Consider the following 288,358-nt stretch of genomic DNA (forward strand, 5'->3'; position numbering starts at 1 on the left):
GCACTGATGTGACAGATCAGTAGCTCCTGGGATTTGGGCAGAATTTTGTGCAGTCCAGCTTTTTGGAGAAGCTTATGTCATTTATGCTTGCTGAGTCCTGTGTAAGCCCCAAAGCCAAGCTTTCACAAGCTAGGACTTAGGCAGCTTTGAAAAGGAGAAGTTTATCTTCTACCCTCTCAAAGAGGGTGTAGGAGGTTCCCCTTGAGAGTAACCACTGGTCCCTCCAGATGGCTTGGCTGCTTCTGCCAGGCTCTACTTTCAGAAATGCCCTTCATTGTGCAATTATCAGAATTAAAGCCTTTCAGTGTCTCCTCATTGTCCAGGGATGAAGTCTGTTCTCCTTGGCTTGGCATTGAAGCTCTCTGTCTTCCATTCCCCCTTCCATTGCAACTGGCCTCCCCAAGAAGCCCCTGAATCTGCCTTGTTCCAATGCTAATTTCTTCTCTGCCTCTCCAAATTTTGCCCATCTCTCAATACCTGGTACCATCAAGAGTCATCACAGCTTTGGGCATTAACATATATGAATATTGATAGTTCTCAGGGCAAGAAAACACACAGAACATGCATCTCTATGGAGGCCACTCTATTCACCTGGATGCTTATAATGTAATCTGTAGTTTGAGTTTCCAGGGCTCTTTCCAGATTATAATTCAATCTTCACTTTTCTGTGTCTAAATTTTTACATTGCTTTCTGAATCATCTTTTTTCCCATTTTATTCTTAACAGGCTAAAGGAAGGCTTAATAGAGTAGCCCTAATGAATAGGATCTGGGTTTATAATCGGGCTTTTGTGATTTGAATCAAAGAAATGCAAAAACTTAGTGTTTATCAGAGTGTGCTGCACTTATTCCTGGAGTTATGCAAGATCATTTTAGATGGCACACAAACTAAAAACCACTTATAGAATGGCTGTTTATTTATTTTGCTGTGTATTAGGGAAAAAACCCTTACTATCAAGTCCATGGTTTAATGGATATTACCTGTGACAAGGATTGCTGGCAGTCTGTTAAAATCTGTCCCACCTTCCTTGGTACACAGCCAGATTACATTTTCCAGCCTTCATTGCAATTAGATTGAACACGTGAATAAGTTCTCACCAATGTCCTCTGAGTGGGAGTGGAGAGTGCCACAGCCAGGCCTGGCCCATACAAATGCTCCATGGTCACACTTCTGCTCCTGCCTCTTCCAGGTGACAGGCAATTGACACCTATGGCAACTTTAGAAACCATGAGTGAAGGAAGGCAAAGCCACCATAGCCTAGATCAGGACTGAGTAAACTACAGCCTGAGGGCCAAATCTGGCCTACTGTCTTTTTAAAAATAAAGTTTTATTGAAGCACAGTCATGCCCATTGGCGTAGGTATTGTTTATGGGCCGCCTTACTACCACAGCAGTCGCCACAGACAGCCCATGGCCTGCAAAGTCCAAAGTCCTTACTCTCTGGCCCTTTATAGAGAAAGTTTGCTGATATCCTAATTTTGATCTCTGAATGACCATATGGACAACAGCCACCTTGTTGACCTGAACAACGTTCTAGTCCTTTACCTATGCAAAAAATAAGCCGTTGAAATTCTGGGCCTATTTGCTACCATAGTTTACCCTACTCTCACTAATAATTCTTGCTCAGCAGTCACAGGGTGATTGACTGATGAATGTACATGGCCCGATTTCCGGTTGTTTGCGCCATTGAGGGTGACTAGTTATGCCCATGGGAGTACAGCTCTCTCCTCTAAGACCCACCACCAGGCCAAAATTTCTTCCAGATGCTCTGACCAGTTAGTCCTAGGACCTGATTGACCCCAGGTAGTCTGACCCCCTAAATATAACATAGCATCATGGGCCTGGGAAGGTGTAAACATAATACAATTTCTGCCCATTGAACTGAATGTTAACAGGAAGACATTCCCTGAAGCAGAAGAAAATGACCTTGGTGATGATGACCCTTGCCAAAGGTAGGTGACCCTTGCCAAAGGTAGTTAACCCTTGCCTTGTCACCTACCTGGTGGTCCTGATGGTGATCAGTTCTTTCATGTAACTAACTGGCCTTCAATGGTTCACTTTTCCCATTGAGTGACTTTTTTCAATTATACGCTTTTGTAAATTAGAAGTGTTTTTACTGGCATTTCTTTATGCACGTTTTTATTTTTACCATCATTTTAATTTAAAAAATGCAGTTACACATTTTCCATGCATACCTCTAATTTATGGCAGGTTATACAGGTCTTGCAGTTATGGAAATGGTATAAAGTCTCCTTTTTGAGTGAGCATGTTAAAGTAAAAAGAGTGCTTCATTTAAAGAAAACTGTTCATAGAAGTACAGACGATATGCTGATGAGGCAAAAAACCATGATATTAGTGTGAGAATAAGTGAGGTTCCAGAAACACTGCATATGTCCAGGCTGCAGTGGAGAATGTCGTAGAATCCTGGATTCATAGAGTGTGGAGCCACGGTGAAGGGTGCGTGAGAGAGCCCCTCCCCCATAGCCACCCCCTGCCTTTCCACAAGGAATTCCCAAATGTCACCCAGTGGATTCTCAGACTTCTGTCTCCCATTTCCGTGTTCTCCACCACAAAATCTACACCTGATCGATCCCACAGTTCAGAGACAAAGCTGAGTGAGGGGCTCAGCAGGACATGGGCTTGCTGTGCCCAATGCCTGCTCTAATATTAGCTTTCCATATATCTGCTGAGTAAACTGATGGAGGTGGAGAGGTTTGGGGGAGTTCATTTGAAGCCCCCAGATATGCCCCCTCTCCCAAGTCCTACCCCCTGCTTAGAAGTTAAGGCCAGTTCCTCAGATTTTACTTTCCACGTCATATAGTTCCACATGGGAAACCAGAGGGATTCCCCAGGGAAAAGCAATGACCTAAATCAACTGCCGCTTAAACAAGAGACGTACTGCTTACAGCTGAAGTGATGCAGGGGAGTTATATGTATTAAGCAAAAATGAGATCTACTGGAAGGCTTGGTAGGCTCCAGCTTCACCCATCACAATCTGCAGAATCATCATGAACCAGAAATGGGCAGTCCCAGGAGTGGCCAAAAAATTCTCTGTTTGCACAATTGGCTGGTGTCACAAGCAGGAGTGTGATTGCGCAGTGGTTCAGGAGAAGAACTAATCCTTACATCTTATATTTTGTGAATACAGCACCACAAAATCTTCATAGGCAAAGAGCCAGGACTGTTTCTCAGGTTGCAAAGGTCAGCTGACTAAGGCAACAGGGCAGGATGGTTAACAGGCACGTGCATGTGTGCACATGTGTGTGCGTGTGTGTGTTGTGCTGAGTGAGTGGGACTAGCTTTGCTTTCTACTTAGGAGGACCACCCAGATTGTCCCTTGTGGATAGAGATAGGGATGCTTTTTATTAGCATGCAGTTTATCAACCAGGTTTCTGTCCTGGATAAAAGTAAGGGAGGAACCCTAAGCTCAGGTCAACTTTTGTAGAGTCGGTTAGTTCTGGGGACTGATTCTCATGCTGTCAGAGCATCCTCATTCCCATCACAGAATGCCCCTCACCAGCCTGCACGTGGCTAGAATGAGTGCTAATGAGCATCCCTTTTTGAATTTGGGTCTCCAGAAGCTTCATTTCAGATACAACTCACGGCCTTGGGCAAGAATCCATTAGCAGGTCTGGGACTGTCATGTGCTTTATGGCTGCTCGTTGCCCAATCTTTCCTGATGTCAATCGTGGTCTGGACTGGACAAGGGCAGGCTTGCCAAGTGACATTGGGAAAGTAGAACATGGCTCCCCAAGTACCTGGTACCTGGCTCTCATCTTCCTCTCTTTTTCTTTCTTTTCTTTTCTTTTCTTTCTTTCTTTTTCTTTCTTTCCCTTTCTCCTCTTCCTCCTCTTCCTCCTCCTCCTTCTTAGTCTTCTTCTTCCTTCTTTCTTCTTCTTTCTTCCGTCTTTCTTTCTTTCCTCTTCTTCTTCTTTCTTCCTCCTTCTCCTCCTCTTCTTCCTCTTTTTCTTCTTCCTCTTTTTCTTCTTCTCCTTCCTCTTTTTCTTCTTCTTCCTTTCTCCTTATTCTTGTAGAGATAGGGTCTTACTATGTTTCCCAGGTTGGTCTTGAACTCCTCTCTCAAGCAATCCCCCCACCTTGGCCTCCCAAAGTGCTAGGATTACCAAGCAGGAAGGGTTGCCACAGTGCCCAGCCTCCCCTGGCTATTTCTATCCCTTCAGCCCTACCATGCTCAGCCTGGGTCAATGAGCTGACAAGGCAATTTGCCTTAGATAAGGCTACTGATTAGAATATCTTCCTGATGTATAAAAGCAAGAGAAATGGCTGCCAGCCACACTGTGCTGGAAGGCAGAAACCTCAAGTACTGGTTCTGACTTTGCCACTGAGTTGCTGTGTGGCCTTAGGCAAACCCTCCCCATCTCTGGGCCTTAGTTTCTTTTGGGAATAAATAACGGAATTGAGTTGAGCCTATGTATTAGTCTACTTAGGCTGCCAGAAGAAAATATCACAGACTGGGTGGCTTAAACAACAGAAATCAATTTAAGATTGTGAGACAGCATTAATCTCATGGGGTTATTTTGAGAACTGAGACTGAGTTCCTGCATACAAAACTCTCGGCATAGTGTTTGCCACACAGTAAGCTCTCAGTAAATATTTGTCAATGAATGTATGAAGAAATAAAAGTGGAAAATGCAAATAAGTAAAAACACTGACAAGATTACAGCCAGGAAATGGCTGTTGTAATTCTAATTAGCTATATAGCCTTCCAATATTTTCCCATGCAAATAAAGACATATGTTACTACCAAAACGGGACCATATTATACCTATCTAGATTTTCAAAAATATTTCATTATTTTATTGAAATATAAGTCACATGTCATAAAGTTTACCTTTTTAAAGTGTACAATCTAGTGGTGTTTAGTATATTCCCAAAGTTGCACTAACATCATCACTATTTAATCCCAGGACATTTTTACCACCCCCAAGATAAAACTCATGCCCATTAGCAGTTATTCCTCATCCCCGTCTCTTTCCCCTTCCCCAGACCCTGTCAAACACTTTCTGTCTCCGTAGATTTGACTATTCTGGAAATTACACATAAAAAGCATCATATGACATGTGGCCTTTTGTGGCTGGCTTCTTTCCTTTACCATAATGATTTCCAGCTTCATCTACATTGTAGCATGTTCTTCTTATGGCTGGATGATATGCCTCTGCACGAATACACCACACTTTATTTACACATTCATCAGGTCATGGACATGTGGGTTGTGCCCACTTTTTGACTAGGATGAATGACACTGCTCTTTGTGTACAAGTTTTTTATGGACATGCTTTCAGTTCTGTTCGGTAGACACCTAGGAGGGGAATTGCTGGGTCATATGGAAACTCTATGTTGAATTTTTGGAGGAACTGCCTACACCGCACAACAGTTTATAACCTGTTATTTTTTCCTTTCACAACGCATCCTGTCTTCATTGTTAATAAGTAGCTGTGCACATCACTATTTTGAGTGAATACATCATATTTCCTTAGCCAGCGGTATCACAGTGTGTTTAGTGAATTCCCTATTGTTGGACATTTAATAATCCCATGAAAGAGGTTTGAGTGACTTCCTTGTGTCCCCAGCAGCTTGTAAATGACAGTTTTCCAGGTGTGCCCAGAGCACTCTGTATCCCCTTAATTTGGTGATTTCACATTGCCTTGACATCACACCTACTGCTCCTCCACCCTATATGTGTTGTCTACAATGGTGAACCCCTTGAGAAGCTGAACCATGTCTTGAATTGACCTTTGTATCCATTATACATGGCCAGGTGCCTGGCATTTTGGTAAATGTTCACAGAATGGATGGGTACATGAATGGATGGATGATTAAAGCCAGGAGCTATTGAGAGATGGAATCATTTTTACATTCTGTCCAAAAATTCCTGCTTTGGAAGGTAGTGATTTACCTGAGATTGGAAGTGTGTGAGAAGGCTTGGCTAGTTGGCAGGATACTGTGAAGCTAATTCAGGCATCAGAAAGTGGACTGGATAAAATTTAGGATCGCTTCCAAGCTTGAAATCCTGGAACGCTATGAAACACAAGCCCTGGGAGCTGAGATATGTCCTAACTTACCCAGCTGAGCTGTGAGGTGTGAGTGGCTCTAACATTTTCCAGTTGTTTCTGAGGACCTCAGATCAAAGCTTCCCTTTGCCTAAAAGCATCTGCCTGCTGGTGCGGGCCTTTGGGGGCCCTCAGAGAGCACTAAGGTTAGAGTCCTGCAAGGGTGACACCGTTATGCCACAAGCAGTTGGGCGAGTTTACAGCTCTCTGTAATCTGAGAGTAGAGTCCAGATTGGTTTGATGAAAGAGGGTAAACTGTGAGTGGGCGTGGCTTGAGGCCCCACTGGAAGCCCAGGGAGATCTGGGGAAAGGGAGGGCTTTTCTGATCTCTCCCAATTAGAGGATTAGGCAATTGGCAGTGCAGGGCGGTAACTGGGGGCCAGGGTGGCGCCAGGGCTGGACAGCACAGTCCCTCTGAGCTGCACGGAGACCTCGCAGGCCCCCGGAACTGTCGCCCTTCCAGGATGTGGCTCCCTGCTCTTGTCCTGGCCACTCTCGCTGCTTCCGCGGCTTGGGGTGAGTCCTTCTGAAGTCAAATATGCGGGGCACTTTTTGAAATCCTTGTTCTGGGCCGAACTGGGCGCAGATGCGTAGAAAGGCAAAGACACAAAAGGTCCGGCTCCGTGGCGGGGCGCGACCTCCGTACTTGGAATTGGACTTGGAGCAGCTGAGCCCAGCCAGCCTGGCCCGCGCGGAGACACAGGGAGGGTGAACATGCTGAGACCGCCCTGCACTGCTTGCCCCAAGAAGGCCGGCAGCCGGCCCACCTCACTCCGCACACAAGAGAAATTTAGGCAGCTCAGTTTATTGTCCCATAATTCGTCCCGTTATGGCTCGATAACGGATAGCGGCTCAGGAGAATATTAAGAGCATCGACTCTGGAGCCAGAGTGCCTGGGTTCGAGTCCCCGCTGGGCGCTTCCTCGCTGTGTGTACTTAGGCAAGAGACTGAGCTATTCTGTGCTTGGGTTACCCCCTCTCTGAAACAGAGGTGGCAGTGCTACCTACCTCACTGGGCTTTGGTGAGGAGGAAATGGGTGGTTGTTTCTAAAGCACTCTTGGAAGCGCCTGGTATGTAGAAAGCATGAAAAAGGGGTGGATAAATTTAAAGGCGCTGTTTAAAAATGTAGTGTATGAATAGAAAATTCGAGCTGTGGTCAGGCCACTATATCAGGACCTCTTGCCATTAAAAAGACAGTTTCTTACTCATGTTCTCAACAGGAGGGGGACACCAGTGCGCGGGGCACAAGGGGAAGCAGCAGAGCCTGGGGAGGGGACAGGGCGGATCTGAGGCCAAGGGGCTTTTACTGTGGCTTCCAAGGATAGAAGAGGAAAGGCAGGGCAGGCAGGCTGAGGACTGGCAAGTTGGGATACTTCAGGGGCTCTGGGGCACAGGGGCTGTTCCTAATTGTTTTGTACCTAGCCCTGGCATGATTAGGGCAGGTGGGTAGTGGCCAGGGCATGGCAACCCGATCAAAGAGGCGGTTGGAGTGTGGGCTCCAGGTTGGCTGGACCCTGAGAGGGAGTTTCTCCAAGGTCAACAAGGCCTCAGATGCCAGAGCATCAGAATACAGAAAACAAAACACATGGTACATAGAGGGGTGCAGCGAGGGGCCTCGAAATACCCCCATGCCATTTTATAGACATAGAAACTGAAACTCACACAGGGAAATGTACTTGCCCAGGGTCAACCCGAAAATCACGCCTAGGTCTGTCTCTGGGTCCTGAATCCTGACAGCCCAGCCCCGTCTGCATCCTGTCTTCCTTCTGGCAGCCTGACACTGCGAGAGCTCTGGAACTGTGGGGAAGGGCAGAGGAAGAGAGGAAGCCTATTTGGAACTGAATGTTCCTTTACCTCTGGTTACTCCTGGCAATGCCATCCATTTCCTTCCTTAGGAAGACCATACAGGCTGCCTCCACTTCCTCAGTTTCCTCCTCTGTAAAATGGGCATGTTGATGCCTACCCAGCAAGGCTTATTTGAAGATTAATTTAAAAAACTGGAATGCATGCCTGGCACATAGTAGGTGCCCACCATGTTCGTGCTTCATATAACATCAGCAGCAACTGGTCTTGTTCTCACACTTGTTTCTGCCTCCCCCCATTCACCCACTTTTTCACCCTTGGCAATCTGGCTGCCATCCACCTCATCCTGTTGAAGGGAATCCCTGAGCTGAGCATGACCAGCCCAGTGGTTTCTTCTCTGACTTGACTCTCCTCCACCTCCCTGAAGTCCTCAGCAATCTTAGTTGGTTCCTTGCCCTCTTCCTCCCTGGGCTTCCAGGACGTGGGAACGTTCTCTCCCTGCTACTCTGATGGATCTTTCGTCTTGGCTGTAGTGGTCCCTGTGTTTGATCTTTGTTTTTTTCTCTTCCCTCTCACACTGGCATCTTCAATGAAGCCATACAAATCCATGGTGTGTATGCTCACTGTCTAGGAGAACATTCTGCCCTGCTCCCCCACCAGGCTTCCTTCCAGCCTTGAAGTGCACTCGTCCTGTGGCGTCATCTTGCCATGATATCCCACTGACATCTCCACCGAGCCTATGTAAACAGGGATCCAACATCACAAGCCAGGTCTTTGATCTTCTTTCCCTTCCATTTCCCCCCACGTCTAGTCAGGGACAGAGTCTTTTTCTTTTCTTTTCTTTTCTTTCCCTTCCTCCCTCGCTCCTGCTTGCATGCCTGCCTGCCTGCCTTCCTTCCATCCTTCCTTCCTTCCTTCCTTCCTTCCTTCCTTCCTTCCTTCCTTCCTTCCTTCCTTCCTTCTTTCCTTTCCTTCTTTCCTTCTTCTCTGTCTCCAGAGGAGCCAGGATTACAGGCTCATGCTACCACGCCCAGCTAATTTTTGTATTTTCAGTAGAGAGGGGTTTTTACCATGTTGGCCAGGCTGGTCTTGAACTCCTAACCTCAAATGATCTGCCTGCCTTGGCCTTCCAAAGTGCTGGGATTACAGGTGAGCCACTGTGCCTGGTCTCCAAGTCTTTCAAAATACCTTTTAGACATCATCATATTTCTACATATTTTTTTCTTTTTTTATTTAAAATTTTAAAATAGTTAAGATCGGTTGGGAAGATTTCAGGTGAAGACCAGAAATCCCATACAGTGCTGAAAAGGTGGAAATCACCAAGAAAACAGGCCACATGTAATGCCACCACCCATTGCTATGTCGATAAACATGCTTCCAAGGAAGTTCATCTCAGTATTGTTTGTAATTAGCAACAACAAAAGAAAAGAAGCTAAATATTGACATTGCAGTGTTGGCTATTAATAAGATGAGACATGGATGCTGTTGTGTAACTGGGCTTTGCATAAGGAGTTTCCATTGTGATTGGATATTCCCCTCTAAGACCAAATCTGAATTGTTCTGTTCTGTTCTAGCCCCACACTTTGAGGGAGGTGTTAACATCTTGTCTTTATCCAAAGCAGAGCAGCTGGGAGGACAAGAGGCTGGAAATCATTTCCTAGGAGGGAAGCTCAGACAAACTGAGGTGACTGGAGCCAGATAGGACCTGAGGGGTGGGCAGCAAGATCAAGTGTCTGAAAGGCCACAGGCTGCAGATCAGATCAGGCCAGTATAGTCCCATGACAGGTAGAACCAGAACTGATGCGGAGGCTGTGGGAAATGAATTTCAGCTCAGTGAGGAAACATTGTCTGTGCTGAAAGAATGGAGCAGACCTGCCCAGGGCCACCAGAAGAATCTTCCTTGACCTGATCACATCCTTTATCTGGAACGGTTCCTGCTGCTTATTTGTCTGTAAAGAAAACTCAAGCGCTTAGCCTGGCATTCTAAGCCCTCCCTGACATGCGCGGTCTCATTCCAGGAATATTTTCCACTCCCCCCAGACTCCACCTGGTGCATGTGGGCCATGCCCCCTTCCCCAGGCAGGCTCTGCATTCTGCTGCTCTGAGCCTCAGCAAATTCCCTTCTCTCTGCTGTGTACCACTCTCTGCTTCTCATCTCCCCTCATTCAATCCTCCTCTACTGCAAGTCCCAGCTCCTCCATGATGCCCGCAATCAGAAGGCCTTGCCCCCTCTTCTAATTCCTAGACTGCGTTATGGGTACCTCTCCCAGGACACGGCCACTTCCTTCCCAGCTGTAGCCCCAGGTGTATATGTGACCCTTCCCTATGATGGTCAGTGCTTGTGAGAATATGGGTCACCCCTTGTTCATCCTCTCATCCAGCATGCGGCTCAGTGCCAGGATTCTAATGGATAAATGTTTCCAGAGACTTCTAAGGGGGAAGCTAAATGTCTTGTTCTTTCCTAGTAGCTATCCTTCTTGCATTTATTTTTGGCTGGATGTTTTTTTGCCTCCAATTCTAATTTGCTCCTTAAACCAGCTTGATGAGTTAGGAAGGACATTGATCCCTCATCCCTATTGTACATCAAGAGAAACTGAGGCCTAGAGGGTTTAGGTGACTTATTTAAGGTCACTCACTTAGAGAGTGGGAAACCCCACCTGGAATCTGGGTCCAGCCTTTTGCCTCTGATGCATCCTGATTTCTTCTCCATATCCAGCAGGGCATCTGTCCTCGCCACCTTTGGTGGACACCCTGCATGGCAAAGTGTTGGGGAAGTTCGTCAGCTTAGAAGGATTTGCACAGCCTGTGGCCGTTTTCCTGGGAATCCCTTTTGCCAAGCCGCCTCTTGGACCCCTGAGGTTTACTCTACCACAGCCTGCAGAGCCATGGAACTTTGTGAAGAATGCCACCTCGTACCCTCCTATGTAAGCCAGGGGTGGCTGTGGCATGTGTCCTTGGGGATGTTCGCCTCACAGTGATGCAGGAAGGAGTCAAGGCAGTCCCCTGATGGGCTGATCCTTTGCTCTGGAATCCTTAAGATCATTGTAGATCCTTAAGAACATTCCAGAACTCTCACAGCATTCTGGAGTCCATTATTTAACACGTTTATTGAGCACCTACTGTGTGCCAGGCATGTTCTGGGTTCTTGGGATCCATTAGTGAACAAAGCGAAGATCCCTAGGTTCATGGAGCGTGCATTCTAGCAGCTGGACAGATAAAAACAGCATGCAAATTACTCCATGCGTCATGTGATATGTTAGAACGGAATAAGTGCCTTGGAAACAAAGAAGCAGTTGAGCAGGTGAGGGAGTTCAAAAGGAAGGATCTCATGCATTCCTCTGTCTTGAACTTTCACATAGTTGGGGAGAGGGCTGGGCCAGGAAGTACTGAGGGGTCCACTTGGCAAGTGCTCAACTCTCAGGTGTGCCAATTCCTGAGGAGAAAAATGGCAGGTGTGCCCATTCACCCTGGCCAATCTGGGAAGAAAAGCCCAAAGGTTCTAATTGGCCTCATCACCACTCCCTAGGGTACCAAGGTCCCTACAGGCATCAGAGCAGACCCTGCTCATCTTGGCAGCCAGGTGTTCGGAGGCTTTCCAGCAGCCCGCATCTGGCTGCCTTCTTTTCTTTGCTATTTTTTAAAAAATAATGTTTACTGTTTTTATTTTCTGATTGCAAATGTAATATATACTTATTACAGAAAATTCAGGAAATACAGAGAAGGAAAAGTAAGAAAATTAAAATCACATACAATATCCCACCACCCAAAGAGAACAACTATCAATATTTTAGATAGCAAAGTTTTATGATATAATATTTTGTTTGTATTCCAGTTTTTTTGCCTGTTGCTATACTCTCTTCCTTTAAAAGGGAATGCTATATTGAGATAATTTGGATGCCTGCTTTGTTCATTATAAGTAATCATGAGCATCATTCCATGCCATTAAATAGCACAGATTGGCATTAACAGCTGCTTTACATTGTATTGAACCATAATTAATCTCCACAAGCTTTTACTTGGGGTCATTAAGTGACATATGATGTTTTCAATAATATAACATCATGAATGTGAAGCCTTATGCACATATATGAATATTTTAGGATAGCTGCTCAGAAACGACATTTCTGAGTCAAAGAGTATATACCTCTTGTTTGATTTCCCTCCCAAAATATTCCAACTACACTCCTCCCATTGATGTATGAACATCTCCATTTGGCAGACTCTTGGCAATGCTTGGGATTATTAAAAAATGTTTTTGGCTATTGGATAGGCAAAATAATAATAACAATAACAGCAATATTATTTTCCTCTTTAATTTGCATTTATCTGAAGACTAGTGAAGTTGAGTTCTTTTCCCTTTCTTCACATTGGAATGTCTTTTTTTTTATTATTATTGTTGTTATGCCTCTTGCACTTGGTGATCTGTAGGAAAATTTCCCAGGTTGGAAATCAAGAAGTCATCTTTGCTGGCTCTGATTCTGTCACTTGACAGCTGTGTCATCCCAGAGTCTGAGTGCCTCAGTTTCCTCATGTACCTAGTGGGGGCGGTGATGACTGCCTTTTGGTACATTGAGGTCTGGGACTGTTGCTTATAATATACTTGTGTATAAGCACCACATGGCATGGATCTTCTTGGCTATGTGATGTTGGTCAGGTTCTCTAACCTCTCTAGGCTTCAGTTTTCTCATCTGTAAAATGGAAATAATAGAACCTACCTAATGGGACTGTTCTGAGGCTTAAATGAGTTAATATACAAAAGGTACTTAAAACAGTGCCTGGAACACTGGGAGAACTCAATAACTGTTACCAATGTTCATCTATGTTGTATCCTCAAGATCTTTCATCAGGGCAACCACAGCAGCACTTGCCTGGGATAGGCGGATGGTAGAATCTTGGCATGTCAGGGCTGCAAGACCCATGTAGAAATCACTGCTCTCACTTAGACCTGGCAGATTTGGGACCCAGAATGTGAAAGGAATTCACCCAAGGTCATCCCGTAAATGTGTGGGAGAGACAAAACTAGAGCACAGTTCTCCTGATGTTGTCCCAAAAAGATTTTACCCCTAAGACATTGCAAGAAATGTCACCTCCCAGGGAAGATCGTTGTATTGGTTTTCTTCCCTCCTTGATGCTGGGAGTCCCGAAGGCTCCAGGAAGGGAAGAGGTGTGAAGCCCTTCTCACTCTGCTTGGTCTTAGGAGACCTTAGTGAGTCCCAGCACCCCCACCTGAAGCCACTGATAGCCTCCTACCCACTACAATGTCGTGAGTCTGTAAATATCAAGTCCATTTCCAGGCTTGAACCTCCCAGCCCAAGGCACTGCCCTAGAACACACCTCGCTTAGATCTGGCTGAACTTCAGGGGTTCTTCTTTCCCCCTCCCCAGGTTCACCCAAGATCCCAAGGCGGGGCAGTTAATCTCAGAGCTATTTACAAACTGAAAAGAGAACATTCCTCTCAAGCTTTCTGAAGACTGTCTTTACCTCAATATTTACACTCCTGCTGACTTGACCAAGAAAAACAGGCTGCCGGTAAGCCATGGGATCCCCTGGTCAAGGCGTGTCAGCGCCAGTACCCTGCATCTTCTGGGGCAGAATGGAAGGGAGTGAAGGCAGCTTGGGGAGGGAGCTGCACAGGCCAGGATTGTTTCAGAGACCCCAGGGCCTCCACAGGAAACACTGGTTTTCCACACCTCAGTTTCCCCTCATGACACAGGGACTCTGGGGGAGTTTGCTGTGCATCTTTAATGAACATCTTAATTGTTCCAAGTTCCCTCATGCTAATAGAAGGATGATAATGATTACTTTTAGTTACTAGATTAAAAATCTGATATCCACAGTGGGTAAGACATGATTTTCAATAATGTTAGTGGTGGAAGGAACTTAGAGAAAAGCCAACACCCCAACTCTTCTTTTTCAAATAGAGAAACTGAGGCCCAGACAGGGAAGGAGAGGTCACACAATAGGGTAGTTTTGGCTCAAGTCTTCTGATCTTCAAATCAGTGCTTTCGACAGGGATTAGGGCATTGAGCTTTTATGTGGCCTTCTCCAGTACATCAACATTCATCTGGGGTAACTTTCACTGTCCAGGTACAGGTGTTGAGGGAAGAACATGGGACAATCCCAGAAGCATTTCCTTTTGCCTTTGGCCAAATATCTGGGATTTTTTTTACCTAATTTCCCTCCTTAATTGTCTTGGCAACGGCTGATGACCCAGTGAGTTAGCATTTCCCAAATAAATGAAGGGCGGGAGATGGGGCAGGCTGCCAGCTGCAGGTTGGAGGGTGGGGAGGGTCTGCTGTCAAAGGAGGCCACTCCAGGGTGTAAAAAGAAGGGGTGTTGTGTCCAGCCAGTCTCCCAGGGGCACCGTGGCATGGTGCCTAGGAGTGGGGGAGCAGGTCTGCAAACATGGGACTAGAAGTTGGCCCTACGTGTACTTTGTAAGACAAAGGAAGTGGGAGAAACGTTTACTCATTCATTCATTCATTCATTCATTCATTCTTCTATTGTGTACTCAGTGCCCCATATACACAGTTAGACCCAGGGCTTCAGGGAAAGGAGGAACATGAATCCACTCCACGCAGCCCCTGCCTTCAAAGATCTTGCCATCTGGGCTGTAGAGACATATTCTCTCTTCAGCAGGTTATTGCAGGCCAGCCCTTGGGCTCAGCCTTCACACAAAGATGAATGCACACTCAGTCCTTCCCCAGGAGGCAGCCATGGATTAGATGTGTGGGAGAAACAGGGGCTCTGGGAACCTGGAGGCAGGAGAACCTCTAGGAATGGCCACAGGTTCTAGAACTACACAGTCTAGGTTTAAATCCTGGTTCTGCCTTTGAGTAGCTGGGCATTTCTTAACTTTTCTAAGCCTCTGTTTCCTCAAAATGAGAGTCACCACATATGGTCAGTCAAGGGTGACCACTAAGCTTGATCTCGGACCCTGGTTAAGTAGGCAGAGGCAGGCTCATACCCCTGCCCTAACAGTGGACTCACTGCACTGTGGCCGGCGCCTGCAGTATGCTGGGCAGCTCAACATGTGAACTCTGGAGCCAGACCGCCTGGGTTAAAGTCCTGCTGCTACCACTTTTGAGTTGTAGGACCTTGGGCAGGTTAAGTGCCTCCATTTTCCCACCTGGAGAATGCCACAGTATTAGTATCTACCCAATGGATAGTTTATTTTACTGTGCTTAGAACAGCACTTGGGACATAGTTTATGTTACGAGTTCTTTTATATTTCATGAATAATATTATTACAATATCATTATTTTAGCCACTCTCACTTCTTCCCCACTATGTGGACTTTTAAAATGCAAGAATCATGCATGAGGAATTGTATCCACTCTCATCCTCCAGTATTAGCAGAGTCCCTGGCACTTGCTAAGTTCTCGACAGTGTTAGTCCATTGACTGAAGGCATCCTGAAGTGGGTGGGTTTTAGGCTGGGTTCTGCAGGGTGGATAGGATTTGGGGATGCAGAGGCATAAGGAGGCATTTGAGGAAGAGACACCATCACAGGCACGTGTGCTTCTCGAGACAATCATTCATGCACAGAGAAGTTTACTTCACCAAGAGATAGTTAACTGAGATGAAGCTGAGATACAAGGGCTGCCCCATGGGTACGCTGAGTGCATGAATAGTCCAGGCTTGAGGGTGATGGGAGTGAGGGGGAGAAGAGGACATCCTTAGCCTTTGCTATGCCCATGATGATGTTCTCAGCATCAAGAGCCTTTCGGGGAGGAGGCACTGGAGGCTGGGTAGAAAGGAAGGGACAGCCAGGGTATGTGCAGTAGGGTGGTGGCTTGGGTCCCAGTTGGGAGAATTATGCAGGAGAGAGATTGCCTTTTGCAAAGTTGCTGGGAGCTGGTGAACTTTGGGTAGCATCCTCCTTCAGTTGTAACCAACAGGTAGGTCACCAAACAAGACATCTTCTGAGTGCTCCCTGGCTCTGTGTCCTGTAACTGGTATGTTGCTTCCTCTCTGCCCAGGTGATGGTGTGGATCCACGGAGGGGGGCTGATGGTGGGTGCGGCATCAACCTACGATGGGCTGGCCCTTGCTGCCCATGAAAACGTGGTGGTGGTGACCATTCAATATCGCCTGGGCATCTGGGGATTCTTCAGGTAAGAAATTGGACTCTCCTCACTGCACTTTGGCCCCCAGAACGAGGATGCTAGGACCCAGCTCTTGTCATGCCAGCCCTCAGGGGAGCTTAGCTAGGTTCCACAGTAAGGCATCCAAGCCCCTTCATAATTGGACACTACCTACCCTCTCACTACCCAGCCACTCATCCACTTGCCTCTGAGCTTTTGCATGTGCTGTTCCCTCTGCCTGGAATGCTTGTTCTATCCGAAGAACACCTCTTCATCCTGCAAGACCCAGCCCCCAGTTACCTCCACTGAAAGACTCATCTCCTCTTCACCTATGTTTCTCCAGCACATTGCTTTTCTCTGTCATGACACTTAGCAGGCAGCCCAGCAGGTGAAGGTTGACACATCTGACTTCTCATGGAAAGGAGGGAAGGGGCAGAGTCACAGAGGGAGCTCAGGGCATGTTGTGGGTGAAGGAATGGGGCCTGCAGATGGTGGGGTGTGGGAGCATCTGACCCCTTCCTGTAGGAGTGTTGGGACCCACTCACCCCATTTTCTGCTCGAAATTTGGCAAGCGCGGGAAGCAAGGATGGAGTCTTCCCCATCAGGTCTCCATGGGGACAGGAGTCAGATCTCCTTCAAGGTGCAATTACTATGAACCTTTTCTAAGTGTTAACATCCCAGCACCTCAATCCCGAGTGAGTGATGCGAGGGTTGTGGGAGGGATTCCACTCACTGATGAGAAAGCCTAGGGAGATGGAGGTTGAGTTCTGGTCTACCCATCAGCAAGGCATCCCAGGCCAGTCTTGGTGGTATCACCTTCATCCCTGTCAGCCACAGCCTGTGTCTCTGCTCCCCATTACAATAAAGCTGCTTCATGATCTCTCTCCACTTCCTCTCCTCCGTGTGTCTCCTCCACCCATGCCAGTCAGGTTTCTTCCTGAACACACCACTAGGCTGCTCTCATTGTGGTCACCAATGACCTCCCCCTGTGCTCCACCCAACCTCACAGGACTTCCCAGCAGCAGCAGATGGCCGCTCAGCCTCTGTGACATGCTTCCTTCCCAGCCCCTTTCCTGGTCCCCCCTCCTCCCTGTCCACAGGCCTCTCTTGTCTCCCTCTCCCTCCCTACTAATTCCCAGTGATCCCACGGAGCAGCCCAGAGCCCCTGTTTCCAGTCCACCTCACCTTTGAAGCCCACAGGTGTCACTCACTGCCTCTTCCCTGCCCCTGGCTGTTTAAAGGGTGCCCCACTCTTCCCATGGACAAGCTGAATCCTTGACTCCCACTGCCCCTCCCCAACAGAGACCCCCTCCTCCTCTCACCACACCTCCACTCAGCTGCTGCTGCCACACCCTCCCTTGGGCTCAGGAGAAGGCCTTGTGGGCAGCCTGGACTCTCTCTTTTCTCACAACCCTCTTGGCTCCACCTTCAGAATCCACTTAGAATCCACTACTTTGCACCTCTTCCCTGGCTCCTACCCTAGCCAAAGCCTTCTGTCTGTCACCTTGATTATGATCTTAAGACTTACTTTCAGATCTCTGCCACTTTCTTACTGAGGCTGAGTCGCACAGTACCGAGAGTGATCACGTAACATGTGCGTTGAATCATGTGATGCCTCTGCACAAAACCCTGCAGGGACTTCCCATGTTCCTTACCATGGCAGCCGAAGTTCTTGCCAGGGCCCCAGGGCTCTCTCTAGCTGCACCTCCTGACCTACACTTTCTTTCACTGGGCCCCAGGCCCATTGCACTTGCTTTTTCTTCTGCCTGGAATTCCTTTCTTTGGATATTTACAAGGTTCATGTGCTCGTTGTGCTTGTTTTATGAAGGTCTTTGCCTCCAAAACCTCAAATGCCACTGCCTCCAAAAGGCCTTCCCTGATTGGGATCTGAAATGGCACCCCCTGTCCCACCCCTGTTTTTACCCTTGTTCCATTTTATTTACCTCAATGCACTTTGACTACCTGACATCATTATATTCTCTCTATATATCTGTTTATCTGCTTGTGATCTGTAGTGGGAGCTCAGTGTCATCACAGGTTTTGCCTGTTTTGCTCTCAGGTGTGCTCTAGCTCATAGGACAGTGTCTGGCATATAGTAGATGCTCAGTAAATAGTTGCCAGTTGAGTGAATGTAGAACCATACATCACCACAATGCTGTACTAATGAAAGCAGGGTCTCAGAGATGCTGAAGCCCAGCCTTATTCTTAAAGGCTTATTGATAGCCCCCAGCCGCATCTGTAGTCCTGAAAGTCCTGCCATGATATCTCTGCTCCCCACCCTCAACCTGTTCTCTTCCTTACAGCACAGGGGATGAACACAGCCCGGGGAACTGGGGTCACCTGGACCAGCTGGCTGCCCTGCACTGGGTCCAGGACAACATTGCCAGCTTTGGAGGGAACCCAGGCTCTGTGACCATCTTTGGAGGGTCAGTGGGAGGAGAAAGTGTCTCTGTTCTTGTGAGTATTCCTGGCACCGGGCCCAACCCCAGGCTTGATGTGATGCTGATGAGATCTCTTGGACACCTGTCAATCCAGCTATGCACACTTCTGATTACAGTCTCAGGACTGGCCCTACTCACTGCCCAATCAGGGGGTGGAAAGCTAAAGACCAAGCTCTCCTTGGCCCACAGGAAGCTCAGAGCTCAGCTTAGTGTCCGGGGGCCATATGAATCTCTAGTTGCAGCCTGCAACGGTGGCATTCTCCTCTTCTAGCTTGATTGAGCTCTCTCTCTCTCTCTCTTTCTCTCTCTCCTTCCCACTCATTTTAACATAAGGACTCACTTCCCTTCTCTTGGGAAGTAGGGATAGGCATAAATTATGAGTAAGGGCAGGCGAAGACAAGAGGTGGACAGAGGTCATTGTTTAGCTTAAACCAGAACTATGAGTGGAGGGGACATGGACACTGAGCAGGCTGGGAATTCCTCTGGGGTGGTCTCATGGCTGGTCCATGCCCAAGAAGGAGGCAACAGTTTCTGTGACTGTGGGACCCGGTCGGCTAGGGGAGGCGGGTGAGAGGAAGGAGGGATGGAGCTGGGGATGGGGAGGGATGGGGCAGGGGTTGTGGGTCATAGACACAACCCGGGGTGTGAGGGGTCCTCCTGGGGTTGGGGATTGGGTGCGGGAGACACTGGGGGATCTGGGATGAAAACCCAGATGAGAGGTGCCGGGAGCTGTAGGAAGACTTCTGCCTGCCTCGAGGTGGGCAGAGGGTCAGCCCACTACTGGATTCCTCAATCCTGTGTTGGTTTTATAGTGGGGTAGATCTAGCCTGGAAGAGCAAGTGAGTCACTGACCCCACTCCTGAGCATGAACTCTCCTCCCCTCCACTCTGCTGTCAGGTTTTGTCTCCATTGGCCAAGAACCTCTTCCACCGGGCCATTTCTGAGAGTGGCGTGGCCCTCACTTCTGTTCTGGTGAAGAAAGGTGATGTCAAGCCCTTGGCTGAGGTAGGTCTCCGGCTGGTACGTCTCCGGCTGGACACCCCCACCTCCTTGGCTCTATGCTCCTGAATCCTCAGGGATCTCTCTTGTGGTCGGTTGTAGCTAATGTTCTCCTAGAATCACTGAGGCACCAATGGCTGAGCAGGAAGGGCGAGGAGACACCTTGATCAGCGTCCCAGTTTCACAGCCAGGCAAACCGACACAGGGCTTGGAAGGGATTTGCCAAGGGCAGCAGGTGATCAGGGCAGAGCTGGGACTCCAGCTCATGGCCCTAGCAGCCAGTACAGTGCCCTGTCTGTGACCACACTCCACCTATGTGCCAGGGCCTGGTGCCATATTGGGCAGTGATGGTGTCTTGTGTCTCTCAGGGTCTGAGTTCTGTGGACCCACTTGTGGGCTGTGGGCCTGAAGCAGTTCCACAATGAGCGCCTGATAACCAGGGTTGGTTCCTGGAGAATTCACTCATTGATTCATTTGTTCACACAACAAAACTAGGTGACTAAGTGAAGGCAAAAACAAGAAATGGGCAGACGTCATCCTTTGGCTCAAAGCCAGATGTCCGTGTGGAGGGGACATAGACACTGCATGGCCCTATGTGGCTCTGCATTCTAGTCAGACACCTAACACCTCCCCAAGCTTCTGCTATAATGTAGGGAATAGATGAATAGCTACAGAATCACACAACTAGAAAGTGTCACCTATGACAAGAGCAGTGAAGGTGAGGTACTTGCTGCCACAGCAGAATCTAAAGAAAGCATTGAGTCCTGGGGCTGGAAGAGGTTACCAGGGAAGGCTTGCTGGAAAAGTGACTAATGAGTCAGGAGCAAGGAACGTCCAGGGAGTGGGAGCAGCACATGCGCGTGCTGTGGCAGGAGGACGCATCCCAATCGGGAGGGAGAGACAGAGACAGAGCCGATGGGGCCAGAGCAGGCAGAACAGGCGGAGCGCGGCGAGTACTGACAGAGGGGACGTTGGGAGGGGCCACCCTGCACAGGACCCTGGCAAGGATTTTGTCATCATCTGGAGAGTGGTTGAAAGCCAAAGGAAGAGGTGATCGATAGGAATCCAGACCTAGGCTGAGGATCGCCCACTGGAGCCAGTGGCATGGAGGATTTCGGTAGCTTTGAAAGCTTGTTTGGGGAAAGCATCCAAATTTAAAGGGCTGGTACATAGGAGGAGAGAAAATGGGGATGCCAAGAATTTTTAGAATTTTTGAGAATTTTTTAAGAATTCATTGGTTATAAGCAACAGTTGCCCATTGACCAGACTTAAGTCAAGAAGGAGCATTAGCCTGGTGTGGTGGCTCATGCCTGTAATCCCTGCAATTTGGGAGACCGAATGAGAAGGATTGCTTGAGCCCAGGAGTTTGAGACCAGCCAGGGCAACAGAGTGATACCCTGTCTCTACAAAAAAAAAAAAAATTACGCTGGTCATGGTGGTGCAAGCCTGTGGGCCCATCTACATGGAGTCTGAAGAGGGAGGATCACCCAAGCCCAGGAGGTCTAGGCTGCAGTGAGCTGTGTTTGCATGACGGCACTCCAGCCTGGGCAACAAAGCAAGACCTTGTCTCAAAATCTTGTTTATAAACGGAGAATTAATTTTTCAAGGAAATAGAGGTCTGGGATGAGGCTGGGCTTTGTGAAAAAAACACGAAACAGAAATTACAAAATGATGGGAATCCTAGACTCTCTTATTCTTTTTCCTCTTTCTCTCCTCTGTCTCTCTCTCTGTCTTTCTCTCTCTCGCCCTCTACTTCTCCCTGTTTATTTATTCAAGAAACACCCTGGGTATTGATTCTGTCCCAGATCCTACACGAGGCTCTTGGGGCATGTGCACTCGCCCTGGCTCCCCCACCATGGAGCCTGCCTGCTCTCCCTCTGTGCCCTTATTTCTGGCTGCACTTTGCTTCCAGTCTGCATGAGCACCCTATCAGCCCCTGAGCTTAAGGACTCTCCTTTGGTTCCAGAAAGTAGTCAGGCTGTCTTTTCTGTTGTGAAAAATGAGCGTTTTTACATTAGCAGCTCTCCACCCTGATTCCAGGTCACTTAGGAGAGAGGCTCACTGTCTCGTCTGTGCTTCAGTGTCCCTGGATTCTTAGAAAAGAAGGAAACCAGAGTGTGCTTGGCAGACTGACCCCAATCCCCAGGACAGGCAGAAGGCAGCCTCTCCCTCAGGAGGGCTTTTTTTATTTTAATATTTTTTACATTTTTTAAAGTTGGAAAGAGGTTCTTGGTGCATTAATTGGTGTTGCTCTGTGGCTTCACTTAGGACAAAGGTGAACAGACCATCACTCATGGCCAAATCTGGATCTGTGCCTGCATGGCCCTTGAGCTAAGGATGGTTTTTTAAATTTTTTGATGATTGAAAGGAATCAAAAGGAGAATAATATTTCATGAACCATAAAATTATATGAAATTCAAATTTCAGTGTCCATAAAGGAAGTTTTCTTTGAACACAGTGACACTCATTCATTTACCTCATGTCTATGGCTGTGTTTCATGTCAACAGCAGTGTTGAAGTTACAGCAGAGACCACGTGGCCCACACAGCCTCCAATATTTACTATTTGGCCTTTGATGGGCACATTGCCGACCTGTGCCCTAAAGAGTCGTGCTTGATTGCTGCTTGGGACTCTAGTACACAAATGTGCAGGTGGAAACTCCTGGCCATGAAACCCCATCTATGTCTTGCAAAGGATGACACCCTGGTTTTTTTCAGAACTCACCTTTAAATCACATTCGCTACCTTCTGAAGCACCTCTGTGTGAATCATCTTGTCTAGGCCTCCTACAATTCTGCACATGTTTATTGTGTGGGAGACATGGCACTCTCCCACATGTGTTAACTCATGAGGTAGGTGCAGTCATTATTCCCATCCATGAGTGGAGAAACCAAGGCCCAAAGAAATCAGGTGGACTGCCTGCAGCCTAATGGCTGGTAAGTGGAACAACCAGGATTTGAAAGCAGACAAGGAAATTCAGGATTCCATGCTCTCTATCCCAGCTCCACCTTGCCTTTCATGACACATTCAGCTGGAGATGATTATGTCCGTTTCAATGGAGATAAGGTAGCAGAGATGAGAGATTACATAATTGACCCATGTTACAATTGAGATTAGTAACAGAGGCAACGATCTGTGGGACCTGGAACCCACACCCATGGGTCTACAGTATCTTCTGCTGCCCCCTGCCACTGGTACAAGTTGGGCTTGGGATAGAATGCCACTTTCCATGTTGATGGAGGGAAGGGACTTCACTCTTGAACTCTGTTGCCTGTGATCTTTGCAGCAAATTGCTATCACTGCTGGGTGTAAAACCACCACCTCAGCTGTGATGGTTCACTGCCTGCGACAGAAGACGGAAGAGGAGCTCTTGGAGACGACATTGAAAATGGTAGGTTGCCTGTTCCCGTAGCCCAAACACTGTAAACTTGGTCCCAGACTTCTTCATTTCAGCGGTCCTCTTGCCCTGGGACAGTTACCTGGGACAATTTCTCAAGTCTCGGGAGTCTCAGTATCTGAATGGGGAATCTAATTTGTCCTTTTTAATCGTAAAATGGCACAAATGTATAAAAAGAAAGTCAAAAAATAACATGATAAAGAATTGACCAAATTTACTATTTGATGAAAATTTAATATTTTGCCATTCTTGTTTTCAGATGTATTTTTGAGAAACTAAACATTACATATTCCCAGGGGACACCATCATGCTGAATTTGGGGGATGGAGATATTAAGCTCAAAGATTTTCAGAAAGATGTCACAATTTATCTTGGTTGACTTAGAAACTGTCTGTATTAGACCTGGTGGTGGTCCAGTTACATATATTTTCTGAGACTCTGACTCATTTATTGTTCTAGGATAGTCATTTGTCCACTCAATCATTAATCCATCTACTATGATCTTCTTATCCATCTGTATGTTCACTAATTCATCGCTTTCACTTATCTATTTTTATCAATCTAATATCAACCTGTTCGTAACTTTTTATGTATCTATTTTCAATCCATCCACCATTCATGGATCATCCAGCCACCTTATATCTCAACTCCATCACCCATTCCTCCAAAATCAACAATCCAGTTATCGCCTGTCTGCTAGTTTTCACCCATCTATTCATGTATCCATTCAATTCAACTGTACTCCATGTATTGACCAACTCCATCCATCCCTCCATTGATCCATCCATCCATCCATGCTAAATATGTAGGGGTGGGTGTTAGAGGTAGCAAAACAGACATGAAGTGGACATAGTCCCTGCTCTCAAGGAACTATCCAAAGAGAAATACATTCATATACTTCGCAGGTTGAGTATGGTGGCAGCACAGAGGGGAAGCATTCATTGTAGTAATCAGGGATGCTTCACAGAGAAGGCGGAGGAGCCAGATTTGAGACCAGACAGTGGAATTCAGGAGTTCATGCCCTTAACCCTGACTCCACCTTATCTTTCCTGAGAAATTCAGCTTTCAGATCATTGTGCCCATTTTAACAGAGGTAACAAAGACAGATAAATTTTGTAATTGCCCCATGTCACAGTTCTAATTAGTCAGAGGCAACACTGTGGGACACAGAGCCCACACCTGCGGGTCTAGAGTATCTTCTGCCTTCCCTGCTCCCTGCCATCCTCACATATTAGGACCTGGGGACCTTTAGGATTGATGGATGGCTGTGGCAGTCTCTCATCACAGGGAAGCCCAGCAGGACAAACACCCAGATGACACAGCACCCAGGGCCGTTGGGAACTATTCCCTTTGAGGGAGAAGAGTGTGAATTCCAAGCTCAGGAGTAGCCTGGACTCTCTCTTTGGACCTGAGGCTACTCCTGGGTCCCAGGGCCGGCCTCTACCACTGGACTCTGCTTGTGTTTCCATGGGTTGAGTCCAATGTGGTCTTGGGGCTTAGGTCTTGGTTCAGTCTCTAAGTGACCAAAGTGTTCAAGGAATTAAAACACACCTGTTTTCTAATGCCAGGAAGGAGGCAAATATTCCAGCAATTCTGCATGTGGCATCAGAGGACCCAGCTTAAAAGGGGAGAGTTGAGTCTTTGGGAAAACCTATCCCTAAGATCCTGGAACATCCTTTTGAGTTTTTCTGAGATCTTGTGGAAGTGCTTCCATGATTACGCATTGCCTCCAGTATGCACACATGCAGACACACAGACAAACACACATAGACACACACAGAGAAACACATACAGGCACACACACACACACACACAGACACACACAGACACCCACACACACAAAGAGACACACACACACACTCTTGGCTAGTGGGACTTCAATCCTTAATGGAGGGACATGCACTGGTTACGTCCGGAGCACAGGTCAGATCTTGGAACTACAATGCAACACTACAGTCACTGCAATCTTGGTGAACACACACCAAAGAGAAGCATGGGGTAGGGTGAGTCTCAGTGAGCTTGCATGAGTCAGGGCTTTCTGATAGGAGATGAGGAAACTCCCTTAAGTACCTTGAACAGAAAAAGAAATGTGTTGCAATAGCATCCTCATGTAAACTGAAAATCTCAGGAGTTGATGGCTTCAGGCATGGCTGGATCCAGATGATCATAGGATATTATTGAGAATCTACCATTCTCTATCCTTCAGCTTTGCACATTTCTGTGTTGGTTTCACTCTTAGGTAGATGTGTCTCCTCTGAAGGTTAAAGACAACAGCACTCTGGACTTATGTTCTATCTGCTTAAAAACCCTGTTTCTAAATAATTCCTGCAAAAGTTTTGGGGTAAACTATTGGATTGACATGGGTGTATGCCCATCCCTGAACTAATATTCATGTTCAGGGAGATGGAGCACCCCAGGTCACATATAGATATATGAATTCATGGAGTGATGGGAGAAGAAGGAGGTCTCTGAAGGAGAATTGGTGAGTTCTTCCCAGGTGAAGAGGAAGGGGAGAGGGATGGGGGGCCAGGCAGCCTCAACCAGCGGGGGTCCTCTCCAGAGCTCCATCGACCCTGGCTCAGAGTCCCCGGCCTGTCTTCCCCATGCTGATGCCCACCCCTCCCTGCTATGCCTTCACCCTGTGCTTAGGCCTAGCAGAGCCAGAGTCCTGCCCACTTCCTTTCAGCCCAGCCAGCTTGGCACCAGGAGGGAGAACCTGACACCCCTGTTGCCCCACTCACCCAGCTCAGTGTTCTCCTGGGAAGCCTCTCACCCACATCCTCTGCTTTTGTCTTCACAGAAATTCTTATCTCTGGACTTACAGGGAGACCTCAAAGAGGTAAGGACCTTTTGTTTCTGGATTACGGGTTTTGAGTCTTAGCACCTTTAAGTTCCAATGAACTGTGAGTGAAAGAATCCCCTCTCGGGTGGTTATAGTAACTCCTGTGTGTTTGTTGCCGAGGCCCAGAGAGGGGTAGTGACTCACCTGGGTAACACAACCAGGAAGACTAGTGGCTGGCCTGGAACCTATTTTCCTGACTCCCAGTCCAGTGCTCCCAGGCATCACCTCTGTGTGCCCTGGGCTCTGCCCACTCCCCTGCTTTTTTACATTTTCTACTCCCCAAAATGGCACTATGGAAGAAGGCTGAACCAGAATCTTCCACTCTCAGGAGGCAGAGATAATAGCGATGATTAGCCATGGAGGGAGGAAGCCTAAATCTCAGTCCAAGGACACTCGCCTCCTCCCAGCACACAGGAAACTCCAACAGTATCCTCCTGATCTCCTCACCCCCACCCCCACCTCCCAATGGGTTGACAGTTTCTGGTGACATCACCTCTGACGAATCTTACAATCCTGTCCTCTCTGCTGCCTCCCTGGAGGCCGCAGCACTCTCCTAAATGGTCATGGGCGGAGTACATGAGATTCATTCAGCAAAGATAATAAACACTTCCTATGTGCCAGGACTTGTTTAGGAGCTGGGGATATAACAGTGAAAAAAGAAAGACTCCCTGCCCTCTTGGGACCTTCCTTTACAGTGCAAGGACAGTGCAATAAAAAAGCAAATCAAGTATGTATTCCATTTGATGGTGTGCAGCATTAGGGGATAGAGTTTGTGGGTGGTTTCAATTTCAGTAGCAGGATCAGGGAATGGTTCAATGAGAAGGTGGCATTTGAGCCAAGCTCTGGAGGAGGCAGGAAGCCAGCTGTCAGGAAACCTGGAGAAGCCTATTCCAGGCAGAGGGAATAGTCACTGCAAAGACCCTGACAGAAGGGGCCAGTCTGGCTGGAGAGGACCGAGTGTGGGGACAGACTGGCTTGAGGCTAAAGAGGTAATTGGCAGTGGGAGAGAGATCAATTAAAGTACTTGGATTTGGATTCAGAGCAAGATGGGAAACCTTTGGAGGTTTTGAACAGAGGAGTCACATGTTCTTAGATCTCACAAAGGTCTCTGCCTCCGGTGTTCAAATAGACTGTAGGAAAGGGGCAGAGTGGATGCAGTTGACCAGCTGGGCAGCCACTGCATTGCCGTAATCCAGGCAAGGGCAAGGGCTCCTGGCTGCTTAGACAGGGCTGTGGCAGTGGGGATGGGAGGAGTAGTTGGAGTCTGGATATCTTTGAAGGAATAGCTGACAGGATTTGCTGATGGACAGGATGCAGCGGGTGAGAAAGAGAGAGGAGTGGAGGACGCCCTGAGTTTTCTGACACAAGCAAGGTTATGCCCACACAGGGCAGCCACTTGCAAACTCTGAGTGGACAACAGCAATCACTTGTCATTGTTGCTGATGGCAGTCTTCCTGCATTGCTGCTGCCCAACTGGGGCTCTCCTGTCTCTTGCCTCAACTTTTATCCTCTTCTACTTCACCTCCCCTCCCCATTTCCACGTCTCATGGTGCAGCCAGACTGTCCTTCCTTAACAGAGTTAGAGCACGTCACTCCCACTTCTTAAAAGCCTGACCTTCCTTATGAGACAAATCCCCTTCCCTCCATGGAGTTAGTCCTTCAAAACACACCTGCGTGCACACTGTGTGCCAGACTGTGCAGAAGGTAGGCTCTGCACCTGTCCCTCCCTCTAGACCCTGCCCCACAGCATTTCTCCAAGCCCAGAACTCTTGGTTGTTTCTGGAATTTACCCTGCACAGTGACACCTATGTCCTTTTGCTCATGCGGTTCCCACTGTTTAGAAATTCTCACTCCTTTCCTCACCTGTCAATACCATTCACTGCCCAGAGCCCACCGCAGGCGGGCGGCACCTCCTCCACGTAGTCTGCCCTGCATCTTCCTTCCAGAGGGGCTGCTCCTCTTTCCGGCCCCTCACGGCAGCCCTGCCTGAACTGCACAGCCTCTCAAGGCACCCAGACTTGCACCCCAATCCTGTTCTGTGCGTCAGCCATGTTGGATTAGGATCTGATCTTGTCCAGCTAGGTCTGGTCCACTTTTCAGAACATCTCCCCCAAGGCAGTCCGAACTAGCTTGTCATTCATTGGCTTTTGTAGGCAGACCAAAGGTCCCGGAAGCCATAGGGTCTCAAAGGCTAGGAATTTTCCAGTTCCATCTGATATCCAGGAGGGAAACACAGCCCATGGGGCGTGAAACTGGGAAGATGGCACAGAGGACTGGTGTCTATGAGAGGGACCCACAGCAACCTTGCTAACAAGTAATACCTAACAGTTATTCAGCCTTTCCAGACACCAGGTGCTGTGCTAAGTATTTTACATGTGTTCAGCTATTTAATCCTCACAATAACTCACCTCTTAGATGAGAAAACTGAGGCCCAAACAGGTGAAACTCCTAGCCAGTAAGTAGCAGAGCCAGGCTTCAGATGCAGTTAATCTGGTTTCAAAGTCCATGCTCTATCTTAGCAACTACACCATTGTGACTAAATATGAAATATAACTGTACCCAGAACCAGCTGCCCTGATGGCAACGCGTGAGTCAGACTCTCTCTAATCTGTGACCACATAAAAATTATTCATTAAAGGTAAAACCTAAAATTAAGACATGGATCAATATACTGTGAGTTAATCACTGATTCTTTTACTCATAATTTTCTCTCTAATAGGGAATCTCGTCCTAGTCTAGGCTCCTTGAGTGATGAGGGTTCAGTACTTCCTCAAAGCCACCCATGGATCAATAACAGCTCTTGTTTAAATACAGATAGATAGCATAATCTCTTCCTCATTAATCATGGATTTTGCGTTTATAAATTCACCTGCTTGCTAAAATGTCCTTATAAACCCCAAATCGATACTGGTGGCACTTTCATGGTCACACAGGCAGGCACAGAGCAGGGGAAGCTGGATTTGCATGATGGGCATGTTCCATCTGAGATCTGGTGAGGCAACCCCTGTCTTCTTGTTTCATCTCTGATGTTTACAAGTGTCCTCTTCGCAGTCTATTTAGTGCCGTGTGTTCTGCATTTTTGTGCTTTTTGTAGTGATGTCACTGTTTAGAGCGAACCCAAGAGTAGCGCTGCTGTCTGGCGTTCCTGAGCTAAACAGGCTGTGCTGTGCCTTACGGGGAAGGTGCCTGTGTGAGACAAGCTTGGATGAGGCAGGAGCTGCAGTGCTGCTGGCCGTGCATTTGGTGTTGAAAAATCCACATAATAGCACATTCAGAAAAAGGAGAAGGAAATTGGCTGATTCATACATGAGGCTGTGATAGAAAGGGCTAAAGTAACACCTATTGTGTGGGATGGAGCCGTGGAAGTCTCTTTCAACAGAAACCCACACATAAAAGAAGGTTGATGAAAATGTTGTGGCCAGAGGTTTGCAAAAACCTAACCCAGTATTTCCCCCTTGAGTGATGACCCTGTATTCTCTAATTCAGTACTCATGGGGGCTTTATCAGAAGCAACTGCCAGGACTACCGAAAATCAACTGTGGACACACAGAGGAAAATGCATGCACTTCAAATTGAAATATACAGACATGTAATTTTACATAGATAATACATGTATTTCAATATGAGTGAAGATTTCTTCCTCTCCTCATCATCTGACCAGTGTCAGCCTCTGCCTGAAGTTCTACCCCTGAGTCACAGAGGCCTACCCCCTTAAGTTAGGACCCTGAGTATGTGCAGCCGTGGCCCATGGCCATGCCGGTCTGTGGTACTGGTCTCACCCTCAGACAGGCAGAGTTGGGGACATGGGTGTGACTAGGGAGGGAATCACAGGCACTGCACTTCTCTCTCCCCCAGAGTCACCACTATTTGGCCACCGTGATTGATGGGGTGGTGCTGCTGAAAACACCTGAAGAGCTTCAAGCTGAAAGGAAGTTCCACACTGTCCCCTACATGGTCGGAATTAACAAGCAGGAGTTTGGCTGGATGCTTCCAATGGTGAGAAGGTGCAAGCCTCTTGGAGGGACTCACCCACCACCATCAGCCCTCCTGTCTCTAGTCCCAGAAGTGCTTCCCTCTCCGAGCCACACTCTGAGTCCTGGGCAGCTGTTCCCTTCAGCAGGAGTTACCATTTCCATGGAAATCTGCTCCAGGAGGGCACAGTTGTCACCGGGATATCAGTGCCCTGGGATCCCCTCTCCCCAGACTCTCTGATTATCTTCCTGTTGAAGAATCCTGAAGTGTCTGTGCTGGGAGGACCAGTAGAGAAAATAACTGTGCAGATGGGAAAACTGAGGGGGCCTGCATGGGGGAAGGAGTTGAGGAGTCTGGAGAGGCAGTCGGGGGCTTCCCGGCTTCCTGCCTCGGGCTGGGTGTGCGTAGTTCCCCTGAAAATCACTCATGCTCTTCATCACCTCATTGAAAATATCCAAAGAAAGTGGCTTCTTCTTGAGTTACCATTGACTTCTAGGGAACAGTAGACATCAGGGTCTACTAAGAGAGTGGAGGGTCAGAGGAAGATGAGGATGGAAAAGCTACCTAATCGGGTGCTATGCTCAATACCTGGTAACAAAATAATCTATACAGCAAACTCCAGAGACCCAAATTACCCATGATCAAACCTGCACAGTTACCCCCAAACCTAAAATAAAAGTTGGAAACAGATAAATGGAAAAAGTAATTGAGTTCTAGAAGTAAAGAAGCGTTCTCCTTCCAGTTGAAGATAAACAAAACTGACCCTTGTTAAAGCAGTAGGACAGGTTTATTCAGTAATATGATTGCAATAGGGGAAATATTCCGGCGTGGACTGGACTCACATCCCCAAAACAAAAGCCTGGTGATGTTTCATAAGCCAGGGGCGCCAAGGGAAACACACTGTGGTCTGTGGGGAGAGGCTTGGTCCATGTGACTAGACCACCTGGATCTCTTCATCCTGGCTCACCTGGGGCAGAAACAAACTCCTCTTATCTTTAGGACAGGAAGCCATGCGTTAGACTGCAGGAAGAATCCACTGAAGTCAGGCTCTATTCTTTCCACAGGGACTGGGAAGATCAAGAGTGAGCTCCTTGAATGTTTGCACTGCAAAGAGAAGGGTCTCACGTCCCCCAGGAAACAGGGTTGGGTGATAGATTCACATCCCAAACGACAGAGAAAGGGTTTATTATTGCAGGCTTTCTAAAGTAACTGCTCTATTTGGGTCCAGGGGACATCTGCTTTTCTCTAGGTTTTCGCTGGAGCAAGAGTAAATTATCCTGGCAGAGTTGAGCCTCCACAGGCAGGCATGTTAAGGATGCTGCGGTCATTCTAGGGACACAGCCTTAAGCTGCTAGAAGTGAGGCTAGAGTTTGATTGAGTCTGTAAGTGCAGAGGTTCTGGAAGAGTTGTTATGTGCGTAGAGATGTGCAGTTCACCCCTCAGAAGGATTTCAGAGGTTATACCAAAGACCAAAGCCATGAAGGCAGGATCTAAGGCTTTCTGTGTCATCTGTGCCAGGTGGGGGTACTTGGGAGGTCTGTGTCCTCTTCCCCAGAGCCCTCTATTCTACACTGGCCTGGCAGAAACTTTCCCTCTGTGTGTCACTGACCACTGTAGGGATCTCAACCACACACACATACACACACACACACACACACTGCAAAACACTGTCACAGCGTCTCCAATTTTTTTTTTATAATCTTTGTAATGCTTGAATTTCTGGATGTAAGCCCGTTTGATTCATTAATTTTGCCAATTTCAGTAAAAACCCATGCCCCTGAAAGCCCAACAAAATTTGAGGACCTTCAGACTGTATTGATTTGGTTGGGTGGTAAGTTTGTTTCTTCTCATTAATTCCCAATGACTCATAAACGCTTAACTTTTTTTTTTAAAACAGTTGATCAGCTATCCACTCTCCAAAGGGAAACTGGACCAGAAGACAGCCATGTCACTCTTATTGAAGTCCTATCCCCTTCTTGTAAGAATCTAGGAATCACGGGAATTGGCTGAGACCTAGAGAGGGACAAGGACTTGCCCAAATCATAGAGAAATTAAATGGCAGAATGAAGACTGGGGCCTGAGGGTTTCCCCCATCTTTCCACCTTTCCCACTTCACTTTCCACCCTAGCGGGGAGTTGCACAGGGCTTGTGAGTTTCACCACTGAGGTAGGCCTTCCTGGTGGGCTGGAGAAGCTACATCACTCACCAGGGGGTGGTGGTCACTTTATTGATCTATTTTAGCACATTCCTAAGGAACTGATTCCAGAAGCCATTGAGAAGTACTTAGGAGGAACAGATGACCCTGTCAAAAAGAAAGACCTGTTCCTGGACTTAATGGGGGATGTGATCTTGGGTGTCCCATCTGTGATTCTGGCCCAGAACCACAGAGGTAAGTCCCAGAGGTCGAACAGGGGAGGGACATGAACCCCACCTGCTTCTGTATCTGACCCACTTACCTCCCAACATAGACAGACATGGAAACAGCTGAGGGTCAGGCCTCAAAAGCTGATTCCATATGGCATGGGATGAGGTGCTGTCTTATTTTGGTTTATGCCAGCAGAAGACTGTGAGAAAAAGAATCCAGAGGCAAGTGGTTTTTTTTAAGGTGATGATCCCAGATAACAGCAGTAGGGAGATGGGGAAGTGAGAGAGGAAAGAGATGGAATCCAATCCATGATGTGTTGCCAAGGGAGTATCCTCTGTGGACAACTGGAGCTGGGAAACTCATGGAAACACGGAGAATACAGCACTCATGGGCATCCCATCTGAGTGGTAAGGGAGCCGGGTATTTATCCACCAGCTTCCACTGGTCATTGTTTGAAGGTTCTTGCAAGGAGTTGTTTATTCCCTATGACTTTGTCCTGCTGCACACAAGGGCAGAGTAGTCTCTTGTGAACAGACAAAGGCCTCAGGCTGGGAGCTGCAGATGCTGGAGGTGGAAGTCAGGCTGGCATGCCCAGGAAGAGGGGATATAGGTGAGACACAGAAAGCATCTGCTGCAAGGGCTCCATGCCTGGAGTTATCATGGGACATAGGGCTGCTGTAGGACAAATATTGAAAGATGAGTCTTGGAAAGTTTTTAAGGTCCAAGCTGGCTGCAAACAAGTTTGTTAAGTATTGGAGCTGGAGGAACAGTGGGAGCCCTGCATGGGATCCAGAGGGTTGTCTAGGACCAAGAAGACCAAAAGGACAAGCCAGGGCAGGTGTGCGGGAGGTGGTCTGGAAAATGGCAATGTCTGAGCCTGGCTTTTGTCTATCTCAGTGTGTGCAGGAACGTGCAAGCACAGGGCCAGGACAGGGTCTATGCAGGACCTTCTACCACTGACCCAAGGCTGTGTGGGTGGGGCGTGAGGTTAGGGATGCTTGGGCTCACCTCTAGAGAGAAGTATCCTTTCCTGGGTGCCAACTAGAGGAGGCTCACAGGACTCTTTCTTCCAGCTCTCATTCGCCTAGTCTGCAAGCCAGGAAATGTCCTCTCTCTAACCATGCTGGAAGGGTTTTTAAATTTAGAACTTCATAAGCATGATAAAAACTAGCTAACACTGATCTAGCAGGTTCCCAGACACTCCTTTGCACAGGAAGGGGCAGGTGCTCATAACCCTGATTTCTTCACAGGGTCTTGATAAAACCATTTAACCAAGACCACTGGAGTTTAATCTGTTCTTTCTTAAACTTGGCCTTGCCCAATGCTCTACGTCTGATCTACATATAGTGTTCCCGTCTCCATCTTCTGCTGGTTTGAGCAATACTGAACCTCTGTTCTTCATCTGATTTCCCATGACTTTAAGTTCAGGGTTTTTTTTGTTGTTGGTTTGTTTGTTTGTTTGTTTGTTTGTTTTTACCAGGACTACACAGATTTTATCAACTTTCACTTATTGTTGTCTCACTCTTTTTGATGAAAATAACATTTCTGAATATAAAATTAATATGTTAAATTATAGAAAGTTTCAAAAATATGGAAACACAAAAAGAAGAAACTAGGTATGACTCATAATTCCACTACCTGGAGGCAAGTGCTATAAATTTTTTGTGTTTTCATCTAAAGATTTTCCATGTCCTATATAGTTTAAAAATCAATTTTATATTTTGCTTTTGTTCGTAGAACACTATGTTGTGAGGATTTTCTCAATGTTGATACAAACTCATCAAAGCATGCCTTATTCCATGAAATGGCTGTGTTAAATAGACTTTAATATTCCTATCCTATTAGACATTTAGCCTGGCTGCTCACATTCTGATGCTACAATAACATTGAGCTCAGCCTAATGTTCATAAGTCTCTAACCACATGTCTAATAATTTTCTTAGGATTATTTTTAGAAGTGAATAACTAGGCAGGACCACAGAAACGTTTTAGAACTCTGAGCAAATATTGCAAAATTGCATTCCATTGCATAAGAAAGTGGATTTCTTCTTTTTTTTTTTTTTTGGGGGGGGGCGGATGGAGTCTCGCTCTGTCACCCAGGCTGAGAGCAGTGGCATGGTCTCGGCTCACTACCAGCTCTGCCTCCTGGGTTCACACCATTCTCCTGCCTCAGCCTCCTGAGTAGCTGCCTGCCACCACGCTCGGTTAATTTTTTGTATTTTTAGTACAGACGGGGTTTCTCCGTGTTACCCAGGATGGTCTCGATCTCTGGACCTCGTGATCCGCCCATCTCAGCCTCCCAAAGTGCTGGGATTACAGGCGTGAACCACCGCACCCAGCCAATAATGTGGATTCTTTTTCTCATTTGGGATGCTAAGGTTAAAAATTAACATAACGCTGCCAGTTTCATAAACCTTCCCCACCAATAAGAAGCACATCAGCTAGCATAACACTGCCAGCTTCATAAGCCTTCCCCACCAACAAGAAACACATCAGCCTGTTTTAATCTGCATGTCCTCCATGACTAGCCCTCTCATTGTCTCTGCTTCTCTTATTATGTCTAATTGTCATTACCCAAATCTGTGCGCTACTTTCCTCTGAAGACTTGTGTTGTGATTGTAAGAATTGTATAAATATCAATGGCTTTAGCCAAAGAGTTTTACAAAGTACGTTTTGGGCAGCATGCTGCCTATAATAAGTTCTATCATTCACAAAAGCTCTTTCTTCTATGGTTGGCTCTGAGTTTCTTTGGAAAATGTTCGAGGGGCAAAGGCAAGGTCAAACCCTCCTTTTAGCAAGTTTTGTTTGACCTTGAAGCAGCCATTTAACAGGTGGATTACAGAGCCACAGAAGGATGGCATCTTCCCAGGTGCGCTTCCTGCTGAGCCGAGGGTGCAGTGCAGGAGGCTGACAAAGATGAGTGAATAGATTATTCTTCATTCTCACATTGAAATGACATGTGCGGGTGGGGCATGAGGTTAGGGATGCGTGAGCTCCCATTGTTAAATCCTTTTGTGAACGAATTTTTAATGATGTTAAGAAATGATGGCTGGAGGCGGTGGCTCTTGCCAACACTCTCAGCATTTTGGGAGGCTGAGGTGGGAGGATTATGAGAGCCTAGGATTTCAAGATCAGCCTGGGCAACATAGTGAGACCCTGTCTCTACAAAACAATTTAAAAGGGAAGTGATTACAGTGTACTACAAAATACCATATATAATATCATCCCCAGTTAAATACATAAAAGAGAGATATGCTAAAATAAAAAAGAAGCATTCTCTGAGTGGTAGAGTTATGAGTGATACTTTAAATTTGATTGTTAAAATTGATTTTTAAATTATATAGGATATGGAAAAATTTTAGAAGGAAATACAAAAAATGCATGGCCCTTGCCTCAGGTAGTGGAATTATGAGTGATATCTAGTTTTGCTTTATGCGTTTCCATATTTTTGTTTCTTCTAATTATTCCTAATTGTTTTTATTTTCCAAATTTCTTACTGTACCCAAAGGGGAGGACATTGTAAATTTTCTCCACCAGCCTGGCATTGCCCTGACTCTTTCCGTCTTAGTGTCACTTCTCAGTGGGTATCATGACCAGTGCAAAGTGCTGAGGCACAGGGCCAGGCGGCCCACGAGGTAGCCCTGAAGGGGCAGCGATCTGTGGCTCCAATGAGCCAATCATTGGGAAACTGGCATCTTCCTGGGGCTGGGACAGGAGAGCTTTGTTGGTGGGAGAGGAGGGCAGAGCCGAAGGAGAGAGGGCAGGGGAGAGGCAAGGTCACCCTTGCTCAGCGCCTTCTTTTCTCTGCCAGGGCTTTACTGCCTTAACACCCTAACACTCCCAGGCCAGGCAGGCAGCAAGACACATGGGGACAGTGAGCTATAAAGCAGTGAGTGCCGCAGGTTCCTGAGACACAAGAGGCAGATTGTTCCCTCTCTGCATATGTTTGTATTTAAATAGCCTCATGTTCAGACAAGCAACTTGGATTTGCTTCAGTCTTCTCAGGATGGGTGAGAAAAACACTGGAAATGCTCAAAACGAGGCAGAACAGAAGACACCTGTCATGGTGGAGATGGCATCCAAGTGAATGAACGCGAGTCTGTTATCAATGAATTATATCCGGTGTAACCAGATGTAGAGAGATTGTCTTGTGTGAGAATGCACCAGCAGGCAAAGGGGTTTACGAGGCAGAGTCAGGGTCCCTGCACCGGCAGCTGTTTTAAATGAATTGACCCAGGGTTTCCACATTCATTCATTAAACATTTGTTCATTGAACAAATATTTGGCTCTAATTCCGCTTCCACCTCAGACAGCTATGCAGCCCGGAGCACATCACTGAGCTTTCCTGAGACTCTGTTTCTCTACTGTGCTGACAGCCAGAGGTTTGCTGCAGAGCTGGAGACCTTGGTAGCCTCCAGGTGTGTGTCTGGCAACATGAACTGTGCATGAATCCTTGTCTTCTCAGATGCTGGAGCACCCACCTACATGTATGAGTTTCAGTACCGTCCAAGCTTCTCATCAGACATGAAACCCAAGACGGTGATAGGAGACCACGGGGATGAGCTCTTCTCCGTCTTTGGGGCCCCATTTTTAAAAGGTAATGCTCCTTCCTGTCTGTGAGCTAGGAGTTAGAGACTTGGGTTCCAGTCTTGGTGTGGTGGCCTTCAGCAATTTTGTCCTCTCCTGGTCTTAGTTTCCTGATTCTGTATAACAGGGTTGAATGTCACTGGGTTGTCCGCCGGCTTCCTCCCACTCTAACACATGTGAGGAGGGATGTGTATTCATGTGCCCTCTGCACAGACGCTCAGAATCCTGCTGTGTGACATCAAGACAGGTGGTGGTGGGGGTCTCCTGCAGGATTCACTATGACAGGGTTGAATGTCACTGGGTTGTTCCCCGGCTTCCTCCCGCTCTAACACACCTGAGGGAGGATGTGTATCATGTACCCTCTGCCACAGACACTCAGAATCCTGGGCTGTGTCATCAACAAGATAGGCGGTGGGACACATGCGGGGCCCTGCTCTAGGTTGAGAAGCCACCAATCAATTTCCCTCTCCCAGGAGCGCTGAGACAGTGAGTGAGGGTGAGATTAGAATTGGTGTTAACCCTAAGTCAGGTCTAATGTGTGCCTGTTTGTCTTTCTGTCTGTCTCTAACAAAAACTCATAAACCTTTACATTTAGTACATTTAATAATTGTTGATTTAGAATTCACAGGATGTATGAATTTGGAACAGGAGAAGAGAATATTTTTTATATGGTTTATAGTCAGCAAGGTGGCCATCCCACAGGCTGGGAAGGTGCCTCTGGCCAAGCCCAGAAACGGGCTCATTGGAGGAGGGGTTGGGTAGGAGCTTTATGTGAACGGATTGGCTAAACATACATGTTCAACAGGTTACAGGGGGAGCAATGGATATTCATGAAGACAGTCCTGACACATGTGTATTAAACAAACACGTATGTAACATGGCCCATGTTCACCTGGTGGTGGAGACCTAATATTTAAATGTATTACAATTAGGGCCTGTAAGTCCAAAGGTCTTCTCAGGACACGAAGCTCAGCAAGTGAGGAGCTTCTGTACACCGGCCAGGTCCAGTCCATGGCTGGTGATGTTCTTATCTGGAGAAAGTTACTGAAATCAGTCTCTTATGCAATCAAAGCAGTAGTTAAGTCTGGCAAGTCAGGGTTCTGTTTGTCTGCGTATCCCAGCTGCAGCCGTTGTTATTGTTTTCCTTTTGCTTAGCTCCAGGCCAGTGCTGGTTTAGCTGCTAGAGAAAGAGAAGCACCTCGTGGCAGTGAGAACAAAGTGGATTCTTTTTTTTTTTTATTATTATACTTTAAGTTTTAGGGTACATGTGCACATTGTGCAGGTTAGTTACATATGTATACATGTGCCGTGCTGGTGCGCTGCACCCACTAACTCGTCATCTAGCATTAGGTATATCTCCCAGTGCTATCCCTCCCCCCTCCCCCCACCCCACCACAGTCCCCAGAGTGTGATATTCCCCTTCCTGTGTCCATGTGATCTCATTGTTCAATTCCCACCTATGAGTGAGAATATGCGGTGTTTGGTTTTTTGTTCTTGCGATAGTTTACTGAGAATGATGGTTTCCAATTTCATCCATGTCCCTACAAAGGACATGAACTCATCATTTTTTATGGCTGCATAGTATTCCACGGTGTATATGTGCCACATTTTCTTAATCCAGTCTATCATTGTTGGACATTTGGGTTGGTTCCAAGTCTTTGCTATTGTGAATAATGCCGCAATAAACATACGTGTGCATGTGTCTTTATAGCAGCATGATTTATAGTCATTTGGGTATATACCCAGTAATGGGATGGCTGGGTCAAATGGTATTTCTAGTTCTAGATCCCTGAGGAATCGCCACACTGACTTCCACAATGGTTGAACTAGTTTACAGTCCCACCAACAGTGTAAAAGTGTTCCTATTTCTCCACATCCTCTCCAGCACCTGTTGTTTCCTGACTTTTTAGAGATGCAGGCCTGAACCCTTGCCCGACGTGGCCTTAGGTCTCGTTTTTAATTTGGTGTCTTATTGCCACAAAGAGTGTGTTCTGTCAGAATGATGACCTTCATTTTATTGCTGATGCTGGTCCGGTGGTGTCTAAATCACAAAAGGGAGGGAGTATTATGAGGCGTGTCTGACCTCCTGTCCGTTCCCAGGCAGGAACAGAGTTGAAGGTTTTTCGAGGCTCCCCTTAGCCCAGAGAGGGTCTGTTCAGTCAGTTGGGGGTGTCAGGATTTTATTTTTAGTTTACATTATACAATAGTTTAAAAAATCCTTTCACGGTGTCTTCTAAGTCTTAACTCTCAGCAGTTACAGATCAGATGGGACTCACCCCATGGCTGCTCAGAACGCACCAGCGCCTCTGGGCATCTCACTGTGCATGCTTAGGCGCCTTGCGGCTCTGTTGTTTTTCAGAATGTGAATTGTGGGTGTGTGCTGGGGAGGGAGAAAAGACCCAAGAGAGAGCAACCCTGGAAAGTGGGGTTGCTGTAGAGGAAACCCTGGGGTGGGGCATTTCCTGTGACCCTGAGCGGGGAGGAGGCAGGCGAGGGTCACAGGAGACAAAGGCAGCCAGCCAATGGAATGACGCATGCCCATTGCTGAGCCCTAGGTCAGATATGCTGAAAGGTAAAGTACACACAAATCCACCACGATCTTCTAAAAGTGCAGACCTCAGCTCAGTGGGTGTGGGGCATGTGCCAAGACTATGTTTCCAGCAGACTCGCATGTGATGTTGACGCTGCAGTCCACGGACCACACTTTGAGTAACAAAGGCTTTTTTTCTTCTTCCCCACAGAGGGTGCCTCAGAAGAGGAGATCAGACTTAGCAAGATGGTGATGAAATTCTGGGCCAACTTTGCTCGCAATGGGTGAGGCTGGTGGCAAAGACAGAGCACGGCTGGTGAGGGTGGGGGGCGGGGCATGCCTATTGGGAAGGGGCAGCTTCTAAGGTTCTAGTGATCAAACTTCTGACCCTGTGACCATAGCACTCTGATAATGAGAGCTCTCTGCAAACGGAGAGGCCGCCCCTGGAGATAGTGAGCTCTCCATCTCTGGAGGTATACAAGCCTCTTGACAGAGATAACTTGGGCATCCTCACACATCTCTGAAGATTGTTGGGAACACACAGCAGCTTTGGGGCAATTCTAATTGATTCTGTTTCCAGAAACCCCAATGGGGAAGGGCTGCCCCACTGGCCAGAGTACAACCAGAAGGAAGGGTATCTGCAGATTGGTGCCAACACCCAGGCGGCCCAGAAGCTGAAGGACAAAGAAGTAGCTTTCTGGACCAACCTCTTTGCCAAGAAGGCAGTGGAGAAGCCACCCCAGACAGAACACATAGAGCTGTGAATGAAGATCCAGCCGGCCTTGGGAGCCTGGAGGAGCAAAGACTGGGGTCTTTTGCGAAAGGGATTGCAGGTTCAGAAGGCATCTTACCATGGCTGGGGAATTGTCTGGTGGTGGGGGGCAGGGGACAGAGGCCATGAAGGAGCAAGTTTTGTATTTGTGACCTCAGCTTTGGGAATAAAGGATCTTTTGAAGGCCAAATTGGTGCTTGTGTCTTGTACTGGAGATTAATACTTTGTCCTCAGAGACAGAACGGTGATGAAAGAGGCGATGTGAGAAGGAAGGTGGCTTTGCTGGGGATGGCCTGGTCTCAGGATGAGCAGAGTCCAGAGGGCTGGGTCATGGACGGTGCTCAGGGGAGCTCTGGGCCTGATGCACCTTTCTGGGCCCCCAACAATTTCCAACAATACGAGTTGGGGTGGCCAGAGTGCAGGATCCCTACCCTCTATTTGGAGTTGCCCATGGAAATGGAAGTGGCCCAGGCTGAGAATGAGTCTGGATCAGGGAAGAGGGAGACGTGCTGAGGTGATCCCGTGGCACTGTTGCATGGCACTTACTGACCGTTGCACAGGCCTGCAACACCTTTCTGAGTATGTACACTAGCCTCCCATACCCCTCCATGAGGTTGTCTCTTCCACCAACTGGTCGAAACTCCTTCTGTAGCCTGGACCACTTCTGGTGTGGGCAGTGACCACCTTGGAGGTGGTCCATTCTTCTCCAGAGGGTCATCCTAAACTGTGTCTTTCAGAATCCCATGGGTGATTTCTGGATTCTGTTAGTACGTAGAAAGCTCTAAAGCATGTCATTCCCGCCTTATCAGCAAGAGGAAGCCGGATTGTCCTCAAAATCATAACTTTTCCTGCACCAAAGAGCTGAAGTTGCAAGGCACATGGTTCCCTCGAAATCGAAGGGAAGACAAGCACCTGGGGGAGTGGTGGGATGTGAACACTGGCTTACTTCTCACCTGCAGGCAGGAGACGGCGTGACCATAATGAGCAGAAATACTCTATGAATTTTATTCAGTGCTGAAGGCCAAGGGTGGGCCACTGTGAGAGTATAAAACCTCTGGGAACCATGGACCCATGGGGAGTTGACTCCCATCACAGACTCTACTCCATGGGTATTTATCAGGGCCCATGAGAAAGATTGGGGTAGACAGTGAGACTGGAGAAAGTCTGCCTTCAGGAATGCAGGCATGAGCCCTGCTGACACCCTTCACCCCTAAAGAACAAAATCCTTCAATCATTGCGGAATGGCCAGGAAATCTTGTCCTCCTCAAGGTACTGGTAGAGACATATTGAGGTTGAAGATAAGGAACCTTTTAAAACTCTATACCCCTTGGAGAGGGACAGGGAGTCATCTTGGGCCCAGATTATCGGTCTTTTACTGCTGGGGATGGTCAGTATCTCTGACAAACCTCCATCTCCAACAGCAAGAAATGAAGGTCCTGCCTAAGGTTGAGGCTGGACCACGACAAGAGCAGGCACTCCTGGCTGCTACCATGGAGTTAGCCAGTCCCAGGTAACAGAAATCTGCTGCTGGGAGAGACAGCAAAGCATGCAGATCAACCCTCTTGTAAAAGCAGGTGCACAGGACAGGCCTAAAGCTGAGAGTGGAACAAGACATTAGGAAAATCGTTCAGAAAACCGGCCTTTACACAAGCACACCAGAACCAGCACAAGGTAGCACTGGAAGCATTTGAAGCAGATGGTGCATTGATGATAGCCATAGCAACAACAAAACTATTCCCCGATCACCACACTCGAAATACACACGCACACACACACACACACGCATGCATGTACACACAAAATCAGTCTAGCAGCAGAAGAAAAGATATGTCCACTTCCTGTCACGGATACTACTTACTTCAGTTTCAACTCACTTACCCATGATGTCAAGTATTGAATTCAAAATTGCAAACCTTATAAAGGAAGCAACACCTATGAACAAGAGACAAAGCAGTTGGGCACAGTGGTGCATGCCTGTAGTCCCAGCTACTTAGGAGGCTGATGCAGGAGGATTGCTTGAACCTGTGAGTTCAAGGCTGTAGTGCACTGTAATTGCACCTATGAATAACCACCTGCACTCTAGTCATGGTATTATGGTGAAATAGCATCGCTTAGAGTGAGAGAGAGAGAGAGAGAGACAGACAGACAAATCAATCAACAGAACCAGATTCAGAGATAACCTAGGTGTTAGACTAACAGACTGGGAATTTAAAATAACTATATGGAATACTTCCATGAACAGATGGCTAGTTTCAGCAGAGAGGTAGAAACTATGAGAAAGAAGCAAATAGAAATGTTAGAAATGAAAAAAAATAGTAACAGAAATTAGAAATGCCTCTAATGGATTCATCAGTAGATCTGACACAGCTGACGAATGAATGAGTGTAGCAGAAGACAGGCCAATATAAATTACCCAACTTAAAATGAAGAAAATCAGTGAAAAAAAAACAAAACAGGGAATCAAAGAACTGTCAGATAATATCCAATGGTCCAACATATGCATAACTGGAATCCCAGAAAGAGAAGACAAAGCAGGCAGAAGAAAATATTTGAAGAGATAATGGCTGAGAATTTTCCAAAAGTAATGAAAAACATCAAGGCATACGTCCAAGAGCCTGGAAAACCCCAAGCAGGATTCAACAACAACAGCAACAACAGCAACAAAAACATACACATTTAGACACACACTGAGAAAATATTGAAGGCAGCCAGAGGAAAAAGACATTGCATACAAAGAAAGGGATTAGAGCAGATTTTTCACTGGAAACTATGCAAGCCAAAAAATAATGGAGTGACACCTTTAAAGTATTCAAACGAAAAAAATCTTTGCAGAATTCTATATCCAGAAAAAACACTGTTCAAAAAATACAGGGAAAAATGTTTTCAGATGAACAATAGAGAGAATTTATACTTACATACTTGTGCTACCAAAAATGTAAAAGGAAATTCTCTACGCAAAAGGTATATGATACAGGATAAAAACTTTGATATTTATCAAAGAAGTGAAGCTCTACATATAGCTTTAAAATAAAGGTAATGTAGGCTATTTTTCCTATATTTAATTACTGTTTAAAACAAAAATAGCACCAATGAACTGTGGATTTAGAGCATACGTAAGAATAAAATATACAACAAAAATAATATGAAAGATGAGAGACAGGTATTTGAAGCACACTTTTGTAAGATTCTTACACTCTGTGTAATTGGTATTGTCTGAAGGTATAAGGTGATTAATGTATATTGTATGTATATTGTATACCCAGGAAAACCAATAAATAATTTTAAAAGGAGACATGAATAATAACACAATAGAGGAGATAACATGAAATCATAAATACTCGCTACACGAGCAAGCAGACAGAAGAAGAACAAAGACACAGGAACAAATGAAAAAGTACTGCAGAAGTGACAGATTTTAATCCAACCGTATCAATAACTATACTACACAAAAATGATGTAAACACACCAATTAAAAATGATTTTCAGATTGGATTAAAGAAAACACAAAACGCAACCTAACGCTGCGTCGTAGTTAGTCCAAATTCACGTTTCAGTGTTTGACTCCTGGTGGCTTTTAAGCCTCAGCCTTCCCTTGTCCCCTCTTGCTGACACCTGGAAAGCTGATAAGAAAGCCTGGGTGCTTCCTCCTTTGTTGCTGGAGGAAAATTCAAAGCTTACCGTGAGAAAGCTGACCACGGCCCCAGTGCGGAATCCTCATACCACACCTGGTCGTCCTGTCCAAGACAGCGTCCCAGAGCTCCTTGAGCCTCAGCGGGGGGAAGAAACAGCATATTTTTTCCTCCTGGTCCAGAGAGAGGGGAGACGCTACAGAGCAGGGGTCGGTAAGCTGCAGCCCACAGGCCAAACCTGTCAGACCGTGGGATCCTTGGGTCAGGACCAAGGTCAAACTCGTTTTGGGGCTCCCCAAGAAGTGCTGGGCAATGCAACCTGGTGGATGGACTGAGAGCTGCCCAGCAGATGGATCTGTACCCAGGGAAGTGCACATTGGCCTTTGGTGAACAGTCCATGGTACCCTTGAACTCTATAATAATAGCAGTAATAGGCCGGGCGCGGTGACTCGCACCTGTAATCCCAGCACTTTGGGAGGCCGAGGTGGGCGGATCACCTGAGGTTAGGAGTTCGAGACCAGCCTGGCCAACACGGTGAAATCTCATGTCTACAAAAAATACAAAAATTAGCTGGACGTGGTGGCGGGTGCCTGTAATCCCAGCTAGTCGGGGGGCTGAGGCAGGAGAATCGCTTGAACCCGGGAGGCGGAGGTGGCAGTGAGCCAAGATCATGCTACTGCACTCCAGCCTGGGCAACAAGAGTGAAACACCGTCATAAAAGAAAGAAGAAAGAAAGAAGGAAAGAAGGAAAGAAAGAAAGAAAGAGAAAGAAAGAAAGAAGGAAAGAAGGAGAGATAAAGAAAGAAGGAAGGAAGGAAGGAAGGAAGGAAAGAAAGAAAGAAAGAAAGAAAGAAAGAAAGAAAGAAAGAAAGAAAGAAAGAAAGAAAGAATAATAGCAGTAATAGAAATAACTAAAACTCACTGCATAGTTATTATGTGTTTAATTATAAAATACTCTTCATATTAACTCAGAGAGTCTTCACAGAAACTCTATGAGCAGTTCATTTGGTATCAACCACGTGAACATTACCATGAGGCCCAAGAAAACTGGGCTTTCTCTCTCTTTCTTTCTTTCCTTCTTTCTTTCTTCTTTCTTTTATGACGGCGTTTCACTCTTGTTGCCCAGGCTGGAGTGCAGTAGCATGATCTTGGCTCACTGCCACCTCCGCCTCCCGGGTTCAAGCGATTCTCCTGCCTCAGCCCCCCGACTAGCTGGGATTACAGGCACCCGCCACCACGTCCAGCTAATTTTTGTATTTTTTGTAGACATGAGATTTCACCGTGTTGGCCAGGCTGGTCTCGAACTCCTAACCTCAGGTGATCCGCCCACCTCGGCCTCCCAAAGTGCTGGGATTACAGGTGCGAGTCACCGCGCCCGGCCTATTACTGCTATTATTATAGAGTTCAAGGGTACCATGGACTGTTCACCAAAGGCCAATGTGCACTTCCCTGGGTACAGATCCATCTGCTGGGCAGCTCTCAGTCCATCCACCAGGTTGCATTGCCCAGCACTTCTTGGGGAGCCCCAAAACGAGTTTGACCTTGGTCCTGACCCAAGGATCCCACGGTCTGACAGGTTTGGCCTGTGGGCTGCAGCTTACCGACCCCTGCTCTGTAGCGTCTCCCCTCTCTCTGGACCAGGAGGAAAAAATATGCTGTTTCTTCCCCCCGCTGAGGCTCAAGGAGCTCTGGGACGCTGTCTTGGACAGGACGACCAGGTGTGGTATGAGGATTCCGCACTGGGGCCGTGGTCAGCTTTCTCACGGTAAGCTTTGAATTTTCCTCCAGCAACAAAGGAGGAAGCACCCAGGCTTTCTTATCAGCTTTCCAGGTGTCAGCAAGAGGGGACAAGGGAAGGCTGAGGCTTAAAAGCCACCAGGAGTCAAACACTGAAACGTGAATTTGGACTAACTACGACGCAGCGTTAGGTTGCGTTTTGTGTTTTCTTTAATCCAATCTGAAAATCATTTTTAATTGGTGTGTTTACATCATTTTTGTGTAGTATAGTTATTGATACGGTTGGATTAAAATCTGTCACTTCTGCAGTACTTTTTCATTTGTTCCTGTGTCTTTGTTCTTCTTCTGTCTGCTTGCTCGTGTAGCGAGTATTTATGATTTCATGTTATCTCCTCTATTGTGTTATTATTCATGTCTCCTTTTAAAATTATTTATTGGTTTTCCTGGGTATACAATATACATACAATATACATTAATCACCTTATACCTTCAGACAATACCAATTACACAGAGTGTAAGAATCTTACAAAAGTGTGCTTCAAATACCTGTCTCTCATCTTTCATATTATTTTTGTTGTATATTTTATTCTTACGTATGCTCTAAATCCACAGTTCATTGGTGCTATTTTTGTTTTAAACAGTAATTAAATATAGGAAAAATAGCCTACATTACCTTTATTTTAAAGCTATATGTAGAGCTTCACTTCTTTGATAAATATCAAAGTTTTTATCCTGTATCATATACCTTTTGCGTAGAGAATTTCCTTTTACATTTTTGGTAGCACAAGTATGTAAGTATAAATTCTCTCTATTGTTCATCTGAAAACATTTTTCCCTGTATTTTTTGAACAGTGTTTTTTCTGGATATAGAATTCTGCAAAGATTTTTTTCGTTTGAATACTTTAAAGGTGTCACTCCATTATTTTTTGGCTTGCATAGTTTCCAGTGAAAAATCTGCTCTAATCCCTTTCTTTGTATGCAATGTCTTTTTCCTCTGGCTGCCTTCAATATTTTCTCAGTGTGTGTCTAAATGTGTATGTTTTTGTTGCTGTTGTTGCTGTTGTTGTTGAATCCTGCTTGGGGTTTTCCAGGCTCTTGGACGTATGCCTTGATGTTTTTCATTACTTTTGGAAAATTCTCAGCCATTATCTCTTCAAATATTTTCTTCTGCCTGCTTTGTCTTCTCTTTCTGGGATTCCAGTTATGCATATGTTGGACCATTGGATATTATCTGACAGTTCTTTGATTCCCTGTTTTGTTTTTTTTTCACTGATTTTCTTCATTTTAAGTTGGGTAATTTATATTGGCCTGTCTTCTGCTACACTCATTCATTCGTCAGCTGTGTCAGATCTACTGATGAATCCATTAGAGGCATTTCTAATTTCTGTTACTATTTTTTTTCATTTCTAACATTTCTATTTGCTTCTTTCTCATAGTTTCTACCTCTCTGCTGAAACTAGCCATCTGTTCATGGAAGTATTCCATATAGTTATTTTAAATTCCCAGTCTGTTAGTCTAACACCTAGGTTATCTCTGAATCTGGTTCTGTTGATTGATTTGTCTGTCTGTCTCTCTCTCTCTCTCTCTCACTCTAAGCGATGCTATTTCACCATAATACCATGACTAGAGTGCAGGTGGTTATTCATAGGTGCAATTACAGTGCACTACAGCCTTGAACTCACAGGTTCAAGCAATCCTCCTGCATCAGCCTCCTAAGTAGCTGGGACTACAGGCATGCACCACTGTGCCCAACTGCTTTGTCTCTTGTTCATAGGTGTTGCTTCCTTTATAAGGTTTGCAATTTTGAATTCAATACTTGACATCATGGGTAAGTGAGTTGAAACTGAAGTAAGTAGTATCCGTGACAGGAAGTGGACATATCTTTTCTTCTGCTGCTAGACTGATTTTGTGTGTACATGCATGCGTGTGTGTGTGTGTGTGCGTGTGTATTTCGAGTGTGGTGATCGGGGAATAGTTTTGTTGTTGCTATGGCTATCATCAATGCACCATCTGCTTCAAATGCTTCCAGTGCTACCTTGTGCTGGTTCTGGTGTGCTTGTGTAAAGGCCGGTTTTCTGAACGATTTTCCTAATGTCTTGTTCCACTCTCAGCTTTAGGCCTGTCCTGTGCACCTGCTTTTACAAGAGGGTTGATCTGCATGCTTTGCTGTCTCTCCCAGCAGCAGATTTCTGTTACCTGGGACTGGCTAACTCCATGGTAGCAGCCAGGAGTGCCTGCTCTTGTCGTGGTCCAGCCTCAACCTTAGGCAGGACCTTCATTTCTTGCTGTTGGAGATGGAGGTTTGTCAGAGATACTGACCATCCCCAGCAGTAAAAGACCGATAATCTGGGCCCAAGATGACTCCCTGTCCCTCTCCAAGGGGTATAGAGTTTTAAAAGGTTCCTTATCTTCAACCTCAATATGTCTCTACCAGTACCTTGAGGAGGACAAGATTTCCTGGCCATTCCGCAATGATTGAAGGATTTTGTTCTTTAGGGGTGAAGGGTGTCAGCAGGGCTCATGCCTGCATTCCTGAAGGCAGACTTTCTCCAGTCTCACTGTCTACCCCAATCTTTCTCATGGGCCCTGATAAATACCCATGGAGTAGAGTCTGTGATGGGAGTCAACTCCCCATGGGTCCATGGTTCCCAGAGGTTTTATACTCTCACAGTGGCCCACCCTTGGCCTTCAGCACTGAATAAAATTCATAGAGTATTTCTGCTCATTATGGTCACGCCGTCTCCTGCCTGCAGGTGAGAAGTAAGCCAGTGTTCACATCCCACCACTCCCCCAGGTGCTTGTCTTCCCTTCGATTTCGAGGGAACCATGTGCCTTGCAACTTCAGCTCTTTGGTGCAGGAAAAGTTATGATTTTGAGGACAATCCGGCTTCCTCTTGCTGATAAGGCGGGAATGACATGCTTTAGAGCTTTCTACGTACTAACAGAATCCAGAAATCACCCATGGGATTCTGAAAGACACAGTTTAGGATGACCCTCTGGAGAAGAATGGACCACCTCCAAGGTGGTCACTGCCCACACCAGAAGTGGTCCAGGCTACAGAAGGAGTTTCGACCAGTTGGTGGAAGAGACAACCTCATGGAGGGGTATGGGAGGCTAGTGTACATACTCAGAAAGGTGTTGCAGGCCTGTGCAACGGTCAGTAAGTGCCATGCAACAGTGCCACGGGATCACCTCAGCACGTCTCCCTCTTCCCTGATCCAGACTCATTCTCAGCCTGGGCCACTTCCATTTCCATGGGCAACTCCAAATAGAGGGTAGGGATCCTGCACTCTGGCCACCCCAACTCGTATTGTTGGAAATTGTTGGGGGCCCAGAAAGGTGCATCAGGCCCAGAGCTCCCCTGAGCACCGTCCATGACCCAGCCCTCTGGACTCTGCTCATCCTGAGACCAGGCCATCCCCAGCAAAGCCACCTTCCTTCTCACATCGCCTCTTTCATCACCGTTCTGTCTCTGAGGACAAAGTATTAATCTCCAGTACAAGACACAAGCACCAATTTGGCCTTCAAAAGATCCTTTATTCCCAAAGCTGAGGTCACAAATACAAAACTTGCTCCTTCATGGCCTCTGTCCCCTGCCCCCCACCACCAGACAATTCCCCAGCCATGGTAAGATGCCTTCTGAACCTGCAATCCCTTTCGCAAAAGACCCCAGTCTTTGCTCCTCCAGGCTCCCAAGGCCGGCTGGATCTTCATTCACAGCTCTATGTGTTCTGTCTGGGGTGGCTTCTCCACTGCCTTCTTGGCAAAGAGGTTGGTCCAGAAAGCTACTTCTTTGTCCTTCAGCTTCTGGGCCGCCTGGGTGTTGGCACCAATCTGCAGATACCCTTCCTTCTGGTTGTACTCTGGCCAGTGGGGCAGCCCTTCCCCATTGGGGTTTCTGGAAACAGAATCAATTAGAATTGCCCCAAAGCTGCTGTGTGTTCCCAACAATCTTCAGAGATGTGTGAGGATGCCCAAGTTATCTCTGTCAAGAGGCTTGTATACCTCCAGAGATGGAGAGCTCACTATCTCCAGGGGCGGCCTCTCCGTTTGCAGAGAGCTCTCATTATCAGAGTGCTATGGTCACAGGGTCAGAAGTTTGATCACTAGAACCTTAGAAGCTGCCCCTTCCCAATAGGCATGCCCCGCCCCCCACCCTCACCAGCCGTGCTCTGTCTTTGCCACCAGCCTCACCCATTGCGAGCAAAGTTGGCCCAGAATTTCATCACCATCTTGCTAAGTCTGATCTCCTCTTCTGAGGCACCCTCTGTGGGGAAGAAGAAAAAAAGCCTTTGTTACTCAAAGTGTGGTCCGTGGACTGCAGCGTCAACATCACATGCGAGTCTGCTGGAAACATAGTCTTGGCACATGCCCCACACCCACTGAGCTGAGGTCTGCACTTTTAGAAGATCGTGGTGGATTTGTGTGTACTTTACCTTTCAGCATATCTGACCTAGGGCTCAGCAATGGGCATGCGTCATTCCATTGGCTGGCTGCCTTTGTCTCCTGTGACCCTCGCCTGCCTCCTCCCCGCTCAGGGTCACAGGAAATGCCCCACCCCAGGGTTTCCTCTACAGCAACCCCACTTTCCAGGGTTGCTCTCTCTTGGGTCTTTTCTCCCTCCCCAGCACACACCCACAATTCACATTCTGAAAAACAACAGAGCCGCAAGGCGCCTAAGCATGCACAGTGAGATGCCCAGAGGCGCTGGTGCGTTCTGAGCAGCCATGGGGTGAGTCCCATCTGATCTGTAACTGCTGAGAGTTAAGACTTAGAAGACACCGTGAAAGGATTTTTTAAACTATTGTATAATGTAAACTAAAAATAAAATCCTGACACCCCCAACTGACTGAACAGACCCTCTCTGGGCTAAGGGGAGCCTCGAAAAACCTTCAACTCTGTTCCTGCCTGGGAACGGACAGGAGGTCAGACACGCCTCATAATACTCCCTCCCTTTTGTGATTTAGACACCACCGGACCAGCATCAGCAATAAAATGAAGGTCATCATTCTGACAGAACACACTCTTTGTGGCAATAAGACACCAAATTAAAAACGAGACCTAAGGCCACGTCGGGCAAGGGTTCAGGCCTGCATCTCTAAAAAGTCAGGAAACAACAGGTGCTGGAGAGGATGTGGAGAAATAGGAACACTTTTACACTGTTGGTGGGACTGTAAACTAGTTCAACCATTGTGGAAGTCAGTGTGGCGATTCCTCAGGGATCTAGAACTAGAAATACCATTTGACCCAGCCATCCCATTACTGGGTATATACCCAAATGACTATAAATCATGCTGCTATAAAGACACATGCACACGTATGTTTATTGCGGCATTATTCACAATAGCAAAGACTTGGAACCAACCCAAATGTCCAACAATGATAGACTGGATTAAGAAAATGTGGCACATATACACCGTGGAATACTATGCAGCCATAAAAAATGATGAGTTCATGTCCTTTGTAGGGACATGGATGAAATTGGAAACCATCATTCTCAGTAAACTATCGCAAGAACAAAAAACCAAACACCGCATATTCTCACTCATAGGTGGGAATTGAACAATGAGATCACATGGACACAGGAAGGGGAATATCACACTCTGGGGACTGTGGTGGGGTGGGGGGAGGGGGGAGGGATAGCACTGGGAGATATACCTAATGCTAGATGACGAGTTAGTGGGTGCAGCGCACCAGCACGGCACATGTATACATATGTAACTAACCTGCACAATGTGCACATGTACCCTAAAACTTAAAGTATAATAATAAAAAAAAAAAAGAATCCACTTTGTTCTCACTGCCACGAGGTGCTTCTCTTTCTCTAGCAGCTAAACCAGCACTGGCCTGGAGCTAAGCAAAAGGAAAACAATAACAACGGCTGCAGCTGGGATACGCAGACAAACAGAACCCTGACTTGCCAGACTTAACTACTGCTTTGATTGCATAAGAGACTGATTTCAGTAACTTTCTCCAGATAAGAACATCACCAGCCATGGACTGGACCTGGCCGGTGTACAGAAGCTCCTCACTTGCTGAGCTTCGTGTCCTGAGAAGACCTTTGGACTTACAGGCCCTAATTGTAATACATTTAAATATTAGGTCTCCACCACCAGGTGAACATGGGCCATGTTACATACGTGTTTGTTTAATACACATGTGTCAGGACTGTCTTCATGAATATCCATTGCTCCCCCTGTAACCTGTTGAACATGTATGTTTAGCCAATCCGTTCACATAAAGCTCCTACCCAACCCCTCCTCCAATGAGCCCGTTTCTGGGCTTGGCCAGAGGCACCTTCCCAGCCTGTGGGATGGCCACCTTGCTGACTATAAACCATATAAAAAATATTCTCTTCTCCTGTTCCAAATTCATACATCCTGTGAATTCTAAATCAACAATTATTAAATGTACTAAATGTAAAGGTTTATGAGTTTTTGTTAGAGACAGACAGAAAGACAAACAGGCACACATTAGACCTGACTTAGGGTTAACACCAATTCTAATCTCACCCTCACTCACTGTCTCAGCGCTCCTGGGAGAGGGAAATTGATTGGTGGCTTCTCAACCTAGAGCAGGGCCCCGCATGTGTCCCACCGCCTATCTTGTTGATGACACAGCCCAGGATTCTGAGTGTCTGTGGCAGAGGGTACATGATACACATCCTCCCTCAGGTGTGTTAGAGCGGGAGGAAGCCGGGGAACAACCCAGTGACATTCAACCCTGTCATAGTGAATCCTGCAGGAGACCCCCACCACCACCTGTCTTGATGTCACACAGCAGGATTCTGAGCGTCTGTGCAGAGGGCACATGAATACACATCCCTCCTCACATGTGTTAGAGTGGGAGGAAGCCGGCGGACAACCCAGTGACATTCAACCCTGTTATACAGAATCAGGAAACTAAGACCAGGAGAGGACAAAATTGCTGAAGGCCACCACACCAAGACTGGAACCCAAGTCTCTAACTCCTAGCTCACAGACAGGAAGGAGCATTACCTTTTAAAAATGGGGCCCCAAAGACGGAGAAGAGCTCATCCCCGTGGTCTCCTATCACCGTCTTGGGTTTCATGTCTGATGAGAAGCTTGGACGGTACTGAAACTCATACATGTAGGTGGGTGCTCCAGCATCTGAGAAGACAAGGATTCATGCACAGTTCATGTTGCCAGACACACACCTGGAGGCTACCAAGGTCTTCAGCTCTGCAGCAAACCTCTGGCTGTCAGCACAGTAGAGAAACAGAGTCTCAGGAAAGCTCAGTGATGCGCTCCGGGCTGCATAGCTGTCTGAGGTGGAAGCGGAATTAGAGCCAAATATTTGTTCAATGAACAAATGTTTAATGAATGAATGTGGAAACCCTGGGTCAATTCATTTAAAACAGCTGCCGGTGCAGGGACCCTGACTCTGCCTCGTAAACCCCTTTGCCTGCTGGTGCATTCTCACACAAGACAATCTCTCTACATCTGGTTACACCGGATATAATTCATTGATAACAGACTCGCGTTCATTCACTTGGATGCCATCTCCACCATGACAGGTGTCTTCTGTTCTGCCTCGTTTTGAGCATTTCCAGTGTTTTTCTCACCCATCCTGAGAAGACTGAAGCAAATCCAAGTTGCTTGTCTGAACATGAGGCTATTTAAATACAAACATATGCAGAGAGGGAACAATCTGCCTCTTGTGTCTCAGGAACCTGCGGCACTCACTGCTTTATAGCTCACTGTCCCCATGTGTCTTGCTGCCTGCCTGGCCTGGGAGTGTTAGGGTGTTAAGGCAGTAAAGCCCTGGCAGAGAAAAGAAGGCGCTGAGCAAGGGTGACCTTGCCTCTCCCCTGCCCTCTCTCCTTCGGCTCTGCCCTCCTCTCCCACCAACAAAGCTCTCCTGTCCCAGCCCCAGGAAGATGCCAGTTTCCCAATGATTGGCTCATTGGAGCCACAGATCGCTGCCCCTTCAGGGCTACCTCGTGGGCCGCCTGGCCCTGTGCCTCAGCACTTTGCACTGGTCATGATACCCACTGAGAAGTGACACTAAGACGGAAAGAGTCAGGGCAATGCCAGGCTGGTGGAGAAAATTTACAATGTCCTCCCCTTTGGGTACAGTAAGAAATTTGGAAAATAAAAACAATTAGGAATAATTAGAAGAAACAAAAATATGGAAACGCATAAAGCAAAACTAGATATCACTCATAATTCCACTACCTGAGGCAAGGGCCATGCATTTTTTGTATTTCCTTCTAAAATTTTTCCATATCCTATATAATTTAAAAATCAATTTTAACAATCAAATTTAAAGTATCACTCATAACTCTACCACTCAGAGAATGCTTCTTTTTTATTTTAGCATATCTCTCTTTTATGTATTTAACTGGGGATGATATTATATATGGTATTTTGTAGTACACTGTAATCACTTCCCTTTTAAATTGTTTTGTAGAGACAGGGTCTCACTATGTTGCCCAGGCTGATCTTGAAATCCTAGGCTCTCATAATCCTCCCACCTCAGCCTCCCAAAATGCTGAGAGTGTTGGCAAGAGCCACCGCCTCCAGCCATCATTTCTTAACATCATTAAAAATTCGTTCACAAAAGGATTTAACAATGGGAGCTCACGCATCCCTAACCTCATGCCCCACCCGCACATGTCATTTCAATGTGAGAATGAAGAATAATCTATTCACTCATCTTTGTCAGCCTCCTGCACTGCACCCTCGGCTCAGCAGGAAGCGCACCTGGGAAGATGCCATCCTTCTGTGGCTCTGTAATCCACCTGTTAAATGGCTGCTTCAAGGTCAAACAAAACTTGCTAAAAGGAGGGTTTGACCTTGCCTTTGCCCCTCGAACATTTTCCAAAGAAACTCAGAGCCAACCATAGAAGAAAGAGCTTTTGTGAATGATAGAACTTATTATAGGCAGCATGCTGCCCAAAACGTACTTTGTAAAACTCTTTGGCTAAAGCCATTGATATTTATACAATTCTTACAATCACAACACAAGTCTTCAGAGGAAAGTAGCGCACAGATTTGGGTAATGACAATTAGACATAATAAGAGAAGCAGAGACAATGAGAGGGCTAGTCATGGAGGACATGCAGATTAAAACAGGCTGATGTGCTTCTTGTTGGTGGGGAAGGCTTATGAAACTGGAAGTGTTATGCTAATTTTTAATCTTAGCATCCCAAATGAGAAAGAGAATTAAGAAATCCACATTCTTATGCAGTGGAATGCAATTTTACAATATTTGCCCAAAGTTCTAAAACATTTGCATTGTCCAACCTAGTTATTTACTTCTAAAAATAATCCTAAGAAAATTATTAGACATGTGTTTAGAGACTTATGAACATTAGGCTGAGCTCAATGTTATTGTAGCATCAGAATGTGAGTAGCCAGGCTAAACATCTAATAGGATATGAATATTAAAGTCTATTTAACACAGCCATTTCATGGAATAAGGAATGCTTTGATGAGTTTGTATCAACATTGAGAAAATCCTCACAACATAGTGTTCTATGAACAAAAGTAAAATATAAAATTGATTTTTAAAGTATATAGGACATGGAAAATCTTTAGACGAAAACACAAAAAATTTATAGCACTTGCCTCCAGGTAGTGGAAATGAGTGATACATAGTTTCTTCTTTTTGTGTTTCCATATTTTTGAAAGTTTCTATAATTTAACATATTAATTTTATATTCAGAAATGTTATTTTATCAAAAAGAGTGAGACAACAATAAGTGAAAGTAGATAAAATCTGTGTAGTCCTGGCAAAAAAAAAAAAAAAAAAGCCCTGAACTTAAAGTCATGGGAAACCAGATGAAAAACATAAGTTCAGTATTGCTCAAACCATCAGAAAATGGAGATGGGAACTCTATATATAGTTCAGACGCAGAGCATAGGGCAAGGGCAAGTTTAAGAAAGAACAGATTCAACTCCAGTGGTCTTGGTTAAAGGTTTTTATCAGGACCCTGTGAAGAAATGAGGGTTATGAGCACCTGCCCCTTCCTGTGCAAAGGTGTGTCAGGGCACCTGCTAGTTAAGCGTTAGCTAGTTTTTATCATGCTTATGAAGTTCTAAATTTAAAAACCCTTCCAGCATGGTTAGAGAGAGGACATTTCCTAGCTTGCAGACTAGGCGAATGAGAGCTGGAAGAAAAGGAATCCTGTGAATCTCCTCTAGCTGGCACGCAGGAACAGACACTCCTCTCTAGGTGAGCACACACATCCCTAACGTCATGCCCCACCCACACAGCCTTGGGTCAGTGGTAGCAGGTCCTGCATAGACCCTGCCCTTGCCCTGTGCTTGCATGCTACTGCACGCACTGAGATGCATAAAAACCACCCTCAGACACTGCCATTCTACAGACCACCTCTCCCACACCCGCCCTGGCTCCTCTCTCTGGCCTTCTTGGTCCTGGACAATCCTCTGGATCCCATGCAGGGCTCCCACTTTTTATCCAGCTCCAATACTTAACAAACTTGTTTGCAGCTGGCTCAGACCTTAAAACCCTTCCACGACTCATCTTTCAATATTTGTCCTACAGCAGCCCTATGTCCCACAATAACTCCAGGCATGGAGCCCTTGCAGCAGATGCTGCCAGGGTCTCACCTATATCCCCTCTTCCTGGGCATGCCAGCCTGACTTCCACCTCCAGCATCTGCAGCTCCAGGCCTGAGGCCTTTGTCTGGTCACAAGAGACTACTCTGCCCTTGTGTGCAGCAGGTCGAAGTCACAGGGAATAAACAATTCCTTGCAAGAGCCTTCAACCAATGACAAGTAGAAGCTGGTGAATAAATACCCGGCTCCCTTGCCACTCAGATGGGATGCCCCTGAGCCCTGTATTCTTGGTGTTTCCTTGAGTTTCCCCGCTCCAGTTGTCCACAGTGGATACTCCCTTGACAACGCATCTTGGATTGGATTCCATCTCTTTCCTCTCTCACTTCCCCACCTCCCTACTGCTGTTATCTGGGATCATCACCTTAAAAAAACCACTTGCCTCTGGATTTTTTTTTCTCACAGTCTTCTGCTGGCATAAACCAAAATAAGACAGCACCTCATCCCATGCCATATGGAATCAGCCTTTGAGGCCTGACCCTCAGCTGTTTCCATGTCTGTCTATGCTGGGAGGTAGGTGGGTCAGATACAGAAGCTCGTGGGGTTTGTGTCCCTCCCGTTCGACCTCTGGGACTCACCTCTGTGGTTCCGGGCCACAATCACAGATGGGACACCAAACATCACATCTGCTATCAAGTCCAGGAACAGGTCTTTCTTTTTGACAGTGTCGTCTGTTCCTCCTAAGTATTTCTCAGTGGCTTCTGGAATCAGTTCCTTAGCAATGCACTGAAATAGATCAAAAAGTGACCACCAGCCCCGGGTGAGCGATGCAGCTTCTCCAGCCCACCAGAAAGTCCTGCCTCAATGGTGAACCCCATAAGCCCTGTGCAACTCCCCGCTAGGGTGGAAAATGAAGTGGGAAAGGTGGAAAGATGGGGGAAACCCTGAGGCCCCAGTCTTCATTCTGCCATTTAATTGCTCTATGATTTGGGCAAGTCCTTGTCCCTCTCTGGGTCTCAGCCAATTCCCATGATTCCTAGACTCTTACAACAAGGGGATAGGACTTCCACAGGAGTGACATGGCTGTCTTCTGGTCCAGTTGCCCTTCGGAGAGTGGATAGCTCATCAACTGCTAAAAAAAAAAAAAAGTTCAGCATTTATGAATCATTGGGAATTAATGATAAGAAACAAACTGACCAACCAACCAAACCAATGCAGTCTGAAAGTCCTCTAATTATGGGGGCTTTTAAGGGCATGAGTCTTTACTGAAATGGGTGAAATCAATGAATCAAATGGGCTTATATCCAGAAACTCAAGCATTGCAAAGTTTACAAAAAAAAAAAACAAAAAACAAAATTTCAGAGAAGCTGTGGCAGTGTTTTGCAGTGTGTGTGTGTGCGCGCGTGTGTGTGTGTGTGTCTGTGGCTGGGATCCCTACAGTGGTCAGTGACATGGAGATGCAAGGTGTCTGCCAGGCCAGTGTGGAATAGAGGGCTCTGGGGAAGAGGATGTAGACCTCCCTAGTACCCCCACCTGTCACAGATGACACTGAAATCCTTAAATCCTGTCTTCGTGGCTTTGGTCTTTGGTATAACCTCTGAAATCCTTCTGAGGGGCGAACTGCACATCTCTACGCACATAACAACTCTTCCCAAACCTCTGCACTCAGGGACTCGACCAATCTCTAGCATTGCTTCTAGCAGCTTAAGGCTGTGTCCCTAGAATGACCCCAGTATCCTTAACATAACTGCCTGGGAAGGCTCAACCCTGCCAGGACAATTTACTCTGCTCCAGCCAAAACCTGGAGACAAGCAGCCAGGTCCCCGAACCCAACTAGAGCAGTTACTTTAGAAGCCTGCAATGATAAACACTTTCTCTGCCCTTTGGGATGTGAATCTACCACCCAACCCCATTTCCTTGAGGACCTGAGAGCCTTCTCTTTGCAATGCAAACATTCAGGGAGCTCACTCCTGATCTTCCCAGTCCCTGTCGAAAGAGTAGAGCCTGACTTCAGTGGGTTCTTCCTGCGGTCTAATGCATGGCTTCCTGTCCTAAAGATAAGAGGAGTTTGTTTCTGCCCCAGGTGAGCCAGGATGAAGACATCCAGGTGGTCTAGTCACATGAACCAAGCCTCTCCCCATAGACCACAGTGTTTCCCTTGGCACACCTGGCCTATGAAACGTCATCAGGCTTTTGTTTCAGGGATGTGAGTCCACTCCACGCTGGACTATTTCCCCTATTGCAATCATATTACTGAATAAATCTGTCCTACTGCTTTAACCAGGGTCAGTTTTGTTTATCTTCAACTGGAAGGAGAACACTTCTTTACTTTTAGAACTCAATTACTTTTTCCATTTATTTGTTTCCAACTTTTATTTTAGGTTTGGGGGTAACTGTGCAGGTTTGATCATGGGTAATTTGGGTCTCTGGAGTTTGCTGTATAGATTATTTTGTTACCAGGTATTGAGCATAGCACCCGATTAGGTAGCTTTTCCATCCTCATCTTCCTCTGACCATCCACTCTCTTAGTAGACGCTGATGTCTGCTGTTCCCTAGAAGTCAATGGTAACTCAAGAAGAAGCCACTTTCTTTGGATATTTTCAATGAGGTGATGAAGAGCATGAGTGATTTTCAGGGGAATTACGCACACCCAGCCCGAGGTGGGAAGCCAGGAAGCCCCCGACTGCTTCTCCGGACTCCTCCACTCCTTCCCCCTTCTAGGCCCCCTCCGTTTTCCCATCTGCAGAGTTATTTTCTCTACTGGCCCTCCCAGCACAGACACTTCAGGATTCTTCAATAGGAAGACAATAAGAGAGTCTGGGGAGAGGGAATCCCAGGGCCCTGATACCCCGGTGAAAACTGTGCCCTCCTGGAGAAGATTTCCGTGGAAATGTTAACTCCTGCTGAAGGGAACAGCTGCCCAGGACTCAGAGTGCAGCTCGGAGAGGGAAGCATTCCTGGGACCAGAGACAGGAGGGCTGATGGGGGTGGTTGAGTCCCTCCAACAGACATGTGCCTTCTCACCATTGGAATCAACCAGCCAAACTCCTGCTTGTTAATTCCGACCATGTAGGGGACAGTGTGGAAATTCCTTTCAGCTTGAAGCTCTTCAGGTGTTTTCAGCAGCAGCATCCCATCAATCACAGTGCCCAGAAGGGGTTGACTCTGGGGAGAGAGCAGTGCAGCACCTGTGATTCCCTCCCTAGTCACACCCATGTCCCCAACTCTGCCTGTCTGAGGGTGAGACCAGTACCATAGACCGGCATGGCCATGCGCCATGGCTGCACATGCTCAGGATCCTAACTTAGGGGGGTAGGTCTCCATGACTCAGGGGCAGAACTTCAGGCAGAGGCTGACACTGCTCAGGTGATGAGGAGAGGAAGAAATCTTCACTCATATTGAAATACATGTATTATCTATGTAAAATTACATGTCTATATATTTCAATTTGAAGTGCATGCATTTTCCTCTGTGTGTCCACAATTGATTTTCGGTAGTCCTGGCAGTTGCTTCTGATAAAGCCCCCGTGAGTACTGAATTAGAGAATACAGGGTCATCACTCAAGGGGGAAATACTGGGTTAGGTTTTTGCAAACCTCTGGCCACAACATTTTCATCAACCTTCTTTTATGTGTGGGTTTCTGTTGAAAGAGACTTCCACGGCTCCATCCCACACAATAGGTGTTACTTTAGCCCTTTCTATCACAGCCTCATGTATGAATCGGCCAATTTCCTTCTCCTTTTTCTGAATGTGCTATTATGTGGATTTTTCAACACCAAATGCACGGCCAGCAGCACTGCAGCTCCTGCCTCATCCAAGCTTGTCTCACACAGGCACCTTCCCCGTAAGGCACAGCACAGCCTGTTTAGCTCAGGAACGCCAGACAGCAGCGCTACTCTTGGGTTCGCTCTAAACAGTGACATCACTACAAAAAGCACAAAAATGCAGAACACACGGCACTAAATAGACCGCGAAGAGGACACTTGTAAACATCAGAGATGAAACAAGAAGAGAGAGGTTGCCTCGCCGGATCTCAGATGGAACATGCCCATCATGCAAATCCAGCTTCCCCTGCTCTGTACCTGCCTGTGTGTGACCATGAAAGTGCCACCAGTATTGATTTGGGGGTTATAAGGACATTTTAGCAAGCAGGTGAATTTATAAACACAGAATCCATGATTAATGAGGAAGAGATTATGCTATCTATCTGTATTTAAACAAGAGCTGTTATTGATCCACGGGTGGCTTTGAGGAGGTACCGAACCCTGGTCACTCAAGGAGCCTAGACTAGGACATGATTCCCTACTAGAGAGAAAATCATGAGTAAAAGAATCAGTGATTAACTCACAGTATATTGATCCATGTCTTAATTTTAGGTTTCACCTTTGATGAATAATTTTTATATGGTCACAGATTAGAGAGAGCCCAACTCATGTGTTGCCATCAGGGCAGCTGGTTCTGGGTACAGTTATATTTCATATTTAGTCACAATGGTGTAGTTGCTACGATAGAGCGTGGATGTTGCTAAGATAGAGCATGGACTTTGAAACCAGATTAACTGCATCTGAAGCCTGGCTCTGCTACTTACTGGCTGGGAGTTTCACCTGTTTGGGCCTCAGTTTTCTCATCTAAGAGGTGAGTTATTGTGAGGATTAAATGGCTGAACACATGTAAAATACTTAGCACAGCACCTGGTGTCTGGAAAGGCTGAATAACTGTTAGGTATTACTTGTTAGCAAGGTTGCTGTGGGTCCCTCTCATAGACACCAGTCCTCTGTGGAATCTTCCCAGTTCCACGCCCCATGGGCTGTATTTCCCTTCTGGATATCAGATGGAACTGGACAATTCCTAGCCTTTGAGACCCTATGGCTTCTGGGACCTTTGGTCTGCTCTACAAAAGCCAATGAATGACGAGCTAGTTCGGACTGCCTGGGGGAGATGTTCTGAAAAGTGGACCAGACCTAGCTGGACAAGATCAGATCCTAATCCAATATGGCTGACAATGAAGAACAGGATTGGGGTGCAAGTCCAGCCTCCTTAAGAGGCTGTGCAGTTCAGGCAGGGCTGCTGTGGGAGGCCAGCAAGAGGAGCAGCCCCTCTGGAAGGAAGATGCAGGGCAGACTACGTGGAAGAGACGCCGCCTGCCTGCGGTGGGCTCTGGGCAGTGAATGGTATTGCCAGGTGAGGAAAGGAGTGAGAATTTCTAAACAGTGGGAACCGCATGAGCAAAAGGACATAGGTGTCACTGTGCAGGGTAAATTCCAGAAACAACCAAGAGTTCTTGGCTTGGAGAAATGCTGTGGGGCAGGGTCTAGAGGGAGGGACAGGTGCAGAGCCTACCTTCTGCACAGTCTGGCACACAGTGTGCACGCAGGTGTGTTTTGAAGGACTAACTCCATGGAGGGAAGGGGATTTGTCTCATAAGGAAGGTCAGGCTTTTAAGAAGTGGGGGTGACGTGCTCTAATTCTGTTAAGGAAGGCCAGTCTGGCTGCACCATGAGACATGGAAATGGGGAGAGAAGGTGAAGTAGAAGAGGCTAAAAGTTGAGGCAAGAGACGGGAGCACCTCAGTTGGGTGACAGCCATGCTGGAAGACTGCCATCAGCAACAATGACAAGTGATTGTTCTCCACTTAGAGTTTGCAAGTGGCTGCCCTGTGTGGGCACAACCTTGTTGTGTCAGAAAACTCAGGGCGTCCTCCACTCCTCCCCGTTTCTTACCCCTTGCATCCTGTCCATCAGCAAATCCTGTCAGCTATTCCTTCAAAGATATCCAGACTCCAACTACTCCTCCCATCCCCACTGCCACAGCCCTGTCTAAGCAGCCAGGAGCCCTTGCCTGGATTATGGCAATGCAGTGGCTGCCCAGCTGGTCAACTGCATCCACTTTGCCCCTTTCCTACAGTCTATTTGAACACCAGAGACAGAGACCTTTGTGAGATCTAAGATCATGTGACTCCTCTGTTCAAAACCTCCAAAGGCTTCCCATCTTGCTCTGAATCCAAATCCAAGTACTTTAATTGATCTCTCTCCCACTGCCCATTACCTCTTTAGCCTCAAGCCAGTCTGTCCCCACACTCGGTCCTCTCCAGCCAGACTGGCCCCTTCTGTCAGGGTCTTTGCAGTGACTGTTCCCTCTGCCTGGAATAGGCTTCTCCAGGTTTCCTGACAGCTGGCTTCCTGCCTCCTCCAGAGCTTGGCTCAAATGCCACCTTCTCATTGAACCATTCCCTGATCCTGCTACTTAAATTGAAGCCACCCACAAACTCTATCCCCTAATGCTGCACACCATCAAACGGAATACATACTTGATTTGCTTTTTTATTGCACTGTCCTGGCACTGTAATGGAAGGTCCCAAGAGGGTAGGGAGTCTTTCTTTTTTCACTGTTATATCCCCAGCTCCTAAACAAGTCCTGGCACATAGGAAGTGTTTATTAAGTCTTTGCTGAATGAATCTCATGTACTCCGCCCATGACCATTTAGGAGAGTGCTGTGATCTCCAGGGAGGCAGCAGAGAGGACAGGATTGTAAGATTCGTCAGAGGTGATGTCACCAGAAACTGTCAACCCACTGGGAGGTGGGGGTGGGAGTGGGGATGAGGAGATTGGGAGAATACTGTTGGAGTTTCCTGTGTGCTGGGAGGAGACGAGTGTCCTTGGACTGAGATTTAGGCTTCCCCTCTCCTTGGCTAATCATCGCTGTTATCTCTGCCTCCTGATTGTGGAAGGTTCTGTTTCAGCCTCCTCCTACAGTGCCATTTTGGGGAGCAGAAAATGTAAAAAAGAAGGGGAGTGGGCAGAGCCCAGGGCACACAGAGGTGATGCCTGGGAGCACTGGACTGGGAGTCAGGAAAATGGGTTCCAGGCCAGCCACTAGTCTTCCTGGCTGTGTTACCCAGGTGAGTCACTACCCCTCTCTGGGCCTCAGAAACAAACACGCAGGAGTTACTATAATTACCCAAGAGATGATTCTTTCACTCACAGTTAATTGGAGCTTAAAGGTGCTAAGACTCAAAACCCGTAATCCAGAAACAAAAGGTCCTTACCTCTCTGGGGTCTCCCTGTAAGTCCAGAGATAAGAATTTCTGTGAAGACAAAGGCAGAGGATGTGGGTGAGAGGCTTACCAGGAGAACACTGAGCTGGGTGAGTGGGGCAACAGAGGTGTCAGGTTCTTCCCGCATCACTCCGTGAATTCGTATATCTATATGTGACCTGCGGTGCTCCATCTCCCTGAACATGAATATTAGTTCAGGGATGGGCATACACTCATGTCAATCCAATAGAGTTTACCCCAAAACTTTTGCAGGAATTGTTTAGAAAGAGGGTTTTTAAGCAGATAGGACATAAGTCTAGAGTGCTGTTGTCTTTAACCTTCCCAGGAGATATATCTGCCTAAGAGTGAAGCCAACACAGAGATGTGCAAAGCTGAAGGACAGAGAATGGTAGATTCTCAATAATATCCTATGATCATCTGGACCCAGCCATGCCTGAAGCCATCAACTCCTGAGATTTTCAGTTTACACGACGATGCTATTGCAACACATTTCTTTTTCTGTTCAAGGTACTTGGGAGAGTTTCCTCATCTCCCATTAGAAAGCCCTGACTCACGCAAGCTCACTGAGTCTCATCCTACCCCATGCTTCTCTTTGGTGTGTGTTCACCAAGATTGCAGTGACTGTAGTGTTGCACTGTAGTTCCCAGATCTGACCTGTGCTCAGGATGTAACCAGTGCAGGTCCCTCCATTAAGGATTGAAGTCCCACTAGCCAGGAGTGTGTGTGTGTGTGTGTATGAGTGTGTCTGTGTGTGGCTCTTTGTGTGTGGGTGTCTGTGTGTGTCTCTGTGTGTGTGTGTCTGTATGTGTTTCTCTGTGTGTGTGTCTGTGTGTGTGTGTGTTTGTCTGTGTGTCTGCATGTGTGTGTACTGGAGGCAGCGCGTAATCATGGAGGTGCTTCCACAAGATCTCAGAAAAACTCAAAAGAATGTTCTAGGATCTTAGGGATGGGTTTTCCCAAAGACTCAACTCTTCCCTTTTAAGCTGGGTCCTCTGATGCCACATGCAGAATTGCTGGAATATTTGCCTCCTTCCGGGCGTTAGAAAACAGTTGTGTTTTCATTCCTTGAACACTTTGGTCACTTAGAGCCTGAGCCAAGACCTAAGCACCAATACCACATTGGACTCAACTCATGGAAACACAAGCAGAGTCCAGTGATAGAGGCCAGCCCTGGGATCCAGGAGTAGCCTCAGGTCCAAGGAGAGAGTCCAGGCTACTCCTGAGCTTGGAATTCACACTCTTCCCCCTCAAAGGGAATAGTTCCCAATGGCCCTGGGTGCTGTGTCATCTGGGTGTTTGTCCTCCTGGTCTTCCCTGTGATGAGAGACTGCCATGGCCATCCAACAATCCTAAAGGTCCCCAAGTCCTAATATGTGAGGATGGCAGGGAGCAGGGAAGGCAGAAGATACTCTAGACCCGCAGGTGTCGGTTCTGGGTCCTACAGTGTTGCCTCTGTGACTAATTTGAACTGTGACATGGGGCAATTACAAAATTTATCTGTCTTTGTTACCTCTGTTAAAATGGGCACAATGATCTGAAAGCTGAATTTCTCAGGAAAGATAAGGTGGAGTCAGGATTAAGGGCATGAACTCCTGAATTCCACTGTCTGGTCTCAAATCTGGCTCCTCCGCCTTCTCTGTGAAGCATCCCTGATTACTACAATGAATGCTTCCCCTCTGTGCTGCCACCATACTCAACCTGCGAAGTATATGAATGTATTTCTCTTTGGATAGTTCCTTGAGAGCAGGGACTATGTCCACTTCATGTCTGTTTTGCTACCTCTAACACCCACCCCTACATATTTAGCATGGATGGATGGATGGATCAATGGAGGGATGGATGGAGTTGGTCAATACATGGAGTACAGTTGAATTGAATGGATACATGAATAGATGGGTGAAAACTAGCAGACAGGCGATAATTGGATTGTTGATTTTGGAGGAATGGGTGATGGAGTTGAGATATAAGGTGGCTGGATGATCCATGAATGGTGAATGGATTGAAAATAGATAAATACAAAGTTATGAATAGGTTGACATTAGATTGATAAAAAGATATGAGTGAATTGGATGAATTAGTGAACAGATAGATGGATAAGACAATCATAGATAGACGGATTAACGAATGGGTGGATGGATGACTATCCTAGGATGACAACTGAGTCAGTCTCAGAAAATCTAGAAAACTGGACCACCACTAGGTCTAATACAGACAATTTCTAAGTCAACCAAGATAAATTGTGACATCTTTCTGAAAATCTTTGAGCTTAATATCTCCATCCCCCAAATTCAGGATGATGGTGTCCCCTGGGAATATGTAACATTTAATTTCTTAAAAATACATCTGAAAACAAGAATGGCAAAATATTAAATTTTGGTCAGGACTGGGGATTGTTACACAATTTTTTATCATGTTATTTTTTGACTTTCTTTTTTTACATTTGTGGCATTTTACAATAAAAAAGGACAAATCAGATTCCCCATTCAGATACTGAGAGTTGAGAAATTGTCCCAGGAAACTGTCCCTGGGCAAGAGGACAGCTGAAATGAAGAAGTCTGGGACCAAGTTTACAGGGTTTGGGCTACGGGAACAGGCAACCTACCATTTTCAATGTCGTCTCCAAGAGCTCCTCTTCCGTCTTCTGTCGCAGGCAGTGAACCATGACAGCAGAGGTGGTGGTTTTGCACCCAGCAGTGATAGCAATTTGCTGCAAAGATCACAGGCAACAACAGAGTTCAAGAGCGACATCCCTTCCCTCCATCAAAGAGGAAAGTGGCATTCTATCCCAAGCCCAACTTGTACTAGTGGCAGGGAGCAGCAGAAGATACTGTAGACCCGTGGGTGTGGGTTCCAGGTCCCACGGAGCGTTGCCTCTGTTACTAATCTCAATTGTAACATGGGTCAATTATGTAATCTCTCATCTCTGCTACCTTATCTCCATTGAAATGGACATAATCATCTCAAGGTGAATGTGTCAAGAAATGTGAGGTGGAGCTGGGATAGAGAGCATGGAATCCTGAATTTCCTTGTCTGCTTTCAAATCCTGGTTGTTCCACTTACCAGCCATTAGGCAGACCCAGAGAGACACAAGACACCATCACTGCCCAACATGGCACCAGGCCCTGGCACATAGGAGGAGTGTGGTCACAGATAGGGCACTGTACTGGCTGCTAGGGCCATGAGCTGGAGTCCCAGCTCTGCCCTGATCACCTGCTGCCCTTGGCAAATCCCTTCCAAGCCCTGTGTCGGTTTGCCTGGCTGTGAAACTGGGACGCTGATCAAGGTGTCTCCTCGCCCTTCCTGCTCAGCCATTGGTGCCTCAGTGATTCTAGGAGAACATTAGCTACAACCGACCACAAGAGAGATCCCTGAGGATTCAGGAGCATAGAGCCAAGGAGGTGGGGGTGTCCAGCCGGAGACGTACCAGCCGGAGACCTACCTCAGCCAAGGGCTTGACATCACCTTTCTTCACCAGAACAGAAGTGAGGGCCACGCCACTCTCAGAAATGGCCCGGTGGAAGAGGTTCTTGGCCAATGGAGACAAAACCTGACAGCAGAGTGGAGGGGAGGAGAGTTCATGCTCAGGAGTGGGGTCAGTGACTCACTCGCTATTCCAGGCTAGATCTACTCCACTATAAAACCAACACGGGACTGAGGAATCCAGTAGTGGGCTGACCCTCTGCCCACCTCAAGGAGGTGGAAGTCTTCCTACAGCTCCCAGCACCTCTCATCTGGGTTTTCATCCCAGATCCCCCAGTGTCTCCTGAACCCAATCCCCAATCCCAGCAGGACCCCTCACACCCAAGGTTGTGTCTATGACCCACAACCCCTGCCCCATCCCTCCCTATCCGCGGCTCCATCCCTCCTTCCTCTGCCTGCCTCCCCTAGCCCACTGGACCCCACAGTCACAAAGACTGTCGCCTCCTTCTTGGGCATGGACAAGCCATCAGACCACCCCAGAGGAATTCCCAGCCTGCTCAGTGTCCATGTCCCCTCCACATGTAGGTCTGGTTTAGCCAAACAATGACCTCTGTCCACCTCTTCTCTCTGCCTGCCCTTACTCATAATTTATGCCTATTCCTACTTCCCAAGAGAAGGGATGTGAGTCCTTATGTTAAAATGAGTGTGAAGGAGAGAGAGAAAGAGAGAGAGAGAGAGAGAGCTCAACCAAGCTGGAAGAGGAGAATGCCACCATTGCAGGCTGCAACTGGAGATTCATATGGCCCCAGGACACTAAGCTGAGCTCTGAGCTTCCTGGGGGCCAAGGAGAGCTGGTCTTTAGCTTTCTACCCCCTGATGCTGGGCTGTGAGTAGGGCCAGTCCTGAATTCAGGTATTGTAATCAGAGGTATCCATAGCTGGATTGACAGGTGTCCAAGAGGTCTCATCAGCATCACATCAAGCGTGGGGTTGGGCCTGGTGACAGGAAAACTCACAAGAACAGAGACACTTTCTCCTCCCGCTGACTCTCCAAAGATGGTCACAGAGCCTGGGTTCCCTCCAAAGCTGGCAATGTTGTCCTGGACCCAGCGCAGGGCAGCCACCTGGTCCAGGTGACCCCAGTTCCCCCGGCTGTGTTCATCCCCTGTGCTGTGAGGAAGAGAACAGGTTGAGGGTGGGGAGCAGAGATGTCATGCAGGACCTTCAGGACCACAGATGGGGCTAGGGGTTCTCAGTGAACCCTTAAGAATAAGGCTGGGCTTCAGCATCTCTGAGACCCTGCTTTCATTAGTACAGCATTGTGGTGATGTATGGTTCTACATTCACACAACTGGCAACTATTTACTGAGCATCTACTGTATGCCTGACGCTGTCTTATGAGCTAGAGCACATCTGAGAGCAAAACAGGCAAAACCTGTGATGACACTGAATTCCCACTACAGATCACAAGCAGATAAACAGATACATAGAGAGAATATAATGATGTCAGGTAGTCAAAGTGCACTGAGGTAAATACAATGGAGTAAGGAAAAAAACAGGAGTGGGACAGGGGGTGCCATTTCAGATCCCAATCAGGGAAGGCTTTTTGGAGGCAGTGACATTTGAGGTTTTGGAGGCAAAGACCTTCATAAAACAAGCACAATGAGCACATGAACCTTGTAAATATCCAAAGAAAGGAATTCCAGGCAGAAGAAAAAGCAAGTGCAAAGGGCCTGGGGCCCAGTGAAAGAAAGTGTGAGTCAGGAGGTGCAGCTAGAGAGGGCCCTGGGGCCTGGCAAGAACTTCGGCTGTCATGGTAAGGAGCATGGGAAGCCCCTGCAGGGTTTTGTGCAGAGGCATCGCATGATTCAATGCATGTGTTAAGTGATCACTCTGGCTACTGTGCAACTCAGCTTTATATAAAAGTGGCAGGGATCTGAAAGTGTTAAAGATCATAATCAAGGTGACAGACAGAGAGCTTTGGCTGGGCTAGGAGCCAGGGAAGAGGTGCAAAGTAGGGGACTCTGAGTGGATTCTGAAGGCGCAGCCAAGAGGGTTGTGAGAAAAGAGACAGTCCGGGCTGTCCACAAGGCCTTCTCCTGAGCCCAAGGGAGGATGTGGCAGCAGAAGCTGAGTGGAGGCGTGGTGGGAGGAGAAGGGGGTCTCTGTTGGGGAGGGGCAGTGGGAGTCAAGGATTCAACTTGTCCCTGGGAAGAGTGGGGCACCCTTTAGACAGCCAGGGGTGGGGAGGAGGGAGTGAGTGATGCCTGTGGGCTTCAAAGGTGAGGTGGGCTGGAAACAGGGGCTCTGGCTGCTCCCTGGGATCACTGGGAATTAGTAAGGAGGGAGAGGGAGACAAGAGAGGCCTGTGGACAGGGAGGAGGGAGGACCAGGAAAGGGGCTGGGAAGGAAGCATGTCACAGAGGCTGAGTGGCCATCTGCTGCTGCTGGGAAGTCCTGAGAGGTTGGGTGGAGAGCAGGGGGAGGTCATTGATGACCGCAATGAGACCAACTGAGTGGCGTGTTCAGGAAGAAACCTGACTGGCATGGATGGAGGAGAACCTTAGAAAAGGTTCATAGCAGTTGCGCCTTGAAGGAGATCTGACTCCTGTCCCCATGGAGACCTGATGGGAAGACTCCATCCTTGCTTCCCACACTTGCCAAATTTCAAGCAGAAAATGAGCTGAGTGGGTCCCAACACTCCCACAGGAAGGGGTCAGATGCTCCCACACCCCACCATCTGCAGCCCCCATTCCTTCACCCACAACATGCCCTGAGCTCCCTCTGTGACTCTGCCCCTTCCCTCCTTTCCATGAGAAGTCAGATGTGTCAACCTTCACCTGCTGGGCTGACTGCTAAGTGTCATGACAGAGAAAAGCAATGTGCTGGAGAAACATAGGTGAAGAGGAGATGAGTCTTTCAGTGGAGGTAACTGGGGGCTGGGTCTTGCAGGATGAAGAGGTGTTCTTCGGATAGAATAAGCATTCCAGGCAGAGGGAACAGCACATGCAAAAGCTCAGAGGCAAGTGGATGAGTGGCTGGGTAGTGAGAGGGTAGGTAGTGTCCAATTACGAAGGGGCTTGGATGCCTTACTGTGGAACCTAGCTAAGCTCCCCTGAGGGCTGGCATGACAAGAGCTGGGTCCTAGCATCCTCGTTCTGGGGGCCAAAGTGCAGTGAGGAGAGTCCGATTTCTTACCTGAAGAATCCCCAGATGCCCAGGCGATATTGAATGGTCACCACCACCACGTTTTCATGGGCAGCAAGGGCCAGCCCATCATAGGTTGATGCCGCACCCACCATCAGCCCCCCTCCGTGGATCCACACCATCACCTGGGCAGAGAGGAAGCAACATACCAGTTACAGGACACAGAGCCAGGGAGCACTCAGAAGATGTCTTGTTTGGTGACCTACCTGTTGGTTACAACTGAAGGAGGATGCTATCCAAAGTTCACCAGCTCCCAGCAACTTTGCAAAAGGCAATCTCTCTCCTGCATAATTCTCCCAACTGGGACCCAAGCCACCACCCTACTGCACATACCCTGGCTGTCCCTTCCTTTCTACCCAGCCTCCAGTGCCTCCTCCCCGAAAGGCTCTTGATGCTGAGAACATCATCATGGGCATAGCAAAGGCTAAGGATGTCCTCTTCGGGAGGACACTCCCATCACCCTCAAGCCTAGACTATTCATGCACTCAGCGTACCCATGGGGCAGCCCTTGTATCTCAGCTTCATCTCAGTTAACTATCTCTTGGTGAAGTAAACTTCTCTGTGCATGAATGATTGTCTCGAGAAGCACACGTGCCTGTGATGGTGTCTCTTCCTCAAATGCCTCCTTATGCCTCTGCATCCCCAAATCCTATCCACCCTGCAGAACCCAGCCTAAAACCCACCCACTTCAGGATGCCTTCAGTCAATGGACTAACACTGTCGAGAACTTAGCATGTGCCAGGGACTCTGCTAATACTGGAGGATGAGAGTGGATACAATTCCTCATGCATGATTCTTGCATTTTAAAAGTCCACATAGTGGGGAAGAAGTGAGAGTGGCTAAAATAATGATATTGTAATAATATTATTCATGAAATATAAAAGAACTCGTAACATAAACTATGTCCCAAGTGCTGTTCTAAGCACAGTAAAATAAACTATACATTGGGTAGGTACTAATAATGTCCCATTATCCAGGTGGGAAAATGGAGGCACTTAACCTGCCCAAGGTCCTACAACTCAAAAGTGGTAGCAGCAGGACTTTAACCCAGGCAGTCTGCCTCCAGAGTCCACATGTTGAGCTGCCCAGCACACTGCAGGCGCCGGCCACAGTGCAGTGAGTCCACTGTTAGGGCAGGGGTATGAGCCTGCCTCTGCCTTTTTAGCCAGGGACTGAGATCACGCTTAGTGGTCACCCTTGACTGATCATATGTGATGATTCCCATTTTGAGGAAACAGAGGCTTAGAGAAGTTAAGAAACTCCCAAGTCTCTCAGCTAGTCAAAAGCAGAACCAGGATTTAAACCCAGACCGTGTAGTTCTAGAGCCTGTGGCCATTCCTGGAGGTTCTCCTGACTCCAGGTTCCCAGAGCCCTTGTTTCTCCCACAACTCTAATCCCTGCCTGCCTCCTGGGGAGGGATTGAGTGTGCATTCATCTTTGTGTGAAGACTGAGCCTGAGGGCTGGCCTGCAATAAAGTGCTGAAGGGAGGATATGTCTCTACAGCCCAGAAGGCAAGATCCTTGAAGGCAGGGGCTGTGTGGAGTGGATTCATGTTCCTCCTTTCCCTGAAGCCCCAGGTCTAACTGTGTATATGGGGCACTGAGTACACAATAGAAGAATGAATGAATGAATGAATGAATGAATGAATGAATGAGTAAACCTTTCTCTCACTTCCTGTGTCTCACAAAGCACATGTAGGACCAACTTCTAGTTCCACGTTCGCAGACCTGCTCCCCCACTCCTAGGCACCATGCCACGGTGCCCCTGGGAGACTGGCTAGACACAACACCCCTTGTTTTTTCACCCTGGGTGCCTCCTTTGCCAGCAGACCCTCCCCACCCTCCAACCTGCAGCTGGCGGGCTGCCCCATGTCCTGCCCTTCATTTATTTGGGAAATTCTGACTCACTGGGTCATCAGCCTTTGCCAAGACAATTAGGGAGGGAAATTAGGTACAAAAAGAAATCCCAGCTATTTGGCCAAAGGCAAAAGGAAGAGCTTCTGGGATTGTCCAGGCTCCGCCCCCAACATCCGTACCTGGACAGTGAAAGTTACCCCAGATGAATGTTGCTGTGCTGGAGAAAGGCCACATACAAGCTCAATGCCCTACTCCATGTCAAAAGCACTGATGTGAAGATCAGAAGACTTGAGCCAAAACTACCCTACTGGGTGACCTCCCCTTCCCTGTCTGGGCCTCAGTTTCTCTATTTGAAAAGGAAGAGTTGGGGTGTTGGCTTTTCTCTAAGTTCTTTCCACCACTAACATTGAAAATCATGTCTTACCCAATCTTGGTATCAGATTTTTAATCTAGTAACTAAAAGTAATCATTCTCATCCTTCTATTAGCATGAGGGAACTTGGAACAATTAAGATGTTCATTAAAGATGCAAAACAAACTCCCCCAGAGTGCCTATGTCACGAGGGTAAACTGATGTGTGGAAAACCAGTGTTTCCTGTGGAGGCCCTGGGGTCTCTGAAACAATCCTGGCCTGTGCAGCTCCCTCCCCAAGCTGCCTTCACTCCCTTCCATTCTGCCCCAGAAGATGCGGGGTACTGGCACTGACACGCCTTGACCAGGGGGTCCCACAACTTACCGGCAGCCTGTTTTTCTTGGTCAAGTCAGCAGGAGTGTAAATATTGAGGTAAAGACAGTCTTCAGAAAGCTTGAGAGGAATGTTCTCCTTTCGGTTTGTAAATAGCTCTGAGAGTAACTGCCCCGCCTTGGGATCTTGGGTGCACCTGGGGAGGGGGAAAGAAGAACCCCTGAAGTTCAGCCAGATCTAAGCGAGGTGTTTTCTACGGCAGCGCCTTGGACTGGGAGGTTTAAGCCTGGAAATGGACTTGATAGTTACAGACTCACGACATTGTAGTGGGTAGGAGGCTATCAGGGGCTTCAGGTGGGGGCGCTGGGACTCACTAAGGTCTCCTAAGACCAAGCAGAGTGAGAAGGGCTTCACACCTCTTCCCTTTCCAGAGCCTTTGGAACTCCCAGCATCAAGGAGGGGAGACCACTAATACACTGATCCTCCCTGGGAGGTGACATTTCTCACAATAGCTCAGGGGTGATATCTTTGTGGGACAACATCAGGAGAATTGTGCTCTAGTTTTGTCTCTCCCATGCATTTATGGGGTGACCTTGGGTGAATTCCTTTTACACTCTGCGTCCCAATCCGCCAGGTCTAAGTGAGCGGAGTGATTTCTACATGAGTCTTGCAGCCCTGACATGCCAAGATTCTACCACCTGCCTCTCCCAGGCAGTTGCTGTTGTGTTGCCCTGATGAAAGATCTCAAGGATGCAACATAGATGAACACTGGTAATAGTTATTTAGTTCTCCCAGTGTTCCAGGCACTGTTTTAAGTACCTTTTGTATATTAACTCATTTAAGCCTCAGACTAGTCCCATTAGGTAGGTTCTATTATCTCCATTTTACAGATGAGAAAACTGAAGCCTAGGCAGGTTAGAGAACCTGACCAAGGTTACATAGCCAGGTAGATCCATGCCATGTGGTGCTTATACACAAGTATATTATAAGCAACAGTCCCAGACCTCAATGTACCAAAAGGCAGTCATCACCGCCCCCACTAGGTACATGAGGAAACTGAGGCACTCAGACTCTGGGATGACACAGCTCTCAAGTGACAGAATCAGAGCCAGCAAAGATGACTTCTTGATTCCATCCTGGGAAATTTTCCTAAGATCACCAAGTGCAAGAGGAATAACAATAATAATAATAATAATAATAATAATAATACATTCCAATGTGAAGAAAGGAAAAAAGAACTCACTGGTCTTCAGATAAATGCAAATTAAAGAGGAAAATAATATTGCTGGTATTGTTATTATTATTTTGCCTATACAATAGCCAAAAATATTTTTAATAATCCCAAGCATTGCCAAGAGTCTGCCAAATGGAGATGTTCATACGTCAATGGGAGGAGTGTAGTTGGAATATTTTGGGAGGGAAATCAAACAAGAAATATATACTCTTTGACTCAGAAATGTCATTTCTGAGAAGTTATCCTAAACTATTCATGAATGTGCATAAATGTTTCACATTCATGATGTTATATTATTAAAAACATCATATATAACTTAATGACCCCAAATAAAAGCTTGGGGAAATTAATTATGGTTCAATACCCAATGTAATGCAGCTTTTAATACCAGGCTGTGCTATTTAATGGCATGGAATTATGCTCATGATATACTTATAAATGAGCAAAGCAGGCATCCAAATTATCTCAATATAGCATTCCCTTTTAAAGAAAGAAAGTATATCAACAGGCAAAAAAACTGGAATACAAACAATATATTACATCATAATACTTTACCATCTAAAATACTGATAGTTGTTCTCTCTGGGTGGTGGAATATTGTATGTGATCTTAATTTTCTTACTTTCCTTTCTCTGTATTTCCTAAATTTTCTGTAATAAGTATATATTACATTTGCACTCAGAAAATAAAAACAGTAAACATTATTTTTTAAAAAAGGGAAGAAAAGAAGGCGGCCACTGGTGGGCTGCTGGAAAGCCTCCGAACACCTGGCTGCTGAGATGAGCAGGGTCTGCTCTGATGTCTGTAGGGTCCTTCCTACCCTGGGGAGTGATGGTGAGGCCAATTAGAACCTTTGGGCTTTTCTTCCCAGCTTGGCCAGGGTGAATGGACACACCTTCCATTGTTCTCCTCAGGAATAGGCACACCTGAGAGTTGAGCACTTGCCGAGTGGACACCTCAGTACACTTGCCACCCACACACCTCCTGGCCCACTCCTCTCCCCGACTATGTCAAAATTCAAGACAGCAGAATTCATGGGATCCTTCCTTCTGATCTCCCTCACCTGCTTAACTGCTTCTTTGTTTCCAAGGCACTTTTCCTGTTCTATCATATCACATAATCCACGGAGTAATTTGCATATTGTTCTTATCTGTCTCCCCCTGCTAGAATGCACGCTCCAGGAACCTAGGGATCTTTGCTTTTTCACTAATGGATCCCAAGAACCCAGAACACGCCTGGCACACAGCAGGTGCTCAATAAACATGTGTTAAATAATGGACTCCAGAATGCTGTGAGAGTTCTGGAATGTTCTTAAGGATCTACAAAGATCTTAAGGAGTCCAGAGCAAAGGATCAGCCCGTCAGGGGACTGCCTTGACTCCTTCCTGCATCACTTTGAGGTAAACATCCCCAAGGACACATGCCGCAGCTTACATAGGAGGGTACGAGGTGGCATTCTTCACAAAGCTCCATGGTTCTGCAGGCTGCGGTGGAGTAAACCTCAGGGGTCCAAGAGGCGGCTTGGCAAAAGGGATTCCCAGGAAAATGGCCACAGGCTGTGCAAATCCTTCTAAGCTGACGAACTTCCCCAGCACTTTGCCATGCACGGTGTCCACCACAGGTGGCGAGGACGGATGCCCTGCTGGACATGGAGAATAAATCAGGATGCATCAGAGGCAAAAGGCTGGACCCAGATTCCAGGTGGAGTTTGCCGCTTTCTAAGTGAGTGACCTTAAATAAGTCACCTAAACCCTCTAGGCCTCAGTTTCTCTTGATGTACAATAGGGATGACGATCAATGTCCTCCCTAACCCATTGAGCTGGTTTAATGGGCAAACTAGAATTGGAGGCATAAAAACATCCAGCTAAAAATAAATGCAAGAAGGAGAGCTACTAGGAAAGAACAAGACATTTAGCTTCCCCCTTAGAAGTCTCTGGAAACATTTATCCATTAGAATCCTGGCACTGAGCCGCATGCTGGATGAGAGGATGAAAAAGGGGTGTCCCATATTCTCACAAGCACTGACCATTATAGGGAAGGGTCACATATACACCTGGGGCTACAGCTGGGAAGGAAGTGGCCATGTCCTGGGAGAGGTACCCATAAGGCAGTCTAGGAATTAGAAGAGGGGGCAAGGCCTTCTGATTGCGGGCATCATGGAGGAGCTGGGACTTGCGGCAGGGGAGGACTGAATGAGGGGAGATGAGAAGCAGAGAGTGGTACACAGCAGAGAGAAGGGAATTTGCTGAGGCTCAGAGCAGCAGAATGCAGAGCCTGCCTGGGGAAGGGGGCATGGCCCACATGCACCAGGTGGAGTCTGGGGGGAGTGGAAAATATTCCTGGAATGAGACCGCACATGTCAGGGAGGGCTTAGAATGCCAGGCTAAGCGCTTGAGTTTTCTTTAATGGACAAATAAGCAGCAGGAACCGTTCCAGATAAAGGATGTGATCAGGTCAAGGAAGATTCTTCTGGTGGCCCTGGGCAGGTCTGCTCCATTCTTGCAGCACGGACAATGTTTCCTCACTGAGCTGAAATTCATTTCCCACAGCCTCCGCATCAGTTCTGGTTCTACCTGTCATGGGACTATACTGGCCTGATCTGATCTGCAGCCTGTGGCCTTTCAGACACTTGATCTTGCTGCCCACCCCTCAGGTCCTATCTGGCTCCAGTCACCTCAGTTTCTCTGAGCTTCCCTCCTAGGAAATGATTTCCAGCCTCTTGTCCTCCCAGCTGCTCTGCTTTGGATACAGACAAGACGTCAACACCTCCCTCAAAGTGTGGGGCTAGAGCAGAACAGAACAATTCAGATTTGGTCTTAAAGGGGAATATCCAATCACAATGGAAACCCATTATGGAAAGCCCAGTTACACAACAGCATCCATGTCTCATCTTATTAATAGCCAACCCTGCAATGTCAATATTTAGCTTCTTTTCTTTTGTTGTTGTTGCTAATTACAAATAATACTGAGATGAACTTCCTTGGAAGCATGTTTATCGACATAGCAATGGGTGGTGGCATTACATGTGGCCTGTTTTCTTGGTGATTTCCACCTTTTCAGCACTGTATGGGATTTCCGGTCTTCACCTGAAATCCTCCCCCCCATCTTAATTATTTTAAAATTTTAAATAAAAAAAGAAAAAATATGTAGAAATATGATGATGTCTAAAAGGTATTTTGAAAGACTTGGAGACCAGGCACAGTGGATCACCTGTAATCCCAGCACTTTGGGAGGCCAAGGCAGGCAGATCATTTGAGGTCAGGAGTTCAAGACCAGCCTGGCCAACATGGTGAAACCCCCTCTCTACTGAAAATAGAAAAATTAGCTGGGTGTGGTAGCATGTGCCTGTAATCCTGGCTCCTCCAGAGAGAGAGAAGAAGGAAAGAAGGAAAGGAAAGATGGAAGGATGGAAGGAAGGAAGGAAAGAAGGAAGGAAGGAAAGAAGGAAGGAAGGAAGGAAGGAAGGAAGGAAGGAAGGAAGGAAGGAAGGCAGGCAGGCAGGCAGGCAGGCAGGCAAGTGGGAGTGAGGGAGGGAGGGAAAGAAAAGAAAGGAAAAGAAAAGACTTGGTCCCTGACCAGAGGTGGGGGAAATGGAAGGGAAAGAAGACCAAAGAGCTGGCTTGTAATGCTGGATCCCTGTTTACACAGGCTCGGTGGAGATGTGAGTGGGATATCCAGGCAAGATGATGCCACAGGATGAGCGCACTTCAAAGCTGGAAGGAAGCCTGGTGAGGGAGCAGGGCAGAATCTTCTCCTGGACTGTGAGGGTACATACGGTGGATGTGTATGGCTTCATTGAAGATGCCAGTGTGAGAGGGAAGAGAAAAAAAAACAAAGGTCAAACACAGGGACCACTACGGCCAAGACCAAAGATCCATCAGAATAGGGGAGAGAGAACGTTCCCATGTCTTTGAAGCCCAGGGAGCAAGAGGGCGAGGAACCAGCTAAGAGTGCTGAGGACTTCAGGGAGGTGGAGGAGAGTCAAGTCAGAGAAGAAACCACTGGGCTGGTCATGCTCAGCTCAGGGATTCCCTTCAACAGGATGAGGTGGATGGCAGCCAGATTGCCAAGGGTGAAAAAGTGGGTGAATGGGGGGAGGCAGAAACAAGTGTGAGAACAAGACCAGTTGCTGCTGATGTTATATGAAGCACGAACATGGTGGGCACCTACTATGTGCCAGGCATGCATTCCAGTTTTTTAAATTAATCTTCAAATAAGCCTTGCTGGGTAGGCATCAACATGCCCATTTTACAGAGGAGGAAACTGAGGAAGTGGAGGCAGCCTGTATGGTCTTCCTAAGGAAGGAAATGGATGGCATTGCCAGGAGTAACCAGAGGTAAAGGAACATTCAGTTCCAAATAGGCTTCCTCTCTTCTCTGCCCTTCCCCACAGTTCCAGAGCTCTCGCAGTGTCAGGCTGCCAGAAGGAAGACAGGATGCAGACGGGGCTGGGCTGTCAGGATTCAGGACCCAGAGACAGACCTAGGCGTGATTTTCGGGTTGACCCTGGGCAAGTACATTTCCCTGTGTGAGTCTCAGTTTCTCTGTCTATAAAATGGCATGGGGGTATTTCGAGGCCCCTCGCTGCACCCCTCTATGTACCATGTGTTTTGCTTTCTGTATTCTGATGCTCTGGCATCTGAGGCCTTGTTGACCTTGGAGAAACTCCCTCCCAGGGTCCAGCCACCCCAGAGCCCACACCCCAACTGCCTCTTTGATCGGGTTGCCATGCCCTGGCCACTACCCACCTGCCCTAATCATGCCAGGGCTAGGTACAAAACAATTAGGAACAGCCCCTGTGCCCCAGAGCCCCTGAAGTATCCCAACTTGCCAGTCCTCAGCCTGCCTGCCCTGCCTTTCCTCTTCTATCCTTGGAAGCCACAGTAAAAGCCCCTTGGCCTCAGATCCGCCCTGTCCCCTCCCCAGGCTCTGCTGCTTCCCCTTGTGCCCCGCGCACTGGTGTCCCCCTCCTGTTGAGAACATGAGTAAGAAACTGTCTTTTTAATGGCAAGAGGTCCTGATATAGTGGCCTGACCACAGCTCAAATTTTCTATTCATACACTACGTTTTTAAACAGCGCCTTTATTTATCCATCCCTTTTTCGTGCTTTCTACATACCAGGCGCTGCCAAGAGTGCTTTAGAAACAGCCACCCATTTCCTCCTCACCAAAGCCCAGTGAGGTAGGCAGCACTGCCACCTCTGTTTCAGAGAGGGGGTAACCCAAGCACGGAATAGCGCAGTCCCTTGCCTAAGGACACACAGCGAGGAAGCGCCCAGCGGGGACTCGAACCCACGCACTCTGGCTCCAGAGTCGATGCTCTTAATATTATGTTGAGCCGCTCTCCGTGATCCAGCCGTAAGGGGACTAATTAAGGGACAGCAAACTGAGCTGCCTAAATTTCTCGTGTGTGCGGCCTGAGGTGGGCCGGCTGTCGGCCTGCATTTGGGCGAGCAGTACAGGGCGATCTCAGGATGTTCACCCTCCCTGCGTCTCCGCGCGGGCCAGGCTGGCCGGGCTCAGCTGCTCCAAGTCCAAGTCCTAATATGGAAGTCGTGCCCCGCCGCAGAGCCGGACCTGTTGTGTCTTTGCCTTTCTACGCATCTGCGCCCACCTCGGCCCAGAACAAGGATTTCAAAAAGTGCCCCGCATTTTGATTTCAGAAGGACTCACCCCAAGCCGCGGAAGCAGAGAGAGTGGCCAGGATAAAGGCACGGAGCCACATCGTGGAAGGGCGACAGTTCTCGGGGCCTGCGAGGTCTCTGTGCAGTTCAGAGGGACTGTGCTGTCCAGCCCTGGAGCCCAGCCCCGCCCAGAGTTACCGCCCTGCGCTGCCAATTGCCTAATCCTCTAATTGGGAGAGATCAGAAAAGCCCTCCCTTTCCTCAGATCTCCCTGGGCTTCTAGTGGGGCCTCAGGCCACGCCCACCCACAGTTTACCCTCTTTCATCAAACCAGTCTGGACTCTACTGTCAGATTACAGAGAGCTGTAAACTTGCCCAACTACTTGTTACATAAGGGTTCACCCTTGCAGGACTCTAACCTCAGTGCACTGTGACGGCCCCCAAGGGCCCACACCAGCAGGCAGATGCTTTTAGGCAAAGGGAAGCTTTGATCTGAGGTCCTCAGAAACAACTGGAAAATGTTAGAGCCACTCACACCTCACAGCTCAGCTGGGTAAGTTAGGACATATCTCAGCTCCCAGGGCTTGTGTTTTCATAGCTTTCCAGGCTCTCAAGCTTGGAAGCGATCTTAAATTTCATCGAGTCCCCTTTCTGAGGCCTGAATTAGCTTCACAATATCCTGCCAACTGGTCCAGCCTCCTGTCACACACCATCGGTGTCAGAGAACTCACTACTTTCCAAAGCAGGGATTTTTGGACAGAATGTAAAAATGAACTCCGTCCCCCCATAGTCCCTGGCTGTTATCATCCATCCATCCAAGTACCCATCCATTTTGTGAACATTTACCAAAATGCTTGGCACCTGGCCATGTATAATGGATACAAAGACCAATTCAAGACATGGTTCAGCTTCTCAAGGGGCTCACCATTGTAGACAAGACAGATGGGGTGGAGGAGCAGTAGGGGTGATGTCAAGGCAATGTGAAATCACCAAATTAAGGGGATACAGAGTGCTCTGGGCACACCTGGAAAACTGTCATTTACAAGCTGCTGGGGACACAAGGAAGTCACTCAAAGCCTCTTTCATGGGATTATTAAATGTCCAACAATAGGGAATTCACTAAACACACTGTGGTACCGCTGGCTAAGGAAATACGATGTATTCACTCAAAATAGTGATGTGCACAGCTATTTATTAACAATGAAGACAGGATGCGTTGTGAAAGGAGAAAATAATAGGTTATAAACTGTTGTGCGGTGTAGGCAGTTCCTCAAAAAGTTCAACACAGAGTTTCCATATGACCCAGCAATTCCCCTCCTAGGTGTCTACCGAAGAGAACTGAAAGCATGTCCACACAAAAGCTTGTACACAAAGAGCAGTGTCATTCATCCTAGTCAAAAAGTGGGCACAACCCGCATGTCCATGACCTGATGAATGTGTAAATGAAGTGTGGTGTATGCGTGCAGAGGCATATCATCCAGCCATAAGAAGAACATGCTACAACGTGGATGAAGCTGGAAAACATCATGGTAAAGGAAAGAAGCCAGCCACAAAAGGCCACATGTCGTATGATGCTTTTTATATGTAATTTCCAAAATAGTCAAATCCATGGAGACAGAAAGTGTTTGACAGGGTCTGGGGAAGGGGAAAGAGACGGGGATGAGGAGTGACTGCTAATGGGCATGAGTTTTATCTTGGGGGTGGTAAAAATGTCCTGGGATTAAATAGTGATGATGTTAGTGCAACTTTGGGAATATACTAAACACCACTAGATTGTACACTTTAAAAAGGTAAACTTTATGACATGTGACTTATATTTCAATAAAATAATGAAATATTTTTGAAAATCTAGATAGGTATAATATGGTCCCGTTTTGGTAGTAACATATGTCTTTATTTGCATAGGAAAATACTGGAAGTCTATATATCTAATTAGAATTACAACAGCCATTTCCTGGCTGTAATCTTGTCAGTGTTTCACTTATTTGCATTTTCCACTTTTATTCCTTCATACATTCATTGACAAATATTTACTGAGAGCTTACTGTGTGGCAAACACTATGCCGAGAGTTTTGTATGCAGGATCTCAGTTCTCAAAATAACCCCGTGAGATTAATGCTGTCTCACGATCTTAAATTGATTTCTGTTGTTTAAGCCACCCAGTCTGTGATATTTTCTTCTGGCAGCCTAAGTAGACTAATACATAGGCTCAACTCAATTCCGTTATTTATTCCCAAAAGAAACTAAGGCCCAGAGATGAGGAGGGATTGCCTAAGGTCACACAGCAACTCAATGGCAAAGTCAGAACCAGAACTTGAGGCTTCTGCCTTCCAGCACAGGGTGGCTGGCAGCCATTTCTCTTGCTTTTATACATCAGGAAGATATTCTAATCAGTAGCCTTATCTAAGGCAAATTGCCTTGTCAGCTCATTGACCCAGGCTTAGCATGGTAGGGCTGAAGGGATAGAAATAGCCAGGGGAGGCTGGGCACTGTGGCAACCCTTCCCGCTCGGTAATCCTAGCACTTTGGCAAGCCAAGGTGGGAAGATTGCTTGAGAGAGGAGTTCAAGACCAACCTGGGAAACATAGTAAGACCCTATCTCTACAAGAATAAGGAGAAAGGAAGAAGAAGAAAAAGAGGAAGGAGAAGAAGGAGAAGGAGGGAAGAAAGAAGAAGAGGAAGAAGAAGAAGAAAGACAGAGAGAGACAAAGAAAGAAAGAGAGAGGAAGGAAGGAAGGAAGGAAGGAAGGAAGGAAGGAAGGAAGGGACAAAGATGGGAGCCATGTACCAGGTACCTGGGGAGCTATGTTCTATTTTCCCAATGTCACTTGGCAAGCCTGCCCTTGTCCAGGCCACACCACTATTGACATCAGGAAAGATTGGGCAACCAGCAGCCATAAATCACATGACAGTCCCAGAGCTGCTGATGGATTCTTGCCCAAGGCCATGAGTTGTAGCTGAAATGAAACTTCTGGAGACCCAAATTCAAAAAGGCATGCTCATTAGCACTCATTCTAGCCACGTGCAGGCTGGTGAGGGGCATTCTGTGATGGGAATGAGGATGCTCTGACAGCATGAGAATCAGTCCCCAGAGCTAACTGACTCTACAAAGGTTGACCTGAGCTTTAGGGTTCCTCCCTTACTTTTATCCAGGACAGAAATCTGGCTGATAAACTGCATGCTAATAAAAAGCATCCCTATCTCTATCCACAAGGGACAAATTGGGAGGTCCTCCTAAATAGAAAGCAAGGCTAGTCCCACTCACTCAGCACAACACACACACACACACACACACATGTGCACGCATGCGCGTGCCTGTTAACCATCCTGCCCTGTTGCCCTAGTCAGCTGACCTTTGCAACCTGGGAAACAGCCCTGGCTCTTGGCCTATGAAGATTTTGTGGTGCTGTGTTCACAAAATATAAAAGATAAGGATTAGTTCTTCTCCTGAACCACTGCTCAATCACATGCCCGCTTGTGACACCAGCCAATTGTGCAAACAGAATTTTTTGGCCACTCCTAGGTTTTGCCTGGGTCTGGCTGCAGCCTCTGACACCTTTTTCTGCTTCATGATGACTCTGCAGATTGTGATGGGTGAGGCTGGAGCCTACCAAGCCTTACAATAGATCTAATTTTTGCTTAATACATATAACTCCCCTGCAACACTTCAGCTGTAAGCAATACGTCTCTTGTTTAAGTGGCAGTTGGTTGGTGGGGGGCGGGGGGGATATTATTGTTTTCCCTGGGGAACACCCTCTGGTTTCCCATGTGGAACTATATGATGTGGAAAGTAAAATCCGAGGAACTGGCCTTAACTTCTAAGCAGGGGGTAGGACTTGGGAGAGTGAGCATATCTGGGGGCTTCAAATGAACTCCCCCAAACCTCTCCACCTCCATCAGTTTACTCAGCAGATATATGGAAAGCTCGTATTAGAGCAGGCATTGGGCACAGCAAGCCCATGTCCTGCTGGGCCCCTCACTCAGCTTTGTCTCTGAACCATGGGATTGATCAGGTGCAGATTTTGTGGTGGAGAACACTGAACTGGGAGACAGAAGTCTGAGAATCCACTGGGTGACATTTGGGAATTCCTTGTGGAAAGGCAGGGGGTGGCTCTGGGGGAGGGGCTCTCTCATGCACCCTTCACCGTGGCTCCACACTCTATGAATCCAGGATTCTACGACATTCTCCACTGCAGCCTGGGCATATGCAGTGTTTCTGGAACCTCACTTATTCTCACACTAATATCATGGTTTTTTGCCTCATCAGCATATCGTCTGTACTTCTATGAACAGTTTTCTTTAAATGAAGCACTCTTTTTACTTTAACATGCTCACTCAAAAAGGAGACTTTATACCATTTCCATAACTGCAAGACCTGTATAACCTGCCATAAATTAGAGGTATGCATGGAAAATGTGTGACTGCATTTTTTAAATTAAAACGATGGTAAAAATAAAAACTTACATAAAGAAAAGCCAGTAAAAACACTTCTGGTTTACAGAAGTGTATAACTGAAAAAAGTCACTCAATGGGAAAAGTGAACCATTGAAGGCCAGTTAGTTACATGAAAGCAGGGCCAGCCTTGATCGCCGTCATGACCACCAGGTAGGTGACAAGGCAAGGGTACCTACCTTTGGCAAGGATCATCGTCACCAAGGTCATTTTCTTCTGCTTCAGGGAACGTCTTCCTGTTAACATTCGGTTCAATGGGCAGAAATTGTATTATGTTTACACCTTCCCAGGACCACGATGCTGTGTTATACTTAGGGGTCAGACTCCCTGGGGTCAATCAGGTCCTAGGACTAACTGGTCAGAGCATCTGGAAGAAATTTTGGCCTGGTCGTGGGTCATAGAGGAAGGAGCTGTACTCCCATGGGCATAACTAGTCACCCTCAATGGCGCAAACAACCGGAAATCGGGCCATGTACATTCATCAGGCAATCACCCTGTGACTGCTGAGCAAGAATTATTAGTGAGAGTAGGATAAACTATGGTAGCAAATAGGCCCAGAATTTCAACGCCTTATTTTTCAATTACGTAAAGGACTAGAGTGTTGTTCAGGTCCACAAGGTGGCTGTCCTCCATATGGTCATTCAGAGATCGAAATTAGGGTATTGGCAAACTTTCTCTATAAAGGGCCAGATAGTAAGTACTTTGGGCTTTGCAGGCCATGGGCTGTCTGTGGCAACTGCTGTGGTAGTCAGGTGGCCCATAAACAATACCTATGCAAATGGGCATGGCTGTGCTTCAATAAAACTTTATTTTTAAAAAGACAGTAGGCCAGATTTGGCCCTCAGGCTGTAGTTTACTCAGTCCTGATCTAAGCTATGGTGGCTTTGCCTTCCTTCACTCATGGTTTCTAAAGTTGCCATAGGTGTCAATTGCCTGTCACCTGGAAGAGGTAGGAGCAGAAGTGTGACCATGGAGCATTTGTATGGGCCAGGCCTGGCTGTGGCACTCTCCACTCCCACTCAGAGGACATTGGTGAGAACTTATTCACATGTTCAATCTAATTGCAACGAAGGCTGGAAAATGTAATCTGGCTGTGTACCAAGGAAGGTGGGACAGATTTTAACAGACTGCCAGCAATCCTTGTCACAGGTAATATCCATTAAACCATGGACTTGATAGTAAGGGTTTTTTCCCTAATACACAGCAAAATAAATAAACAGCCATTCTATAAGTGGTTTTTAGTTTGTGTGCCATCTAAAATGATCTTGCATAACTCCAGGAATAAGTATACCACACTCTGATAAACACGAAGTTTTTGCATTTCTTTGATTCAAATCACAAAAGCCTGATTATAAACCCAGATCCTATTCATTAGCTCTACTTTATTAAGCCTTCCTTTAGCCTGTTAAGAATAAAATGGGAAAAAAGATGATTCAGAAAGCAATGTAAAAATTTAGACACAGAAAAGTGAAGATTGAATTATAATCTGGAAAGAGCCCTGTAAAGTCAAACTATAGATTACATTATAAACATCCAGGTGAATAGAGTGGCCTCCATGGAGAGGCATGTTCTGTGTGTTTTCTTGCCCTGAGAACTATCAATATTCATATATGTTAATGCCCATAACTGTGATGACTCTTGATGGTAGCGGGTATTGAGAGATGGACAAAATTTGGGGAGGCAGAGAAGAAATTAGCATTGGAACAAGGCAGATTCAGGGGCTTCTTGGGGAGGCCAGTTGCAATGGAAGGGTGAATGGAGGACAGAGAGCTTCAATGCCAAGCCAAGGACAACAGACTTCATCCCTGGACAATGAAGAGACACTGAAAGGCTTTAATTCTGAGAATTGCACAATGAAGGGCGTTTCTGAAAGTAGAGCCTGGCAGAAGCAGCCAAGCCATCTGGAGGGACCAGTGGTTACTCTCAAGGGGAACCTCCTACACACTCTTCGGGAAGGTGGAAGATAAACTTCTCCTTTTCAAAGGTGCCTAAGTCCTAGCTTGTGAAAGCTTGGCTTTGGGGCTTACATAGGACTCAGCAAGCATAAATGACATAAGCTTCTCCAAAAAGCTGGACTGCACAAAGGTCTGACCAAATCTCAGGATCTACTGCTGTTGGCCCTGTGTTCTCACTTTAGAAGGTCATGCAAGGGACAAAATCTCTAGAATCCTTCGTGGGCTGGGTCACAGCTGAGATGGGAAGGTTGCAGTCCTCTGAAACTTCCCACATAGCTGTACTTCTATGGAGGCCAGGACCACATCGGGGTGGGTACAGTCCACAATCCCCCTCCATCCCACCAATCAGGTTCCAAGGGGTCTTCACATCCACAAAATACCATTTTCCCAGATGAATAGCACACACACCAAGACACGCAAATTCAAACCAGATACCCAAATGGCACTTATTGAATTTGCAAGGAGTTTTACCACAATTCTTTTGGCGGTAGTGCCTAGTGGCAACAATATAGAAAACAAGGAACTTTCACCACTGATGTGAGAGATCATTTAGTTCAAACTTCCTTGGGGGCAATTTGGCAAAATCTATCCTAACATTTCAAAAAGGCATCCCTTTTGCCCCAGCTATTTTTTATTAACCATGTTCTTTATTTTCTCCATTCTGACACTTTGACATGCAGGGCTTTGCTCCTAGAGGGACTGCTCCTCCCATGGTTAGCCAATTGCTAGAGATATAAGCCACTTGTCTCTTAGTGTGCCTTTCATACATAAACTCACCGATCCAGAGCCCACATCCCCAACCACCTCCTTCATGGGCTCTCCCACTGTGAACTAATAGCCTCGCACCCTAATCACCCCAGAGCTAGGTACCAGATGGAACAGCCCCAATGCTGCAGAGCCCCCTGAAATTGTTCAAACTAACCACTCCTAAACCTGCTCACCCTGCCTCACCTCTTCCTTCCCGGGGAAACCACAGGAACACCTTTTGCCACATCCCCATCACCACCACCTTCTGATGGACTCCAGCGTTGTCTGTGCAGCCTCCTGCTCCCATGGCATGGAGTGCCCCCTCGTCTTGTCTTGGGATCTGTGAGTAACAAGCTACTTATCCTTTCTTTCTTTCTTTTCTTTCTTTCTTTCTTCTCTTTTTTTTTTTTTTTTTTTTTTTTTGAGACAGAGTCTCGCTCTGTTGCCCAGCCTGGAGTGCAATGGCACAATCTTGGCTCACTGCAACCTCTGTCTCCCAGGTTCAAGTGATTCTCCTTCCTCAGGCTCCCGAGTAGCTGGGATTATAGGCACCCACCACCAGCTATTTTTTTTTTTTTTTGGTATTTTTAGTAGAGACAGGGTTTCACCATGTTGGTCAGGCTGGTCTCGAACTCCTGACCTCAGGTAATCCATCCACCTTGGCCTCCCAAAGTGCTGGGATTATAGATGTGGGCCAGCATGCCCAGCCCAAATTGCTTTTTCAATGGCTGACATCTGATTGGTGGGCCTGCCATACCTAAATAATGATAAAACCTTTATTTTAAAGCACTATTCTCTAGGAATAATTCTGAATGAGCCCAAAGATATATGTATCAGGTGGTCACCTCAGTGAAGTTGACAATGGTACAAAATAGGAAATCATTCGAATGGCTAACAATAGTAGACAGTTAAATAATTTATTGAGTATTATACTATGGGATGCAATGTAGCTGTCAGAAAGGTAGAAAAAATTGTTTTTAAATGTTTGTGTAAAGGAAAAACGGTTTACCACTTCCTGTGAAAGAAGAGGGATCCAAAATTTTTTATTTCCCCCCTCCAATTATCCTAAAAAAAAACAGTGAAATAAAGTTTTTAAAGCTACAAACCCACACTGACAAACTGTGAAAGAAGAAATGACAGCATTTTGGACACTGAGAGGCCAACAGAATGACGATAACTAGTTTTAGAACAGAAAAAGGAGACGTTAACTCCTGGAAAGAAAGACACCACCATGCACCTATGCAATCAGAATAGAGACAGAAAAGACTCTCTGGGTTTAGGGGTATTGGATGCCTGTAGAAGTTGGGGTGTAGGTAACCCCCATTTATGCCCATGGGGAGTGCACCTCTCCCCTTTGAGCTCCACCCCAAGGCCAAAGTTTCCTGGAGGCTCTTTGCCTCTGCCACTCCTAGAACTGGGCTGACCCCAGGAACTCCAACCACCTAATTACAACAGAATATCGGAAGGGCCTTGCCAGATGTCAACATAAGATGATTTCTGTCCAGAGATCTGAGTGTCAAAAGGAAGAAGTTTCCCAAAGCTCATGTAATGGCTGCAGTAATGATGACTCTTGATGAAGTCAATGCCTGGCCACCAAACAAGCTCTCATGATGGTGGACAAGTTTGTCCTTGCCTTCATATTACTAATTGGCCATCAACAGTCCATTTTTCCCATTGAATAACTTATTTTCAGAAATGTGCTTCTATAACTCAATTGTTGCATGCAGTGAAACTAATGGAGGACTTATATAGTGATAAATAACAATCAAAGTGTACCAATCCTTCTAAAAATACCGAAGGTATCAGCCAGAGTTCTGTTCTCTCATATGAAAAGTTCAGGAGGTGAATAGAGCTTGAAACACAATTACATAAATAAATGTAATAAATGAAATAAATAGATTAGATAGATAATAGATAGATCATAGATAATTGATAGATGATAGATAATAGGTAGGTAGGTAGATAGGTAGATAGACAGACAGACAGACAGACAGACAGACAGACAGACAGATAGATAGATAGATATTTTATGGCATTATCTTCCGATAAAGAGAGAAGTCTGTTTCCTAAAGGTCAAGGTAGAAAAGCTGTCCTCCAGGCACCCACAGTGTGCTCCAGCAACCTTGCCAACACCAGCCCTGCTGCCCGTGGGCTGGCCCCCTTGCCACCACTGCTCAGGGTCACACTTCCGCCATGCTGTGGCTGGCCATCCCCCTTCCTACCCATCCTTTAATTTCAGACTTGAGCTCCACCCCATTCATGGAGCACAGCGAGCTCTTTGCAATGAATTTCCTTGTATTTTGAGACAATCAAGCGGCAAGGTAGGTTTTTTTCTCCCCAGCCCTTCCCGTCCTTGGGAATAATGAGGCACACTCTCAATACGAACTTTTAGCAGAGCATACGGGGCAGGACTGAGTGGGATCTGTCCCTGCTGGGGGAAGGGAGGCTCATCTTGTAGATGCGCTACCTGGGGCAGCACCAGGTGGGGCAGCTACCCAGGTGCAGGGCCTGAGCCCGCTTCCCACCCTCCCCTGCAGCTCTGCCCTGGGGGAATCTGGACTGAGTTGGTCCAAGGAGAGGAAATCCCTTATGTCCCTCTGAGGTAGGCTCCTGGAGACTTAATGGGAAAGTCCAGGAGGTGGAAAAGGGAAAAACTGCTGGCTCCAACCTCTGTTCTGCTAGTGAGTTTAGTCTTTTCAGTCAGACTTTTCAGGGAGTGGATTCTGCCTTTTCCTCTTTCCAAATGTTACAGATGGAATGGATAACACTATATTGTATTGGCTTGTATATAATTTAACTATTTGGCATGGTCTTATTGTCAGTCCAAGTTCTGCGATGTCACACCACCAGCATCTCAGGAGCCTCAGAATAGAGGGAAGCGTTTTTCCTTTGTGATAATGCTGCCCTCTACTGGACATCAGGAAATTCACAGGTGAAGACCGACGTAGTTTGTCCCTAAAGTTTTGCTTTGATTTAATTTAATGGATAGGGTTCAAGATTGTTTAAAAAAAAGGGGAGAGTGGGGAGGGGGAGGCAGTGGGTCCTGGAAAAGTAAATTGTTTATTTTACAATAAGAAAGTGGTTAAATATTTTATTTTTTTTACAATGGTGGAAAATTAGAAGTGATTGTGAAAATGATGTGTACCTGTCTTGCTGGTGAGTAGGATGTGATTTGGCGCTTTAGGAAAGTGAATTTGTAGAACTCAAAAATATTGACTTATAAAGGGCATGGCCGTTGACCCAGTCCATCTTATGCAAATCTAGATGCCATAAATAATATTTAAAAGTAAAAATACTGGGGTGGAGGTTGCAGTGGGCAGAGATCGCGCCACTACACTCCAGCCTGGGTGAAAGAGTGAGACTCTGTCTCAAAACAAAACAAAAAAAAAGAAGTCATTCCCAATGTTGCTCATCAAATTATGACCATAAATATCCAGGATAAGACTAGTGGCTAAAGAAACTGTGACACGTCAACACCAGGCAGAAAATAAAGCAGATTTTTTTGTTGTTTTGGAGAGCCTCTAGGAACTTGAAAAATACATATGCCACACTCTTAAGACCCAGTGGTTCTTAATCGGGGTGTTCATTAAAATGCCAGAAAACTGAAAATACTTCTAGGTCCCATCCAAGGAGATTTTGCTTCCGATTGACTGGCTAGTGGCCTGGCCATTGGTATTTTAGAAAAACCCTCCAAGTGATTATTTTACTTACATTCCAGATAGAAAACTCTAAATTAAAGGGGAAAAAAACAGACACAAAGTGGCATTTAAATAAATGTCAACTTTAACTCCACAAAGCATCTGATTGCATGTGGACAGAAAGAGAAGGAAAGAGGGCCCTATATCTGGATAACTTAGAAATGTGCTCCCCCTAGCAAGATATCTACCAAAATTAGAAACACATTTGAGGATGCTGGCACTGCGAGCAATATATAAATGATGCGTGTAATGTCATTTAATATGATCGTATTTTTAAAAATGAGTTGAGTGGTGTTTTCTAGCTGTTAGTTTTTCCAAATATCAATATAGAAATTAGTCTTCTGCAGCTGCAGAGGCAATTCAGTTTCCAGCTTGCTTTCACGGCCTAGAGCCATAAAGTGGCCCAGAGCATCTCTGATCCACCCCTCCCACAACCACCTAATCCAGAGACAACCGAATGCTTTGGACCATCTGATGAGAGAGGTAGCTGCATGGCAGTAAGAGTCCTGCTCTGAAGTGACAAGAGCCTTAAGGCCTGGTTTTGACTTACTGCTAACTTGCTCACACTGCATACTTGCTGAGTGATCTTGGGTGAATCGTTTCACCTCTCTGAGGTTCACTATGAAATGAGAGGTCAAGGGTCCAAACTTAAACACCTTCAGAGGTTGGGTAATATCAGTGAGTAAAATAGACCAGGCACAGCACAAAGGGGTATGGTGTGGACTGTGGCACGTTGAGAACTTAGGCCTCTGCAAAGGGGGCAGCCACCTCTCAGTTCCTGCAGATTACTCTATCTTTGCTGAGGACAGTTGCACAGGTAGTGCACTGCAGAAGGGTAACACTTTAGAGAAGGTGTCATTTGCATCATAAATGCAGATATTTATCCATGGCAGTTTCATGGAAGATGTCTGTAGAAGGTTTTGAGGAAGGGGCACCTTGTAATTTGCATAAAAGGTTGTATGGACCGCCAGAAGTGCTGGTTATCATGTGGGAATGCAGCTCGGTAACAGTATCTTCTGGGTTTTCTTGTTATTGTTGTTTCCTGAAGAAGCTGGAAATATGGCATTTAATGTGAAATTTTCCTAATTTAAAATTTGCTGGCAACAAATTCCAAAACATGTTTAACGTTGTGTGGGCCAAACAAAACACTTCAGGGGGTCTGATTCGGGCACTGAGTTGGAGATCTCTCACCCAGATGAGTTACTGGCATCTCAGAAACCCTCCTATTGTATGCATCTTATGTAATCTTGAAGCAATCACGAAGAAAAACTAATTACCCTGGTGAATTATATGGATATAATATGGATTATGTGGCTATACAAAGTAAGAGTGCATCCTTTGAATGATGGTATTTAACATTCTCCCTACCCTGTGACTAACTTTGATTTGTCCTTTCTTAATGTAAATGCTATTTCTCCAGAGAGAGCCTCCTAAGACTTTAATCTCACTTAGGTTCCCTCCGTTACACTTTCTTGAAAACACCTTATTCTCCTGAGTAACACCTATCAAAGTTACAGTATGAGATATCCACTGGCGTGAATGTTTGCTTAATGTCTGTTTGCTCACTCTTTGGTAGCAGCCATGTTTTGTTCACTGCTATATCCCTAGTGGGGATACGCCTGGTATATATCAGACGCTCAGTGTCGATTTATTTTTTATGTTTTTATTATTATTATCTTATCTTATTTTTTTTTCTGAGAAGGATTCTCGCTCTGTCACCCAGTCTGGAGTACAATGGTGTGGCCTCTGCTGCCTGCAACCTCCACCTCCCGGGTTCAAGTGATTATCCCACCTCAGCCTCCCGAGTAGCTGGGACTACAGGCACACGCCACCAAGACCGGCTAATTTTTGTATTTTTTTAGTAGAGACGGGGTTTCACCATGTTGGCCAAGCTGGTCTTGAACTCCTGACCTTAAGTGATCCACCTGCCTCAGCCTCCCAAACTGCTGGGATTACAGCCATGAGCCACCCTGCCCAGCCAGTGTAGATTTATTGAATGACAGATTCATCTCGACCCCACCAGGGAAGCTTCATTTCTTCTTGGCATTGCTGATCCGACCCTTGATGCCTAGAATTTGACTTCTAGGTTTTTTATTCTGGATGATGGCAGCTTTCCATGGCTGAGGATACCCCGTCACCCACACATCTCTCTGAGCCAGAGAAGAGACCCAGCTCAAACCCATGACATCCAAGACATCCATACTTGGCTTGCGGCTGAAGCCCCAATGGGTTGGGGTTGGGGGACTTGCATTTTGGGTAACATACACAGACACCTTCTCTGATAGAAAGTGGGTGCTGGGGGCATGGGGAGTGTTATCAGCACAGAATTAAATTCTGCCCCCGTATACCTATTTTACATTCTGATTTTATTTCATATGAGTTACAAAACCATTATTATGACAACTAATAGGCCAGCCCTCTTCCAAATTTATTGAAGAAATCTTGTTGCCTTCCAAGACAAATTGCACTTTTTGATGTTGAAAAGAATTCTGTAAGGATCATTCCTAAGTCCATAAAATATCAGCGAAAGCAGCTTGTTTTGCAAGGATCCCCATAGAAAGCAGCTGAGCTCAGAAAGAAGCTAATGATTGCGGGAGAAATTATGGGAGGAGAAGGGAAACCAAAATCACAGAAAGATAACTTCTCAAGGAGCACAAAAGAAAAAGAAAGGCTGGAGGAGAGAGAGGAAAGTTAAGGAAGAAAGAGGACTGTGGAGCATGTCGGAGGCAGACAGGATCAGGGGGATGGTGCTGGTCCAAAAATCCACCCGCGGTTCTTTGAGTCTCTGTCCGAGGCTCATGTTCAAGTCCAGCTGGAGGTACTGCTCAGTCAGATTATAAGCTGGCCACAGAGACAGGTCGTTCCCATTAGGATTCCTAGAAGGGAGAGCAGAAACAGGGGTGAGATTTTCCTCCTCACACCCCAGGCCTTGGCATGGGGGAGACCGGGAGGTTTACTTACCCGGTTCGAGCAAAGGTAGCCCAGTATTTCATCATCTTCCGGCTCAGTAACTTCTCCTCCTCCGTGGCTCCTTCTGAAGGAGATAATCACAAAATGCTGCTGCTCTGGGTGAGGCTCGGGAAGCCCCGGGTGCCTTGTATTTGATTAATCCTTTTCACACCCCTCCTCCCACTGTAAACTTACAAGCCTACCAAGTCACTGTACCCATTTTATACATGCAGATACTGAGGCTCAGAGCAACCGGGACCTGTCCAAGGAACTGTGGCTTCCGAATGGTGGAAGCTGAACACACATCTTCCCTGTCCACCCCGTGTTCCTGCAGCCAGTCCCATGAGGCTGCAGGTTCCCTGGGGACACAGACCAGCTTGCTCCCTCTCTCTGTCTCTGTTTTCTCCTCTGTCTCTCTTCCTTCTCTCCATCCTCTCTTCCTTCTCTCTCCCTATCTCTCCCTTCCATCTCTCTTCCCTCTTTTTCTTCTCTCTCTCCCTCTCTCTCCCCTCTCTCTTCCTTCCCTCTCTCTCTTCCTTCTTTCTCCCTCTCTCTCTCCCTTCTCTCTTTCTTCCCTCTCTCTGTTCCTTCTCTCCCTGTCTTCCCTCTCTCTTGCTTCTCTCTCTTTTCCTTCTCTCTCTCCCTCTGCCTCTCTCCTCCCACACACATTTTTACAATTAATTTTTGTATTTCTTTAATAAAAAGTAGAAAATCCAAAATGCAGAAAGAGATCTAATATCCAATGAAAATGTTTCCCTTTCATCTCTTCCCTGCAGATGCCCAGTGACGAGCCTCAGAGGCACTTTCCCAAAGACAGGCTCTGCAGGTACCAGGGTATAAGCGGACACCTTTCTACACATCTGGCAGGAGACTGGACACGTATTCTACATATTGCTCTTTTTATTAAAATTGATCTCATATATAGGACTTGTCACTTATCAAACTGCCATTTGTTGTTCTATGAGCATGTAATATACAAAAACATTTATATGCAATCATATATAAATATATAATGTATATGTCATATTTCCGATCTTTTGCTGGTAAAAGTAATATTTTAGTGTGCATATATACTTTTGCACATGTGGAAGTATAATTACACAAAAACACTAGAAGTAGAATTGCCAGGCTAAAAACTACATGCATTTTAATCTATGTTATTTATTTTTATAAAGATGGGGTCTCACTCTGTCACCCAGGCTGGAGTGCAGTGGCATGATCATAGCTCACCGCAGCTTCCAACTCCTGGGCTCAAGCAATTCTTCCTGCCTCAGCCTCCCAAAGTGATGGCATTATAGGCATGAGCCACCACACCTGGCTAAGACTACACACATTTTTTTTTATTTTGTAAAAATAAAAACAATTTTTGAGACGGGAGTCTCACTCTGTTGCCCAGACTGGAGTTTAGGGCCATGATCACAGCTCACTGCAGCCTCGAACTCGGGCTCAAGTGATCCTCCCACCTCAGCCTCCTGAGTAGCTGGGACTACAGGTGTGTGCCACCATGCTTGGCTAATTTTGTTTGTTATTATTATTATTATTTTGTAGAGAGGGGGTCTTACTATGTTTCCCAAACTGGTCTGGAACTCCTGGACTCAAGCAATCCTCCCGCCTCAGACTCCCAAAGTGCTGGGATTACAGGTGTGAGCCACCATGCCCGGCCTTACATGCATTTTAAATGTTGATAGACTTCTCTATTAATGTATAAAATTGTTTCTCACACCTGCTTGAATACATTATTTTAAGTGTTTTGTTTTTTTCAACCTTGATTGATGAAAAATAATTCCTTGCTAAGGATGGTCTGCAGTTTTCTTGTTATGAGGGAGGTTGAGTGGATGTTCGTATGTTTAGAAGCCACTTGTGTTTTCTTTTCCGTGAACTATCTGTTTCTATCTGTTACCCAGTTTTCAATTAGGTTATTCTTTTCTTATTAATTTTAGGAGCTCTTCAGACATCAAGGAATTTAACCTTTTGATACATATGTTGTTGACTTTTTCCAGTTTAGGGAGTCCATGTGCCATTACATAGTATGGGCTCAGGAATGGTTGCTGAGAAATAACAGTGACGTTTATTAGGTATTCACTCTTACTTTATGGGGCTTATTTTATTTAATCCTTATGACAACCTAGGAGGAAGTTCTTTATTATCTGTGTTGTGAGGATGAAAAACTGAAATAATGAATAACCCACAGTGCACAAATACACTCTATATGGAACGTTCTGTCCTCTTTGTCAAGAGGCCAGTGTGAATAAGTTAAGAGCCTGCATTGTGTAATGTTTCTAACTAAATATTTTAGTGATAACTCCTGTGTGTAATCTTCCCTGTAATTTTTTTCTATTGATAACCTCATCTGATTGGTTTATTTTAGGCACCAAATATGTCATAAACTTAAGAATAAATGAGCTAACATCACAAGTAACATTTCACAAGCATTTACAAAGCTCTTCTGGGTGCAGACCACTTTGAGCTGGAATTATGAAAAACATGGTCCTTGCCTCTTAAAGCCTCAGGTTGTGGCCTCATGGGATTTCTGGGAAGGGGAGGGAGGGTAAGACCAGTGGTCAAAGAAAAGGAAGAAAATGGTTCTAGTATATTAAAAAAAAAAATATTTAGATTGCTTGAGTGCCCTGAAGTGGCCAAACCTGTAGGTTTCAGTACAAAGAGAAGCCCTCATCAAGCAACTGTCATGGCACTTTTTCATCCTGGCTTCTAAAAATGGAAGGGAGGGCATTTTCCAGAGAAAGGTTGTGTCCGCCTATAAACCACAGAGGTAATTAAATGCCAACCCCGAAGTCCTCCAGGCGCTTGCATCGTGGTGGGGTAAGCAAGGGGCTTCATGTGAACTGTGGGAAGTGGCCAGTCCCTTACCGAACATAACAATGTCCCCCTTCAGGAAGGCACCACCGAACACAAAGCGGACTTCATCAGCGTGGTCGGCTTTGACAAAAGCTGGCTTCGTGTCTTCAAAGCACTGAGGCCGGTGCCGAAACTCATAGAAGTAGACAGGTGCACCAGCATCTGACAAAAGGTCAGGGAAGGTCAGGCATGCATGCAGCGCGGAGCAGGGGGCTGGCTCTGTGTCCCCACCTATCAAGTCTTGGATGTATAGACCCAGGGGTGGGACAGCTCAGAGACAGCTCACTTCCCCCTTCCTCATTTGAGGCTGGAATTTCCTGCTACAGCAGTGCTCATATCCCTAGTGATGAAGAGCTCACGTCTGAGAAGGCAGTAGTTCTGCTTCTCAAAAGAAGTCCTCTATATTCAGCCAAGATCTACTTTGTTGGGACTTTCTCTCAAAGTTCAAGTCTTTTACCCATTATTGGAAAATACTTTCTTTTCATTACTGAACTGTAAGGGTTCTTCTATTCTGGATATGATTATTTTGTCAAATAATTGTACTATGAATATTTTCTTCCAGTCTGTGGTCTGCCTTCTCATTTTCTTAACAATATTTTTAAAGCAAAATGTACATAAGTGAAATCTGCCCCTTGAACCATTTTAAAGTATATAATTCAGCGGTTTTTAGTACATTTAGGATGTTGTGCAACTATCACCACTATTTAGGTCCAGAACCTTTTCATCACCCCAAACAGAAACCTCAGACCCATTTAGCAGACACTCCCCATTGGCCCCACTTCTCAGCTTCTGGAAAACACAATTCTACTTTCTGTGTCTATGGCTTTGCCTAATCTGAACATTTCGTATAAATGGGATCATACAACATGTGGCCCTTTGTGCCTGACTTCTTTCACTTAGCAAAATGTTTACAAGGCTCATCTGTGTTGTAGCATCCGTCCGTATTTCATTTCTTTTTATGGCAAAATGATAATCCATTGTAAGTATATACTGAATTTTGTTTATCGATTCATCAGTTGATGAACATTTGGGTTTTAACCATTTTGACCTATAATGAACAAGAGTGCTATGAACATTCATATACAATTTTTGTTTGAACGTCAGTTTTCAATTATCTTGAGTATATCCCTAGGACTGGATTTGCTAGGTTATATGGAAACTCTACGTTTACCTTTTTGAGGAACGGCCACAACTTTTTTCCACAGTGGCTGCACTGTTTTATGTCCCCAGCAGCAGTGTATGAGAGTTTTGGTTTCTCTATGTCCTTCACACTTGTTCTTACTCCTTTTCTTTTTAAAAAAATTATAGCCACCCTAGTATATGACACATGCAAAAGAATAAAGGTAGATTCTTCCCTCATAGTATATAGAAAAACTAACTCAAAATGGATCAAAGACCTAAATGTAAAACTAAAACTGTAAACCTCTTATAAGAAAATATAGTGGTAAATTTCCATACCCTTGAATTTGGCAGTGGATTCTTATATATGACACCAAAACCACAACCAACAAAAAAGTGAATGAATTCTATTTCATCAAAATTAAAAACTACTGTGCAACTTTTGTACATTATCAACAGAGTAAGAAGGCAACCCGGCAACCCACAGAATGGGAGAAAATATTTGCAAGTCATATATCTCATAAGGGATTAATTTCCACAATATATAAGGAACTCTTAAAACTCAGCAACAAAAAACAACTCAATTCAAAAATGGGCAAGGGTCTTAAACGTTTCTCCAAAAACATATATACAAATGTCCAATAAGCACATGAAAAGATGCTCAACATCTCTAATAATTAGGAAAATGGAAATGAAAACCATAATGAGATACTACTTCAAACCCATTAGAATAGTCATTATTTAAAAAACAACAACAGAAGAAAATAACAAATGTTGGTCAAGATGTCGAGAAATTGCACCCCTTGTGCATTGCTGGTAGTAATGTAAAATGGTGCAGACACAGTGGAGAACAACATGACAGTTCTTCAAAGAAATTAAACATAGCATTACAGATGATCCAGAAATTCTACCTCTGGCATATACCTCAAATAACTGAAAACAGGGACTTGAACAGATATTTCTACAACTATGTTCATTGCAGCATTATAGCCAATAGGCAAATGTAGCCAATAGCCAATTGTTCCTTGCACAATAGCTGAATGGTGGAAACAACGCAAATGTCCATTAATGAATAAATGGATACACAAAATGTGATATATACATACAATGGAACATTAGTCAGCCTTAAAAAAGGAGGAAATTCTGATGTATAGTACAGCATATAGGAATCCTGAGACCTTATGCTACGTGAAATAAGCCAGACAAAAGGACAAATATTGAATGATTCAACTTACATTGAGTAACTAAAGTCACTAAAGTAACTAAAAAGTCAGTCATAGAGACAGAAAGTAGAATGGTGGTTATTGGGGTCTGGGGGAAGGAAGGGTGGGGAGTTATTTTTAATAGGTACTGATTTTCAGTTTGGGATGATAAAAACGTTCTGAAGATGTATAGCGGTGATGGTTGTACAACAATATGAATGTACTTGATACCATTGAACTATACACTTAAAATGGTTAAAATGGTAAATTTTTTATTAAGCATATTTAACTACAATTTTTAAAATGTAAAAAAGAGTATGCCATTTCATTTATAAATATTTGTGAATTTTCCAGATTTCCTTTTGTTATTGATTTCTAATTTCATTGCCTTGTGGTCGAAGAAGATACTCTGCATGATTTCCATCCTTTTACATTCATTGGGATTTGTTTGGTGATCTAACATATGGTTTATTCTGGAAGATGTTGCATGTGCACTTGAGAAGAATGTGGAATCTAATGTTATGGGGTGGAGTATTTGGCTGCATTTAAAATAGTTGATTTAAAGTCGATTACTTTAGGAGTTCCATTACTCCTTATAGCTGTAATGTTTGTTCCATTACTACGTATGGCTAAGATGTTGGGGAAGACATTTCTAGAAAGAAAAAATCCTTGGGGATGGCGCCCAGAAAATTATAGGGAGATGAGAATTTTATACATGGTCCTGAAGAAGGGGAAGAAACAGAAACAACTGATCAACATCCCCAAACTCTGAAAGGCAGGTGAATGACGCAGGTCCCCATGGCATGTTTCCATCCAGGCACACCTGGAAATGCACTTTCCATGATAGAACAGAGGCAGAGAAGGCAGCCGCTCAGTAGACAATATGGATTTCCGTGGCCACCAGCCTCACTGGGCTATGGTCCTGGAGCGGGATGCTCAGATACTCACCTCTGTGATATCGAGCTGTGATCAGTGCAGGGACCACAAAGAACACATCTCCAAGCAAGTCCAGAAGACTGTCTCGGATTTCAGTCAGGGAGTGCTTGTCATGGAAGTATTCATTAGCCACAAGGTGCAAATACTGAGGCGGGATGTGCTGTAAAAATATCGTAGTCCTAGGAGATCCAGGTCAACCACAATGGCCAACACGTTAAACACTCACCTGTGCAGGTATGATTCTGAATGCTTTACCCACATTGCTTCATTTAACCCACACAGCAACCCTATGATGCAAGTATCAAAACTAGCCCTGTTTCACAGATTAAGAAACTGAGGCTTAGAGAGGTGAAGTGGTTGGGTCCAACTGGAAGAACCATGATTCTTTCACAAGTCTATTTGCATCCAAATCCCATGCTCCTGACCACAGGCTTCTCTCTCATGTCTCAGAATGAGTCACTTCTGGGCAGAACTGGCTGCATCATCGTGGAGCTCAGTGCAAAGTAAAAACATAAACTGCTTGTTCAAAAAATCATTAAGAATTTCAAGATGGTAACAGCGGAGCACTAAACCAAATGTAGGACCCTTCTGAGCAACAAGGTCCTCTGTGACTACACGGGCAGAACATCCATGAAACCAGCCCTGTTCCTGGTACCAGTGCTGCCTCCAGCCCTTAGCTATTATCTTACCTAAGCTAGTTGGTCTCTTGGAGCCTCAGTTTCCTCCTCTGTAGGGATGTGGAGGATTATATGAGATGTGAAGAGAAAAGTATGCTGCTTGCCCCAGAGCAGTTCTTTAGTCCTGTTGTTTCCCCTGGGCCCCATTGCTGAGCGCCTTAATAGGACATTCGATGCTTCTCTGACCTGGCACCAGCCTGCCTCCCAGGCTTCTCCCTCTCAACTTTCCCTAGGCACTAATGGCAGAGAGTGCATGGTAAATTCCATGAAGATTCAGGGATCCGGTGCTCTAGGAAATGCTGGAAAGGTGTTGCAGCTCAAACCCCTACCACTAAGACAGCAGCCCTTGATGGGTTTCTTTGGAATTTGGAGGCAAGGAAGTGTACACCACATTGGGGAATGCTGCTCAGACTCGTTTATTGGGTCCTCAGGAGGCTGGTGGTTTTTAATCAGGCCAGAGCAAGGGAGGCCTCTGCAGTAGGTCCAGTCTATGGTATAAGGGCCTGGCCTCTTTGGCCATATAGCCAGCAGACTCCATGGTGCTGGTGATGTCCAAGGTGGGTATAGATGCTATGTGGAGTCTCAGGTGAGTCCTCATAGGACAGTCAGCGTGCAAAATCCTAGGGTTCTGGGGTAAGACTATGACTTCTGCATCAGAGAACTACTTACTGTTTAAAAAGCAGCCCCTAGCATGCTACTGTGCCTAGGAGAAACACATGCCCTTCCATTCCTCTTGCACTTTCCCGCACAGCCTACTTCCCACTCTACTTGAAATGTCCTTCTGCTCAGTTGTTCCCCTCACCTATGGCTTAGATCAATGAGCATCTTCTCCATGAGGCCATCTCCAATCCACCTGAGAATTCCACTGTATAACTTATATCATCAATATCTCTCAAACCTTAGTCCCAATTCATCATCAGACAGCTGCAACTCGTCAAACATCCCTCCACCAAGGGGGCCTGAGGGATATCTGCCTGTAGTGTTTCTTTTTTTTTTTTCTTTTTTTTTTTTTGAGACAGAGTCTCTCGCTCTGTTGCCCAGGCTAGAGTACAGTGGCGAGATCCTGCAGCTTCAAATTCCCAGGCTCAACAATCCTCCTGCTTGGCCTCCCAAGTAGCTGGCACCACAAATGCACACCACCAGGCCTGGCTAATTTTTTTATTTTTTGTAGAGACAAGGTCTCCCTGTGTTGCCCAGGCTTTTCTTGAACTTCTGGGCTCAAGCAATCCTCCTGCCTTGGCCTCCCAAAGTGCTGGAACTGCAGATGTGAGCCACCATGCCCAGTTTCAGAGGGCTTTTTCTAAAATAGAAATCAAATGTCCTTCTTCCTTCTGTTCTCAGTCTTTAGGATGAAGTCTATGTTCATTACATAGCTTACAACAGCTGAAAGCATTCTCTCCTGCTGCAGCCAACCCTCAGCTGATCTCTTCACACCCCTCTGCTCCCAGTTGGTCCTCTTGGTTCTTCCCAGTTTCTCCACCCACCCCTTCCATCACCAGACAAGCTCCATTAATCCTCCAAATCCTTCTCCCCAAGAGAGCTGCCTGTCCCCTCCTGTGGGCACCACAGAGCCTTGGACATCCCTGTGCTTCCTGTGTACTGTATTGAAGTGTCTTGTCATCTCTGTCCACCCCACATTGCACCCCAGTGCCCAGGGAAGTGCAGGGGCATGTGGACTCTCACTACACATGTGTTCCATGGACAAGTGAACAAAATGAACATCGGCACTGAGTCCATACTGAATAAACGTTTATGGAAAAAGAGGAAGATGGAAAAAGGAGAAAAGAAAGGAAGGAAAACAATCCATCTCTATATCCTAGTGTCTAGAGTAAGATCAGATACTGCTAAGTTTGTGCAGTGAATGAATGAATTAGTGATGGAACAATAAATGAGTGAATGAACGAGTAAATGACTGGTCTTGCAGAACCTGGCCTGATGCCTGGCTGGTGTGTAGTGAATACAGATCCCCAGTCCCATGTGTGTTTCAGCATTCAGAGCTTTTCAGACTGTAGGTAGATAATGCAGCACCTATGCTGCGTGTTATGACACAGGCTCAGGGTGGGGGAAACACCCCAACACCCACATTAATGCATCCACAGAGAAACATCTGAATAGTGGGATAAATAAAATGAATAAATGTGTGGGAACAAAAATGACTGATAGCCACAAATCAGTCAAGGTCTGGTTCGGCTGCTGGGTGGGTTACAAAAAGCCTCTGGGTTTTTGGAGCTCTTCCAGGTCGGGGATTGTGGATTGGGTTTGTGGGACTATTGATATAGTTTCGACCTGTGTCCCCCACCAAATCTCATGTTGAATTGTAATCTCTAATGTTGGAGGTGGGGCCTGATGGGAGGTGATTGGATCGTAGGGGCAGTTTCTCATGAATGGTTAGCACCACCCCTTTGGTGCTGTTCTCATGATAGAGTTCTCATGAGATTTGGTTGTTTAAAAGTGTGTGGCACCTCCTCCCTCTCTCTCTTCCTCCTGCTCTGGCCATGTAAGACATGACTTCTTCCCCTGCACCTTCCACCATGATTGTAAGTTTCCTGAGGCCTCCCGAGAAGCTGAGCAGATGCCAGCATCAAGCTTCCTGTACAGCCTGCAGCATCATGAGCCAATTAAGCCCCTTTTCTTTATAAATTACCCAGTCTCAGGTATTTCTTAATAGCAGTGCAAGAGTGGACTAATACACCTATGCTTAGTAAAGGTCTATTGAATGACTGAGTGAGTGAGGAGTGTCTGTGCCCTTGGCTTCTCCTGCTGAGTGTGACCTAGGGCTATCTGTTAAGTGCATGTGTCTCTGGAGTACTGCAGCCTCCCAAGCTACTCACCAGGATGTTTTGTATCAGATGGAGGGCAAGGGACTTGTTGGAGCCACTGAGGATCTCAGGAGCCTCCTTCTGTGGAGAGAAGCGTGCCCTCTGTAAGCCATCTGGTCATGAGAAGGTAAACCCATCTCCCCAAGGGCCTGGGCAGCTGACTTTCACAGGGGAAGTTGGATAAGGAGCCCTCAAGCCCAAGCAGCCACATGTGGAAGTGGCCTCAGTGTGCTTGTCAGATAGTTAATTTCTTCTCACTTTTGATAAAAGGCAGCTGTTCCTTGTCATTCCACCTGCAGCCTTGTGGGGCCCAAGTGGCCACCTTGTGGGAAGGCTCCCATTATGGGCTTAATTGTGGCCCCCTCAAAATTTACACGTTGAAGCCTTAACCCCCTGCAATTCAGAATGTGACTATTTGGAGTTAGTACTTTTAGAGGGGTGATTACATTAAAATGTGGCTGTTAGAGTGGGTCCTAATCCAATCTGGCTGATGTCCTTATGAGAAAAGAAAGTTTACACACACAAAGCGGTATCAGCACCTTGACCTCGGACTTCCAGTCCCTAGAACTGTGAGAACATGAATGTCTGTGGTGTAAGCCTCCCAGTCTATGGTATTTTATTATGGCAGCACTGACTGCCTGAGAGGCCCCAACTTGGCTTTGACACCAAGTTCAAAGAGAAGCCAGAAAATTTCCAAACTGGTGTTTGTTGTTCTCCTTCTAAAGACCTTTGTGGGTGGGGCCACAAAGAAGAGAAGCCACAGTGGGAGGTCAGGCAGTGGCTGAAAACACAGGCTCCCTGAGCTGCCCTCAACAGCTGAGAACTTGGCAAGGGACTCAACTCTTCCTGCCTCAGGCTCCTCATCTGTAAGATGGAGTTTGCAACAAGTACCTCCCGCGAGGGTGGTGATGAGAACTGAGCGAGTTGATATTTGTAAAGCTCTTACAATGGTACTTGGTATGTAGTAAGTGCTTCCTGTGATTATTTGTTAAATTACCACTTTCTGGCAAAATTACCGCTTTAAAATGTGAGGCAGCAGAAACGCTATCCACTTGACAAATGAATTTTCTTGGTATGTTTTCTGCTGAAAATCTTGGGGTAATGATTCACTAGGGCTGATACCTAAATGAATACTAGGGCAGTACCTGCCTCCTGGAATCTCAGGGAATCCTCAGAGTCATTTAAATTATCCACAAGCATATTTTAACTACTAAAAACCTTATCTGTACATTAAGGAGCTGGGATTTGTTTCTTGGGGATTTCCTGTGGCCTCTAACAGCTAGCAAGGGGTTTAACTGCAAATTCACATGGAATTTCAGCACCCACACAGGCTTTTGAACTCTGCAAATTCTGTCACTTGAATAACTCCAATATCTAGCATTTACTGAGCACTGACTATATGCCAGGCTTTTTGATGTATACCTGTGAGGCAGGTGCTAAGATTAGCCCTATTTCACAGATGAAGGAATGGAAGCTCAGAGAGGGTGGGCAACTCCCCTAATATCACACAGCAGGTAAACAGAGAACTCGATATTTAAAGGGAGAGCCTAGGCTGGGTACCAGCCCATGCCTGTAATTCCAGCACTTTGGGAGGCCAAAGCAGGTGGATCACTTGAGGTCAGGAGTTGGAAACCAGCCTGGCCAACATGGTGAAACACTGTCTCCACTAAAAATACAAAAAAAAATTAGCTGGGCATGGTGGTGGGTGCCTGTAATCCCAGCTACTCGATAGGCTGAGCCAGGAGAATCACTTGGACCCAGGAGGTGGAGGTTGCAGTGAGCCAAGATCCACCACTGCACTCCAGCCTCAGCAACAGAGAGAGACTCTGACTCAAAAATTAAATTAGATTAAATTAAATTAAAAAGGCAGAGCCTAAATGCATAAAAATTATACACCCCTGTCTCCTTACTAGCCAGGAGATGTTAGAAAGCCACTTTAGCTGCTCTGAGCCTCAGTTTCTTTAAAATAGGGAAAATCATGCCTGTTTTCAAGTTGTTGCTTGGACAGCCTGTGCTTGGCACTGGAAGGCACTGGGGAACTGGTTACAGTAGTTACAGTGGTGATTGTCATCACTAGCACCTGCCTTCTTCTTTCTAACACACACCCAGAAATCACTGAAAGGCCTTACTTAAGCCATGAACTGCGATTCAGTGGCCTCGTCTGCAACATGAGGACAAAAATCCCTAGTCCCACTTCAAAACATTGCCCTGGAGGTCAAATTAATAATGGCAGAACATGCTTTCACAACTCAATGAACTTGAGACTGGTTCTAGACAGCCAACAACTAGCTTTGTAATTTGACAAACCTCTTTATTTCTTAACCCTATTTCCTCCAGCTTAAAATAAGGAGGCCAATCTATATAAATGAGCTTCAACAGTATTAGGAATTTGAAGTCTCCACTCCTCTGAGGACAGATGAAAAGTTTATTTCCAATGAAGAGAGTCTTCCTATGCCACGGAATCAAAAAATCATGGGTCTTTCCCAGCACCTGGGCCTCAGCTCAACAATCACTCCCTAGAAGAGCGTTTCCTGACCACCTGTTATCCTCCCTAAAGATACCTTCTCTCCTCACTTGTGTCCTTCATATATCTATCACTCTCTGAAATCATCTTCTCAATCTCGTGTCTTATCTGTCTCTCCCCACCAGAGTGTAAGCTCCCAGAAAGCTCATATGCTCAGTTTTTGTAAGCCTCTAATAAATGCTCAGTACATACTTGTTGAAAAAATAAAATGATTTAACAATTTTGCAGCTTATGCAACCTTAGCATTCAGGGATGTCAAAATGCCAGAACCAAGGCTGGATGTGAAAAATTTGAAGGACTGAAGTTTTTCAAACCTATCTGAATGTCAGCTCTGAAGTGGTAACTGCATTTTTTGGAAACAATCATTTATAATACTGTTTGAACAAAGACCAAATGGACCGATCCCCTCTTTCCTTTTTATACAGTTGTTTCTTCCGCCCTAAACCTCATTACATGAGAAGCAAGGCAGACACTTGCTGTGACTGTCCCGGTCCTCACTTGCCCTCTTTCAGAGAGAGTAAAGGTGATCACTGTGTGCTTGGCTGGTGGGCTCCAGCACTTACAATACCTGATGTCTTCTGTGGAAATGCCCAGCTGTTGAAGCCAAAGCTGCATCACGGTTTGAGGGAGTGGCAGTATGGACAGCCAGAATTCTTACCATAGGCAGCAGGAAGCCACACTCGTGGTTATTGACTCCGATGATGGAAGGAATTGCTTTAAATGCTTTCTGAGACAATAGATCTAGAGGCTCATTAGGAAAGAAAGCACCATCAACCACTCGAGTGAAAGACTTTGTTTTCTGTAATAAGGAAGAAAAAAAAATCATCAGCTATCATCAGCTATTTCTGTTCACAAAATCTGCTGTCCCAAATCCTGGCCAAGAAAAGCCAACCCAGTCTAGCACTGGCTTAAATGCACTTAAAAAGTAAAAACAAACACTATGGGCCCAGCTCAATATATCAGTCCCTGGAAGCTCTGCCATGTACTTGGGTGAGGGGGCTAAACTTGTCTGTGCCTTATTTTCTCATCTGCTAAATGGGAATAATAATAATATCTACCAAGAAAAACAGTGGCCTGTTATATGGTTTGGCTGTGTCCCCACCCAAATCTCAAATTATAGCTCCCATAATTCCCACATGTTGTGGCAGGGACCTGGTGAGAGGTAATTGAATCATGGGGGCAGGTCTTTCCCATGCTATTTGCATGATAGTGAATAAATCTCATGAGATCTGATGGTTTTATAAAGGGGAGCTCCCCTGAACAAGCTTTTTTTTTGCCCACCACCATGTAAGATGTGCCTTTGCTCTTCCTTCACCCTCTACCATGATTGTGAGACCTCCCCAGCCATGTGGAACTGTGAGTTTATTAAACCTCTTTCCTTTATAAATTACCCAGTCTCAGGTATGTCTTTATTAGCAGCATGAGAAGAGACTAATATAGCCTAGCCCAGAGATTCTCAAAGTGTGGTTCCTAGACCAGCAGCATCAGCATCATCTGGGAACTTGTTATAAATGCACATTCCAGGCCCACTTCAGGCTCCTCAATAAGAAACTCTGGGGTTGGGGTGTATAGCCCAGGAACCTTCTTGTAGCTGGTCCTCCAGGTGATCCTGATGCATGTTTAAGTTTGAGAACCACTGGCCAAATGCAAAGGGAAAAATGGTGGTAGATGAAGTGGTCAGGACTGTAGGGGTTGTAGGAGACTGTAGGTGTCTCCCTGAGACACAGTGCCTTGGACATGCCTGGATATTTTTTGGGTCTCAGAAAGCAACACTCAGCCCTAGTCATGGTTTCTTTAGGTTTCTGTTTTGAGATTTGGGTAGAAAGGAGCACATGGAAGAGTTCGACACATCAGGTCCAGGACTTATTATCCATTTCACTGAGTCTAGCATGGCTCAGAGTGGACATTCAGTACACACCACATAACTAGCAAATATTGAAATCTGAAAGATAATGATCTTGTCCATTCAAAGACTGTCATCAAAGGCTCTCAAGATTGGAAGGGACATAAAAGATCACCCGGTCCAATTAACTGTCACTGATTGAAAGTTTGTCAGCAGTCAGCTAGATTTTGCTTGAATACCTGGAGAGGTGGGCATCTCACTACCTTCTAAAGGAGCCCAGTCCTTTTCCAGACAACTGAGGTCTTGGAAGGTTTTCAGTTACACAAAACTAAAATGACTTCCTAATAGAACTTCCAGCTCCTGATTTTGACTTCAGCTTCTGGAAGCATGCATAACAAGTGTGGTCCTTCTCTCCAGTGAGATGCTTTCAGGGACTTAGAGACAAGCCTTGTACTTTGCTGAATCTTCTCCAGGCTAAGTTGAACCCCTGCCCCAACAATTTTCTTAAATTACCTACAAGGGTTCTATATCCCTACTTATTTTTTTACAGCTGTTACCAAGTACCTCAATCCTCCTCTTTTCTATGTTCCAAATTCAAATAAATAACAGAGGGGTAGGATTTGTTCATCTCTCCGTTCGAAGGGCAAGCCTGCCCCCAAAACTGCCCCCTCTGTCCTCACCTGGCTGAGGGTCAGCAGCTCCTTGGAGGGTTTTGTCCTCAGGCACCTCAGCAGGGCCTCAGAGTCTGACGCATTGTTACCACAGAAATGTGCAACCACCTGCAGCTATTTTGTAGAGAAGGACCGGGTTAGAGCATGATATTGAAAGCATCTAGGAAAATGAAAGCTTGAAAATGCCCTCCAATCAGCCACAGGCTGGCCCTCCATATATGAGTCCATCCTGCTAACACTGCCTAGACCCACACCCCTATAATTGAAGGTGCACATGGTGGACAGTTTCCCACTGCATCACCCTCAGTCTCTTGCCTGGCTCTCCTTGTCATCTTTAGTAAACACCACAGCTGGAGATGGGAGTTTGTCAGTCTGTGGCTGTGGAATGGAATCAAGATTCCTGGTCACAAAGAGATCAGTCCTGTGAGCTTGGCTGCATTGGTATTTTGCCCCTCTGGAGTCTAGAAGCCCAACCTTGAGGTGCTGAATGAAGACAAACACCAAGAGTGAGGAGCAGCTTTGGAAGCTCCTTCATTGTCAGTACAGGCAGGACTCCAGATCAGATTCTCAGCTTGTCAGCCCTGCCCAAGCCCCAGGCCCACTCACAGCCTGGAATGTCCTACCTGTCTTTTTCCCTGCCTCTATACCAATCCTTTTCATTCTTTAAGGCCCAACTCCTTCCCTCCACGATGTCCTTTCAGGGCATTGCAGCCCCCAGAAACCCCTTCCTCATCCAATCTCCTATAAGCTCGATGTTCCCCACCTTCCATGCCTGGCCCATTGCTGAACATCTGCTTTCCTTGTCACTGAACCTCCATATTTGTAGAACTCACTCCCTGAAAGTGGTGGTTCTTAATCTTCTGGGAGTCATGGATACTCTGAGAATCCAGTCAAAGTTACAGACCCTCTCCCTGGGAAAACGTGCAAGCATGTGGAGTCTGGTACAGTTGTGGAACCGCTTCCCAAACCTATCCATGGATTGCAGGATTTAATCCTATCCATGGATAGGTGATAAAAAGATTATATTGCCCTCAAATTTAGGATGTGCTTTCTCCACTGATAAATCCCAAAGTTCTAACAGAGCAGGGAAAATAGTGGGCACTCAGTGATGTGTGTCAAATGAATAAATATATGCCCAAACTGAAAATAGCTTTATGGAGAATGTTACCAAAATCAATATTTCTGTGTATTGAGGGAATTTTTTTAAATTGCATAACTCTATGTTTCTGCTCTTGGTATATACTGTTATTTTCTGTAAGATGTTTAAGAAAATTTACCACAAAAATGATTTATACTCAAGAGATGGCTGCACAGCCCAGTGCTTAATTAATATGCATTGAATGAAACAGCTCATTCATTAACTCATTCATCCGGAACACTTATGGCTGCCTGATATATACCAGGTATTATGCTGGGGGCCTGAAGGACAGAGAGATCCTGGTCTCTAGGGCATCACTATCTAGTAGATAATTAAGACAAGAGACAGATGACAAATATCGTGGGATAGATGCCCCTTATAATCCCATGCCAGACAACGTGAATCAGTCACAGCATTATTTCCCACTGAGCTGGAAACAGCCTCTGAATCTTTCTTAACATAATGCCCTGGGTATTCATTCCCAGTAGAGTAGCGTAGGCACAGAAGAACTGTATAGAATACAGGGGACTGACTTATCTATCACAAGCAAAGAATAACGGGTAAGACATAAGAACCATAACGCACATACACACACACTTGTGCACACCAGTGGTGTGGCATTGTGTAGCTAGACCCATTTCCTGTTGAACCAGACCTTTCACGGAGGAACAAGGTTCACCTTGGGCCAGCATGAGGTGCCTTGGGCATGGTCACTAAGGAAAGCCAAACACATGGTGAGAAGGTGCCTGACCACATTCTCTGCTAACTGAGGAGAGGAAGGTGGCAAGGTGTTAACAGTATACGTACGTCCTCACTCTTCTCATAATCATGGGCCTCCAGGTAAGGGATGATGGCCACCCCACTCTCCATGATGGCTTTGTGGAATAAGCCTTTGGCCATGGGAGACAGTATCTGGAGAGAGAACACAGAAGACCCAGGAAAGGTTACTCCCCACCAACACACATACCATTCATCCCTCTTCAAAGAAACCTTCCCAGGAAGCCTCCTTAAAAGCTCTAAGCTTAGAGGGGAAAAAAGCCCTGGTTTAGGGGTTAAAGGACTAGCTGTGAAGGTTTGGGCAAGTTACTCAACCTCTCTGAGCCCCTGGTTCTTCATGGACTTTGATGTCAAATGTTCAGGCATGTGATTTCTAGCTCCTTCACTTTCTACCTAGGTAACCTCGGACAAGTTGCTTAATATTTTTTTATTTCTTTTTATTTCTTTTTTTTTTTTTTGAGATGGAGTCTCGCTCTGTGGCCAGGCTGGAGTGCACTGGCGTGATCTCACCTCACTGCAACCTCCGACTCCCAGGTTCAAGTGATTCTCCTGCCTCAGCCTCCAGAGTAGCTGAGATTACAGGTGCGCACCACCACGCCCAGCTAATTTTTGTATTTTTAGCAGAGACGGGATTTCACCATGTTGGCCAGGATAGTCTCAATCTCCTGACCACTCACCTCAGCCTCCCAAAGTGCTGGGATGACAGGCGTGAGCCACCGCACCCAGCCAAGTTGCTTAATATTTCTAAGTATCGGTTCACTCCCCTGTAAAACTGGAGTAAAAATTTAGCCCGTATCACAAAACTGTTGTGAGGAGCAGGGGAGGTAATAAACATAGAACTCTTCACAGAGGTTCTGGTCAAATTTTGCTCATGAAATAATGGTTGTTATAATATATGAAAAGTTAGGTTAATATAATCCACCTTAGAAGGTAATTTTGAAGATGTAAAAAGACCACATATATTGTCAAGTGCTATTCAGCAGAAGCTCTCTTAACTCACCACCATGTTACTGATTTCTGCAATTAACCTGCCAACTGATGCCAAGGAAATGCTGACCATTCTGAGCCAGTGGACCATTTTCTAACACCTCTGTACATTTCTCTTCTCACCAGTTTCTTGCCAAGAATCAGGTGTGTTTGCTTCCAAACCTGTTTTGTCAATTTCACTTGTTATTGTAATTACACAATCAATGAAATATCATGAGAACAAATGAACTGTATGTGTACAAAGAAAATCAAATTATGTCTGGAAAAAAAATTCTTGATAAAGGATGGCTAAAAAAATATTGCTGTCAGGCCAGGCATAGTGGCTCACGCCTGTAATCCCAGCACTTTGGGAAGCCAAAGCAAGAGGATCACTTGAGCCCAGAAGTTCAAGACCATCCTGGGCAATATAGCTAGACCCCATCTCTAAAAAAATTTTAAAAAATAAAAAAAAAGAATTAGCTGGGCATGGTGGCGCATGCCTGTAGTCCTAGCTCCTTGGGAGGCTAAGGCAGGATGATTGCCTATGACCAGGAGTTTGGGCTGCAATGAACTATGATCGCCCCACTGCTTGCCAGCCTGGGCAACAGAGTGAGAACTTGTCTCAAAAAAAATATTGCTGTCACCGGACACGGTGGCTCACGCCTGTAATCCCAGCACTTTGGGAACCCAAGGTGGGCGGATCACCTGAAGTCGGGAGTTTGAGACCAGCCTGACCAACATGGAGAAACCCCATCTCTACTAAAAATACAAAATTAGCTGGGCATGGTGGCACATGCCTGTAATCCCAGCTACTCAGGAGGCTGAGGCAAGAGAATTGGTTGAACCCAGGAGGCGGAGGTTCTGGTGAGCCTAGATTGCACCATTGCACTCCAGCCTGGGCAACAAAAGCGAAACTCCATCTCAAAACAAAACAAAACAAAAAAACCATATATGTGTGTGTATGTATATATATAAAATACACTATACAAATATATAGATATAGATATAGATATATAGATAAACATCTCTCTATTTATATTGCTGTCAAATTGTGTGTGGACAAGAAAGGAGTAAAATATTTGCAGGAAAAGTATACAAATCCCAAATGCGCTAAAGTCAGACTGCTTTGCAGGCATCTTTAAGTTTGCGCCCACTGTAAAGAAACTGAAACTGCAATTTGAGGACAGTGAATTTTGCAGGTGGTTTATGCAAGACAATCCATGTTGGAAATCGAGTCAGCAGACCAACTCTGCAAACATAAGGCCCTGTATCAAACTGTTGGTGAGGGAATATACATTTTATGGTTTAAATTAAAATAAAATATTTACATGTATCTTTTGGCATTTCATGTCTTAGCTGAGTTTCCTATTAAACAAGTGATTACCATTCTGGCAATTGAATACTAGGGTTTCTCCTCTACAAATATAAGGGATTTTTCCTCAAATTATTACTCACTATGTGACCTTAGGTGATTTATTTAAACTTTCCCAGTGACAGCTGTCCTGTATGTGAAATGAGACTGAGCCCCTAACTCATAATGTGTTGTGAGGCTTGAAAAAGACAATGTGTATTAAAGGGTTTGTTCAACATGAAGGCAACAATCAAATGTTAGTGACTCATCATCATTTTTGGAACCTCCGGCACTGAGATTCATTCAAACCACAAAGCAGAGAACTCACAAGACTAGAAACACTTATGGCTCCCGCGGACTCGCCAAAGATGGTCACAGAGCTGGGGTCCCCACCGAAGAACTCGATGTTCTTCTGGACCCAGGACAGAGCAGCCACCTGGTCCTTGAAGGCCCAGTTCCCCGGAGCATGCTGATCCCATGTGCTGAGGACAAGAGGCAGGGTGAGAATTCTTGGTCAGCCATGGTGTGTTTCCCACAGCCCTGGAAGTTCTCAGCAGAGGCTGTGGGCAGGGGTCAGTGGGGAGGGGGCGGAGAGTCAGAGGCCTGGAGGAGCTGGGGAAACCGGACTCAGTTCTCACACTTTGCTGAGATTTGGATTTCTTTGAGAATTTGATGAAAGCTATGCACCTAAGAAAAATGCACATTCAATATTGTAGCTGCAATTTCAAGTATTCACAGGTTCCTCAGAATCCATGAATCCCAATCCATGAATCCTGTGTTGCCCAGGCTTGTCTGGAATCCATGAATCCATTCCTGAGAGGTGATCTGTACTAGAAAGCAAGAAGTTTCCTGGGCACAGAATTTTCCATGAAACTAAATTAATAGTAGTCACAATAACAATTAACAGGCCAGGCACGGTGGCTCATGCCTGTAATCCCAGCACTTTGGGAGGCCGAGGCGGGCAGATCATGATGTCAGGAGATCGAGACCATCCTGACTAATATAGTGAAACTCTGTCTCTGCTAAAAAAAAAAAAAAAAAAAATACAAAAAAATTAGCTGGACACGGTGGCAGGCGCCTGTAGTCCCAGTTATTCGGGAGGCTGAGGCAGGAGAATGGCTTGACCCCGGGAGGCGGAGCTTGCAGTGAGCTGAGATCATGCCACTGCACTCCAGCCTGGGCAATAGAGTGAGGCTCTGTCTCAAAAAAAATAAAAATAAAAAAATAAACAAACAAACAAAAAACAATAACAGCAGCTGCAGCATGTACCAGACACTGTTCTAAGGGCTTTAAGGCTAATACTCCTACAACCCTCACACCTATGAGGTAGGTGGTGCTGGGTTTTCTCCCTTTGCTTTTTTGGGTCTTCTCCACCCTTCTCTGCTCTGCCCCTCAAAAGCTGACCTCTAGGAATGACATCACCCAGGCCTCAGCTGTGTGCCATGAGGGTGGGCTAGAGAGAGACTGCGATGTTTATCCCCCAACCCCGTGCTCCCTCTCTGCTGGGAAGTGTTTGGGCAGAGGCTGCTTTTCTCCACAGCAGCAGCTCATGCCAGCTCCCTTCCACTAAACCTGTGAGCCTGCTGTCAGGAAACCAACGGATACATCAACTCTTTAATTCAGGCACAGAGAGGTTAAACCCTCTTGCCCAAGAGCTAGAAAGCTGCAGTTTTGGGATCCCACACCCCCATGCTGCTGCCCCTGCACAATTGCATGTTTCCCGGGATGGGATTAATGAGAGAACAAATGAAACAAGTGGAAATGCCATAGAACCAAAGAAATGTCTAGACCGAAAGCATGCATGCAGTGCACGTCACCCTGGGGCACATTCTACTCCCCTCCATTTTCCAGTTCTCCAGACTGCTCCTTCCCCTGGGTCCCCTCCACTGTCTATGACCACTGAGCTGGCTCTCACTCCACCTTCTCTCTCCCAGGCCCCTGCTCAAGAGTCAAGCCCTGCCAATTTTACCTCCATTCTACTGTGGCTCCCACCCTGGTCCCCATTTCTCCATCTCTGTTTATCCTGAGAAGCATTATACCTTAGTGGTTACTATCTCAGCCTCGAGCACAGGATTCACAGCCTGGCCACTTATTATCTGGGTGACCTTGGGCAAATCACTTAACCTGCTTTGCCTCAATGCTTCTCATGTCTAAAATGGGGATAATGATAGTGCCCACTCCACATGGTTGTGAAGATTGACAGTGCCAGGCAGAAAATAAGCATGTCATATTCACGTTATATACATGTTAGCTATTGCTTTTGTGGTTGAATGACCCCATGGCCTGCATCAAGACAGTGCCTCCCAGTGGGGCTCCCTATCTGCAGCTGGGCACCCCTGGCTCAGCCTCCACTCTGCTCCAGAGTGAGGTTCCTGGTACACTACTCTGTGAAAGGTACTCCTGGTCCTCAATCTGTGTTGGATAAAGCCAAAACTCCATGTATGGCCTGGCATTCAAGGCCTTTCCCTATCAGGCCTGTCCTTGCCTTCCCGCATCCATCTCCTGCTGTAGCTTCATCTACCTATGATCAAAACCAGATACGATAAGCAATTATTGAAAGCTCTTCTACCAAAGGAATCTTATGCAGAATCCTAATATATAGAGCAGCTAGAAGTGTAATTACTCTGGTCAGGGCACCCCGTCAGCCTCTCCTGCCTGCAAAGCACTCCCAGAGCTACATTCCAGGGCTACAGGCCCAGTGCAGTCTGCAAAAGTATTGCTTCATCCCCATGTGTTGCTACCTCCCTCCCAACTTCCTAGTTTTTGCACAGGTAGCACCCTTTGCCAAGCACATGTTCTCTGAACCCCTTCTCCTCAAGCCCAACCACATCCTTCTGGTGCAACTCCAATGTCACCCCTCTCTGAAGCCTCCCTGATCCCTTGCAACTCCCTCCTCTGTTTCCACAGCTCCATGGCCTCTCACTCTTGGAGAATTAACCATGTCCTTCTTGGTAATGTGGATATTTTTGTCCCTGCATTATCTCTCCCATAGTCAGGAGCCTCTGTAAGGCAGGATTCATATTTGAATCATTGCTGCCTTTACCATAGTATGTGACAGTGACCCGCAAGCATAATCCTGGCCCCACCTCTCACTTCTCCTCTTTGTTTACATTGGACCCTCATCAGGACTTCTCCTGCCATGTCTTAGACAGGATAATAGAAGCAGTCAAGAGACCTAGCTCTGTTTTGTGACCCCTGGGAAGTTGTTTGGCCTCTCTGGGCCTCCATTTTCCAGCTGTGAAATGAGAATAACAACAGAGAACCTTCCTTGAAGGATTATTTTGAGGGTGAGTTGAAATAATGCATGGCAAGTGCACAGCCCCATGGCTGGTTCAGTGAAAGCCCAGTACATGTTAGGCCTGATTGGAGGAGGGAAGCCACTGTGATAGAGTGATGATTCTCAGGTGAGCATTCGAGAAGACCTGGGGTGAGGCTCAGGTAGACACCACCGACTGCTCACACAAACAGTGTCCTGTTCTTCCAGGGCACACAGTGGGGCTACATGGCCCCAGCTCGCTTGCAGCTGGATGTGGCCATGTGACTGAGTTCTGCCAATGGCGAGTGAACAGAAGTGACAAGTGCCACCTGCAGGCTGGGCCAGGAGACCCTCCATTGCATGATCCTCCATGCTGTCTCGGTCCACCCACCAAATGCAGAAGATCGAGGCCCTAAAGAATCCACATCAGAGCTCAAGATGTGATGAGCCAGATCCCTGGTTGACCATGAGGAAGAATGTCTGCCGATCAGGGATGCTCAATTAAACTTTACCCAAGTGAGAAAGAGATTTTTATTGTTTCAAGCCACCAACATTTTGGGATTTATCTGCTACAGCTGCAAAAATTACCTAAGTAATTAGGGCCAGTTTTGTTCATTGTCCCGGAAGGCTCGCTCCTTCTTAGGTTGCTGGGCACTGTCTATGGCTACTGCACTGCTGCCCTTTGGGGATCTGGGATGTCCATCATTTGGAGAGACTCACGTGAAGAAACCAAATATTCCTAGCCGGTACTGGACGACCACAACCAGCACGTCCTCATAGGCAGCCAGGGCGGACCCATCAAAGATGGAGGCTGAGCCAGTCTTGAAGGCACCTCCTGGGAACCACACCAAGACCTGAGGAGGGGAGAAGAGCATCCAGTCAGCCCACCAGGCACCACCTCCCCTCCCCATGCAGTTTGAGGCACACGTTCTTAAGGTGAAATATAAATGTCCCACTTGCTAAGCAGGGTGCGAGGTTTTGTCATTTGAAGAAGGCCCAGGGTTAAGCATGTGGGCTCTGGCACCTGAGTGCCTCGATTTGACTCCCAGCTCTGCCACTGACTAGCTGTGTGACCTTGGAAAGATTACTTAGCCTAAGGCTCATTTTTCTCATCTGTAAAATGTGAAGAAGGAAAGTATCTCACTTATGAAGTTATCATGAGGTTTAAACAAAATTCTGCATCTAAAGCTCATAGAACAATGAGCAATAGCACATTTCAAGTTTCAAGTGCTCAGAAATTGTTCACTAAATACCAGTGAGCCTGTGACCCACGGGAAGATGGAAACCATTGTAAGCCATGTATAAGAGCAAAAGCAGCCCAAGGTGTTTCAGAGAAAAGCTCTCTACCTTCAGAAAGAAGAGAGGAGGGGAGGGGAGAAAAGAGGAATGGAGGAGGTGAGAGGAGGAGGGGGAAGAAAAAGAGGAGAAGGAGAAGAAGAAAGAGGAAGAGGAAGGGAGAAGGAGGAAGGAGGAAGAGGAGGAGGAGAAAGGATGAAAAATGAAGAAAGAAGGAAGAGAAAGAGGAAGGGTCAGGCACAGTGGCTCACGCCTGTAATCCCAACACTTTTGGGAGGTTGACGTGGGTGGATTGCCTGAGCTCAGGAGTTCAAGACCACCCTGGGCAATATGGTGAAAGCCTGTCTCTACTAAACAAAAAATTAGCCAGGTATGGTGGCAGGCACCTGTAATCCCAGCTACTTGGGAGGCTGAGGCACAGGAATCCCTTGAGCCCGGATGGCAAAGGTCGCAGTGAGCCAAGTTTGCACAACTGCACTCCAGCCTGGGCAACAGAGCAAGACTCTGTCCCAAAAAAAAGAGGGAAGAGTAAAATTTTTATTGATTAGAAAAATTGGGATCAGGGAACATAAAACATTCAAATGGCATTATCTTTATTTATATATTTAATAACAAATCCCTTCCATTCTCTTTCTTAAGGTCATATTAGAGATTACAGCCTTCGGGGCAGGTAAAGAGAAGAAAGCCACTGAGGAAAGGGGAGGTGGACAAACCTCTGGCTTTGGTGCCAGAATCTAGTGCCTACTGTGTGTACAACATGGAGCAAGTCACTTATGCCCTTCCTGTGCCTCGTCTTCTCCATCTGTGGAATGGGTCCAAATCGTCCTTACCCACTGGGTTAGCATGGGAGTTAAATCAGATCATGTACTGTGCCTGGCACACAGCAAGCATTTAATAGACATTACTGTTATGATACAAGACAGCCAGTTTCCCCTGGCAGAGGCATGAGGAAGAGAAGAGGATGAGAGGGTGTGGCTAAAACATAGAACATGCCTTTCCCCCACTTACTGACACGGGGATATTTTATATTCTTAAATGAAACACTTAACATGATTACCTGACTGTCTTCATTATAAACAGAAAAGTTGGAGGATAAAATTATTCTTTTTGAAAAAAGATACCTCAAATTTAAGAAAAAAGTCAGATTCCTTTTAAGCAGTGTCTTTTCTGAAAGCTTTCAGGTCACTAAATACGCAACAGAGGGGAAAACAAAACAAAATAAAAATTAAAAGTTAAGGCACTGCCAATAAAGAATCAATCAGAAAAACTGATCATGTGAATCTATCATTCAAATGATTTTTAAAAATTGTTGATGTGATTACATTTCCCTTTTACCCAACAGGGGGTAGTTCCAATTCCAGACATGTAGCTGCACTGCCTGGATCCCAGGCCAAGGTCCTGCTAGCTAGAGCCCGAAGCACACAGCAGGCAGCCTTACGGGGAGCTTGGAGCCTGTATCGGCGTGGGCAGGCGCATAGATGTTCAGGTAGAGGCAGTCTTCTGACACTCCGAATTTCGGGTAATGCACCTTGAGCATATGTTGATCTAAGAGCAGCCACTCTGAGTTCTGGAGGCACCTTGGAGAAGGAGAGGAGAAAACCCTCAGAAAAAGTTATCAGCAAACTTGCCTGGGAAGGGCCAGTTCTTCTGACAGCGGGGAGGCCTGGCCGTCTCCTCTGCCTGAGCAGAAGAGGCAGCTACCGGTACAAAGTCCAATCATGCCCAAACCCCCATGGTTTCCAAAACAAACAAGCAAGCAAATTATAATTCTCATTGATCTGGTTCCTGGGTAGGAAAGCACATGGTGTAGAATAATTGCACCATTACCCCCACCACCCTCCCATGCCTACACCACCCTCCTATGCCACCACCATAATATAGACACACATAACGACCCAAGCTGGCCCAACAATTCCCCAAACTGTAGAGGGCAGGACATAGTCGAATAACAAGGGCTTTGCCCCTGCGGCTCCCTATTCTGTCCCCAGATGCGCAAAGGAACATTTCCAGGCCTCTCTACCTGGAACCACCCAGGATAGACTGGCAGGGAGACTCCTGCACCCAGGCTTTGCTCAAGCCGGGCCCTTGCCTCGACTGCTCTCTCCCTGTATCTGCGTGCTCACATTCTTCCCTTTGTTTTAGAGTCACTCCAACTTGCCACCTCCTCCCAGAAGCCTTCTGAGATTTCTCCAGTTCTACCATACCTCTTCTTCGGAAACACCCACCTACTTTGCATTCTTTTCCAGAACTTGTCCTGAGGTTGTGCGTGTGCATTATCATCATCCCCAGCTCAACTGTGAGCAGCTAAAAGCCTAAGACTCTGTTTTAGTCACCTCTGTACCTCAGAGCACCAGCACAGAGCATGATACACCGTAAGATTAAGCAAGGCTGTAAATGTGAATGCTTCTACCATACTGTGTACGCAATCAATTCTTAATAGAATAGTGTGCAATATTGCTGCACGTCTTCTCCTGACAGGTGTTTATGCCTCCTTGCCCCTTTGTATGTTGTTGATCAGGCCTCAGCGCTTTCAGCAAAGCCGTCTCTGACCTCCCATCAAAGCTAGTCCAGGTGGGTCTTTGTTTCCCCTCAGCACCCTTCCCTGACACCCTAATGGTTGCCCTTGCCATCTTATATTTTAGCTGTCAATTACTGTTTACGTTCCTGCCACCATCACCCCTCTCCATGCTCCATGATGACAGCTGTGACTCAACCCCTGCGGCGTCCCCAAGCTTAATGGAGAGCCAGTTATCAAGTTGGTTCGCAATGAATATTAGTTGGATGAATGAATGAACGCACAAACAAATGAGTTTCAGCTTGATGTCCTCAGTCCTTGGACCACATGGGGTCATCTTCTGTGGCTTAGGGAATATCCTGGCACCAGAATTTCTTCTGCCAGGAACCCATGTGGCCCAACCTGAGAGCTTGACAGAATCTAAAGAGTTGGAAGATTCTAGGGGATTTTCAAGTCTCACTGCCCACCCAGTAAGTCTCACCTCACCCCTCCACAATTAACCTGGTAACTGGTTACCTAACCGAGCTTGGAAATCTGCAGTGACCAGGAGCTCCTTACCTCCCAGAGTCCCTGCGTCACAGAGACACATCCACATGTTCATTCCACGGGTATTTATGGAGTTCACCATGGACTAGGTATTGCATCAGGCACCGTTTTGACAGCTGGAGCTAACACCCTTCTAGTGTGGTTCTTCTCAATAAAACCCTCACCCAGTCTGACCATAGAGCCAGGCTTGGGTGAGAGGTCACAAGAAGATACCTAGACAGTCCCTTCTGACCAAAGGACTCAGTACGCCCATTTCAGCACTTCTAAAAAAAACTGGCTGGTGATCAGAGTCTCTAAAAAGCGTTCAGATAATAGTTTCCTGGGCTCAGCTCGGGATATTCTGATTCAGAAAGTTCAGAAGGGAGCTTGGAGAATCTGTATATTTTTAAAGATGCCTCCAGTGACCTGGCCATCAGCCAGTTTAGGAGTCAGGGGATTACCAAACCACTCGCCCGAGTCTCAAGCCCTCTCTCTCCCTCCTCCCCCATCCATGCCAATCCCTCTTCTTTCACACTGGGCTGCATGACCTGAATTCCTGCCACTCCCAGAGTCACAAACCACCCGTGGGCCCGAACCTGGTCTTACAAATTAGGGTAGGAGGTGGCTTCTCGCAAGTTATCCCAGGGCGATGCAGGCTGCGGGTTCGTAAATCGCAGGGATCCCAGCGGGGGAGCAGCAAAGGGGACTCCGAGGAACACGTTCACAGGCACAGGGCTTCCCAGCACAGTGACTTGCTTGCCCTGAATCCATCCCAGCCTGGTGTTCCTCTGTGGCCCTTCAGCAGAAGGCCCTGCGGGAACACATGGGAGGAATCAGGAGCAGGCTGGGGACAGGCAGGGCAATGGCCCACCCAGTCTGGAGCTCCCCAGTGGGGATGTGCTTCCTTCACTCAGAAGTTGTGCAGCTGGTGGTATCCAGGTTCCCTCTCCATGAATCCAGTTCCATGGCTTTTTCCAAGATTGCTGTAGAAGTCACCCCCATGAAACCACTGACTTAGTTTCTCCTAGGAGCCCAGCAGTACCTAGCAACAAAATTTTCCCCCATTCACTCAGAAACCCATCTCCCTTCTGCTGAGAGCGCTTTCTTTCTACAGGATTGACATATACCGAACTCTGTAGATCCTGGGATGCCACAAACTCATCTTCCCAGGGGTTCCTACACTTCTGTCACTCCACACCCTCCAGCACCACTGCTGGCATATCTGTGCAGCACCTGCATGATTGCTGGCTTCTTTTTTTTTTTTCTTAAAATTTAATTCCAATAAACTCCTTTTAAAATTTTACCTAGAAGAATTCCAAGTAATGACATTTATGGAATTGTGATTTTGGTGAGTTAGGTATATGCTTTTGAATACACATGAATATTCATGGGTGAAAATTTAAAATTCTCATGCAGATACTTCCTGAAATCAACTCGTCTACTTCCAGGAGCATAAAGATGGCACTTTGGGAGACTGGGCATGCAGGGGTCTCAGTCACCACACAGAACGTGGAGCCTTGGGAAGGAAACTGCCCAGCTACTTACTTAGCAAAACCCGGGTGTCTTAGCACTGTTTCTAATGTCATTTCATTACTGAAAGTCCTGTCGCCGCAGCCAGGAGTGCAGAAGCACAGGCTCTGTTCCTCACGCTTCTCCAGTGCTCAGGATGGAGCCCCTCTAAACCCCTTGCAGGGTGTGAGCAACCCAAAGGCAGAACCAGGATCTTCTGTGCGCTACCCACTCCCAAGAAGGAAGCTCTGGTCCTAGGTTCTCGGCAACAGCAGAATACTGATGCCATCAAAGTACTACATAGCTCTCCACTGGCCCTCAGAGACCTCTGAAGAATAACTTCATTTCTACCAGTGGAAAATCCTCACCCACCCCATCTTCTGAGAGCCCTCCTTTCCCATTGGATATCTCACCTTTGGTGGGGGCTGCAAGGACCCAGATAGCCCAAATTAGGATCTGGCCTGGGTGCACCCAATTCCCACTCATTTGGCTGCCTGCCTGCACTCTGTGAACATTGACGGCGGCTGCTGGCCTCAGAGAGCTTCAGTTGGGAGCCAGAAAGAGCTTCCTGTTAACAGGCAAATGCTGAATAGGCAGGCAGAGGCAGCAGAGTTACTGAAGATCAGCATCAGAACAATATTCTCAAAGGAATTGACTAAGCAAGACTTTCCTGTTCTGATTTACATAAGAAGCTGATGATTAACTATTGAGCTGGGGAAAGATAATTTGATAGGCTTTGGACTTCCGGGATGGGGGAAACAGAAAAGACATTCCAGACCAGGCAAGACATTTTAAGATTATGAGTTCTAGAGACCCAAGGATGAATGAGGTTTCCAGACCTGCCTGTGATGCCAGAAAGACACAGTGCAGGTCAGAGAAGCTGAGAAGTTTCTGAGAAGAGGAAGAAGGTTGCTGCTGGGACAAGCGAGTGGCTCTGAAGGCACAAGCACTGCCAGCTCAGACAAGCAGCCCGGCTGGCCCTGCCAACAAGAGTCTTCAATGGCCATTTGGTCTACAGCCTCCTTGGCAACCTTGAGGCTTCTTCGATTATATTATTTCCCCTCTGGCCCTTCATAGTTGCCACCGAAAAGATTCTCCCTGGCCTTCAAATCTGTCCCTTCATCTGACCAGAAATATTATCAAGTCTGTACACCACTGCTCACCCAACTGTTTTAAAGCACTTCACACAAACTAGCTTGTTGCCAACACCACCACCCCCATTTTGGATGTCTTTCTTCTCCAGCTTCTTCTTTAAAATCCAATTTAACTGCCACCTCTTCCGAGAACCTTCCCCTGATTCTCCTGAACTTTTTAGTGCTTTGCTTTTCCAACCTCTCTTATTTTCTAACAAATTGTAGCCATGACTGTCTTCCTCCTTGGAGTACACCTAGGACTTTTCCATGTACATATTCATCACAGCTTCTTACTTGTGCCCTGTGGCTTCCCAAAGCTCAGCCCTAGACCTTCTGTCTTCACAATTTGTACCATTCCCACTACCAAATTGACTATCAATTTACTTGATTTTTTTTCTTTAAATTGACATTTTTTAAAAGCTGTTATTAAAGAAAATTGTATCTACCTAGTGCAATAAGAAAGAGCTTTTGGGAAGAGCAAGCCAATATATGTTGCATTTCTATACCACAAAACATTCCCTTTGCCTCTAGCAACCATTACAACGAAAGGGTGGTGTATGGTGGAGAAGATCCCCAAAGTAAGACAAACAGGAAAATCCGGCCTTTCTGTACAGTGGATTTTGGAAAGGAGAAGGGAACAGAGGTAGGGAAAGCATGTGTGATGCAAAGTGCCCTGACTCCCCCTCTTAGACATAGGTCCTAAAGGGATACAGCGATGAGGTAAAGTGATGGGGTGCAGTGATGGGCTGAAATGTGTGCTAAGGATGAAAAGTGTGCTAAGTAGTGAAGGGTTCTCCAGGAGGATAGTGACAGAAGGGTTCCACATCTCAACCAACCTGGGGCAGCCACAGCAGAGCAGAAGTGGTTGGGCTAAGAGAGATCTCAGGGGGTGGTCCTATTTCCCTTGGATCCCAAATTCCTTGAAATTGATCCAGACATCACCGTGTGGCTTCGAAGAAAACTTGGAGGTGACTACCAACCTGGCTGGGAGCTAGAGGAGGAGGAAGGCAGGGGGCTACAGAGATGCTTCATGGACTCGAGAACAGAGTGAAACCACAACCTGGCCTGTGCTGGAGCACAGTGTTGAGCACTGGGCAGGGTGAGGTAGGGCACTGAGTCAGTCAGGGGGAATCAGTGGGCTTTGATCAAGATGAGAGGACAGACCATGAGCTCACCACTTAAGAATTCATCCTCCTCCCAGGAACCCCGGCAGTGGGACATTGCTGTGGAGACCACAACAACGCAAGGACTTCTGCAAGTGGGTCCAAGCTCCCTCTGCCCTCCCACTCATGTGGTCCTATTAGCATCCCATAACTCACACAGCCAGACACCATCTTGGCAAGGAGTGCGGGTGGGGTGGGGAGCAAATATGAGAGGCTATGGATTTATTTGAAGTGATTATGCTATCTAAAGAAACTGTTTAAATTACTGAATAGGACTTTACCAGATTGAGTTAGATGTAATTGTCTATCATTAACCAGAGAGGCGAAGAATTCTCCTTGCTAAAAATGGAAATTAACAAGCATTACATGTATACATATGTGTGTGTGTGTATATATATATATGTGTGTGTGTATATATATGTATGTGTGTGTGTGTATATATATATATATATATGACATGCTATAATACCACCAAAGTCTTACTCTTCCACAAAATCAGAATGCAAAGAGAACTATAGAGGAAATGGTTTCCTAATGAAATGTCTTCTATTTGCTGTTCTCTCTAGGTACCACTTCTGTCGCAGGCCCCTAATGCACAGGACCTACTCTGTGAGGAACACTGATAATGTAAGGAATCAATGCCTCTAGACTTCATTTATAGGATGCCTTACAGGTACCAGACCCTGGGCTAAATGCTTTATTTGCATCTATTACCTAATTTAATGTGATTAGTCTCATTTTGTAGATGAGGAAACTGATATTTTGCAAGGTAGGATTACTGGTCCAATATCACAAAGCTGAGAAGCAGAACAGCTGGAACTAAAGCCCAGGTTTCCTGCCCTCGAGCTGCAGGCTTTGCAATTCGGGGAGGAGGGAGTAGGAAAGGAGCGGCAATAGAAAGATCTGGGAGGATGTGCTGGCTTCTGCAGTTATTGGGCCATGAAAAATTACTCAATCTTCTAGAAAGCTGAATAACCACTTGACATCACCTCCTTGGACCTTGATGTCCCCATTAGTAGCACAGGCCAGTGGCCTGGATGGCCCCTGGGAGACACAGACCTTTGATAGGCTCTCCCTGTTCTCCCAGATTGCTCTGCTGAAACCCTGAGGGAGAAAACCAAGATGAGGGCTAAGGGCTTGTTCTTTAAGCAGCTTGGCTTAAAACATAGGTTAATCTACCCCTGCTGATAGGTGGTAAAAATCAAAGCCCACTTTTGAATTCTCATAAAGGGAGGCTAAAGGAACCTTGAAGGTACAAGAGCAATGGCAGCTGCCTCAGGGTGGAAACCAGCCTGTAGGTGGACAAAACAAAGGAGTGGTGCTCTGGTGCTGGAATCAGGTCACCGGGCAATGCCCCACAGACCACACATGGACCCACAGCTGGGAAGCCTTAGAGCTTCCATCTCATAACCTGTTTCTCCAAACACCTCTCACATTCATATTAAACCCAAACATTTTAACTTGACCTTCAAATCTTTTCTCATCTGGCTCCATTCTACAATTCCAAACTAATGCCTCATTGCAACCCCACTGCTACCCCATCACTGTACCCCCACCACTACCCCCACCACTGCACCCCATCACTGCACCCCACCACTGCACCCCATTTCTACAGCCCATTGCTGCACCTCATCTCTGCATCCCACCACTGCACCCATCACTACACCCCATTGCAGCACCCCATGACTGCACCCCCACCACTGCACACCACCACTGCATCTCACCACTGAACCCCATCACTGCACCTCCACCATTAACCCATCGCTGTACCCTACCACTGCACTCCATCACTACACCCATCACTGCACCCCCACCACTACCTCCATCACTGCATCCCACCACTGCACCCCCACCATTTAACCACCATCACTGCACCCTACCACTGCACCCCATCACTGCACCTCCCACTGCACCCCATCACTGCACCCCATTTCTACAGCCCATTGCTGCACCCCATCACTGTATCCCACCACTTCACCCCATCACTGCACCCCATTGCTGCACCCCATCACTGCACCCACATCACTGCACCCCATCACTGCACCTCCATCATTATCCCATCGCTGTACCCTACCACTGCACCCCACCACTGCACCCCACCATTGCACCTCCACTGCTACCCCATCACTGCACCCCACCACTGCACTCCACCAATGCTCCCCATTTCTATAGTCCATTGCTGCACTCCATCACTGCACCCCATCACTGCACCCTACCACTGTACCCCTAACAGTGTACCTCACCACTGCACCTCCACCACTGCACCCCACCACTGCACTGCATCACTGCATTCCATCACTGCAACCCCACCATTGTACTACATCACTGTACCCCCATTACTGCGCCCTACCACTGAACTCTCACCAATATACTTCATCACTGTACCCCACCTCTGCAGGCCACTATCTCCCATCCCTGCAAGCCCATGACTGCACCCTATCACTGCATCCCATCTCTGTATCTCATCACTGCACCCCATCACTGTACCTCCACTCCTGCATCTCATCACTGCACCCCCATCACTATATCCAGTGTTTATTATGTTTTCCTCCCCTGGAGTGTTTTGCCTTGAATTCTTTTCTTTTCTTTTTTCTTTTTGAGACAGTGTCTCTCTGTCACCCAGGCTTGAGCACAGTGGCATGACAAACTCCTGGGCTCAAGCGATCCTCCCACTTCAGTCTCCCAAGTAGCTAGGACTACAGGTGCACACCACCACACCTGGCTAATTTTTTTTAAATTTTTGTAGAGATGGAGTCTCACTATGTTTCCCAGGCTGGTCTCCAACTCCTGGTCTCAAGTGATCCACCAGCTTCTGCCTCCCAAAGCTCTGGGATTACAGGGGTGTGGCCAGGCATGGGCCACCACACTTAGGTGACTTCTTTACCCAATGAAATCCTAAAGATTGTCTTAAAGATTCCATGAAAAACCACTTCTTCCATGCAGGCCTCCTCTCTAGAATCATTCTCCTCTTCCTGCCCATGCACTTTTTGATGACTCTATTATTTACAATACCCTGCCCTTGTTCTATAGGTGGTATACCCAATGATAATGATGACGATGACTAAGACAAGGACCATGTGATCTCTCATGCAGGTCACAAAACTTCAGCCCACCTCGGATTTAAGCCATGGCTGCAGTGGACAGTAGTGTGCAGGCCCAGCCTCCCCTTGCACTGACAGCATACCACCTGAAGCATGGTTGGGCCCTGGCTTTCTATTTTCTGCCCCAGGGCAGAAATGTCCCTTCTGTCTTTGCTCAAGTGAGACCAGAATTACAGGACAGATGGAGTCCCCCAGGAGGAACCCTCAACAGAAGGGTCATGAGAGCTGAGGGAGCTCTGAGGTATTCTGTGTGCTGCATGAAAGTCCTAGGAAGTGGGGCTCCCATTGCTCACAGCATCAGTCTCAGGAACACCCCCTCGTCTCACCTTCCCTCCTCCCCTCCACCCTTGCTCCTGAGTAATCTACCTTTTTACCCAAATCCCTGCCTCAGGCTCTGCTTTCAGGCACACAAACCAAGTCAGTCGGTATGAGAAGGAGACCTAGACAGCAGACCCTCAGTGAGATTCTGAAACTGGATCTCCCCCCTAGTCAGACAGCATCCTGTTACTAAGACTGTCAGTGGTGGACTGGGATGTGGTTCAGAGGAGTGGGCTGCACTGAGGCGTGCATTAACACTAGCACCTCTAGGTATAGAGGCAAGGGTAATTACAAGTATTGTGGTGATGGCTGCCTTTTGTTAACTGCCTTGGAAACCTTGAAGAAAATGGCAGTCTCTGTTAATCAGCTATCAATACAGAGTACACTGTGAAAATCAGAAGGCCTCCTAGCAGCTTTTAAAGATAGCTGTGTCTCCTGGAACCATAGTTTGACTATGCTGAAAATTAGACCCAGAGTCTAAGGTTCTCTGAGACTATAGGAGTAAAGGTAAGGTTGAGCCTATAGCCTTGAAAAATCTCCTAAGTTAAAGTTAGGTCACCAACAGGGAATGATTGAGACCCTGAGACGTGGAATTGGGACATCTGGATGGATGCATTTGAGAACTATGAATACCTGGCTTCTCCTAAACTCTCCAGCCTGGCAGAAGGAAGCCTCTCCTTACTAGGAGACACAAGACACTTGTACTCTGGTAACAATGCATAGACTTGACCTGTGATAGATGCTTCCCAAGATAAAGCTTTTCCTCATCAAGATCACCCAATCCACTCATTCTCCCAAGCCAGTAACCAGGGCCAGGCTTAAGCACAGCTTAAACAAGAACATGAGTCCCTTCCCCAGGAGAAAAGGGATTTCCTAGTGAATGAATCGCGTGATGTGGCTATTATGTCCTGATAGGAACAGAGAAAAACATGCATGGAGGTTGGTCTTGAGGGTGGTAAGCCTGAGGGGTGGAGCAGAAGGTAATACTGGGTAGGAGAGAATTTATTAGCACAAGAGCACATTCTCATGATGCAGGACTTACTGTATTCAAGAATGCCTCGGGCAGATGCTAATATGCTATGAGAGTGGACCCATGAAGCAGGGACATGATGACAGCCTACAGCAAATGCAATGGAGATGTTAGAATTAGCCAATTCGAATGGCCAAGTATTGATGAAGAGATGAGAAGGTTCAGGGATGTGGAACTGTTAAAATAAATACATCTCCTAGAATGAGGGACTCACTACCTGATAATGTTTCCTGAGAGTGACAGAGGATCCCTTCACTAAGGCAGTAAAGAATTTGCTAGGCAGGAAGGAATTATTTGAGAAGCTCAGTGGTGATAATCCTTGTTAGCTACCATAGAAATGGGATCCCTAGTATCGGTGTGAATGAGTCTGGAATAGCAGAGGCCAGGTTGTGCTGCATAACCAGAGGTAAGGTGGAAATAATTACCTTAATGGGCAAAAAAACCAGAGTGGCAACCAGGATGCCTTGTCCCACAGAGATCTATGACAATGGCTAATAGGTCATGGTAATCCTAGAAGTAAAGTAGACAGGCAGCCAACTTGAATGTTGTTTAACTTGTAAAATCAGAGAAAGTCAAGAGGTGATGATTAGAAGTTTATGTCGGCCATAACAATGAAAAATCCCTTACTAGATCTTTCCAGATCTGAACCACTTGTCAAACCTACTGAGCTCATTGTTTTAAGGAGTCTGGGTCCTTCAAGAGAGGACTATGCAATGTCACTATAAATATATAACTATAAACATACCCCCAGTCCTTCCTAAAAGAGATTTATAGCCAGGACTTATCTCCTAATGGAAAGTTCTGGATGCATGGTCACTTGGTGTCCATGGTCCAGCATTTTTTTGATACCAGGACCCACTAATGCACAGAGGCGATTCTCAAAGGGGTTTAATTCCCTAATGTAGTAGGCATGGCCTTACACCAGAATTGCAGGGACCACATCATGATCTTCCCACTGGAGCTTGCCATGAGCTCCACCTGCACCTTCTCCTATCCCTGACGTTTCCACCGTCACAGGCCTGCCAAATCATATCACCTAGGCAACAGGACTGATTGATCCACAGCCTGGACTTGCCAGTGCCATTTCTTCTTCAGACCCTACCCCACTCAAACCTGGTGGTCTTTCATGTGATCTGGAATTTGGGCTAGAGCCACATGTCTAGGTGTGGAATGTGCTGCCTTCACATACCAAGGAGACTTTGCCTCCTTCTTTTTAGCAAGAGTTGCAAGACAGTTAGATTTTTCTTCTACTTTAGTGGAGAAATCCTAGCATGTTCTGCCCATGGGATTCCTAAAACCTTCACTGAAATGTCCCTTCCTTGAGTTTCCAAAGGGCTTATCTCCCACCCTCTGGAGCACAAAGCCTCCAGAGGGCTGGCCACCTCTTGCTCATCCTGTCCATTGAGCATGAAGTTGTAAATGTAACATGTGAGCGTGATGTTCTTGGGACATCCAGGCAGTGAAATGGACTATATTGTGAGAGGCAGCTAACCCTGTAACTGAATATTTTTCATCCCATGTAGATGCGAATTGTTCTAGTTGGAATGGATAAGATTGAGTTCACCAAATCTACAGCTGCAGCATACGTTATAGCAGAAGCCTTATTCACCTGCTCAAGCAGGGATGCCACACCTAGCACAGCAGCTATGATCAGAGTTACCGCTTGGTTGAGTGTGTGGTAGTCTACAGTCATTCTCCAGGGGCTGTTCAACTTCTGCAGCAGCCAGACTGATGAATCGAATGGAATTGTGAAAGGCACCACCACCATTGCATCTTTTTTTTGTTTTTTGTTTTGTTTTGTTTTGTTTCGTTTTAGATGGAGTCTCGCTCTGTCACCAGGCTGGAGTGCAGTGGCAGGATGGCTCACTGCAACCTCCACCTCCTGGGTTCAAGTGATTCTCCTGCCTCAGCCTCCCAAGTAGCTGGGATTACAGGCATGCACCACCACACCCAGCTAATTTTTGTATTTTTTTTAACAGAGACAAGGTTTCACCATGTTGGCCAGGATGGTCTCGATGTCTTGACCTCATGATCCTCCCATCTCGGCCTCACAGAGTGCTGGGATTACAGGTGTGAGCCACTGCACCCGGGCCACCGTTGCATCTTTTAGGTCTTTAACAGTGGTGCTAATCTCTGCTATATCCCTCTCTGAGGATACAATATTGTTTTTTCTTTACTAACTTGGCCATGAAGTGGGAGCCTATTGGCTTCTGGCAGTTTCAGAGGTTTCTATTTCCGCTTCCCCAATGTGATAGCTCTTACCTCACAGACCATGGATTCCTTATTCATTCTCCAGGGAATCCTGGGAATCCTTGGAGGATTACTCCAAATATATCACTCCCAACTGATGCACCTGGGCACTAGAGAAATGACCACTATTGGTGGGGTCTATTGACACAGTGAGCCCACTGTAAGCCAGTCTTTAGCTAAAGTTCCATTCACTACCTGGCTCTCGTAGGTCCCCACTCTAACAGGGGGGTCATGGTGACACTTTAGGTCTCTACATAGCAATGTCACTTCAGAATCTGTGTCCATTAGTCCTGAAAATATTTGCTCAGTACACAGTCACCCAAATAAACAACCATACATCCCTTCGGAAAAGAACTAGGAAAATTATCATGGTATATACTTGCTGCAATTGTGCGAAGTCCTTCTTTCTAAGGATCTGGCCACCTTTTCATTCAGCGGTTTCAAGATCTGACAATTGCCACAGATCTGGGAACTGAGCAAAGATTTGTGGCATTTTACTGGGACAGCTTCCCTCAGCCTTGTGCTACTCCTCCATGCTTGCTTTATCCTTTATCATGCATGTGAAGCAGCACCTCTGTCGACAGTCTGTCTGTGTTCCCCTATAGATATCACACTCCCTTAACCATCTCCACCACTCCTTACAGGTCAAACCCTCTTGTCTGATCCTCTGGCCTTGGTGATCATTAAAGTAATTGCAGCCTCCTGCCTTCTGGCACTTAAGTGCCACTACCCAGCCTCAGGATGAGTGACTCTGAGACTCCCCCTCTTCTTCATCAATGTTAATGAACCCAGTTCTACGGCCACCTCTCCTGCCATGTCCCCTGGCCTGCAGAAGAGGGCCACCCCACAACCACCACTAAACTTCTTCCTTTTTTTTTTGAGACAGGGTCTCGCTGTGTTGCCCAGACTGGAGTGCAATAGCATGATCACAGTTCACATCAGCCTCAACCTCCTGTGCTCAAGTGATTCTCCTTCCTCAGCCTCCCAAGTAGCTTTGACTACAGGCATGTGCTACCATGCCTGGCTAATTTTTAAATTTTGTGTAGAGACAGTGCCTCCTTATGTTGCCCAGGTTGGTCTTGAACTCCTTGGCTTAAGTGATCCGCCCACCTAGGCCTTCCAAAGTGCTGGGATTACAGGAGGGAGCCACTGTGCCCGGCCTTACCACTAAACTTCTTAGTGATACTCGTGCTCCTTTCGCCAGCACATTTGTGGTGAAGTCTTCAGACTATAGTCCAACTGTGTCTGCCCTCCTACTACTGCTGAGAAGGGCCTTTTCTTAATCTTTCCCCAAGGCTGCCTTGATCTCACACTTAGCCATTATCTGCTCATTAACAGCTCTCTGTCTCTCATTATCCTTCTGCAGTGTGCAGCTTAGCCATACCTGGCCTACTCTACTGCCTTTGTAGGCTTTGTTCTCCATGTATTTTTCAAATACTTACATCATTGCACCTCCTACAGCATTCCCCCTAATGTGGGACATTTTTTTCAGTTCACCACCAGCAAAATCTAGCAATTGAGCCATCACCTTGTGCCTCGTCAATCACCCAAGATGATATCCTCCACTCCTGCTAGGAGATCCAGTCCCAGACCCCCATCTTACCACCTGTCTTCCGAGACCACTTTCGTTGGTCTGAGAAGGATTAAACGTGCAAAGGAGCTGACATCAAAACAGGATTAAACATGCAAAGATTTTATTAGGGGAGATGCCTATGGATGGGAATTGGGGAGGGAGCCGGGAAAGTCCAGGAGAGCTGCCAGACTGTGATAGAATCTGCAAAGGAGAGATAACAAGAAGGTTGGGTAAAAGCATCCTAGGCTACCATGAAGACTAAAGAAGGTCCAGCAAGTGTGTCAGGGAGCCGGGAAGCCTATGTCAATCACTAGAGGAGTCTTGAGTCTCCCAGAAATGGGTCTGCCCTTGTATCCCTGCTACACTCGTTTGTTAGCTAGGAGCAGCCTGTGGGAAGCATGGCCTTGATGTAAATGTTGTGACAGACTTCAGCAGCAAGGAGCTGGTGCCCTGGTTCAATGATTGGAAGCCATAGTTGGAAGCCCGCAAAGTTCATTCTCATGGCCACTACCTACTATGGGATATCAAGTGAATAGGCAACCAGAGCCGCCCATTATGAGCTGAGTATTTTCAGATCCAGCAACAAGATGAGGCAAGCACATTTGGTACATTAGAAATAGTGACTGAGCAAGTCTGGCTAGCACAAGAAAGTTACACACACATGGCTGACCCCACGTTGTCTCCCTCTACTGCACCAATGCTTCCCCTCAATCACATCCGTCCACTGCCTCATGGCAGGTTCCCCACGGCTAGCTGGTGGAAGAGGCAAACAGGCCTGGTTTACATATGGACTGCCCTAAGAAGATGAGCTAAAATTCAACTGTTACATACCAGCCACTCTCAGGAGTGACCTCAAAAGATAGTGATGAGAAAAACATCCTCCTGGTGTCCAATTTTAAGCAATATACTTGGTTGCCACTTTAAATAGTCACAAAAGTGAGCTGAGGTAAAGACATACATGATGACTTCTGAACAGTGGTGAATGGCTTGGCCAATTACTCAGGGGCCTGGGAAGTGACAGATAGGATCCTAAATCAGTGACAAAGAGATGTGAGAAAGAATCATGAGGATTCATCTATGGGAGTGGGACAGTGTGTAGATCTTTGTGTTTTATGTTAATGCCCAATAAGAAACTCTACAAACAGAGGGACAAAACTCATCCAAGTCATGTCAACCAGCCTCCCTCCTCAGCCATGCAGTTCTTGCACAACGAACCCATGAACAGAATAGCTATGGTGGCTAAGCATGGGCTCTGATTCACCAAGGCTGATCTTGGCAATACTGCTCCGAATGCCCACTGGCCAGCAGCAGAAACTAATATGAGCCCTCACCATAGCACTATCCTAAGTGGGAATCAAACTCTCTTTGGTAACAAGTTGGTTATGTCAGACTCCTAACTCTGGGACATGGGGAGACATGGTGACTCATCCTTACCAGAATTGACACCTACTCAGGATATGGATTTATGGGTTTGCCTTCCCTGCTCACAGCATCCTTTGTCAACAATACCACCTGAGGGCTCTTGCCTAATCTGTATCATGGGATCCTATGTAATCCCATGATTACATAGGATGTAATCACATCAACAAAATGGAGCTATTTTGTGGTTAAGGATGGGTCTGTGAACAAATGGCCCCAGGACCCACTGGTCCTACCATATGCTGCATCCACTGGAAACAGCATAATAGAACAATGGAAGGTCTATTAGGAGATGTGCTAAGGAATGAACTTGGTATCAACACGCTGCAGGGTTGGAATGTTGTACTACAGGATGCAGTATATGCTCTATAATACTTGAAATGTGATGCTGTGCCTCAAAGGCTAGAACAGACCAGTCTGAGAATCAAGAGGTGAAAGAAATATTGACCCCTGTCACCATCACTCTGCATCACTTGCAGAATTTGTGTTTCATGTTCCCCAGAGCCTAGGCTCTGTGGAATATCAGGTCGTTTTCTGGGGGTGGAGGGATGCTTCCACGGGTCAACAGTTGACCGGTTGACCCAACAAAGAGTCCACTGAACTTGAAACTAGATCTGCTGCCTGATGACTTCAGACTCTTGTTACCAGTGGACCAGAGGCAAAAAAAAAAAAAAAAAAGTTACTACACTGATTATCATTAAAAACTAGGGCTGCTGCTATATATAAGGGTGCTTCTATGTTCAGTTAAAGAAAATTCAATGTGGCAAGCCAAGTCATCCAAGGTCTCAGATCCATCAGGGGTAAGAGTCTGGAGCATCTCACCAGGTAGACTTGGACTCAGGCCCTGTTGCAGCAATGGATACTGAACTTGTTCTTCTAACTCTGCTGCCTTAGGTCTTTTATGGAGATTGAAGCTGCAACCAGCATGAAGACTATGTGACAGTGTAAACTTAATGTGGGTATGAGCAGATCTAAGTGGAGCAAGGAGTGGACGGTAAAAGACATTGTCATGGGTGAAAGGTGACTATCTGAGGCAGTGACTATCTGAGGCCAAATTTACCAGTTGTGGGTTAAAAAAGGCAGATTTATTAGAGAAAGTATGAAAATATGTTGCAAGGGAGCAATGGGCAGAATCAGCAAGAAAGGAGCTGACTCCAGGGAAGCAAAGGCTTGCTGGAAATTTTATAGGATGGTTCTTGAGCGGCCGAGTACTGCATGCAGTACTGATTATGGCAAGGTTACAGGGCACTAACTTGCAATTTTTCTATCAGCCAAGGGTCTGGTGATACCTGGACATAGGAATATTGTGAGTTATTTGCACAGAAGGGCTGTGTCCTGGACCGTGAAGAAAGACAAACTTGTAGCTTACCTGCTTTTTCTTTTTGCTTGCTTTCAGTCCTGCCAGCCCAACTCCTTTTTTCTAATTAGGACTCCACAGGTATCTCTGGTGTTCCACATCTCGTCCTCTCTGCCCACCACTGATTTCAGCTGCAGTTGTTGTAGACTGTACCATGGGAGTACAGATTCCCTTCATGTTGACAAATTTCACCTCAATTACGGGCCATGCAGCTTTCCGTTTACTGTCCCCAGGCTCCTTCTGATGTTGGAAAGTCTACCTGGCCCATGCACAAGTTAGCACAGAAGGAGCAACCTTTAACCAATGGGGCAAGAACCAGTGGATAAAGGCTCCAGCTTCCTGTTATTCAAGCGAACAATTCTAGTAGATATTCTGTTAATTGTCCAGTAGGTCTCTGGAACTAAGACCCAAGTTGACAATAGCAAAAATCTCAACTAAAGACCCTTACATTCACTTTTCATCCACTACCCTGTCTCATGTTCCCTTATTCCCTTATTCCTGGGATTGTCTGCTAAATAAACTACCTGAACCTTAGTCTTTGTCTCAGGCTCTGCTTTTCGGGGAATCCAGACTAAGATTTCCATTTTCATTTATTGGTTGTGTCAGTCACTGTGCTAAGCACTTTGCAAGCATGTCACATTGAATCTTCACAAAATGCTATGGAGTTGATTCTATTGTTATTCTAATTATAGATGACAAGGCTAAGACACAGAAAGGTTAAGTGAAGGTCACAGAGCTGGTCTTCAAATCTAGATCTCTGTCTGACTCTAGCTTTAACCATCATGCTATTCGGCCTTTCCCACCAAGGTATGAACTGCATGAGGGCAGGGACATTTTGGGTTCACTTTGCACCCTCAGTGACCAGCTCAGAACCTGAGAGAAGCACTTTAACAAATGTTACATTTAAAATTATAATGTGCTTCTCTCTTTAATTTGACAGTTAAAGGGGAGCTTTACTCAAAAGTAGCCTAGAATGACCTAAACCCAGGAAAATATTCAACCCTGAAACCTGCTAGGACTCAAAATGGGCCAAACTGGATACGGGCCTAAGACATAGAAAAAAAAAAAAAGGTATTTTTTCCTCTCCATTCTCATACACCATTCAACGCAATGCTTCTGACACCAAATGTGTGTATTTCCCCATACACCAAGACATTCTCCAAGAAATGCCAGCTGGGTATCTTCTAATGCAATTCAGTTCTGACACTATCTACCTGGAGACAGCAGCAAATCCCACAGGTTGGGGGCTCAGTCCCATAAGCCTGCTCCCCACTTCAGATGCCAGTTGCAAGTAGTAGGTTGTGACTCTTACCAGCTATAAATTGGGATTCCCATGACCCCTCCTTAGATTCAATTAATTTGCTAGAATGGCTCACAGAACTCAAGTCAACACTTTACTCACTTATTGGAAAGGATATTACAAAGGATACAAGTGAACAGCCAGATGAAAGAGATGCACAGAGCAAGGTATCTGGGAAGGGGCATAGAGCGTCTATGCCCTCTCTGGTAGGCCACCTGCCCCACCCCTGACCCTAAACCTCCACATGTTCAGCTATCCAGAAGCTCTCCCAACCCAGTCCTTTTTTTTTTTAATGGAGGCTTTATTTTGTAGGCATGATTGATTACGTCATTGGCCATTGATAATTAACCCAACTTTCAATGTCTCTCCCTTACCCTCTAATCACATGGTTGGTTCCCTTGGTGACCAGCTCCCATCCTCTGGCTATCTGGGAGCCCCCAGCCATCAGTCATCTCATTAGAATACAAAAGACACTCTTATTGCTCTAAGTATTTAAGAGGTTTTAGGAGCTTTAGGTTAGGAAATGAAGGATGAAGATCACTTATATATTTCACAATATCACAGTGGGCTAGTCTTAAAATAGAAGCTTCTTAGAGCCTCTCACTCAGCTGGATTTCAGAACCAAGTCATAGTGACCTTCCAGCCAGGAAAGCATCAGAGTCACACTCACTAAAAGAAATTTTGAATGCCCTTGATAATAGCATAAGCTGAGTCTGTAGGAGTCTTGCAAGCACCCAAGAAGGATGGACTCCATATTTTCCATCAGGCTGAGAATGGAGAAAAGGTATGGGAAGGTAGAGAAAGGCAAAAGAAAGGCAGAAAGCTTAAGAAGAATTCCAAGACAACTTGAAAAAAAAAATGAAAGAACCTGAAATTTTTGAGTGTAAGAAATACCCAGTTAAGAAAAAGAAAATCACATTACTTAATCTCAAACTTCAATGAATATTCAGACATGATTGAGGGAGCTTAATGTTCCAGATGTGGGCTTGAATTTTTTTTTTTTAATTTTACTGTTTTGTTTGTGAAATTGTGGAGGTAAATATAGAAGAGAATTCTGTGCAAGCATTTTAGGTTCAATCAATGAAAATCTTGCAGGAACTCTTCCAGAGAATAAAAAAGTAGGGAATACTTCCAAACTACTTTAATGAGACCTGCATAACCTTGATTCCAAAACCCACAAAGGACCTTATGAAAAAATAAAAATTAAATAGTGATATATCTTATAAACCTATGTGAAAAAAAATCCTTTAAAATACTAGCAATTCAAATCTAGTGATATATAAAAACATGTATTACAACAAACTGAGGCTTATTCCTGGTGAGGACTAAGCTCTGTTTTTTTCTTATCTTGCCCAAATATCCAAGGGGTCTGGGGAGTCATGCTCTTGTGAACTCCAAAAATCTGAGACAAGTCTTAGTTAATTTAGAGAGTTTATTTCGCCAAGGTTGAGGATGGACACCTGTAACACAGCCTCAGGAGGTCCTTGTTAGACATGAGTTCTAAATTTCTCTTCAAAGAATCAATATGTCAATATGTTCAATTCTTTGCCTTCTACTTTTAAACTTAACTTCCTCCTAAAGCAACCTTTTTCAATCACCTGCTCCACCCTGACTCATTCCGATTACCTGCTCCACCCTGACTCATTCCGATTATCTGCTCCACCCTGACTCATTCCAATTACCTGCTCATTCTCCACCCTGACTCATTCCAATTTCCTGCTATGCCATAACCATTTTTCCCACCAAACCACTCACCTCGTCACTCTCTTTAAATTAGCCAATCAGAAATGGTTTAGCCTGTGTGGTCTAACCCTAGCCAATAGGGGAATGACACAGCTGCAGGAGCCACATGTCCGGAATAAGAACCCCTTCCCCTCCCTTGTCCAGGTGTGTGCTCACCATTGCTCCATCTGTGAGGGCACACCCTTCTATAGAAATAAATTGCCTTGCTGAGAAGAAATAAGAAAGAAAATCTTACATTCGAGTGCTATTTCTTTTGCAGCACCAAAACTTTATTTCTAACATCCTGGTGACATGTGCCCAAGGTGGTTAGAACACAGCTTGGTTTTATACATTTTAGGGAGACAAGAGATGTCAATTAACATATGTAAAATGAACATTGGTTCATTCCAGAAAGGCAGAACAACTCGAAGCAAAGGCAGGACAACTCAAAGTGGGGAAGGGGCTTCCAGGTCACAGGTAGGTGACAGACAAACAGTTGCATTCTTTTGAGTTTCTGATTAGCCTTTCCAAAGAAGGCAATCATATATGCATTTATCTCAGTGAGCAGAGGGATGACTTTGAATAGAATGGGAGGCAGGTTTGCCTAAACAGTTCCCAGCTTGAATTTCTCTTTAGCTTAGTGGTTTTGGGGGTCCATGATATTTCCCTTTCACACCCTACAAACCATAAATTCTCATCAGATGGGTTTTATTTAACCCTCTATATCATGACTTCCTTTCTAATCTGACTCTAGCGTAACATACGTGACAAAGAAGAAAACAAAATATTTTACCCCAAAACATGTTTCTTTGCCATATTTTGAAATGGCCCTGCAAAGCCATCCTTTGTGGGGGGAAATTTACGTCTGTAAAGAATCTCTATTAACATAGCTAGATTTTTTTCTTCCAGGAACTCCCCATCCTGAAGAGATTAACTGAAAGTCTAGCACCTTTTAAAGGCTTGAATAGAAAACATTTGCCATCTATTGTCTCTAAGGGCAGCCACTATGAGACTTCAAAAGAAACTTGGTCTCCACAATCTTTTATCTTAACCTGAACATTTCCATTCTATTGATCCCAGGTCTTTAGACAGACTCAACCAATTGTGAACCAGAAAATGTTTAAATTTACCTATAGCCTGGAAGCCCCCACACACCCCCACACCACCATCCCTGCTTCAAATTGTCCCACCTTTCTGGACCAAACCAATCTATTTCTCAAATGTGTTTGATCAGTGTCTCATGCCTCCCTAAAATGCATAAAACCAAGCTGCACCCCAACCACCTTGGGCACATGTTCTCTTGACCTCCTGAGGGCTGTGTCACAGGCCATGGTCACTCATTTTTGGCTCAAAATAAATCTCTTTGAATATTTTACAGAGTTTGACTCTTTTTGTCAACACTGGTATGCAAGGTTTGTTTAATATTTGAAAATCAATCAGTGTGGTTTACCACATAAAAAATGCCTAGCTTAATACAAAAAACTCAAGCAATTATAATTTTGGCTTTTTTTAATTAAATTTTTTTCAAAATATAAGTGCTTATAAGAGCACTAATGGAATTTTGCTTCCAGTTAGGACATAGAAGCTTTTAAAAGCTCACACTCTAACAACAACAACAACAACAAAAAAAAATAGTGGATAGACTTCTAAAAATTATATATATATAAAGCTATCAAAGAACTATGGACACAGAGAAACCTAACTGAGCTAAATTCCACAGAGGGAACAAGTTATTCCTAAATGAGTACAGATAAATATATATGAGTGCAGTTATATCTTTGGGAGAAGTTGCCAAGTTAAGGTCAAAAATAGGTAAAAGGATTAGCCTATCAGAGGCAGAGGAGTTGTGCAGGGACAAGGAAAAATCACCTAAACTTCTAAAGTCAAATGTGGTTTAGCCTGGCAGGTCGAAATCCGGAAAAATGCCAAATACAGCCTTCTGGTCCCTGCCTGCCAATTCTCTTCCACAGGAGTTTTTCTGAGTAAGTAGTAGCACTGAGAAGCTGAGGGAAGGGCTAGAAAACAGAAAGAAATTTTGTATATTCACAATGCTCATCTATCAAAGCCCCAGAGAAGTGAGGGACTTGTTTCTACACCTTTGAGACATTTGAAACCAGAGGTCAATCATAACTAACCAAAGGCTCAACCCTTCCTCAGCTTAATTTCTGCTTAAATTGATCAGATCAGACCTGTTTTCAATATCGGTATGAAATAGAAAAAAAAAATTGGAATCATAAAGAAACAAGAAAATGTGACCCATAATCAAAAGACAAGTAAGGTCAATAGAATCAGTTCCCATAAATGACAAAAATATTGGTATAACAGACAAGAACTTTAAGGTGATTACTATGAGCACATTTAAAAATTTAGAGGGGAAATTGGACAAAATAAATGGAAATATGAAGAATTTCAGTAGAGAAATGAAAACTCTACAAGAAACCAAATAAAAATTCTAAAGCTAAAAAATACAACACATGAAATAAAAAATTATTTAAATGTGCTTAACAGCAAACTAGACAAAGTCGAAAATAATTATTAGTGAACTTGAAAACAAGGTAATATCAAATAGTCAATCAGAAGCACAAAGTGAAAAGAAGAAAATAAGAAAAATAAAAGCATCAACAACCTAAAGTATAATATAAAATGATCTAACATATGTGTAATTGAAATCCAAAAGAGCAAAGAAAGAGAACAATGTTGCACAACTATTTGAGGAGGTATTGGCTGAAAAACTGATAAAAGACATCAAACTGCATATCTGAGAATCTCAACATATCTCAAGCAAGATGAATACCAATTTAAATACAAATTTAAAAATCACTCCTTAGTATATTATAATAAAATGCTAAAACTAAGGCTTAAAAAACTTTGCCAAAAGCCAAAGAATAAAAGACACATTGGATTGTAGAAAAAAAGCAATAAGAATGGTGTCTATTTTTGTTAGAAAAAATAGAAACCAAAAGATGAAAAACTGATGAAAGAAAAATAAGTGTTTTTCAAAATGTTAGAGAAAGAATATTTTTAGAAAATATTATTCAAAAATGAAGACAAAAATAATAAAATATGCAGAGAAAAGAAAGCTGGGAGAATGTTTTACCAGCAGACCCACACTGTAAGGAATAATAGGCTGGGCGTGGTGGCTCACACCTGTAATCCCAGCACTTTGGGAGGCCAAGGCAGGCGGATCATGAGGTCAGGAGTTCAAGACCAGCCTGGCCAACATAGTGAAACCCCATCTCTACTAAAAGTACAAAAAATCAGCCAGGCGTGGTGGCAGGTGCCTGTAGTCCCAGCTACTTGGGAGGCTGAGGCATGAGAATCGCTTGAACCTGGGAAGCAGAGGTTGCAGATTCCACTACTGCACTCCAGCCTGGGAGACAGTGCAAAACTCTGTCTCAAAAAAAAAAAAAAAAAGAAAAGAAAAGAAAAGAAATAATAAATGATGTTTTTAGAGGATGTGGGTGACATCGAAGAAAATGATGGAGTAGGGAACTCCAAGGCCCCATTTCTCCACAAAAACAGTAAATATACTAGCAAAAATGTCAGAATAAACTTTATCTGAACACTGGAAAGTAATAAAATCTTTACAATAATCAAACATTTACTGCAGAAAAAAGTTGCCGAACCTCAACAGAGGAGTTTAGTGGCATTTTTGGCACCCTCTTCCACTCTTTAGTTCCATGGCAGTTTTGAAGGTGGTAGCCTACAATGCAAGACAAATGCATTAGCTACTGCCTCCTGGGACAAAGAATAGATCCCAGTGGAAAAAAGAGTCCCTTGTTGTGAATCCTTGGGGGAAACAATAAACTTACCAAAAAGCTTGGGAGGAAAGATGGGAAGTGAGTTACTTTAAGGGATAAGAGCTTTGAAAGTTCTCACATATTCCTGGGAATCTAGAAGACCACGTGCTTGCCAAAAGTAGAGAGCACATTCAGAAAAAACCTGTAAGAGCCCTAAGCTCTCACATCTGGCTGACCTTCAGACTCTGCCCAAACAGAAAGTTAAGGCTAAGGCAGAGATGTAAATTGTCCAGCTCAGTGTTGAAGGCTTGCCTTAAGACACACACAGAGTACATTTGCAAAGATTGGACTAATTTGGTTGTTTTTTTTTCCCCCAGGAATTCAAAGAAATCTCTGTCAAATTACTACGTGACTACTAAGCTAACCAAAGACTTAAATGTCCACAATAACAAATAACAAAGTTTCAAAAAGTGTGTTTATGAACTCCAACCTATGAGAGGAGCTGCATGGGCTGTGTCCAGCAAATCCACGGGGGGCAGTACTGCCCAAAGCGTGGGAGCCCAGCCCTCACACCAGTGTGTTTTGGATTTGGCACACGGAGTCAAAGGAGATTATTCCGGAGCTTTCAGATGTAACATCTCCCCTGACAGACTTTTGACTTGTATGGAGCCTGTTACTACTTTATTTTCTCAGTCTTTTGCAGTGAAAATGTCTACCATTATATCTTGGAAGTGCCTGTGCTACCATTGTTATCTTGGAAGCAAATAACCTGTTGCTTTTTTTGTTTGTTTGTTATTTTACAAGCTCATAGCTGGACTTTGGATTTAAAAATTTGCGCTAGAACAAGTTAAGATATTTAGCACTATTTGGATAGAATGATTGTATTTTACACGTGAGAAGAACATGAGTTTGGGGGATCCAGAAGTGGAATGCTATGGTTTGGATGTAGTTTGCTTCCACCAAAACTCATGTTGAAATTTGATCCCCAATATGGCAGCATTTGAAGGGGGGCCTGGTGGGAGATGTTTAGGTCATGGGTCCCTTATGAACAAATTAATGCCCTCCTGAGAGGATGAGTGAGACCTCACTCTCATGGGAATGGATTAGTTCCTGAGAGAGAGGAGAACCTGATGTTCAAGACGAGTTTAGCTTCCTCAGTTTCTGTATTAGTCTGTTCTCATGCTGCTAATAAAGACATATCTGAGACTAGGTAATTTATAAAGGAAAGAGGTTTAATTGACTCACAGCTCCACATAGCTTAGGAGGCCTCACAATCATGGTAAAAGGTGAATGAGGAGCAAAGTCACATCTTACATGGTGGCAGGCAAGAGAGAGAGCATGTGCAGGGGAACTCTCCTTTATATAACCATCAGCTCTCTGAGACTTGTTCACTATCATGAGAACAGCCTGGGAAAGACCTACCCTCATGATTCAGTTACTTCCCACTGGGTCCTTCCCATGACATGTGGGTAGTATGGGAGCTACAGTTCAAGATTTGGGTAGGGACACAGCCAAACCATATCATTTCTCTCTTGCTTCCTCTCACCATGTCTTCTCTTTGTACATGCCTGCTCCTTTTCCACCTTCTCCATGAGTGGAAGCAGCCAGAGGTCCTCATCAGATGCAGCTGCTCAATCTTGAACCTTCAAGCCAGCAGAATCATGAGCCAAATAAACTTCTTTTCTTTATAAATTGTGCAGTATTAAGTATTCTGTTACAGCAACACTAAATGGACTAAGACATCATCAGAGGGATGGGGACACTGAGTGTTAGGGTGGGGTAAGGCTGGGGCCAGAACCCAGGTTCCTGACTCTTGGCCAGTGTCTTTCTCCATATAAATGGTAGAGGTTTCTCACTTTCCTCTGCCAGGGTGGAGAGCTTCACAATCTGACAGGCACTGTAGACTAAAGGGTACATCCATTATCTCATTTAATCCTCATGACAACACTGCAAGGAGGGTTTAGCCTCATTTTAAATATCACAAAACTGCTTTAGAAAAGTTATTATCTTGTGTAAGGCCCTGAATACTGAATGGCAGAGTCAGCATTTGAAAGTAAAACTTTATAAGGAAGTCCATGCCTTTAACTCTTACTTTACCTACCTGAGGAGAGTAGTGTTTGTCCTAAGGAATGGATTCACAAATGTAGATTTTCTGTCATTTGGGAACCACAGGAGTATTTCTGCACCCCTAAACTAACCCTCATTCCCCCATCCCCGCATCCCCCCCATCCTCTACCTCAGGGCCTTCTCACTGCTGTGGAAAGAGCTTGCCTTCTGCTCCTCTCCAGCTTGTGTCTCCAGGGATGGCTAAGTATTCTACTTGTTACATCCAAGCCAAGAGCATCCAACCCCAGGGTACCACTCCCTGCTGTCCTGACAGAGAACCATTCCCTGCTGTCCTATGTAGGAAACAAAGCACTTTGCCTAGGGTTAGTGGGAGAGCCAGCAGGAAGCCAGGGGCAGGGGGAGTGATCTATTCATTAGTCTCACCAAAATGCCAAGATGCTCCCAGGGGTAGAAGACAAGAGTACTTACAGAAGGGGGAAAAAGGGTTCTAGGGCCTTCTAAGTGGCCCAGGCTCCAGGAAGGGGACCAAGATGAAGGTTTGCCTTGCTTTTCTTGAGGAATACTTGGCCTTTCTTGTCAGTCAACACCCAAACCAAAGGGATCAGTCCTATGGAAGCCAGCCTTGTACTAGAGATGACCAGGCAAGAGCCTGGATCAGAGACACACCCCCAGAATACCCAAATTTTCTGGATGGAAGGACTTTGAGACAGCATCTCCTCCAAAGCTCTCAATGTACAATGGGGAAACTAAGATCCCACATGGGACAGATAGTTTCATGTTTCCATTTTCCTTAAGAAATACTGACAGTGGACACATGTCTTTACCATCAGATTTTAAAAGTTAATTTGCCATCCATAACACATTATTTGTAATAGTAAAAAACTGGAGCCAACTCAAATATCCAGCATTGGTAGAATAAAGAAATGTAGTAGTAGGATAAATAAATTGTGGTATATACATATAGTGGAACGCTATACAGCAATGAAAAAGAATGAACTGCTACTTTATGCCATGAAATGAATGAATTTCCCAGATAAAGTCAAACTAAAAAAGCCAAGCATGAAAAGCATATATACTGAATAAGTCCCAGAATGTAAAGTTGAAAAACAGTCAAGCTAATCTATAGGGAGAGAAGTCAGAATAGTGCTTGCCCTGGTGGTATGGACAATGACCATGAGGATCAGGAATGCTCTCAGTTTTGATCTGTGTCATGTGGCTACAAGAGTAAAAATTGGTAAAAATTGATTTATGCACTAAGGATTTGTGTGCTTTCCTATATGCATGCTACACATTATACTTCAATTAAAAAGTAAAAGCAATAGTGGGTAATTCTCTAGTTCATACATGTAAAATCACATGTAGATGCATCAAGAAACTCTGAAACGTGGCCATGAGGTGTCTAGGGTGGGTAGATCTGCAAGATAGGAGTTTGAGTGATTTTTATTTTTTTCATAATTTTCTGCATTGTTTGAAACTTTGCTTATAAGAAGTAAGCACTATATTTAAAATCAGGAAAAAAAGCTAGTTCTGCTTATTTTCAGGAAAAACATAATTGAAGTAAAATAAAAGCAAATAACCCCTGAAGAGACCTTTAAAAAGGAAGACTCCAAGTGAAGTATAATGGCACATCATAGACAATCAATAAATATCTGTGGAATGAATGAACAGCCCCATGAAGTCATTCCAACAGACCAGGAAACTGAGACTCAGGGAGAAATGCTTTAAAGTCTCATCTCCAATTACGGAAAAAAGGTTTCATCCTCATAAAGGGATGCATCCCTAGGAGGCATATGGGGCCCAGGGGCCACTGCCTTAGTCAATCCAGATCTCCAGCACCATGGGAGAGGCTGAGGGCCTTCTTGGAAGATCATCTGACCAGGAAGACCAGGGCATGGTGGTCCCAACCCTGAGATCATCACAGGCATGGTCACCCTCATGACCACTTTCCCAGAGACCACTGTGTGTCTGGCACTGGGTTGGCAGCCAAATTGACTCTCTCAACCACCTCATAATGGAAGTCTTGGTGGTTACATTCTGTAGATGAGGAAGGAGAGGTTTTCTTAAGTTCCTACTGCTGGTGTAGCAGTACCTGGGGGAGGCTGAGACAGAGGTGCTAAGGTAAGCATTAAAAACCCCATACAACATAACTCAGAATGAATCCAAATACACCACAGGTTTGTTTACCACCAGCAAAGCATGCACCTGGCCTACCTATCTGGAGACCTTTCTGTTTAAGTGCCTGCCCTAGGTCCTGATGCTAACATCTCAAAGGTCCTGAATGTCCGAGCCTGCAGAGGAATGGGGAGAGCAGCTCTGATTGGTAGCACAGAATGGACAGGTCCCTTTCAGGATAGATACAGGAGTCAAGAGCTTGCACTCTCATTGCCATTATAATGGGAGGCTTCCTGGATAAGGTTTCCAAATGAGAATGGCTAGAAAAGCACCTTGCCCTGCTGCATATCCTTCTGAGCTGGGAGCCAGCAACACTGAGGAAGCTGCTGAAATTCCCTCAAGAGGCCCCATGAAAAATCCAACTTGGAAAGAGGATCCTGGATTCACATGGTAGTGTTGAGCTGAGAAGCTTCAGGATTCTGGGTCTATCTGTTTTCAAACTGTCTCCTGCAACACTGGTTCATCAGAAGAGCCTCTGGTGCCACAGAGAGTGGATCTAGGTAACATTCCTTCCATGGACCTTCAAAGGAGAATCTCACCTTCTAAGTTTTACTAGGTTAAAGCAGTCGTTCCCAACCAAGGTGCTTTTGTCCCCCAGGGGACATTTGGCAATGTCTGAAGATATTCGATAGTCACAGCTAGTGGAGAGGTACTGATATCTACTGGGTGGAGGCCAGGAATGCCACCAAACATCCCACAGGGCAGCCTCCCACTATTAACTGGCCCACAAGCTCAATAGTGCTAAGGCTGAGAAACCCTTGGCTAAACATATGATATTGTCTATATTTGAAAATTTTGACCTATAAAAACACCCAGTGATTTCCCATGACTCATATTGAGTTTCAATAGATTTCAACTAAAGAGAGGGTTCTGAAGAATTTTTAAAATTTGCAAGCTATTAATCAAATCCAAACCCCTCCTTGCACAGATGGCAGCCACGTGGCCCAGAGAGGGTAAGGGGATTTCCCAAGGTCACAGGGCAGCAGTGCAGATCCAGACCTGAATGCAGACCCCCCTTCATCCCTAGGGACCCTCTCTGTCAACACAGAAGCCTGACCTCCATCGCAGGCTCATTTCTCCAACCACGGGAAATGGCTTCTTTCTCACTTACTGCTGTCATGCCCTGCCCCAGGAGAAGTTTCCCAGAGAGTTGTTTCCCATCACAAGCTTGGGATGATATTCATTCAGACTCAAAAGAAAATCTGTTTGCTTGAAAAGAAAGAAAATGGGAACAAAAGAACCTTATCTTCAAACAGCCATGCAAAGTAAGGCCAGCTGTAGGGAACTAAGACACACAACATTGATCAAGACAGAAGAGGCATGTGAGGAGTACATTGGGAAAGACAAGGCTTTCCTCTCGAGGAATAATAGCTCTGCCCCAATGGATAAGGAGCCTTTCACTCTAAAAGAATGAGCCCAGGGAATCCCATAATAAAGCTTGTGCAGGGACCTGAAAGAAAGGAGGGGAACTTGTCTTCCAGGAAAAATGAAATTGCAATGCCACAGCCACTTCCAGGGGCTGAAGACCCACAGCCTGCAGCAAAATTCTGCTTGTCAGGGCTGAGAAGGCCCCTGGTGATTGTCCAGAGGGAAAAAAGCAAGTGTGCCAAGCAGATTTGGGGTGAGGAACAAGAGTCGAGCTTGCTCTCACTCTGCAGCCAAAAGCCAGGGAAAGGTAGGCAGTTGGACCTGCCAACTTATACAGTATTCAACTCACTCACACTCCTTTTAGTATCAGGACACTTAAATCTCATCCACTCAGTACCTTGCCCAAGTTTCGTTCAAACACTTGTCTTTAAAGTGCACGTGGGAAGTGCTTATCCCATCCCACATCCTCACTGTGTGATAGGGAAACTGAAGCACAAAGAGGAAGGGGTTTGTGTGAGTCAGGGGGAGAGCTGCCCACCTCTCTCATACCTAGGCCAGGGGCCTCATATGGTTTGGCTGTGTCCCCACCCAAATCTCATCTTGAATTGTAGCCTCCCATAATTCCCACGTGTCATGGGAGGGGCCTGGGGGAAGGCAATTGAATCATGTGGGTGGGTCTTTCCCATGCTGTTCTCATGATAGTGACTAAGTCTCACAAGATCTGATGGTTTTATAAAGGGGAGTTCCCCTGCACACTCTCTCACCTGCTGCCATGTAAGACATGACTTTGCCATTTATTCGCCTTCTATCATGATTGTGAGGCCTCCCCAGCCATGCAGAACTGTGAGTCAATTAAACCTCTTTCCTTTATAATTACCCAGGCTTGGGTATGTCTTCATTAGCAGTGTGAAAACAGACTAATACAGGCCCTTTCCCAGAAAGGAAGGGAAATAAAGCCAGCAAGCACATACCTTGGAGGCATCTTATTAAAAGATGTTTGTTTTGTTTTTAAAGCTTCACACTATAAAGTTAAAATAAAGCCCCTCAGCAAAAAATACACAAGGCTGCCCAACCATACAGTTTGGGAAGCAAATTCCCCATCCTGGCAAGAAAGCCTTCCCCTTACAAAATGTATCCAATCCTTGGCTCGGGCCTCTCCAGATTTTCTATTTATCGAGGGCGGCATTTATATTCCCTGGTGCACTGAGCACCAGCCATAGTGGAGGACTGGAATCACCTGCCAAGGCCTGAATTTCCCCAGCTTCCCCCTGACGGTTTCCATGGCAAACACTTACACCTCTCATTTTATATGTAGGATTTAGGCCAACCCAAGGGCTCTTGCAAATGTTTTTTCTGACCCCACTGGTGTTGTTCCTCTTTTCCTCTTATATATCAGTGGGTTTTATTTTAATTTCGAGGCTTACAATTACATTGCAGCTGTGCTGGGATTGTCTGTCTGTTAGCACGTGGTTTAGCAGCCAGCAGCAGCCAAAATTCCTCATCCTTGTTCCTTTCAACAGGGAAGGATCGCAGCCTTGGTGAGGACTGTAATGAGGCACAGGAGAATTTACCCTCAAACTAAATCCTTCCTCTTTGATCTCAGCCTTTTTGACTGTGCATTTGGCTGCTGAATACTGCTTTGATCCTTCTGCCGAAAGCCACCAAAGATTTTCCATGTCCTCTCCTCTGTTTATAGAATGAAACAAACTTCATCCTCTGGCAGGCCAGGGCAGCCGGCAGCAGGGGATGAGAAATGCGAACATTTACTCTAATGATGACTGCATTTGAGGAGGCTGTGATCCATGGAGCATGGAATGGGTAGCAGAAATTTTCTTATGTGACAACTTCTGTCCAGTTTGGTCAAGTCCCAAGGATGGCCATCCCCACTCTCCCCCCACAAGTTATTACAATCCCCACAAGTTATTACTCATCCCCACAAGTTATTACAATCATTAACTTGTAGGCACCTAATAACATAGCTCCAGTGGGAAGAGATGGTGCAGTGTCTTCACTGTTTACCACTTCCTAACCATCAGGACTGACATCCTAAGGACCTGCCCGTGGGAGGGATGTGGGAGAGGAGACCACTTTGGATTCTTCTCCATGTCCTGACCTACATCCTGTGAAATCATTGTTTATTTAAATTCTTCCCCAGAAGATACTCAGGATGGAGTAGTTATTCACGGCATCATTTGCAGCTGTCAGAGTCCTGAACCCAGGGAATTTTGAAGGAAACTCAGAAGACACAAAAGTGCAGTCCCTGTCAGATATAATCTTATGCCTCTTGATTTATATATAGGAAGACATGGGGGGCATCATCCGAATTTCTGTCTCACAGCTGTTGCTTGAGATGCCACCATTGGTGACTCCTTCCTTACAACACATGTGCCTGGAGAAGGATGTGGGGTAGTGAAGCTCAAGACCCTTAGATGAGGGGATGAGTTTGCCAGACTGGAGAAGCCAGGTCAATATGGAAATAGGAGAGATCAGAAGAAAGATAGGAGAGAGAGAGGAAAGAAAGACAGACAGTATAACGAAGAAGGGCAACAAAAACAAACTGCACACTTTATAATTCTGATGGGGGAATGGCCATTTCACCTCTACTAGGCATCAGTCTGAAATGAGATCCTTTTGGTTACAGAGTTCTAGACCAGGACTCGTTAGTCTAAAGGGATGCAGAGAAAAAAAAAAAGACACAGCTCATACATCCAAAGATACTGCCTTTGAGTTGGTGAGAAACAGGGCACTCCTGGTATGATGCTCACCAGTGCACCTGTGTGCAGGTGTCAACACGCTTTCTACACCAGACTATGAGATCCAAGGGGGCAGGAGCCATAACTGCCTCATAAAAGGACATGCCTAGCACAGTGCATGAAACCAGAAAGAGGTTCAAACAATATTTGTTTTTAACAAACTAGTTAATGAAGAAAAAAAGAAACAAAGGAATTGAGTACAGAATATTGTCACTGTGCAGTGATTTGGGGCAAGATATATGAGTTCTGGTCTTGTTTCTGCCATTATGAGTATTTTTGAGTGAGGAGACCTAGGCAAGTCACACCAACCTCTCTGGTCTTCAGTTTTCTCACTTGTAAAAAGGGGATTATCATTTTCCCAATCCACAGGGATATAATGGCAGTCCAACTGCTTAGTAAGCTCTCAGAGACTAATAAGGAAGAAATAAGAGAAATAGTAAAAATAAAAGACAGTGAGGGAGAAGCACTGCTGAGCAGTGTTATCAGGTGGGCTTCTCTGCAATTTTACTCTCTCAGCAGTTTGAGATCTTACTGGAGTCTTTCTAGCTCAGATCCTCTTTACAGACCTTTTACATCAGAAATTGCAAGACCTGGAAAATTAACTGGCTTAAAGCCATCAAAGAAATTGTCTAGTTGAGAGGGATTTAGATTGCAACTCTTCCCCTATGGTACAAAGCCCTGTGTTGTAAGGGGGGAAAAGGGAAATATTTACAACCAGATGGGGAAAACGTTGCAAGAAGTTATTACAATCATTAACTTGTAGGCACCTAATAACATAGCTTCAAAATACATAAAGCAAAGACTAACAGAAAAATAAGGAGAAATAGAAAACCGTATACTCACAGTGAGATGATTTTAACAACACAGCCCCTGCTAAATAGGGAAATCAGACTACACTTGGATGCTCCAGAGAAAGATTTTTCACGTCTGGGACTGAGGAAAATAAAAATAAAATGAGGAAAAGGAGATTCCTGGAATTTAATTTATCTGTAGAGATGAAGAATTGGCATGATCACGAAAGAGACCCAGTTCAACTCACTGTGGTTTCACCGGGATTTGGGGCCAAAGCCAAGGCTAGAAATGAAATATAATTGTGCTTGTGTTCTTTCTCTGTGAATCTCTTTCTACCTGCCCCTGTCAGGAAGGAGTACCAGGATGGGGGCAGAACTGAACTTAAGTGTAGAAATAGCCAGGATTTGATAGCAGAGGGAAAGAGAATTTGTGACTTCATAGAAAGTCTGAGAAGGCCAAAGGAAGGCAGATCATAAGCCACCAACTATAGATTCACTCCGAGATCCTAATTCCTCCACTCCTGGACCCCTCAGGGTCAAATCTCTACTACTATTACCACCACCTGACCAGTGATTACACAGGCACTGCATAAATATGTTATACTCGTTGTCTCTCTTAATCTTCACAAAACCTATTTCAAATGGGAAGTTTTTAATACTAGTTCCATTATAGAAAAAAGGAAACAAGCTCAGAAAAATTCAGTGATTTACCTATAGTAGCACAGCTAATAAGTGACAAAGTAAATCGTAAGTGGAGGAAATAGACCCACCTGGCACAGCATAATGGCACCAGACACTCATCTTTCTAGTCTCAGGTCGGGCCTCCCCTTACCACAAGCCAGGGGTCAGCACCCCATGTTTCTAATCCATACCTCCCCCTACATCAGTCTAGAAGACTGCAAGCAACACAGAGTGTCAACTTCTCTTGTTCTGTCCTGGATGCCCAACTCCTAGTGCTATGTCTCACCCAAAGAGAGTATCAGGATATTTTTATTAAATTGAATTGAATAGATTGACAAAAATCATCCAAAATCTACCACACCCAAGCTCTATCCATGCAAGTGGAGGCACATGGCTACTTGAGTCTCAAGTTTTATAAATTTTCTTTCCAAACAGGTTGCTAAATGTGCCAGCAGCCCAGGGCAAGAAGTTCTTCTCCCCAGACTTCTTACAGCAGCAAAGTCCTGCCCTCCCCATCCATTATGTTTCCCAGGCTCTGCATCCAGGCTTTATCACACAGACAACTTCCTATGCAGACTAAGCATGGATGGTTTCCACAGTGAGGGGAGTTTCATGGCTAGGGGTCCTCTGCTTCCCAGTTGCTTTTCTCCTTTTATCCACGTTATCCTGGCACTCCCCAGAATATCTTTAAATCTGACTTTTTTTTTTTTTGAGATGGAGTCTCGCTCTGTCACCCAGGCTGGAGTTCAGTGGCTCAATCTCGGCTCACTGCAACCTCCGCCCCCCAAGTTCAAACAATTCTCCTGCCTCAGCCTCCTGAGTAGCTGGGATTACAGGCATGTACCACCATGCCCGGCTAACTTTTGTATTTTTAGGAGAAATGGGGTTTTACCATGTTGGTCAGGCTCGAACTCCTGACCTCGTGATCCGCCTGCCTCAGCCTCCCAAAGTGCTAGGATTACAGGCATGAGCCACCGTGCCTGGCCCTAAATCTGATTTTTAACGTGACTCTTCCTCCCACGCCCAGAGCAAGCCCCAGTTTCCCCAGGAAAACACTGTCCTGGTTCCTCTGAGCTCTGCAAAGCACACAGATAAAGTTGGGCCTTAGCATCAAGTTGCTGACGCAAAGTCCTCGTGATTACAAAACTATACGCGCAATGGAGAACAAAGAATACAATGATTAATTGAGAAGTGGGAGGAAAAGGATGCTTTTATTTTTTTAATCGCCTAGGAAATCTTTGGACACTTTAGACAAGCCATGTCATTTGATCATCACAACAACACTCCCAGGAAGTATTACTGTCCCCACATCACCTATAAGAACAATAAGACTCAGAGAAGTTAAGCTCCTTGTGCAAATCCACAGAGAGAGAAAGTGACAGACAGGATTTGAATTCAGGTCTGTCCATCCCCAGGGACCTGCAGCCTCAAACTGGACAAGCAGTACATCCTAAGGAGTCTGTTACAGACGATCAACTCTGGTGTCCCTCCAAGGTGCACACATTCCCTGGTAACCAGAAAGACACTTAGGCTTAAACAAGACAACGTCTGACTGAGATTGTCCCTGTTTCCTGGTGAGAGCATTTGAGGAGACGGGTGTTGATTGATGCGGTTTGTAATAATACTCATTTTTCTGCAATTACTCCTTGAATTCCAGCCAAAGTGGGCCACACGGAGCTGCAGCTGTACGAGATGTCTGGATTCTCCCAGTCAGCAAAGAGTTGGGAACAGGGTGGTCACAGAGGAGCCAAGCCAGGGCAGAAAGATGTCTCCATTCAGTGAATACTTATTGAATCCTTGCTCTGCACCAGATCTTGAAGGGAGGGAGGAAAAAGCCTTGAAGCTGACAATGTAGTTCCTTCATGTCAATTAAATGTTTATTTAAAAGAGTGCAAAAATAGAAAAAGGGTGGTTTCTTCCTTTGAGGGAAGCCACGGGCACGTGAATGAACACCAGCATTATGATGTGCTGGGTACCAGAATTGGAGTGTGCTGGGGAGTCCCAAGAGAGGGGCTTCCCAGGGGAGCTGGAGAAGACTTTTCAGAAGAGATATTTTTAAGACAGACCTTGCAGGCAGGTCTTATGCACCTGCTCAGAAGGTAGGTAAGAAGCTGAGAGGTAGACAGGAGGACCACCTTGGCTAAAAGCTGCGAGTCCTGAGCCAGCATGGTGTGCTTGAGGCACAGCAAGAAGTTCTGGGTCAGATGAATCGACAGTCCCACCTCATGCTAGCTGAGAGACCTCAGGCAAGTTTGTTTCTCTGTGCCTCAGTTTCCTCTTTCATGAAATGGAGAGGAATAGTCTCTGCCCATAGGGTTGTTGTAAAGATTAAAAAGTTATTACACATCTTATGCTCAAAACAGTTCCTGGCATAGATAGGTGCTCAATTAAGCTAGTTAATTTTATTTGGTGATGATGATGATGACGATGATAAGATACTAATGAGAAATAAGAACAGGACTTTAGGCCAAGGCCAAGTGATTGAGAGCTTCAGGTGCTATGGGAAGGAATGAGAAACTTCATCCCATGGGCAATAAGGGACTCTCTGTTTCTGAACGAAACTCCAGCAGACAGAAGGGCACTGGACTTGATGCAAAGGAGTCAGCTCCTCAGCATCAGCCATGTTTTGTCAGAAGGGACAAAGGATCCAGCTCCTGCATCATCAGCCATGCTTTGTCAGAAAGGGAAATAGACTTCCACGTTCATGAAGCCACTGTATAGTGAGGATTCTCTGCAGCTTAGCTTTCTCCCTAACTAATTTAATTGCCAAGTGCTATGCATATGAAAGGTTTTGGGTTTATTCGGTGCCTCCAAGCTCCCAGACTCCGTGTGATACTCATAGAGGTTATGTTGTGGTTGAGGAGACAAAGTTAATGCTAAGAAACAGAAATGTCTCAAAAAAGCATGCAATCAAATGGTTCATCGTGGTTCTGGGGCTCAGGGAGCACGTGACATAGGCCCTCAGGGAAGGGGCAGATAAGTGTGGACCAGCATAGTCAGAGAGGGCACCCTCATTATTCTCAGGTGAGCCCCCCACAGCAGGTGGCAAGGCCAACTCATTCATCTCAGGCTTCTTGGGGGAGGGTGCGAAGAGATGAGCTCGACCTGACAGGACAAGTCTCCTCACCACCAAGCCCCTGTCACTGTCCCTTCTTGTGACTGATGAGCGGGTCTGTGGAATTAATGAGGAAATCTCCAGGGCTCCTGGGAATTGAGATGCATGGCAGGTCTGCTCCACAGGAAACTGCCCATCTTCCCTCTTTCTGTCCCACTCACTGGATCCCTCCATTCCTACTCATCCCTCTCAAAACTGTTAGAAAATGGATATGGATATGCCACTGTCCCCAGAAGCCCTCCTAAGCTATCAGAGTATGCTCTGACTTACTATTCTCTTGTCTGGCCTCGGTATTGAAGAACCATCTCCTCCTTCCCCTGCCCTGTCTGATTCTTTATCAATTTGCTCCCCTCTAGCCCCCATCCATGCAGCCCTTAAATCAGCCTAACTCTCCAGCTTCATTTCTACTCCTTCACATCTTGGGGCCTCTGATTTCTTCACTCTTCCCCCTTGAACACCAGAGCCTCCTCTTCCTGTTCCTCTTATCCTGCCCAGTCCCATCTGTCAGCATCCCACTGCAGGCTTCTTGTCCTATAGTGTCTTCTCAGTTTTGTTGTTGTTTGTTTGTTTGTTTGTTTGTTTGTTTTTGAGATGGAGTTTCGCTCTTGTTGCCCAGGCTGGAGTGCAATGGTTGCAATCTTGGCTCACCGCAACCTCCACTTCCTGGGTTCAAGGGATTCTCCTGCCTCAGCCTCCCAAGTAGCTGGGATTAGAGGCATGAGCCACCATGCCCGGCTAATTTTGTATTTTTCGTAGAGACAGGGTTTCTCCATGTTGGTCAAACTGGTCTCGAACTCCTGACCTCACGTGATCCGCCCACCTTGGCCTCCCTAAGTGCTGGGATTACAAGCGTGAACCACCACGCCTGGCCCCCATAGTTCTTCTCTAACTGTGATAGTCCACACTAATCTTTCCCTTCTTGCTACCTGTATGTTTGAGGTGACCTGCAATTCCCGCAGTTTAGTTCATCTTATGTCTTGTATTGGCCATAAGTACCTTGACTTGTAGGCCTGATTCCCCAAATAGGTTGGGTGCCCCGTGGAGGCCTCTCTACTTTTCCACCTGCAGTGGACATGGTCACTTAGTACCAGCTCCAGAGTGGCTCCCCTTCTCAGGGGCTGAGGGCTGAACCCTTCTTCCTCCTTTCTCTCCATTCCAGACAAAAATTCCCCAAAAAGAACAAAGGAAGTTGTTCATATTTTCTCTAAAAGAATAAAATGCAGAGAGAATCTACAACAGGGAACGAATGCTCCACACTTGTAGACATGAGGAGTGGAGAGAAGTGATGGGATTTGTAACAAGCCCACAAAAGGGCAATTTTCATTTGCCTTCGTTTGGGTCAAGGCTGTACAGCCTCCTTACCTCTGAGAGACACTGCCCTCCACTTTCCCTCCAGAGCTGGGAGGACTGGGAACTTGGGAAGCCAGGGTGAATTTTCTCATTCCTTTCCACTTTTCCTCAATTCATTGTTGAGGAAATGGAGGGCTAGAGTCTTTCCTGCACCCTCTTTCCCACTGAAATTGGACACAGAATGAGGATAAAAGTTAATCTGCTAACTTCAACCCACTCCTCACATTCATCAGCAAAACCAGACTGTGCCTAGATGTCAAAACAAATCAAACCAAAAGCAAAGCAGGAATGACTGCAGTTAGACACCAAGGAGAACTGTGTTCTACATTGGGGTAGAACACAGAGAGGTGGCAGAGAGGAGCCATAGATATTTGAAGGAAAGGGAAAGGCTTTAATTACCATGGATTGAGCATGTGAGTGCGTGCGCACGTGCACACACACACACACACACACACACATGTCTGGAGGCAGAGGAACCTGATCTCACCCTCTCTTGAGTTCTGAGCTACCATGAATAAGAAAAAGGGGCCAGTGGCTAAAGTGAATGGCCCACAGGTGAACGGCAGAAGATCTGAGGTCTGTGGCCCCACCTAGCTCTATGTCCGCTGCACTGGCTGCCTGGGAAAGTTAGGAAATCTGAATTTTGGTTACCTCTGCTGGCCTTGGACAAGTTCATTCCCTTCTCTGGGCTTCATGCCTCCATCCTCAAAATGAGGGATCTGGACCAGATGGTCCCTAAGGAGCCCCCAGCCCTGCCTTCCAAGATGGTGTGAGTGCTTACTGTCTGCTGAGCCTGTTAGACACATTGCCTGCATGAGTGCCCAGCCTGAGTTGGTCATCCAGCCCCAGAGTTCACTCCAGGACATTCACCTCTGCTCCCTGAGTGCTGGGCAGGCCTCAGCCTCAGTGAGCCCGACATGCCATTTGGACACTGGCAATATCAGATGTGTGAGAAGGGACACCTGCCATTAGACTCCCTATCTCAGGACACAGAGAGCAATGGCGATGTGCCCTGTGGCCACACCCCCTCCTCCAGGTCACTCCTAGCTAAGAGGAATCCTGCAGCCCACTCTTCTAAGTGCACCATGCAGCCACCTCCAACAGCCACTGGCCTGAGTCCACTCTGCCATCAAAGAAGCCAAGGTAGCTGCTTACCCCACACCTGACAGAAGGCGCTATTCCATGGTTCAGCAAGGATGCCCTTCACCCCAGCTCTCCCAGTCCTCTCCAGCAGATAAAGAACAGCTTCAGTCCACCTCTTCCAGGAAGCCTTCTCTGATTATGCTGGTCCACACTCATCTACCCCTTTCCTGAGGGCCTGTGCCACTTGCTCCCTGAGCCCCAGAAACACCATTAACCATTTGATTGCACACTCTTTTGAGACGCTGCTGCTTCTTAGCATTAACCTCGTCTCCTCAATCACAACGTAAACTCCGTGAGTACCACATAAAGCCCAGGATCTTGGAGGGACTGAATAAAACCTAAACCTTCCATATGCACGCACTTGGCAATTAAATTAATTAGGGGGAAAGCTAAGCTGCAGAAAATCCTCAATGTACAGATTTTCAAGAGCATGGAAGTCTATTTCTCTTTCTGGCAAAGCATGGCTGATGCTGCAGGAGCTATGCCTACATCCCCTTGGTGCCCCATACCATTTCTGTACCCTCTGGCCCAGCTGCCCATGGCCAGCACTTGCATCTTTGCCCTTGGGCTGCCAACATTCACTCTGCTCACAGCATGTGGAAGACTGGAGGTACCAGGGTCTGATGGGTGTCAGGATAAAACTGCCCCTGCTTCCTCACTCCCTGGCCTGCCCTAAAGCCTGTCTCACACGATTTCCCAGATCCTCCCTATGGGATTAAGCTCTTGTCATCCACACTGTGGCTGCTTTTCCTTCTCTTTGTCCCCTCCCCACTCATCTGCCAGTGCTCCTGCCTCCCAAGCAAACTAATTCACTCAGTCCTCTTTTTAGTGCATGAACTGTACTAAGACAAGAGTGGCCCCAGGTCCCTTCCATCTTGTTGCTCTGCCCCAGCCCCCACATGTCCTCCTTCTCTGCATGGTGAAACTGTGTCCCAGGTATATCTGTGCTCCCGCTTACAGACAGGAAAACAGAAGATACTCAGGGAAGCAATTTTCCTGTAAGTGAGTGAAGTAGAAGCTGCCCCCATCCCTTCCTTTCATATGCCTTTGGTGAGAATTTAGCTACAAGGGAGGCTGGAAACACGCCCAGTTTAAAATCTATTAATAAGGACAAGAAGAAACGATCGTGGTGGACAACATACAGTCTCTGCTACAGAACTTGAATAATACTCACCCATTTATTGTGCTCCAAAATATGCCAAAACAAAGGTGCATGTCTTTCATGTGCTGCTTTGTTTAATTCTCACAACACAACAGAAGTGTTACTACTACTGTTTGCAGATAAAGAGATGAAGGCACTGAGAATTTCAGTATCCTACCTGAAGTATCATATGAGCAAACCCAGATCTGGCTTATGGGTTTTCTATTCTGCGCTTATTCTGTTTTTTATTCCCATAAATGTATTTTATCTGGTGCAGTATCCCTACTTGGAAGGTGACAGAAAGGTGGGGCCAGGAAAGGGAAGAGACTGACCCAACTCACATAGAGAGCAAAACGCAGAACTGGGCCAGAATCCAGGGTCCTGGCCACTGACCTGCTGCTTTGTCTATGAAGCCTCCTCTGAGCCAGCTACCTCCAAACAGCTCCTGCCCAGACCCAGACCAGTGCCTATGGGGCTGCCAGGGAGAGGGATGTGTATTCTTTGGTCTAGTTGAATTCAGAGCCCCCATCTTAGACCACAGTTGCATCTGAAGTTTCTAAATAGAAAATCTACCAAGCAAGGTGACAGTGATGGCCCAGTGTCCCTTGTTACCTGTGCAGCATCCAATGCTGTCAGCTCACAGGCCTTGTATCAACTCCCCGCCCCTCCCAGAAGTAGAGGAACATGTATTCTCATGGGCCTGACTGTCGGCATGCAGGCATCAGACAGGGAAGCAGGATTGGGCCACCAGGGTCCCCAGATCCTCCATGAAGTCATCTTCTCGCTGTCGTCAGTGTCAGTTGCCTAGCAACTGCCTTTGGCAGATGGTGGCACTGAGTGCATGCCAGTCTCTCCCATGGCTAAAAATACATTCCGACGACAACAGGTCTATTTTAAAAGATACAATGCGCTCCCAGCGTCTTTCCTTGTCTGTGAGGAGCTGTGCTGTGCCGGGTCTCTCTGGGCTTCTGATTTTGTCTGCTAGGGTGGAAGGGAGCATTCGAGGAAAAAAACAAAGGCCAGGCACCAAGGGGGTGCTCAGAAAGTTGTCATGGAGGAGAAGGAGGAGGAGGACGAGGAGGAGGAATAGGAAAAGGAGGCAGAGGAGGAAGAGAAAGAGGAGAAGGAGAATGAGATGGATGAGGACATGGAGGAGGAGGAGAAGGAGGAAGACAAGGAGGAGGAGGAAGAGGAGGAAGAGAAGGAGCAGGGAAAAGACCAGGAGGAGGGAGAAGAAATAGCGACCTGGGAAGTAAATGTGTAGTGTTCAACAGCAAATCCTCTACTTTGGCTATATTCTTTACCTGCTGGAGTGTGGGGTTAAGGAAGAAAAAGCACAGACTCACAGACGCCTAGAACTGGAAGAGACACAATCCCATTTCACCGTTGAGAAAACAGAGGCCCTGAGAGGTGAAGACAAAAAGGGCTCTTTGCCATTGTTCAGTGTGCAAGAACTGAGCCCCCAGGTGTGGGCATGAGGTCACAGACCTCCAGCTCCTCTTGCCTACCCACAGGCAGTTTTATCACCCAGCACCTTGTAACTGCCCTGGGTTCACCTTGCCGGCTGCCTAGACAGAGCAGATTTATCAAGACAGGGGAATTGCAATGGAGAAAGAGTAATTCATGCAGAGCTGGTTGTGCGGGAGACCGGAATTTTATTATTACTCAAATCAGTTTCCCCGAGCATTCAGGGATCAGAGTTTTTCAGATAATTTGGCAGGTAGAAGCTTGGGAAGTGGGGAGTGCTGATTGGTCAGGCTGGAAATGGAATCATAGGGGGGTCGAAGTGAGTTTTTCTTGCTGTCTGAAGTGAGTTTTTCTTGCTGTCTTCTGTTCCTGGGTGCAATGGCAGAACTGGTTGAGCCAGATTGCCGGTCTGGGTGGTGTCAGCTGATCCATGGAGTGCAGGGTCTGCAAAATATCTCAAGCACTGGTCTTAGGGTTTACAGTAGTGATGTCATCCCCAGGAGCAATTTGGGGAGGTTCAGGCTCTTGGAGCCAGAGGCTGCATGACCCCTGAACTGTAATTTGTAATCTGTAGCTGATCTGTTAGTCCTGCAAAAGCAGACTGGTCCCCAGGAAAGAAGAGGGTCTTTTCGGGAAAGGGCTATTATCTATTTTGTTTCAGAGTCAAACCATGAACTGAATCCCTTCCCAAAGTTAGTTCAGCCTATGCCCAGGAATGAACAAGGACAGCTTAAAGGTTAGAAGCAAGATGGAGTCAGTTAGATCTGATTTCTTTCACTGTTATAATTTCCTCAGTTATAAATTTGCAAAGGCAGTTTCAACCTCGCCAACTCAGTCTTTCTGTTTAATCACCATCATCTGCAGCCTTCCCTGGTACAAAGAGAGTATCAAGTCCCTTCATGAATGCATTTAGTCATTCATTTATTTAACAAATATTTATTAAGCATCTACTGCCATATGGTGCCAGGCCTTGGAGATACAGCAGGAAACAAATCCACACTGTTCCCACGTCATGTTGCCTGCAGCTCACTAGGTGAGGCAGGCAGTGAGCTGGCAAGCACAGGGTGCCCTGTGCTGCAGAAATCAGAGTCAGATCCACATCCGGGCCTACTTACTAGCTCTGCAGCCACAGACTTACCACTTAATCAGGGCTGCAAGATAAAATACAGGAGGTCCAGTTAAATGTGAATTTCTAGTAAATTACAATATTTAAAAATATAAGTATGTCTCCAGTATTGTATTACCTAAAGTTCAACTTTTACAGGGCCTCCTATATTTTTATTTGCAAAATCTGGCAACCCTACCCTTAATATCACTTTTGTTCAGTTTCCTCACCTATAAAATGGGGAAAATAGTATCTACTTACAGATAATCTCTTTGCATTAAATGAAAATATGTATATATCTGTGACTGGCAGGTAAATGTCACTTTCTCCCCTCTTCAAGAAGGACTTAACCAGGGGGGTTGGCCTGGCAAATGATGTGTCTGACCCATTGGTTCAAAAATCAGGATTTTGTGTTAGCCCAGCTGTCTCCCCACGGTCTGGTAGTAGGTGGTGGGTGGGGGTAACTCTGCTGTATCCTGAGGCTACGCCAGGGGATGAAGGAAATCTAAAGTTGACACCTGACTTAGAAAGAAACCAGGAACCAACCAGTTCTCTGGGAGTACGTGTCTGGCTGGGGATGCTTGCTAAGGACACCCAGGGTTCTATCTAAGACTCACTGCATCAGAATGTCTAGGGAAGGACATGCCCTTTAAACGAAATCCCTGATAACTTTCTGGACTCTAACGTTTGAGAATTGCTGGTCTGGGGAGCAGGGAGGAATTGCTGTCCCTGGAGAGGCACGATCCCAAAGGGCTGCTTTAGAATGTGGGATCCTGGCCTGGATCCTGGAACAGAAAAAGGACACTAGTGGGAAACTGGGTGAAATCGGAAAAACGTCAGCAGTTTAGTTAATGGTATTGTACCCTCGTTAATTTTTTAGTTTTGACCCTTGTGCTGTGGTTACATAAGATGTTAACATTAGGGAAAGCTCAGTGACGGGCATATGGGAACTCTGTGCTATTATCACTACTCTTGTGTAAATCTCAAATTAGTTCTAAATAAAAAGTTGTTTTTTTTTTTTCTTTTAAGCTTCCTTTGGCTCAAAGCCTGCATTGGGCCTTTCCCCAGTCCCATTGTGCATCAGAGACCAGTCTGTGTGTTGATATTACTCCAGGCTGGAATTAGTTAAGCAAGTGCAGGTAGCCACCCCCACCCCCAAACACACACCAGGTACCGGGAGAGCATTTGCTTCTCCTCATTGCCATTCACACTGGGGCTTAAATGTCAGCCCCAATGAATTACATTTTAATCTGTCTAAGTGATCAACCTGGCCAAGGCCCTAATTGGATGCCAGGCACACCCGCTGAATGACATGCATAATTCATCAGCTGGGAGGCTGCAGAAGGGCTTTCATCCTGGGCCAGGGAAGCGGGAGGAAAAGAAGGAGGGAAAGGAGAGAAAAGAGCAGTGGAAGGGGGTGGAGAAGGGAGGAGAGAGAAAAGAAAGGGGGAGGACAAGGGAGATAACTGGAAGGAGAAAGGTGAGATGTTTGGGGAGGGGAAAAGCTGGACAGTGGGAAACTTGGAAGGGAAGAGTTGGAGGAGAAATAGCAGGTGGGGTTGGAGGGGAGGGCAGGAAGAGGCCTGGAATATCTGATCATTGTGCTAACAACAAGGTCTTTAAGCTCCGCTAGAGGCCACCTCCTCCAGGAAGTCTTCATTCACTCCCCCAGGCGACCTTGGGCCCTCCTTCTCTCTCTCCCTTAATGCCAGGATGTACCTCTGTTTCACTTTGACTACTCACAGGTCCTATAATGTTTATGAAATCATCTGTCCCTCTCCAGACCCTGGATTCTCTCCCGTTTGCATGATGTCTGACTTGATGATGGATCACCATGGCCTGGCAGAGTCCCTGTGCAAAGCATTGAATGGCTGAAGGATAGATCTCTAGTTCAGACAATACAAAGAAACTATCTTAACATCACTATCCAATGGGTTCTTCTTGCTCACCACACAGACAAAACCAGACAGTGGCATTGCAATAAAGAAACAGTTTAATAGACACAAGACCAGCCACACCATATGGCAGACAGAAGTATTACTCAAATCAATCTCCGAAAACTCAGAGGCTAGGGTTTTTCAATGGTTGTTTGGCAAGCCAGGGATTCTACTTCTGGGTGGGGGCCACAGGACCAGTTGGGTCAGGGCAGGTCCAGGTACAGCCATTGGTACTCAGAAATGCAAACACCTGAAAAGACATATCAAATGGCCAATCTTAGGATCTAAGGTAGCGATGTTATCTGCAGGAGTAATTGGGAAAGCTACATATCTTGTGACTCCTGGAATAATGACTGGTAATGGTTTATGTCTACACCCTAGCAGAATTCAGCCTCCTCACATCCTCTTAACCTGGTGGCCTTTCATTAGCTTTACAAAGGTGGTTGAGTTTTGGAGAAAGCCTATTATCATTTATACTATAAACTATTTCCCAAAGTTAGCTTGGACTAAGCCCAGGAATGAGTGAAGACAGCCAGCCTATGAGGCTAGAAGCAAGATGGAGTCAGCCATGTCAGATTTATCTTATTATCATAATTTTGCAAAAGCGATTTCATTAACTAATTAACCCAAATAGGATTTAAACCACATGAGCCCCCTGGCTCTGCCATCAAACTTGCTTCAGCTATGGCAGTCAAGTTCCCTAACACCACCCTCTACTCAGCCCTAACCTCTGTCTTCCTCTCCTGCCTCCCATTTCCAGAGACCAAGAACCACACAGGAAAGTAAACACAGCTTTAGTGGAAATGAAAGGGAAAGTCCATATTTCTTTGGACACACCTCCTGCTGCCTAGTCAGGAACACAATCACTTCCCTGCTCCCTGCTTTCCCCAGTCCTCTCCAACAGGCCTTCTCTTCCACTCCAGCTGCTGGTCCAGGTTGCCAATCAACTCCCTGTGGTCAAAGTCAGTGACATCTTCTCAGAGGTATTCACCTTAACTGAACTCACAGCAGCATAGACTTCTCTCCTTGACACAATTTTCTCCTGACTCCTGACACCACACCCTTCTGCTCTTCCTCCTTCCACCTTGGCATCTTTATGCCCATTCACTCTGCTAAATTTCCCTTGTTTGGCCAAACCTTGAAGGCAGGCAACCCCCAAGGCTCACTCCTCAGAGCTCTGCTCTCCTCTGATCACTGTTCTTACTTTAATCATCTTATCCAGTTCCATGGTTTTAAGTGCCATCAAATACTAATGGTTGCTAAACACTTACTCCACCTTTGACCTCTCCCTTAAGCTCCAAGCACAAATATTCATTTGAATGTCTGTACTAGTTACCTATTGCTGCCTCACAAATTACCCCCTAAATTTAGTGGTTTAAAACAATGAATACTTTTTATGTCACATTTTCTGTAAGTGAGAAATCTAGTGCCACTTATCTGGGTGCTTCTAACTGAGGTTCTCTCATAAGATTATGGTCATGCTGTTGGCTGGAGCTGCAGTCTCATCTGAAGGTGTAACCAAGGGAAACTTTGCTTCCAAACTCACCCATGTGGTTGTTGGCAGGGTTCTGTTCCTGGTAGGTCATTGGACCAGGGGTCTCAGTTCCTCACTGGCCATTGGCCAAATGCCTTCTACAGATCCTTGCCATGTAGGCATCTCAGGCAGCTAACAGAGGGGCAACTGGCTTGCTTCAGGGCAAGGGAATGAGAGAACAAGAAAGAGTACCCAAAACAGAAGCCATGGTTGTAAGCTCATCTCAGGTTCCATCACCTCTGCCAAATTCTGCTTGCTAGAAGTGAGTCATTAAATCCAGCCCACACTCAAGGATAGCGAATTACAGAGGGCATGAACAGCAGGACACAGGGGTCACTGAGGCCATCTTAAACATACATATAAAATGAAGTATGTCCACAACAGAATTGATTTTCCCCATCCCAAACTTCTCCCTCAAGTTTTTCCTATCTTAAGAAATAATGTAGCAGCATTGTCATAATTGTGCTGTCAACTGGATAAGTTGAAACTGTAGCTCTCAGAATCCCCCTATTGCATGGTTCTGGGAGAGAATTGGCCAAAATAGGAACTTGCACAAGATTTGGAAAGTAGGAAGTGAAGCAGCAGTCAGCATCCTTGAAAGTTCATCATAGTCAGATATGCTGATGGGCAGGCACAGAGGTACCTGGAGTATCTCTGCTTGACCCCATGCTCTTCTATTTTGTGTCCAGCTTGTCTTTCTAATGGTAGGTCTCGCTGACCAACATCTACCCAAGGCTCACCTCCAGAGGCATGGCTGCAGGCCCAGAGAGGTACAAACTGCACAGAGGCAGCAGTATCCCATCACCCTCTACATGAGCTCTTCTCATGGCCTCCCCTTGGTGGCTGGATGTGCTGGGTTTCTTGAATATGTCCAACTACTGTTCCAACTATAATAAATCCGTCATTCCATAATAATCATAATGCTGGCTCCCTCTTATCTCAATTGAAATATCTCTTCCCCAGAGAGGCCTTTCCTGGATTTACCTCCCTGCCTATGTTCTATTCTTCCCATACCATTAGATTCTGAAAGAAATAATCATCACTAATCCTTACCAACTTCTTATCATTTCCCACATATGGCACTATATACTTTAACTATGCCATCGCAGATCATTGTAACATCATTCTTGTAATAAAGGGTGTGACTATTCCTATTTTCAATGGGGAAAAGAAGGCAAAAAGAGGTGAAGTTATTTGCCCAGGAGCTTACAGATAAGCAAGCAAATTGATGGTAAGAAGGGGATCTGAAACCACTTCTGCCTGACTTCTAACACATTCTCTCCATCACATTATAATGCTTCCCCATGTCTGAATCTGGAGTTGGGAGTTTCTTAGCCTCTCAATCTCAAGGTCTTCATTTGTAAACTACAGGCACCTCATAGAATGATCATGAGCATTCATGGTTCTTAGCAAACTTTTATCCCTTCCCACTTCCCCACCCCTACAAATCTCAAAATCCAGGGTGAGTATCTCTACCAGGGTGGGTCTTCAGAGTGTAATCAAGGTCTGAGCAGAGGATCTATGGGTCTATCCCATCTTATGGGGCAGATTTCATCCTGGAGCCTTGGAAGCATCCTACAGGACCCCCTATCTACCCCACTCCATCTCTAATCGGCTGAGACCCAACTCTCAGCCACATAGAGTCAGTCACAGAAGGCTGAGGGCTGGGCACCAAGCCTTCTGCTGGGCAATGAGTCCCTGAACAGGCTGAGTCGCCCCAGGGCACAGGCCTCCCTTCCTTCATGGCCTTCACCAGCTTTTTGTGTCAGGCCCTCAAGGCTTACGTGAAACTCTTCTGAGCTTTGTGCAACATATGAAGACATATAGTCAGAGAAACAGACTCATAATTTGTCAGGTCAAAGGGCTATGGAGAAGCTAGAGTCACTTGGGTGCCACTGTGATTAGTTTCATGTCCATTGCCTGCTGGTTAAAGCCTGAGGTCTTCGCCTACCACCCAGGGCCCTCTGGAATCTGTCTTTAGCCAGGATTCCCTACCCAAATGATTTTATCTTCGCTTTCCTCAGGAAGTATGGACTCTTTTGCTCCTACGACTCTCAGCCCAGAACCCTGCACCCTCCTGGTGACCTCCCTTTGTCTCTTTACCTGCTTTCTACCCTTGTTCAAAGGTACACGTCAAAGCCACTAGCCACATACTGATGAAACAACCTTTGTGAATGATTTTCTTTTAAGATTTAGAAAAATCTAGAAAAATCACTACTTTTAAAAAATCAATTTATACATTCCAAAAATGTTTTCCCATCTGTTGTCTCATTTTATCTACCAAAAATTATTAGGTGAGTTGGACATAAACCAACCCAACTGTAGAATTGTGGAAATAATCATAGCTGGCACATTTGAGCTCCTTCTTTTTGCCCGGCAGTGTGCCAGGCACTTTCCATGAGTTAAATACAGTGTGTCCTTCCAGGAGTCCTGAAAGGCAGCTATAGTTATTATCCCTATTCTCCAGAAGAGAAAACTGAGGTTCAGAAATATTTAAGAATGCCTGAGTCTTCCAGTTCCCAAATGGTAGCACAGAAGCAAGCTAGTTTCACATACTTCCACCACCCTTCCCCCACCAGCAGGATACAAAAAACAAATATAAGTGCCAAGATTATCATCAGAAATAACCCAGCAGTCAAAGATGAGGATGAGATAGTTTTGGGGGCTGCAGAGACGTGAAAAAACTCCGAGAAGGCAGTAAAAGAACTGGACTCTCACATCCACGATGCCCCTCCCCTCATTCTGCCCAGCACCAAGTATGCAGAAAATTGTTCTCCAACTCACTGTTTCTACACTGCAAAAGGTGAGATTGAGAAGAGCAACCAACTTCTCCACCATCTTGGGTTCTCTGACAGGAGACCTCTCCTTACCTTAACTCACAGAAAGCATCACAAGTGACTGAAAGGAGAACCATCCCTGATGTGAGGCAGACAAAAAGGGGAGGCAAGACCTACAGCAGCATCACACTGCAGGAGGTTTGTCCCACAGGTCTTCTGGGAATGAATCCCTAGCCAGCTGTCTCACACTGCTGAGGTATCCCCTTTGAGACCCCCCCATTCAGAAAGGGCACTGCTTAGATCATTTATTAGAAGGACGGCGAACCTGGGCTTAAAGCGCTACCTAGAGTTGAAAATGAGTCAATTACCTAGTGGTGAAGAATCTCTAAACAAATACATCCAATAAAAAACAAAAGAAGCCAGCCAGGGAAGACAGAAACAAATAATCCTTCAATGCAAAGACATAAACATACATCCATTAGAAGCAACTGCAAACAGGGAACCATGATCTTCTCAAATGGACAAAGCAAGGAACCAGTGACTGACCCTAACGAGATGGTGGTATGTTATCTCTTTCACCAAGAATTCAAAATAGTAGTTTTAAGGAAACTCAGTGATCTCCAAGATAAAACAGAAAAACAATTCAGAAATTTACCACAGAAACTTAACAAAGACTGAAATAATTTTAAAAATCAAACCAAAATCTTGGAACTGAGAAATATTTTTACTGAACTGAAAAATTCATTAGAAGCTCTTCTCAACAACAGAATGGATCAAGCAAAGGAAAGATCAGTGAGCTTGAAGATAGGCTTTTGAAAATACACACTCAGAGAAGAAAAAAAGAATGAAAAGCAATGAAGATTATCTACAAGATGTAAAAAGTTACCTCAAAAGGCCAAATCTGAGAATTATTGTTGTTCAAAGAGAGTTCAACAAGAATGAGAGATAAAAAGCTTTACTCAAAGAGAAAAAACTTCCCCAAATTTGAGAAAGAGATAAATATCTAGGTATAGGAAGATCAGAGAATTCCAAAAAGATCTGACCCGAGTGAGACTAGTCCACGGCATATAATAATCAAACTCTCAAAGGTCAAGGACAAAGAGAAGATCCTAAAAACAACAAGAGAAAAGAAGTAAATATTACACAAAGGAGCCTCAATTTGTCTAGCAACAGACTTCTCAATGGAAATCATACAGGCCAGGAGGAAATGGAATTATACTTTCAAAGTGCTGAAAGAAAAAAAACTGTCACTCAAAATTACTACATTCAGCAAAGCTATTCTTCAAATATGAAGGAGAGATAAAGTCTTTCCCAGACAACCAAAAGCTGAGAGAATTCACTACCACCAGACCCATCAGACAAGAAGTGCTAAGAGAAGTTCTTCAATCTGAAAGAAAAAAAAAAAAAAAAACCATTGAAGTGCAAAAAAAAAAAATTGAAGGCATAAAACTTACTGGTAAAATTAAGTATACAAACCCAGGATACTCTAATACTGTAATTATGGTGTGCAATCCACTCATAACTCTAGTATGGAGGCCAAAAGACAAATATATCAAAACAATAATAGCTACAGCAAACTGTTAAGAAATGGGTAATATAAAAATATGTAAGTTGAGACAAATAAAAGTCAAAATGGGAGAGGAAGTGGAGTTAAAGTGTAGGTTTTTAAAATTATTTTTGTTTCTATTCTTTTCTTGGTGATCTAAGATAAGTTATCATGTCCTTATAATAACTTGTTATATCTATAAGATATTTTTTGTAAGCCTCATGGTAACCACAATGTAAAAACTTATAATAGACTCACTAAAAATAAAAAGCAATGAATTAAAACATACTACCAGAGAAAATCACTTAACCACAAAGAAAGACAGGAAGAAAGGAAGAGAAGAGTTACAAAGCAACCAGAAAACAAACAACAAAATGTCAATAGTAAGCCCTTACTTAATAATAACACTGAATGTTATCACTAAATGTAAGTGAACTCAATTCCCCAATTAAAAGACATAGTACCTGAATGAATAAAGAAACAAGACTCAACTATTTGCTGCCTATAAGAAACCCACCTTACCTATAAAGACACAGAGACTGAAAGTGAAAGGGTGGAAAATGATATTCCATGCAAACAGAAACCAAAAAGGAGCAGAAGTAGTTATACTTATATGAGAAAAAATAGACTACAAATCAAAGGCTGTGAAAAGGACATAAAAGGCCACTACGTAATGATAAAGGGGTCAATTCAGCAAAACGATATAACAATTATAAATACTTATGTATCCAGTACCAGAGCTCCCAAAGTATACAAAGCAAACATTAATAGATCTAAAGGAAGAAGTAGACTGCAATACAATAATAGTAGGAAATTTTAACACCCCACTCTTGGTAATGAGACAGATCATGCAGACAGAAAATCAGCAAACACTGGAGTTAAACTACACACTACATAATAAGCCTAACTGACATTTATAAAACATTTCACTTAACTGCTGCAGAATACACATTCTTTTCACCAGCATATAGAATATTCTCCAGAATAGACTATATATCAGGTGATAAAACAAGTCTCAATACATTTTAAAAAGTAGAAATGATATCAAGTACCTTTTTTGATGACATGGAGTAAAATTAGAAATGAATAACAACAAGAACATTGGAAACTTTACAAACATGTGGAAATTAAACAACATGCTCCTGAATTACCAATAGGTCAATGAAGAAGTTAAGAAGGAATTTAAAAATTTATTGAAAAAAATGAAAATGAAAATACAACATAACTATATATGGGATACAGCAAAAGTAGTAATAAGAGAGGAGTTTATAGCAGTAAACACTTATATTTAAAAAGTAGAAAGACTTTAAAGAAACAACCTAATGCACTTCAAGCAATTAGAAAAGCAAGAAAAAAAACAAAATTAATAGAAGAAAGAAATAATAAAGATCAGAGCAGAAATAAATGAAATTCAGACGAAATAAAATTACAGATTAACAAAATGAAAAGTTACTTTTTTAAGAAGATAAAATAACAGATCTTTAGCTAAACTAAGAAAAAAAGAGAGACAACTCACATAAATAAAATCAGAAATGAAAAAGGAGACATAACAACTGAGACTACAGAAATACAAAAAGATTATAAGAAACTAGTATGAACAACTATACTCCAACAAATTGGAAAACCTAGAAGAAATGGATAAATGTCTGGACACATACAACCTATCAAGATTGAACTATGAAGAAATACAGAATCTCAATAAACCAATAATAAATAATGAGATCAAAGCCATAATAAAATGTCTCCCAACAAAGTAAAGCCCAGGACCTGATAGCTTCACTGATGAATTCTATCCAACATTTAAAGAAGTAATAAGAATTTTTCTCAAACTCTTCAAAAAAATTGAAGAGGACAGGACACTTCCAAACTCATTCTATGAGGCCAGCATTATCCAGATATGAAAATCAAATACGGACACAATGAAAAAAGAAAACTACAGGCCATATCACTGAAGAACTTAGATGCACAAATCCTCAACAAAATACTAGCACAAAATACATCACATTAACAGAAACAAGAACTAAAACCACTTGCTTATCTCAATAGATGTCAAAAAAGCATTTGATAAAATTCAACATCCCTTTATGATAAAAACCCTCATCAAACTGGGTATAGAAGGAACATGCTCAAAATAATACATGCCTTATATGACGAACTCACAGTTAAGTTCATACTGAATGGGAAACAATTAAAGGCCTTTTCCCTAAGATCTGGAATAAGACAAGTATGCCCACTTTCACCGCTTTTATTCAGTATAGTACTGAAAGCCCTGGCCGGAGTAATTAGGCAAGAGAAAGAAATAAAGGGCATTCCAACTGGAAAGAAAGAAGTCAAATTATCCTTATTCACAGATGACATGGTCTTATACTCAGGAAAACCTAAAGAATACACACACAAAAAAAACTGTTAGAATTGATAAACAAATTCAATAAATTTGCAGGATACAAAATCAACATACAAAAATCAGTAGCAATTAAATATGCCAATAGCAAACAATATGAAAAAGAGATCAAGAAAGCAATCCCATTTACATTAGCTACAAAGAATATAAAATACCTAGTAATCAATTTAACCAAATAAGTGAAAAATCTATACAGAAAACTATAAAACACTAATGAAAGAAATTGAAGCTGACACACACACACAAAGAAATATATTCCATGCTCATGGATTTAAAAAATTAATATTGTTAAAATGACCATACTACCCAAAGCAATTTATAGATTCAATGCAATCCCTATCAAAATACCAATGATATTCTTTACAGAAATAGAAAAAAAATTCTGAAATGTATATGGAATCACAAAAGACCCTTAATAGCCAAAGCAATCCTGAGCAAAAAGAACAAAGCTGGAGGCATCATACTACCTGACTTCAAAATTTATTTCAAAGCAATTGTAACTAAATCAGCGTGCTACTGGCATAAGAATAGACACATAGACCAATGAAACAGAGTAGAGAACACAGATATAAATTAAACACATTTAAAGGACAATAAATGATGCTGGGAAAACTGGATATCTACATGCAGAAGAATGAAACTAGACCCCTATCTCTTACCATACACAAAAATCTAAACAAAATGGATGAAAGACTTAAATCTAAGACCTGAAACTTTGAAACTACTAGAAGAAAACATTGGATAAACGCCACAGGACATTGGTCTGGGCAAAGATTTTTTGTATAAGACCTCAAAAGCACAGGCAACCAAAGCAAAGATAGACAAATAGGATTAGATTAAGTTAAAAAGCTTCTGCACAGCAAAAGAAATGATCAACAAAGTGAAGAGACAACCCACAGAATGAGAAAATATTTGTAAACTCTCAACCGACAACAGATTAATAATCAGAATATATAAGGAACTCAAACAACTCAATAGCAAATAAACAATCCAAATAAAAATGGGCAAATGATCTGAGTAGACATTTCCAAAAGAAGACATACAAATGGCCAACAAGTATATGAAAAACAATGTTCAACATCACTAATCATCAGAGAAATGCAAATCAAAACAACAATGAGATACCATCTCACCCCAGTTAAAGTGGTTTTTATCAAAAAGACAGGAAAAAACGGATGCTGGCAAGAGTGCAGAAAACGGAGAACCCTCGTACACTGTTGATGAAAATGTAAATTAGCACAGCCATTATGGAGAACAGTTTGGAGTTTCCTCAGAAAACTAAAAATAGAAGCACCATATGATTCAGCAATTCAACTACTGGGTATATGTCCAAAACAAAGCAAATCAATATGTCAAAAAAAATCTCTGCATTCCCATATTTATTGCAGCACTACTCACAATAGTCAAAATATGGAATCAACCTAACTGCTCAACAGTGGATAAATGGATAAAGAAAATGTGATATATACACACAATGAAATATCTTTCAGCCATAAGAATGAAATCTTCTCATTTGCAGCAACATGGACAGAACTGGAGGTCATGATGTCAAGTGAAATAATCCAAGCACAGAAAGACAAATATCACATGTTAAATGGGACTTAATCAAACTAAAAAGCTTCTGCACAGCAGAAGAAATAATCAACAGAGTAAATAGACAACCTACAGAATAGGAGAAAATATTTCCAAACTATACACCTGACAAGGGACTAATATCTAGAACCTACAAGGAACTTAAACAAATAACTCTTCTGTGGGAGATAAAAAAGACAGGTAAGGGTAGAGAGGAGGGGAAGAATGAAGAGAAGTTGATTAATAAGTACAAATATATGGTTTCATGGAAGAAATAAGACCTAGTGTTTGCTAGATCTGTAGAGTGACTATAGTTTATAACATTCTATCATACATTTTTAAATAGCAAGAAGAGATGAATTAACATGGTTCTGGAATGAAGAAAAAATATCTAAGGTTATGGACACACCAAGTACAATGATTTGATCCTTACAAATTATGTGAATATATTAAATTAGCACAAGTACCCCAAAACTATGTACATCTATTATGTATAAATTTTTAAAAAAGAATAGAAAAAAGGCAATAAATCTGTTCATTGTCCTTCAACCAATAACTATGAAGGGACTTCAACAAAAGTTGTGGAAAATGGAATTAAAAGATAACAAGAATATAAATTTTATCAGCAGAAGCTGCATCAAGTTCAAGATACTTTTGTAAGCATTAATGTCAGCCATTTAGTCCATCCCTAAAGAACTGAGGGTTCTTGCAATTTAACCATGTCAGTGAAGTCATTTTTATATTTTTAACTGAAGAAAAATGAGTGCCCCTTACAAATTTTTTAAGATTAGGAAATAAAAATAAGTCAGAAGAGGCCAAAGCAGAACTTTAAGGTGAATGCCTAATGGTTTCTCACCAAAACTCTGGCAAAATTACCGTTGTTTAATGAGAGAAATGAGCAGGAATATTGTCATGCTGGAGAAGGACTCTCTGGTGAAGCTTTTCTGAGCATTTTTGCTAAAGCTGTAGCTTTCTCTAAATATTATCATAATAAGTAGATGTTATTATTCTTTGGCTTTCAAGAACGTCAACATGCAAACTTCTGTGAGCAGCCCAAAAAACTGTTGCTAAGACCTTTGCTCTTGCCCAGTCTGCTTTTGCTTTGACTGAACCACATCCACCTCTTAGTAGCCATCGCTTTGATTGTGCATTGTCTTTAGAATTGTACTGGTAAAGCCATGTTTCCTCTTCTGTTACAATTCTTCAAAGAAATGCTTCAGGATCTTGATCTCACTTATTTAAAATTTCCATTGATGCTGGGAAAACTAGATAGCCACATGTAGAAGAATGAAACTGAATCCCTGTCTCTCACCATATACAGAAATTAACTCAAGATGAATTAAATACTTAAATAGAAAAAAACTAAAGACTTAAATGTAAGACTTGAAACCAGAAAAATCTGAGAAGAAAACCTAGGAAAAACTCTTCTGGACATTGACCCAGGCAAAGAATTTATGACTAAGACTCCAAAAGCAAATGCAATATAATCAAAAATAATAAATGGAGCTTAATTAAATGAAAAGGCTTCTGCACAGCAGAAGAAATAATCAACAAAGTAAATAGACAACCTACAGAATTGGACAAAATATTCACAAACTATACATCTGACAAAGGACTAAGATCTAGAATCTGCAAGGAACTCAACAAATCAGCAAGGAAAAAAACAAGTAATCTCATTAAAAAGTGGGCAAACTACATGAATAGACATTTCTCAAAAGAGAATATACAAATGGCCAACAATAGTATGAAAACAAATTCTTAACACCACTAATCATCAGGAAAATGCAAATTAAAACCACAGTAAGATATCACCTTGCCCCGGTCAAAATGGCCAATTTTTACAAGTCAAAAATCAATAGATGTTGGTGTGGATGCAGTACAAAGGGGATGCTTATACATTGTTGGTGGGAATGATGTAAATTAGTACAACCTTTATGGAAAACAGTATGGAGCTTTCTTAAAGAACTAGAAGTAGATCTACCATTTGATCCAGCAATCCCATTACTGGATATTTACCCAAAGGAAAAGAGGTTACTATATTTTAAAAAGTTACCTGCATTCATATGTTTACCACAGCACAATTCACAATTGCAAAGATATGGAATTAACTTAAGTTCCCATCAACTGACAAGTGGATAAAAAAATATGGTATACATATACCATGGAATACTACTCAGCCATAAAAAAGAATCATCTTTGAGGCTGGGCGCGGTGGCTCACGCCTGTAATCCCAGCACTTTGGGAGGCCGAGGCGGATGGATGACGAGGTCAGGAGATCGAGACCATCCTGGCTAGCACGGTGAAACCCCGTCTCTACTAAAAATAGAAAAAATTAGCTGGGCGTGGTGGCAGGTGCCTATAGTCCCAGCTACTCGGGAGGCTGAGGCAGGAGAATGGCATGAACCCAGGAGGTGGAGCTTGCAGTGAGCCAAGATCGAGCCACTGCACTCCAGCCTGGGCGACAGAGCGAGACTCTGTCTCAAAAAAAAAAAATCATCTTTTCCAGCAATTTGGCTGGAACTGAAGGCCATTATCCTATGTGAAGTAACTCAGGAACGGAAAGCCAAATACTGCGTGTTCTCACTTATAAGTGGGAGCTAAGCTATGGCTTTGCAAAGGCATACAAAGTGGTATAATGGACACTGGAGACTCAGAAGGTGGAAGGGTGGGAGGGGGATAAGGGACAAAAAAATCCCCTATTTTGTACAATGTACACAGTTCAGGTGACAGGTACACTAAAAACCCAGACTTCGTCACTATACAGTTCATTTATGTAACCAAAACCCACTTGTACCCTAAAGCTATTGGAATTTGTTTAAAAGATACTCAACCTTAATCTTAACAAGAAGTAAACGTCATTTTTAAGAAATAAAATAAAATTTCCACTGAGACTGTGCTCTTGTCTATAGCTGATCTGGGTGCAACAGTTTTGACACCCATCAAATATAAAGTTTGCTCAGCTTTTTCAGTCAGAATTTGGTAAGCTAAACCAATTGAGATGTCTATGGTGTTGGCTGTTGATTCTGCTGTTAATTGTTAGTCCTCTTCAATGCCTTTCCCCCATCCCCTGCTGTCCCACATGCTCCTGACCTGTCCTTGTCTTGACAATCCTACCTGTGTCCCCAGGACTCAGAGGTCCCAGGTGACTCTGACCTCACATCATGGGAAGGTCTTCTAGCATGCGTCCAAGGCCCTAGATGGATGTCGCTTGCTTCCCAGCCACAGCCTGCAGGACCATAGAAGCAGGTTAAGTTCAGGGGTGGAGCACAATCTGCAACATTAAAGACACAGGCAGGTCCACAGACCCAGAAGGTCTAGAAGCACATGGCCAGTGGGCTCTAAGACTCCACAAGCTGGAACCAGGGCTCACCTGGAGGTGAGCGGGTCACGTGGGCAATAGAAGGGAACAGATTAGGGTTTACCAAGGGAGCACATCAGAGTAGCCCCAAGGCATGGCCGAGTCAGACCATGAGATGCTTCCCACTCTCCTGGTAAAATGGCTTCCCAACAGCCTCGCCAAGGGAGGTGGGCGCTTGGCTCGCAAGCCTGGCTGGCAGTCACATAGTGCAGATGGGCTGCTGACAGCATCCCCCTCATACCCCCTCCTCAGAATCCCCAGAAGAGGGGGCGAGCAGCATGCCTGCCCGTACATCCCCTCCTGTCGCATTCAGACAATCTGGCTGCATCTCTCATGTGCACCCCACCCCCATGACTCCCCACATCCACACTGGCCCCTCTGCGCCTCCACATCCACAGATCCAAGTCATCACTTCAAAATCAGAGTGCTTCAAAATTAGGGCCAGGCCCAACATTTATGGAGACACCCTAAATACTCAGCAATCAAGATAAATACTATTTTCATGCAATATTTTTAAATGAGTGCAAAATATGTCCATGGTGAACAAACTAGCAAAAATTTACATGAAGACAGCATCCGACAGGGCATAGATTGTATTGAAGAAAGTGAGGTCGAATCATGAAAGTGCAGGATTAAATGCTGTCTTTATTGAAAATGTTGATGTTTTGCTCACGATGGAATGTTTTTTGCATTACTTTGAAATTTTTTAAAATATTTTTAAATATTGCAGAAATCTATCTTAAGTACTGATTTTTGGCCCCCACTTCAGTTCTGAGGCTGAAGTGAGAACCTTGCTCTCCTCAGCTTAATCTCAGTTCTGTAAAACCCAATTGTGGCCCCCTCACCACCTTCCTTGGCCCAGCAGTGGCTCCCCAATATTGTCAGGGCAAACTCTATGTCCTCTAGGTCTTCGTGGTTGATTGGATCCCTGCCCACCTCTTTGTCCCAATCACTAATGGTCAGATGGAACACACCCACGTAGCCATAAAGATTGTTAGAACATTGAAAATACTTCCTTATCCCAAGCACACCTACACCAAATGTTCCCTGACATCCTCCCTCCTCCCCCAGCAACCTGTCAGAACCCCCCACAATTCAGCAACCAAAGGACCAATGTCTGACCAACTGGATCCCCTAGGCTCTGCATATGCAATATTTTAAATAGTCCCCTGTCCAGCATCATCCTTTGCCAGGCTTCTCTCCCTGCTCCAGCCACACCAGCCTTTGCCCTGTCTCTCCGAATATGCTGTTCCCTCTGCCTGGTACTTGATACCTTCCACTCCCTGCCCAGTTATCTCTGACTTATCCTTCAGATCTCCCCCAAGTGTCACTACTACAAGGAGTTATCATAAGAGAGGGTCTATTATAAAAGCCAGTTTGGTTCTGGTTTTTGCACCCCTTAGCCATGTGATGCCTTGTGCCACCTTGGGACTCTGCAGAGAGTCCCCACCAGCAAGAAGGCCCTTGCCAGATGCAGCCCCTCGATTTTGGACTTCCCAGTCTTCAGAACTGTCCCAGGCTTTTCTGACTCCCTTTTGAATGGTTCTCTTCATGCTATGTGTTACTTCTGTGGTTCTAATCACGGTTGTAATTTTACATTGTTTGTGTGATTTTTTAAAAATCAGTTTTCCAGTGCTAAACTGTAGGCTTCATGAAAACAGAGAGATTGGGCCTGTATGTTTTATCTCCAATGCCTATCAAAATACTGACACATAGACACATAGTATTCCTTCTCCCTTGAGAAGGGGAATGGAGGAGATGCATAAGAGCCATTTATAGGAATGTCTTAAGTCATAGACAAAAAAAACAAAAAAAATTACATCCTACTTCAAGATCATGGTGCCTGAAATCCCACCACCAGTATGATTCTGTAAGGTTGGACATTTTTGGTGGATTACCAATTAAGCCCAAAACCCCATTTTCCATATGGAGAAATCAAGGCCCAGGTAGATAAAATGAGTTTTCCAAGGCCATACAGTAATTAGTGACAGAATCAGGGTTCTTGACTCCTAGTCCAGTGCTTTTTCCACTCCACCCTCTGCTATTCTTTCTTCATCCCAGGAATTACTTCCAATGTCCAAACTTCTCTACTGTAAATATCCTTCCTTCTCATTCCCTTCCTGCAGTCTATTTTCTACACAACATGTATTAGACAGAATGGAGTTGGGAGCCATGGAGAAGAGAAATCTATGCAGCCAATGAGGAACAGAGGCAAGATCCTTTAACCAAAGGTCCTCCACCTCACCATGATGCCCAAAAGGAATTAGCCTAAGTTTGTTCTGCCACAACACACGTGGACTCAGTCAATGACAGCCTACTGATGCAAGGTCAAGTGCAATCTTCTTAGCCTGACATGTCAGGCCTTAGATGATCTGGCCCTTGCTCTGTCTCCACCCTATCTCTTGCTATTGCAACTCATATCCCACATTGCAGTCATTCTGGACTGGCCTTAACCCTATTCTCACCCCTCTGATCCTTTATGCATGCCACTTCTCCTTTCTAAAAGGCCCTTCTCTTAATCTATCAGGCCAACTAATAGCCCTCTGTCCTTTGGGGCCTGCCTCAGGAATCCCCTTATCCAGGAAGCTCTTCCAACCTTCCCCCAAATTAGGTTAGATTGGGTTGCAAACCCACTGCACCCTGACTCCTGGCCTCTCACTACTCAACCATGAGATTTCTGAGGACAGGGACCTTGCCTTGGGCATGCTGTGTCTCTGATGCTGAATCATGTGATGCTTATGAAGCATCTACCACATGTTAAATGCATATCAGACATGGGCTGCCATGGAGTTAATGTTTGGCCCCTCTGAAACTCATGTTGAAACCCAATCACCAATGTCGCATTATGAAGAGGTGGGACTTTTAAGACCCTCATTGGGTCATGAGGGCTATGCCTTCATAAATGGATTAATTCACTCAAGGATTAATGGATAAATGGATTGATGGGTTATCAGAGGACTGGGTTGGTTATCACAAGAGTGTGTCTATTATAAAAGCCAGTTTTGTTTTGACCAGGAAGTGCCATGTGTCACTTCTCTTCACAGCTCATTGGCCAGAACCAGTCACACATGCAATTGCTATCCATGTGATGCCCTGTGCCACCTCAGGACTCTGCAGAGAGTCTCCACCAGCAAGAAGGCCCTCACCAGATGCAACCCCTTGATTTTGAACTTCCCAACCTCCAAAACTGAAAGAAATAAATTTGTTTTCTTTATAAATTGCCCAGTCTCAGGTATTCAGTTGTAGCAACAGAAAACAGACTAAGACACTGGGGGTACAATGATGAATACAGGTCTCTGTTCTTGTGGAGTTTACTGTCAGTGGATGAGACAAAGAGTAAATATGTTAGTTAGTTAGTTGCTTACTTCATTTGTTCATTCATTAAATGATAGATTGTTATTAGTGTTTAAAATAAATAGTGTGTGATGACAGAAAATAATGGGGGGGGGAGGGTGGGCAACTCTGGATAGAGTCATCAGGGAGTCCTCTCTGAGAAGGGTGAGATCTAACCTGAGACCTGAAGGATAGGAAGGAGCCAGCCATGAGACCAACCAGGCAGAGGAAATGCACAGGCAAAGACCCTGCAAAAAGAAAGAGCTTGTTGAGTCTGAGGCAGAGTAAGCAGCTCAGTGAGCTAGGGGCTGATGAGATGAGGTTCAAGAGGGAGGCAGGAGCCAGATTACACAGCAACTCAGTGATAAGTGCAACAGGAAGCCATTGAAGAACTCTGATCTGGCTGCTGCGTAAAGAATGAATTTGGGGGATACAAAGGTAGGAGTAGGGACATTAATTAGGTGACTATTCCACAAAATTTGGCAATGATGATGGAAGTTCAGACTAGGGTAGCAGGAGGGAGAAGAAAAATTGTGTGAAGATAAATCTGATATCTCAGTAGTTAAGTAACACTCAATACATACAGAGTTTATTTTTTGCCCACATGAGAGTCCAGTGTGAATTGGGAAGTCCTTCATCTTGCAGCTCTACCATTTGGAATACATGGCCTTCAAGGCCTATCAGGGAAAGAGAGAGATGAAGGAGGCACGTCATGGGTTCTTAACTGTTTTGACCAGGAAGTGTCATGTGTCACTTCTCTTCACAGCTCATTGGCCAGAACCAGTCACATGACTCCATTCTAACTGCAAAGGAGAATGGGAAATGGCGGGGAGGACATGGGATATCTCATAAGCACTTTCTGATGGAAATGGACTTACTCAAGATACCCTTTCGAGGTAGAAGTGATCTGACTTGTTGATAGATCAGATGTAGGGATTTGGGATAGTAGTGATAAAGAAATGGGAAGAGTAAGGGATAATTCCCAGATTTCCCTCATTAGCAATTGGGTGTAGATTTAACATATCCCAAACTAAACTATTGCCCTTCCCTTCCAATGAATCTGCTCTCTTCCTCCATCTTAGTTGGTGAAAATTCCATGTTTCTGGTTTCTCAGTTCAAAAGCCTTAGAGTCTTACCTGAATTGTATACTTTAAGTGGGTGAATTATCTCACTAAAGCTGTTACTATATGTATATACATATACATGACACATATGTATATACATATATACACATATCTAGAATCTGTTCACTTATTTTACCTCCACTGCTACTACCCTGGTTCCAGCCACCACCATCTCTCACCTGGACCACTGAAACACAGCAGCCAGAGTGATTCTGTTATAATGTAAAACAGAATAGGTCATCATCTGCAAAATACACAGCAAAGACTAAAACCACATTCTTTGCAATGGTCTACAAAGGCCTACATACTATGACCTCTCTTTCGTAACCCTTGACCCCACCTCCTCCTATCATCTCCTCTTATTCATTCTCATCCACCCACACCAGCCTTCTTGCTGTTCCTCCAATGTACCAAGGGTTCTTGTCTCAGGGCCCTTGCACTTGTTGTTCCTGCTCTCTGATTTGCTCACTCATACATCTCCTTCTCAATACTTTGCTCAAATTTTACCTTTATAGTGGGGTTTCCTTGACTGTCCTATTTAAAATTGCAATCCAACCCCAACCTCAATGTGTTTAATCCCCTTTACTCTATCAACACTTTTAGAGTATTTATCACCTTCTAATGTATTGTATAATTAATTATTTGTTATAGCTAGCATTATTGTTCTGCCTTTCCTCACTAAAATGTAAATTTCAAGAGAATGTATATTATTGTTTTGTTCACTGATGCATTCCAAGCATTCAGTAGACATTCAGTTAGTATTTGTTGATTAAATAAATAAATAAATATGTGAAATGTGTCATCACGTGGAATGGAGAAGTCTCTGGACCATAGTAGGTGCTCAGTAAATATCTATTAATTTAATATCAGTACAATATTGATCCACGGACTGGACTTAGAAATGTTTCCCACTGCATGGGGATAGGGATTAAATGAGATTATGCATAAAGTGCTTGACCCATAGTAGATTCTCAGTAAGGGTTAATTTACTATGACTTTGCCTCAAAAGTTATATTCTTCATTCTATTAGTCAGGATTATCCAGAGAAATAGAACCAATAGAAACCAAGAAATTGTGTGGGGTGTGTGTGTGTGTGTGTGTGCGCGTGTGCATGTGCACATGCATGCATGTGTGTCAAGAGAGGAAGAGAGAGAAATTATAAGATACTGCCTTGTGTGACTATGGAAGCTGTGAAGTCCCAAGGTCTGCAGTCAGCAATCTGGGGGCCCCAGAGAGCCCATGTGTAGCTCCAGTCTAAGCGCAGGGCCTGAGACGGGAGAGTTACTGGTGTAAGTTTTAGTTTGAAAGTTGGCAGCCTAGAGACCCAAGAAGAACCCGTGTTTTTTGTTTTGGGTTTTTTTGTTTTGTTTTGTTTTGTTTTTTTGAGACAGAGTCTCACTCTGTCACTCAGGCTAGAGTACAGTGGTGTGATCTCAGCTCACTGCAACCTCCACCTCCTGAGTTCAAGCCATTCTTGTGCCTCAGGCACCTGAGTAGCTGGGATTACAGGTGTGCACCACCACGCTTGGCTAATTTTTGTATTTTTAGTAGAGATGGAGTTTCACAGTGTTGGCCAGGCTGCTGTTGAACTCCCAACCTTAGGTGATCCACCCGCCTTGGCCTCCCAATGTGCTGGGATTACAGGCATGAGCCACTCACTGTGCCTGGTCTAATGTTTCAATTTGAGTCCAAAAGGTGGAATAAAAAAAGATATCCCAGCTCAAAACAGGCAGAAAGAGTTTCTTCTTATCTGTGGGAGAGTCAGCCTTTCTGTTCTATTTCAGCTTTCAACTGATTGGATGAGGGCCACCCACATTAGGAAGGGCAATCTGCTTTACTCAGGCTATTGATTCAAGTGTTAATCTCATCTAAAAACAGCCTCACTGACACAGCCAGAATAATATTTGGCCAAATATCTGGGCACCCCATGGCCCAGTCAAGTTGACACGTAAAATTAATCATCACATCCATCTTAGAATATGATTTCTTCTCCTTCCATATATCCAAAGTCCAACCATCCTTCAAGGCCCAGTAAAGAACCACCTCTTCCTACAAGCCTTCCACCACACTCCTTTTCACTCTGAGTTCTATACCATTTTTAAACTTTATTTATAGTCAACCTCAGATTCTCTCTGGGTAGATGTCTGTGTGTAACTTCTTTGCCAGTGCATTCTTCTATGAACTCTCCTGGTGATGTTTCATTCACTAATGCTTTTTTTTTTTGGCATATTCTTTCTTCCATACACACTCCACCTAGTCCTTCTGGCAATGTATACAGTATGAGAGACAGGCATGCCTTCCAACTGTCTCATCACAAAGTTATAAGAAATAGAAGTTAATAAACAGGAAGCAACATATAAAAACATTGAGTCAAAGAGATGGCACACAAAAGCTGAAATTTCCATTGCTGCCAATATTCCAATCTGTAGATGGGTCTTTAACAGTCCCCAAAGTAGGGAGCCCATGAGCCCATGTTCTCAGGCCTTTCTTCCTCCTGACTTCAGTTCGGCATTCTCTGATGTGGTGCTTCAACTCTCACTCCTCCTTGGATCCTCTGTCACCTCCAATCTTCCCAACACTCCAGTAGCCATGCTGTTATTTCTGGACCATCCTCAGCAGCATGCCTAACTTCCCATGATACTTGGAAATCTACTTTCCATGCCTCAAAGAATTAATGGAAGAGAAAGAATTCATAAAGAGACCTGGGGTTTGCCTTGCACAATGCCATCTTTGCAGCTCTGCAATCCCACGTCTTCTCCTCCTGTGTGTGTTCGTATGGAGCACTTACTGGAAAATCCATTTGAGGATCCTCTAAGATCTCTGCCCAGTCAGATACTTCTCCTCCCACACCCTTCTGGCCATGATGCTCTTTATATCAAAGCATCTACATGCTGCAAAGTGGGATCATCCTATGGTGTATCTTTTCTGTTGGACCCAAGCATACACCGGGTTTCTCCAGCTGGCCACTAAGTCTGAGGGCCAGTTCTTAGTCCAATCTTTTTTTGTATCTCCCTGACTTTTAGTAGTAGGTGCTCCTCTAATCCCTGCTAATCACTGAGTGATACCAATACAGATCAGAGGATTAGCTAATTCAGTGGAGGGATGCTTTTTGAGAGTAGACATTAGGCTGCTAGTAGCTTCCACCAGCCAAAATAGTTTTTATTTTAGGTGACAGGGGTCACACGAAGTTGAGGAGCACTTCAATGAGGAAAACATTTTTTGAGTATCTATTAAATATAAAGTATTGTACTGTAGCATTTACCAAGTGTTTACCATGTGTAAGACATCATCTCATATGCTTCATATATATCCATACACCTTAAACAATTTAATCCTGAAAACAACTCTGGTGAGGGAGCATTATAATTATACTCCCTTGACAGATGAGGAAACTGAGGCACACAGATGTTAAGTACAACAGCAAATGGGCTACAAGAGACCAGGCAGATACATGATACTATCACGAAGAGCAGAGTAAGACAAATACCACAAGAAAAGAAAGCAGAGAGGGTAGTTCTCTCACCTGGGATTTCCGTATGTGCTTTGCCTACCTGGAGAACTTAACATGTCCTTCAAGACCCACCTCAAGATCTGTGCATTTTAGTAAAGCCTTCTCTAACCCCTTCCCCCAGCAGAGCTGTCTCCACCCTTTGTTGGCCCCTCCTGCTGAGACATAGCATTGGCCCAACCCCAATCACCTTGCATGATGACTGCTTCCATATCTGCCTCCCTCGCTGGGCCATGAACTCTCCTGGAGGGCAGGGACAGATTGTGCTTCAAGGCCTTCTCAGCACCAACCCTTGTTGATGATAAAGCAGTGAGGCAGGCTTACCTAAAGGCCTCCATCCTGAAGTGACATGTGACTTCCACTCACATTCCATTGCCCGCAGCAAGTGGCATGCTTCTGGTTGCGTTCTACACCTCACACTTTGCCTGGTGAAATTCAGCTATGCCAAAACAAAACCAAAAAAAACATGGGGATGGGGACTGCCAGTTGGCTGAGTGACAAACAGGTGGCGGATGGCCAAGCCAAGTGGGCATATCATACTCACAACTGGGACGCCTGCAAAGAGGCACTTCTGGAAATGTAGGAAAGTTGTGAGTCTGGATGGTGTGGGCTATGGTGGAAGCCTTTGGGACACAGAAGGAGCCCACGCACCTTCTTCATAATTCTTCTCTTTATGTTAATTATCAGCCTGACCTTGGACAGGGCCCTTTCCCAAAAGGGTCCTCTTTCTCTCCATTGGCAAAATATTGGGCTACAAGCTTACTGTCTTGTGGTTGTAAGATTCCATGCTCTTGACAACCATGCCAGGCACCTGCCTCATCTATGTGCCAAAAATGTTATCTACCCCCTAGTTTGGGATCCTGAGAAATTTTAGCAAAATTTGCCAAATACTATAGAGAAATAGATACTTTTCCTTTCCCATTTTTAAAAATCATCTTTTTTTCTACCCACAACAATTTTCTCCTCCTCGAATACTGAGTTCCACGAGTGAATAAGCTATGTCATCTCTAAGTTTCCAGAAATGTAGATTCCATGGATCGAGGGAAAGAAGGGATGAACCATCTTTTCCCTTTCGTCACAGGAAGCTGCAGCACATTTCCAAAGTAAGATGGGCTTCTAATTATTAAAAATAAACTCTGGCCCACAGCCTGATTTGCACATTAATGTAGCCAGCAGATGCAGACTTGCAAACATGCTCTCTGGCTCCATACTGAGACCCAGCTTCTCTGCCCATTTTTCATGCTGAGATTCTCTAAGGACAACCATTTCTGTTTGGAGAACCATGAAATCAGCTAATTGCTCTCTCAAGGAAGGGGATGCTGCCCTAGGGCTTAAGGGGGCAATGGTTCCCTAGATTCTGACTAAGGAACTTAAGGAAGATGAAAGGAAACTTAAGATATGTAGATATGTTGGGAGGCCAAGGTGGGTGGATCACAAGGTCAGGAGATCAAGACCATCCTGGCTAACACAGTGAAACCCCGTCTCTACTAAAAATACAAAAAATTATCTGGGTATGGTGGCGGGTGCCTATAGTCCCAGCTACTTGGAAGGCTGAGGCAGGAGAATGGTGTGAACCCGGGGGCAGAGCTTGCAGTGAGCCAAGACCATGCCACTGCACTCCAGCCTGGGGGAGAGAGTGAGACTCCATCTCAAAAAAAAAAAAAAAAAAAAAAAAAAAAAAATATATATATATATATATATATATATATATATACACACATATATATATATACACACACATATATATATATACACATATATATATGTAGATATGTATTAAGACTTTTAATATTAAGTGGCAGAAACACCAACTGATACTGGCTAATGCAGAGGAAGTGGGGTGGGGGGTTGTTGTTAATTTGTTTTGTTTTGTGTTGTTCATGTACCTGAAAAGTCTAGAATGTGGGAGATGATTACTAGTTTCAGGAATGGCTGGATCTATGTGCTTTGGCAAGCTGATTAGGAGTTTGTCTTTCTCTTTTCTAGCTCACTTTCCTCAATGTGCCCTTTTACTCTCAGGCAAACTCTTCTCAAGCTGTAACAAGATTTCATCCCCATAGGTAAATAACCCCAGTGAAGAGAAATTCTGTTTCCTACTAGTTCCCACAAAAGTATCAGAAATGACCCTTGTACAATTTAAATCACATGCTCAGTCCTCAACCAATCATTGCAGCTTTGGGATAGAATACATTAACTGATCAGATCAGAGCACATGGAAGTAGGGTTGAGGTCCACCCCACTCACATCTCATGAACTAAGAGTACAAAGGGGTAGTTCCCCAAAGAAAAATCAACTTTAAAACCTGGACTAAATATGTGCACTGTTCTGAGGACTCTGTATAGTAAATACTAACAGGTAGATAGGGAAGTAAGACCAGAACTCAAAGTTCTATTGAAGTTATGAATTATTTTTTCCCCTCTGTTATTCTAGGACCAGAAGATGACATGGCCCCCTGACACCCTGATGTGGTCATTAACATAAATAGAGAGCTCTAGGAGACACTGTATAGTTCTGGGTCAAGAAGTAGGAAAGGGAACTCCTACTCTTAGATAGGAATGAACTGAAAAACACCATCAACAAATAAGACCTTACTGACATTTATGGAATACCCTCATCCAACAAAAGCAACATTCAATTTTTTTCAAGTGCATATTAAATATCCACCAAGATAGAGCATGATCCTGGATCATAAAACAAGCTTTAACCAATTTAAAATAATGGAAATTATACAAAGTATGTTCTCAAACTATAATGGAATTAAACTGGAAATCAGTAAGAGAAAAACAAGAGGAAAATATCTAAATGCTAACATATTAAACAACACACTTCTAAATAATTCATAGGTCAAAAAAGAAGCCCCAAGAAATATGAGAAAATATTTGAACTGAATGAAAATAAAAATACAGCCTATCAAAATTTGTGAAGTGCTTCTAAAATAGTGCTTAGATGAAAATTTATAGTATTGGTTAAAAAAGAAAGAAAAACAAAACTGAAAAAAAGAAAAATAAAGATCTCAAATCAGCCATCTAGGCTTCCACCACAAGAAACTAGAAAAAGAAGAGTAAAACAAAACCAAAGTAACCAGGAGAAAGAAAGCAGTAAAAGTAATGCAGAATCAATGAAATTGAACCTGAAAGGCTATGGAGAAAGTTAATCAAGTCAAAGGTGTTTTTTCAATAATTGGAAAAATCAAAATGTGTCTAGCAAGACTGACAGAGAAAGAAGAGATAAGATACAAATGATTAATATCAGGAATGAAAGAGAAGATATCACTACAGGTCCTGTGGCCATTAAAAATAATAAGGTAATACTACAAACATAATACATATAAATTCAAAAACTTAGATAAAATTGAACAATTCTTGGAAAACCACAAAAAACAAAACTCATCCAAGATGAAATGAATAACCTAAATAGTCCTATACTTATTTTAAAAATTGAATCTATCTTTTAAAACCTTTCAAAAAAGTCATTTCCAGGCCTGATACCTTTACTAGAAATTCTACAAAATATTTAAAGAAGAAAAAATAATAATTCTACACAATTTCTTTCAGAAAATAGAAGTGAAGGAAACATATACCCAACTCATTTCATGAAGCCTGTATACCAAAAACATACAAAAATAGCGACAAATAGAAAACTGCAGACTAATATCCTTCATAAATACAGAAGCAAAATTTCTCAGCAAAATAATAGCAACCAAATTAAAAAAACACATACACAACCAAGTGGAATTTATAGCAGGAATATAAGGCTGATCCAATATTTAAAAATCAATCAATGTAATCTACTATATTAAAATTTTAAAAGGCAAAATACATCATCATACGTAATCCAGAAAATGCATTTGACAAAATGCAACAATTCATGATAAAAAAAAAACCTCTCCATAAACTTGAAATAGAAGAAAACATCCTCAATCTGACAAAGAACAAATGTAAAAAGCCTACAGCTAACATTCTACTTAATGGCAAATTATGAATGTTTTTCTTATCAGATTGGGAGAAAGGCATGGATGAATTCTCACTGCTCCTTTTTAATATTGTACAGGAAGTCCTAGCTATTTGCAATAAGCAGAGAAAAGAATCAAAAGGCATACAGACTAGAAAAGAAGAAATAAAACCTTCTATTTGTAGATGACATAGCGTTCTATACAGAAAATCCCAAGGAATCTATAAAAGCTTCTAAAACTAATACCTGAGTTTAGCAAGATTGCAAGGCAACACACAAAATCAATCATATTGCTATATATTAGCAATGTATAATTGGAAAACAAAATTTTAAAACAATGTCATTCACAATACCCCTCCAAAAAGTGAAATACATATATAAGACCTGTATGCTGAAAACTATAAGAAATGCTTATGAAAGAGGTTAAAGAAGACCTCAATAAATGGAAAGATACACCATGTTCATGGATTGCAAAACTCAGCATAGTTACAATGTCAGTTCTTCCCAAAATGATCTACATATTTAACACAATTCCAATAAAAATCCCAGGAGGATTTTTTTTTAAATATTGACAAGTGGACTTTCGAATTTATATGGACATGGAAAAGAACTAGAATAGCCAAAACAATTTTGAAAAAGGAATTACAAAGTTGGAGCACTTACACTACCTGATTGTATGATTTCCTATAAAGCTTCAGTAGTCCAGATAGTGTGGTGTCAGCAAAAGAACAGGCACATAGATAGCATAAGGGAGTTTCTTGGGGTGATCAAATCGTTCTATATTCTGATTCTAGCAGTGGCTGCACAAACCTATACCTGAGTTAAAAGTCATAGAACAGTACATCCTTCCAAAAGTCAATGGTACTATCTTATACTTTTAAAATAAAATTTCTTTTTAGACCTTTTAATTGAAAAATAAACTTCCAAGGCGTTAAGTCAGTTCACTGGCGAAAAGAAAATGTTTTTAACAGAAGCGCTGAAACAATCCATATGGAAATGAATGAACTTCAACTCTATCTTCATTCCATACACAAACATAAATTAAGACAGATCATAGACCTAAGCATAAAAGTGAAAACCATAAAGCTTCTAGAATAAAACACAAAAGAATACTTTTGCATTCTTAGATTAGACAAAGATTTCTTCAGACATTAAAATCACGAAGCATAATGAAAACAATAGGTAACTTGAACTTAAATTTTAAAATCCCTACTTATGAAAAGACGTCATTAAGAAAATGAATAGTAAAAAACACAAATGGGGAGAGGTTTTTGCCACATTTATATCTGACAAATGACTTGTGTATAACACATAAAGAATTCCTACAAATCAACAATAAAATGGCAAGCTACCTTTTTTAAACTGGGCAAATAACTTAAAAGATACTTCACAGGGGAAGATACACATATAGCTAATAAGAAATGGTATTTAACATCAATGCAAATTTTAACTACAGTGAGACACCGTTTTATGCTCACCAGAATGGCTATTCTAACAATACAAAATGTGGAACCTATGAACCATCTGGAACTCTGGTGTGTCACTGTTGGGAATGTAAAATGGTACAGCCATTTGGATATCTATTCAGCAGCTTCTACTAAATTTACTCATGTGTCTATTGTATGCTTCAACATTCCACTCCTATTTCAACAGAAATGGGTTCATATGTGCACTTAAAATGTGGAAGAGGATGCTCATTGCAGTCTTAATCATAATATCCAAAATTGGAAATAACTCAAATGTTTTCCATAGTAAAATAGATAAACAAATAGTGGTATGTCCATACAATAAAATACTATTCTGCAGCAGTAAAGGAAAAAACAACCTGGATGAATCTCAAAAACATTACAGTGGACAAAGGAAGCCAGGCACATAATAGCACATACTGGGCGATTTTGTCTATGTCAAGTTCTAGAACACACAAAACTAAGCTAAGGTGATAGGAATCAGAACAGTGGTTGCCTGCGGGCTTGGAAGGTTGGCTACAAATGAGCCCAAGAGAACTTCCTGGAGGGATGTAAATACTTTGTAGCTTATTTTGGATAATGGTTTCACAGCTGATTACAATTTTCCAAACTCATGAAATTGAACATTTTAGAGTTGCGCATTTCTATTGTATATAAATTTTACCTCAATTTAGTTAAAAAAGAAACCATTTATAAATGTAGCACTTTATTTTCTACAAACCATTTTCACATCCATTCCCCTATTCCCTCCATGTAATCTTCTCATCAACCCCAGGCAGTAGGAAGATCAGGATTATTGTACGAATGAGTAAACTGCGAGAGATCAGAATGAGGGAGCGACTCCCAAGGTCACACACAGAGCAAGCTTTTGCCAGAGCAGGGACTAAAGCCCAGGTGTTAGGACTCCACAGCCAGTGCTCCTTATGCAATGCCTTGTTTTTCAACGTGTTATCCCTTTCTCTCTGGCATTACAGAGATCCCCAGGGGCACAGTAAATGTCAGCTTCCTCAATTCTCACCACATTAATCTCTTTTGCATACCAAAATTCTGCCTAAGATTTCATTGAAAAGTTTGTGAATTACTGATGTTACAAATGCTAAAAATATGCTAAAACAAACATACATATCCAGTAGCTTCTCTTTTCCTTTGCATAGCTTTGTGGTATAATTTGGGAGACATTAGAGTCCAATTTTCACTCTGGGCTGAAAACAGTTATATCTGTTTGAAACAGTGCAGGCTCCAGGCACCAGCTATTATACCAGAGTACACAGAACAGAAAGACAGGCCGGAAAGGAAGGGCTTTAACCACAGTGTGATGTCAGCCTAGTCATTCTCCCTCTCTGAGACTCAGTTTCCCCATCTTTCATACAAGGAGCCTGGACCAGATAAGCTTTAACTGAGTATCCAGTAAGAGGGTCTAGAGCTGAAGGGGCAGTATTCATCTTCTTCTGAAACCTCCCATATGAGCATTATCAGCCCAGGTATCCCACCTGAGGATTCTCTTTCCAGGGAAAAATCGCAAGTCATTGAGGTGAAGGGGACTCACCTCCATGCAGAGAAGTGACCAAGACCTCCAGGATAAATCATCTTCCATTTCCTGTCCAAGGAGACTTCAAGGGATCTGACAACCTCTCTGTATTACTTATGGGCTAAGAAATTGTATTGTGAAGACTTGGGTCCCAGTCCTGGTTCCATCAATAGCTGACAGTACGACTCTGAACAAGACCCCTCTCCTCCAGGGACTTTTTGCCTCACCCATAAAATGGAGTTAATGGCCCCTGGTGACCTCCTGGATTGTTGAGAAGATCTAATGAAGTAAAAGGTAAGAACATGCTTTGAACAGAATAAACTCTCTACCACCATTGGGGGCTCTCATTTTTGGGGAGAGGGAAGCCAGGGGCATCTTCTAGTCCCTGCAGTGCGGTCCAACCTTTTTTCCCCATCCCTGTGCAGTGCCACTCAGACCACTAGATGGCGGTAGCTGTCACTTGCCAATTCTGGAAAAAAGGGTGTGGGAGAGCCAGGGGGCCGTCTGCTTTAGGAAAACTAGGCCAAAGCCAGCCCGTTACATCACTTCTGATCCAAGCAGCCAGTTCAGTCTAGATTTTTCCTTACTGCAGGCGACAATGCAAAAAAACTTCCAGGCTCTTGCGCATTTCAACGCTAACTGTTCGGCCTGAAAAATGTCCTTAACTCCCAGGGATTGGTCCTGCAGGCTCTGCCCCATCTTCCCTGGGTACAGCTTCTCTACTTAGGGCCTCCTACTGCCCTCTCCAGATACCCCACCCTCAGCCATACTTGAAGTGAATTTCTCGTCCTGCCTTTAAATCTCAATCTCATTCATCAGGCACTTAATGATATCTACTTGTGTGCAAAGGCCTACACCAGGGCCCATGCTGGAGTAAGTGGGACCCAGACCCTATACTCAAGGGAAAGAAGGGGGACTACAAACTACATGAGTTCAAATCCGCCTCTGCTTCTCACTTGCTATATGCGTGATTTGAACCGGTCACTCAAGTTTTCTCTTCTTCAACTTTCTTCATTTTAAAATGGGGTTAATAATAGGCTTGTTTTATTGTTAAATGAACTCATACTGGCCAGTTCTTTGGCTTGGAATGGGGTCTAGCACTTCATAAGCAATAATCATTTATTGAGCACCTATTAGGGGTAGGTACATTATCTGATTTAATGCCCAAATTAATAGCTTGGAATGGGGTCTAGCACTTCATAAGCAATAATCATTTATTGAGCACCTATTAGGGGTAGGTACATTATCTGATTTAATGCCCATATTAATGGCTTGGAAAAGTTAAGCAATTTGCACAAGGTTGTTCAGTGAATCAGAAGCAAAGTTAGAATTTGAACCTGGTCTGTCTGACTCCAGGAGCGCTGCCTTCAGCTGTTCTTACAGAAAGTGAGCAGCTAAACAAAGGTACCAAGGGACCAGCAGACCTGCAGACTATACGGCCAGTCCCAGCAGCACAGCTGCAAATTGGGCATCCTAAATCTGCCATTCGGGTCTCAGTGATCCTGTTCTGGATTTAGCTCTAGCACTAACTGGGGACTAACGCTAACCTCTAGCACTAACCCCTCCTTGGGACTCAATTTATTCACCTATAAACAAGGCAGCTTGATAGATCAGTATTTTCCACACATGTCTAGTTGTCAAAATCATCTGCGGTCTTTCTTGAAAGTATGGAATTCTGGACTCCACGTCAGGTCTGCTAAAATAGAATCTCCAGGGGAAGGGTCTGCAGATCTATTTTTAACAAGCGATTCAGAAAACTCTTAGGACCAGGAAAGATAGGAAAGCATCCTAGGCCCAGATGATCTTAGCAATTCTCCCAGCTCCTACTATCACTCAGTCAGGCTCTTGATCGGCCTCCCTACAGACCCATCATGAACACTACAGTCCCTCTCCCTATGCCCCAGGATTTGACCCTCCTGAGCAATTCCCCACCCTGCATGGATTTGATAGCTCCTTCCTTCCTGTAAGGCACTTAGGCTCTTAAGGGAGGTAAAGCTATTTAAATAATGAATGGAATTTACAGTAGCATTCGGAATTCACTTAAGCAATAGAAACATGATTGCAGTAAAGTCCCTTAAAAATCTTTTCATCGGGTTAGAAAGAAGATAAAGTAACTTCTCCCTTGACTTTCCTAATATGCAAACCAGGATGTTTTGACAAGACTCAATTCTAAATTTCTGCAATGTCCATTTGGAAGGTGTAATGTTCACTGTCAGAATAACAGTGCCCTGCTGCCCCAGTCTGATATACCCAGAAGCTGTAGGTCAAACCACATTTCAGGCCAAGGGCAGGGTTACCAGCTCCTGTGTCCTGGTGGGGAGCCTTGTGAAAAAAAAATGGGAAAGAAGCTGCAAGGCACAAAGCCAGCCCCAGCTCCATTCTATCAGTTTGTACTATAAATCCTGTCGATCCTTGTTCTTCCTGTTTGCAGAGTCATCAAACAGCAAAACTGAGCAATATTGGCTGCCCATTTTTCCTCCTTTCTGTTGCAGTCTCTCAGTTCCTATGAGCAGCTGACCTCACTAACCTGAAACATACCTGAAATTCTCACTGTTAGGCCATGCCCTTGGGCTTAGGGAATGTTTTCTGGAAGAGTGTGTACCTTGGGTTGAGTTTTGGAAGATTGGTGTATCAGTCAGCTATTGCCATAAGAATGCCACATAACAAAGCACCCCAGTACTCAGTGCTTACAGCATTCAGTTATTCTCACTCATACATATGTGGGTTAACGGGGGCAGCTCTGCTGATCTCACTTGGGCTCAGCTGAGTTTGGCTCTGGCCTTTGGTTTGATCCAGGTACTCCAGGCATCCCTCAGTTCTTGGACCACCAGGTTAGCCAAGACGTGTTTCTCTTATTGTGATGGAAGAAGCCCAAGAGGACAAGCTCACCACTCAAGTCTATTTCAAGCTGCTGCTGACTTCACATCTGCTCACATCCCATTGACCAGAGCAAAGGGCAATGACATACAATCTGCCCAATGTGAGGCCAAAGCAAGTCACAGAACACAGGAGGGGCATGGGAAGGTTAAAATGGAAAGAGAGCCAAGTACTTGGGGCCACTCCCTGCAGGTGGGATGACACCTGGGAGGGACCCCGGGGAAGTTAGAGCTGGGCTTCATTTAGAATTCACTTAAGCAATAGAAAAACAGTTGCAGTAATGTCACACCAGGTTGTTTGCATCAAACAAATCACAATTTCAGCAAAAGATCAGATGGAGAAGAGACACTGAGTGATCATCTTGTCCCACCCCCTCAGCTTCCTGATAGCCTGATACGAAAAGGGGCTTATGGAAGGTCATTAGGCAAGTAAGCAGCAGAATGAAGAATATTATCTGTCCTTAGGCAATTTTCCCATCTGAGATGCTCCTAAACAGTCCAGGGAATTAAAATTTCATTTATTGACAAACATTTATTTAGCACTCACTCTGTGCTAAGTACTGTTCTGGATGTTAGGAATAAAGTGAACAAAACACTTCTCATAAAGCTTCCATTCTGCTTGGGGGAGGAATAGACTAAATAAACAAGGAAATCCATTGCATGGTGATAAGTGTTATGAGAAAAAATAAACATGGCGAGGGAGATGGTTAGTGCCAAAGTTGGGGTTGTAGGGAGAGGAAGTTAGTGTCATTGATTGGGTAGTGAAGGAAGGTCTCAGATAAGATCACATTTGAAATGGAAGTTGAAGGAAGTGAGGGGAGGAGCCATGAAGATATCTGGGCATTTTCAGCAGGGAGAACTTCAAGTAGGTCAGGAACAAGCTTGCCATGGACTGGAGTGAGCAAAGGGGACATAGTGGTAGGAAAGGTCAGCAGGACAGCAGGGGAGGGCCAGGTCATAAACAGCCTTGGGGGCCATGGAAGGGCTGGGAGTTTTGATTAAAATGGGATGGAAAATATTGGAGAGCGCTGAGCCAAGGAGACACACGAATGGACTTTGGTTTTAAAAGATCCTTTTCACTGCTGTGTTGAGAATAGATTGTAGGAGCTAAGAGTTTGGAACCTGAGAGCCTGATTAGGTGGTATAAACCAAAAAAAAAGAAAAAAGAAAAAGAAAATGTAAAAGAAGAAGTGATGTCGATCAATTTAGAGGTTGATTTTGCCCAGGTTGAGGACGTGCCTGGGATAAAGAGACACAAGCCACAATAGGATCTGTGGCTCATACTTTTTCCAAGGATGATTTTAAGGGCTTCAATATTTAACAGGGAAAAGATGGGCAGGCCGAGAAAGGAGGGAAAAAAAAGAGGGAGGATATGGTCACATTTTTCTGAGGCTTTGATTAGCACTCACTGAATCCACATGTTTCATGTGAAAAGGAGGGGGCAGAGGAACAGTCAATTATGCATCCGTCTCACGCTCAGTTAATCTGCACTTTACATAAGATAAAGTAAACACAGTACAGGAAGAAGTCGAATATAAATTCATCTCGGGGTAGGCGGTGGAAGGGGGGTAAAATTTCTAGTCTCCTCTTGTCCTGTACCATAAAGATAAGCTGTTAATTTACATTGTCAGGGTGAGGGAGGCCCCCTGGGGAAATTTGTGGCCTTCTATCTTGTAGCTATCTATTTATGAACAAAAGAAAAGGCAAGTTTTTTGCATGATTTGGTTTCCAAGCTTAACTTTTCCCTTGACATGCTGAGTTGAGGGTCCCAAGATTTTATTTTCCTTTCACAGTGACAATTGCTGTAATCCAAGCTAGGGATGGTGATGGTGGCTGGGACCTAGGGGTTGGCATTCCAGGTGGTGAGAAAGGGTCAAATTTAGGATCAATTTGGATGGTAAAGCTAAGCAGATTCCTTGATGAATTAGATTAATGTGGTGTTAGAGTTTGAGGTCAGAAATGACTCCAAGATTTTTGTCTTGACTGACTGAATAGATGTAGTTGCCATTTTCTGAGTTGGGGACAGTTGCAGAAGGAGCGGATTTGGGTGGGCAAATCAAAATACATGTGTAAGGGGCCGTTGCCTCCCCATACTTTCTGGCTGGCCATATGCAGCTCCTTTCCCCAATCCCAGGGCAGGTTTAAAGGTTTCTGTAGCCAAATATAGCCACAATAGTGCTTTGCTCTGATACACGTAATAATTCTCAGTAAATGCTCAATCATAGGTTGGGATCCACAGGAAGCAGACCCTGAGATGAAGTTTAGCAGGCATGAGGTTTATTAGGGTGTTGATCTTGGGGTCACTGCCAGCGTAATGAAGGGGAGGAGGCAGACTGGGAAGAGGGAGACAGTGAGCTGCAATGCAGTGCCAGAGAAGCATGGGGAGTTCTGAAGATGAGGTGATCCTTCGGAACTGCCTGAGTTGGGGCAGAAGGCTGAGAAAGTGGGCTGCTGGCCGCCAGGGGCAAAACCATTCTTTTATCTGAGGCAATCCCCAAAGGGGAGATAGCTGCAAGCTGTACCACTGCCAGCAGTTGGGGAAATATGTCCTTCATTCCTAGAAGCTGATCTAGGTGGCACATCACAATGCCCACCACATCCCCTCATGCCAGACACAAAGAAGCAGGCTGATTTCTTTATGTCCATCTCTTCTCCTGCACTAATAATTCAAGGCTGGTCAGCAAATGGCAAATCCATCTGAGTTCCCAAGCTTTCCAACCAGAGGTGAGGCAGGATAAGAACATCTTGACAATGAAAATAAACACAAAGGGAATTCCCGGTGGAAGTATGCCACCAATGGAACCATGGACTGTGAGTCAGCTGTTGGCCAGACTCAAGGGGCAGACCCAACCCTGGTAAATTCTTGTCAAACAACTCACCCTCATCTTTGGAAGTGTAGTTTAAGACATCAATCCTCAATACATACAAAGTTGAGGAGGCTGGATAAAAATAGTAAACCAGGCACAATCTCCACATTCCCCTTCTTATCCTAAACTCCTGGAAAAAAAGAAATAATAATAATAATAAACATTGATGATAACAATAATATAAATAAAATATAATATAACCAATACAGCATATAAGTAAGAATATAACAACATATAATAATAAAAATCCATAACAGTGTAGGAAAAAAAGAAGGGGTACCCACAGTAGATGAAAAAGTTAGGAATGCCTGAAAGGGGAAAGGCAGATGGAGAAGACTGAAGAAAGAAACCACATCCCAATAGCACAAAGGAGAGACCTGCTACAAGAAATGGAGGAGCACCAATGTCCAAGGCAGCAGGAGCACCCAAGGATGATTGACAGGATGATTGGTTGGGGTTCTGAAGAAAATCAACCTCGTGAAAGAAAAGTCCTAAATTTAACCATCTGAAGACTAAATTGGACATGAAGAACTAAATTTAACAAACTGAAGAACTACATCCCCATGGAAAGAATAGAATCAATAAGAAAATACTTTATAAAAGTCTAATTAGTATTCTCATGCAAGGGAATGTAGCACACATACAAAATTATCAGATGAAGGTCTTGGAAATTACAAACTTGAGTACTGAAATTTTAAAAAATCAATATATGAACTGAATATCAGAATAGATAAAAACTAAGAGAAAATGACTGAACTGGAAGATTCAACCAAGGACTTTTCCCAGAAACAGAACACACAAGGAAACACAGATGGAAGTTAAGAAAAAATGAAAGAGAAATGGAAAATAATTCCAACAGCATGAAAATCCATTTAACAGGAATTCCAGAAATTGGAAATAAGAGGCATGAAGGAGAAGAAATAATTGAGGCAAAGAAAAAAAAACCCAAAAAACGATGGAAGTCTTTAGATTGAAAAAAAAGATAGAAGTCTTTAGATTGAATGGATCTATCAACTGCAGAGTAAGTAAATAAAAAGACCCACACTTGGCCGGGCACGGGTGGCTCAAGCCTGTAATCCCAGCACTTTGGAAGGCCAAGGCAGATGGATCACGAGGACAGGAGATCGAGACCATCCTGGCTAACACGGTAAAACCCCATCTCTACTAAAAATACAAAAAATTAGCCAGGCGTGGTGGTGGGCGCCTGTAGTCCCAGCTACTCAGGAGGCTGAGGCAGGAGAATGGCATGAACCTGGGAGGTGGAGCTTGCAGTGAGCCAGGATTGCGCCACAAACTACACTCCAGCCTGGGAGACAGCGAGACTCCATCTCAAAAAAAAAAAAAAAAAAAAAAAAAAAGACCCACACTTAAGCTTTTTTTGGAAACATTTACAAGGAAGAAGAGAAAATTCTTCCAACGAACAAAACAGATTAATCAACTTTGGCTGCCATAGCAAAATACCACAGACTGGGGAGTTTAAACAATGGAAATTTATGTCCTCACAGTTCTGGAGGCTGGGGAAGAAAGAGAGTAATAGGAGAAAGTAAGCAGTAAAGAAATAAAAGTTTTTAATATTTTTTGCTGGGAGGATTTAGGAAGTGATTGACTCTAAATATCAATATGTCTCTTAAAATGCATCAATGCATCAATCTATGCATTAGCAATAAAAAATAGGTTGAATAATTTCCAACTATTATAGAAGAAAAAATGAAATGAGAAGTCATTTAAATGGAAAATCTTAGATTTAGAAACTAACATCCAGATACATGCTGCTTGTAAGATACACCTAAAGCAAAATGAGACAGAGAGGTTAAAAATAGAATACTGGAAATAGCTATGTTGTGCGAATTCTAAGAAAAAGAAAGCCAAGTTGTAATAATATCAAACAAAATAGAGCTCAAGGCAAAGAACAATGAAAGAAAGTAGGGGGATGGAGTATCCATGTTGATAAAATATAACATCAATAGAGACGATATCTCAGCCATGAACTTTTATGCACCCAATAACTTAGCTTCAATACAGAAAGCAAAAACTGAAGGATATACACAGAGAAAGTGTTAATCTACAATCATGGTAAGAGACCTTATTATTCATCTCTCAGAAATCACCCAATCAAATAGCTGTGGATCAGGGACAGTTAGAGAGAGTCTGAAGAACATACATATTAAAATTTTACAGTGTGATCTAATAGACATAGATGTTAAGAAGAGGAGACTTCATTATTTTCAGTCACACATGGAGCATTCAAAAAAAATTACTCACGTAGTAGGCCACAAAGGAAACCTCAACAACTTCATTAGAAAGAAGTCAGACAGGTTACCATCTGGGACAAAATGTAATAAAATTAGAAATTAATAACAAAAAATGGCCAAATAATTCTATGCACCTGAGCATGCTAAATACTTTGAAAATAACTCTTAGGTTAGCAAAGAAAAAAGTATTACTATTTAGAAATGAATAACAAGGAGAGGCCATATATCAAAAACCTGAGATATATACCTAATTCATGAAAATTTATAGTCTCAAATAAAGTTCTTAGAAATGAGGAAAAAATGAAAGCAAAGTCAATAAGCTCTTCAGTTCAAGAAGTTAGAAAGAGAAAAACAAAATAAGCTCAGTGAAATTAGAGGAAGATATTAATAAAGATAAAATGCAAAAATTAACTAGAACACAAAAAAATCAATAGTATAGATCAATAAAACTAAAAGCTGTTTCTTTGAAACTATCAATAAATTAGAACAGCCTGTGGCAAGACCGAGTGTGAGAATAGAGTGAGTAATGGTCACAAAAATAACAACATTAAGAAGTAATAGAGACATAGTATACAAAGCACATTTCAAATTAAAGAGAATTTAGACCAAAACATTTCAAAATCTAATGAATGAATAATTTCCTGGGAAACAATAAATCACAATAAACAATAAATAATAAATGTCAACAATTGGTTCAAGAAGAAAATCATGGAAGACCAATAATCATATAAAAATTAAAATAGTAATTTAAGATCTACCCCCACTAAAGTGCACCAGAGTAAGAAAGTTTATGGTCAAGTTCTAGCAAACATTCAAAAAATCCATAATCCCATGTGATATACTATGCAGGGCATGGAAGAAGATAAAAACTACTCTAACTCGTTCCATGTGGCTACCATAACCAAATACCAAAAGTGGGCAAGGAAAACATGGATGAAAGGAACAAGCCAATATTGTTTATGAGCAAAGATACAAAAATTCTATCTAAAGTATTAGAAAGTCAAAACTAATAAGGTATTAGGAGCAAAAAACGGAAGAATAGTCCAACATTAGAAAGCAATTGATGTTCCTCACTAGAGTAAAATCATCTCAATAGATACTGTCAACTGATGCTAAAATTTAATGTAATTTAACAACAATTTCTGATTAAAACAACAAATTCAACTTGTAATGTTTTTATACAATAGACCCACAGTGTACATCGTAGTTATGGTAAAATATCAGAAACAATCCTTTTAAAATCAGAAACCAGGTAAAGATGTCTATAATCACTATTACTTTTCAATATTGCTCTGAAAGCTTACGTAAAGACAAGAGAAGAAAATAAGAAATGTAACTCTGAAGAGAAAGAGACAAAACTGTTAGTATATGCAGTCAGTATAACCATCTGTCAGAAAAATCCACAAGAACCAAATGTGAGTTAAACAAGTTGACTAGATATAAAATCAACACACAAAATTAATAATTTTAATGTACCACAGCAATGACTATGTAGAATATATATTTTATGACCCTATTCACAAAAGGAAAAAAAAACCTGAAAAATACCTCAGGCAAATTTCATAAGAAATGTCAGCAGAAGTGGTATAAAGAGTTAGGATGTGAAGGGAAACCTGGTTGTGATGTTACTAGGTGGAGTAGAGCTTAAATACCTGGTTTTGTTTGTTTTGCTTTTTAGTTTTTCTTATTATTTTGCTTCAAATGGTATTTTATTTTAAAATTCTTAATTATTATGGGACATAGTAGATGTATATATTTATGGGGTACATGTAATGTTTTGATGTAGGCACGCAATGTGTAATAATCACATCGGGGTAATTGGGGTGTCCATCACCTCAAGCATCTGTCAGTTATTTGTGTTAGAAACATTCCAATTCCACTATTTTAGTTATTTCTAAATACACAATAAATTACTGTTGACTATAGTCAGCCTGTTGTGCTATCAAATACTAGCACAAATTCATTCTATTTAACTATATTTTTGCACCCATTAATCATCCCCACTTTTCCCCTGCTCCCCGCTGCCCAAGCCAGCCTCTGGTAACCATCATTCTACTCTCTATCTCCATGAGTTCAATTGTTTTAATTTTTAGCTCCCACATGTGAGTGAGGACATTCAAAATGTGTCTTTCAATACCTGCTTTTTAGGTTCTATTTCCCTTCCAACAGAACCAAGCTCAGATAGCAAAGGCCAAAATCAAACACCTGCCTGTTGATCCAAATGTGCCAGGCTTTGCAGGTTCGGTATTTCATTAGCAATTAAGAAAATAACTTTTCCAGAAGCAGAATGCATTGCATGCATTGGAAGCAAAGGGAAGGCAGCAGAAAGAAAATTTGAGGAAAATGGAAAACAAAGCCTGGAGACACGCTAAAGCTTCTCATAGTCGGTCCTGACCGAGGTGAAGCTCAGGAGCGGGAGAGGAGAGGTCTCTCCCCCTACACATGCCCCAAAAAACCAGGGTGGCCAAACAGATGGTGAAGAACATTTTTAAACCACTTTTAACACAGTAACTTTTTTTTGCCTGCTTGCTCTTTATTCCTTTAGTCAAAAGTCTTACCAGCTGTCACCATCTCAAGGAAAATGTCAGAGGCTTGTGGCTGCCTGTGCCTCTCCTCAGCTTGGTGCGGGAGAGAGGTGTGGAACCTCAGCCAGCCACAGTCCTGGCTGCAGAACTGCTGAAGTGGCCAAGGATAGGGGGAAGGCCCCTCACAAAAATGGACCCACCATGGAGGCTCGCAGCCAATCTCTTCTACATACAATCCCTTCCAGGAACTAAGCATGTATACTTTCCAAAGTACTTTCCCTAGGTTCTTATATCCTCCAGACACCCCTGAGATAAATATTATTCCCATTGCATGGAGAGAGCAATGGCAAAGCCTGGCTTCTAGCTTTGCAATCTACCACCTGTGGATTCTTGGAAAAGTTCCTTTTCTTCTCTGGACCTTAGCTTCTCCGCATGCACAAGGAAATTGTCCAAATGTCCTCCAAAGTTGCTTCCAACTCTAAAGCTCTGATGCATTGTCTAATACCAGTTAGACATCCCTGATCCTCCTCTCTGAATGACAGTTCTGGCTGCTGCTTCCCTGACCCCTTCCTTCTGCCCCAGGGAGAGCTCAGTGTACACCAAAGAAATCAGAACATGAGAACCGCAAGAGGCTACCAAAGTCACTTCCTTAACTTTTTTTTCCCTTCTTTTTCAAATACCAATAAGTAACTTCTTTAAAAGGAAGCCAAGTAGGGCTGTTAGTTTCCTGTTGAGTCAAAAAAAAATTTTTTTAATAAGTAATTTGCTGAAACTAATCCCCCCCATCTTTTAAAAATCACACAGTTAAACTGATTTAAAGAAACCTTTAAAGATGCATTTAAATTTTCTTTCCTCCTTGTTTAACTATATAATTGTTTTCACTCACAGTAATATTCTCTTGGAGGCATATGCTTGACTTATTTAATAAATCTTTCTCCACATTTGAAATCATCCATTAGCAATAAGGAGCTTGACGCTCCATTACCCACAATAAATTTCACTGCCATTAAATCGCCACATGCCGCATGGAGGAAAGGAGATACCAGTATGGCCTCTCTAAGACAGGGCAGAGTCAGAGCTCAGCATGGAGCCTGCTCTGAGCCTGCCTCTCAGTTCCTTAGCCCAGCCCTGGGTTCTCCTGGCAGTCAAGGTATCCATCTAGCCTACCGTGGGGGCTGACCCAGAGAGACAAAGTTGGGTGGGTAAATTTGCATCTAATCTAAGGCTCATCTTTCTCATTCCAGTGGGTTTGGGGGTGGGGTCCAGGCAGTAGCACCCTGTGGCTAATACTCACCTTTAGGCCATGGCATGAAGCAGGGCAAACCAGAACAGCCATCAGACTTGCCCTTGGTCCTAACACAAAACCTCAGCATCCCAGCTGGCCTTGACACAGAGCCCCAGTCCTCTTGCACATCATGTACATGGTACAGCTGATAAAGAAAAGTCAAATGAGTTCACCACTTTCCTCTACCGTTGCCAGCTGGCTGCATTCTCAGGGGACACTGAAGCTCAGCTTGCAAGCTGATGACGTCTCTGCTTACCACCAACGGGCAGCTCCAGCGTGGAGAGAAAGAAAGAAATCATTGACTGGGAGGACCTCAGAATCAGAGCTGAAAGAGACCTCAGAGGCCATTGATTCCAGTTCTGAAGCTTTGGTATGTCAGCATCACCTTGGGAGCTTGTTAAACGTACTCATGTCCAGCCCCACCACACACCAAGGAAATTCTAACTCAGAAGATCTGGGTGGGCCTGGGTGTCTGAAGCCTCAAGAGCAGCAAATGCTGATGCATCCCAGATTTTTAAAAACCAGTGATTTGGCCTCCAGTTTCTCAACACTGGCTATAAAATGTAATGAGCTGGGACCAGGCGTGGTGGCTCATGCCTGTAATCCCAGCACTTTGGGAGGCCAAGGGGGTGAGATCACTTGAGGTCAGGAGTTCGAGACCAGCCTGGCCAATATGGTGAAACCTTGTCTCTACTAAAAATACAAAAATAAGCTGGGCATGGCGGCGCACACTTGTAGTCCCAACTACTCAGGAGGCTGAGGCAGGAGAATCGCTTGAACCCAGGAGGCAGAGGTTGCAGTGAGCCGAGATTGTACAGCTGCACTCCAACCTGGGCAACAGAGTCTCGCTCTGTCTCAAAAAACAAACAAACAAAAAACCCAAAACCAATGTAACGAGCTGGGGAAGGTTTAAAAATACCAATTCCAGGGCCTCATGCTACCCTGACTAATCAGGATTTCTGGCTATAAGCCCCAGGCATCAGAATTATTTAAAAGCTCCCCAAGAGATAACTATAGGCCATGAGGATTGAAAACGACTATCTGGGCAGTGTTTTTCCCTTACAGAAGGGAACTAAGGCCCAGAGAGGGGTCGGAACGTGCCCCAAGTCACACAGCAAGTGAGAAGGATTGCTGCATAGAACCCAGGTCTCCAGCAGTCTGATGAGAGCTCCTTGTGTGCGCCAAGGTACCTGTGAGGAAGGAACAAGTTGGGCTCAGGTCGGTTACTGGTGCCCAAGGAAGAATGCCATGCCCTGGAAATAACTGTCACTCTTCAGGGAATCAAGCACCTAGGTTGGGTCAATGTTGCTGGTCTGGGACCACACTTCTAGCAGCGAGGGTCCAGATCCCTTTTATTTACCTCCTCCTCCCTTTGGAATCCCAGTGTCCAACTGTCAAGCAACAATTCCCAGTTTTCCACAGTCTCTGCACATAGTTAGGTCATGGAAATGAATGCACTTTGTCATCTGGACCTTAGGGAGGGATGCTAAGTGTTGTGAACGAATGGCATGTTGGGTAGATCCTGCCCAGATTGTAAGTGTTCTGAGGGCAGTTCTGAGCCCCCTTCTCTTGTCTCTCTTGGATTGGGCTGAACAGTCAAAATGTGAAGCATGCCCAAGACCCTGCATGGCCTTGGGCAAGTCACTTCCTTGCAAGAATCCTATCTGTAAAACTGGGATAACTAATATTCACCTCCTAGGGTGTCATTTGGATTAAATGAGACATTGGAAGGGAAGGGCCCAGCACAGGAGGGATGTGTAAAACGTAGCTGACTGTCTCAATTTCCTTACAGAGATGCCACAAACAAGGAAGAGACACTGAACTCAGGCTGCCTGGGTCCAATCTTGCTGTTTCACTTCTTAGACCTGGGGCAAGTGGTTAACCTTTCTGGCCTTGATTTTCTCTTCTGTATGATAACAGCACATGCCACAAAGGGTTGCTGTGAAGTTTAAATTAGAAAGTGCATTTAACATGCTTAGCACAGTGCCAGGCACACAACACCGTAAGCACACCATAAACATCAGCTATTATTTTGGCTACTGTTGTTGTTACTATTGGTGCTCCAGATCCCTGGCCTCCTTTGCAATCAGCAAGGTAAATGTTGGGAGTCCTATTCCTGGTAATGGTTGGGACTTGCATGGGACTTTCCACCTTAGGAAACAGACACATCATCATTGTAGTGAGGATTGCAAAGTATGGCCATAAGCCAGAGGGAGCTGGCTGGATTTTCAGCACCCCTAGCCTGGGACTCCAGTCCTCAGGGCAACTAGACAATGGTACCCTTCACATGGCAGGAGGGTATCCCCTGTTGGTGCCTTATGGAGTCTTGTTTATGCCTCTATCAGGGTACTCGTAACATCCGAGTTCAATCATTGTCTTGCCCTCCAACAAAGACCCCAGAATCCAGGGCCAGGCCTTTTTCAGCTGTGTGTCCCTTTTGAAGCCCGGGAAGCAGTAGGTTCTCTAGAATATTTACTGGATAAATGAATGAGTGAGCTAATGAATTCATATTGGAAATTTTTTTGAATTTAATAATCCTAAAAATCTTATTACCCTTTTTGGAGTTGAGCAGTGTGCTGGAGCCCCACTAACAAAGAGCAGGATCTACTACTTATCTCAAGACAGCCAGACCCATCCAGGATGGGGACAGTTTGGGAAGAAAAGGGAGCCCACAGGATAGAGATTTTCTGCTGGCAAAATTCTCTAATTCCATGTCTGGACCAGGAAAATTTCTCTGATGCTCTTGGAAGTACAGTATGGAAACTGTGGAGGGGGTTCCTGGAAGGAAAGTCAGGAGGAAGCCTAGAAGGGTAGACTCTGTCCTAGACCGATGTCCTGAATCCAGAGCCTCCAGACCACAGAACATTGGTCTTATGAATCAGAGTGAATGCTACCATTTGACTTTGCTTCACCATCACACAAAAGCTTGAATTTCCACTAAAACTGCAATTTAATACTTTAACATAGGGACTCCTCTACCCTAGCAGTGGTGCTGAGTTCCAACCCATTTATTTCCCCAAAATGGGCAACATAAGCTCCTTAGAAACATTTCAGATGGTCCCAGCACCGCACAGATGGGGAAAGCAACCAAGAGGAGTTTTGCATTGCCAGGAGTATTGATGGTTGGAATGCAATTGCTTTTGCAGTGATTCAGGAGCATGCTATGTTGCAAATGAACAGAAACCTGTAACTCTTGCATGATTAGGTCACTTAACTTAGTAAAAGATAGTGTCATCTACCTCCTTGTCTTCTCCTTTAGAATAACAGAAGGTCACAAGACTTAAAATAGACCCATAAAAGCCAAAGGTAAGTAGATAATCAAAAGAAATGTGGTAAAGTTGGTTTTCTATTGCACTGTGCACTGAGCATGAGGCAAGAGCAAAATTAATGGGCTCAAGCAAAGTTTAAATGGAGGTAGACATCTCTCCAACCTTAAGGGCTATAGGGATTTGTGAAGGTGAGAGATGTCCTTGAAATTAGTTTCACCTCTGCCCAGGCTCCTTGGAACAGAGACCATGTCACTGTCAGATTCATGTTACCATCACCTGATACAGTATTGCTCCCCTGGCCCATAAGAGGTGTTCGATATGTGTTTGATGAGTCTCCAGGATGGTGTAGAAATTACTCATAATTGAAAGAAGACTATGTTGAAAAAGAGAGAGAAGCTTTGCCAGAGGTCAACAAACTATAGCCTGTGGGCCAAACCAGCCTCAAACCATTTTTGTGCAGCTCACAAGCTAAGAATGGTTTTGACATTTTTAAATAGTTGGAAAAAATCAAAAGAAGAATATTTTGTGACAAGCAAAAATCATCAGTGTCCATAAGGTTTTATCAGAACACAGCATATTATTGATAGCTGCTTTTGTGTGTTACACTGTGAGAGTTGAGTAGTTGATATAGAGACTATATGGCCCACAAGGCCCCAAAAAATTTACCACAGGGTCTAATCCTTTACAGGCTTAATCCTCCTGTTCTAAACCTTTAAAATTGGTGAAGAGTTGGGGGAGAGTGAGATACACACACACACACACACACACAGAGAGAGAGAGAGAGGAAGGGAGAGAGAGAGAGAGTAACTTGGTAGCAGCGAAAACTGCTTAACAACCAGAATGCATTAGTCAGCTTGGGCTGCAACAACAAATTGCCATAGACTTGGTGGCTTAAACAACAGACATTTATATTCTCATGATTCTGGAGGCTGTGAAGTCCAAGATCAAGGCACCAGCAAATTCAGCATGTGGTAAGGGCTTACTTCTTGGCTTACAGATGGCCATCTTGCCCAGATCTTCCTCAGATGTCAAACAGGAGAGAGAGAGAGCACAAACACAAACCCACTCTGGTGCCTCTTTGTGTAAGGACACCAACCCCATCATGAGGGCTCTACCCTGATGATCTCATCTAAACGTAATTACCTTTCAAAGACTCCATCTCCAAATACCATCACATTGGAGATTACAGTTTTAACATATGGATTTGGTGGGGGTGGGGGGATACATTCAGTCCACAGTACAGAGTTATTAAAAAATGATATATGTAGCCTTGAAAAGAAGTGTTTTCTCTCACTGGAAGTGTCTGCAGATAGGCACGCACTTCTCAGAGATGCTTTTAGAAGTTTCAAGAATTAGGACAGGGAGCAGGCAGATGATCTTTAAACCCCTTCCAGCCCTGAGGTGTCCAGAGTTTATGATTCAGACACAATTGAGGCCAGAAGGTGCCAAGGTGACTCTCTGGTCTAGGGGTCTCTTATGCCTTTGGGTTTCACATCACGTTCTCCCTGCTCTGCCTGTCCTATGGGAAGCTTTTCTAATTACAATAAGCTGGAGGATCCACTGAAGATCATTCATCTATCCATCAGGTAGGCATAGCCAGAGATACTGGACTGTAAATTCTGAATGTATTTGTTAAACCTAAGTGATAGCAGTTGCTGACAAGGGGAAAGTAATTTCTTTATTCACCAAGTCTCAAAGCTTTTGATATGAGTCAGTCTTCAAACATAAAGGTGACTTTGCAGTTGCAGATGGTTTTCTGTGGCTTTTTCTCTATGGGACCACTATTTCTCATTTGAAGCCAGAAGAGACTGATGTACTTGCAGTTCCAGCCTTCCATCTCAAAGGGCTCTATAAGCCATCTTAACTTCAAAATTTTCCTTTTGGTATCAACACAGGCTGGATTTGGGGTTAGGCATTGTAGTGGAGATAGGCATGGAAGCTGTTCTTTTGTTTGTTTGTTTTTGGTTTGCGACAGCATCTCACTGTTGCCCAGGCTGGAGTGCAGTGGCATGATCTTGGCTCATTGAAACCTCTGTCTCCTGAGTTCAAGTGATTCTCCTGCCTCAGGCTCCCAAGTAGCTGGGATTATGGGCCTGTGCCACTACACTCAGCTAATTTTTTTGTATTTTTAGTAGAGATGGGGTTTCACCATGCTGGCCAGGCTGGTCTCAAACTCCTGACCTCAAATGATCCACCTGCCTTGGCGTCCCAAAATCCTGGAATTATAGGCATGATCCACCACACCTGGTGAGGCTGTTCTTTAATCCTCTTCTACCTAATGAATAGTCATTGATGTGGGCAAATGAGGGAAAGCCACAGAAGAGAGCAAAGAGCAGGCTGAGCAGCTCACCAGATAGCTCAGAGTAACCCTGGGGAATCCAAGTGGCTGGAGAAGAGGCTGATGTGGTTTAAAATTTTTTCTGTCATTTCGGATGGTGTAAGAGTCAGGTTTTACTGTAATAATGCTGTGTAACAAATAATCCCAAAATCCTAATGGTTCACAATATTAAGCATTCATTTCATACTCATGGGTCAACTGCAGTTTGGCTGTTCTCAGCTAGGTTTAGCAGAGCTCCACAAACTAGACTAGACCCATGCTTTGGGATGTTTCAGATCTCTTCTCTGTGTCTTCCCTCAGGATGGCACATGTTCTCATAATGCAGAGCAGAAGCTACAAGGGAGCTGGAAGAAACTCACTTAAGGTCTCAGCTTGGAATTTGCACTATGTCACTTTTGCCCACATCCCATTGGCCAAAGCAAACCATATGACCAAGCCCAAAATCAATGGTGCAGGGAGGTATACTAGAGCTATGGATAATCCATGGCTAGGACATAGAGGAAAGAAAGAATTATGGAGAAATAATACATCTAACACAGGGGGTGACCTCATTTCCCTTTACTTCACAAACTTTGCTGAAATGCTACAAGAAAATCAAGATCCTTTTCCAGACTCATTTAATAGGGCTCAAGGATTATAAAGAAATTTTGGTTTGAGATGGAAAGCATGAGGGTACAGACCATTATTCTGAATACCATTGGTCTCATGGATCCCAGGAGATACAGAAGTTTATGGGTGTTGGGGCTGAATCCTCTAGAACTTAAAGAAAAAAACACCAAGCCCACATGAATGCAGTTTCTCCTATCTCCACATCCTTTAAAGACTCTATTTAACCAGTTAGTCTGCTTGCAGTTCACCAAGATTGTATCCTGTAAGTGTTTTCACCATCAGTTAACATGTGATAGATTATTTCTGAATACCCAGGATAATGATAAGCTAAACAAAAAAGTATGGTCCTTTTTATGCGCTTGCTTCTTAACAGTTTACAAAATGTTTTTACCTACATGATCTCCTTTAACACTAACAACCATCCTTCCAGGTAAACAAAAGGAACACAACAAAAGGAAGATAACTCCATTTTAAGGAGGTTTTAAAAAGGTAAATGATGTGCCCAACTTCACAGGCAAGTATTAAAGATCTGGGACTGGAGATGAGATTTCCTAACCCCTGGCCCTCTCTCCCTGCTCCTCTCCAGCCACACCCACCTCTGTGATTTTCCTTGGGCACCACAATCGTGCTTCCCTCTCAAGGTATTTGCACCTTAAGCTCCCTCTGTCTAGAATGCCGTTCCTCCAAATAGACCAGGGGTTGACTTTCTCACTGTGTTCTGTTCTCTGCTCGATTGTGCCAACTTCAGAGGTGTCTGAGCACCCTGCCTACAATTATGCATCTCATTACCCTCTATGCTTTTGCTGTCCTTTGCTTTTCTGCATAAGGTTCATCACTCTGTGACGATACATTCTACACGAAGATGTCTGCTTATGTATTATCTGTCTCTCTTCTGAAATGGGAGCTTCACAAGGGCAGGAAGCTTGTCTATTCACTGCAGTATCTAGCGGCACCCTGAAATAGGAGTTGTATATGGCAAATGCTTAGTAAATATTTCTTGAATGAATGAATCAATGAATGGAATAAATGAGTAAATTAGCTTTAGTACTTTCTGTCTCCAGACATAACCCTCTCTGACGCCTCACCTATGGTAGGTGCCAAACTTTGCCAGAACTGTCTATGAGCTTCATTCGACCTTTAAGAAGAACTGAGCCCCAAGACACTATCAACGATGTTCCAACCCCACTTCAGGCCCTTCCAGTGGCTGTTCTGGCAACACTGTATGATCAGCAGCCTGGATCAGAGGTTTGAGGAGCCAAGCCAGAGTTCTGGAGGACCAGCATCTTGCATCCCTGGAGCAGAGGTCTTGAGACAAAGTCCTGGCAACTAGCATCTGCACCAGAAGCATGTGATAGGCTGGATTAATGCTCTAGGATCTCTTCATAAGCATGGCTTCCTTAAGCCAGTTTGCTACTTGGCTTCAGTCCCCAAAAGGCTCCTGCTAAGAGACCCCACTAACCCTGAGGATTTCCTTGATCACAGGAAGTACATAATCTTGTTTTGTCCCAGGCCCATCCTGTTGAAAGCAAATGAAGACCCACCTTGACCACCCCATGCAGTGGGAAGAAGACCCTCTCCCCTGCCAGTGTCAGCCTTGGTCCATTAAGGGTTATTATCCCACTACTCATCAACAGAAACCCAACTCCCACCACAGAATTTTAAAGTAGAAAAGAAACACGTGTTAAATTGTCTCTATCACTATGCAAACATCAAGATGCATAACTCACATTACAAGCACAGTACATCTCACATATATGGAACTACCAGCCATGTGACCTTGGCCGGACATCAAAAGCTTTCACTTCTCAAGAGCTTCAGTATCCTTCAATATCCACAAAATGGGAATCTGTCTCAACACATTGCTAGAAAGATGCTGAGAGATGATGTTTGATTCTCTAATGTATCTCTAGTGATTTATTTAACGGGTTAGTTTAGCTCTTTCCATTTCAGTTTCCTCTGTCATAAAAATGGGAAAGCTAAATAAATACTAAAGTTCCTGCCAGCTCTAAATGTCTATAAAATGTCATCAGATTGTTCAATGAATTTGGTAAGCTTGCCAAAGATTTTATTTCTGATACAATAAAATACATAGTACATTGTAAACATTTTAATTAGTAGAACAGATTGTATAATTTACATGATGTACATTGCATTATGTCAAATACATGTGTGGTAATACACCTCAAAATTATGACAATGTGTGACCCACATAATAAAAACAACTATTCCTTCCAGTTCACACGCCCAATGCTTAATTTGATTTGGAGATAAATAAAGCACGGAAATTACCAATTGTCTCATTGTTACAGTGTTTTAAAATACCAATTGCCTTGTAAAATGGATGTGGGGACAATTTACAGCAACCCAGGCTCATCGGAGGGCAGGAAGATGCCATTTCAACAGTCTTATCCTTTCCTGATGCCTGCATTGGTCTAGATATGAGAGCAGGATGTGTCCAGCCTCCAAGGGAATGGTGTAGGATTTAGTACCACAATCTCCACCGACTTAGACCAAGAACAGCCTTGGATTTCATGGTTGGCAGATTGCAAGGCCAACAGAGGAAGAGCTTTCCAGCATCAAATTTCCACCAAAACATGAGCTCTGCAAGGCCAGGGACTGAGACTATTTGCTTACCACATAATGCTTGGCACACAACAGGTAGTCAACACTTATTTTTGGAAGGGAAGGAGCAACAAGACATTACAAAGATCCCAGAGGGGCCCAAGCCATAGGCAAGATGACCTCTTGGTGGGGATATCGCCAAGAGAAGCCTGGCATTCCTGGGGACCGGGGATCTAGGTCTTTATGAATCCTGAGTTTCCACCAAGACCTGCAAAGATGAACACAAAATGGGGAGCCGAGGAGAGAAAAGACCATCTCTCTTTCTCATTTAGGTCCAAAGAGTGATGAATGGATATGGTATTGGCTGAGTTGTACTCAGCTGGGTGATTTCTCTTCAGGAACACGGACTTTCAGAAGCAAATTTACATCTGAAGCTGGACTGCTGGTGAAATGAATAATAGAGTTCAGCCCAGGCTGGGAAAAGCATGGGCTAAACTATAAGCATGGTCTCAAGAAGAATCAAAGCTTGGCCTCTATATTAGCTTCCTAAGGCTGCCATAACAAAGCACCACACCCTGGGTGGCTTAAAACAACAGAACTGTATTCCCTCACAGTTCTGGAAGCCAGAAGTCTGAAATCAAAGTGACAGCTGGGCCTTGTTCCCTCTGAAAGGTCTAGGTAAGAATGCTTCCTTGCCTCTTTCAAGCTTCTGGTGGTTTTCATGGCATTCCTTGCCTTGCAGCTGCGTCACTCCGATCTCTGCCTCTGTCTTCATAAGGCCTTCTTCCCTGTGTCTGTGTTACTCTGTCCAAATTTCCCTCTCTTATACGGACAGCAGCCTTGGATTAAGATCTACCTTAACCCAGTATGACCTCATCTTAACTGAACTAGTTACATGTGCAAAGATCCTATTTTCAAATAAAGCCATATGCTAAGGATTCAGTGAACATGAAGTTTTGGGAGACAATATTCAACTCAGCACAGCCTCCAAGGGTTATAATGGGACACTCTCCCTGTGGGAGCTTGGCTGGGTCTCAGAGCCTAGGCACTCCAATGGCAATGTTTGCCCTTCTGGGGCTCTCAAACCCCTTCTGCCACTAATGTGCTGGCCTCAGGGGAGGGTGGCACTGTGTCTCCTTTAAACACACACACACACACACACACACACACACACACACACACACAGAGAGAGAGAGTTAGTTAGCAGACAATCTGAAGGTTCTTTTAAGTTCAGTGGGGAAGCCCTGCCATCTCCACAGAGCAGGGACCCTACAAGATCCTCACCTCCTAAAGTGACCACAAGGGTGTGGATATGGCTGAAGTCATATGAATCCAAGACAGGGAGACCACTGAAGCCAGCATCCCTGCTCCTGACCTCCCTGGATGCTCTAGCAGTCTCTGCAAGAGAGTCCTGGCCCCAGCTCCTCCCCACAGGGCTGTGGCTTGGTTCTTGTCTCCACAGACAAACCAGTAAGCCTCAGAAGGGATGCATGAGGTGTGTGTGTGTGTGTGTGTGTGTGTGTGTGTGTGTGTGTGTGTACACGTGTGCATGTGCTCAGTGCTCTCCTGGAACTGCTTAGCCCTGAGACAGCAAGGGGTTAAGGGAAAAGAGTGAGTAGAATCAGAACACAAGAGGACCTCTCCCTCCTTTCAGTAACCAGTGGAATGCTGCTCTGCCAGTTCTATGTGATTAACCTGAATTGCCTTGTCACTGAGGGATGAACAGACCTTTAAAAGCCAGCTAATGTGGCGGGTGCCTGTAGTTCCAGCTACTCGGGAGGCTGAGGCAGGAGTATCTCTTGAACCCGGGAGGCAGAGGTTGCAGTGAGCCAAGATCGCGCCACTTCACTGCAGCCTGGCGACACAGAGAGACTCCGTCTCAAAAAATAATAATAATAAATAAATTAAAGAGCCAGCTAATGTAAGATAATTGTTCCAACAAAATACAGCCTATGAAAGAGATCAGAAAAGAAAGTGGGGTTAATGGTTAATAATTATGCTGCTGAAAATCTAGGCAGCAGCTCCCAACCCCAAATATTTAGCACTGAGGAAAACTCCCAAGCGCCCACTGCTGCCTGATCCCCATGCATCTCCCAGCAAGCCTGGAGGATGAACCTTCGGGAATCACCCTCCCCACTTTATAGATGGGGATATGGATCCTTGGAGATCATAATATGGCTAGCAGGAAGTGGCTCCTTCAAGGACATCCAAAGAACCCCTTTCATTTACAGAAAATGAGGTACAGAGAAGGTGATGCATTGGAACAAGGTCACACAGCTGTTAAGATGCCGAGTCAGAATTGAACCCAAGTTTGCCTGGCTCGAAATCCAGGGCTCTTTCCACAAAACTCCATGATGATGTGGTTTTGTGGCTTGCTCAGTTTCCCATGGCTAGTGGGTAACATCACGGGGTCTTAACTGAAATGAGGGTCTTCCCCCTTCTTGTCCAGCCTCCTATCCCACTTCATACTTTTAAGACTCAAAGAGAGGATCACCTGATCACCAGCTCAGCCTTCCCCTTCTTGTTTCACTCTCACTGATGGCCACTCCAGGACCCTCCTCAAGGAGACCTGGCAGGTCCACGTGGGAAGAATGGGAGACCCCATGACTAAGCATTTATTGGAAGGACAAGTCCTTGCCTTTACTACACCACCAGTCTGTGTTCTCAAACTGGGCCAGACATTTGTTATTTTGCATCAGCTCTAAATGCTGAATAGCAGAGAAAAAGTGGGACACTTTGGAACTGGCTTTCCTCAGTGCCAACAAAGTGCCATTATTTTAACTTCATTTGTGCGGTACAAATGAGAAGGAGATAAATGTCGTGTTCCAGCCAGAGTCTATTAGTGAGTATCAACTGTAACATGGAAAGATTGTACAATCTGGCCATGTTAGAGAAGCAGAAGGAAAACTGCACCCAAGATCTTAGCTCTTACATTCCTTCTACCTGGGATTTCTGAAATGTGAAGCAAGATAAAAATGCAGACAGTGAATTACATACCTACAGCCAGTTGCCTATACTTTTTCCTCAAATTAAATACTAATTCTAGCTGGGTGACCTTGGATATGTCCCAGGTAACCTCTTGAGGTTACTAAAGTTTACCCAGTTAGAATTAGTATTTAATTTGAAGAAAAAGTATAGACAACTGGCTGGAGGTATGTAATTCACTGTGAGCATTTAATTTTAAATTTTCTCATCTGTAAATTTAAGACAATATCTGACCTGCCTGCTACACCATTTTTGTATGAGAATTAAAGAAGCAAATGCAAGGAAAATTGCAACTGTTCCATAAATGTTATTAATTATGCACTACACATAATATACACACAAAATAATTATGCAGCTAAGCAATTTGGAAGCATATTATAAGTGTGTAATTCAAAATATAATATATTGATGTTTTACATTCCTGACGTTACTTGTTTGTATAATAATCCTGTGAGATCCAATAGAAGAGAGGAAGGACTGTTTAAACCTCTATTCTTTTTGCTTCGTTTGAATACATTTTCGTTCAAATATAGAGCATGTCATATAGAGAAGTACTTGATGAATTTTTCCAAAGTGAATACATTCCTATCACCAGCAGCCAGAGTCATAATTAGGATATTATCAGCTCCTCAGAAGCTCCACACCCAACTGTTAAATTAAACTAAATTTGGCCTGAGGATATCTCCGTACTTGAGTCTTTATATAATGAACTGCAAACCTATCTTAGCAGGTAAGCTCACTGAAAGCCTAACTCAGGAGTATACTCTTGTAACAAACAGCTGAGTCTCAGCCAATCACAGCAGCCAAGCTTCAGTCAATCACAGGCGCCCCACCGATCAGGCCACGTTCAAATAAGGCAAATGCTGAGCTGTAACCAATGGAACTGCCTCTGTACCTCACTTTCCTATTCTGTCCATAAATGCTGCCTGACCCCATTGCAGGCTGGAATTCTCTGAATCTGTTCTGGTTTTGAGGGCTGTCTGATCATTATTTTGTGTGCAAATTGTTCTTTGCTCGACAAAACTCTGTTAAGTTTTAACCCACTCCCTTCAGGCTGGACTGTTTCCCCACCAGAGGAAGCCCCCAAAGGCTTCACTCCCAGGACAATAATCTATTAATCTCCATCCCCCCAACCAAAAAATCATAATAATAATAATATTTCTTCATTAGGGATTTCAAACCAAGTCTGAAAGATCTCCATGTACAAACCTGTTTAATTGACACTTTTAGTTTGTCTGAAGTTTTTCTTTTAACAGATTGATGTCAGAGTGGTGTCCAGAGTAGAACTCCAATGACCCCCCAGGAGCCCTGAGTGAAGGCAAAGGTACCCACCTGGGCCCATTGTGCCCTTTGACTTCTCACAACAGTTAGGATCATGGGTAAGTTTTCTCCCAGATTCCGAGCTCCATGAACTTGTATTTTGAGCCCTCCAAGTTTGAGTGTTTTTGATCTAGACTGGATTAGGAAGTCACAAAAGAAACAAGACTGGGCTCTTAAGGAGGCCTCAAGTATCTGACTAGGTCAGACAGAAACCAGACTGGGTTCAGTAGGTAAGGTTCCCAGAAGACAGGGAATCATGAGTTCATCTGTATCCAAGGAATCTAGAACGCCTCCATCTGGAACTCCAGCCAATTTCATGTGTAAAAACTACAGGCCCAGAACCTGTGCTTTTCTAGAGAAATGGATGAACCTTACCAAAGGTATTATAGAGTTACAGTGGTCACAGTAGGAAGTTTTAACCTGTATAATTGTTCACTTGTAAGATGCATTAGAAAAGAAGGAACCAAAAATGCCTCAAAAGCAAAGAAATGTATTTTTTATTGGTACACAGAGACTTCCAAAAAACTAAATGAATCAAAAGTTGCATCTCTAAAAGACTCCTTACAAGAGGCAAACAGGTGCCCATCTTCACAGCTACAACAATTACAGGGACCACACACACACACACACAAGGCAAAGGTACATATATATACGTGTGTGTGTGTGTGTGTGTATATATATAAATTATTTTTTTTTGAGACAGAGTCTCACTCTGTCACCCAGGCTGGAGTGCAGTGGTGCAATCTCAGCTCACTGCAACCTCCACCTCCCGGGTTCAAGCAATTTTCCCACTTCAGCCTCCAGAGTAGCTGGGATTACAGGCACCCGCCACCACACCTGGCTAGTTTTTGTATTTTTAGTAGAGACAGGGTTTCTCCATGTTGGCCAGGCTGGTCTCGAACTCCTGACCTCAAGTGATCTGCCCACCTCTGCCTCCCAATGTACTGGGATTACAGGTGTGAGCCACTGCACTAGGCCTTTTTTTGTATATGTTTTAAATCAAAACCAAGGGGTCCCAAACTGGAGAGTTCTGTATCCCCATATGTCTGCCTTTATTATAAACAGCCAGCCCCCTGGAAAATATATTGTCCATTTTTACACCAGCCATCTGATGAACCCACTCCCTTTGGGGTGCACTGTTTTCCCACCAGAGGAAGCCCCCAAAGTCTTTGCTCCCAGGACAATAATCTACTAATCTCCCAGAATAAAAAATACTATTTTTTCATTAGGGATTTCAAGTGAAGTCTGAAATGTCTCCATGTCCAAACCTGTCTAATTGACACTTTGACCATTTTTTGGAAAATATCTGTAAGAATTAGTCCTCTTTGTTTTTCTATTTGATCCCACTTCTCCCATGGGAACCTCTCAGTCAGCTAATGCCCCTCTTCTAACCCACTGCTGACAAAGTATTCTAACAACTGTTCCCTTTTTTTTCTTGTCATGATCTTTGGTATGCCTCAGAAGTCTTTCCTGGAAAAAAAAAATAAACAATCAACTGGTCTATCATTCATCTTAAAAACAGACAGAAAAGAATGGAAGCAGTCTCTGACTATAAGGCAAGATTAGAAGTATCCATGCTGAGTCCAGGCATGCAAAATGCTTGGCTTAGTCTTCAGTGGGAACCACTCACTTAGTATTCTAGTTAAAAGACACAGGCTGAGCTGGGAAACCACCGATTTAGTCAAATTAGTCTACAAAATATGCCTTTCTGGCATAAGGACTATTTTCAGCTGGTTATTTTGAGACCCTTTTGTAAGAAAGTTTTACATCTATACAGAAAATTGTCATTTGAAAGAGTGTCTCCCTCTCTGCACTGGGAAGAGAGGGAGGACTAAGTCACTAGAAACCCTTACAATGGAGAAGGCATTGGCTTAGATTTACGTAAGACTTACCTTTGTTTAAGATGCTTTTTCTGGCCATCTTGTCTTAACTGGGCCTTAACCTATGCGCTTCTTTCTTGGTTTAGGCAAATAATAATATTTAGGCCTGAAACCTAAATGCTATGCTTTTGAGATGTAAAATTCCTACCTTGTTTTACCTAAAAGCCATCCATTAGGAAATACAAATTTAGGATAGAAAAACTTTAGATGGTTATTACAAACAAGATGAGTAAAATGGACAGTTGTGGAGTTAAAAGAAAGTTTTAATACAACACTATTGAAGGTTGGATTGACCAAAGGGAGTCCCTGCTAGTCCCCTGACATAAGGCCCCAAATCAGCCTGATCCATTTATCCAAGTTTGGAGAAAGTTAAAAAGCCAAAAAGTAGAGATAACAATGAACAACATTGCTAACAATGGCTTAGAGAATTAACCAGGCAGGTCAGTTTAGAAAAGGGCACAGGTTCTTTGCCTCAATCTCCTCACTGGAATGGGTAAAATGGTCAGGAGATTGTCAATCAAGAAAAATGTTGCAACAAGTCTCAATCATTTTAGGAGCTTTATTTGCCAAAGTTAAGGACATGCACCCAGGAGGCAGGTCAATGCCTTTCTCCGAAGATGACTTTGAGGGCTCCAAATTTAAAGGGGAAAGGGTGAGATATTAAGATGTACACAATTTTCATGTAAGAGGCAGGTGGGAAAAATAATCGTCCATGCCTTTGTCTGGCTCAATGAATCTGCATTTTTTTACATAAGACGTCATAGACAAAGGGGGCAGAGCAAAAATGCAGGGAATCTACATTTTTACATAAGCGAACATAGACAAAATGGGGCAGGGAAACAATCAGGTATGCATTTGTGCCAGGTGGGCGGCGGGGGGTGGTGGGTGACTGCACTTGTAAAGATAAGCTATCAATTTACATTGCCATGGTGAATTTTAACAGAAACACCTTAGGGTAAAGATCTTGGAACTTGCTAGGAAATTCTTTATGGGCAAAATATGGGGAAGGCATGTAGCTTTTCATTTTGTAGCCACCTTATTTAGGAACCAAAAGGAGGAGGCAGGTTTGCATAACCCAGTTCCCAGCTTAACTTTTCCCTTGGACTTAATAAGTTTGGGGTCACAAGATTTATTTTGCTTTCACAAGTTAAAGAAGAGAGATATCCTCACAATAAGTGACTTTTGGGAAGGATGAAAGGGGTCTTGGAGGAAGACATGATGGTTTGTGGCAAGGTCTGTCTGGATGGGATGAAGTCTCCTCTCCTCTGATAAAAGTTAAACTTCCCTGGTTGCTGAGACTCCCTGTGGGGAGGACTGATAACAATTAAGTTCCTCTAGGAGAATCTGTCCTTAGGCAGATAAAATGAATTCAGAAAGTCTCACCCTTCTTACCTATTGGTGATCAATACAGCAAAGCAACTTATTTTGGGGTGGTCCAAGCCCATTTTATGTTGCTATAACAGAATATCTGAGACTGGGTAATTTATAAAGAAAAGAGGTTTACTTACCTCACAGTTTTGCAGGATGGAAGTATGAGAAGCATGGCACCAGCATTCATTCAGCTTCTGATGAGGGCCATGTGCGTGGTCAAAACATGGCAGAAAAAGGGAAAGCTGACACATGTGAAAAGGTAAAACCCAAGGGGTGTCCTTGCTTTATAACAACCTGCTCTCAAGAAACTAGTCTGTTCCTATGACAGCAAGAACTCACTGACCCCTACAGGAAGGCATTAATCTATTCATGAGGGATCTGCCCCCATGACCCGAACACCTTCCACCAGGCCCCATCTCTCAACCCTGCCACATTGGGGATCCAATTTCAATATAATTTTGCCAGGGATAAACCATAGCATTCCATCCCTGGTCCCCTAAAACTTAAGTCATTCTCACATACTAGATAGAATCACTTCACTCCAATAGTCCCAAAAGTCTTAATTCATTTCAGCATCAACTCAAAAGTCCAAAGTCTCATCTGAGACTCAAGGCAAGTTCCAACTTGAACCTATACAATCAAAAAGAAGTTATTTACTTCCAACATACAATGGTGGAATGACACTGGGTACACATTTCCATTGCAAAAGGGAGAAATTGGCCAAAAGAATAAAGGAGTAACAGGCCCCATGCAGTTTTGAAATCTAGCAGGGCAGACATTAAATCTTGAAGCTCCAGAATAATCTCTTTTCACTCCACATCTCCTTCAACTACATCCTGGGTACACTGGTGCAAGAGGTGAGTTCCCAAGGCCTAAGACAGCTGACCCTCACGGCTTTGCTGAGTGCAGACCACATACCTACTCACTCTCACAGGTTGGAGTCAAATGCCTGCAGCTTTTCCAGGCCACAGTTGCATGTTTCCAGTGGCTCTATAATTCTGGAGTCCCAGTGGTGGCCCCACCCCTGCAGTACCATTAGGCATTGCCCAGGTTGGGGCTTTCTGGGATGGCTGTGTCCCTACAGCAGGTTTCTGCCTGGTCTCCCAGGCTTTCCAATACACCCTCCAAAATCTAGGTGGAAGCAGCTAAGCCTCCACAGCTCTTGCATTCTGGGCACTTGCAGACTTAACAACACATAGAAGCCCTCAGGCTTATCCCTTGCGTCCTCCAGAGCAGTGACACAAGCTGCATATGGGGCTGCTTGAGCCACAGCTAGAATAACTGCTGAACACTGTGCTGGAATTTGGGGAGCAGAATCCTGAGGCAGTGCAGGACAGCAGTGCCCCAAACCTGTGCTCCCAAATCATTCTGCCCTCTCAGGCCTCTGGGATTGTGATGGAAGACGTAGCCCGAAAGACTTCTGAAATGCCTTTAGGATGTCTTTTCCATTGTCTTGACAATTAAGGAACTGGCTTCCTTCTATCACTACTAATCTGTTTAGCAACCAGTTACTCAGCCACACCCTTGGACTCCATTCCTGAAAATATTCTTTCATTCTCTACCACATGGCCAGGCAACAAATTTTCCAAATTTTTATACTCTGCTTCCTATTTAATTATAAGCTCCTCCATTAGGTCTTTCTTTTGCTGCCATAACTGAACATAAGCTGTTAAAAGTAATCACATCTCTTCTTTAGCACTTTGCTGCTTAGAAATTTCTTCCACCAAATATGCTATTCCATTGCTCTTAAGTTTGGCCTTCCACAAAACCCTAGGACATGAACACAGTGAAGTCAAGTTCTTTGCCACAGTGTAACAAGAATGGCTTTTTCTCCAGTTCCCAATGTCTTGTTACTCATTTTCATCTGTGGCCCTATCAAAATGGCCTTTACTATCTATATTCCTATCAGCATTTTGGTCACAACCAGTTAACCAATCTCTAAGGAATTCCAAACTTTCCCTCCTCTTTTTGTCTTCTTCTGTGCCCTCACCAGAATTGTCCTTAATGCTGTATTCACTGCAATACAGTGTGTTTCTATCTTGCTCCTCCAAACACTTCCAACCTGTGCCCATCACCCAGCTCCATCCAGTTTTTATTGGTATAACAAAATATCTGAGAATGGATAATTTATAAAGAAAAAAGGATTTATTTAGCTCATAGTTCTGCAAGATGAAAGTACAAAAACATGTTTCCAGCATCTGCTTGGCTTCTGGTGAGGGCCATGTGCTGGGTCAAAACATGGCAGAAGAAGTCAAAGAGGAGGTGGACACATGCAAAGAGGCAAAACCCAAGGGGCATCCTCACTTTATAGCAACCTGCTCTCATGGAAACCAATCCATTTCTGCATTAGTGAAAATTCACCCCTGAGGGAGGGCATTAATCTATGCATGAGAGATTTGCTCCCATGGCCCAAACACTCCTGTGTCTCCACCTCCCATCACTGCTACATTGGGGATCAATGTTTTTTAAGAGACAGGGTCTCACTTTTTTGCCCAGGCTGTTCTTGAACTCCCAGCTTCAAGCAGTCCTTCTGTCTTGGTCTCCCAAAGTGCTGGGATTACAGGCATGAACTCCTATACCCCTCCTGGGGATAAAATTTTAACATGAGCTTTGATGGGGATAAACCACATTCAAACCAGTGTAGATGGCATTTCCTGAACTCCTTCAATGGCTATCTTTGCCTAATGGGAAATTCAAACATAACTTTTATAAGTGAATAAACCAGGTGAATGTAGATGAGATAAAAGTTTATAAATAAATTTGTCATAGTTTCAAAAATCCTTCTCAGTAACTTGAAATTTTAAAGTTATGTTATGTTAAATTAAATAGCTGATATTTATGAAATATCTGAGTCATTTCCAAGTTAAAATACTGAAACATTAATTTCTAAACATAAGTTTAAAATACATATACTTCAGCTTCTTGTTTTTATGTGATATAGAGAAGCTAAATATATTTGGATCTGTTAGTGAACATAAGAAAATTGCTCTCTGAAGAAGCACATGTTTCTAGAAATTATGAACTATATATTCATAAAATGTCAGTACATGACAGTTAAAAATTGCTTGTTGGGTTTTCATTAGAATTAAGGCTACAAATAGCTAAAATTCTAATCAATATATGGTCATTAAAAATGGAAATAACAAGGGAAACAACACCATCATGAAATGAAAGTAAAATATGCCTTTGGTAAGGAAAATAGACAAGTATAAGGAAGTTTAGTTTTATTAAGAAAAAATGATAGACTGGATAAAGAAAATGTGGCACATATATACCATAGAATACTATGCAGCCATAAAAACTGATGAGTTCATGTCCATTGAAGGGACATGGATGAAGCTGGAAACCATCATTCTCAGCAAGCTACCACAAGAATAGAAAACCAAACACTGCATGTTCTCGCTCATAAGTGGGAGTTGAACAATGAGAACACATGGACACAGGGAAGGGAACACCACACACCAGGGGGTGGGGGGCTAGGGGAGGGATAGCATTAGGAGAAATACCTAATGTAGATGGCGGGTTGATGAGTGCAGCAAACCACCATGGCACGTGTATACCTATGTAACAAACCTGCAAGTTCTGCACATGTACCCCAGAACTTAAAGTATAATAATAAAATAAATAAATAAATAAATGGTTGGAAAACTTAAAAAAAGAAAAAAGAGAGTAGTTTTGTTCTAAAGTAGAATGACTGGTTGTTCCAAAATGAGAAGAGGAGAAGTGTAGGACAAAAACTGAATGGACAAGAAAATTGTAGAAAGTTTGTGAAAGATGAATCTTGTGAAATAAATTTTATGTGTAATCAAACTAGCTAATATGAGAAAAAATTGTTTGTAAGCTTCTCTAAAAATTGAGCAATAATATAGTGAGGCAAAACCAGAATTTAGTCCTTTCTGTTAAAACAACAAGGTTTTCTTGGAGTATTGGCCTCTGTTTTTAATAGGAAATTATAAACGGTTTTTCTTTACTTTTTAGGGTAACTGGCCTAGAAAATAAAGATTCTATGTTTTAACAAGATAATTTTCTGTGCTCCATGTTGTCTTTATTAGGGTTTTGATCACTTAAGAAAACTGAGTTCTCACTATGAAAAGAGCTAACGTTATTCTACAACTTTGTAACTTTCTGCATTTGCCTTGAAGTCTTTTCATTATCACGTTAAATGAGTGACTGTTGTTTACAATAACCTGTGATTCCATTTTGATTAAGTGTTTTAACACACTTTGGATTTTTCCATACTTCCCAAAAATCAAATTCTAAATTAAGTCTTTTTGGCCTTTTGAACTGTGGGGTTTTCCAAATGGGCCCTTGGAAATGATCAAAAGAAAATTGCTCTCTCTTATAAAAGAGATATTAAGCTAATTAGGCTTATTTGATATGGTAAATTATATGGGAAGCATTGTCAAAAAGAAATGATGTTTTATCTCCTTTGAGCATACTTGCATGAATGTATTATTAATATGTATTTTATAAATTATATAAAATTCATAGAAATCTAAGTCCTGGCATATGGCTATCAGTCAAAATTCTAGTTATCTTAAATCATTATATGCAAGAGGAATAACTATATCTTTGTCAATTGTGTCATTATTGTAATGAACTCTCCTTGGATCTTTAACCATGACTACTTTAAGTCTTATTATTCACAGTTAATTGTTTACTCTGGTACTTTCCTGAGCAACTATAAGCCTAAAGTGTTTCATCTTTAAGAATATTTATGGGAAGGACTCTGACAAGTTCAGGTTTCTGATAACTTTAAGGTCATACTATTGGCCTGGGTAAGGATTCCCAGAACTCTAAATGAAGAAACTGACTGGTTCATGAAACTGCTAACACAGCATCAAGCGGAACAAGAAGCAGTTAAATAAAAGGGAAATGATTTGGCAGATTTTCAGGCTAAGTTAGCCAGTACTGACGTTGTTAAGATAGTCCATTTAAGTGAACTCCTTATGATTGATCCTCAAATTACCTATGATAACCTATTTAATAAATAGTGCTATGCAACTGAGATGGAGAAACAAAATTGGATTTAAGAATCTAGAGTTAAACTCATGAAGAGTTTAGACAGCTACCTGGTTGGCTACCTGGTTCTTTGTGAGTCCTTAAAGCTTCCGTTATTAAAAGTTCTGCACTCCATAACTCATCATGGACTAGACAAAATGAGACAAAGTATAGAAAAATATTGGTATGGTGATTTTTCTAAAGTTGCTAAACTGGTTTATAACCAATGTTTGGTTTGTCAAATCCTAATCTTAAGAAGATAATCAAAGCTTCAAATGGTACATTTCTGCTACCTGATGAGTCATTTGTACATTTACAGAGGTATTTTATTCAGTTGCCACCTTCAAAGGGATATGAATATGTTTTTGTAATAGTCTATGTTTTCTGGCTGAACAGAAGCTCTCCATGCAGGAAGACCAATACTACAACTGTAAGCAAAAGGTTATTCAAAAATGTGTTTCCTTTATGGGACATTTCCAGAGAAATCTACAGCAATAGAGAGACCCATTTTACTGGGAAAGCTATAAAGCAATTAAATCAGTTGTTGTTAACATAATGGCACTATCATTGTCCCTGTCATCTGCAGTCTTCTGGGAAGGTTGAAAGAACAAATGGGAACTTAAAAACTGAAATTGGCGAAGTTACCTAAATTGATTAGATTGCCTTGGCTAAAGTTATTACCATTGGCCTTAATGGCAACCAGATCCAGCCCCAGTGGAAAAACATAAGTTGATCCCTTATGAAATAGTCACCAAAAGGCCTATGTTTCTAATAATAAAACCTCATGTATCTCCTGCTCTCCTGAGCTGACATGATTACATGCTACAAGGCTTTAATGCATTATGCCAAAGTATATTTTCAACAGGTAAAGGAAGCTTTTCATTGGATATTTTGGAATCATCAGAGAATGACTGCCCTTGAACTCTGTTGGAAGGGACCATGCCAAATTCTTCTCTGCAGCCAAACTTTAGAGTCTCAAGTCTTAGATCCACATCTTTCAACTCAAAAGGGTCCCTCCAGACCCTGGGAACTACATACTTTTTAAAAACATTACAGTAAAGCTGACCAGAGAAGGTTTTTCCCCAGAGGCAGACAGCATCTTTGATATGGACAGCTTTCCCAAGATCATGGATCAAGACTTCTCTGTCATAAAACTCTTATCTTTTTCCTTTTCCCCCTATTTCCTGATGTCCAAATCTCTTCTCGCTCTCTTTTTTTTTTTTTTTTTTTTTTTTTTTACCAAAAAAAAATCCATGGAACATAATTTGTAGATAGATTTATGGTGTTTGTTAAGGCTTATGTTCTAGCAAAAAAAAAAACAGAGTGACAGTTGGGTTTATGAAGATAAGCTAGTTATCACTGAGGAAAGATTCCAGTGGGATTCCTGGGAACTCACTCTCGGTGGTAGTGGAGTACCAGTAATATGAAATTTGAAGCTAATCCACACATTGAAAAAATAACCTTGGACTTTGTGACCAACCAGACCTCTTAAGGGCTCAAATGGGTAGAAGTCACTCTCCAAAAGGTGGATAATGACATCTAGGTTCAACAAAATTACTTAATGAGACATCATGATTTCTATCTCCTTTTTCCTCAAGCTGGGAGCTTGTGTATGGTACTGAACAAAATTGAATGTTGTACCTACCTCTCACCTGATTTTGCTACTACAGAAAGCTGAACTATAAAGGTGGCTGATACTGCTGTTTCTTTAGACACTCTACCAAATGCATTAAGGGAATTTGTCAAGGGAAAGGAACACATGATGTATTTATAGGAGCAACTAACGGTTGGCAGACATCCTAAGTGGGGATGGCAAACTTGACTTTTCCAAGGTTTTCAAATCTTGATGTTCTTCTAGTAAGTCTCCAGTTTACTATGATTTGTATTAAAGGCTAGGAACAAAAGTGGATACCTCATTAAATCAGACCATTCTGCAGAGAAAAATGGCCCTGAATTGCCATCATACAATTTGACTATAGCCAAGTGAACTCAAATAATATTGAACTAACTATATTGGCCTGAACTTTGACTTGTGTGATTTAGATCAGTTCAGTTTGTAAGGACTCCTGTTAAGGTATACACTTTGGTCCTTTGGTATTTTCCTCCTGATAGTCATTATAATAGTCCCCCTGGTGTTCTCTATTCTGTAAAGTCTAAAGTGTTTGGATACAGCCATCCATCAAGCACTGAGTGATTTTACTTCAACTAAACAAGCAAGAACATAAATAATTATTTAGCTTATGTGATGTCTGACTTGTGAATTCTTACATGGAAACCAAAAGAATCCTTTCATAATGGTTACAGAGTGGCATCAATGCCCAAAGTTTTGGACAATCTCTCAGCATTGAGAATCTGACCAAAGGGGAGAATTGTTCAATGAAACTAAGTGGCCTGAGGATGCTTCCGTACTTGAGTCCTTATGTAACTTACATTAGTTACATAAATTAAAGTAGGCTACCTTATGTAACTGAACTGCAACCTACTTTAGTGGGTAAACTGACTGAACATTCTACATAGCAGTAGCTCATTTATTCTTATCAGGATCCCACTGTATGAAAATACCTTTATTTATTTACTCTACTGTTAATGGACATGTAGGTTGTTCTCAGTTGGAGACTAATACAAATAAGCTGCTCATAGCACCCCTGTATGTGTCCTTAAGGACATATATGTAGATTTTTTTGAATACATAACTGAAAAAGGAATGCCAAGTCATACCTAGAGTGGTGAATGTTCAGCTTTATCAGATATGGGCAAATTATTTTCCAAAGTGATTCTTTTAATTTATACTTAAGCCAGAAGTGTATGAAAATTTTTATTGGTCTGTGTCCTCACCAGCACTTGACTTTGTAAGTCTTTTTTAAAATATTCAACCATGTTGATGGGTGACAATAGTATCTCATTATTATTATTACTTTTTCTTTTTTTGAGACGAGTCTCAGTCTGTCACCCAGGTTGGAGTGCAGTCGCATGATCTTGGCTCATTGCAACCTCCACCTCCCGGGTTCAAGAAATTCTCCTGCCTCAGCCTCCTGAGTAGCTGGGATTACAGATGTGCACCACCATGCCCAGCTAATTTTTTGTGTTTTTAGTAGAGCAGGGGTTTCACCATGCTGGCCAGGCTGGTTTTGGACTCCTGACCTCGTGATCTACCCACCTCGGCCTCCCAAAGTGCTGGGATTACAGGCGTGAGTCACCAAGCCGGTTCTCATTATATTTTAATTGCCCTTTCTTGATAACTGATGAAGCTGAGCACCTTGTCATGTGTTTTTTGGTTTATTTGTTTGTTTTGTTTTGTTTGACAGTCTCACTCTGTTACCCAAAAGGTGGAATGCAGTGGCACAATCTTGGCTCACTGCAACCTCCACTTCCCGGGCTCAAGCAATTCTCCTGCCTCAGCCTCCTGAGTAGCTGGGACTACAGGCGCGCACCACTGCACCCAGCTAATTTTTGTGTTTTTAGAGATGGGGTTTCACCATGTTGGCCAGGCTGGTCTCGAACTCCTGACCTAGTGATCCACCCGCCTCAGCCTCCCAAAGTGCTGGGATTACAGGTGTGAGCCACCGCGCCCGGCCTTGTCATGTGCTTATTGGCCATTTGGATATCTTCTTTCATGATGTGCCCCTTCAAGTCTTTCCCACTTATTTGTATTGTGTTGCTTGCCTATTTTTAATCTGTAGGAGTTCTTTATATGTCCTGATTATTGTATTATAAACATTTTCCCCCTGTGTTCTGCCTTTTCACTCTTTCAATCTTTTGCCTTTTTAAGAGGAGAGATATAAAGCCCAAAGGGAGGCAACTTGACCAAGATGTCCCAAAAAGCCAGTGGTACAAAATGGGAGGAAAAGCTCATATGATTCAGGTCCCAAGATACAGCTCTGTGCAGTAAGAAATGATTTTCAAAGAAAACTTGAAAGAATTAGTGGTAATCAACTTATAATTTTCTTCAAAAAATAATAAAAAATAGTAAAATTGTGTTATGAAAAGTGAAATGCTCATACAAAGAGAAGTGAACTAAGTATTGGGACAATCGTGTAAATTATTCAAGCCAAAGGCCTTCAATTATTTATTTTTTAATGCTTCAATTTCTTTTAATTTTTTCCAAGTTTCTATTTTGAAAAATGTCAAAACTACAGAAAGATGAAAGAATATCATAGTGAAAACATGACTTTTGCTTTATACACACGTGTGTGTGTGTGTATGTAGCTAAACCACTTTAAAATAAGTGTCAGACACCATGACACTTTGTTCTCTAATATTTAAGTGTATTTCTATTAACAACAAGGGCATTCTCCTATATATCACTAACACCATTATCATATCTAAGGAGTTTAACAGCTAATATTATACAACATTCAGTCATTTTCAAATTTCCTCAGTTTTCCCAAATATATTGTTATGGCTTCTTCTTTTTTTCTTTTATCTAGGATCCACTAAAGATCTTACATTTAATTTAGTTGTCACATCTATTTTATCTCTTTTAATCCAGAGCAGTAGCCTTGCCTTTTTGTGGTCACTGATGACATTGATGTTTCTGAAGAATCCAGGCCTGTTGTCTCATAGAATGCCCCATGTTCTGGATTTCTCTGATTGCATCATCGTGATTAGATGAAGTTTAAACCGTTTTTCTAGGAATAACCCATGCTACTTTTACTTGAGTCATCAGTGCTTTTCAGACTTGGAATGTACATTACTGGTGATATGTGGGATGGTTTAAGTAGCACCAGGATGATTTTAAGTGATACCATGGATAAGACTTTTTTTTAAATTTGGTAACATAACAGTTTTATTTTTTATATAACAGTTTTATTTAGATATAACTCACAACCATATAATTCACCCATGTAAAATACACAATTCCATGGTTTTTAGTATATTCAGAGTTGTACAATCATAACCACAATTGATTTTAGAACATTTTCATCCCAAAGAGAAACCTTGTATACTTTAGCCATCACCTCCTAACTACCCTTCATTCCCCTAAAAACATCCCCCGCTCCATCCCTTCCCCCACCTTCACTCCCCACCTCTTCATCCAACCTCACTCCCCCTTTCCCACTCCCAACCCTAGGCAGCCATTAAGCTACTGTGTCTGGACATTTGCCGTTTGGGGACGGTTCGTATAAACAGACTACACCATATGCAATCTTTTGTGACTAGCTTCTGTTTTTTTTCTTTATACCACCTGTGGGAGTGACTGGCTTCTTTAACTTAGCATAATGTTTTCAAGGCTCATTCATGGGTAGCGTGTATTAGTACTTCATATCCTTTTATTGTTGAATAATGCTGCATTGTATGAATATACCACATTTTATTTATCTGTTTATTAGTTGATGGGCATTTTGGTTGTTTCACCTTTTGCCTATCATAAATAATACTGCTATAAACATTTGCATAGAAATTTTTTGCATAGAAGTATGTTTTCAATTTTCTTGGATATTTACCCAGGAGAAGAATTTCTGAGTCATACAATACTCTGTGTTTAACATTTTGAGGAACAACCAGGCTATTTTCCAAAGTGGCTAAGCCATTTTACATTGCCATTAGCACTGTATGAAGGTTCACATTTTTCCACAACCTCACAAACACTTGTTATTGTCTGCCTTTTTTATTATAGTCATCCTAGTTGACATAAGATGGTATCTCATTGCGGTTTTCCTTTGCATTTCCCTGATAGCCAATAATGCTGAGCATCTTTTCATGTGCTTATTGACCACTTCTAAGTCTTCTTTGGAGAAATGTCTACTCAGATTCTTTGTCCCTATTTTAATTGTTTTATTTGTCTTTTTATTATTGAGTTGTAAGAAGGGTACTTTTTTTTAATAACAAAACTTACTGCTGTTTCTTTGTTAAGAGTTGCAAATACTTCTTCCCAGTTGGTTGTTTCCTTATTTTTCCCTCATGCAGAATTTTTATGAGGTTTTTCTTTTTTTTTTTGGTCTTTATTTCTTAGAGTGGTTTTAGGTTCACAGCAAAATTGAGAGGAAGGTACAGGATTTCCCATATACCCTCTGCCCCCACAAATGCATAGTCTCCCCATTACCAACATTCCCCAACATAGTGGTATATTTCTTAAAATTTACGAATCTATATTGACACATCTTTATCACTCAAAGTCCACAGTTTACCTAGAGTTTACTCTTGGTGTTGCACATTCTATTGGTTTGTACAAATGTTTTATAACCTATATCCACCACGATGCTAGCATACTGGTTATTTTCATTGCGTTAAAAATCTTCTGTGCTTTGTCTATTCATCCCTTTCTCCAACCTCTAGCAACCAATGATCTTTTCAGTGATCTAGCAACCACTGTCTTATAGTTTTGCCTTTCAAAATGTCATATAGTTGGAGTCATACAGTATAAAAGCTTTCCACATTGCCTTCTTTCACTCAGTGATATGCATTTACGTTTCTTCTATGCTTTTTCACAGTTTGATAGCTCATTTCCTTTTTCATTTGTTCGTTTGGCCCACTTTTATAAAAACGGAAACCAACTTTTTTAGCATTGATTAATATTTATTGTCTGGATGTACTACAGCTTATTTATCCACTCACCTACAGAAAGACATCTTGGTTGCTTTCAAATTTTGGCAATTATGATGCTATAAACATTCATGTGCAGGCTTTGATGTGAGCATAAGTTTTCAACCGCTTTTGGTAAATACCAAGGGGTGCAATGGCTGGATTGTATTGTTAGAGTATGTTTAGTTTTATAAGAAATCACCAAACTGTCTTCCAAAGTAGCTGCATCATTTTGAAATTCCACCAGCAATGAATAAAAGTTCTTTTTCTTTTTAACTTTTATTTTAAGTTCAGGGGTAGATGTGCAGGTCTGTTATATAGGTAAACTTGGATCACAGGGATTTGTTTACAGATTATTTCATCACCCGGGTATTATGCCTAGTATCCATTAATTGTTTTTCCTCATCCTCTCCCTCCTCCTACCCTCCGCCATCTGATAGGCCCAGTGTCTGTTGTTCCTTTTTATGTGTCCATGTGTTCTCATCACTTAGCTCCCATTTATTAGTGAGAACATGCAGTATTTGGTTTTCTGTTCCTGCATTAGTTTGCTAAGGATAACGGCTTCCAGCTTCATCTGTGTTCCTGTAAAAGACATTATCTTGTTCTTTTCTACGGTGCAGAGTATTCCATGGTATACATGTACCACATTTTCCTTATCTAGTCTAATATTGATGGTCATTTAGGTTGATTTCATGTCTTTGCTATTGTGAACAGTGCTGCAATGAACATACACATGTATAAGTCTTTATCATAGAACGATTTATATTACTTTAGGTATATACCCAGGAACAGAATTTCTGAGTTTAATGATATTTCTGTCTTTAGGTCTTTGAGGAATTGCACACTATCTTCCAAAATGGTTGAACTAATTTACACTCCCACCAACAGTGTATAAGCTTTCCTTTTTCTCCAGAACCTTGCTAGCATCTGTTTTGTTTTTTGTTTGTTTTTTGGGGGTTTTGTTTGTTTGTTTGTTTTGTTTTTTTTTATGAGACGGAGTCTCGCTCTGTCACCCAGGCTGGAGTGCAGTGGTGTAATCTTGGCTCACTGCAACATCTGCCTCCCAGGTTCAAGCGATTCTCATTAGTTCAAGCCTCATTAGTAGCTAGGACCATAGGCACACGCCACCACTCCTGGCTAATTTTTGTATTTTTAGTAGAGATGGGGTTTCACCATATTGGCCAGGATAGTTTCCATCTCCTGACCTCATAATCCACCCGCCTCAGCCTCCCAAAGTGTTGGGATTACAGGCGTGAGCCACCGTGCCCAGCCGCATCTGTTATTTTTTGACTTATTAATACCATTCTGACCGGTGTAAGATGGTATCTCATTGTGGTTTTGATTTGCATTTCTGTAATGATCAGTGATGTTGAGCTTTTTTTTCATATACTTCTTGGCCACATGTATGTCTCCTTTTGAGAAATGTCTGTTCATGTCTTTTGCCCCCTTTTTAATGGAGTTGTTTGGTTTTTTCTTGTAAATTTAAGTTTCTTATAGGTGCTAGATAGTAGACCTTTGTCAGATGCATAGTTTGCAAAAATTTTCTCTCATTCTGTAGGTTACCTGTTCACTCTGTTGATAGTTTATTTTGATGTGCAGAAGCTCTTTACTTTAATTAGATCCTATTTGTCCATTTTTGCTTCATTGCAATTCCTTTTGGCATCCTTGTCATAAAATCTTTGCCTGTTCCTATGTCCTGAATGGTGTTGTCTAGATTGTCTTCCAGGGTTTTTATAGTTTTGGGTTTTACATTTAAGTCTTTAATCTGTCTTTCGTTGATTTTTGTGTAGGGTGTGAAGAGAGGAGTCCAGTTTCAATCTTCTGCATATGGCTAGCCATTTATCCCAGCCCCTTTCATTGAATAGGGAGTCCTTTCCCCATTGCTTGTTTTTGTCAGCTTTGTCAAAGATCAGATGGTTGTAGGTATGCAGCCTTATTTCTGGGCCCGCTATTGTGCTGCCTTGGTCTAGGTGTGTGTTTTTGTACCAATACTATGCTGTTTTGCTTATGTAGCCCTGTGGTATAGTTTGAAGTTATGTAGCATGATGCCTCCACATGTCAGCATTTGGTGTTGTCTGTGATCTGGATTTTGGCCATTCTAATAGATATGTAGTGGTATCTCACTGTTGTTTTAATTTTCATTCCCTGATAACATATGATGTGAAACATTTTTTATAAGCTTATTTGCCATCTATATATCTTCTCTGAAGGGGTGTTTCCTAAGACATGTGGCCCATTTTTAAATTGGATTGTTTGTTTTCTTACTGTTGAGGTTGAGAGGTTTTTACATATCTTATAACAGTTTTTTATCTGATACATATTTTGCAAATATTTAATCTCAGTCTGGCTTGTCTATTTATTCTCTTGATCATGATTTTTGCATAGGTAAAATTTTAGATTTTATTGGTCCAGCTTGTCAATTCCTTCTTTCATGGATCATGCCTTTGGTATGACGTCTAAAAAGTCATTGCCAAAACCCAGGTCATCTCTTGTTATCTTCCAGGAATTTTATAGTTTTGTACTTTACATTTAGGTCTGTGATCAGTTTTGAGGGGTTTTTTTGTGTGTGAAAGATGTAAGGTCTGTGTCTAGATTCATTTCTTTGCATGTGACGTCCAGTTGTTCCAGAACCACTTGTTGAAAAGACTATTTTCTCCATTGCATTGCCTTTGCTCATATGTATTGCAATGCCTTTCCTACATTGTATTACTTTTGCTCAACGATCAATTTACCAAATGTATGTGGGTCTGTTTCTGGGCTGTCTATTCTGTCCCATTGATCTATTTGTCTGTTCTTTCACCACATTGCTTAATCACTGTAGCTTTATAGTAAGTCTTTAAGTTGGGTAACGTCAGTCATCTGATGTTTTTCTTCTCTTTAATGTTGTGTTGACTATTCTGGGTCTTTGCCTTTCCATATAAAAACTCACATTACAATCAGTTTCTTCCTAACTACAAAATAACTTGCTGAGATTTTGATTGGAATTGCATTGAATTCATAGATCCAGTTGGGAAGAACTGCTATCTTAAAAATGCTGTCTTCCTATGTATGAACACTAAATATTCTGCCATATTTCCATTGTATACTTTTATGGTTTTGTATTTCGCATTTAAATGTTTGACACTTTTGAAATGTTTCCAAATGGCTATGCAGTTATTCCAACATCATTTACTGAACTGTCCTATAATTTGGGTTATCTTCTTTATCATATTCCGAATTACCATAGTAGTTGGACCTATTTCTGGATTTTCTATTTTGTTTCATGGGCAGCGCTATTCATTCACCACAACTACCTTGCTTTAGTTATTGAGGCTTTATAGTATGTTTTTATACCTGGTTAGGCTAGCCATTTCTTTTATTTGCAAGTATCCTTCTTACCATTCTAGTTTATTTTTTCAAGTGAACTTTGGATAAGCTTATCTAATTAAAAACAAAACCCTGTGTATACTATTATAATTATATTAATTGTAAAAACAAGTTAGTAAGAACTGACATTTTATTATTATGAGTTTGTCTCTCCAAGTGCATAGTTATTCCATTTTTTGAAGTCCTCTTTTGCATCTTATGGGACTTAAATTTTTTGTTCCTATATGTAGTGCACATTTTTTATTAAGTTTATTCCTAGGTGTTAGGTCTTTATATATGCATGGCCACTGTAATAGGGTGACCTCCCATTATATTTTCTAACCGGCTGCTATTTGCATACATAAAAGTATTGATTTCTATAGTTTTAAATCCTGCCACCTTACTAAATTATCTTATTGTTTGTAATTTTTTTTAGTTAATTCTCTTGAGTTTTCCAGATACACAGTCATAAGATCTGCAAATAGTAGTAGTTTTACTCCCTGCTGTTCGATTTTTTTACTGTCAATTTCTTTTTCTCATCTGTTTAAATTGGATAATTCCTCCAGTACAATTTTCAACAACAGTGAGCATTTTTGCCTTGCCCTTGTTTCTAATTAGAATGTTACAAATTCCTGAGTAATGACGATTTTGGCTTTTAGGCTGAGAGAGATATATTTTATCATGTTAAGAAAGTAACCATCTATATCCATTTTATTAAGTGTCTTTTTTTAAATCAAAGCTAGAACTATCTGCTCTTTGAAAGCTTTATGGAGTTTTTCCTTGTTCCCTTCAAAACTCATGTTAAAATTCATGACCCAGTGTAACACTACTAAGTGATGGGGTCTTTAAGAGGCCAGTGGGTCATGAGGGCTCTGCCCTCAGAAATAGATTAATCTACTCATGGATTAATGGGTTAATGAATTAATGGATTATTTCTGGAACGCATTAGTCATAATGAGGGTGGGTCTGTTACAAAAGCCAGTTTGGCTTTTGTGTCCCTCTCATCCTGCAATGCCTTCTGCCCTGTTATGACACAGCATGAGGCCCTCATCAGAAGCTGATCAGGAGTAGCCTCCCAGTCTTGGACTTCCCAGACTCCAGAACAGTAAGAAATAAACCTGTTTTCTTACTCAATTGCCCGGCCTCAGGTATTCAGTTATAGCAACAAAAAATAAAGTATGACATCATCAATACCTGGTGCTTTTTTGGAAAGTAGCTCTTTGATTATTTTTTTCAATTTTGTTTATTTAGGTAATTTACCTCTTCTAAAGTTAGTATTGATAGATTATATTTTTCTAGAAAAATATCTATGTCATCTAGATTTTTACATTTATCTGCTTAAAGTAGAACCAAGTGGTTTATTTTAATTTTTTAAAAATTTTCTCCCCCTCCCCCTCCCCCTCCCCCTCCTCCTCTCCCTCTTGCTCTCTGTCTCCCTCTTTCTAAGGTCTCCCTCTCTTGCGGAGCCTGGACTGTACTGCCATGATCTCTGCTCGCTGCAACCTTCCTGCCTCGGACTCTGGTGATTCTCCTGCCTGTGCCTGGGATGCCAGGCATGCGCTGCCACTCCTGACTGGTTTTTGTATTTTTGGTGGAGACAGGGTTTCACCCTGTTGACCAGGCTGGTCTCCAGCTCCTGGCCTCAGGTGATCTGCCCGCCATGGCCTCCCGAGGTGCTGGGATTGCAGACGGAGTCTCGCTCACTCAATGCTCAATGTTGCCCAGGCTGGAGTGCAGTGGCGTGATCTCGGCTCGCTACAACCTCCACCTCCCAGCCGCCTGCCTTGGCCTCCCAAAGTGCTAAGATTACAGCCTCTGCCCGCCCGCCACCCCATCTAGGAAGTGAGGAACGTCTCTGCCTGGCCGCCCATCGTCTGGGATGTGAGGAGCCCCTCTGCCCGGCTGCCCCGAATGGGAAGTGAGGAGCGTCTCTGCCCGGCCGCCACCCCGGCCAGGAAGTGAGGAGCATCTCTGCCTGGCCGCCCATCATCATCTGGGATGTGAGGAGCCCCTCTGCCTGGCCGCCCCATCTGGGAAGTGAGGAGCACCTCTGCCCGGCTGCCCCGAATGGGAAGTGAGGAGCGCCTCTGCCTGGCCGCCCCCATCTGGGAAGTGAGTAGCGCCTCTGCCCAGCCGCCACCCCATCTAGGAAGTGAGGAGGGTCTCTGCCTGGCCGCCTATCATCTGGGATGTGAGGAGCCCCTCTGCCTGGCCGCCCCGTCTGGGAAGTGAGGAACGCCTCTGCCCGGCTGCCCCGTCTGGGGTGTGAGGAGCGCCTCTGCCCGGCCGCCCCGTTTGGGAAGCGAGGAGCGCCTCTGCTCGGCCGCCCCGTCTGGGAGGAAGTGAGGAGCGCCTCTACCCCGTTGCCCCAAATGGGAAGAGAGGAACGCCTCTGCCCGGCCGCCCCATCTGGGAAGTGAGGAGCGCCTCTGCCCGGAAGCCCCGTCTGGGAGGAGAGGAGCGCCTCTGCCCGGCCGCGCCATCTGGGAGGTGAGGGGCGTCTCTGCCCCGCCACCACCCCATCTGGGAAGTGAGGAGCGCCTCAGCCCAGCTGCCACCCCATCTGAGAGGTGAGGGGCGTCTCTGCCCTGCCGCCCTGCATGGGAAGAGAGGGGCGCCTCTGCCTGGCCACCCTTCATCTGGGAGGCGGGGAGCGCCTCTACCTGGCCACCCTTCGTCTGGGATGTGAGGAGCGCCTCTGTCTGGCTGCCACCCCGTCTGGGAGGTGAGGAGCGCCTCTGCCCGGCCGCCCCATCTGGGAAGTGAGTAGCGCCTCTGCCAGGCCGCCCTGTCTTGGAAGTGCACCCAACAGCTCCGAAGAGACAGCGACCATCAAGAACGGGCCATGATGACAATGGCAGTTTTGTCGAAAAGAAAAGGGGGAAATGTGGGGAAAAGAAAGAGAGATCAGATTGTTACTGTGTCTGTGTAGAAAGAAGTAGACATAGGAGACTCCATTTTGTTCTGTACTAAGAAAAATTCTTCTGCCTTGGGATGCTGTTAATCTATAACCTCACCCCCAACCCCGTGCTCTCTGAAACGTGCTGTGTCAACTCAGGGTTAAATGGATTAAGGGCGGTGCAAGATGTGCTTTGTTAAACAGATGCTTGAAGACAAAAAAAAAAATTTCTCTATTTCTTTGTTATTTCGCCCTTTCAAGTTCTCATTTGTGTTTACATTTTGACCATTATTTCTTAATTATGTTATCTAATGATTTATGTATTTCATTGGTTCAAAGAACTAGAGCTGGAATTTATTTATTAGTACTTTTAATCTGTTTTCTAATTTGTTAATTCCCACTTTTATCACTACTGATACTTTCCTTCTAGAGTCCTTCTATATATTTTGGTATGCTGTTTCTAACTTTTTGAGCATAATGCTTGATTCATTTTATTCTTTCTTTTGCTATTTAAGGCTATGATTTTTTTCTCTGTACACTGCTTTATCTGTGTAGTGGTTTTCTCATGCTGCCATAACAAAGTACCACAAACTGGGTATCTTAAACCCAGTTCAAGACTCGCAGTTTTCTGAAAGCTGGAAGTACAGTGTCAAGGCATCATTAGGGTTGGTTCCCTCTGAGGGCTGTGAAGGAGAATCTGCCCCATGCCTCTTCCCCAGCTTCTGGTGGTTTGCTGGCAATCTTTGGCAGTCCTTGGCTTGTAGAAGCATCACCCTGATCTTGCCTTCTCTTCACATAGTGTTCTCCCTATATGTGTGTATCTGTGTCCAAATTTCCCCTTTTTTATGAGGATACCAGTCATATTTGGTGAGGACACCCCTTCTAATGACTTCATTTTAACTCGATTACCTCTGTAAAGACCTTATCTCCAAATAAGATTACAGTTTGAGATAATGAGGGTTAGGACTTCAACATATGATTTGGGTACACAACTCAACCCATATTATCCCACAAATTCTGATAAAGAGTACTTGCATTACTGTTTTTTCCTAAAACAATCTTCCATTTTTATTTGTATTTCCTCTCTGAGCATTAAGAGATCCTTTATAATTTCCAGATGGAAGGAGTTTTTGCTTTCTCTTTTGTTATCAGTGTTTAGTTTTAATGAATTATAGTTACACAATGTTATCCATACTATGTCTATTTTTTGGAATTTATTAAATATTTCTTTATGAGTTAATATATGATCACTTTCTATGAATGTTTTCACAGCTTTTGAAAAAACAAAAAACTTATTCTGTGTTCTTCAGTTACATGGATTAATCACGTCTGTCTCATTAATTACTTAGGCATTCTATATCCCTGTTTATTATTGTCCTCTTGGCATAAAATAGACAGAGAAAAGTGAATTAAATTCCCTTTCTATTCGTATTTCTGCTTATTTCTTCTGTCTAATTTCTGCTTTATGAAGGTGGATGCTATATTATTTGGCATATAGTTATTTATAAATATTATCTTAAACTGATTTATATCCTTTATGTAAAAAGGTACCCTTCCTTCCCTATTTAATGATATTTGTCTTGAATTCTATGTTGTGTGATATTAAGATATCCGTCACTGCTTTCTTTGCATTTGTATTTCTCTGGTGTGTATTTAACTCTTAAACTTTGTGAATATCTTTGTTTACATGTATTTCTTACATATAACAAAGTTGGATTTGCTTTGTGATCCATTCTGAAAATTATCTTAATGAATATTTACTTTTATTAACATATAAAATATATTTGGTCTTTGTCCTATCATATTATTTGTACTGTGTTCCTGTTTAATAATTTCATTTTTTAAATATTTTTATTATGTAGTTATTATGGACTGAATGCTTGTACTCCTCTCCCACTCCCCACCAAAAGTTACATGTTGAAATCCATACCCCAGTGTGATGGTATTAGGAGGTGGGGACTTTGGAAGATAATTAGGTCATGAGAGAGGAGGCATCATGAATGAAATTAGTGTTCTTCTAAAGGAGACCGCAGAAAGTTATCTTGCTCTTTCCACCATGTGAGGATACAATGAGAAGTCTGCAGTCTGCAACCCTGAAGACAGTCCTCAGCAGAGGCTGACCATGCTGTCACTCTGATCTCAGACTTCCGGCTTTCAGATCTGTAAGATATAAATTACTGCTGTTTATAAACCACTCAGTCTGTGGTATTCTGTTATAGCAACCTGAACTAAGACACTATAGCTTTTACATGTAATTATTCCAATATTAAGAAAGCCTGTATTTGTGTTCTAACAGTTGCCTTTATAAGTGTAGTATTTTTTAATTTTCTTAGCTATTTCCTTAGTTAGCTCTTTATTATAAGCAATAGTGAAATAATTATATTTTCTCTTTCTTTCCCTGTCATGTTTCTTCGTTCTCCCACATAGCTCAGAGATGAGGACACCTCTGATAATCAATAAACATTGATTAGCTGTTACTACTTTCTAAAAACAAAACACAACAAAATGCACACACAGTGTCAAGAAAAGAAGTTTCATTCTCTTTCCTCTTCTGCATGGATATCCCACACTGGTTTGTCTAGAATCGTCTCCCACTCCTGTTTGAAAACATTCTCTCTGACCTAAAGACAGGAAATTTAATGCCTTGGAGATAAAGAAGGGTTGAGTCAATGCAAGAATACATGACACGTTCATATTTCCCTGTTACATCCTGATTTGTTTATTGCTCAGGCTCTGAATATGGCCTAAAACCAGAGATTAGTGGGAGAAATCTGAACTGAATCTCTACAGGGCCAGCATTCATCAAATGCTGACATTCCAAGGTGCTGGGTCCACAGGAATGGCAACACAAGTCAGGAAATAGAAGCAAGTTTTAGGGACATACCTGATTATCAGAATGAGTCACATGGCCTATGGCATCTGCCTACCCTGCTTATAGCATGGTCATAGGTCTCAGGGAACAAGGTTGCTTTATGCCTGATGAACCAAGGTATTTCAGTTTGGATAACAAATTATAGAATCATCCCACCTATAGCCCACACACATTAAATGTGACAATTATGTCATATCTAATTAGGCCAGTGATAAGGTAGCCTTGGCCATCATCATCATTGTAAATGGAAAGCCCACACCTTGATGTTGCCATTGATTGGCTGCCTTTCTGGCTAAGGCTCAATTTCCTCCTCGGTAAAATAAAGACAAAAAGGGGATGAGTTCATTGGTCTCAAAAGTTTATTTCATCGGTATATCAGAATTGGATTTTTACATAGTTCAACCATTTTTCATTATGATCACATTATGTAGGTCATGGTTATTTTAAGGCTCAGAACAAAAATGCCCAGAAAAGTGCTTTCTAAGTCATGTGACAGTGGGTGAATGACAAGCACTGTTACTATGGAAGATTTCCTGGCGCTTACTTTCTTTAGGAAAGAAAAAAAAAATTAAACAGTTCTCTTGATTTTTACAAGAGTTGGGTTCATGGAAAGAAATCTTCCACCATCCCAGGGATGTGCACAAGGTCTATGGGATCCATGAGGACAACAGTACCTGCTTTATAGGAATCAGGATCTGAGCAGGGTGTCTTGTGTGCTCACAGAAATTCCAAGCACACAGTAGTTTCAGGTGACAGCCAATTCGTGGGAGACTCTGGGGACCTTAATTAAAAGGTCAGTAAATTTTTTTGAAAGTAAAATTATTCAACTCAGGATTTTTACCGTGTGCATTAGAAGTATTCATGATCTGTTCTCCCTGGGTGGAGCTCAAACTGACTGAAGCACACACTCCTGCCTCTAAGGAATGAGTAACAAAAGACATTCATTAGGCAAAGGTAACTACACCTAATAAATATCCCAGATTACCCTTCCCTTGTCCAACTCCACCTCTTGTATAGAATCTGTCTGTAAAGGAAAAATGTCTAGAGATAAGACTCAGAGCTTTGGATCCACCTGCTATTTTGGGAAAATTTTCTAAGTATCTTAGTTATACTACATCCTTTCTCTTTCTCTACCTAGAATGACGTATTCATTTCCCTAATCCATAAATTCCACCCCTTTTAGATGAGAAGTCAGCACACTTTTTCTTAAAGGGCCAGGTAGCGCTTTGTAGACCATATGATCTCTGTTGCAACTACTCAGTTCTATGATTGTAGTGCAAGAGTTGCTGTAGACAACAAGTAAACAAATCGGTGAGGCTTTATTCCATCATAATTGTATTTATGGACACTGAAACTTGAATTTCATATCAGTTTACTGGTCATAAAATATTCTTCTTTGGATTTTCTTTCAACCACTTGAATATGTGAAAACCATTCTTAGCTCATGGGTCATGCAAAAATGGCGGCAGGCCAACATACTTTGCCAACCCCTCCTCTATATCATGAGCAACTTGAGAGCAGGGCTGAATGATAATCATCTCACTATCTCCTAAGGCTGGGCTTCACTGCTTGACACCTAGAAGACATCCAAAACTGTGGAGGAAGAAGTGAGAGACAAAAGCCATGGAAAACACAGCAGGTGAATCCATCACACACAACAAGAAAGCCCTTTATGTTGTTCAGAGTGGGTACTAGAAGGGAGAACATGTGGTAGCAGGGTTCTTCTTTTCTCCTGACATTTTTTACACCAAATGTGTGGGGAATTTTCCACACCAGTTCTCCAACTGTCTGACACCAACTCTCTGTATCCAACAATTCAATTCAATTCTGACACTATCTAGATGAAGTTAGCATCAAATCCTACATGTTAAATGGCTCAGTCCCACAAGAGTGGCCCCACTTCAGGTACCAATCGCAAGTCCCAGGCCCCCTATACTTCTGACAACCAAGTGTAAACTTGGAGTTCCCAAATTCGCTAATTCATGTTGGATCATTTGCTAGAATGACTCACAAAACTCAGGAAAGGACTCTACTTACATTTACCAGTTCATGATAAAGGATACAAATGAACAGCCAGATGAAGAGGTACATAGGGTGAGGTCTGGAAGGGCTCCAAGTATGGGAGCTTTTGTCTTCATGAAGTTGGAGTGTGCCCCTCTCCCAGCATGTGGATGTGTTCACCAACTCAGAAGCTTCCCAACCCCATCATTTAATTTTTAAGGAGGCATCATTATGTAGGTACAATTGATTAAATCATTGGCCATTAGTGACTGATCCAATCTTCACCCCTTTTGCCCTCCCTGTTGGGTGGGTGGGGAGGAGGGGCGGGGGTTGGAAGCTCCAAGCTTCTAACCAAGGCTTGGTCTTTCTGGTGACAAGCCTTCTAGGGTCCCACTAAGAATCAGCTCATTAGAACAAAGATGATTCTATCACCCTTATTATTCAGGAAATTCCAAGGGTTTTAAGAGCCTTGTACCAGGAACCAGGAGCAAAGACCAAATATCTTTCTAATTATATGTTAAAAAGCTAATAACATCACTTTGGAGTCAGAAAGACACCTGTGTTTGCATCCCAGCCCCACCATTTCCTGGTTTGGCCCTGAGCAAATAACTGCACTTCAGAGTTCATTTTTCTGCAAGTAACAGAAAAAAAACAACTAAAGGTGGCTTGAACACTTATCAAGAAACATGGGCATAGGGGTTCCAAGGCTGGTTCAGTCACCCAGCACTGTCACTGAGATCACAGCTCACACACTCTTTCTTTCTCGTGCTCATTGGCTTTTCACCTCTGTGTTTGTCATCTGTGGTTGCCAATGGCTGCCAGAACTTTAAGCATCACATCCACCGTGTTCAAGTCAGGAAGAAGGAACAGAGTAAGTATACCAGCTGTCTGCTCTTATGCTAGTCCCTTTATCAGGAAACCAATGACTTACCTAGAACTCTCTAAACAGATGCCATTTATATTCTCATTGTCCAGACCTGGGTTCTATGGCCACCCTTGGTGCAAAGGAGGTCAGTCTTTATGGTGGTTAGCAAGGGAGAAGGGAGTTGGGAATTGTTTGGGAATGCGGCAAGGGGAGTGGGGCCTTAACGGTGTCCATCTCACAGATTGTTGTGAGGATAAGTGAAGCAATGTGTGTAAAGCATTGCACATAAGCACTCGGTCAATGGAAGCTACTATTATCAATATGGCTAGCTTAAATATTTTCAAAATCATAAAACATAGTCTCTACACTGCCAGTATAAAAACTGCAATTTCTCAAAGTTAGAAAGCCTCACATCCTCATTTCACAATGCCAATAATTACATACATTTAAGGTGAATGAAGACTGAAATAGAAGAGAGAGAGAGAGAGACTGTGTGTGTGTGAGAGAGATATTCAGTTATTGATGTATAGCATTCCATATGTACATAGAACTACACACACACACACACACACACACACACACACACACACACACACATTAAGAGTAAATGAATAAAGCCAGGTGTTGATAGATAGGCTCTGCATTCTGAATGCTAAATTAGATAACTCAGGCAATTTCCTCAGGCTAAAATCCTGAGTCATCCTTCTCCGTCTCTCTTTGCCTTTCCCTAGTCAGTCAAAAAGTTCTGTAGATTTTGCACTGCAATATGCTTTCTATTTGTTTGCTCTTTTCCACTGCCCAAGTGCAACCTTTATCACCTTTTGTCCAGACAATTGCAATAGACTTCCTAAGTATTCCCCTGTCTCTAGTTGTTCTGCCCCCTACCAAAGCAATCCATTCTCACCTTCTTGCCAGTTATCTTCTTAAAGCAAAGCTCTGACGATGCCACTTTCTGCTTGAAAAACTTTAATGGTTCCCGGCTGCCTACAAAGTCCCAATGCCTCAAATATTATTCAAGGATGTTCTTACCTGCCCTCAACCTCCCTTTCTCACCTTCTCATTTCCTTACACACTCATAGTCCAGCTTACTTAGAAACTGTTCCCTGTTCTCTCAGCAAATGCCTCCCCTATGCTTCATGCACGTATCTTAATTCACACTAATCCTTCTTTGCTCTTCTAGATTCTACCTAGAGGGATGACGGTAGCTTCTGTTTTAAGCTACACTGAAACTCTGTCTCATGGAAGACTACAAAGCACCCAGAATTTTGTGGACCATAATTTGTGCAAAATTATCTGATTAAATCAATAAAGCTTTCAATAATTCCTTCTGGTGTTTTTCTAGTCCTGGGACATTTAAATGTGCTGATGACTGACAATTTAAAATTGTAATGTTCCATCAAATGAGCTGGGAAGGAGACAGTTGATTCAGGACTGCAGGGTCAGGATCAGGACTGGACAAGGAAGAGGCCTGGTTGGAGCTCGGCTTGGTTCTCTCCCTCCCTCTAAATAGAGATGTCAGATGAGCTTTCACGTAGCAGAGAATCATGTACTCTGTGCTGTCCCAAAGTGGGAAGGAAGCTATTATTGTTGGTGCCAGGCACTATACCGGATATGCCATTTTGCTGCCCAGTTAACCATCTTAATATCTGTTAAGGTAGGGATTCTCATTGTCTCTATTTTCTATCAGAAATGAGAGATGCAGAAGTGAGTAAATTCTTAAAGTCACAGTGTTGGGATTCAAAAACAAGTGTATCTGACTTCAAAATCCCACTCTGCTCTTATCCAAGATCATACAGCAGAACAACTAAATTTATTTTTTATTAATTTTTAAAATTGACCCATAATAATTGAACATATCCCCTGGGGTACATAGTGCTGTTGCATCTATTCTCAGCCTTTTGGCTATGATCATGTATAGCACAGTGATGTTGCAATACATATAATGTAATGATCAGATCAGGGAACTCAGCATATACATTATCTCCAACAGTTACGACTTCTATGTGTTGAGAACCTTCAATATCCTCCTTATAGCTATTTGTATATTCTAACTATGTACTATATTATTGTTAACTAAAGTCATCCTACAGTGCTATAGAACACTAGAGCTTATTCCTCCTACCCAGTTATACTTTTATATCCTTTAACAAATCTCTCCCCATTCCCCACTTCCCTTACCTTCCCCCACCTCTGGTATCCTCTGTTCTACTTTTTACTTCTATGTGATCAACTTTTTTTTTTTTAGCTTCTACATATGAGTAAGAACATGCAGTGTTTAACTTTCTGTTGCTGGCTTATTTTACTTAACAAAATGTCCTCCAGTTCCATCCGCATTGCTTCAAATGATAGGCTTTCATTCTTTTTTATGGCTGAATAGTATTCCATTGTGTATATATACCACAATTTCCTTATCCACTTATCTGTTGTGGGACACCTAGGCTGATTCCATTTCTTGGCTATTGTGAATACTCCTGCAATAAACATAGGGGTGCAGATGCTTCTTTGGTATACTGATTTTCTTTCTTTTGGATAAATATCCAGTAGTAAGGTTGCTGGATCATGTGGTAGTTCTAATTTTAGTGTTTTAAGGAACCTCTGTATTGTTCTCCATAGTGACTCTACTAGTTTATGTTCCCACCAAAAGCATATAAGAGCACCCTTTTCTCCACATCCTCACCAACATTTGTTATTTTTTGTCTTTGATAATAGCCCTTCTAACTGGGATGAGATAATACTTCATTGTGGTTTTGATTTGCAATTCCCTGATGATTAGTGATACTGAGGATTTTTTCATACACCTGTTGGCCATCTGTGTGTTTTCTTTTGAGAAATGTCTGTTCAAATTATTTGCCTATTTTTTAATTGGATTGTTTGGATTTTTGCTGTTGAGATGTTTGAGTTCATTACATATTCTGGATATTAATCCCCTGTTGGATGGAGAGTTTCCAAATATTTCCTCCCACTCTGTAGGTTGTCTTTTCACTTTATTGATTGTTTCCTTTGTTGTGCAGAAACTTTAGTTTGATATAATCCCATTTGTTTATTTTTTCTTTTGTTGTCTATGCTTTTAAAGTTTTATTCATAAAATCTTTTCCCAGATCAAAACTCTGAAGCATTTCTCCTATGTTTTATTCTAGTAGTTTTATAGTTTTAGGTCTTCCATTTAGGTTTTTGATCCATTTTCAGTTGATTTTTGTACAGGGGAGAAGTGAAAGTCTAGTTTTATTCTTCTGCATATGGATATCCAATTTTTCCAGCACCATTTATGGAAAAGACTGCACTTACCCCAACATGTGTTCTTGGTGCCTTTGTCAAAATTAGTTGGCTATAGATGTGTGGATTAACTTCTGAGTTATCTATTCTGTTCTATTGGTCTATGCTTCCGTTTTTATGTTAGTACCATGCTGTTTTGGTTACTACAAACTTGTAGTATATTTTGAAGTCTAAAATAGTGTAATGCTAGTGTAATGCATCCATCTTTTTTTTCTGAGAATTGCTTTGGTTTTGGCTATTTGCTATTTGGAAGATTTTGTTGTTCCATAAATATTTTAGATTTTTGTTTATCTCTGTAAAGAATGTCACTGGCATTTTGATAGGGATTGCACTGAATCTGTAGATTACTTGGGTAGTGTGGTCATTTTAATAATATTAATTATTCTAATCCATGAGCATGGTCTGTTTTTCCATTTTTTTTTTTGTATCCTGTTCAATTTCTTTCATCAGTATTTTGCAATTCTCCTTATAGAGATCTTTCACCTCTTTGGTGAAATTTATTCCTATGTATTGTTTATGTAGATTTTGCAAATGGGATTGCCTTCTTGGTTTCTTTTTCAGCTAGTTTGTTGTTTGTGTATAGAAACAATACTGGTTTTGTATGTTTATTTTGTATTTTATAACTTCATTGAATTTGTTTATCAGTTCTAGAAGTTTTTTGTCAGAGTCTTTGGGTTGTTACAATTATTAAATGGAAAGCTTTCAGCTTTTCCCCAATCTATATGATAACTGTGAATTTGTCATAGATGGCCTTTATTCTGTTGAGGTACTTTCCTTCTATACCCAATATATTGAGAATTATTATCATGAAGAGATGTTGAATTTTATTAAATGCTTTTCCTGCATCTATTGAGATGATCATATGGTTTTTGTCCTTCAATCTACTGATATGATGCACCACATTTATTGATTTGCATATGTTGAACCATCCTTGCATTTCTGGGACAAATCCCACATGATCATTGTGTATTATCTTTTTTTGTGTGTTATTAGATTTAAATTGCTAGTATTTTGAGGATTTTTATGTCTAGGTTCATCAGGGATATTGGCCTGTAGTTTCCTTTTTTTGTTGTTGCCTTGTCTGGTTTAGTATCCTGATCATGCTGGCCTCAAAAAACGAATTAAGAAAAACTCCCTCCATTTCAATTTATTGAATAGTTTGAGAAGAAATTGGTATTAATTATTCTTTAAAGGTTTGGTAGAATTGAGTGGTAAAGCTATCTAGTCTTGGACTTTTCTTTATTGAGAGACTTTTTATTACTGATTCAATCTCATTATATGTTATTGGCTTGTTCAGGTGTTCTATTTCTTCTTGGTTCAATCTTGGTAGGTTGTATGTGCCCAGGAATTTATCCATTTCCTCCAGATTTTCAAACTTATCAGCATATAGCCATTCATAGTAGTTTCTAATGATCCTTTGTATTTCCATGGTATCTGTTGTGATGTCTCCTTTTTTGTTTCTGATTTTACATATTTGGGTATTTTCTCCTTTTTCTTGGTTAATATAGCTAATGATTTCTCAATTTTGTTTGTCCTTTCAAAAAAATTCTTGTTTTGTTGATCTTTTGTATTTTTGTCTCATTTCATTTATTTCTGCTACAATCTTTGTTATTTATTTCTTTCCACTAATTTTGGGTTTGGCTTATTCTTTCTTTTCTAGTTCCTTGAGATGCATCATTAGGTTGTTTAGTTAAAGTCTTTCTAATTTTTTTATGTAGACATTCATTGCTATAAATTTGTCTCTTAATAATGCTTTTTCTGTGTCTCATACATTTTGAGATGTTGTGTCTTATTTTCATTTGTTTCAAGGATTTTTAAAATTTTATCCTTAATTTTCTCCTTCATCCATTGGTCATTCAGGAGCATGTTTAATTTCTATGTATTAGTATAGTTTAACATGTTCCTCTATTGTTGATTTCCAGTTTTAGTCCATTGTGTTCAGATTAGATACTTGGTATGATTTTGATTTTTTAAAAAAATTTGTGATACTTGGATTGTGTCCTAACATATAGTCAATCCTGGAAAATATTCATTCCTACTTTTCATTGGAGTGTGTTTTTATTAGCAACATAAAATTGGAAGCAGCCATACTGCAGTAGCAAATCTAGGCATTTTATTTACCAAGATATTTGAGTTATAGCCCTAAGTTTTATAAACTCAAGGTGAAGTGGAGAAGAAAAGTTATAATTTATTGAATACTTACTATATACTAGGCACTGTGCTAAGTAAGCCTGCGAGTACACATAACTGCATTGAGACCTCCCAGCACCCCTATGAGTAGTTCTTCTTAACATCCACATTTTACAGATTGTAAGATTGAGGCCCAAAGAAGTTAAAATAACTTGACAAAAGCCACACAGATAAAAAGCAGAAGAGCTAAGATTCAGTCAAGATAGAACCCCAAAGTCATACCCAAATAATTATAATAAAGTAATAAGTGGCATACCACAGAAACAGCAGAAGACGTGAGAAAGGGAGTGGAGATCAGGTAAGCTTTCACACAGAAGGTAGCAAATAGGCTGGGCTTTAAAGCATGGGTAGACATCCACCAGGTATTTGAGTTGGTGGAAAATGCATGTGCCGTGCCCTAATGAAAGAAAAGGGTTCTGTCCAGAAGAATCAGAGGGTTGAATGTCATGGGATTATAGGGCATGCAGCAGAAAGTGATGAGAAATCACTGCCCTTAAGAAGGAGGAGGCTGTGGCAGGTGACGGAAAGCCCTGTTACCATAAAAGAAAGCTTAGGCTTTGCTTTTAGGGACTGGGGAGCCCTAAGCAAGATGTGGTCTGATTGAACTTGAGATCTAGAAAGAACAGTTTGGTGGCAAAGTGGAGAAGACAGGCTTGATCATGGAGGCCAAGGGACTAAACAAAAAAGTCTCAGGACAAGCAGGTACTGCCAACCCAAGAAGAAGGCCAGGAGGGCCCATGTGAATGGAAGAGTGTAAGTTGAGTCTGAAGTGGTCTCAGCTACCACTGATCAATTCTGGCAGGCACTACCATGTTGGAGAATGGGCCTAGAAATAGAGACTTTAAAATCTTTAAATTTTTTAATATCTTGATTTTTTAAAATCAAGTATTCCTTTCAATTCTTGCTATCCAAATACTACCTAGACTCAGGAACCAAATACAGACTCACTTGTTCTCTTGCGCTTACTCTGTATCTGAACTCTCACTGCCCTAAAACAGAGATGAGACAGATTTGGATGGTGTGGGACCTGTCAGCAACCAATATAAGCATTAAAAAATTACTTGTTAGGGCCAGGTGCGGTGGCTCACGCCTGTAATCCCAGCACTTTGGGAGGCCGAGGCGGGCAGATCACGAGGTCAAGAGATTGAGACCATCCCGGCCAATATGGTGAAACCCCATCTCTACTAAAAATACAAAAATTAGCTGGGCGTGGTGGTGCATGCCTGTAGTCCCAGCTACTCGGGAGGCTGAGGCAGGAGAATCACTTGAACCTAGGAGGCAGAGGTTGCAGTGAGCTGAGATCATGCCACTGCACTCCAGCCTGGCGACAGAGCGAGACTCATCTAAAAAAAAAAATTTCTTGTTCACTGGGCATGGTGACTCACACCTGTAATCCCAGCAATTTGTGAGGCTGAGGTGGGAGGATCACTTGGAGCCAGGAGTTCAAAACCATCCTGGGTAACTAAGCGAGACCCCTGTCTCTACAAAAAAAATTTAAAAATTAGCTGGGCATGGTAGTGTGTACCTGTAGTCCCAACTACTCAGGAGGCTGAGGCAGAAGGATCACTTGAGCCCAGAAGTTCATGCTTGCAGTGAGCTATGACTGTGCCACTGCACTCTAGCCTGGGCAACAAAGCAAGACCCTGTCTTTAAAAAAAAGAAAAAAAGAAACTTGTCAGTGTACATAATACGAATATAGATACATATGTATAAACACACACATACAAATACACATATGCACGTATATACACATATATACATATATACACACAAGAAAACATGTGTGCATGTTTATGTATGTTTATATGTGCATATACAGTCATGTGTCACTTAACGATGGGGACACATACTGAGAAATGTGTCAATAGGTGATTTCGTCATTGCGCAAATGTTGTACAGTCCACCTACACAAACCTAGATTGTATACTATACACCTAGGCTTTATAGTATAGCCTACTGCTCCTAAGCTACAAACCTGTACAGCGTGTTACTGTACTGAATACTGTAAGCAACTGTAATACAATGGTAACTATTGTGTATCTAAATATAACTAAACAGAGAAAAGGTATAGTAAAAATAGAGTATACAAGATTTAAAATGGCACAACTGTATAGGGCACTTGCCATGAGTAGAGCTTGCAGGATTGGAAGTGGCAATGGGTGAGCCAGTGAGTGAGTGGTGACAGAATGTGAAGGCATAGATCATTACTACTTGTAGACTTTATAAACAATGTACACTTAGGTTACACTAAATTTATTTACATTTTTTTCTTTCCTTAATAATAAATTAGCCTTAGCTAACTGTAACTTTTTTACTGTATAAACTTAAAACTTTTTTGTGACTTTTTGACATCTGTAACTTAGCTTAAAATACAAACACGTTATACAGCTATACAAAAATATTTTCTTTCAAATATTTCTTTCTTTACAAAAATATTTTTCTTAAATCCTTATTCTATAAGCGCTTTTTTCTATTTAAAATTTTTAAAATTATTTTGTTAAAAACTAAGACACAAACACACACGTTAGTCTAGGCCTATGCAGGGTCAGGATCATCAAGATGTCACTAGGCAATAGGAATTTTTCAGCTCCATTAGAATCTTATGAAACCACCACCATCTATGTCATTAACATAAACATAATTTTGCGGCACATGACACAGCTACTACCGTTACTGGAACTACAAACACTCAGTATCTCGGAGTTACACAGCCTGCCCAGGAACCCTGGGCTTCATCAAGCTCTTAAGACACATACTTTTTGCAGCCTTCAGTAAAACATGAGCCTCTTCTCTAGGTTTTCTCCCATTGCTTGATGTCCAAGACCCTGGAATTTTCCCCAGGAAGGTGACCAAAGAATTGAGATATACAGTTCAGACTTCAAAAGCAAAACAGAGACTTGGGTGGTTTGATCTACCAACCAAAAGTATAAGACAAGAAGGAATGTGAACCGTCCTCAGGGTGGTTCACCTGAGCTACTACTAAGTTTAATTTAGCAGCTGAAACCCTCAGCTCTTGTGTCGACTCAACTCTTTTAATAACTTCTACTCATAATCCGCTGTATTACTATATTGTTTATGAGGAAGCCTCTCTCTCTCTCTCTCTCTCTCTCTCTCTCTCTCTGTCATTTTCTATGACTAGAAATGTGTGAAAAATGCCCACTCCCTCACATGGCTTCAACTCCTCTTCTAGTGCTGATTTTCTCCCATTTCTTCCCATCACCACTTCTTTGCAATGGAAGCTGCAATACTTGTGGGCAGTTTCTTAATTATTTAATGTATTTGCAGTTGATTTCCTGGACATAACAAGAGTGCCATTCAAGGTCCCTGAGGGCTCTAAGAGTGCACTTCTGGAAGCCAAGGCTTCTCACCTTGCCCACCAGCATCGGCCCTCAGGAGGTTTAAAATCAAATGGTTCTCACATCACCTGGCCCTGCAATTCACCCGTCTGATTTATCACACTTGGCTGAGGGCCTAGGACTTGGTTCAGAAAAGGTTTCTGGCTGGATACTTCACAACCCAACAGTATGTCTGTAATTCATGGTGGTTTGTTTTATGTATAGCAGCAGAAATCCAAACACTCTCTCCCTTACCTGTTTTTGTGGCTGTTTTCATGTGTCATTAACAAAACTTTGAGCACCTAGGAATTTAATTTTTTTTTTAAATCTGCCTGAACTTGAGACAATTTCTGGAGCTAGTGGATAAATCCAACAAATATTTATCCTATACCTGCAATGTGTAAGATGCTGATCAGGAGTAGGGTAGGTGTAGACTAACTCTTTATCTGTTTTGTAAATAAAGTTTTATCGGAACACAGACACACCCGTTCATTTACATATGGTCTATGGTTACTTTCAAACCAGTGACACAGTTGAGTACTTGCAACAGAGATTGCATAGCCCATAAAGCCTGAAATATTTACTCTCTGTCACTGGATCAGCCATTTGACATTTTGTGGCAAATTGTCTGAAGGATCCTACTGGTTCTCATGGAGTTCACTGCAAATATTAGTGACTCTTAAAATCTATAGCTTTATTTGGACCTCTTTCCAAAGCTCAAAAATCATAATTTCAACATTCTGGGGGCATCTCCACCTGCTGTCCCAATATTCTACAGGATTTCCAAGCTCAATATCCCCATAGGAACCTCTCTTCCTATGGCGTCCCTTGTCTCATTTATGATATCATCACCCACAGATCTTGAGCCTTGGTCCCCTGGGTGACATCCCTGGATCTTCCCTTTCCCTCAGCTCCACATGTAACTGTCATGAGTTCCTCCTATAGATCTCCCTTACCCTTCTCTATTCCATCCTTGCTGCCACATCTACCTTCATCTCCTGCGTGGACACTGCAGAAGTTAACCCTTTCCACTGTATAGGAATAAGAATCAACCAAGCTAAGGCACAAATGAAACATGAGATACACAGCTTTGCATACAATTTAGGGGAATGGCTCCCATAGCTCTAAAATAATAATAGCTAATACTTGCATAGCTCTTACTATATTTCAGGCACAGTTCTAGGTAACTTAACTTATGATAGTGCCTTGGAGCCTCATAATTAACCTATGAAGTAGGCATTCTTTCTATCATTCCCATCTTACAGATAAGGAAGCTGAGGTTCAATGAAACTGAATAACATGTCCAAGGTTACAAGAAAGCAAAGGATGGAACTAGGATGCAAATTCAGGCAGTCTGTCTCAAGTCTGTGCTCTTAACCACAAGTCTGTTCTATGCTGCCTCTGTTGATCTGAGCTTTTTTGTATCTTGCCAGGGTTACCAACGTTCAACCCATAGTCAGATCAGGTCACAACTTCCTTATCGGCTGGACCACTCCTCAGCAGAATGTAGAGAATTCTTGCACAATGGATCTCAACTTGGCATGCCAAGAAAGGGGCTGCTCATCCACCAGGTTTCTCCCTCCTAGTGGTGGGGAGTGAAGAGTGAGGCCCAGGGGCTTATCACAGAAAGGATCCCAGAGCTGCATTGGTGAGGGGAGAACAGGATTGCAGGATGGGGCTGGAGTAGTTGGGGCAATTATAGCCTTTAAGCAGGCTTTCTCCTGCATTTGTCTGAGATAAAATCCATTACCAAGTTGCCTTTCTGCTCCCAGATCTGTCACTCTACAAGCTTTTATCCTGAATAACAACACACTTAAATATTCAGCAAGTGCCCCGCAGAGCAGTAAATACTGAAAGCACACATAAAAGGTCATGGTCTCCATCCCCTCCCTCCTCCCTGGATTTACAGTTTAAGAGGCAAGACCCCAAAGCTGCACTCTTAATAAAATGTGGCCTAAAAATGTAGAAAGAAATTATTTCTTGCCCTGTTTTTTCAACAATGACTTTCTCATGTCTTTGTTGGGTATAATCAGAGGGAAAAGGCAGATAAAATGACTTAGTGGATTCATTTGAACAAAGTATATTAAGAATTTACTCTACGCAAAGCTCCGTGCTTGGCATTGAAAGGGATCAACAAGAGCGTCAAATAATTACTACCTTCAAGAAGTTTTCTCTCTAGCAGTGGGATAGGTTCTATGTCTACATAAATATAACACCATACTATTGCCCATAAAACATTTACAGAAGGGAAACAATGGTGAGAATGCCACTCATTGGGCCCCTGTGATATACCAGGCACTGTGTTCAATGCTGCAAGTCTTCACTATCTCATAATCCTTACTGCAACCCTGCAAGGCAGCGATAATTAGCCTCATTTTACAAAGGAGAAAATGGAGGCTACTCAGAAAGGTTAAGTCACCTGCCCTAGAGGAAGAAAAGCTGGGATTTAAACTGAAGTCATGGAGACTGCAAAGCCCATAGCAGAGGCATTATGTAAGCTTCTTTTTGCCCCAGTGAGTGAGTGAAATGTTGAGGGGGGTGATTTGGGCCCGTGCATCCCAAGCAGAGGGAAGAGAATGGGGTATCAGAAGAGGGAAATGTAGGATTTGTGCCAAGGATGGAAGAGCAGGGAATGTGGTGGAGTAAGTCCTGAGAGCAGGTGGAGGCTTTGACTGGGTACCAAGGAGGTTCTCTCATTTGGTGGCTACAGAGTAACCACCATGGTGGTTCCCCCCGAGGGCCTCACATTTTTGGACATAAAACCAGCCTTAGAAATTTCTGGCTTTTTCTGATTTTAAGCCAAATCGTGTCCATCTTCCTCAATACTGTTCCTATCCCCTTTTTTAGCACAGCCAAATCTTGAGCAATCTTAAGCTGAGCAAACATGGATGTTCAGGGGCAAACTGCTTGTCCTTGCAGTGGGCCTTCATGCTCCAGTGATGGAGATGGTAGGATCTCAGCCGCTTTCACACTAATCCCTTCTCCCCTGGAGAGGAGTAGTTATTGCCTTGCATCTCTGCCTCATCAAAGACGAGCCAAATTGGTTTGTGGGCATTCTACTGGGATTGGTATGTGGCGTGTCGCATTAATAGAGTGTTTGAAATACAGCCTTCAGAAAGTATGCTTCCATTTGCAGCACTGTATCATAGTCAGAGACTCAGCATCAACCAGAAGAAAGAACAAAGTCTGAAGTCTACTTATTGGATGAAAAGAAGTAGATAAGCAGGAGTAGGAGATGAAGAAGTTTGTGGAAGAGACCCAATCCATGTTTTCAATAGCAAGCACATTTTCACATTGTCCAAATGATGTCTTATGAGCAGAAAGATTCAAGGTCATTGGAGGAAATAAGCATAAATTAACCAGGGCAATTTCCACAGTCTCTAGAGTGATGTGCAAGGGTGACCTCAAAGGTCAAAGAACTCGGATCATAGACTCATAGCAGAAAGGAACAACAGAGATTAGCCATCTTTTTAAAATGAAGAAGCTAAAGCCCAGAGAGTACAAACACTTATCCAAAGTCACATAGATGGTTAGCAGTGGGACAAGATCTGAAGTATCCTGCTTTCCAGCCCAGGGTCTGTTTATGACACCATGATGCCTTCTATGAGAATGTGACTATGAGCAAGCAGTAAATATTTTAAGATGTCAGAAACCTGAGTATGGGTGCAAAAGGCCAGGGAGGGCTTCAAGGAGGACATCGAAGGATGTGAAATGGGCTTTGAAGAATAGGTGGAATTTAAATAGGCAGAGAGTAGAGGACATTGCAGAGAGAGGAGGATGCCCTCCACCTGCCCAGAATGTGCCAAACCTGGCATCTCAGTATCAGAAAAAGAAGTCAGCAGATTCTTGTGGTGAAAAATTGCTACAACAGTAAAATTGAATCCCCCTTCCCGGAAGAAATGTAAGCCCTTGTAACAGATGAGAAATCTAAACCTTCGTGCCCTAGCTTAATAGTTTTCAGAAACCAACAAACTCCTTGAAAGGTTGAAGAGGAAAGGAGGAAAAAACTCAGCTTGCCTCTCCGCTTAAAGGAAGAGTGCTTCCTGCTGGCAGCTGTAAACATTCATGGAGCACCCTGAGGGCTTCAACCCCAGCAGGGCATCTTGGGCAGGGACAGAGCCCCCCAGAGCCCGGGAGGGGCCAGGTCTAGCTTCCCCAGGGCCTTGCCCATTCACCAGTGGGTGACAGGACCACAGGAGACCTGAGTCACCCTTGTTAATCGTGCTCAGATCATTGGCCCATTACAAATCTCCCTCAACCGGAATAAAATGTGGCCTCTAAAAGGATGTAGACAAAGGCAGCAGCTCACATCAGAACAGCATTTATAAAATGAGCCCAGGTGAAAAGCCCAGAACCCATGCCCAACACAGGATGATAACAGAGATGTAAAACATATTTAAGGAGGAATTAAGATTGAAAAGAAAAATGAACACAACTGTGTCCAGCTGGTGGGATGTTGGATGCTTTTTTTGTCTTTGAAAATAATCTTCATTACAATTGTATGTGATATAAATAATAAATAAATACATTTTGCCATACTTTTTTGAACTGTGCCAGCCTTTGTCTCCAATCCACCCGAACAGACGCTGAGCCCGTCAAGGAAGTAGACAAAGTTTTTCTCCAGCACTCACCGCACCCCTACCTGCCTAATATCCACAATTTACATCCTGCCTTATCTTCCCCAGGCTTAATTCCTTAACCATTATCTCAAACTAATGACTTTTCTCCCTCCTTCTTCCTGCCATCTACCTCCCCAAAATATTTCCTAGTATTGAAGCTGTTCTCGGTGCTAGCAGTGCAGTCACTAACTTAGTGAGGGAAGGGACAGGTAGGTTACCCTCTACGATAATGTGTCTGCTTACTGTAGTTGGATAGTCTGCAAAGATGGGCATTGTCAATGCCTGCCCTCTCTGCATACATAGGCTACTCCGTCTCCTTGCATCTGAGCTGGCCTCAGTGACCTGCTTGACCAACAAAATGCAGTGGAAGTGACAATCTTGGAAGTGGGGCTTCCAAGGCTAGGTCCCCAGGGAGAATGGTGGGCAGTAGGTCTGGCTGGGTAGGTTGGGACGCAGTTCTTTAGCGGCTCTCCTTGAGCAGCAGCCCTCTGGGCTACACTGTCAATATGTCCCTGAAGGCTGGGGTCAGTGTGATCTACATCCTCTGCCCCAATCTGGTCACCACTTGTTCCCAACTGCAAGCTTATCGCTTTGCTGAGAGACTAGAGATTCAAGAATGCAAGAGTTCAATCTAAATAAATCTCCAAGGAATTCAAAGTGCACATGTGTCTGTGTATAAAGCGCATGCCCACTGTATTTATGAACTGTAGCAAAGTCCACACCTTCACCATCCATTAATATTGATGGGCCATGAAGACGCTTTTAGGTGGGAGGGCATGATCATAGCTCAGAGTTAATGGGTGAAAGAATCGATCCCATTTCAACCTCTAGGGAAAGGCTGAAGTTGGAGCTGGAGAAGGGTCTTGGGTACTGTCCCCAGAGTATTAGCTGACCTGGGTTCCTAGCTCTGCTGGTCATTTGCAGTGTAAACTTGGGTAAGTCACTCTCCCTCACTGAGCCTCAGTTTCTTCATCTGCACAGAACAGAGGATCTCTGGGGTTCCTTTAAGTTTTGACATTTCATGATTCTATGAGAGAGAGGCACATTAAATGAAGTGGAGAAAAGAGGTTCTCACGTATCTGCCATCTATGGAACACACCTATGGAATTCAGACCAAGTACTAATGGCATTAATGTTTTGCTAGTGCTGTGCATCATAGTGTTTGGCTGAAAATAAGATCAAATCTCAGATTCCCATACAGTTGACTTTTCCCCAAGGCATCTGGAAACTATGACCACAAGTTTCTCCCTGGGTATCTCTCATTCCTGAGGTCAAATTTCATTATTGCATGCTTCAATGTAATACATGTAGATTTAGCCTCATGCACAAAGACACTTTCACTAGGAAAGGGGACATATTCTTCATCAGATTTTCTTTTTCACTTGTTGGGAATGTAATGTAACAACTTCACTGTACCATAAATTTACTTCAATGACTTGGAAAAACAATGTTCAGCTTCTTGATAATATTTAACTTTTATAGTAAAATTACTATAAGCAAGAAGCCATGAACTCATGATAAAGGAAATCACCCGCTCACTGATTTACAAGTTGAATGCTCTCAGTTCTTTAATTCAAGGAGGCACTATCAGTTTTATTTAAACAAAAACTTCACAACACGAAGTTGTGGAGTTCACACGAAACTTCACAACAGTGTAGGTCTCAATATCCTTAGGTCTGAGTACCAAGATGCACTTTCCTATACACCAACAAGTGTTCCCTGTCTCAGAGATTAAGGCCCAGAAAGGGGGTGGAGGTGGCATTTGCTGGCACTAGGACATGGTCAGTTTGTGCTGCTTCAGAAATGATGCACCATCCACCCTCTCTGTAGGTGCCATTCCTCCTCACCTGTGTCAGCTGAGACAACACCACAGACCACCTCTCTCTCTTGCTGAGCAACAAGGTAGGAGTCAAAGAAACTGCAGGATTCCACTAGGAATTCCTCATCATTTCTGACTTGCAGAAAGCAGTGGTGAAATGGGACCCCCAAGCAGAGCTCACTCTGAACCCCTCCCTTTAATATGCATCCTGATGAATGCCGAAAGGCATTCTCCTGCTTTCTCCTTTGGGCCAGAGAGATTTGGGGTAAGCAAAGGCAATGCTTAGTTTTGGGGGACAAAACAACTGTGTAGGAGAAAGACAGCCTAATACATGGTTCTAAGAGTCAAGAGGCAGGATAAGATAGTGGTGAAGAGCGTGGACTTCGGAGCCCGACTCTCTGGTTTGAATCTCAGCTCTGCCACTCATTATCGGTGCGATGTTAGGCACGTTACTTAACATCTCTGTTCATAGGTCCCTCATCTGTAAAACAGGGAAAGTTACAGTGCTTATCACATGGGGATGTTGAGATGGTTAAATATCAGACAAATGAAGCCCTGGAGCAATTCCTGGAACATGGCCTATGTTTGCTATCTTATTGCTGTGGGGACTTCAGTGGCTACCAAGAAAGCCATAAAATCAAGCTGGTTTCACAACTGCTGGCCTCCTGGTAGACTGTGGCCAGCCAGGAAAGAACAACCTTTCCAGGTCCTCCCCACTGGGGAGCTATACAAGTCAGGGGCAGCTCCTGGCCTCTTCTCTGCAGAGTTGGGGAAGGGCAGTAGAAGGCAGGGGAGTAGGGAGTGGGACCTGACACATACAGGAGAGTGACAAGGGCAATGACTGGACAGTCAAGACACTGGGTTCCAGCTTCGGTTCTTCCTTGGATTATATATTTGACCCCTGTGGGGATTGTTCTGGGTGGCCTTGTGGTCTCCCCTGCTAAGACTCTGACACACTAAGGCCTAGCACCCCTGCCCAATACCCGACTCTTGGGAAATGAGGTGCTGACAACCACAGCTCCCCTTTGAAAATTCTGACTTGCCATCATCCCCTCACCACCAACGTCTCTACAACTAGATCTGCAGCCCTTGTGCCTGCTTTATCTCACAGGGTTGGGCTCATTCCAGGTCCCATCTGCCTCCCATTCACACCTGCCTCTGTCCTGAGAAAAAGTGATGGTGCTGGACAAGTTTATGTGGAGGATATAAATCCTCCACATTGCCAGAATCCCCAACTTCCTAGGACCCCAGAAGCTTTTAGGACCCCAAGGATCACAGCCTATTGATCACTCCCTTTTTGCCTTCAGTAAGTTTAGCTCTTTTCAGGGGAAACCCTGAGATAACTAAGCCATACTTGCATCTCTGTCCTTATCAAAATAACAGCACATTTTTCTGGGTTATGTCAGCTCACTGAGCTGTCAAAGACACTTGAGAGGAATCAAATGTTCTTCGTGGATGGTGTGGCCACACACACACACACACACACACACACTCTCACACATTGCTCTGTAAATCACTGTATAGTAAGCCAGGCAAAGATAGAGGATGGGAGTTCAGGAAGAAGAGAAGTTTATATGCACTCATCCATTCTTCCTCCAGGTTGAATCTGTGGGCTTTAAAAATCCAGCTGAGTCCTGATTCTTACCTTCCTCTAGCTGAGTAAAATGTTTGGCCACCAGAGTTTAGTAAACAACTTTGCTGAGTGGGCAAAAAGGAGAGTGGGCTCCACTTGGTGCTGCCCCTGCTCCCCTGTCTCTGCAATGGCTAATGGGCCACGTGGTGATAGACGGGGACATGGAATGACCTCCAGAATTTGTGCTAGAATGCGAATGTCTAACATAGGAAGGCTTACTGAATTTCAGGCAAGTGAGTGATAGCTTTGCCACATCATGAGCTCTCATCAGGTCTTTCCTGACTGATGTTTTCTCTCACTTTATAGGCTCCCTTGAGGAATACATTTAATTGGGAAAAAAAACAACATACGGTTTCTACTTAATTAGTCCTGTCTCCCATAAAACCAGAACTCTTCACTAAAATATACAAGTACAAATCATTAATCTGAATTATCATAAATGTCATACTGATAGGGTCTGCCTATTTCAAATTCAGAAATATAAATACATAGATATAATTAGATGCTTTACTCTCCAAGTTTTAACTTTCTGGAGTGAATATTTAAACCAGTAGATCTTTACTTTATGGATGTTCTTGGACATCTTGAGATTCTCTTGACAGCTATCACCCCCTCCCTGTAAAAATGCATTTATAAACAACATTTTGCCTACATTTCTAAGGTATGCATAGACTGTCCAGAGCCCATCCATGGACTTCTTTCCTCCCCCATCCCCCAGGTCTAGGGACCCAGGTTGAGAACCCCTCACTTGGTCTCAGCCTTGGTCCTACCTTAAATGCCATGCATTAAGAACACCCCCTGAATTTTTGTAACATTGAGATTTGAGCAAAATCCTTTCCCTAGCCTAAATGATGTTTTAGATCCTGAGAATTACTGATGTTTGGCATCAAAGGCCCACATGGATTTTTCTTTATTAAGGCTTCAACTGCCCTAGCAAAGATTTCTCCCAAATTAATGAAAGATAGGCCCTTATTTGCCCTCTACCTTCTCTGTCTTGGAGCCTTTTTTTTTTTTTCAGCTTATACCCAAGAAAAAGAAAAGAGAAAATTGTTAAAGAGTAAAAAGGTCTTGCTGATTTTTACAAAAACTCATGATTTGCTTCCTTCTAATTAGGATGGGTTAATTTTTCCTTCTCTTTTAACAAACATATTTAAAGTTCCTGAATGATTTTGTAATCAACAGTCTAAAATAGATTAAGTCTAAATACTTAATCTTTCTCTTTAAAGACTCTCCTATGAGTTAAACTCTGTTGCCTTTGGTGTAAATTCCCACCACTTCCACCTCCAAAAGAAACAAAATATCTCTATCCAGACCAGAGAAAGGGTGTTAACAAATATGCTGTCTTTGTTAGGCTGGAATTCCTCAAATCTGATGTCTGAAAATGTTATTCATAACATCCAAATTGGATAAGGCAGAAAGTGAAGCTCTGAGCATTAGTCTCTTCATCTGTAGAAACAAGGCTGATAAAAACACTAACAGTACAGGGTTGCTGTGAGGATTAAAGAATGCAATGTGCTTAAATTACCTGACACAACACCTGTCATATGGCAGCTAATAGACATCTTCCAAGAGGGCTCACACAAAGGCCGCTGCAGCACCACGGACAGCTCCTTGTGCCCAGTCATGTTGGAGACGGTCTTCCTTCCTACAGCTGACGGTTGCTTCACCAGGCTGCCCTGCTCTATGGAGAAGGACTCTGCGGTTCTAAAAGGAACCTTGACCACCTCTTCCTTTTCTGTGTTAAGGAAATGATCCTCTTCATTTCTATCTGAAGGTGCAACCCATCAACATGAGGCTCATCAAAGGGATCTAAGTTCTCACAGGTTTTGTTGGATTCAATACTTGGAATTTCCATTAGTGTCCTGTGGCTAATTCCCCACCAGCCATGCTTCATAAATCCTTATTCCCTGGAGGTGAGGACAGGGACCTTAGGGCTCTTTGTACATCTGGCTCCATCCTTACTGTATTCCTTGACTAGCATTCACTTCCGGAGGGAATACTCTGGCCCTACTCTGTACCTTCTTTGACCTAGTGTGTGGGTTTCAGGGCACTTTCCTGCTACATTTAGGACAGCCAGCTCCCACAAGTGAAAATACCAGCCAAGGCACTATCTTTCTAAATAAAACGCTGACTAAATGTTAGCAGGCTTTTTCGTCAGAATGGGGCAGGAGCTGTGAGGGGGGCTGAACAAACATGTAGATGTGCTCTTTGGGGACAGTCATCAGCTGCTCGAGTTCCTGCCACAAGCTGCTCCATGGAGCTGCTCACATAAGAGCATGTGCATTTATGCCCTGGTCTCCCACCCCATCTACACTACAAGGCTCTTGGCTCCTCAGTGCCAGCACCACAGGTTGGCAATATAGGTGGGCTCTGCAGTTTTGATCTGGAAAATACATGTTAAATTCAGAATTTTGTAAAAATCAATACTACCTTGTCATTAGTTGATGTCAGGATTAAGTGCATGCTTTTCATTCCCAGTTGTCCCCTGACTGTGTGTGGCTCTTAACACTTTCATTTGCATATGTTCTGCCTCCTGCCAAACTGTTTCTGTCAGATGTTACGAGTTTGATTATTATTTATCAGCTTTTCCCTAAGACAGGTCTTGTTACTACTTCCATGGACAATAGTAACAGCCTCATGCCTTCTTTTTCCACCTTTTTTCTCCACCTTCAACCCAGTTTAGAAAAAGCTGCCAGATTAAATTTCCTAAAGTTTATCTAAGTATACATAGCCCCGCTTAAAATCCTTATTTTTAATGGCTCTTTACTGCCTACAAAATTACTTACAGACCCCTCACCCTGATATTTGGTGTCCTTGATTTGGATCTAACTAGATTTTCCTGCCCTTTTTCCTAATAAGTAACCACCATGTATCAGCTGGATTAATTGACAATTCCTAAATATGCTTGTCCTCGTGCCTTTATTCATGCGCCTCTGTCTTTCTGGAATGATCTTCCCCTTCCCATGAAATCCTCCCATTTTTTAAGGAATGGGAGAATTATTACCACAAAACCCATTCCTTTGCACAAACTTTGCTAAGTAGCAATAAAAGCTAACATTTATTAAGCACGAGGATATGCAAGACACTGGGCTAAACATATTACAGGCATTATATCTCATTTATTCCTAGCAAAGATAACCTATTACTGCCTATATTTTTCAGATGAGGGAACTAAAGTTTAAGAAGCTGGGCAGTTTGTCTAAGATGTCAGAACTATTAAGCAGTGAAGCAGGATTTGAACCCAGGTGACCTGAGTCCAGGATCTTCACCTTTAAACCACTCTCCTGTTCTGCTATACCCAGCCCCTAGCACTTGACAAACTCTTACAGTGTTTATTCCACTCCATCTCTATACTGCACTATAATTATCATGATGTACGTGTCTTCCTTTCCCTTACTCTGGATACTGAAAGCATTACTAACTTTGCTCTATTCATCTGTGTCCATAACCAGCACAGTACCTAAAGCTTCAGTGGGAGGAACCTCAATAAAAAGTGGGGAGGGGGCTGTTAGCAAGGATATTGTAGATGAAGGAGAGAATGTGATCTGCCCCAAGAGGTCTGTGACCATGAGAAGGAACAGAGTAAATCTCATTCTAAACATATTCTACAGTCCCTAGAGAAATGCCTACTTGCGTGGGGCAAATGGTCAAGGAGCTAACATCATTTCAGCCAGGCAAATCCCAGAACCCAGCTGCAGGGAACTGCATTTTCCAGCCAGCTCTTTCTTCTACCCTTGTCCATAGGGACCGCAAAGGGATAATAGCAAACTAACTCAGAGAGCAAGAGTCATGATGTGGTTCACCTCAGGAAAAAAGTATGTGGCCTGGGGGAAGCGAGGCTGAGGCAGAGCTGACTGAAAACTGGAAGGTGAGGACACAAGGGGAAGGGATAGAGAGGATGACCCACCAATGGGTTCCTTCATACTCTGGCTGTATGGGTCAGGGTCCCAGCACCCACAAGTTGGCTGATTTGAGAAAATGGACTCTTCTCAAGAGCGTGGTAGGTGGTAGGGAATTCATGGATGGAGGGTGCTGTGTACTGGGGTGAATAACAGTAGGGGCTTAATGGGGTAAGAGGGAAAAAGTGTGGATTGTGGAGGCAGAGAAGCTGTCTAACAGGAGCAGTGACCTTCAGTGAGGTTTCACGGCCAGCCCACAGGAACCTTGTAGCAAGGTTCTCCGAACCTCATTCTCCTGTCTCCCTCTAATCACCTACTTAGACTCCTCTTTGGCTAAACCTAACCAAAGCAGAGGGCAGCATTCCCAGGCACAACTACTCGATGTAGCTGCTCACATAAGAGCATGGACACATATGCCCTGTTCTGCCACTCCATATCCAAGAGAGGGCTCTTGACTCCTCAGTGCCAGCACCGCAGGTTGGCAATATAGGTGGACTCTGTAGTTTTGCTCTGGAAAATATATGTTAAAGACACAGGGCAAGGTGCAGGAGGGCAGAGAGTGGACCTGGAGGGGCAAGGGAAAGATAGCCGAGTTAGAATCACAGTCTAACCTCAGTGACCTTGTGAATGAAGTACAGACTCTCTGAGCATTTTGTGGACTGAATTTTGCTCTCCCCTTCACCAAATTTTTATGTTCAAGCCCTAACCCCCAATGTGACTATATTTGGAGATAAGGCTTTGTATCAGTTCATTTTCACACTGCTGTATAGAACTTCCCTGAGATTTGATAATTCATAAAGGAAAGAGGTTTAATTGACTCACAGTTCTGCATGGCTGACGAGGCCTCGGGAAACTTACAAACATGGCAGAAGGGGAAGCAGGCACCTTCTTCACAAGGCAGCAGGAGAAAGAGAGAGTATGTGAAGGAGGAACTGTCAAACACTTATAAAACCATCAGACCTTGTGAGAACTCACTCACTATCACCAGAACAGCAGGAGGAAACCACCCCCATGATCAAATCACCCCCAACCAGGTCCCTCCCTTGACACATGGGGATTATGGTGATTACAATTCAAGATGAGATTTGGTTGGGGACACAGAGCCAAACCGTATCAGGCCTTTAGGAAGGTAATAAGGTTACATAGTTCACAAGAATGTGGTCTTAATCCAATATGATTAGTGTCTCATAAGAAGAGAAAGAGACACTAGAGATGTGTACATACAGAGGAAAGGCCAGGTGAGGACACACCAAGAAGGTGGCTGTCTACACACCAAGGAGAGTGGTCCCTGCTGACCTTGATATTGGACTTCTGGTCTCCAGAATTGTGAGAAAATAAATTTCTGTTGTTTAAGCCACCCAATCTACAGTATTTTGTTAAGATAGCCCCAGCAGACTGGAACAGAGCAAGAGGAAACCTTGGAGAACATGCCATCTGACAGTCCGAATTCACAGAGGAGGAGTCTGAGCAGCAACGGGGGACGTTCTGTCCCCAACACCTCATGGCAGTGTAGAGGCGGAGTGTGGACTAGAACCCACAATGGCAAACTCCCAGACCAAAGCCTCCCACGACACCTAGAAACTACAAGCCAGAGATCATGGGTTAAATCCAACTTGCTAATGTATTTTGTTGGGCTTGTATTCAGTGTTGGGTTATAGCTGAATTGATTTCCCACTTTGAAAAACCAGGTGATTTCATATTAATATCCAGATGTTCAACTTCTGTTTAAAAATCAGAAGATCTGGCAACTCTGGACTCACATTCTAGGACGTCTACACGCAGCCTGAACTGAGATGCGGCTCTGTACATCCAAGGGGTCCACACCAACCAACCTGACATCATGCATGCTACTCTCATTTAGTCACTATCTGGCCCCAGTAAGCACTTCAAGTATCAATGCCTGATCACACAAGCTATTTTTTTCAAAGAGAACATGCATGGATATCAACAACTAATAAACATGCTACCCCTCACAGAAAATACATGCAGTCAGTAGCTGGAGACTGCAAGACTTTGGAAACAAGGGATATAAGACTGTCTTCTGGGAGACAAACTGTGATGTCAACCTACAGTTGTTCCGGCTAAGTCATCTTAAAGAAATAAATGTGCCCTGAGTGTGTGGTACAGGACAGGAACCTAAATGTAACATAAAGAAAGCATGTACCAATGGGTACAATAGGCTGAACGTTTGTGTCCCCTCCCCCAAATTCATATGCTGAAACCTAGTCTCCACTGGGATGCTATTAGGCGATGGGGCATGTGAAGTGATTAGGTCATGGATGGAATGATTGCCCTTACGTAAAAGGCCCCTGAGAGCTCCCTTGCCCTTTCCACCAAATGAGGACACAGTGAAAAGACAGCCATCTATGAGCCAGATGTGAGCCCTCACCAGATACTTGGATCTTGATCTTGGACATCCCAGCCTCCAGAACTGTAAGAAATACATTTCTGTTGTTTATGGGCCCCTCAGTCTATGGTATTCAGTTATAGCAGTCCCAAAGGACTAAGACAATCTTGTGGGGTTGATCAACCATGAACGCTTAGAAAACAAAGTAGAGTCAGAAGCAAACTGCTGATAACCACTCAAGCACCACTCAGGAAGAGAGGGCTGTAGTCAGAAACACAGCTGGACCATTCCCAGGACAGATAAGTTCCACCTTGCAATGATTGCATAGCCCATTAATCATTTGAATTATTTTATGCTACTTGCTCTGATGCCATGCTCACCAACTCCACTTCAGATCTCAGTTTCCATGTAGAAAATGACCAGCCTCTCTCACCCTCACCCTGCCCGAAGGAGACGGGAGTATTAGTTTCCTTGTACTGTGTCGTGCTAGCTTTTTAATGGATTGCATCTGTTTGGGGAGCTTGATTAAAGGGCTCCCACCTCTGAAGATCAATTTGACTCTCCTTGCCCTGAAAAATCTTGTTTCTGTGCCTGTGAGACTGAGCCAGATGTTCCCCTGGAGGCCTCTTGGGAGCCAGCAAGATGGCCTTTCTGGCACATTTCCTCTCTTCTCCCCTCCCCTACCCCCATGCATATGCCAGAATTTCATCTTTGGCCATATGGCCTCACTTTAAAATAATAATAATAATAGTAGATAAGCACTTTAACAAGGATATTCTGGACACAGAGACTTAATGAAAAGGAGAAACACTTGGATCTGCATGTCCATATGTGGCTATTTAAATTAATTCAAATTAAGTTAAATTAAAAATTTAGTTCCTCAGTTACTTGCCACACGTCACGTGTCCAATAGCTACATGTGGCTAGTGGTTGCTGCATCTGACAGCACAGTTATAGAACTGTTAGGAAAGGAGATAAGTGTGAACAGAGGCACTTTTTGAAGGCTCTCGAATCATCCCCCTTGGGCCTCCAGATGCTGCATCTATGAGTGAGGTCTAGTCACTTGCAGAGCCAGAATAAGTGAGGGCAGCAGGACAAGAGGCCCAGGTCAATCTCTTAGGGCCTGGCTGATGTCCACCTCACCAGCCTCCTGTCTAGAGATGAACTTGAAATCAACTGGGAGTTCTTCGCAGGTGCGTCATCACTCTTCAGCAGCTGAGGGCTTGCAAAATTCCAAACCTTGGAGGAAACTCCAAACACCTCTTTCCTGGGACCTGCCGCTCACTGAAACTCCACAAAGGGGACCAGAGGGCAGTAAAAGAACAAGCCCTCTCAGCAAGATGGCCCTGCAAGCGCCAGGTTCTCTGCCAATTTGCTCATTCATTCCTCATCAGAGCTTCATGAGGATGGCAGGGCAGGATGACGAAGGCCACTTTATAGATGAGAAAACTGAGGCTCTTGGTAAAACACAGAAAAGTTTCAGGTGAAGCTAGAGTTTGTAATTTCCCAACTCCTGGCTTAGTGCTTCTTCCTCTTATATCGTGTTGCCTCTTTAGAAAACAGTTCCCAAGGTTGCAAACCATTTGCCCAAGTGGCAGAGGGTTGGGAAACATAGTTTGAAAAGGTGAAGATGTCTCTGCACAACTGACCTCTCAATGCCAGGCAATGGGTGAAGATCCAGAGGAGGCCCAGCTTGGATGACACGGTGGGGGCCTTGGGAAACACACTTCACTTGTGACAAGGAGTTCTGCTTTCCAATCTGTAGTGTGGGGATGGTGCTAATGCTAATTGACTTTTCTTAGCCACATAGGGATGCTGGAATGATCGATGAGATCGTGGATGAGAAAAATCATCAGGAAGATGGTAAGAAGCCCAGAGGATTATAAGCCTCCTCCTTCTCAGAACCCAAACAAAAGTAAAGCTAAAATAAACAGGCACATTTTTTTCTTGCAGTTTTTCACTTTTATGAAAGAGATAAATGTCAAAGAAATCAAGTTTACTTCATACGGATTATATATAAATTTTCCCCTGGGAGTCCACGTGTCAGCAAAAGGTTCAGCTCAGCCTCCTATACTTACCCAGTTGGTGTCCAAAATAATGAGAATTACTCATAATGATGGAAAAGGCCCTACCAGACCGTGACGGGCCTTCTGAATCACCAGAAGCACATCCCTAGATTTGTATATAGCAGATTTCACTATAGTATCATTATGTGGACGTTGGTAATCTATGTGTTGCATGTATGGCAGCCCTCTTTTAACAAAATATTGCCTTTTTCCCTAATTATTTTGGAAAAATGGGAATTTTATTCTATTACTGGAGAATTGTTTGGATTTGTCATTGACTTTTTTGAGGATGTGGGTGCTGAGGGGTGAAAAATTTTATTTTCCCTGAGTTTTAACTTTTGGTCTAGCTTTATGTTTCATATTATACGGGTTGCAGTAAATAATGTTTTAATCAGATGGGGTATGGAAAGTCTCACTAAGGGCCAGCCATAGTGACATGCATCTGTAATCCCAGCTACTCAGGAGGCTGAAGCAGGATTGCTTGAGTTCAGGAGTTTGAGACCAGCCTGGGGAACATAGCAAGACCCCATTTTTAAAAAGCATGTTAAGAATTAGCCAAGTGTGGTGCCATGCACCTATAGTCCCAACTACTCAGGAAGCTGGGGCCAGAGGATCACTTGAGCCCAAGAAGTTGAGGCTGCGGTGAGCTATGGTCACACCAGTGCACTCCAGCCTGGGCAATAGAGCAAGACCCTGTCTCTAAAAAAAAAAAAAAAAATGAAAGAAGGAAAGTCTCACCAAATAATAGGCTTCCAACAATAAAAGAGAAGAACAGCCAAAAGGAGAGAAAGAGAGAATGTGTGTGTGTGTGTGTGTGTGTGTGTGTGTGTGTGTGTGTGTGTGTGTGTATGAGAGAGAGAGAAAGATAGAGAGAAAGAGAAACTGAGCCAACAGTAGTGCTTCTTCCGGTAAATCCTGTACCATCAAGTTCCCACCTGTGAGTGAAAGGATTTCTAAGCCCCCCAAGAGAGTTTACAGGGCTGACTCCAATTCTCACAAAGCAAAAGTCTACACATATCTAATAGCCTTTCCCAGCTACACCAATTCTAATCTAAGAATCATCCTGAAGCACATTGCAAGTGGCTGACAGAATCAGACTTTATTGAGTGTAATGCTGTCTAATGGAATTCTCCAGGCAATATTTCTTAGCTTTTCAGATGATTCTCATTTCAGCTCAAGCCTATTGATCTCCTGCCAGATGATCTGGGCAGCTATGTCACTGTTTACTGAGATGCTTCCATCAGTGCCCTGTGTTAACCACCATTCAGCTAAATGAGGTTCGTTTTCCTTTTCACCCCAGTCTGGTTCTCCCTTACCATTTCACTAGAGCAGGATGCACACCTGGAGGATTTTATTACCTTGCCAGGAAAGTGACGCTTGTCCCAAGTTACCTTTTCTCCCTAAGTCAAAACCATTCCACCCATTCACTTAACATACATTTTAGACCATTCAAACTAAGGCTTGTCCCCTCAAGCTCAGTTAAATTACCAGAGTTAATCCGAACCCAATTTCCCATGTAAAATGTGCACACGCATGTGCTTAGGGAAAAGGTTGACAAGGTACTGTATGTAAGTATAGGTTGCACTCCGTAAATAGACAAGAGAAAAGTCTTTGTGATTACATTTTTTTGTATTCAAAATGTACACTTTTCAATCCATCTGGACTCTATCAAGAGTCCTCTTCTCTGTGGCCTCTCTCTAGGATTCTTCATCTGCAGTGAGCTATGGTCACACCAGTGCTTCACGAGAATGGAGCCCTTCAGGGACCTGTCTGGATTGTCCAATTGTATCTGAGACAACTGCCCAAAGCAGAAGCCCAGGCTTCATCTGGGATCAGAGGGGAGGGATGAAGGAACTGGAGAGTGCAGATACCAAGCAAAGGAACTGCATCAACCACTGTGGAGACCATTCCATCGTGGACAAAACAAGGCCTGAGAACCAAAATGTCTGGGCGCTTATCCAGGCCAGCCACCTGCTCACTTATGACCTTTCTTGAAGATACCTAACCTCTCTGAGCCTGATAATTTCATTAGAAAAATGAGGATAAGAAGTGCCCATGTTCCTTCCAGAAAGAAACGAGGCTACACCTGTGAAAATGCTTCATAATTTTTTGTTTCAGTCAGGTTTGGCTAGGGTATGGTGCAGTAACAAGCAATCCCAAACATCTCAGTGGTTTACCACCACCAAAGTCTATTTCATTCATGGTACATTCCCCATGGCAGTGGGACTCCACTCCTGATGGTACCAGGGACGCAGGTGATGGGGCTCTATGCTGACAGCTGCTTCCACAGTTCCCATGCCAGGGGGACAGGGATGTAGTGAATCATGCACAAGCTCTTGAATCTTCCATCCAGAAGGGGCAGATATCACTTCTGCTAACATTTTGTTCACTAAATCAAGTCAGACGGCCATGCCTACCTTCAAAGAGATGAAGAAGCACAATTCTGTTAAGAGCAAAGGTGCTCTGTAAAACTAATCAACCCAAAGTTTTAGTCTCCTTGCTTACACAAGCCCCTTCCAGTCCCCAGGAGACGCCGAAGCAACACATTTACATGGCCATGCACTTTGTTAAATGTGTAAAGTAAGATCTTTTTGTATATTTTATACATTTATATAAACTTTAGGCCTCATAAAACCTGAATCTGTTCTAGATAGGAAGAACCACCGGAATGTTTGTGAATAGCTGCGAAGAATAATGAGAATTACCTATGTAAAATGAGCTTTTTAAACATGCTATTCTGTTCTACCAAGCTGATATAGAACCAGCCGATGGATAGCGTTTGACCTAAAAAATAAGGCTTAGGGAGAGAGTGATGATGACTAGGCTTCCTCTGCCCATCTTCTTCTCTTGGCCCCAAGCCCTCTTGCCACCTCCTGCTTTATCTGAGCTTGAGTCTTACCTCCCCATTAGATCACAAACTACTAGAGAACATAGACTGTGAGCTATAGGCTTCTAAGATTTTAGATTTGGATATGGCTTTAAAGGTCATATAGTATTATTTAGCCCAATCCGAGAACTTAAAGAGGAGAGGGACTTGTCAAGGTCACACAACTAACAGGAAGAGCCAGGTCTCCAAACTTTGAGTCAGTACACTTTTCTTTGTATCTCTCACATGGGTCATTAAATACATACATATTACTTGGGGAAACATATTACAAGATCAGTTAAGATGAGAAGTGGTGTCATTGTCACTATTGAGATGTCATTACTTCCTAGCCCTGCAATAGCAAGCAATATCCCAAGTTGCACACCAAATATCTCTATCCTTTCAACACTGATCATCACCATCTTTACCTCAGTTTCCAGACTTAAGGCAAAGCCAAGGGGAAAGTCCTTATACATCACATTTCCTAATCCTTCCCACAAAGGCAGCACACCCCCCAGTCCATCCCATCCACACAACAGACTCCCCACTTTTCTCCAACCATGCACCACATTCCTGGGTCATCTCATCCACTCAGTAGATTCCCCAGTCCTCCTCATCTACCCACAATATTCTTCAATCATCCCTGTTTATTAAATAGACACCTCGGATCTCCCCATTTACACACATATTCCACATTTCTTTCCATCCACACTCCCCAAACCTCCTCAATCATGTACCACTCTCCTCAGTCCTCCCCATTTATGCACCACACTCCCCAGTTCTCGCCATCTACATACCAAACTCTGCAGTCCTCCCCATCCACACACCATGCTCCCCAGTCCTCAGCCTCTGCCCAAGACACTCTACAATCCTCATTCACACACCACACTCTGTAGTCCTCCCCATCCATACATCACATTCCCCAATCTTCCCTGTTCACAAACCACATTTTTGAGTCCTCCTTGTCCATGCAACAGACTTTCCAATCAACTTTATCCACACACCATACTCCACAGCCCGCGTCATACACATGCTACAATCTCCAGTCCTCCCCCTGCATGCACCACACTTCTCAGTCCTCCTCCTTTACACACCACACCTCCCAAAGCTCCCAATCCACACACCAACTCCCCAGACCTTCCCATTATCCAGGCACAACACTATCGAATTCTCACCCTCTGCACAACACACTCCAGCATCCTCCCCACCCATGCACCAAATTTCTCAGTCCTCCCCATTCACACAACAAATTCCTCAGTTCTCTCTGTCTGAGCAATAGGTTCCACAGTCCACCCTATCTACACACCATATTCCTCAGTTCTCACATCCACAGACAACACTCCCCAGCCCTCACCATTTATGCATCACATACTTCAGTCTCCCCCACCTTTACAAACACTCCTTGGTCCTCCCCATTCATGCACCACACTCCCCAGTCTTCCCCACTAATGCACCACACTTCTGTCCATCCTCACACCACACTCCTCAGTCCTCTCCATCCTTACACCACGATCCTTGGTCCTCCCCAACCTTATACCTCACTCCTCAGTCCTTCCCATCCATATACCACACTCCTCAGTCCTCCCCATTCATGCACCACACACCTCAGTTCTCTCCATTCATGCACCACACACTTCAGTCCTCTCTGTTCATGCACCACACTCCTCAGTCCTCATCATTCATGCATCACACTCATCAGTCCTCCCCATTTATGTACCATGCTCTCTGATCCTGCCCATTCATTCACCATGTACCTCATTCCTCTCCATTCATGCACCACACTCTTCAGTTCTCCTCATTCATGCACCACACTCCCTAGTCCTCCCCATTCATCCACCACACTCCCCAGTTCTCCCCATTTATGCACCACACTCTCTGGTCCTCCCCATTCATGTACTATGCACCGCAGTCCTCCCCATTCAGGCACCACACTCTCTAGTCCTCACCATTCATGCGCCACACTCCCCAGTTCTCCCTATTGATGCACCACAGTCCCTGGTCCTCCCCATTCATGCACCACACTCTTTGGTCCTCCCCATTCATGCACCACACTCCCTAGTCCTCACCATTCAGGCACCACACTTCTCAGTCCTCCTCATTTATGCACCATACTTCCTGGGCCTCCCCATTCATGCACCACACTTTCTGGTCCTCCCCATTCATGCACCACACTCCTCAGTCCTCCCCATTCATGCACCACACTCCTCAGTCCTCCCCATTCATGCACCACACTCCCCAGTCTTTCCTATCCATATGCCACACTTCCCAGTTTTTCCCATTCACATACAATATTACCCAGTCCTCTCCATCCACACAATATACATCCACACACCACACTATATCCTCCATTCCACCTCTTCATAATCACATAGACTATTACAGCTAAAAAGGAACTTGGGACCCATTTGTTTAATCTGCATATCTTATTTATTTATTTATTTATTTTAGAGATGGGGTCTCACTATGTTACCCAGGCTGGCCCCAACCTTCCAGGCTCAAGTGATCTTCCCACCTCAGCTTCTGGAATAGCTGGGTTAGAGGCCCTATATTTTATAAATGTGGAAATGATTTTCAGAGAAATTAAACAGTCTGTTTCCTAGGACCTCTTATGTTAAAGGAAAGCTCAGGGATCCTGATTCTAGAGCAGCTGTACTTCCACTCTTCCAAATCTCTGAAATACGGAGGAGAATCTTATCATTCACTTTACTAATGAATAACACTAAGTGTCTAAGGAATGGTAAAGACCGTTACTGATTATTGTTTATAATCTGATTGCTCTAACCTTGATAATGCAGTTGAATGACTAAGTGTTATTTAGGGAGATACTTTTCTCTGTGTGTGTGGAGAAAATTTCTGCCTAGAAGCATTGGCCAATTTTTGTTTTAGAACATGACACTATGCCTTCTTGGAGGGTCTTCTCCAGAAGTTCTCAGCTGCAGAAGGAAAAGAGCATGAGACTTCTTTGCAGTTGGTGACCCCCTTGCTGCACGTTGCAGCCTTCCGACACGGTCACCGGGCATCTTCACCTAGTACGATAGGTGCATCAGTCAGAGTGCGGGGGGTGGGGGGGAATAGATGGCACACACACACACACACACACACACACACAATAATAAGTTGGAGATAGTTTAACAAAGGGACTATTTATGAAGTTGTGACCAAGGTGTGGAGAAACCACAAGAGACAGTGCACTATCCCAGGGCCCGTAACAGCAGGGCTGCATGAGTAGGGTTGGGGACCAGTCATGGATCCCAAAAGTAGAGAACCATCCTGGGAGAGAACCATCTGACAGGACCTGCTTTTCAGTGGAAGGCAGCAGCCAGTTTATAGAGAAACCACAGGGAAAGAGATGCAGGAATAAACACCCTGACTTTGTTTTTCTCCTTCTCTCAACATTTCCCACCGGGGCTTCCCATTGGCCAGAAGAAAAACATGTTCTTGGATTTAATCTGAACAGATAACTGCTCTGAGTGGGAAAATGATGGACGATGCCACTGGCAAGGCAAATAGGAGATATCAGCACAATTTACTCCAACACTCTCCATCTCTAAAAACTACCTTGGCAATCACATTGAAAGTGGAAAGTCCTTCCTCCCAAAGGCCGTCTCCTCTTCCTGCCACCAGGGAAAATATCACACCCAGTGTTAGAGGCCCAGAATCCCAATCTTAGAGATTTACAGAAGCTCTCCAGCCAGGCTCATTCTCTTACATCTGTGGCTTATAGGAAAAATATTCTTGTCTAATTTAAGCCCATTTCACTGCGTGTTAAGTTTGTTTCTACTGATTCTGTCCTCTGAGGAGCTGAAACATGGTGACTCCCTTGGCAATGGAGAGCACCACGGGTTGAAGGTGAGAAGATGATGTCTAGTCTTTTCTCCATTCCTGCCAGCAGTACCTGAGGCAAATCACTCCATCGCTCTGTGCTCCTCTTAGCTGTCAGGTATTTCACCAGAAGAAAATTACTGCTTTTTAAGTGATGTAGAAAAAAAGTACACTTATACCAGGGAGAGAGTTTTTTTTTTTTTTTTTTGATGATTACATCCTGAAATAGAAAATTTCTCAAGGTATCCTTGAAGATGATCATTAAATACTTTCACCCACAAAACCATTTATTTAACATGGTCTAACCCTACTTTCCTCAATTTTTCATTATAAAGGTGTGTTTTCAGCTTTTTAGATTTTTCCTTGATCCTTACCAAGATGAATTTATTTCTCATGAGCTTCTTTTTAGTATCATTTCTAAGAGGATCAATCTGAGCTGCTTAAAGCCTTCCTGGTGTTTGTTCTGTGAACACCTGCTCAGAGCACTTATGCCACGTAGGATTTCCTCCTCAATTCACTGCCCGAGTTAGAACAGAGCACCTAATCACTCCCACATCTCAGCCAGCCCAGCTACCCCTGGTCCCTCTTTTTGGCCTGGGAATGGAAATATTAGCAGTTTCTCTCCTGCTGCTTAGTACAGCCTCCAAAATATCTACCTACTGTTTCAGACTGGCCAGGGTCATCACTATTTTCTAGCCACAGTACATTTTCAAAGTTCAACTGGCTCCTATAGCTTATCTGTCCTAACTCTCTTGTTTTACAAATAAGGGAACCAAATAAAGAGACATGAAGAGGCAACCTTTATGAAATAATTTCAGACTGTTATAAGTTTGTTTCCCCAAACATAACTGTTCACAAATTTCTCAAATCATTTAAAAAATATTTTGTGATTAAATGAACTAAAAAGAAAAAGAAAAAAACCTAGGGCAACATAACAATATATGTTTGATAAAATGTAAACTGAAAATGTATCATATAAAAATCTAGGTATCATTTGTAAATGGGAAAGATCTAAAAAGTAACATGGATAAAAATATTGACTTGATTAGGTAATAGAACCATGGGAATTTAAAATTCCAAAATTTGAAAATGAATAAAAAGAGAACATCCAGTCTGGACAAGATTACATAGACTTGTTTCTCCCTAATCCTCCCTGCTAAGTATAACCATAAACCCATATAAAATGCAAGAGGCAGTCAAAGGATTCTGAGTGTTGTGAAGAGGAAAGAGGACTTGCTAGGGACCTCAGAACCACAGAGAAGCGTAGCAGCAGGGCATCTTCTGATCTCCCATCCAGCAGAAAAAAGCAATTCGGGTCCAATGTTTTCAATCCCCAATCTATAAACAGAAAGCACTCAGGTAGCTCATTCCTCCCCTAGATCGAATGGGAGCCCCACTGTCAACACCTGGTATGCCTGATGGCACCAGCAACTGGAGTCAAACAAGAACCTCACTGACAATGAGTGACCAGGAAAAGTGGTCTCCAACCCCATTGGGCTTGAAACTCCTCTCCCTCAATGAGAGACACCAGGTATCCAAGGAACACCAGCAAAAGGGATTCTACCAAAACAAGTGGCCCAGCCTAGGAAGCCTTTTGATTCCCATAGGCCTGAGATTCCCCTATCCCATGGATACTCTTGGCACAGTATGGGAAAACCTCTTCTGCTGTCTCAGGCAGTACCAGCAGGGACCAGTGGGAGGGCTAGCAACATCCAATAAACCAAACAGACCAAAATAACACTGCAAAGCTCTAAAAATTAAACTTTTATCAGACCACAGCCAATAACAGTAGGCCAGAACTGTGTGCTAAACTTAAAATGACTGCCTGTTAAAATAAAAAACAGTACTAACCCAAACTCCTAACATAATAACCAAAATGTCCAGGATACAATCAGAAATCACACTGATCATACCAAGAAACAGAAAAACCACAACTTTAATGGGAAAAAATAATCAACTGGTGCCAACATCAAGATATATCAGATGTTGAGATTGTCCATCAAGTACTTTAGAGCAGCCATCATAAAAATGCTTTAATAAGAAATTATAAATTATTTGGAAACAAATGGAAAAATTAGAATCTTTCTACAAAAACGTATAAACTGTAAAAAAGAACCACGTGGGAATTATATAACTGAAAAATACCATAACAGAAATTAAAAACATGCTGGATGTGTTCAATAGTAGAATGGAAATGACAGAAAATAGAATGAGTGACCTAGAGGACAGATCAATAAAATTCACCCATTCTAAACAACAGAGAGAAAATCATTTTTAAAAATTACTCAAATTTTTTCCTGTTAAACAGGAAAAAAGACAGGGCCTGCAAGACTTGTGGAACAATAGCATTGGTATTACTGGAGACTCAGAAGCAAAAAGAAAGAGTGGAGCTGTCGGATATATTAAAGAAATAATTGATTTTTAAAAACTTCCAAAATTTGATGAAAAACATAAGTTGACAAATTAGAAAAGGTGAGTTAACCTCAAATTTGATAAATCAAAAAGTATCCAGGCCAAGTCACAATGTGATTAAATTTTTGAAAATTAAAAATGAAGAAAAAATTCTTGAAAGCAGCCAGAGAAAAACATCAGTTTAATTATGGCGGAAAACAATTTGAATGACAGCAGATTTCTCAGCTGAAACCATGGGGGCCAGGGCAAGTGGCATAATATTTGTCAAGTGCTGAAAGAAAGGAATTGTCAACTATAAATTCCATAGCAAGCAAAACTATCCTTCAGAAATTTAAGAAAAAAAAAAGACTTTCTCAAATGAAAGAAAACTAAAAGAAATTGTCACTAGAAGGACTTCTCTTAAGAATGGGTAAAGGAAGTTTAACATGTAGAGAGAAAAAATTAAAGAAGGAAACTTGAAGCTTTCAGAAAGAAGAGACAACAATAAAAATATAGGCACATACAATAGACTACACTTCTCATGACTTGTAGAAATAATATTTGATGGTTGAAACAAAAATTATAACTCCTTCTGATACTTAAAACAATAATATTTAAAAATGGGGAAGACAAAGGGAAGTAAGGTTTTCACACTTCACTGGAACTGATAAAATATCGACACTAGATGATGATATGGAATATGTATATTGTAATGCCAGAAAAAAACACTAAGAAAACTTCATACAATGTACACTCAGAAACACTAAAAACAATAAATAGGAGTAAATAGTATCTAAAAAGATAATAGTAAAAAAATTGCAAATAATTGAAAAGAGAAAAAAGATAAAGAAGCATTAAAGATCATCCTAGGCTTTATGACAATGCCTAAGTACACGGGTTTGAGGTCCACATTTATATTAACTATACAGTACAGGAATTTCCAAGTCAAGAAATCGCATTACAAATAGTCCTCAGCAAGTACTTCTCCTGAGGTCCTGGGAAGAAATTAATTCAAAATCACTCCATTAAGAGGAAACACTCTCAAAATAGACCTCATAGGATTCCTACAGGTAAAGTCTTGTTAAGATAAACTCACAATGCAGAACTGTACAGCACAGGAAAAAATGATCTTGAGAAAAAGATATAATAAACTATAGAAATAGACGCCAAGGAAACATTAACTGAACTATAGAAGTGACAATAAAATGTGTGTCTTTTACATTATCAAAGAAACAAAGAGGAATCAGCAACATGAGAAAAAAGAGACAAAGCAGATTTGAAAAATTACCCAAATGGAATTTCAACAAATGAAAAACGGTAGAAGCTCACAGCAACTAGGGTGATATGACTCATACATACATGTGAAACTATACATGTATGGGAATGCAACTGGGAAAAAATGTAGGTGCCATCAAAGAATCACAGTCTACTCCAAACAACCAAGAAAAAGAGAGATCACCTATAAATGGAGGAACCAGAAAATGCTTAATAAAGGAGGCAGCATTTGAAATATTCTTTAAGGAATAAGTCGTAAAACAGTGGTCATTTTTGGCCAGCAAATATATCTTTATTTGACCTTCACAATGTATTTCTTTAAACATTTTATTTTGAGATAATTACAGATTCACGTGCAGTTGTAAGAAATAATACGAAGAGATCCCATGTACCATTTACCTCATTTTCCTCAATGGTAACATCTTGTAAAATGACAGTACAATATCACAACCAGTATATGAGAATCTATACAGTCAAAATAGCCAACACTTCCGTCATCACCACATGAAATCCCTCATGTTCCCTATTGCAGCCACAACAATTTCCTGCCTTCATCCCACCATTAACCCCTAGAAACCACTAATCTGTTTTCCATTTCTATAATTTTGTCATTTCTAGATTTTGTATCAGTGAAATCATACAGTGTGAAACAATGAGATTAGCTTTTGTCACTCAGCGTAATTCTCAGGAAATTCATCCACATTGTTGCATGTATCAACAGTTCTCTCCTTTTTATTGCTGAATAGTATACCATGGTATGGATGTATTATAGTTTGTTTAATCATTCACCCTTTGAAGAACAAGAACATCTAGGTTGTTTCCAGTTTTTGGCTATTACGAATAAAACTGCTATAAACATTTATATACAGGTTTTTGTGTAAATACAAGCTTCATTTCTCTGGGATAAATGCCCAGGAGTGCAATTGCTGGGTTGTATGGTAATTGCATGTTTAGTATTTTAACAAATTGCCAAACCGTTTTTCCAAAGTGTTATACCATTTTACATTCCCACTTGCAGTGAATGAATGATTCACTGTCTCTACATTCTGAACAGTGTTAGGTAATGTCACAACTTTTATTTTTAGCCATTCTGATAGCTGTAGTGATATCTAATTGTGGCTTTAATTTTGCATGTGTCTAATGGCTAATGATGTTGAAATATTTGTATGTGCTTATTTGCCAACTATTAATATATGTCCTTTTCAGTAAAATGTATGTTTGTGTCTTTTGTGCATTTTCTAATTGGATTAACTTTTTGATATTGATATTTGAGCGTTATTTATATATTCTTTGTTTTGTTTTGTTTTGAGACATGGTCTCACTTTGCCACCCAGGCTAGAGTGCAGTGGCACAATCTTGGCTCACTGCAGCCTCAACCTCCCAGGTTCAAGTGACCTTCCTACCTCAGCCCCCTAAGTAGCTGAGACAACAGGCACATGCCACTACATTGGGTTAATTTTTGTATTTTTTGTAGACACAGGGTTTCGCCATGTTGCCCAGGCTAGTCTCGAAATTCCTGACCACAAGTGATCCACCCGCCTCGGCCTCCCAAAGTGCTAGGATTACAGGCATGAGCCACCACGCCCGGCCAAGAGTTCTTTATATATTCTATATATTAATACTAGTTCTGTGTTGGATATATTATTGCAATTATTTTCTCCCAGTATGTAGCTTGTCTATTTATCCTCATAACAGAATCTCACAGAACAAAAGTTTTTTAATTTTAACGAAGTCCAATGTATCAATGTTTCTTTGCATAGATTATGCTTTTGTTTAAAGACCATTTGCCTAATGCTAGATCTTAAAGATTTTTTCCAAATTTTTTTAAGTTTCGTAGTTTAACATTTTGCATTTAAGGTCGTGAATCATTTTGGGTTAATTTTTGTATGATATGTGAGACATAGATCAAGGTTTTTCATTTTTGCTTTCCCTACTGATATCCAATTGCTCCAGCACCATTTGTTGAAAGGCTATCTTTTTTCTCCACTGAGTAGCATTTTTGCACCTTTGCCAAAAATCAGCTGGGCATATTTCTATGATTCTATTTCTGTGTTCTCTATTATGTTCTAATGGTCTATGTGTTTATCCATCTGCTAACATAATTAAGATGCAATCTTAATTACTGTAGCTATATAATAAGTTTTGAAATTGAGTAGACTGGTTCCTCCTATTTTATTCTTCTCTTTCAAAGTGGTTTTAGCTCTTATAGTTCTTTTGCCTTTCCATATACATTTTCAAATACTCTTATCTAAATCTACAAAAAAATATCCTGCAGAGATATTGATAGGAATTTTGTTAAACCTCGTCCTAGTCCATTTTGTGTTGCTGTAACAGAATACTTCAGGCTGGGAGATTTATAAAGAAAAGAGGTTTACTTAGCTCATGATTCTGTAGGCTTGGAAGCATAAAAGTATGGCACCAGCAGCTGCTCAGTTTCTGGTGAGGGCTTTCCTGTGGCATCACAATATGGTGAAAGGTTGAAGGGGAAGTGGGCACATGTAAAGAGAGGAAAACCCCAGGGAATCCTGTGTTTAAAACAACCCATTCTCACGGGAACTAACCCATTCCAAGAGAACAAATCCAGTCTCCCGCAAGCCAGAACTCACTCTACTGTGAGAATGGCACCAAGCCATTCATGAAGGATCTGCTTCTATGATCCAAACACCTCCTACTAGGCGCCACCTCTCAATACCACCACATTGAAGATCAAACTCCAACATGTGCTTTAATGGGGACAAACTCAGGTCATAGCAAACCTGTATATCAATTTGGAAAGAAATGACATCTTTACTATGTTGAGTTTTCCAATTCATAAGTTTGTATCCTTCTCCATTTAGTTAGGCCTTTGATTTCCTTCATCAGTGTTTTGAACATCAACAGTGTTCAGAATGCAACTTTTGTACATGTTTTATTCAATTTACATGCAAGCATTTTATTTTCGAGTGATTGTAAATAGTATTTTTTAATTCTGGTGTCCATGTGTTCATTGCTAGAATATAAAAATACAATTAACTTTCTAACAAACATTTATCTCGTGACCTTGCAAAACTAACTTATTAGATCTAGGAGTTTTGTTTGTTTTGTTTTTTGTATATTTCTTAGGATTTTCCATCTAGACAATCATGTTATCTGCCACTAAGAATACTTTCATTTCTTCCTTTCTTATATGTCTGTCTTTTATTTCCTTTTTCTGCCTTATTGCATTTGCAATATATTGAATGTGGTAAAAGCAGAAATAATTGTTTCATTACCAGTCTTAGGGAGAAATAATTCAGTCTTTTGTCATTAAGTATAATCTTAGCTGTAACTGTTTTCTATATGCTCTTTATCAAGTTGAGGAAGTCCCCTTCTACTCCTAGTTTTCTGAGATTTTTTGAAATGAATAGAAGCAGAATTTTGACAAGTGCTTTTTGGGCATTCATTGACATAATTTTGTCATTTTTCTTCTTTAGCGAGTTGATATACTAGATTATATTGGTTGACTTTCAAATATCGAACCAGCCTTTCATCCCTAGAATAAACCCCACATGGTCGTCATGTACAATGCTCTCTCTCTCTCTCTCTCTCTCTGTGTGTGTGTGTGTATACTATCTGAAGTCTATCTGCTAATATTTTGTTAAGGATTTTTGCATCTAAATTTATGTCGGGTATTAGTCTATAGTTTTCTTTTTGTGTATTGTCTGTCTTGTTTTGTTATCTAGTTAATCCCAACTTCATAAAACAAAAGTGTTCCCTTCTTTTCTATTGTCTGTAAAAGATGTGTAGAATTGGTATTAATTTTTCTTTAAACATTTGGTAAGTTCTCCAGTGAAACTATCTAAGTCTGGAAACTTTTTTTGGGTGGAGTATTTTAAATTAAGCACTCAGTTTTCTTTTTCTTTCTTTCTTTTTCTTTTTCTTTTTTTTTTTTTTTTGTCGCCCAGGCTGGAGTGTAGTGGCGTGCAACCTCGGCTCACTGCAACCTCCACCTCCCGGGTTCAAGCAACTCTCCTGCCTCAGCCTGCTGAGTAGCTGGGATTACAGGCATACACCACCACACCCTGCCTGATCTTTGTATTGTTAGTAGAAACAGAGTTTCGCCACATTGGCCAGGCTGGTCTTGAACTCCTGACCTCAGGTGATCCACCTGCCTTGGCCTCCCAAAGTGCTGAGATTACAGGCGTGAGCCACCACGCCCGGCTGCATTCTGTTTTCTTACTTGAGGACTATTCAAATTATTTAATTAATATTGGGTAAATGGCATTAGTTTACGTTTTTCAAGGAATTAACTCATTTTATCTAAGTTTTCAACATTAAATGTGTAAAGTTGTAGACAGTATTTTGTATTATCCTTTTGATGTCTGCAGGGTCTGTATTAATATCACATTTTATTCTTGATATTGGTAATCCGTATCTTCTATTTTTTTCTTTGTTAGTCAATCAGTTCTTGGAGAAGCTTGTTGATTATATTGATTTTTGCAAAGAATCAGTCTATTGTTTAATCGATTTTCTCTATTGTTTTCTTGTTTTAATTCCACTAATTTCATCCCTTGTCTTTATTATTTCCTTCTTTCTGTTTGCTTTGGGTTTATTTTGCTCTTCTTTTTCTAGGTTCCTGAGGTGGAAGCTTAGAATATTGATTTTAAGCTTTTTCTCTTTCCTAGTGTGTGTGTGTATTTCTTTTTTCTTTTTTTTTCTTTTTTTTTTTTTTTTGAGATGGAGTCTTACTCTTTTGCCCAGGCTGGAGTGCAGTGGCATGATCTCAGCTCACTGCAGATTCCACCTCCCAAGCTCAAGCAATTCTCCTGCCTCAGCCTCCCGAGTAGCTGGGATTATAGGCATGCACCACCATGCCCAGCTAATTTTTGTATTTTAGTAGAGACGGGGTTTTGCCATGTTGGCCATACTGGTCTCGAACTCCTGACCTCAGGTGATTCGCCTGCCTTGGCCTCCCAAAGTGCTGGGATTACAGGTGTGAGCCACAGCCACCCAGCCTTTCTTAGTATATATATTTAGTGCTACAAATTATTTTTCAGCACTGTTTTAGCTGTGTTCTACAAGTTATCATATGTTGCATTTTCATTTTCTACAGTTTATTATATTTTTAAACTTTCTCTTGAGAATTATTCTTTGACCCATGGATTATTTAGAAGTCTGTTTTTCAGTGCCAAAGTATTTGGAGACTTTCCTGTTATTTTTCTGTTATTAATTTTTAGTTTGATTTCACTGTGGTCAGAGAACACACTTTCTATAATTTCACTTCATTTAAATTAATTGAGATTTGTTTTATGGCCCAGGATGTAGCCTATCTTGGTATGTGCTCATGGGCACTTGGAAACAATCTGTATTCTGTTGTTGGATGGTGTGTTCTGCAAATATTAGATTAGATTCTGTTGATTGATGGTGTCATTGAATTCTTCTATATCCTTGTTCATTTCTGTCTAATTGTTCTATAAATTTGTGAGAGAGTGATGTTGAAGATTCCAGCTGTAATTATGGATTTGTCTATCCCTCTTTTCAATTCTGTTTTTGTTTCACATATTTTGCAACTCTGCTGTTCAGTGCATGTGTATTTAGGATTGCTATGACTTATTGGTGGTCTGACCCTCTTATGACCTTTCTGTTTCTGGTAATATTCTTTGCTCTGAAGTTTATTTTATCTAATATTAATATAACCACTCCTGCTTTCCTTTGATTAATATTTATAGGATATATCTTTTTCCATTCTTTTAATTTTGACCTGCCTATATAATTATATTTGAAGTGAGTTGTTAGACAGTAGATAGTTTCAATATGTGTTTTAATTCACTCTGCCAATCTCTGTCTTTTACGCTATTATAGACCATTTATATTTAATGTAATTACATGTACAGAAGGGCTTAGGTCTGCCATTTTGCTTTCTGCTTTCTGTTCTCTCTATTTCGGGTTCTCTGTTTTCTTCTTCCTGCCTTCTTTTCTTTTCCCTAACTTTATTCCTGTTTTCCTGCCTCCTTGAACATTTATTACAATTACATTTTTATTTATGCTTTTTGAGTATATTTTTGTGTAGCTTTTTACTTGTTAATTGTTACTTTAGGTATTGCATTATATATACATAGCTTGTTATACTCTAATAGTGTCATTTGACCAATTTGGGTGAAGTATAAAAAACTTACCTCCCTTAACATGTCCTTACCTTCCCCCATTTAAATACAATTATCTTAAATGTTTTCTCTATATACACTTAGAATCACATTATGCAGTTTTATAATTTTTAGTTTAACTGTCAAACATAATTTAGAAAACTCAAGGAAAGAAGGAAAGTCTATTGTATTTACCTGTATTTTAGCTTTTATTTTTTCTTCCTGGTGTTCCAAGGCTCCTTCTTTTACCATTTACTTTCCATTTAGAGAACTTCATTTAGCCATTTCTTTAGGGTAAGTCTGCTAGTGATAAATTCTATTAAAGTTCCTTCTTTTGAGAATATCTTCATTGGCCCCATTCATTCCTGAAGGATACTTTCACTGGATATTGAATTCTGGGTTGACAGTTCTTTTCTTTCAGCATTTGAAGAAAGCAAAACAAAATAAAACAAAACAAAAAACACTGTACTGCTTTCTTCTGGCCCCCATGATTTAAGATAAAAAAAGTCTGCTATTATGTTGTTTACTTGCTTGCTTGTGTGTTTTTCCCCTTCAGGTAAGATGTCATTCTCTGCCTGCTTTCAGAACTTTGTCTTTAATTTTCAGAAGTTTAATTATTATGAATCTTGACATGAATTTCTTTGGATTTGTCCTGTTTGTGGCTCAGTAGATTTATGTCTCTTGCCAAATTTGGGAAGTTTTCAGCCATTATTTCTTTCAGTGCTTTGTCATCTTCAGTCTCTCCTGTTCTTTCGGGATCCTGATAACATAAATGCTGGATGTTTTATTGTAGTCCCACAGGTCACTGAAACTGGTTTTTTTTTTTAGTCTATTTTCTCTGTGTTGTTTAAATGAGTTATTTTTATTGTTCTGTCTTCCAGTTCACTGATCCTTCCTTTGTCACTTCCATTCTGTTAAGCCTAGCCACTGAGTTTATTACTTCAGTCATTTTACTTTTCATTTTTCATATAGTTCTTTATATCTTCTATTTCTTTGCTGAGATTGTCTTTTTTTTATTTGTTTCAAGCATGTTTATATTGCACATTGAAGCATTTTTATCATGGTCACTTTAAAAATCTTTGTCAGACGTTTCTAATACCTCTGTCATTTTAGCATTGGCCTCTATTGATTGTTTTTCATTCAGTTTGAGATCTTTCTGGCTGTTGGTATGAAAAGTGAGTTTTTTAAATTGAATCTTGAACACTTTTTATTAAGTGATAAGCCTTTAGATCTCATTTAAACCTCTTGTTTTAACTTCATTTCTTTAATGCCACTTCAGCAGGGGGAGGAATAGCACTTGCTTGTCACTGGCAAATGGAGGTAAAAGGCCAGATTTCCCACTGAGCCTTTCTTGACACCAAAAGTGATGATGCAGGTTATGGGGAGAGTTCCTTGTTACTTCCTGGCAGTGGTAGGAGCTCTGGCTCCCCAGGTGGTCTCCATTAACACTTGGGTGGCATGGTTTTATTACTGCTGGCTGATAGTGAAAGTCCTGACTCTCCACCAGACCTCCTCCTACACCACCCTAGCAGGGAGGGAAAGAGAACCTCATTACTGCCAGATGAAGATAAAAGTCAATGCTACAAAGTTCCACAAGTGATCTCCAGCAACACATGGTTGAATGGAGGAGGAAGGCGAAGAGTTGGTCATGCAAGTTCTCTACTTGGCTCGATCTGACACCACCCTGATAAGGATGTTGGGTGCCTTATTACACCCTCATGGAGGATAGAACTCAACGCTCCCCACTTGGCCTTTGTTGACATGGCTGTGGACAGGACCACAGTTTTTCCTATAATGTTTGGCTGGAGTATGATAGCTATTGTCTAAAAGTTTTCTGTGTTGCTAGGCTGCCCCTTTCCTGTTACATCAGTCAGAGATAGCTTTTGTTGGGGCTTAGTTTTTCTGTGCCCACTGGTGTTTCTGGCTTGTTGACTCCTTCAATTCCAAGTCTGGGATATATGACATAAAAAGAAAGCCCAGGGAACTCACCAGTATGTTACATCTTGATTCCTGAGATCCTAAGTCTGTCTTCTTCTCTCCACTTTTCAAAGTCTTCTTATGCTTGTGTTATATATACTATCCAGGATTTTAGTTGTACTTATTAGGAGGAATAGGGGAATGTGTAACTACTCCATTTGTCCAGAAGCAAGAGTCTTTCACAGTCTATCTTTAAAATTTGAATTTGTTGCCAACATAAGTTTTCAAATGTGAGAATTCAGATATATGGCTTCTCTTGAAAACTTGGAATATTTGGCAATATTGGGCCCACATTCCAGAATGGAAGTAAATGGCTAGAGCTGCATTGTCCAATATGGTAGTCCACTAGCCACATATGGGCTATAAACATTTAAAATTAATTACATTAAGTAAATAAAAATTTTAATCCCTCAGTCATACTGGCCACATATGACTAGTGACTACTGTATTAGACAGTTCCGCTACAGAACATTTCCATCATGAAGAACAGAAAGTTCTTCACACAGCACTGGATTTGAGTGTGATGGGAACATGCATGTCCCAGTATGCCATATCCTTACCATGTGATAATATATTAGGTCATGTCATTCATTTACCTCACCTGCTGAAACATTTGTATTTATAATCCCTAGTTTACAGGGTAAGTAGGATTTTTGACTTACGGAGATGCAGAGGTAAGCGTTCCAGGTGGAAAGTCCAGCAGGAACAATAAAACAGGTGGGAGGAGCTGTGGCCCTAGAAAATCAAGGCAGTTAGATTTGGACAGAGATTAAGAGAGGAATAGGGAAAGAAAAGCAATGTAGAGGCCGGGCGCGGTGGCTCACGCCTGTAATCCCAGCACTTTGGGAGGCCGAGGCGGGCGGATCCCGAGGTCAGGAGATCGAGACCATCCTGGCTAACACGGTGAAACCTCGTCTCTACTAAAAATACAAAAAAAAAAAAAAAAAATTAGCCAGACGTGGTGGCGGGTGCCTGTAGTCCCAGCTACTTGGGAGGCTGAGGTGGGAGAATGGTGTGAACCTGGGAGGTGGAGCTTGCAGTGAGCGAAGATTGCGCCACTGCACTCCAGCCTGGGTGACACAGCGAGACTCCGTCTCAAAAAAAAAAAAAGAAAAGAAAAGAAATGTAGCTATTAAAGACTCACAGCGAGGATATAATAATAGTACCCATTTTGCCTCCAACTAGTTGTGTGGCCGGGCTAAGAGGAGACCTTGCCAATCTCACCTTGGATCACTTGCCCTATTGTTCTCTGAGCCCCAGCTTACCCTGGCTGTCTCTCAGTTCATTGGATGTCCCAAGTAACTTCCTTCCTTAGGATCTTCACATTGCCTAGGCCTCTGCCTGGACCACTCTGCACCCCAAGTTTCAACCCTACATGCTGGGCCAACTCCATTTAACCAGCAAACTCCCCTGGCCATTTGTACTCACAGCCCCACATTCAAGTCCATGGCACTCATCACAATGTATATTTATCATCAACTGGAGTATGTACTTATCTTTTTCTCTCTCTCCCCCTATTTAGCTGTGAGTTTCATGAGAGCCAGGACCATGGCCATCTTTGTCCACTGCTGTATTCTCTGAATAAGCAGAGAGCCTACCACAGAGTAAACACCAGAGCAGACATTGATTGCTAAAGTTATGAAAGTTATTCAGACCTTAGTTACTGCATCAGCAAAATGGAGGCAATAGTAACAACTGCCCTTGCATTACAAACATATTAGGAGTATAAAACAAGATAGATTATTTTTACATTTAAGACCAAAAAGCTATAAACATTTTTATTATCGAAAGGAAAGGTGTTAGTTAAAAAGTAATCAATTATGAGACTCTCTGGTGGCCCTGTTAGATGGACACAGTATAGAACTCAGGAGCTTAGCTGTAAGCTGAGGTTGTTAGAAAGTGGCTGGACAACACTGCTATGAATTTTGCCCTCATAGTACCCAGTTGATTACTGAATGTTTTGTTTGGCACTAGGTCTAATAGCTTTTATTTTAATCTAAAGCCTGATGGATTTCATTCCAGAGGGAGGTACATTTTATGTCTTAGCTAATTACTTCCAAGTCAATCAAGGAGCATCAAACCTTCTGGGCCTCAGTTTCCCCATTTGTTAAATGAGAATAATAATTGCTGTTCTGTTTAACTCACAGGTTTGTAAAGATCATCTGAGAAAACTAATGGGAACACAGCTGACAAATTATAATGCACTGTGCAAATGTAGGGTGTTCTTATTTGGAAGTAGTATTTGGGCTTCTTGCCCCAGGATGCTGTGTTTACAGGAGGATTGGCCCAAGGCCAACAGTGGTTTTACCATTAAAGAGTGTTCAATTTGAGTGACACCGAAAGAATTCTGAGTGTTGACCCCCAACAAGGCCAGAAAGATAAGGAATGCATTGCAATCTTTGCTAGCGCTATTCCAACACCTGCAGACTCTGCCTGGGAAGGCCTTGGGGCAGTGACTGACCTGATTCATAGTCATGTGCCTGGTGCTTTTGCTTCACTACCTGCAGCTAAGAACTTCAAAGGTAGAGTGGAATGATCCCAAGAGGGATGGACCAACTGAGCCCCACAATTGGGCAAAGGCTTTTCTTTCATCTCAGCGTTGCTGCCCCAACCTGGGACAAGGTGAGGCTGGCATGTCAGCAGCATTCACCTCTCAGTACAGCAGAGGGCAGTGGTGACTTCATCTCAGTCCACACCCAGGCCCAGTATGGAGGGGTGAGTACTCCTGTGCATGTGTGCAGGTCAGGAGCATAGGCCAGGCCCTCTGATACCTGGGATAAGCACTCTTATCCTCCTCCTCCACCCCAGTGACCACCCCCAACCCCGCCATGGCCAAAATACATACTCACAAGTAGGCATAGAGACATGTAAGCATACACATACACACATATGCACAATCACATGCATACATGCATATACACACAAAAACACATGTGGATACACACAGTAGGGAGTTTTCAAGTGAATCCCTACAAACTACTATAGCTTAAGCCATTTAACATCTATATTGAACAACAACAACAACAAGACAATTGCCTGAGGTTGAAAAGCCTGAAATTTCTTTTTAACTAAGCGAAGAGATGAGTCTGTTCCACCAGACAACCAGGAGTTGGTGCAATTAAGTGACCAGGGTGCTGCAGTCTAGAGATCAAAGAACCTTTTCTAGCCCCAACCAACCAT

At 43.6% G+C, this 288,358-nt stretch overlaps 2 protein-coding genes, 2 long non-coding RNA genes and 1 pseudogene across 10 annotated transcripts, besides 5 other annotated features; 1 reads left to right on the forward strand and 4 right to left on the reverse strand.

Moving 5' to 3' along the window:
- Positions 1 to 6,490: 6,490 nt before the first annotated feature.
- Positions 6,491 to 20,818, forward strand: CES1P1 (carboxylesterase 1 pseudogene 1; annotated as a pseudogene). Its single transcript, NR_003276.2, has 6 exons — positions 6,491 to 6,585; positions 10,589 to 10,796; positions 13,257 to 13,401; positions 15,854 to 15,987; positions 18,261 to 18,414; positions 19,296 to 20,818. The product of NR_003276.2 is annotated as a carboxylesterase 1 pseudogene 1 (transcript).
- Positions 25,035 to 26,234: an enhancer, noted in NCBI's record as "CDK7 strongly-dependent group 2 enhancer chr16:55813055-55814254 (GRCh37/hg19 assembly coordinates)". NCBI's record gives its function as "activates an origin of replication core promoter dependent on BRD2, BRD4, P300/CBP, MED14 and CDK7 cofactors, with strong dependence on CDK7, by STARR-seq in HCT116 cells {active_cell/tissue: HCT116}" and the evidence as "EXISTENCE:reporter gene assay evidence [ECO:0000049][PMID:35650434]".
- CES1 (carboxylesterase 1) lies at positions 48,743 to 78,988 on the reverse strand. 4 transcript variants are annotated; one of them, NM_001266.5, is made up of 14 exons: positions 78,896 to 78,988; positions 74,659 to 74,863; positions 72,043 to 72,187; positions 69,442 to 69,575; positions 67,260 to 67,413; positions 66,264 to 66,371; positions 65,427 to 65,531; positions 62,816 to 62,854; positions 58,795 to 58,935; positions 56,819 to 56,899; positions 56,409 to 56,556; positions 52,225 to 52,356; positions 49,421 to 49,493; positions 48,743 to 49,124 (listed from the first exon to the last, which is right to left on the reverse strand). In NM_001266.5, exons 1-14 carry the CDS (start codon positions 78,945 to 78,947, stop codon positions 48,941 to 48,943), a joined length of 1,701 nt encoding a protein of 566 aa, NP_001257.4. In that variant the 5' UTR covers positions 78,948 to 78,988; the 3' UTR covers positions 48,743 to 48,940. The 4 variants fall into 4 exon arrangements, with proteins under 4 accessions (NP_001257.4, NP_001020365.1, XP_005255831.1 ...); NM_001025194.2 differs by having other exon boundaries at positions 56,819 to 56,902; XM_005255774.3 differs by having other exon boundaries at positions 74,659 to 74,866.
- CES5A (carboxylesterase 5A) lies at positions 92,046 to 201,923 on the reverse strand. 3 transcript variants are annotated; one of them, NM_001190158.1, is made up of 14 exons: positions 201,736 to 201,923; positions 195,677 to 195,794; positions 119,725 to 119,929; positions 117,517 to 117,655; positions 115,503 to 115,636; positions 111,855 to 112,008; positions 109,240 to 109,344; positions 107,304 to 107,408; positions 105,439 to 105,579; positions 102,269 to 102,337; positions 98,773 to 98,920; positions 95,516 to 95,665; positions 92,660 to 92,732; positions 92,046 to 92,574 (listed from the first exon to the last, which is right to left on the reverse strand). In NM_001190158.1, exons 1-14 carry the CDS (start codon positions 201,775 to 201,777, stop codon positions 92,343 to 92,345), a joined length of 1,815 nt encoding a protein of 604 aa, NP_001177087.1. In that variant the 5' UTR covers positions 201,778 to 201,923; the 3' UTR covers positions 92,046 to 92,342. The 3 variants fall into 3 exon arrangements, with proteins under 3 accessions (NP_001177087.1, NP_001137157.1, NP_659461.1); NM_001143685.2 differs by lacking the exons at positions 195,677 to 195,794; positions 201,736 to 201,923 and adding an exon at positions 121,041 to 121,265; NM_145024.3 differs by lacking the exons at positions 95,516 to 95,665; positions 195,677 to 195,794; positions 201,736 to 201,923 and adding an exon at positions 121,041 to 121,265.
- Positions 183,990 to 184,491: an enhancer, noted in NCBI's record as "NANOG hESC enhancer chr16:55972010-55972511 (GRCh37/hg19 assembly coordinates)". NCBI's record gives its function as "activates a minimal SCP1, AML or CMV promoter by ChIP-STARR-seq in naive H9 embryonic stem cells {active_cell/tissue: H9 hESC(naive)}" and the evidence as "EXISTENCE:reporter gene assay evidence [ECO:0000049][PMID:30033119]".
- Positions 187,872 to 188,041: an enhancer, noted in NCBI's record as "experimental_43479 CRE fragment used in MPRA reporter constructs". NCBI's record gives its function as "activates a minimal promoter by MPRAs in K562 erythroleukemia cells, with activity observed for both the introgressed and non-introgressed 16:55975977 variant alleles {active_cell/tissue: K562}" and the evidence as "EXISTENCE:reporter gene assay evidence [ECO:0000049][PMID:34662402]".
- Positions 199,875 to 200,044: an enhancer, noted in NCBI's record as "experimental_43482 CRE fragment used in MPRA reporter constructs". NCBI's record gives its function as "activates a minimal promoter by MPRAs in K562 erythroleukemia cells, with activity observed for both the introgressed and non-introgressed 16:55987980 variant alleles {active_cell/tissue: K562}" and the evidence as "EXISTENCE:reporter gene assay evidence [ECO:0000049][PMID:34662402]".
- Positions 201,924 to 237,659: 35,736 nt separating the features above from the next.
- Positions 237,660 to 239,617, reverse strand: LOC124903694 (uncharacterized). Its single transcript, XR_007065076.1, has 2 exons — positions 239,541 to 239,617; positions 237,660 to 237,987 (listed from the first exon to the last, which is right to left on the reverse strand). It is a non-coding gene; the product is annotated as an uncharacterized LOC124903694 (long non-coding RNA).
- Positions 259,936 to 260,136: a silencer, noted in NCBI's record as "peak2606 fragment used in MPRA reporter construct". NCBI's record gives its function as "represses an SCP1 promoter by STARR-seq MPRAs in K562 erythroleukemia cells {active_cell/tissue: K562}" and the evidence as "EXISTENCE:reporter gene assay evidence [ECO:0000049][PMID:32103011]".
- Positions 284,194 to 285,913, reverse strand: LOC107984815 (uncharacterized). The gene is made up of 2 exons (XR_001752329.2): positions 285,841 to 285,913; positions 284,194 to 284,726 (listed from the first exon to the last, which is right to left on the reverse strand). It is a non-coding gene; the product is annotated as an uncharacterized LOC107984815 (long non-coding RNA).
- Between the last annotated feature and the right edge of the window lie 2,445 nt (positions 285,914 to 288,358).

The sequence above is a fragment of the Homo sapiens genome, chromosome 16 (genome assembly GCF_000001405.40).
Source record: "Homo sapiens chromosome 16, GRCh38.p14 Primary Assembly".
Taxonomy (NCBI): Eukaryota; Metazoa; Chordata; class Mammalia; order Primates; family Hominidae; genus Homo; species Homo sapiens.

Coding starts and splice junctions, on each gene's coding strand:
- CES1 (NM_001025195.2), bottom strand. CDS start 78,947: ATGTGGCTCCGTGCCTTTATCCTGGCCACTCTCTCTGCTTCCGCGGCT. Junction 67,414..69,441: donor GGCATCTGGGGATTCTTCAG/GTAAGAAATCGG, acceptor TCTTCCTCACAG/CACAGGGGATGAACACAGCC. Junction 52,357..56,408: donor TGTGGCCCGGAACCACAGAG/GTGAGTCCCAGA, acceptor TTGTCTTCTCAG/ATGCTGGAGCACCCACCTAC.
- CES5A (NM_001190158.1), bottom strand. CDS start 201,777: ATGGCTGTTCTGGTTTGCCCTGCTTCATGCCATGGCCTAAAG. Junction 92,733..95,515: donor GGGGGACATTGTTATGTTCG/GTAAGGGACTGG, acceptor TATCTCCTTCAG/AAGGAGCCACGGAGGAGGAG. Junction 92,575..92,659: donor GCTACCTTTGCTCGAACCGG/GTAAGTAAACCT, acceptor TCTCCCTTCTAG/GAATCCTAATGGGAACGACC.